At 43.2% G+C, this 288358-nt stretch overlaps 5 protein-coding genes, 1 long non-coding RNA gene and 1 other non-coding gene across 12 annotated transcripts; 3 read left to right on the top strand and 4 right to left on the bottom strand.

Moving 5' to 3' along the window:
* Positions 1–31049: 31049 nt before the first annotated feature.
* Positions 31050–61049, bottom strand: LOC115151489 (kinesin-like protein KIF14). Of its 2 annotated transcripts, XM_029695463.1 has the most exons (30): positions 60878–61049; positions 59485–60573; positions 59001–59255; positions 58762–58846; positions 58505–58603; positions 58290–58342; positions 58164–58194; positions 57957–58064; positions 57695–57811; positions 51011–51129; positions 50393–50565; positions 49635–49782; positions 49452–49515; positions 49114–49298; positions 48808–48910; positions 47744–47901; positions 47394–47541; positions 46562–46853; positions 45349–45442; positions 44780–44915; positions 43405–43511; positions 42573–42676; positions 42187–42417; positions 39829–40016; positions 38963–39115; positions 38707–38748; positions 37431–37553; positions 37125–37199; positions 35657–35798; positions 31050–32098 (listed from the first exon to the last, which is right to left on the bottom strand). In XM_029695463.1, exons 1-30 carry the CDS (start codon positions 60943–60945, stop codon positions 31713–31715), a joined length of 5076 nt encoding a protein of 1691 aa, XP_029551323.1. In that variant the 5' UTR covers positions 60946–61049; the 3' UTR covers positions 31050–31712. The 2 variants fall into 2 exon arrangements, with proteins under 2 accessions (XP_029551323.1, XP_029551324.1); XM_029695464.1 differs by lacking the exon at positions 38707–38748.
* A 64-nt stretch (positions 61050–61113) lies between these two features.
* On the bottom strand, positions 61114–69597 carry LOC115151490 (DEAD (Asp-Glu-Ala-Asp) box polypeptide 59). The gene is made up of 7 exons (XM_029695465.1): positions 68318–69597; positions 65417–65602; positions 64954–65043; positions 64426–64677; positions 62680–62832; positions 61704–61832; positions 61114–61468 (listed from the first exon to the last, which is right to left on the bottom strand). Exons 1-7 carry the CDS (start codon positions 69212–69214, stop codon positions 61202–61204), a joined length of 1974 nt encoding a protein of 657 aa, XP_029551325.1. The 5' UTR covers positions 69215–69597; the 3' UTR covers positions 61114–61201.
* Positions 69598–72574: 2977 nt separating this feature from the next.
* On the top strand, positions 72575–164019 carry LOC115151491 (calmodulin-regulated spectrin-associated protein 2). Of its 3 annotated transcripts, XM_029695469.1 has the most exons (18): positions 72575–72927; positions 82322–82467; positions 82750–82863; positions 112060–112224; positions 121529–121609; positions 134489–134633; positions 135499–135638; positions 143927–144017; positions 144151–144250; positions 149375–149406; positions 149519–149588; positions 149785–151873; positions 154714–154850; positions 155430–155650; positions 156392–156497; positions 158723–158838; positions 159519–159637; positions 159977–164019. In XM_029695469.1, exons 1-18 carry the CDS (start codon positions 72786–72788, stop codon positions 160280–160282), a joined length of 4320 nt encoding a protein of 1439 aa, XP_029551329.1. In that variant the 5' UTR covers positions 72575–72785; the 3' UTR covers positions 160283–164019. The 3 variants fall into 3 exon arrangements, with proteins under 3 accessions (XP_029551329.1, XP_029551327.1, XP_029551328.1); XM_029695467.1 differs by lacking the exons at positions 72575–72927; positions 82322–82467; positions 82750–82863; positions 112060–112224 and adding an exon at positions 157303–157368 and having other exon boundaries at positions 121401–121609; XM_029695468.1 differs by lacking the exons at positions 72575–72927; positions 82322–82467; positions 82750–82863; positions 112060–112224; positions 121529–121609 and adding an exon at positions 157303–157368 and having other exon boundaries at positions 134449–134633.
* Positions 164020–164727: 708 nt separating this feature from the next.
* LOC115151492 (WD repeat-containing protein 47) lies at positions 164728–189436 on the top strand. 3 transcript variants are annotated; one of them, XM_029695470.1, is made up of 16 exons: positions 164728–165078; positions 168764–168930; positions 170826–170909; positions 171232–171316; positions 171760–172068; positions 172585–173030; positions 174756–174855; positions 175983–176155; positions 183550–183780; positions 184020–184098; positions 185405–185562; positions 185914–186083; positions 186390–186560; positions 186739–186870; positions 187265–187483; positions 188330–189436. In XM_029695470.1, exons 2-16 carry the CDS (start codon positions 168773–168775, stop codon positions 188470–188472), a joined length of 2658 nt encoding a protein of 885 aa, XP_029551330.1. In that variant the 5' UTR covers positions 164728–165078; positions 168764–168772; the 3' UTR covers positions 188473–189436. The 3 variants fall into 3 exon arrangements, with proteins under 3 accessions (XP_029551330.1, XP_029551331.1, XP_029551332.1); XM_029695471.1 differs by lacking the exon at positions 164728–165078 and adding an exon at positions 165103–165329; XM_029695472.1 differs by lacking the exons at positions 164728–165078; positions 168764–168930 and adding an exon at positions 170993–171063 and having other exon boundaries at positions 170825–170909.
* On the bottom strand, positions 181540–183559 carry LOC115151494 (uncharacterized). The gene is made up of 2 exons (XR_003867304.1): positions 182133–183559; positions 181540–182041 (listed from the first exon to the last, which is right to left on the bottom strand). It is a non-coding gene; the product is annotated as an uncharacterized LOC115151494 (long non-coding RNA).
* Positions 189437–195189: 5753 nt separating the features above from the next.
* hykk.2 (hydroxylysine kinase, tandem duplicate 2) lies at positions 195190–207348 on the bottom strand. Its single transcript, XM_029695473.1, has 5 exons — positions 207207–207348; positions 205589–205897; positions 199119–199261; positions 197124–197304; positions 195190–196608 (listed from the first exon to the last, which is right to left on the bottom strand). The coding sequence occupies exons 2-5, from the start codon at positions 205890–205892 to the stop codon at positions 196166–196168; spliced, it is 1071 nt and encodes a 356-aa protein (XP_029551333.1). The 5' UTR covers positions 205893–205897; positions 207207–207348; the 3' UTR covers positions 195190–196165.
* Positions 207349–227924: 20576 nt separating this feature from the next.
* Positions 227925–228020, top strand: LOC115152532 (small nucleolar RNA U13). The gene has a single exon (XR_003867532.1). It is a non-coding gene; the product is annotated as a small nucleolar RNA U13 (small nucleolar RNA).
* Positions 228021–288358: the final 60338 nt, after the last annotated feature.

Consider the following 288358-nt stretch of genomic DNA (forward strand, 5'->3'; position numbering starts at 1 on the left):
TACTGTCAAAACATCCACAATCAGTCGCAATACTGTCAAAACATCCACAATCAGTCACAATACTGTCAAAACATCCACAATCAGTCACAATACTACCAAAACATCTACAATCCGTTACAATACTATCAAAACATCCACAATCAGTCACAATACTGTCAAAACATCCACAATCAGTCGCAATACTGTCAAAACATCCACAATCAGTCACAATACTGTCAAAACATCCACAATCAGTCACAATACTATCAAAACATCCCGTCAAGGAAAAAGCTAAAAACATCACAATCAATAAATAGGGAAATATTGCATAACAGATTTATGTGTCTAAAAATGCTGTCCACTTATGACTATGTCTTTGGCACCAGGTAGATTCTCTCTCTTGCTCGCACGCACACTACAAAAAAAAAGCCGTTAAAATGCTCATTGGCTCCTAAAATGCCATTTGAATAGCCAATGAGTATTGAATCAGTATTGATGAATTGATTGGGTGTCATCTTTGACTGAGAAACATTCATGTTATGGTAACGAATAATTCTACTGGTTCTTTCAACGATCATGTTATGGTAAACAATCACAACAAGACTACAGGTATTTTATCTTAATTTGACCAGTTTCTCACTGTTGGAAAACAATCCTGCATCAACGGGAATTATTATGTGGATTATAATTAATGGACATTCTTGTAGGGGTTGATAGATTTTTTGTTAGGGCAAATCAAGTTTGACATTTTTAAATGGAAATGAAACTTTACAAAATTACTAACCCAATTTTTTTTTTGCTTTGGCTGCTGCGCAGAAAATTATCTTCCAAAAAACGAAAATGTGATCAAATTAAGACAGCACAACTGTAAGTCTTCTAACACCTGTCAGAAGTTCTCTACCTTCTATAAGGGTGTCAGGTAGCCTAGCGGTTAAGAGTGTTGGGCCAGTAACCGAAAGGTTAAAAAGTGTAAGTGTCTCTGTATAAAAGCATGTGCTAAATGACTTAAATGTATAAACTCTGTATCCCCCTGACCACACACAGGGTCCAGGGAAGAACGGCTATTCAGAAACCTCATTATAACAGATTATATCACAGTTCTACATATGGTACTACAGCTTATTAACTTAATTAAACATCATTTTGACCAAATAGAAAACTAAATATTTTTCGTCAGAAACAAAAAAAGGCAACAAAAAAATACTAATAATGCTAATAATAAATGAATAATGCTTAGGCACTGAAGTAAATATCTATCATCTTATCAGAAAGGACAGTAGCATCTTTCAACATTATAAACCAATTACACAATTAATCTGATTAAATGACATCTTATCGTTGGATTAGTTTTTCAAAAATATTTATTTTAATTTAATAAAATGATTATTAAACAGTTTCTGAAGAGTTGTTGAATGGATTTGAATTTCTATCCAGCATCCGGCTATTAATTTCAAAGGAAATTAAAATACTATTGTAATCCTCAGCACCTTCTAATCAATGAGATCGACTTGAAAGTTATTGATTTCCTATTTTCCACACTGTAATTGGAAGAACTGGGAGGACTGAAATTACACTGCCCTCTTGTGGTTCAAAACTAGGCCCATTTTAACGGCCTTGTACAGAAATCACCTCCGCTGAACAAAAATAAAACCTTGCACGCCAACAACTCTAAATGCAGCAGCTATTTTCCAATTACACTAATTCTATCACACTTATTTTCAATTAGTAAACTTTTCCAACATCCAAGCCACAGTCACTCCTTAGTTCTCTCTCGCTCTCCCTTCCTCCCCCTCTCTCAACAGTTATTGATAGTTTGAAATTACGGGCTAATAATACGACGGACAATGCATGGCCAGGAGCCCATTATGCCCAGGTAATGGATAGCAGTGAGTTTTTAAATGACATTGCAAAGAGATTGGATGACGGAGGGTCGAGCGATTTATGGGCAAGCGAAACCCCCGCTCCATGCTGTTTATTTCCAGCTTGATAAGAGAACAGATGAGGCATGGTGGTATTTATGGTCCACAAGTTCATAAAGACGGCCGGGAAGGAGTGAAAATCCTCTCATATTCTCTGGATATATGGATATACTTTTTTGTCTGAGTGTATTTTGGTTATTGTACGACTCTCCCACTTTCGATGACATATTTCACTCAAAAATGTTTTTTTTTATCTACAATAATATATACCAAGGATCAATGACATGCTATAGTAAATAAAATGGAACATGTACCTTCAGAAAGTATTCACTCCCCTTGACTTTTTCCACGTTTTCTTGTGTTACAGCCTGAATTTAAAATGGATTAAATTGAGATTTGTTTTGTCGCTGGCCTACATTCAATACCCCATAATGTCAAAGTGGAAATATGTTTTTAGATATTTTAACAAATTAATAAAAAATTCAAAGCCTAAATAAGTTCACGAGTAAAACTTTGCTTAACAAGTCACATAATCAGTTGGATGGACTCACTCTGGGTGCAATAAGTGTTTAACATGATTTTTGAATGACTATCTCATCTCTGTACCCAACACATACAATTATCTGTAAGGTTCCTCAGTCAAACGGTGAATTCAACCATGAAGACCGGGGAGGTTTCCCAATGCCTCTGAAAGAAGGGCAACTATATTAAAAAAAGCTCACATTGAATATCCCTTTGAACATGAAGATATTAATTACACTTTGGATGGTGTATCAATACACCCTGTCACTACAAAGATACAGGTGTCCTTCCTAACTCAGTAGCCGGAGAGGAAAGAAACCGCTCAGGGATTTCACCATGAAGTCACTGGCGACTTTAAAACCAGTTACAGAGTTTAATGGCTGTGTCAGGAGAAAACTGGATGGATCTACAACATTGCAGTTACTCCACAATACTAACCTAATTGACAGAAGGAAGTCTGTACAGAATACAAATATTCCAGAACATGCATCCCGTTTGCAACAAGGCACCGCAAAAAAATATGGTGTTATGTTATGTTATGTTTGGGGCAAATCCAATACAAACATATTACTGAGTAACACTCTCCTTATTTTCAAGCATAGTGATGGCTTCATCATGTTATGGGTATGCTTGTAATCGTGAGGGACTGGGGAGTTTTTCAGGACAAAAAATAAATGGAATGGAGCTAAGCACAGGCAAAACCAAAACCAAGAAGACTGTGAATGTTCGAGTGGCCGAGTTACAGTTTTGTTTTTATTAAATTAAAATTTGTAACCCTTTTTCACCCCAAATTCTTGATATCCAATTGGTAGTTACAGTCTTGTCCCATCACTGCAACTCCCGTATGGACTTGGGAGAGGCGAAGGTCGAGAGCCAAGCGTCCCACGAAACATGAACCTACCAAGCCGCACTGCTTCTTGACACCCTGCTCGCTTAACCCGGAAGCCAGCCGCACCAATGTGTCAGAGGAAACACCGTACAACTGGTGTCCGTGTCAGAATGCTAGCGCCCGGCCCACCACAGGAGTCACTAGAGCGTGATGGGACAAGGACATCACGGCCGGCCAAACCCTCCCCTAACCAAGACGACGCTGGGACAATTGTGCGCCGCCTCATGGATCTTCCAGTAGTGGCCGGCTGTAACACAGACCAGGATCGAACCCGGGTCTGTAGTGATGCCTCAAGCACTGCGATGCAGTGCCTTAAACCGTTGCGCCACTCGGGAGGACCTCCAAGTTACAGTTTTGACTTAAATCTACTTGAAAATCTATGGCAAGACCTGAAAATGGTTGTCTAGATATTATCAACAGCTAATTTGAAGAATTTTTCTGCCTTTCATTTTCAATACATTTTCTAAAATGTCACTTTGTCCTTATGGGATATTGTGTGTAGATGGGTGAGAATTTTTTTTATATTTAATCCATTTTGAATTCTGTCTGTAACAACAAAATATGGCATAAGTCAAGCGGTATGAATACTTTCTGAAGGCACTGTAGATGAAGGGATTCACCAAACAAATCATGTGCTTTTGCAAAATATCAAATGTGTCAAAAGCTGAAATAAGAAGTAAGAAAAAATTGAAATAACTACAACAATATCAATATTTTAGGAAAATACTAGGGGTATAAAACCACACAATGATACACACATATGCCGATGTTTCGCTTTAAAAAGAGAAGAAATTCAGTCTGAACAGTGAAGTATTTGGTGTGGAAGAAACAGGCAGGATTGTGATTGTTTATTTGTTTATTTAGTTGTTTGTTTATCATGGTTGGTTAATGTCTGGGTAAAAAAAAAAGAAAGAACATTGTAAGGACTCAAACAATCTTGTCAACCGCCCAATACTGGGTGGAGATGAAAAACGCTTGTCAACATTATCTGTTTTATTGATTTAACAGTAAAGGCCAGCTTTGCCCACCCCATTGCAAATACAATAGCCACAAATAAAAAAACGATTTCCTTAAAAATGTCCCTTTTTATCACCTGCTGGAATCACTTGAGGATTTGCATGTGTTTCATCATCTTTATGGGAGCACATTACAATTTCATAATGTTCAAGTGGGTTTTTCCTCACCAAGAAATCAATGTCATGTGAGCAAGATAGGAAGATGAATCCCCAGCAGAACTGGAGAGCAGAACTGGAGAGCTATAGGCCTATGGAATGCATCAAGTAGTCACCGATGACACCAAATGTGGGTTACAAACATTAAAGAAACGTTGAAAAAGGCTCCATAGACTGAGCCTTGCTTGCATTAGGAGAGAGAGGGGGAGAGAGAGAGAGAGAGAGAGAGAGAGAGAGAGAGAGAGAGAGAGGGAGGGAGGGAGAGAGAGGAGAGAGAGAGAGAGAGAGAGAGAGAGAGAGAGAGAGAGAGAGAGAGAGAGAGGAGAGAGAGAGAGAGAGAGAGACGAGAGAGAGAAGGGGGCACCACACCGGCCTATCAGCAGAAAAACAGGTGAATCCATTTACATTGAACACACTGAACACAGTGGAAAAGACCGGGCCGAAAATACTCTCTGTACAATTAGAAGATCACAGAAAGCACTCGGGATGTTTCCTCTGTGTTGGGTTTAGCGCTGAGAACCGTCTCTGAGACTCACTGAAATTGTGTTGAGGCGATTTCTATCCCCTCATCATACAAATATGATACTTCCTAAAATACCAAAAACAGGGTGGTAGCAACTCAACCCTAACCTCGTATTCAGGTCTTACACCAACAACTGCTATTCCAGGTGAATACGAAACTTCCCAACAAAAAATACTTTATTTGTATGATGTCTTTTGTTTCACAGGATGTCAACACTCTGAAGGCGTCAAAAGAAACGAAATATCTGGTATGTAGAGATCTATCCAGTAGACTAAATAGTGATATGTTCAGCATAACTACAGTCACAACACTGAATAACACATTTGAAAGACATACTTGAAGAATTACGCCATACTTGAATGATTGTCTAGTTGAAGAGAAATAATGCAAGAAGTGCTTAGTTCTGTATACTGAATAACAGGGCCTATTTAATAATATATATATATAGATATTTTATTTATTTTTACCTTTATTTAACTAGGCAAGTCAGTTAAGAACAAATTCTTATTTACAACGACGGCCTACCCCGGCCAAACCCGGACGACGCTGGGCCAATTGTGAGCCGCTTTATGGGGCTCCCAATCACGGCCGGATGTGATACTAAATAACAGGGCCTATTTAATAAGGGACAATAAGTGATTAAGCCTTGAACCAGGGTGTCTGTAGTGACGCCTCTAGCACTGAGATGCCGTGCCTGAGACCGCTGCACCAGGGTGTCTGTAGTGACGCCTCTAGCACTGAGATGCAGTGCCTGAGACCGCTGCACCAGGGTGTCTGTAGTGACGCCTCTAGCACTGAGATGCAGTGCCTGAGACCGCTGCACCAGGGTGTCTGTAGTGACGCCTCTAGCACTGAGATGCCGTGCCTGAGACCGCTGCACCAGGGTGTCTGTAGTGACGCCTCTAGCACTGAGATGCAGTGCCTGAGACCGCTGCACCAGGGTGTCTGTAGTGACGCCTCTAGCACTGAGATGCAGTGCCTGAGACCGCTGCACCAGGGTGTCTGTAGTGACGCCTCTAGCACTGAGATGCAGTGCCTGAGACCGCTGCACCAGGGTGTCTGTAGTGACGCCTCTAGCACTGAGATGCAGTGCCTGAGACCGCTGCACCAGGGTGTCTGTAGTGACACCTCTAGCACTGAGATGCAGTGCCTGAGACCGCTGCACCAGGGTGTCTGTAGTGACGCCTCTAGCACTGAGATGCAGTGCCTGAGACCGCTGCACCAGGGTGTCTGTAGTGACACCTCTAGCACTGAGATGCAGTGCCTGAGACCGCTGCACCAGGGTGTCTGTAGTGACGCCTCTAGCACTGAGATGCCGTGCCTGAGACCGCTGCACCAGGGTGTCTGTAGTGACGCCTCTAGCACTGAGATGCAGTGCCTGAGACCGCTGCACCAGGGTGTCTGTAGTGACGCCTCTAGCACTGAGATGCAGTGCCTGAGACCGCTGCACCAGGGTGTCTGTAGTGACGCCTCTAGCACTGAGATGCAGTGCCTGAGACCGCTGCACCAGGGTGTCTGTAGTGACGCCTCTAGCACTGAGATGCAGTGCCTGAGACCGCTGCACCAGGGTGTCTGTAGTGACACCTCTAGCACTGAGATGCAGTGCCTGAGACCGCTGCACCAGGGGGTCTGTAGTGACGCATCTAGCACTGAGATGCAGTGCCTGAGACCGCTGCACCAGGGTGTCTGTAGTGACACCTCTAGCACTGAGATGCAGTGCCTGAGACCGCTGCGCGACTCGGGAGCACGAGGGGTACTCACACTGTCACAATTAAAACCATATTAAGAAAAACATTTATCTGTACTTCACTGGTGAATTACAAAATGCTGCAGGTTAGTGTTATTTATGGCCTTATTTAGCCTTGGTATGATAAACACGGGCTGTGGTTTCAGGATGTGATGAATACAGACAGCGATTGTATGGATGATGACTTCCTCAGGAAGCCATGATGACAGCTAACATTTTAAGTATCTAAACCACCAACATGTTATATTTAGTGTTATTACACGGTCAGTTGAAAACTCATCCTGACCAGATAGTTTTTCTTACCAGTAAATGAGCAATACAGCTGTGTTATCCTGGAAATGTCACAAATATGAACATGTAAATATTACAATTAGTCTATTATGAAATCATGTAAATAATGCAATGTTCCATGCTAAGTCAGTATGGAAGCTTGAAAGACTTAAATTCAATTTTAAAGATAAATTTCGTCATTCAGTTCAAATCAAAATCTAATCACATTTTATTTGTCACATGCGCCGAATTTCACTTACAGTGAAATGCTTACTTACAAGCCCTTAACCAACAATGCAGTTTTAAGAAAATACCAACAAAAAAAAGTAAGAGATAAGAAAAACAAATAATTAAAGAGCAGCAGTAAATAACAATAGCGAGGCTATATACAGGAGGTACCGGTACAGAGTCAATGTGGAGGCTATATACAGGAGGTACCGGTACAGAGTCAATGTGGAGGCTATATACAGGAGGTACCGGTACAGAGTCAATGTGGAGGCTATATACAGGAGGTACCGGTACAGAGTCAATGTGGAGGCTATATACAGGAGGTACCGGTACAGAGTCAATGTGGAGGCTATATACAGGAGGTACCGGTACAGAGTCAATGTGGAGGCTATATACAGGAGGTACCGGTACAGAGTCAATGTGGAGGCTATATACAGGAGGTACCGGTACAGAGTCAATGTGGAGGCTATATACAGGAGGTACCGGTACAGAGTCAATGTGGAGGCTATATACAGGAGGTACCGGTACAGAGTCAATGTGGAGGCTATATACAGGAGGTACCGGTACAGAGTCAATGTGGAGGCTATATACAGGAGGTACCGGTACAGAGTCAATGTGGAGGCTGTATACAGGGGGCACCGGTACAGAGTCAATGTGGAGGCTATATACAGGAGGTACCGGTACAGAGTCAATGTGGAGGCTGTATACAGGGGGCACCGGTACAGAGTCAATGTGGAGGCTATATACAGGAGGTACCGGTACAGAGTCAATGTGGAGGCTATATACAGGAGGTACCGGTACAGAGTCAATGTGGAGGCTATATACAGGAGGTACCGGTACAGAGTCAATGTGGAGGCTATATACAGGGGGCACCGGTACAGAGTCAATGTGGAGGCTATATACAGGGGGTATCAGTACAGAGTCAATGTGGAGGCTATATACAGGGGGTACCGGTACAGAGTCAATGTGGAGGCTATATACAGGTGGTACCGGTACAGAGTCAATGTGGAGGCTATATACAGGGGGCACCGGTACAGAGTCAATGTGGAGAATATATACAGGAGGTACCGGTACAGAGTCAATGTGGAGACTATATACAGGAGGTACCGGTACAGAGTCAATGTGGAGGCTATATACAGGAGGTACCGGTACAGAGTCAATGTGGAGGCTATATACAGGAGGTACCGGTACAGAGTCAATGTGGAGGCAATATACAGGAGGTACCGGTACAGAGTCAATGTGGAGGCTGTATACAGGGGGCACCGGTACAGAGTCAATGTGGAGGCTATATACAGGAGGTACCGGTACAGAGTCAATGTGGAGGCTGTATACAGGGGGCACCGGTACAGAGTCAATGTGGAGGCTATATACAGGAGGTACCGGTACAGAGTCAATGTGGAGGCTATATACAGGAGGTACCGGTACAGAGTCAATGTGGAGGCTATATACAGGAGGTACCGGTACAGAGTCAATGTGGAGGCTATATACAGGGGGCACCGGTACAGAGTCAATGTGGAGGCTATATACAGGGGGTATCAGTACAGAGTCAATGTGGAGGCTATATACAGGGGGTACCGGTACAGAGTCAATGTGGAGGCTATATACAGGTGGTACCGGTACAGAGTCAATGTGGAGGCTATATACAGGGGGCACCGGTACAGAGTCAATGTGGAGGCTATATACAGGAGGTACCGGTACAGAGTCAATGTGGAGACTATATACAGGAGGTACCGGTACAGAGTCAATGTGGAGGCTATATACAGGAGGTACCGGTACAGAGTCAATGTGGAGGCTATATACAGGGGTTACTGGTACAGAGTCAATGTGGAGGCTATATACAGGGGGTACCGGTACAGAGTCAATGTGGAGGCTATATACAGGGGGTGCCGGTACAGAGTCAATGTGGAGACTATATACAGGGGGTACCGGTACAGAGTCAATGTGGAGGCTATATACAGGGTGTTACGGTACAGAGTCAATGTGGAGGCTATATACTGGAGGTACCGGTACAGAGTCAATGTGGAGGCTATATACAGGGGGTACCGGTACAGAGTCAATGTGGAGGCTATATACAGGGGGTGCCGGTACAGAGTCAATGTGGAGACTATATACAGGGGGTACCGGTACAGAGTCAATGTGGAGGCTATATACAGGGTGTTACGGTACAGAGTCAATGTGGAGGCTATATACAGGGGGTACCGGTACAGAGTCAATGTGGAGGCTATATACAGGGGGTACCGGTACAGAGTCAATGTGGAGGCTATATACAGGGGGTACCGGTACAGAGTCAATGTGGAGGCTATATACAGGGGGTGCCGGTACAGAGTCAATGTGGAGACTATATACAGGGGGTACCGGGACAGAGTCAATGTGGAGGCTATATACAGGGTGTTACGGTACAGAGTCAACGTGAAGGCTATATACAGGGGGTACCGGTACAGAGTCAATGTGTCAATGTGCGGGGGCACCGGTGTCAAGGTAATTGAGGTAATTATGTACATGCAGGTAGGGTTATTAAAGTGGCTACGCACAGATAATAACAGAGAGTAGCAGCAGCATGGGGGGGGGGGGGGGTGCAAATAGTCTGGGTAGTCATTTGATTAGCTGTTCAGGAGTCTTATGGCTTGGGGGTAGAAGCTGTTTAGAAGCGTCTTGGACCTAGACTTGGCGCTCCGGTACCGCTTGCCGTACAGAGAGAACAGTCTACGACTATGGTGGCTAGAGTCTGACAATTTTTAGGGCCTTCCTCTGACACCGCCTGGTATAGAGGTCCTGGATGGCAGGAAGCTTGACCCCAGTGATGTACTGGGCCGTACTCACTACCCCAGCTGTAAAACCTTTTGAGGATCTGAGGACCCATGCCAAATCTTTTCAGTCTCCTGAGGGGGAATAGGTTTTGTTGTGCCCTCTTCACGACTGTCTTGGTGTGCTTGGACCATGTTAATTTGTTGGTGATGTGGACGCCAAGGAACTTGAAGCTCTCAACCTGCTCCGCTACAGCCCCGTCGATGAGAATGGGGGCGTGCTTGGTCCTCCTTTTCCTGTAGTCCACAATCATCTCCTTAGTCTTGATCACGTTGAGGGAGAGGTTGTTGTCCTGGCACCACAAGGTCAGGTCTCTGACCTCCTCCCTATAGGCTGTCTCATCGTTGTCGGTGATCAGGCCTACCACTGTTGTGTCATCAGCAAACTTAAGGATGGTATTGGAGTTGTGCCTGGCCATGCAGTCATGAGTGAACAGGGAGTACAGGAGGGGACTGAGCCCGCACCCCTGAAGGCCCCCCGTGTTGAGGATCAGCATGACGGATGTGTTGTTACCTACCCTTACCACCTGGGGGTAAGGGTAGTGAAGACACTTGCCAGTTGGTCAGCGCATAATCGGAGTACACGTTCTGGTAATTTGTCTAGCCCAGCGGCCTTGTGAATGTTGACCTGTTTGAAGGTCTTACTCACATTGGCTGCGGAGAGCTTGATCACACAGTCATCTGGAACAGCTGATGCTCTCATGCATGTTTCAGTGTTATTACCTCAAAGCGAGCATAGAAGTTATTTAGCTTGTCTGGTAGGCTCGTGTCACTGGGTAGCTCGCGGCTGTGCTTCCCTCTGTAGTCTGTAATAGTTTGCAAGTCCTGCCACATCCAACGAGCATCGGAGCTGGTGTAGTACAATTCGATCTTAGTCGCGTATTGACGCTTTGCCTTTTTGATGGTTCGTCGGAGGGCATAGTGGGATAGAGTCCCGCTCCTTGAAAGCGGCAGCTCTACCCTTTAGTTCAGTGCGAATGTTGCCTGTAATCCATGGCTTCTGGTTGGGGTATGTACGTACAGCCACTGTGGCGACGACGTCCTCGATGCACTTATTGATAAAGCCAGTGACTAATGTGGTGTACTCCTCAATGCCATCGGAAGAATCCCAGAACATATTCCAGTCTGTGCTAGCAAAACAGTCCTGTAGTTTAGCATTTGCTTCCTCTGGCCACTTTTTTATTGATCTAGTCACTGGTGCTTCCTGCTTTAATTTTTGCTTTTACGCAGGAATCAGGAGGATAGAGTTATTGTCACATTTGCCCATTGGATGGCAAGGGAGAGCTTTGTACACATCTCTGTGTGTGGAGTAAAGGTGGTCTAGAATATTTTGCCCTCTGGTTGCACATTTAACATGCTGATACAAATTTGGTAAAACTGATTTAAGTTTCCCTGCATTAAAGTCACCGGCCACTAGGAGTGCCGCCTCTGGATGAGCGTTTTCCGGTTTGCTTATGGCGGAATACAGCTCATTTAGTGCGGTTTTAGTGCCAACCTCACTCTGTGGTGGAATGTAGACAGCTATGAAAAACAAAGATGAAAAGTTTCTAGGTAGATAGTGTGGTCTACAGCTTATCATGAGATACTGTACCTCAGGCGAGCAAAACCTCGAGACCTCCTTAGATATCGTGAACCAGCTGTTGTTTACATAAATGCATATACCCCTGCCTCGTGTCTTACCAGTTTGCTCTAGTCCAGGGCACTATAGCATATTCAGTTATTTTTTTTATTTCACCTTTATTTAACCAGGTAAGCTAGTTGAGAACAATTTCTCATTTACCACTGCGACCTGGCCAAGATAAAGCAAAGCAGTGTGACAAAAACAACAACACAGAGTTACACATGGAATAAACAAGCGTACAGTCAATAACACAATAGAAAAAAAAGAGAGTCTATATACAGTGTGTGCAAAGGGCATGAGGAGGTAAGACAATAAATAGGCCATAGTAGCGAAGTAATTACAGTTTAGCAGATTAACACTGGAGTGATAGATGAGCAGATGATGATGAGCAGATGATGGTGTGTAAGTAGTGATACTGGTGTGCAAAAGAGCAGAAAAGTAAATAAAAACAATATGGGGATGAGGTAGGAAGATTGGGTGGGCTATTTACAGATGCACTATGTACAGCAGCAGCGATTGGTAAGCTGCTCAGATAGCTGATGTTTGAAGTTAGTGAGGGAAATATAAGTCTCCAGCTTCAGTGATTTTTGCAATTCGTTCCAGTCACTGGCAGCAGACTACTGGAAGGAAAGGCAGCCAAAGGAGGTGTTGGCTTTGTAGATGACATTGCCGAAGTCGAGGATCGGTAGGATAGTCAGTTTTACTAGGGTAAGTTTGGCAGCGTGAGCGAAATAGAAAGCCAATTCTTGATTTGATTTTGGATTGGAGATGTTTGATATGAGTCTGGAATAAGAGTTTACAGTCTAGCCAGACACCTAGGTATTTGTAGTTGTCCACGTATTCTAGGTCAGAACCGTCCAGAGTAGTGATGCTAGGCAGGTGGGCGGGTGCGGGCAGTGAACGGTTGAAAAGCATGCATTTGGTTTTACTAGCGTTTAAGAGCAGTTGGAGGCCACGGAAGGAGTGTTGTATGGCATTGAAACTCATTTGGAGGCTTGTTAGCACAGTGTCCAAAGAAGGGCCAGACGTATACAGAATGGTGTCGTCTGTGTAGAAGTGTATCAGGGAATCACCCGCAGCAAGAGGGACATCGTTGATATATACAGAGAAAATAGTCGGCCTGAGAATTGAAACCTGTGGTACCCCCATAGAGACTGCCAGAGGTTTTTTATTTATTTAATTTTTATTTCACCTTTATTTAACCAGGTAGGCTAGTTGAAAACAAGTTCTCATTTTCAACTGCGACCTGGCCAAGATAAAGCATAGCAATTTGACACATACAACAACACAGGGTTACACATGGAATAAACAAAACATACAGTCAATAATACAGTAGAAAAAAGAAAACAAAAAAAGTCTATATACAGTGACTGCAAATGAGGTAAGATAAGATAAGGTCTGGACAACAGGCCCTCCGATTTGACACACTGAACTCTATCTGAGAAGTAGTTGGTGAACCAGGTGAGGCAGTCATTTGATAAACCAAGACTATTGAGTCTGCCGATAAGAATACGATGATTGACAGAGTCGAAAGCCTTGGCCAGGTCGATGAAGACAGCTGCACAGTACGGTCTTTTATCAATGGCGGTTATGATATCGTTTAGTACCTTGAGCGTGGCTGAGGTGCACCCATGACCAGCTCGGAAACCGGATTACACAGCGGAGAAGGTACGGTGGGATTCGAAATGGTCAGTGATCTGTTTATTAACTTGGCATTCAAAGACTTTAGAATGACAGGGCAGGATGGATATAGGTCTATAACAGTTTGGGTCTAGAGTGTCACCCCCTTTGAAGAGGGGGATGACCGCGGCAGCTTTCCAATCTTTAGGGATCTCAGACGATACGAAAGAGAGGTTGAAAACAGACTGGTAATAGGGGTTGCAACAATGGTGGCGGATAATTTTAGAAAGAGAGGGTCCAGATTGTCTAGCCCAGCTGATTTGTACGGGTCCAGGTTTTGCAGCTCTTTCAGAACATCTGCTATCTGGATTTGGGCGCAAGAGAAGCTGGGGAGGCTCGGGCAAGTAGCTGCGGGGGGTGCGGAGCTGTTGGCCGGAGTTGGCGTAGCCAGGAGGAAAGCATGGCCAGCCATAGAGAAATGCTTATTGATATTTTCGATTATCATGGATTTATCGGTGGTGACCGTGTTACCTAGCCTCAGTGCCTTGGGCTGCTGGGAGGAGGTGCTCTTGTTCTCCATGGACTTTACAGTGTCCCAAAACTTTTTGGAGTTAGAGCTACAGGACGCAAATTTCTGTTTTAAAAAGCTAGCCTTTGCTTTCCTGACTGACTGAGTGTTCCTGACTTCCCTGAACAGTTGCATATCGCGGGGACTATTCGATGCTATTGCAGTCTGCCACAGGATGTTTTTTTGCCGGTCAAGGGCAGTCAGGTCTGGAGTGAACCAAGGGCTATATCTGTTCTTAGTTCTACATTTTTTGAAAGGGGCATGCTTATTTAAGATAGTGAGGAAATTACTTTTAAAGAACGACCAGGCATCCTCGACTGATGTGATGAGGTCAATATCCTTCCAGGATACCCGGGCCAGGTCGATTAGAAAGGCCTGCTCGCAGAAGTGTTTAAGGAAGCGTTTGACAGTGATGAGGGGTGGTCGTTTGACCGCGGACCCATAGCGAATGCAGGCAATGAGGCAGTGATCGCTGGGATCCTGATTGAAAACAGCAGAGGTGTATTTGGAGTGCAAGTTAATATCTATGAGGGTGCCCATGTTCACGGATTTAGGGTTGTACCTGGTGGTTTCCTTAGATTATAGGACTGCTGGGGTGTTAAGCATATCCCAGATTTGGTCACCTAACAGAACGAACTCTGAAGATAGATGGGGGCAATCAATTAACATATGGTGTCCAGGGCACAGCTGGGAGCTGAGGGGGGTCTATAACAGGCGGTAACAGTGAGAGACTTATTTCTGGAGAGATGCATTTTTAAAATTAGAAGCTCGAACTGTTTGGGCATAGACCTGGAAAGTATGACAGAACTTTGCAAGCTATCTCTGCAGTAGATTGCAACTCCTCCCCTTTGGCAGTTCTATCTTCACGGAAAATGTTGTAGTTGGGTATGGAAATCTTCGGATTTTTGGTGGCCTTCCTAAGCCAGGATTCAAACAAGGCAAGGACATCAGTGTTGGCGGAGTGTGCTAAAGCAGTGAGTAAAACAAATTTAGGGAGGAACTTCTGATGTTAACATGCATGAAACCAAGGCTTTTCGATTACAGAAGTCAACAAATGAGAGCGCCTGGGGACACATAGGGCCTGGGTTCGCCTCCACATGACCCGAGGAACAGAGGAGGATGAGGGTACAGCTAAAGGATAGCAAAACTGGTTGTCTATCGCGTTGGGGACAGAGAATAAAAGGAGCAGATTTCTGGGTGTGGTAGAATAGATTCAGGGCATAATGTGCAGACAGGGGAATGGTGGGGTGCGGTGATGATAAGAGAGGTTGCATCTCTGGACACGCTGGTTATACTGGGTGAGGTCACTGCATGTGTGGGAGGTGGGACAAAGGAGGTATCTGAGGCATGTACAGTGGGACTAGGGGCTATGCAGTAAACGAAAACTATGATATCTATCCTAAACAACAGTATACAAGGCATATTGACATTTGAGAGAGACATAAAGCGAGGCATAAAACAATCACAGGTGTTGATTGGGAGACCTAGCTAAGACAACAACGGGTAAGACAACAACAGCTAATCAGCTAAGACAACAACAACAGGTAAAATGGCAATGAATGGGCAGAGAGGGTCGGTTAACTACACACAGGGCCTGAGTTCGGGGCTAGGGCCGACAGATTAACAAAAGTAAACAAAGTAGAGTACTGTGATAAATGAACAGTCCAGCAGGCATCAGCTATGTAGCCAAGTTAGCTCTATAGCATATTCAGTTAGCTCTATTCCAGGGCTCTATAGAATATTCTGATAGCGCTATAGCACAGCTCTATAGCATCTTCAGTTAGCTCTATAGCAGGGCTCTATAGCATCTTCAGTTAGCTCTATAGCACGGATCTATAGCATATTCAGTTAGCTCTATAGCAGGGCTCTACAGCATATTATGTTAGCTCTATAGCAGCGCTCTACAGCATATTATGTTTGCTATATGGCTGGGCTCTGTTACATGGCTCTATTCCAGGGCTCTACAGCATGTTTGTCACGCCCTGACCTGAAGGAGCCGTTTTATGTCTCTATTTAGGTTTGGTCAGGGTGTGATTTGGGTGGGCATTCTATGTCTGTGGTTCTATGTTTGGGATTACTTTGTTTCGGCCGGGTATGGCTCCCAATCAGGAACAGCTGTACATCGTTGTTGCTGATTGGGAGTCATATTTAGGCAGCCTGTTTTTCCTTTGGGTTTTGCGGGTGGATGTTTTCTGTTTAGTATTTTGTGACCTGACAGAACTGTTGGCTGTCGTTCATTTTCTTGAAGTGTTTCTTATTATTAAAACATTAATATGAACACTCACCACGCTGCGCTTTGGTCCCCTTCTCTCTTCAACGACGGCCGTTACAATGTTATGTTAGCTATATTGCAGGGCTCTATTCCAGGGCTCTATAGAATGTAATGTTAGCTATATTGCAGGGCTCTATAGCAAGGCTCTATTCCAGGGCTCTATAGCATATTCAGTTAGCTCTATAGCAGGGCTCTATATCATATTCAGTTAGCCCTATAGCAGGGCTCTATTCCAGGGCTCTACAGCATATTCATTTAGCTCTATTCCAGAGTCCTATAGAGTATTCAGTTAGCTCTATAGCATATTCAGTTAGCTCTATAGCAGGGCTCTATTCCATGGCTCTATAGCATGTAATGTTAGCTATATTGCAGGGCTCTAAAGCAAGGCTCTCTTCCAGGGCTCTATAGCATATTCAGTTAGCTCTATAGCATGTTATGTCAGCTATATTACAGGGCTCTATAGCATATTCAGTTAGCTCTATAGCATGTTATGTTAGCTATATTACAGGGCTCTATTACAGGGTTCTATAGCATGTTATGTTAGCTATATTGCAGGGCTCTATAGCAAGGCTCTATTCCAGGGCTCTATAGCATATTCAGTTAGCTCTATAGCAGGGCTCTATAGCATATTCAGTTAGCCCTATAGCAGGCAGGCCTAGAATTCCCCAGTGGCATCCGCAGCCATGGCCGTCGATGCCCCCTTGTGTTGCCGTAATCACCCCTAAAAAAAATCCATGTCTTGTGGTCAAAGTGGCTGTTGGGCCCTTGGGCTGAATATAATAATCATAATTCTGTTCTTCTGGCTTCCAACGACAGCACTTCTCACTGACATGGCTCTCTAAGATAATGTATATCAATTCTTATTCGCCAACGCCTGTCACGTGATCGGGTCCTTCTCACAGGCACAGCAGCTCTGAAGTAGGCTACACGTGAAAACCAACACATCGGGGATGTAACGACGCGTGTCCTTATCAAATTCCCAGGTGTATATTGAAGATGTTAGAATTACTGTCCATATTTACTTTTCCTCAGCCGACAAGATGAGCAACGAACAGCAAAATCACTAGTCTATGTCAATCTACTATCCCCCATAGTACAATAGTTGACCTATTCTATTGTTCAGCTTGTCCTTCTGTGCGAGAAATAAATATTCCAAATATACTCTGGGACAGTTGTGGGACGTGATAGATCCCAAATGAAAACAACAACTCACTGTACATTAAAAAAAAAAGTTTAAAAGCAATGAGGCTGATGCAACAGAATGTTTAGCTTAAACTGTTGACAAACTATTAGGCTATTTCTTCATATTATACGCACAGCAATGAGCACACGGCAGTACTCTATAAAAGCAAATATTCTAAAATGCAATTAGCGGGAAAACACCATTTGTATGGGTTGTTAATATGGGTTGTTAACAAGACTTGGACAGTGTCTTTGGCTGCTGGACAACGAAAGAATGTTGAGAACATGAGAGAAAAGCTGGTTTCAATGGCATAATGAGGAAGTGTTTATAAAATAATCCCCTTAAAACCTCTACAGGATCGGTGTCCCCACCCGCGGGACGGTTGAGCTAACGTGCGCTAATGTGATTAGCCCCTACGGTCGGAACAGGTAAGACATGTCTCATAAAATGACAAAAAACTTACAACAATTACCGTCTGGACATTACAGGCTGTAGCCAATAGGATAGGACCAACAGTTTAACATGTAGGATGAATATTTATTTATTTCTTAACAGAATAGCTACTGTTTTTCAAGTCAATTTCATTGGCTATTTTGGTAAATGGCCTTAGTTCCCTGGCAGATGACCTTAGATCCCTGGCAGATGACCTTAGTTCCCTGGCAGATGACCTTAGTGGCCTGGCAGATGACCTTACTTCCCTGGCAGATGACCTTAGTTCCCTGGCAGATGACCTTAGTGGCCTGGCAGATGACCTTAGTTCCCTGGCAGATGACCTTAGATCCCTGGCAGATGACCTTAGATCCCTGGCAGATGACCTTAGTGGCCTGGCAGATGACCTTAGTTCCCTGGCAGATAACCTTGGTGCCCTGGCAGATGACCTTGGTGCCCTGGCAGATTGGGAACCTCTTGAAGGCAAATGGCCTTCCCTCTAAAATCAAGAAATTCCAGGCCTGATAGCAAGGCTCTATAGCATATTCAGTTAGCTCTATAGCAGGGCTCTATAGCATATTCAGTTAACTCTATAGCAGGGCTCTATAGCATATTCAGTTAGCTCTATAGCAGGGTTCTAAAGCATATTCAAATTCAAATCAAATCAAATTTATTTATATAGCCCTTCCTACATCAGCTGATATCTCAAAGTGCTGTACAGAAACCCAGCCTAAAACCCCAAACAGCAAGCAATGCAGGTGTAGAAGCACGGTGGCTAGGAAAAACTCCCTAGAAAGGCCAAAACCTAGGAAGAAACCTAGAGAGGAACCAGGCTATGAGGGGTGGCCAGTCCTCTTCTGGCTGTGCCGGGTGGAGATTATAACAGCACATGGCCAAGATGTTCAAATGTTCATAAATGACCAGCATGGTCAAATAATAATAATCATAGTAGTTGTCGAGGGTGCAACAAGTCAGAAACTCAAGAGTAAGTGTCAGTTGGCTTTTTCATAGAGTATTCAGTTAGCTATATTGCAGGGTTCTATAGCATATTCAGTTAGCTCTATAGCAGGGCTCTATAGCATATTCAGTTAGATCTATACCAGGGCTCTGTAGCATGTTATGTTAGCTATATTGCAGGGCTCTATTACAGGGCTCTATTGCAGGGCTTTATAGCAGGGCTCTATTGCAGGGCTCTATTGTAGGGCTCTACTGCAGGGCTTTATAGCAGGGCTCTATTACAGGGCTCTATTGCAGGGCTCTATTGCAGGGCTTTATAGCATATTTGACACTGTAGTCATTTAGCAGACACTCTTATCCAGAGCAACTTACAGGAGCATTTAGGGTTAATTGTCTTGCTCAAGGGCACAGCCACAGATTCTTCACCTAGTCGTCTCGGGGATTCAAACATAGCGACCTTTTGGTTACTGGCCCAACGCCGTTAACCACTAGGCTACCTGCCATATTCAGTTAGCTCTATAGCAGGGCTTACCGGAGAAACTCGGAGGAAGTTGTGTTTCAACTGTACTATGAAAATGACAGCCGTGTACAGTAGCTAACGACTCATTCCCAGCTAATAGCCCTGCTATAGAGCTAACTGACAGTCTGTATGAATTATTGTTGTGACAAAACAATTTATTGATGTGGGAGAAACAGGACTATTCACAGTTAGAGAGAGAGAGAGCTTTCTTAATGATCTGACTAGGGCTAAATCTCTATTGATTTCTTGTTAAATATACGGCTCAATTAAAGAGACCATTGATTAAAGATGACTACAAATTTCCAAGCAGGATGTGAGCAGTGTGATTATTGCACACCAGGGTAGACCTCACACCAGGGTAGACCTCACACCAGGGTAGACCTCACACCAGGGTAGACCTCACACCAGGGTAGACTGCAATCAGAGAATAACTCTTCTCTCTCACAGCCAAGCAAGATAAATTAAGTTACACTGGAATGAATGTTTTCTTGTGAAAACAAATAGTTCTCGAGATGATGCTAATTATGCATTGGAAGTCAAATGTAGGTTAAGTCCTGGGCACAATACCGAGATAAACATAAACAAAATAGCTTATTTCACTGTATAAAAAAATACTGAATCCAATATCAGCCTGTGGTAAATTTGACTGAATACTGCAAATTGTTGACTTAATAATAAAATAAGATAAAATAAAATAAATGTATATTTTTACAACAATTATTTTCACCAACATGTATTTAATGACCGGGGGAAAAAACATGAACACAACTGCCAATCAAAATGCCAGCCTGTAAATTTTGCAGTATCTCATGAAACGATTTTGTACATTTGCACTTTCATTTATAAACACGAGCACCTGTTTAACACAAGCAGAGCGCTACTCATTTCCTGTCAAAGTCAACCTTGTCTCCAAGAAATACAAACTGAAACCTTGAGAGTTTGTTGCTCTCTTTCAGGGTGAGAATAAGAGAATCACAAGAATGTATAATGGAAAAGCTTTCTGATTTAAAAGAAGAAAATGGGATGTTTTTGACGGTATAGTGAGAGAGTCCTTCAAAAAAAATAAAAAAATATCTCCACACAAATATTGATTGCACGTCTTTTTTTCCCTCATTTCATCTGGGAGTTCTAACACAGCACCACGTTATGCTCACAGAAAAACCAGAGGCCGTTCAAAAAACAACGGTCTCAACTTAAACTTGAGTCAGTTCGTCTTCCATTGGTGACTAGTGGTCTTACAATCCCTGTAAATTCTCCAATCAACATCTACAACACAGTTTGTCCCTCTACTGGATAGGCTTCCATTGGAATAGGCCTATAGTGAATAATCACACAGCCCAATACAGCCATTCTTGTATAACACATTGAAAGAGGTGGTGTTCTCAGTGAACGAGTGTGCAGAGAAAGACAGAGGGAGAGGAAGAGAAAGACTAAAATATATAGGAGAAAGAGAGAGAATGATGGTGTGCAAAGAGAGAAAAGAGAGAGAGGGAGAGCGGAGAAGGAGAGAAAAAACAACTGAAAGAGAGAGAATGGAAGAAAGAGAGAAAGGGAGCAGAGAGCGAGAGAAAGACAGCGAGAAGGAAGTCAAGTTTTTTTAGATTAGAGTATGTGGCCAGTACATGCAGTGAGTTGAGGAGGATGAAGACATAGGCCATGCCTAAGGAGAAGGGCACCAGGATGACGCAGAGCCAGTTCAGGCCCAGGATTGGCAGTAGCACCAGCAACGCTTTCACTGCAGTCCTGAGAGAAAGCAAACACAAGCCACTTGACACAAAGTCAAGGACTGGGCACCCTGCTAGGAGACACAATTTCTCCATTACCCACCCAACCCAAGCACTTCACACTGAAACTCCCCGTCCATCACTCCTTAATTCTGTTTAGGATGAAATTAACTTCCAGTTCAGGTGGCCGCTAAACCGCACCAGCTGTGGGGCGGGCAAGGGCTCTAGTTTATTCAGCGGAGGAATGTGTTTTAGTTACCACCCGGGCTGCCATCGGGACGGCTGAAGCTCAACGCCAACATACTCCTCCACAGAGTTCCTACTGTGACCCGTGCAGCTGAGTTGCAGGAATTAACGTTTCTACGTTGAAATGATTTCCCCTGATCGATAGTAAACAACACTTCAGGGAATGGATAATATACTGTATTTACTGTAGGTATCATTCAAACTCATGTCACAAAATCAAAATGGCAACAAGGTGTTAAGTGACAACGACCAGTCTATAAAAATGATGGAAGCAGCCTTGGACAGAGTACAGTCATATATATTATATACGGTGGAAAAAACAACATAGGAAGAAAAAAAAACACACACTATCCACTAAGCCTACATTTTGAAATCTAGAAAATATTCTGTAGAAGGATAGAGAAAATACTGTAACAGAACTGGGCTGCCAATTTCTATTTGATCGGAATGCTCAAATACTTATTTAAAATGCTGTTTTCAAATACCTAGGTTAAAATGCATGGGAGTGTATTTGAGTTTTTCCAAATACTTTCACAACTCTATTTCCAAACGCATAAAAATATTGAACTACTTGTCTTTTCAAATAAAATATATATATATGAATACTTACTTTAAATGTATGTGAAAGTAACTATCTACGTACTGTAATAGCAGTAATAGTAATAGCAGTGAAATGGTGCCCCTGTGTGGTGACTACCTGATCTGCACGTAGGCCAGTTCCACAGGACCGCTGTCCATCATGGGCAGCATTATAGACCTCCTCTTGACTGTGGAGATGGTAATGACCACCACACAGGTCAGAACCATGATGTCTACATGACCAGAGAACACAAATAAACTTTATGTTAGTGCCTGAGAAATGCTATGGGGATGTTGGGGGAATAATATCAGAGAATGGTTGCACGGTACTTTGGGTAATGGTTGAGCAATGGTTTAGTTGAGTGTTCACCATAACGATGAAGATGATGGGACCTGAGAATTCTCAGATGACCCCATTGTGCATGCTGAGCCAACAATGGCCATCAGCAGAATACTTCCCTGAGGCAGAGGCCAGGGTGATGGTGACTATCAGCACTGGCAGGAGGGAGAGAAAGCGAGAGAGATCAGTACTTTATGAGTGTATACATATACAGTAGCAGTCAAAAGTTTGGACATACCTACTCATTCAAGGGTTTTTCTTTATTTTTACTATTTTCTACGTTGTAGAATAATAGTGAAGACATCAAAACTATGAAATAACACATATGGAACCATGTAGTAACCAAAAAAACTGTTAAATCAAAATATATTTTAGATTCTTCAATGTAGCCACCCTTTGCCTTGATGACAGCTATACACACTCTTGGCATTCTCTTAACCAGCTTCAATAGGAATGCTTTTCCAACAGTCTTGAAGGAGTTCCCACAAATGCTGAGTACTTGTTGGCTGCTTTTCCTTCACTCTGCAGTCCAACTCATCCCGAACCATCTCAATTGGGTTGAGGTTGGGTGATTGTGGAGGCCAGGTCATCTGATGCAGCACTCCATCACTATCCTTCTTGGTAAAATAGCCCTTACACAACCTGGAGGTGTATTGGGTCATTGTCCTGTTGAAAAACAAATGACAGTCCCACTAAGAGCAAGCCAGATGGGATGGCGTATCGCTGCAGAATGCTGTGGTATCCATGCTGGTTAAGTGTGCTTTGAATTCTAAATAAATCACAGACAGTGTCACCAGCAAAGCACCCCCATACCATCACACCTCCTCCTCCATGCTTCATGGAGGGAACTACACATGCTGAAATCATTCGTTCACCTACTCTGCGTCTCACAAAGACACGGCAGTTGAAACCAAAAATCTCAAATTTGGACAATTCTGATCAAAGGACAGATTTCCACCGGTCTAATGTTCATTGCTTGTGTTTCTTGGCCCAAGCAAGTCTCTTCTTCTTATTGGTGCCCTTTCGTAGCGGTTTCTTTGCAGAAATTCGACCATGAAGGCCTGATTTATGCAGTCTCCTCTGAACAGTTGACGTTGAGATGTGTCTGTTACTTGAACTTTGTGAAGCATTTATTTGGGCTGCAATTTCTGAGGCTGGTAACTAATTAACTTATACTTTGCAGCAGAGGTAACTCTGGGTCTTCCTTTCCTGGGGAGGTCCTCATGAGAACCAGTTTAATCATAACGCTTGATGGTTTTTGCGACTGTACTTGAAAAAACGTTGAAAGTTCTTGACATTTTCCGTATTGACTGACCTTCATGTCTTAAACTAATGATGGACTGTCGTTTGTCTTTGCTAATTTGAGCTGTTCTTTCCATAATATGGACTTTGTCTTTTACCAAATAGGGCTATCTTCTGTATACCAACCCTACCTTGTCACAACACAATTTATTGGCTCAAACGCATTAAGTAATGAAATTCCACAAATTAACTTTTAACGAGGCACACCCATAAATTGAAATGCATTCCAGGTGACTACTTCATGAAGCTGGTTGAGAGAATGCCAAGAGTGTGCAAAGCTGTCAACAAGACAAAGGGTGACTACTTGGAAGAATCTCAAATATAAAATATGTATATTTGTTTACACTTTTTTTGGTTACTACATGATTCCACATGTGTTATTTCATAGTTTCGATGTCTTCACTATTATTCTAGAACATACAAAATAGTAAAAATATAGACAATCCCTTGAATGAGTAGGTGTGTCCAAACTTTTGACCGGTAGTGTACATCAACTTCTTAGTAAATAAAGAAGCAACTGCTACAATCTGAGCATATTTAAAACCACAAACATTTCTTTTTTTAACCTTTATTTTACCAGGCAAGTCAGTTGAGAACAAATTCTTATTTTCAATGATGGCCTAGGAACAGTGGGTTAACTGCCTTGTTAACATATTTCCTAAATGGGATTTTCTGGTTGTAAACTGGTCATACTGTATAACCAGAATACAACAAACTGGTTACACTGGTTAAAGACGTATTTTCACGACAACATCAAGACGGCATGAAAAATACATATTTTCATTGTTATCTGGTCAGATCACAACCAGTATTTACTTTTACAACCCGTATACACGCTGACCGTGGGATCGTTCCATAAATATAAACATTTAAGAGATAAAGGTGCTCAAAGTTGACTTATTTTTGCATACCCCACCATACCATGAGACATCGATGTTTTCATCACTGAAAAAAGATAGAAGGTTGAGTCTGATATATCATTAGAAAGCTTACAAAAACAGGATTGTCATAATAAAAAATAAAATCATTTTTTAAGCTATAACGTAAATTGTCAAAAAATGCATAAACTCAGATTTTCGTTCATGTTCAGACGTTGTAGTTTAGGCCCTATTCACGAAGTGTTTTTGTTGTGGCTGCCATTGGTTGAGACAAAGCATACATTTAAATATCTGATAAATGTACTAAAATGTGAATAAAGTAGAAATGTAAACTTTCAAATGTACTACAAAGATGGTTGGAGGTCACACGTCAAAGAATGTTGACTTGCATGGGAATATTCATTATTATAAATTAAACTGTCAATCCTCCATAGGAAATAAATCAATCAATCAAATGTATTTATGAAGCCCTTCTTACATCAGCTGATGTCACAAAGTGCTGTACAGAAACCCAGCCTAAAACCCCAAACAGCAAGCAATGCAGATGTAGAAACACAGTGGCTAGGAAAAACTCCATAGAAGGCAGGAACCTAGGAAGAAACCTAGAGAGGAACCAGGCCATGAGGGGTGGCCAGTCCTTTTCAGGCTGTGCCGGGTGGAGATTATAACAGTGGCCAAGATGTTCAAACGTTCATAGATGACCAGCAGGGTAAAATACTAATAATCACAGTGGTTGTAGAGAGTGCAACAGGTCAGTACCTCAAGAGTAAATGGTAGTTGGCTTTTCATAGCCAAGCATTCAGAGGTCGCCAGATATAGCAGACTGACCGTAGCCCCCCGGCACATAGACTAATGCAGCATAGATACTGGAATCTGAGATGGGTGGAGGTTTACACTGGCCCCTTCCGACAACATCTCCTCCACCGCACGACCCCGAGGGGGGCGCAAAACCATACAGGAATATCACGTCAGTGACTCAACCCACTCAAGTGGCGCACCCCTTCTAAGGACAGCATGGAAGAGCACCAGTAAGCCAGTGACTCAGCCCCTGTAATAGGGTTAGAGACAGACAATCCCAGACAAGAGAGGGGAGCCGGCCAGGCAGAGACAGCAAGAGCGGTTCGTCGCTCCAGTGCCTTGCCGTTCACCTTTGCACCCCTGGGCCAGACTACACTCAATCATAGGACCTACTGAAGAGATGAGTCTTCCGTAAACACTTAAAAGGTTGAGATCGAGTCTGCGTCTCTCACATGGGTAGGCAGACCATTCCATAAAAATGGAGCTCTATAGGAGAAAGCCCTGCCTCCAGCTGTTTGCTTAGAAATTCTAGAGACAATAAGGAGACCTGCATCTTATGACCATAGCCTACCTGTACTTACAATTGATTTGTCAGAGGACAAACCATCCACAGAGACAAACTGATATCTTTCCGACAGATAAGATCTAAACCAGGCAAGAACTTGTCCGTGTAGACCAATTAGGGTTTCCAATCTCTCCAAAAGAATGTGGTGATAGATGGGGTCAAAAGCAGCACTAAGGTCTAGGAGCACGAGGACAGATGTAGAGCCTTGGTCTGACGTCATTAAAATGTAATTTACCACCTTCGCGAGTGCAGTCTCAGTGCTATGATGGGGTCTAAAACCAGACTGAATCGTTGCTTGTCTTCAGGAAGGCAGTGAGTTGCTACACAACAGCTTTTCAAAAATGTTTGAGAGGAATGGGAGATTCGATATAGACCGATTCGTTTTTTACATTTTCCAGGTCAAGGTTTGACTTTTTCAAGAGAGGCTTTATTACTGCCACTTTTAGTGAGTTTGGTGCACATCTGGTGTATCGGGAGCCATTTATAATGTTCAACATAGGAGGGCCAAGCACAGGAAGTAGCTCTTTCAGTAGTTTAGTTGGATTAGGGTCCAGTATGCAGCTTCTAGGGTTAGAGGCCATGACAATTTTCTTGAATGCGTCAAGACATACATGGCTATAAAACTTGAGTGTCTCCATTGATCCTAGGTCCTGGAAGTTATGTGCAGACTAAGAACTGAGCTTTGGAGAAGTAAGCAGATTCAAAGAGAAGTCCGTAATTTGCTTTCTAATGATCATGACCTTTTTGTCGAAGAAATTCATGAATTCATCACTGCTCAAGTGAAAGGTTGGAAAAATAGGATGATCAAGCAGCAGTGAGGGCTCTTCGATACTGCACTTTACTGTCTTTCCAAGCTAGGCGGAAGACTTCCAGTTTGGTGGAGCGCCATTTCCGATCAAATGATCTGGAAACTTACTTCAGGGCTCTGGTATTTTCTGTATACCAGGGAGCTAATTTCTTGAGACAAATGTTTTTTGTTTTTAGGGGTGCGACTGCATCTATGGTATTACACAAGGTTAAATTTAGATCCTCAGGTGGTTAACCGATTTTTGTACTCCGACACGCTTGTCCTCCACACACAGACAACAATCACCCTCAAAGCATCGTTACCTATCGCTCCACAAAACTACTTCAAGGTCTCAGAGCGAGTGACGTCACCGATTGAAACGTTATTAGCACGCACTCAGCTAACTAGCTAGCTATTTCACACCGGTTACATCTGGAGGGCATCTAGTAATCTTTGGGTTGTCCGAGAAGTTATAGCATGGCTTTTGATGATCCTTGGCTGGGGTCTGAGCAGATTATTTGCTATGATTGCAAATAAAATATGTTGGTCCAATAGTCAAATCAAATCAAACTTTGTCACATGCGCCGAATACAAGTGTAGACCTTACTGTGAAATTCTTACTCACAAGCCCTTAACCAACAGTGCAGTTCATGAAGAGTTAAGAAAATATTTAGCAAATAGAGTAAAAAATGAAATATATATAAAAACAAAACGAAGCTATATACAGGGGGTGCCGGTACCGAGTCAGTGTGCGGGGGTACAGGTTAGTAATGAGGCTATATACAGGGGGTGCCGGTGCCGAGTCAGTGTGCGGGGGTACAGGTTAGTAATGAGGCTATATACAGGGGGTGCCGGTGCCGAGTCAGTGTGCGGGGGTACAGGTTAGTAATGAGGCTATATACAGGGGGCGCCGGTACCGAGTCAGTGTGCGGGGGTACAGGTTAGTAATGAGGCTATATACAGGGGGCACCGGTGCCGAGTCAGTGTGCGGGGGTACAGGTTAGTAATGAGGCTATATACAGGGGGTACCGGTACCGAGTCAGTGTGCAGGGGTACAGGTTAGTAATGAGGCTATATACAGGGGGTGCCGGTACCGAGTCAGTGTGCGGGGGTACAGGTTAGTAATGAGGCTATATACAGGGGGTACCGGTACCGAGTCAGTGTTCGGGGGTACAGGTTAGTAATGAGGCTATATACAGGGGGTGCCGGTACCGAGTCAGTGTGTGGGGGTACAGGTTAGTAATGAGGCTATATACAGGGGGTAACGGTACCGAGTCAGTGTGTGGGGGTACAGGTTAGTCAAGGTAATTTGTATATGTAGGTAGGGGTGAAGTGACTATGCATAGATAATAAACAGTGAGTAGCAGCAGTGTACAAAACAAATGGAGGGAGGAAGGTCAATGTAAATAGTCTGGTGGCCATTTGATTAATTGTTCAGCAGTCTTATGGCTTGGGGGTAGAAGCTGTTAAGGAGCCTTTTGGTTCTAGACTTGGAGCTCCGGTACCACATGCCGTGCGGTAGCAGAGAAAACAGTCTATTACTTGGGTGACTGGTGTCTCTGACAATTTTATGTGCTTTCCTCTGACACCGCCTGGATGGCAGGAAGCTTGGCCCCAGTGATGTACTGGGACGTATGCACTACCCTTTGTAGTGCCTTACAGTCAGATGTCGAGCAGTTGCCATACCAGGCGGTGATGCAACCACTCAGGATGTTCTCGATGGTGCAGCTGTAGAACCTTTTGAAGATCTGGGGACCCATGCCATATCTTTTCAGTCTCCTGAGGGGGAATAGGTTTTATCGTGCCCTCTTCACAAATGTCTTGGTGTGTTTGGACCATGATAGTTTGTTGGTGATGTGGACACCAAGGAACTTGAAACTCTCGACCCGCTCCACTACAGCCCCGTTGATAATAATGGGGGCCTGTTTGGTCCCCCTTTTCCTGTAGTCCACGATCAGCTTCTTTGTCTTGCTCACATTGAGGGAGAGGTTGTTGTCCTGGCTTCACACTGCCAGTTCTCTGACCACCTCCCGATAGGCTGTCTCATTGTTGTCGGTGATCAGGCCTACAACTGTTGTGTCGTCAGCAAACTTAATGGTGGTGTTGGAGTCGTGTTTGGCCACGCAGTCGTGGGTGAATAGGGAGTACAGGAGGAGACTAAGTACACACCCCTGAGGGGCCCCAGGGTTGAGGATCAGTGCGGCAGAGGTGTTGTTGCCTACCCTTACTACTTGGGGGCGGCCCGTCAGGAAGTCCAGGATCCAGTTGCAGAGGGAGGTGTTTAGTCCCAGGGTCCTTAGCTTAGTGGGCACTATGGTGTTGAACTCTGGGCTGTAGTCAACAGCATTCTCACATAGGTGTTCCTTTTGTCCAGGTGGGAAAGGGCAGTGTGGAATGCGATTGAGATTGTGTTATCTGTAGATCTGCTGGGGCGGTATGCAAATTGGAGTGGGTCTAGGGTCTAGCCTTTCAAAGCACTTCATGGCTACCGACGTGAATGCTACGGGGCGGTAATCATTTAGGCAGGTTACGCTTCCTTGGGCACAGGGACTCTGGTGGTCTGCTTGAAACATGTAGGTATTACAGACTCGATCAGGGAGAGGTTGAAAATGTCTGTGAAGATACTTGCCAGTTGGTCTGCACATGCTTTCGTACATGTCCTGGTAATCAGTCTGGCCCCGCGGCTTTGTGAATGTTGACCTGTTTAAAAGGTCTTGCTCACGTGCATGCTTCAGTGTTGCTTGACTCGAAGCGAGCATAAAAGGCATTTAACTCGTCTGGTAGGCTCACGTCACTGGGCAGCTCGTGTCTGAAGTTCCCTTTGTAGTCCGTAATAGTTTTCGAGCCCTGCCATATCCGACGAGCGTCAGAGCAGGTGTAGTAGGTGCAGGATTATGACGGGACAAACTAGATCCAGGGTATGACTGTGGCAATGAGTAGGTCTGGAGACATGTTGGACAAAACCCAATGGCTCCGAAAGCCTTTTGGAGTGGGTCTGTGGAATTCCCATGTGAATATTGAAGTCACCAAAATGTTGAATATTATCTGCCATGACTACAATGTCCGATAGGAATTCAGGGAACTCGGTGAGGAATGCTGTATAAGGCCCAGTAGGCCTGTAAATAGTAGCTACAAAAAGTGATTGAAAAAGCTGCATAGATTTCGTGACTAGAAGCTCATAGGACGAAAAGTCATTTTCTTTAATGTAAATTGAAATTTGCTGTTGTAAATGTTAGCAACACCTCCACCTTTGCTGGATGCGCAGGGAATATGGTCACTGGTGTAACCAGGAGGAGCCATGTTTCAGTCAGGCCAATCACATCAAGATTATGATCAGTGATTAGTTCATTGACTATGACCGTCTTGGAAGTGAGGGATCTAACATTAAGTAGCCATATTTTGAGTTGTGCGATATCACAATCTCTCTCAATAATGGCATGAATGGAGGTTTCTATTCCAGTGAGATTGCTAAAGCGAACACCGCCATGTTTAGTTTTGCCCAACCTAGAGGGCACAGACCAGTTTTGCCAACTAATTTTCAGGGTAAATTGCTAGAGGCAGGTTGATTTATTTCTAAAAGTTGCTAAATGACGTTGTGATGTCATTGCGTGATAACGTAAAACTGCGTCATTACGTAGAATACACAATAACGTTACTAAAATTGACTGGCCATCTCGGCAACAAATAGGATTTGACATTTGTTCAGGTACAGACTCCCACTCTTTTCTGTACTTCTGGCTGTACAATTTTGATTGAGACTTGTTGATTGATGTTGTAAGTTATGTTCAAGATCAAACATTCGTGACCAACTATATTCATTGGGTGTCACTCACAATGCACTTTTACAGCCAGGCACGTGTGTTGTGACTGAGTGACAGAGAAAATCGTTTTTGTGTCATTTAGAGGGAAAATGCATGCATTTTAGCATTTGAGTCACTTTTCAAATGTTCAAAATACATTTTTAAAAGTAGCTAAATTTGTTGCTAGGTGCTGTTTGACAAAAAAATTGCCAGGGTAGTCTGAAAATTGCTAAATTGGCATCACTGGCACAGACACGGTCTCAATGGTGATAGCGGTGCTGACTACACGGAGTGCGCTAGGAACGTTTTATATCGAATGTCTATAAGGCAATCTAATTAAATATACATTTGAGTTGCAAAGGCACAAGCTACATGTCCAGATATGGAATTCTGAATGAGTAATTTATCTTAAATGTTAAAGTTTCCACCTACCTGAGGTTAAGTAAATGGATGGTGTCCAAAGTTTGTGCGTTTTCTTCAGCCTTCGACGATGATTTAAATATTTATAGATTAGAAAATGTGGCGCAGGAGGACTAAACATAAACAAGTTCATGGCGTTGTTTGTAACCCTGAAACAGTCTTTATTCAATGTACATTTCATAGACTTAAGGGAACCTCTTAAGTGACATGGCATTTATGAAGCGATGCAGAGGGTGGGAGAGAAGAGTAATGTACGGGGCTGTTTCTAGTGCTCGACTGAGAGACAATGATCTTTACTTACTACTGTAGCTATTGCACACATATCCATACATTTTAGGATACTAAAATACGCATTTATGGAGTCCAGAAGAAAAAGATGAACACAAGTAGAGAAATATACATTTATTGCCCTCACTCGTAATGTTACATGATTGTGAGGTATCAAAATCTTTACCAAGAGACAAAAAGTGTCATGAATGAGAAGCCAAAAATGACTTTGTGCAAGGTTTTTAAGTGAATATAGTTGACGCACTGATCGCCTCCCAAGGATAGCTTGACCGTGACACCGCTTTGAGTGAGCTACAGTAAGTTGTGCCTTCACCTACATATGTATTAATGCAACAATATGAAAAACAGACGTTACACATAAAAAGGAACCAAGAATGAGAAGATCTAACCAAACTGGCAAACAAATCCACTGCTGTTAATTTAATTACCATTTACTTTACAATCTAATGAAATATTTAATGGCCAAAATAAAGGATTCAACTGGGAACCTTGGGTTTTAGTGCAATTGGATGGACCGTTGACGTAAACATTCTCACTGTAAGTTCTTTCTATCAATGGCATTGAACCAGTATATTTTATACATTGATTATCTGGGTCATGTTCATTAGGGCACACCGTAGCAAAATGTTTTGCAACAGAAACCAAAAAACAAGTGTTCCTTATTGGACAAGTTCAGATCTCACCACCTCCCCATTTACCAGTTTTTTCAGTAGTTTCATGCCTACAGAAACACGACCCAGATCAGCTCATCGCGCCTGTGCATCAAACCCAACACACGTCATCATCGTTAGACGAAGACACCCCTGAAGACAGAGAATAAACAATCTTAGGGTCTCCTCTGTTCATTCCCATGGCTGAAGCCACCAGGGGTCCCTCCTTAACCAGACTCATTTCTACTAAGCTTTTCTCTGAGCCAAAAGACCCCGTCTTCTCCTCCTCATTGCCCTGGGGGTTGAAGGCGTTACTCAGGGATTGCAGGGCAGCGTGGAGCTCGTCCCGGGCCGCCATGACGGTCTGCACGCAGGGCAGACGGAGGTTGAAGTTGTTGGTAGCCGACCCCGTGGCGCCACTGGGGAGGCTGTTGATGACCTCTTCGATGGTCTTGGACGAGGAGAAGACAGTTTCTTCGCAGGCGTCACTGGTTTTACCTGGGCACGGAAACAACATTCTTAATATAGTAAAACACACACACACACACACACACACACACACACACACACACACAACTTACTGGTCATTTCATCTGTCTGTCTCCTTCCCTTGATGATTACTGGTTGATAAAAATATATATTGCTCAAACCTATCCAGCACATAAGTTGAAGTCACAATGAAATAAATACAAGGAAAATAAGGTATTTAGGTCAGTTACATCTTAGACAATGTCCTTTATGTTTTGAAGGTAATACTGAGGAAACTGTAGCCTTTTTTTCTCCTAGGCCAAACAGAGTACTTGGGAGGGAGAGAGCAGAGTGGAGCTGCCTGATGGTCAGACTGTGTGAGTACCTCGGAGGGCGAGGAAGAGAGCAGAGTGGAGCTGCCTGATGGCCTGACTGGATCAGTACCAGACTATTTGACTGAAGTGAGGAGCAAGTTTCCCCAAAGGCTCACCCGCTCCAATTTCACTCCAGTAGCGCTCACTTCACCAGCTCAGGGCATGCCCGGCCCAGCATGCATCTGTAGACTACTTGTGTACTGCCAACAGCCCCTTGCTTAAGCTACTGTCATGGAGTTCACTAAATATTTTCACAAAGAAACTGATAAAAACACACAGGTGCAAATATCAAGGTGACTTACAAAGATGAGGACCAAGAGGGAGTGCGGTAATGTAGCGTCCACAACTAAAGAATCATTGTGGAATCTGAAGAGACACGTATCCGGAAAGCATGATGGTATACTTACTACGTGCACATGCTAACGGAAAGGAACGAGGTGCGTAGCTAGCTAAGTGTGTCATTGAATAAATACTTTTTCCTTCACAAAAAAATCTGACCTCTTATTATTAAAAAAAAGAAGAAGGTTTAGTTGATTTTCGTTCTATTATCTATATATAATAGGCTAACACTGATTTTGGCCCAATAGGCCTGGCATTTCCCACTTTCAAGGAACTTTCTGTTTTGATTGTTTTTTTTTTGGCAAAATAACCCTAATAAAAAAACATTAGGCCTACCTACAGAAAAATAAGAAGGGTAGAATAGAAGGGTGTTTAGCATCCCGAGTGGCTCTGCAAGCGTAGAGAGGGTATTCTCCGCTGCTGGCCTGCTCTCTAGGCAACATCATACGAGAGCCTGACGCCACAGAATCTGACCAAACTCGCGTTACTAAAAAAAATTGAATAAGGATTTATTTTTTTATAGACTATAATGATTTAATACAAACAAATGTTTAAAATGCTGCCAGCCTAGTTTCCCTGCCAGCTTAGTGTGTTGCGTTCGCAAATGCATTTCTTTGTAGGCTGTAGCCTTGAAATAATAGGCTAATAATATAGCCAAAATAATTCAATTTTTGTTCCTTCTATCTGGCTCCTGACCTATTTAGAGTGTTAAAAGGCTGTTTAATATGACATGTGTCCTATTTACAGTGGTTATATGCTGTTTAATATGACATGTAGTCTATTCAGAGTGTTAAAAGGCTGTTTAATATGACATGTAGCCTATTTACAGTGGTTATATGCTGTTTAATATGACATGTAGTCTATTTAGAGTGTTAAAAGGCTGTTAAATATGACATGTGTCCTATTTACAGTGGTTATATGCTGTTTAATATGACATGTAGTCTATTTACAGCGGTTATATGCTGTTTAATATGACATGTGTCCTATTTACAGTGGTTATATGCTGTTTAATATGACATGTGTCCTATTTACAGTGGTTATATGCTGTTTAATATGACATGTAGTCTATTTACAGTGGTTATATGCTGTTTATTATGACATGTAGTCTATTTACAGTGGTTATATGCGGTTTAATATGACATGTAGTCTATTTACAGTGGTTATATGCTGTTTAATATGACATGTAGCCTATTTAGAGTGTTAAAAGGCTGTTTAATATGACATGTGTCCTATTTAGAGTGTTAAAAGGCTGTTTAATATGACATGTAGCCTATTTAGAGTGTTAAAAGGCTGTTTAATATGACATGTAGCCTATTTAGAGTGTTAAAAGGCTGTTTAATATGACATGTAGCCTATTTAGAGTGTTAAAAGGCTGTTTAATATGACATGTAGCCTATTTAGAGTGTTAAAAGGCTGTTTAATATGACATGTAGCCTATTTAGAGTGTTAAAAGGCTGTTTAATATGACATGTAGCCTATTTAGAGTGTTAAAAGGCTGTTTAATATGACATGTAGCCTATTTAGAGTGTTAAAAGGCTGTTTAATATGACATGTAGTCTATTTAGAGTGTTAAAAGGCTGTTTAATATGACATGTAGCCTATTTAGAGTGTTAAAAGGCTGTTTAATATGACATGTAGCCTATTTAGAGTGTTAAAAGGCTGTTTAATATGACATGTAGCCTATTTAGAGTGTTAAAAGGCTGTTTAATATGACATGTAGCCTATTTATAGTGTTTTAAAGGCTGTTTAATATGACATGTAGTCTATTTATAGTGTTTTAAAGGCTGTTTAATATGACATGTAGCCTATTTACAGTGGTTATATGCTGTTTAATATGACATGTAGTCTATTTAGAGTGTTAAAAGGCTGTTTAATATGACATGTAGCCTATTTACAGTGGTTATATGCTGTTTAATATGACATGTAGTCTATTTAGAGTGTTAAAAGGCTGTTTAATATGACATGTAGTCTATTTAGAGTGTTAAAAGGCTGTTTAATATGACATGTAGTCTATTTAGAGTGTTAAAAGGCTGTTTAATATGACATGTAGCCTATATGAAATAATGTGCGCTTCTTGTTTATTGAAATAATTTTCATTAAACTCCATATGGTTCGGTTTCAACACTTCAAAACCAAATGGTAGGTTCAAGTAGTCACAAAAATAGATGGGTGTTGGTTAAATTGTGATTTTAATGAATGGAGCAAATTTGGAGCGGAAGTTTTTTTTTCTTCCTTTTGAGCGAGGAGCGGTTTGGAAATGACTGGAGTGAGATTTCCAACAGCTCAACTCGGTTCACATACTCTGATCAGTACCAGAGAGAGAGAGCGGAGTGGAGCTGCCTGATCGCCAGACTGTGAGTACCTCGGAGGGCGAGAGAGAGAGCGGAGTGGAGCTGCCCGATGGCCAGACTGTGAGTACCTCGGAGGGCGAGAGAGAGAGCAGAGTGGAGCTGCCCGATGGCCAGACTGGGAGTACCTCGGAGGGCGAGAGAGAGAGCAGAGTGGAGCTGCCCGATGGCCAGACTGCGAGTACCTCGGAGGGCGAGAGAGAGAGCAGAGTGGAGCTGCCCGATGGCCAGACTGCGAGTACCTCGGAGGGCGAGAGAGAGAGCAGAGTGGAGCTGCCCGATGGCCAGACTGCGAGTACCTCGGAGGGCGAGAGAGAGAGCAGAGTGGAGCTGCCCGATGGCCAGACTGCGAGTACCTCGGAGGGCGAGAGAGAGAGCAGAGTGGAGCTGCCCGATGGCCAGACTGTGAGTACCTCGGAGGGCGAGAGAGAGAGCAGAGTGGAGCTGCCCGATGGCCAGACTGCGAGTACCTCGGAGGGCGAGAGAGAGAGCAGAGTGGAGCTGCCTGATGGCCAGACTGTGAGTACCTCGGAGGGCGAGAGAGAGAGCAGAGTGGAGCTGCCTGATGGCCTGGTTGAGCTGGAACAGTTTGGCTGCCGTGTTCTTCACTCTGTGCAGGTGTGACGGATCAAGGTCCTCACCACTCCTCTCCGAGCCTTCATCCCTCTCCTGTACACACACACACACACACACACACACACACACACACACACCACACACACACACACACACACACGCACACGCACGCACACACGCGCACGCACACACGCACGCACACGCGCGCGCGCACACACGCACACGCACACACACACACACCTTACAGTTGATGTTATTGGAAAATGGTGCCTTTCCAAGGGGATACAATATATTGTCCATTTAGGACAAAATTCATTTTATGAAGCCACCATACAATTACACACAAAAAAAAACAACACGCTTTTTATGGCTTTGGGCAGGCTGCCTCAGTCCAAAAGTTATTTTTATAAATTATCGGGATGGAAAAACAAACGACTAAAACCAGATATATTCATGCATGTAGAAAAGATAAATGGACCTATATTTTTTTGAGAACTAACAAATCACCAAATTAAGAGAAAGACAGTCTGGGAGAATTTAAATGGAAAATTCCCAAAACATTGAATTTAGCAGTATTTATTTGTATTATGTTTGAGCAAAATAACAGCATTAGCTGTGGAAAAATGCATGAAACTAGCCTTAAAACTGCAACATTTCTCTCTGCTCCATGAGAAAATGTTGCAGTTTTAAAGCTATAATTTGTAGAATTGCAGGAAATTGGCTTCAAAATGACCAACAGGCCGACCGCGCTCATTGCCACGCTCCACGTCACGTCCCCTGCCACCTAAGACCCTTTTCGATCCAGAGAAACCTTGCACTTTAAACCATTCAATATGGAAAACACTGGAAAAAGATTATAATTAACCCATTTCCTCTGAGAAACCTATTAAAGCCCTTCCTCCATACACTCCAGTGGTGCAGAAACACTTGATTCCAATCAAATATAGTTTCACTGCAATGGTGCAACGACATAAAACATATGACAATTTCAACACTTGTGTCACCGGCATGAAAACAAAAATTAAACCATGGCTCTACCCATCTCTGGAAGAGGCCCACAGAGACTCAACATGCGTCTGGTTTTGTCCGTCCGACCCCTTTTGTTTGACAACAATGGGGGGGGGCATCTAGCCCGGCCGATGAGCAACACTGACAGAGGCGATAGTTTGTGCACAGCAGATAACGGCAAACAAGCACGTTAAAAGGGCTGACGGATGGCGCTTCACTCAACACATCCATTGCCTGAACGACTGGCCCAACGTGAGACCGTAGCGTTAAGGCTGGCTATAGCTTTTTAGTAGAGCGTTCCCTTTACCAGGCTGGCTGTAGGAGGGGCTACTAATCTGAAGCGTTTAAACACGTGTCATGAAAGACTGACAGGGCTGGTTAATAAGTTTGTGATGGTTGCTCAGTGCTCACCGTCATGTGGCAGTGGATATAACTCTGGAGAGCGCAGGACAGGTCGAGCGTCTTCGACTTGAGACTCTGCAAAACCTGTCAGAAACACAGGCCATACGGTATCTTGTTGGAAGACAAATGGTTGATAACAGAGAAAAATAGGTATACTAAAGAAACAATATTGCAATGATATTCCGGATAATCTCCTATGCAAGTCATTATTGCCATTCATGGCTTTAAAACGTTTTTTTTAACATTACATTTCATTGATGATCCCTCTGAAAAGTATATCAAAACAACTCCTATAGATAAATGGTGACTAGGTACCGGAGTCCTGGGGTAGGTCAGCTGAGCATCGCTTAGCATCTCCTTGGAGATCGTCAGGCCCTCCTCCAGGAGAGAGTGCACCCCTTTACAGGTCCCCTCCAACAGAGACAGGACCACAGACCGCTGGGGGGAAAGAGAGGGAGACAACCTTTAACAAGAAGGATCTTGAACAACCGACTAAGCCTAGTGTTCATAGAGTCAGTAGACCTAGTGTTCATAGAGTCAGTAGGCCTAGTGTTCATAGAGTCAGTAGGCCTAGTGTTCATAGAGTCAGTAGGCCTAGTGTTCATAGAGTCAGTAGGCCTAGTGTTCATAGAGTCAGTAGGCCTAGTGTTCATAGAGTCAGTAGGCCTAGTGTTCATAGAGTCAGTAGGCCTAGTGTTCATAGTCAGTAGGCCTACTGACTATCTTGAAAGCTTTTCTGTCCCATTCTAGCCTCTACGAGCAATTTGGAGGGTGGTATCAGCATGAAACCACAACCTTTGACCCTCCACAAACTAATGAGGAAGAGCACCCAGGCATCTATATACAACTACACACTACCCGGACAGTTTATTAGGTACACCCATCTAGTACTTCGGGGCATTCTACAAGGTGTTGGAAATGTTCCACGGGGATATAAGTCCATTCTGACTCGATGGCATCACACAGTTGCTGCAGATTGGACTGCGGTACAGTCATGCTGTGAACAGCCCGTTTCATCTCATCCCAAACATGCTCTATTAGGTAGAGGTCTGGGGACTGACCAGGCCGCGCTCAAGTAAACTGAACTCGCTGTCATGTTCCAGGCGTTTTTCTTCCACTCCTCAATTGTCCAGTGTTGGTGATGGCGTGTCCACTGGACGCCGCTTCTTCTTGTTTTTATCTGATAGGAGTGGAACCCGGTGTGGTCGTCTGCGGCAATAGCCCATCCGTGACGAGGTTCAACCAGGTCCCGAGGTGCCGTTCTGCACACCACTGTTGAACTGCGCCGCCTTTTTGTGGCCCTCCCTCCTCCTAGCTTGCACGATTCTTGCCATTCTTCTTCGACCTCTCATGAACGAGCTGTTTTCCCCCCCACAGGACTGCTGCTGGCTGGATGTTTTTCCACACCATTCTCCCAGGACACTGGGAGCCCAGGAGGGCGTCCGTTTCTGAGATACTGGAACGATGGCGATCATACCACACTCAAAGTCACTTAGGTCACTCGTTTTGCCCATTCTAACGTTTAATAGAACAGTAACTGAATGTCTTGATGCCTGTCTGCCTGCTTTATATAGAAAACCACGTAACTCACCATCTGTTGAACAGATCCTTTTTGGTGAACGGGGTGGTGTACCTAATAATCTGAGATTTACACACATTTTTTTTTTTGGTTATTTCCTGCTATTCCCACCAAAACAGCACAGTCTTCACAGCCAGTATTTTTTCCCCCACCTCATTTTCAATCATTATGAAAGGCAGTATATGGTGTGTGAGTGAGCGCGAGAGAGAGAGGGTGAGCGCGAGAGGGTGAGCGTAAGTGAGAGACCGATGTGGTATCGTAGTGTTACCTTGCCCGTGGCCTCGGCCCACAGCTCGGTCACGTGGAGCTGGGTCCCGGTCAACGCCGCCAGGTGGCTGATGACCTGCAGGGCCGAGTCCAGACACTGACCACTCTTCCCGTGGGCCTCGTTCACCATGGACGAGATCTCAGAGTCACAGCCCTGGGGACCACACGGGAAATGGACATTAAATAAACAATTGGTTAATGAATTAAAACTGTCTTTTTATTTTAATGTATTTTGAGTATTTGTGAATGTGAAGCCATATTATATTGGGGAGAGGGTGGAGAAGGTTAAAAAATATGTTTAGTGCTGGTACTAGATAGGAATTTTGTATATATTTATTTGACTCAAGGTTGAGAATTCCCCTATGCTCGTACATTTCCATACGAGCAGTGAAACAGCTCAAAGCTAAAACCTGTCAATCACAGATGTGAATTTTGATAGAGCCAGTAAGGTGTCAAACTGACTCAACTGGAAAGGATTTGCCTTTTAGTACCTTTGAGTCTTTTCAAATTAACTGAGACAAAATCCGAGATTTTTCTAGAATGTCTTTACTGTAATTCACCATGAAATGATTTGCACTAAACCAGTCAACAATGCATATGTTGTGCTGTACAAAAGGTGCATATGCCTGTTGCTGGTGCATAGCTCCATCCTGTATGTTGCACAGCCACATTCAGCTGCTACTGTACTGAATCATTTCAAGGCTCCGATGGGTGACGGGGTCTTTGTCTACATTTATTCAATTCAAACTTTAGCCAACCTATAGCTATTTATCCAGGATAGTATCACAATCTCTTTTTCAAGAGTACATTGTCAGTAGCTTTACAAAGAATAAAACATGAAAAATATAAAAAAACAAGGATGTTTACCTGGATGAGAAGCTGAAAGTAGCCTCCCATTCTCTTGACTTGGGTCTTGAGCTCCTCTGCGTTAACGTAGAGCGTTGCGGTTCTGGGATCTATACTGGTCACCCACTGCATGGTGATGAACACGGCTCTCTGGATGGCTGAGGTGGCCTTCACCAGCTGACTCTGTGCCTCAGCCTCAAACACAAACACTGGAACAGACAGAATAAATAAAAAATCAGGTTAGCATTTCAAAAGGAGCAGGGAGAAAAAAAACACAAAAAAAACCCACTACCTTCAGAAAGTATTCATACCCCTTGACTTATTCCACATTTTGTTGCGCGACAGCCTAAATTCATTTTAAATAGGTGTTTTTCCCCTCTCACCCATCTACACACAATACCCTATCATGACAACCGGAAAACATGTTCTTAGAAATGTATTGAAAATGAAATACAGTAATCTCATTTACATAAGTATTCACACCCCTTTGCTGTGACACTCCAAATTGAGCTCAGGTGTATCCAATTTCCTTTGATCATTCTTGACATGTCACTACAACTTGGAGTCCACTTGTGGCCAATTAAATTGTTTGGACATGATTTAGAAAGAACCATTTGTCTATATAAGGTCCCACAGTTGACAGTGGATGTCTGAGTAGAAACTGTATCATGAAGTCCAAGGAACTGACCGTAGATCTCAGAGAATTGTGTTGAGGCATATATCTGGGGAAGATTATGAAACAATTTCTAGAATGTTGAAGGTTTCCGAGAGCACAGTGGTCTCCATAATTGGAGAAAAAAAAATTGGAACTACCCAGACTCTGACTAGAGCTGGTCGTCCGACCAAACTAGGCAACAAGGACCTTGGTCAGGGAGGTGACCAAGAACCCAATGACCACTCTGATAGTTCCTTGGCTGAGATGGAATAACCTGCCAGAAGGACAAGTCTCTTCACCAATCTGGACTTTATGGGAGAGTGGCCAGACGAAAGCTCTGTCCAACAATCAAGCTCTGTCAAGTTGATTGTTGATCATTGCTAGACAGACGTTTTCAAGTCTTGCCATACATTTAAGGAGATAAGTCAAAACTGTAACTCGGCCAATCGGGAACACTCCATGTTGTCCTGGTAAGCAACACCAGTGTGTATTTGACCTTGTGTTTTAGGTTATCATCTTGCTGAAAGGTGAATTTGTCCTCTGGGATTTTGCCTGTTCTTAGCTCTATTCAATAAAAAAAATATATAATAATTACATTTAAAAATTAAAAAATTCATCCAGAAAACTCCAGTCCTTAAATCGACGACAAGCATCCCCATAACATGATGCAGCCACCACCATGCTTGACAATATGAAGCGTAGTCAGCTTTGTATTCAGGGCAATAAATGTATTTCTTTGCCACATTTTTTTACAGTATTACTTTAGTTCCTTATTACAAAAAGGATGCATGTTTTGTAATATTTTTATTCTGTACAGGCATCTTTATTTTAACTCTGTCTATTAGGTTAGTATTGTGGAGTAACTACAATGTTGGTCCATCTTCAGTTTTCTCCTATCACAACCGTTAAAAATGCTGTTTTAAAGTCTGCATTGGCCTCATGGTGAAATCCCTGAGCGGTTTCCCTCCTCTCCGGCAACGGAGTTAGGAAGGACGCCTTTATTCTTTATATAGTGACTGGGTGTATTGATAGATCATCCAAAGTGTAATTAATAACTCCACCATGCTCAAACGGATATTCAATGCTTCCCACAGTTGTGTCAAGTTGGCTGGATGTCCTTTTGGTGGGGAACCATTGTTTATAGACACGGGAAACTGCGTGGAAAAACCCAGCAGCATTGAAGTTATTGACTCAAACTGGTGCGCCTGGCACCTACTACCATACCCTGTTCAAAAGGCACTTAGACCTTTCGTCTTGCCCCTTCACCCTCTGAATGGCACAGATACACAATCCATGTCTCAATTTAACCGGTCTCATCCCTTTCATCTACACTGATTGAAGTGGATTTAACAAGTGACATAAAAAAGGGATCATAGCTTTCACCTGGTCAGCTATGTCACTCAGTGTATACTTCCATTCATTTTTTAAAAACCGGTGCCTTCAGACGAGTCTTGTGGGCATCCTAGACCAAAACAACCAACATGTACGTGTTCATTAAAGTCTCACCCTTCCACAGAGTAGTCATATTAGTTTGTAGGCCAAACCGTTTGGACGCTACAGACGTTTCCGTGAGAAGACTGATTTTTGGGATGTGTCAAGGTGTGTCAAACACCGTTGTAGCTCCAACCACCATCCACTGCAGATGTGGTGGATTGAGACACAGCCCATGCACAAAAATGAAATAATGTCGAAGGCCCATTCCTAGTCGTGAAACGGAGACTTACTGTTCTCCTCACTGTCATTGTCCAGGCCGTCATACAGGTCGGAGATGGTCGTCACGGCCGTGTGCACACAGCAGAGGTCAGAGGTCAGCCTGTCTGCCATGCTCTCCTCGTGGCTATGACACTCGCGCAGCTGCCCTACCGTCTGACCAATCAGATCTTTGCAGATCCCCGGCAGGATGGAGTCTGACGAGCTTGGGTGCAGAGAGGGTGGTTTGGCCACACCCAACAGACCTGGAACAAAACAAAACAGACAAGTTAGGTGAAATATAACAGAATCTCCATGTGACTATGAGGAAGTGGTTTCTAACAGCTAACGATATACTGTCCTATATGTGGTAGTCTGGTAAAAAAAAAAGAGACAAAGTCCTTCCCTCAAACACGCTTACCAGAGGACTGTGGCAAGTTGCTATTATGAAGGCTCTGAATAGGGTGCACTCTGATTTCATAGAGACGCCCTGAAATCCTCCTGCTCTTCAACAGGCTTCTGCTCCTATAGGGAACAACAACAAAAAAAAAACACATTACTAATGTGTCTTAGAATGGATCCCAACGGTCTAAACCAGTGTTGTGTGTCATCAACAACAAATTCATGATTGACAGGCACCACGCCACATCTCATTCAACTGTCCTATCTTCTCAGAGCAGAGCATGGAGGAGGAGGACAGACATACAGAGAGAACCACAGAGACAGCTGCAAAGTTTAATTTGGCCTCCTCTCCGTCAGCACCAGGCCCATAAACATGGCCGACAAGGAAAATAAGAATGTAGGGAAAATATTTTACTGAAGGTTTGCGGGCAGCGGAGAGAACATAGGTACGCTGGCTGGCATTTTTTATAGAACTCTAAGAGCTACACGCATTACATTATGAAAACAGAGGGTGGGTGAAGAAATTTGTGAAAAATGTTGAGGTGAAGATATTGACAGATTGAACTTCCAGGGCGTGCCAAGTAGTAAATAAAACGGTGTAAATACCAACACTAGTGCGTTCCACATGTTTGTATGATTTTTCTTGAGGTCACCTCAAAAACAGGGTTTTTCCCCACATTCAATTTCGTTCCGACTTCTGGACACATTTGTGCATGAGCTTGAGGTCAATCGAGGAGGACAGAGACACGGAAAAGAGGAGAGACTAGGTCTGTGTCCCCAAAGTGCACTACTGTTGAGGGTGCCACATGTAGGGAATAGGGTGCCATTTGGGGGAGACACCCGAAATGTACCTTCTGCGTGAAAAGGAGGCGGCGGTTGAGGAGGCAGACATATCTTGCTCCCACTCATCATTGGGGTCGTAAAATACGTCGTCATCTTTAGAGGCGCTGCGGTCCCCCTGGGGAGGGAGAATACATTACAATTAACCCCAGTCATTTATTCAGCTTAATGAGAAATGACAGGAACGGCCCTCTTTCATGCATAAATAAGTGTTTTGTAAATTAGGTGAGCACCGGTAAAATCCACAGAGGCCTGACATACTGTTCTTGCTGCGAGCGTGAGACAGACAGGGCGTGAGACGGACAGGGCGTGAGACGGACAGGGTGTGAGATGGACAGAGCGTGAGAACGCAGTCTAAATCTGATAGCGGTATGTTAACTACCAACTACATTAACCAGCTGTCCAAAAGGCTTCATAAATATATGATTACTGTAACTAAAACAGTATGGGAAAAAAAATCATGATTACTGTAACTAATCTATATAACAACATGATTGAGATAGATGGCATTCACATTCACACACCAAACACAGCTCTTTAAAGTCAGATGGACAACATATGTATTAGCGGTATGACTGTTACGGACCTGGTCGAGTTCCCTCACGGCGGGCCAGGTTGTTACTGACCTGGTCGAGTTCCCTCACAGCGGGCCAGGTTGTTACTGACCTGGTCGAGTTCCCTCACGGCGGGCCAGGTTGTTACTGACCTGGTCGAGTTCCCTCACGGCGGGCCAGGTTGTTACTGACCTGGTCGAGTTCCCTCACAGCGGGCCAGGTTGTTACGGACCTGGTCAAGTTCCCTCACAGCGGGCCAGGTTGTTACGGACCTGGTCGAGTTCCCTCACGGCGGGCCAGGTTGTTACTGACCTGGTCGAGTTCCCTCACAGCGGGCCAGGTTGTTACTGACCTGGTCGAGTTCCCTCACGGCGGGCCAGGTTGTTACTGACCTGGTCGAGTTCCCTCACGGCGGGCCAGGTTGTTACTGACCTGGTCGAGTTCCCTCACAGCGGGCCAGGTTGTTACGGACCTGGTCAAGTTCCCTCACAGCGGGCCAGGTTGTTACGGACCTGGTCGAGTTCCCTCACAGCGGGCCAGGTTGTTACGGACCTGGTCGAGTTCCCTCACGGCGGGCCAGGTTGTTACTGACCTGATCGAGTTCCCTCACGGCGGGCCAGGTTGTTACTGACCTGGTCGAGTTCCCTCACAGCGGGCCAGGTTGTTACGGACCTGGTCGAGTTCCCTCACAGCGGGCCAGGTTGTTACTGACCTGGTCGAGTTCCCTCACAGCGGGCCAGGTTGTTACTGACCTGGTCGAGTTCCCTCACAGCGGGCCAGGTTGTTACGGACCTGGTCGAGTTCCCTCACAGCGGGCCAGGTTGTTACTGACCTGGTCGAGTTCCCTGATGGCAGCCAGGTTGCTCTGGAACTTCTCTAGGCTCCAGAAGGTAGAGATGCCCAGTTTGGTGTTTTTGACCTGGACTTGCAGCTCTCCCTCTCCACACTTCTTCTCAGACCCCTCGTGTCTAAAAACAGAGGGAACCAGGTTAAGCTATAAAGAGGAAGTAAAGCCAAGATAAGGGATAGATATTGCGTGAGAATTTCCTGCTACAGGGAGGGAAAAAAGTATTTGATCCCCTGCTGATTTTGTACGTTTGCCCACTGACAAAGAAATGATCAGTCTATAATTTTAATGGTAGGTTTATTTGAACAGTGAGAGACAGAATAACAACAACAAAAATCCTGAAAAACGCATGTCAAAATTTTTACATTGATTTGCATTTTAATGAGGGAAATAAGTATTTGACCCCTCTGCAAAACATGACTTAGTACTTGGTGACAAAACCCTTGTTGCCAATCACAGCGGTCAGATGTTTCTTGTAGTTGGCCACCAGGTTTGTGTGAAAGAGTATTTCATATCCAACGGGATGTAAAGATGAAGATAACCTTCGCTCATACCTGCTGAAAACTGTATTCTTCTTGAGTTTGTCACTGATCTTGTTGGCCTCCTCGATCATCAGAGACAACTTCATGGCATCCCACCGAGGAGGGACTGAGAAAACAGATAGTTACAGTTCTGGTGACCAAAACCATTGTGTGATGCAATGGAAACACTAAATCACAACACAATGTTACCTCAATGATCTCGTACCCCTGCACATCGACTCGGTACTGGTTCTCCCTGTACATAGCCAAGTTATCTATTATACTGAAGGAAAATATAAAACGCAACATGTAAAGTGTTGGTCCCATGTTTTCATGAGCTGAAATAAAAAGATCCCAGAAAATGTTCCTTACACACAAAAAAGCTTCTCTCAAATTTTGTGCACAAATTATTTTACATCCCTGTTAGTGAGCATTTCTCCTTTGCCAAGGAAATCCATCCACCTAACAGGTGTGGCATATCAAGAAGCTGATTAAACAGCATGATCATTATACAGGTGTACTTTGTGCTGGGGACAATAAAAGGCCACTTTAAAATGTGCAGTTTTGTCACACAACACAATGACACAGATGTCTCAAGTTGAGGGAGTGTGCAATTGGCATGCTGACTGCAGGAATCTCCAGAGCTGTTGCCAGAAAATTGAATGTTCATTTCTCTACCATAAGTCACCTCTCCAACATCGTTTTAGAGAATTTGGCATTGCGTCCTACTGGCCTCACAACTGCAGATGGGCCTGTAAGTAAGCATTTCATTGCTATTCCACACGTTGTTTCCAAATCATTTGAGGTATAAAATGTGATTTGTTAGCTACCACAATAAGTTATGCCTCTCCTATTATTGTAATAACATGTAATCTCTGATTCATACACTTCACACCTGGTTTGTATAATACTTATTTTCCACCATAATTTGCAAATAAATTCATTAAAAATCCTACAATGTGATTTTCTGGATTTTTTTTCTCATTTTGTCTGTCATAGTTGACGTGTACCTATGATGAAAATTACAGGCCTCTCTCATCTTTTTAAGTGGGAGAACTTGCACAATTGGTGGCTGACTAAATACTTTTTTGCCCCACTGTATTCATTAGTGCACGCTGTTGCAACGGAAAATGCTTTGCAACGAAAACTAGTTTCTTATTGGACAAGTTCAGGTAGTCCCTCCTCATTTCAGACCGTTTTCTCATGAATACGACCCAGAAGATGAAAGTCCCTAACAATGGTTTACCGTTTTTTGGAGTCCGGCTTCCTTTCAGCGCCAGTTTCCTCTGCATCTCCTCGAGGTCTTTGCCGATCTTCCTCTTCTCTGCCTCGAGGGCCTCCACCACCTTGGCCTGCCGGACGCCGTGGTCGTCCATGGCCCGCCGTGTGGCCTGGGCTTCCATATGGAGGCGGAGACGTGTCCTGTGCGTGTCCACCTCCTGCTCCAGCTCCACCTTGGCCGACTGCAGCTCCTCCATCTTGGAGGCTACCTGCTGCTGGTCCATCTCCCAATGCCGCTTCCTCTCGCTCTCCTCCTCCTGAGGGACGGAAAGCACCGTTGTCGGTGAGTGAAAGAACTAAATGCAGGGGATGTCACGCCAAAATATTACAACGAATGACTATGCCTGCAAATTGTTAAAGCCAATGACTATGCCTGCAAAATGTTAAAGCCAATGACTATGCCTACAACATTTGTAGCCTAGTTCTGTATGGAATGTCGGTTCATTAAGGGACAGAGGTCAGGTCATTATCTCCATGCATGTCAGAACATTTGGGAGCGACCAAACCATGTGCTGGTGCAATCAACTGAAAAAGTTAGCGGAAAACATTCTAGAACCCTGACAAATGATATACTTTAAATATTTTTACGATGAGTCTGATTTAGCTAGTCGTTATACAATACAGTTAACCCTGACATAACACCATAACACCAAATGACTCCCTTCACAGACAGAGAAGACACTATTGTACAGTAAAAAAAACAAAAACAAGGTCTGATGTGAACATGAAGTCATCGCCCTAGATTTGTCAGTGTTTTCAATTCACACATTATGTCGGTAAAGCCATAGTTGACATACCAGTTCTCTCTCCAGGGCTTTGATCCTGTTCTCATAACGAGCCTTCTGGTCCGACAGCTCCTCCTGGGCCATCTCTTTGGCCACCAGGATACCCTGCATCATCTCCTCTTTGGCCTTCAGACGCGCCTCCTCGATCTCCTCTTCCAGTCTACATGGAAACAAAATGGACGCCTAGATGCATTAACGAGTTTCAGAATGAGTGCCGTTTTTTTTTCTTCCCAGTATCACACATTACTAAAGTGAGCATCCACACATCTTTCCACAGAGTACAAATGGGACTCTCAGTTAAATCACATTGACGTGTGATAGGAATCGTATCAAATCATTTCCGAATCTTGTGATCAACTCACTGTGCTCTTTGAGCGGAGAGCAGCTCGTTTTTGGCAAACTCAAAGTCCTTCTGGCCATCGCCCGCTCCCGTCCAGCACGACACGCGTTTCCCAGACTGCACCTCTGCCGGGTGGTTGAAGCGGAAGTAGTGGTCTCCGCCCAGGATCACCCTGTCGCCCTGGAAACCACCAAGAGAAAGACCCCCAAAACACGATCTCAGTCAGGTTTCTAATACTGTGCGTTTTTATTATTAATTTCATATGTACACAATACGTACAACGACGCGAGGACACAATACGTACACGACACAAGCCAATACGTACACGACACAAGCCAATATGTACACGACACAAGCCAATACGTACACGACACAAGCCAATACGTACACGACACAAGCCAATACGTACACGACACAAGCCAATACGTACACGACACAAGCCAAAAGCCAATACGTACACGACACAAGCCAAAAGCCAATACGTACATGACACAAGCCAAAAGCCAATACGTACACGACACAAGCCAAAAGCCAATACGTACACGACACAAGCCAAAAGCCAATACGTACACGACACAAGCCAATACGTACACGACACAAGCCAATACGTACACGACACAAGCCAATACGTACACGACACAAGCCAATACGTACACGACACAAGCCAATACGTACACGACACAAGCCAAAAGCCAATACGTACACGACACAAGCCAAAACGTACACGACACAAGCCAAAAGCCAATACGTACATGACACAAGCCAAAAGCCAATACGTACATGACACAAGCCAAAAGCCAATACGTACATGACACAAGCCAAAAGCCAATACGTACATGACACAAGCCAAAAGCCAATACGTACATGACACAAGCCAAAAGCCAATACGTACATGACACAAGCCAAAAGCCAATACGTACATGACACAAGCCAATACGTACATGACACAAGCCAATATGTACATGACACAAGCCAATATGTACATGACACAAGCCAATATGTACATGACACAAGCCAATGCGTACATGACACAAGCCAATACGTACATGACAAGCCAATACGTACATGACACAAGCCAATACGTACATGACACAGGACAGTGGTGTCAGAGACCAGGTTCCCGTTGACAAAGGTCTTGGCGTTTTCCATGGGGGTGATGCTGACTTCACCGTTTACGTTGGAAATGACACTGAAAAGGACAATGTTAGTGAATTCATAACAAAACTGAAACATGTAAGAATGACAAAAGAGCACTGGAATGGGGGGAGTTTCCTGTATGAATGTTTTAAAAAAGCAGCAACAAGTGAGACAGCCAGGACTCATTAGAAGGCTAAACGAGGTTATGGTTTTTGCCCACTAAAACCAGAGTGGTGGTGGGTCGGTTCCCCTCACCAGTGGCGGTCGGCGATAAGGGCCCCAGACAGCTGGATGTCGTGGGGGGACTCTGACTTGTGCTGGCCGACCTCGGTCTGTCCCTCCTTAATCATGTATAACAGCATCTCTGACAGCTGTGGGTCCTCGTTCAGGTTCACCAAGTTGGGCAGTCGGTTGTCCACCGCAAACGTGACGCCCGCTTTCTGATGGGGAGAAGAGAGGGAAGCAGATGGAAAAAAGGAGGTGAAATGATTTTCTGAAATGTGCCAAAGGAATGTGGAAGGTAGGTCGATACAGTAGAGTGAAACACTGATTATGAAGATAAAAGGTCACTTGTAGCTAGGTTATAAGCTGACCTGTAATTCTTCGGTTTCCTCACGTTTGTGTTTCTCTGCCTGCTCCAGCTTCTCTCTCCACGCTCTGACAAGAGGAGAAGGAATCAGATTCAAGTTGAACTAAAAACAGTTGTAGTATTTTTTTGCTACATAGCTCACAGAGCCTCTCTGGGACAAGATGTGTGCAGGTTTTATGGTTGTCACCTGTGGGCCTCGGTCATCTCCCTCTCCTGCTGCGTTAGCTGGCTCTTCAGAGCCAAGATCTCCTGCTGGAAGAGGTGCATCTTCTCTGGCTCGATGCCCTGAGAGCTCATCTGAGCCGCCCGTAACTTCTCTACCTCAGCTTTCAGCTCTAGTGACGAAGACCCAAACAAATTACATTGTTAAATTTCTGCTAAAACAAAAAAAGTTAGGTGCCATTTTGTATGAGCTTTTGTTACATCACATGTATGACTGTCAAACAGTAACCTACCTTTTTGATACCAGTGGAGGCTGGTGGGAGGAGCTATAGGAGGACGTGCTCATTGTAATGACTGGAATAAATACAACGGAGTGAAACATGGTTCCCATACGTTTGATACAGTTCCATTTATTCCATTCAAGCAATTACAATAAGCCCGTCCTCCTATACCTCCTCTTTTTAATACAGAAAATATGGTACTAAACCATAAAAAGGTAGATGGTCACAATCTCTGCACCGTTTCCCCTTCCCGTGTAAAATAAAGCCTTTGCAAGAGCTCCCCCTAGCGCCAAAAAACAGGAAATGTGGCGTAGCAATTTCCTTTGAATAATACCTTCATGACAGTTGAGATGGCCCCGGCATGATGTGACAGTGTATGAATATGGCCCGAAGGCAAGGTTAGAGCCGGGACTACTTAATTGAACCTGGTGATGGATGGATGGATGAGAAAAAGAGAGAGAGATTGGTGGCGGCATGGAAGGGCGAGGGATGAGGGGCTGACCTCTGATGAGCTTAGCGTTGGTGTCCTCGTTGACCTTGGCCACGTTGATGATCATGCGGGCCTGCTTGGCATACCGCAGCGTGCTCAGGCTCTCCTCCACGTTGCTGCCCGCCGGACTCAGGGTGGCGATCATGGCTGTCTTGGAGTTTCCGCCCAGGCTCTCCTTCAGCAGCCTGGACAACAAGGCGACAGAAAAGGGTATTCGGACACGGTGGAGATGCAAACGTTATTCTCGCAAAGCTCTCGACAAAATGACTTACTTCACAAACCTCTCTCGCAATGTTATATGAAACCTGGATGAAATGTAGCTTCACAGAGAGTTGCAAGATGATCTGATATTAGGTGCATGTTTAACAAAAACTTTTCCTATATTTTTTATGTGGGGCGGTGCTTTTCCCAGTCACACACCCCCCCCTCCGCATCTATACAACAATGACTATTTGTGGATTCTCAGGTTGACTTTCCCACAGAATCACTCTTTCACAGGCTTGATGATACTGTAGTATGGCAGGGTTGGGGTCCATTCCATTTCAATCCAATCTCTCAACTGACTATATTATAATGGAATGGAGCCCATCCCGTGTCTGTATAAGAGGCATTTATTTATCTTTTACTCACCATGTGAGCACAGCCTCCCTATAGGGGGTAAAGACCTTCCTCCTAGTCTGGGCCTGCTCTGACAGGGCAGAGATCACCTTCCCCAGGCTCAGCAGGGACTTGTTGATGCTAGCACCTTCCTAGGATACAGACAGGGGAATAGGATGCACAACGCATCACCGGGGGGCAAACTACCTGCCCTCCATGACACCTTTCAGCACCCGGTGTCACAGGAAGGCCAAAAAGATCAAAGACAACAACCACCCGAGCCACTGCCTGTTCACACCGCTATCATCCAGAAGGCGAGGTCAGTACAGGTGCATCAAAGCTGAGACCGAGAGACTGAAAAACAGCTTCTATCTCAAGGCCATCAGACTGTTAAACAGCCATCACTAACATAGAGAGGCTGCTGCCTACATGGAGACGTCAATCACTGGCCACTAAACAATGCCACTTTCAATAATGTTTACATATCTTACACTACTCATATCACATGTATATACTGTAATTTTATACCATCTATTGCACCTTGCCTATGCTGCTCGGCCATCGCTCATCCATATACTTACATGTACATATTCTCATTCATCCCTTTTAGGTGTGTATTAGGTAGTTGTTGGGGAATTGTTAGATTACTTGTTAGATATTACTGCATGGTCGGAACTAGAAGCACAAGCATTTCACTACACTCACATTAGCATCTGCTAACCATGTGTATGTGACCAATAAAATTTGATTGTGGATTTTCCCATCTAGTACAACTGGCTGTACACTACTGAGGAAGAGTCTTTTTAGACCCAGGTGTGTGTGAGACAACAGCCCAGGTGTGTGTGAGACAACAGCCCAGGTGTGTGTGAGACAACAGCCCAGGTGTGTGTGAGACAACAGCCCAGGTGTGTGTGAGACAACAGCCCAGGTGTGTGTGTGACAACAGCCCAGGTGTGTGTGTGACAACAGCCCAGGTGTGTGTGTGACAACAGCCCAGGTGTGTGTGTGACAACAGCCCAGGTGTGTGTGTGACAACAGCCCAGGTGTGTGTGTGACAACAGCCCAGGTGTGTGTGTGACAACAGCCCAGGTGTGTGTGTGACAACAGCCCAGGTGTGTGTGTGACAACAGCCCAGGTGTGTGTGTGACAACAGCCCAGGTGTGTGTGTGACAACAGCCCAGGTGTGTGTGTGACAACAGCCCAGGTGTGTGTGTGACAACAGCCCAGGTGTGTGAGAGACAACAGCCCAGGTGTGTGTGTGACAACAGCCCAGGTGTGTGTGTGACAACAGCCCAGGTGTGTGTGTGACAACAGCCCAGGTGTGTGTGTGACAACAGCCCAGGTGTGTGTGTGACAACAGCCCAGGTGTGTGTGTGACAACAGCCCAGGTGTGTGTGTGACAACAGCCCAGGTGTGTGACAACAGTTAATATTCTGTACCAAAATGAACAAATGGCAGGAAACGACGCAATTCCACACAAGCCAACGCTTTCTCATTACGCGCAAACCTAGTATGTTTATCGGTTGCTTTCTGCGGGTAAACCTAGTATGTTTATCGGTTGCTTTCTGCGGGTAAACCTAGTATGTTTATCGGTTGCTTTCTACGGGTAAACCTAGTATGTTTATCGGTTGCTTTCTGCGGGTAAACCTAGTATGCTGATATCGGTTGCTTTCTACAGGTAAACCTAGTATGTTTATCGGTTGCTTTCTGCGGGTAAACCTAGTATGTTTATCGGTTGCTTTCTACAGGTAAACCTAGTATGTTTATCGGTTGCTTTCTGCGGGTAAACCTAGTATGTTTATCGGTTGCTTTCTGCGGGTAAACCTAGTATGTTTATCGGTTGCTTTCTACGGGTAAACCTAGTATGTTTATCGGTTGCTTTCTGCGGGTAAACCTAGTATGCTGATATCGGTTGCTTTCTGCAGGCAAACCTAGTATGTTTATCGGTTGCTTTCTGCGGGTAAACCTAGTATGTTTATCGGTTGCTTTCTACGGGTAAACCTAGTATGTTTATCGGTTGCTTTCTGCGGGTAAACCTAGTATGCTGATATCGGTTGCTTTCTGCAGGCAAACCTAGTATGTTTATCGGTTGCTTTCTGCGGGTAAACCTAGTATGTTTATCGGTTGCTTTCTACGGGTAAACCTAGTATGTTTATCGGTTGCTTTCTGCGGGTAAACCTAGTATGCTGATATCGGTTGCTTTCTGCAGGCAAACCTAGTATGTTTATCGGTTGCTTTCTGCGGGTAAACCTAGTATGTTTATCGGTTGCTTTCTACAGGTAAACCTAGTATGTTTATCGGTTGCTTTCTGCAGGTAAACCTAGTATGTTTATCGGTTGCTTTCTGCGGGTAAACCTAGTATGCTGATATCGGTTGCTTTCTGCAGGTAAACCTAGTATGTTTATCGGTTGCTTTCTGCGGGTAAACCTAGTATGTTTATCGGTTGCTTTCTGCGGGTAAACCTAGTATGTTTATCGGTTGCTTTCTGCGGGTAAACCTAGTATGTTTATCGGTTGCTTTCTGCGGGTAAACCTAGTATGTTTATCGGTTGCTTTCTGCGGGTAAACCTAGTATGTTTATCGGTTGCTTTCTACAGGTAAACCTAGTATGTTTATCGGTTGCTTTCTGCGGGTAAACCTAGTATGTTTATCGGTTGCTTTCTACAGGTTAACCTAGCATGTTTATCGGTTGCTTTCTACGGGTAAACCTAGTATGTTTATCGGTTGCTTCTGCGGGTAAACCTAGTATGTTTATCGGTTGCTTTCTGCAGGTAAACCTAGTATGTTTATCGGTTGTTTCTGCGGGTAAACCTAGTATGTTTATCGGTTGCTTTCTGCAGGTAAACCTAGTATGTTTATCGGTTGCTTTCTACAGGTAAACCTAGTATGTTTATCGGTTGCTTTCTGCGGGTAAACCTAGTATGTTTATCGGTTGCTTTCTGCAGGTAAACCTAGTATGTTTATCGGTTGCTTTCTGCGGGTAAACCTAGTATGTTTATCGGTTGCTTTCTGCGGGTAAACCTAGTATGTTTATCGGTTGCTTTCTGCGGGTAAACCTAGTATGTTTATCGGTTGCTTTCTGCAGGTAAACCTAGTATGTTTATCGGTTGCTTTCTGCAGGTAAACCTAGTATGTTTATCGGTTGCTTTCTGCGGGTAAACCTAGTATGTTTATCGGTTGCTTTCTGCGGGTAAACCTAGTATGTTTATCGGTTGCTTTCTGCGGGTAAACCTAGTATGTTTATCGGTTGCTTTCTGCGGGTAAACCTAGTATGTTTATCGGTTGCTTTCTGCGGGTAAACCTAGTATGTTTATCGGTTGCTTTCTGCGGGTAAACCTAGTATGTTTATCGGTTGCTTTCTACAGGTAAACCTAGTATGTTTATCGGTTGCTTTCTACAGGTTAACCTAGTATGTTTATCGGTTGCTTTCTGCAGGTAAACCTAGTATGTTTATCGGTTGCTTTCTGCGGGTAAACCTAGTATGTTTATCGGTTGCTTTCTACAGGTTAACCTAGTATGTTTATCGGTTGCTTTCTGCGGGTAAACCTAGTATGTTTATCGGTTGCTTTCTACAGGTAAACCTAGTATGTTTATCGGTTGCTTTCTGCGGGTAAACCTAGTATGTTTATCGGTTGCTTTCTGCAGGTTAACCTAGTATGTTTATCGGTTGCTTTCTGCAGGTAAACCTAGTATGTTTATCGGTTGCTTTCTGCGGGTAAACCTAGTATGTTTATCGGTTGCTTTCTGCGGGTAAACCTAGTATGTTTATCGGTTGCTTTCTACGGGTAAACCTAGTATGTTTATCGGTTGCTTTCTGCGGGTAAACCTAGTATGTTTATCGGTTGCTTTCTACGGGTAAACCTAGTATGTTTATCGGTTGCTTTCTGCAGGTAAACCTAGTATGTTTATCGGTTGCTTTCTACAGGTAAACCTAGTATGTTTATCGGTTGCTTTCTGCGGGTAAACCTAGTATGTTTATCGGTTGCTTTCTGCGGGTAAACCTAGTATGTTTATCGGTTGCTTTCTGCAGGTAAACCTAGTATGTTTATCGGTTGCTTTCTGCAGGTAAACCTAGTATGTTTATCGGTTGCTTTCTACGGGTAAACCTAGTACGTTTATCGGTTGCTTTCTGCAGGTAAACCTAGTACGTTTATCGGTTGCTTTCTGCAGGTAAACCTAGTATGTTTATCGGTTGCTTTCTGCGGGTAAACCTAGTATGTTTATCGGTTGCTTTCTACGGGTAAACCTAGTATGTTTATCGGTTGCTTTCTACGGGTAAACCTAGTATGTTTATCGGTTGCTTTCTGCAGGTAAACCTAGTATGTTTATCGGTTGCTTTCTGCAGGTAAACCTAGTATGTTTATCGGTTGCTTTCTACAGGTTAACCTAGTATGTTTATCGGTTGCTTTCTGCGGGTAAACCTAGTATGTTTATCGGTTGCTTTCTACAGGTAAACCTAGTATGTTTATCGGTTGCTTTCTGCGGGTAAACCTAGTATGTTTATCGGTTGCTTTCTGCAGGTAAACCTAGTATGTTTATCGGTTGCTTTCTGCAGGTAAACCTAGTATGTTTATCGGTTGCTTTCTGCAGGTAAACCTAGTATGTTTATCGGTTGCTTTCTGCAGGTAAACCTAGTATGTTTATCGGTTGCTTTCTACAGGTAAACCTAGTATGTTTATCGGTTGCTTTCTGCAGGTAAACCTAGTATGTTTATCGGTTGCTTTCTACGGGTAAACCTAGTATGTTTATCGGTTGCTTTCTGCAGGTAAACCTAGTATGTTTATCGGTTGCTTTCTACAGGTAAACCTAGTATGTTTATCGGTTGCTTTCTGCAGGTAAACCTAGTATGTTTATCGGTTGCTTTCTACAGGTAAACCTAGTATGTTTATCGGTTGCTTTCTACAGGTAAACCTAGTATGTTTATCGGTTGCTTTCTGCAGGTAAACCTAGTATGTTTATCGGTTGCTTTCTGCAGGTAAACCTAGTATGTTTATCGGTTGCTTTCTGCAGGTAAACCTAGTATGTTTATCGGTTGCTTTCTACAGGTAAACCTAGTATGTTTATCGGTTGCTTTCTGCAGGTAAACCTAGTATGTTTATCGGTTGCTTTCTACGGGTAAACCTAGTATGTTTATCGGTTGCTTTCTACGGGTAAACCTAGTATGTTTATCGGTTGCTTTCTACAGGTAAACCTAGTATGTTTATCGGTTGCTTTCTGCAGGTAAACCTAGTATGTTTATCGGTTGCTTTCTACGGGTAAACCTAGTATGTTTATCGGTTGCTTTCTGCGGGTAAACCTAGTATGTTTATCGGTTGCTTTCTGCGGGTAAACCTAGTATGTTTATCGGTTGCTTTCTGCGGGTAAACCTAGTATGTTTATCGGTTGCTTTCTGCAGGTAAACCTAGTATGTTTATCGGTTGCTTTCTACAGGTAAACCTAGTATGTTTATCGGTTGCTTTCTGCGGGTAAACCTAGTATGTTTATCGGTTGCTTTCTGCAGGTAAACCTAGTATGTTTATCGGTTGCTTTCTGCGGGTAAACCTAGTATGTTTATCGGTTGCTTTCTGCGGGTAAACCTAGTATGTTTATCGGTTGCTTTCTGCAGGTAAACCTAGTATGTTTATCGGTTGCTTTCTACGGGTAAACCTAGTATGTTTATCGGTTGCTTTCTGCGGGTAAACCTAGTATGTTTATCGGTTGCTTTCTGCAGGTAAACCTAGTATGTTTATCGGTTGCTTTCGGCGGGTAAACCTAGTATGTTTATCGGTTGCTTTCTGCGGGTAAACCTAGTATGTTTATCGGTTGCTTTCTGCAGGTAAACCTAGTATGTTTATCGGTTGCTTTCTACAGGTAAACCTAGTATGTTTATCGGTTGCTTTCTGCAGGTAAACCTAGTATGTTTATCGGTTGCTTTCTGCGGGTAAACCTAGTATGTTTATCGGTTGCTTTCTGCAGGTAAACCTAGTATGTTTATCGGTTGCTTTCTGCGGGTAAACCTAGTATGTTTATCGGTTGCTTTCTGCGGGTAAACCTAGTATGTTTATCGGTTGCTTTCTGCAGGTAAACCTAGTATGTTTATCGGTTGCTTTCTGCAGGTAAACCTAGTATGTTTATCGGTTGCTTTCTGCGGGTAAACCTAGTATGTTTATCGGTTGCTTTCTACGGGTAAACCTAGTATGTTTATCGGTTGCTTTCTGCGGGTAAACCTAGTATGTTTATCGGTTGCTTTCTGCGGGTAAACCTAGTATGTTTATCGGTTGCTTTCTGCAGGTAAACCTAGTATGTTTATCGGTTGCTTTCTGCGGGTAAACCTAGTATGTTTATCGGTTGCTTTCTGCGGGTAAACCTAGTATGTTTATCGGTTGCTTTCTGCGGGTAAACCTAGTATGTTTATCGGTTGCTTGCTGCGGGTAAACCTAGTATGTTTATCGGTTGCTTTCTGCAGGTAAACCTAGTATGTTTATCGGTTGCTTTCTGCGGGTAAACCTAGTATGCTGATATCGGTTGTTTCTGCGGGTAAACCTAGTATGTTTATCGGTTGCTTTCTGCATACATATTTACTAAACAGTATGTTCTAAATAGTACACAGTAAGATTAGTACACACTATGGTCCATTTCAGTAAGTAGTAGGTAAGGACAGACTTGGGACACGGTGTCTATGACCATTGAAAATGTGGATGAGTAAAAAAAACAAGCAGTGGAAACACAGTGTGCTCACCACGAGGCGGTCACCGCTGGTCTGGGCTGAGGAGCAGCGCTCGCTGCCGGCCAAGTCCACCAGGTTGATCCTACTGGTGATCCTGTGGTCGTGTTCTTCCCCCTCCACAAACTCAGTCTACACACACACACACACACACACACAAATGAAATGTGTGTATTCAAACAGAAACATGCTATATACTCCCTAGAGGTAGATTGTAGAGATGCACTGGACAGTGACGCTAAAACACACACAAAGACAGAGGGCCGGCGAGGTTCACCTTGGTCTGGGTCATAACCAGGGTGAAGACAGAGTGGGATCGGGAGCTCTTGTCGTTCATGCCTGTGGCTGCAGTGGCTCGCTGCTTGTTCCCAAGCTCCAGCCAACCCTGGAAACAGGAAGAGGAAAGAGTGGGAATTCATCACTTTACTAAGTGTTCAAAAAGTGGTAATCAGTGTTCAGAAACCATGTCTGTAAAGCACCTTACCTGGATGTCTTCATAGGAGCTCACCACATTCCTGAAGAAAACATACAGTCACTGAGTGAATCCTTAAGACTAGCAAGCCATCATTACATCTGACAAGACATTCATGGAAACCAAAGGTTTGCTCACGTGGACAGCTCAGCAACATAAGGCCCGTCGACTGGATGTTCCCTCACCCTCAGCTAGAAACACAGAGAGCATTGTCATTACTAAGATCATTTAGTAGAATGGCTTTGAAAATCAGCACAGAACACATTAATTAATAGACCTGTTTAATGAAAATGTCATAGGTTTTGAAAGCCATTGTCCATATGGGGTATATCTAGGCATTTTGTCCTACTCACAGGCAACCTCTTGTGGTTTTGTTCATCCCTGATGACGAGCAAGTCATGGATTTTCTCATTGTACACCTCGAAGTAGCTCATCCCCAGATGACATGTGACCTGTTATACAACAGCCAAGTTGTTGTGAGCGCTTGATTGAGTAAGATTTCTAATGTAGTCATTGCACATGGCAAATAAACTAAAAACAAATGCTTTACATGACAACTGGACAGAATCAACAAAGTGTATATCTTGGTATGAATTTGAAAAATAAACACCTGATTGTCAACTGGAGACAGCCGAGAAAAGAGGTCCTGGCAGAACCTTGGTGTTAGCCCTGCCTCCTCCCCGAAACCCATCATACTGCAGAACGATAGGGCAACAACGTCCAATTTCACACATTTGGATGAAACAGTTTACTTACTAACTTCAAAAGGAGACTCGTGACAACACAAAAATCAGCTAGTGTGTGTGTGTGAAGAGAAAAGAGAGATAGAAAGAACAGAGTGAGACGTACGTGTAGGACTTCCCCGACCCAGTTTGGCCGTAAGCAAACAGGCAGGTGTTGAACCCCTCAAAGGCCCTTTCCAGAAGAGGCTTGGCCAGTTTTTCATACACCGTCTGCTGGCTGGCAAAGCCAGGGTCGCTTTTATCCACGGAGCAGAAGGAGAAGTCATATGTGAAGGCGTGCCTCTGCTTGGTGTCTGGATGTTGAACAACAGTCTCCTGGTTATCCATGAAGATCACCTGTGATGCTTTCTCTGTCTTCTCTCTGAAAGCAAATGTAAGGCAAATATTGGGTCTTTTTTTTTTTTTACATCACTGATTAGGCCTAATGGATAAAGAAGCAAATTAGTATGATGACTCTTGTTGCAGTTAAAGAAGGGGGCCATATGTATGCCAAACTGATGTTTAGTTAGAGCTGGATGAATGCTGAATGAATCCGATTTCAATGAACAACAAATTAAATCAAATAGATATATATAAAAAAAAAAAATTACCTGGTGTTGAATGGCCTCACCCGGACCGCAACTGTCACAGCACTGTTCTCCATCTTCAGGGTATCCGGTTTGGATCGGACCAAAGGCTCGGTGGAGACATAGGATGTTGGTGCAGGAGTAGAGGACCTCGCCACGCTTACATCGCTATGGATTGAGTTCTTTCTCACCTGAGTTGGCGGAAACGTCGAGGCCACGTTCGCTCCTTGACTACTGAGCGGAAACTTCTTGGAACGGTGAGTTGCACCGGGTTTTGCAGCCTCCACGGTCACCTGTGCGTGCTTCTTTAGCCTCTCTAGGCTTGTCGTTTTTACAGCCACCACTTTTTGGCCCTTTTTCCCAGCCAACCTCTCAAAGGCATCCTTCTTTGCCGTGATTTTCTCGAAAGGAGTCTTTCTCGTGGGTGTTGAAAACGTTTTGGTCTGGTCCTCTGGTTTTGTCACGTCTACTTTACCCGGGGTTGCTGGTTGTTTTGGCGCAAATCTAGACGGAAACCTTTCAACTCCTTTAGTTGGGGTGTTTAATAAAAGGTTAACAGCTTCTCTCGATTGACTTTTAGATGAGGTGTCCCTAAGACTAAATGACTGTAATACACCTGCATTTCCTGTCGTTCGGGGGTTTGATTCAGAGAGACCTTTAGACTGATTAGAGTCGGTACCGCTGACCCAGCGTTGTCTAGAGCCCTCTGCTTTGCTCATGTCATTACCTGCGCTTTTGTCAATTGAACCTGTTCTGGTTCTGCGTTGCAACGACAGTGTTTTCTCAGATGCAGGTGTGCTATTCGGAGTCATATCCATAGTGTTTTCACTTCTCGTTTTGTCGCCGTTAGCACCCGTTTTCCTCCTCTGAAGGGCGAGTCGGCCAAGAACCGGAATGTCATTCTTCTGACCTCTGCTTTTTGACAGGCCAGAGATAACACAGGTCGTGTTTAGCTCCTTGGTTTTATCCAATGATCTCGTATCGTCACTTTTTACATTTTCAACGCTGATCTTTGAAGCTTTTCGGGTTTTCGCGTCAGGGTCCCTTGGTGTCAAGACATTATCATAAAAAGCGGTGTGCTTTTTCTTTGGTATCGAGTATAAAGACATGGCACTGTAGAGATTTAAAAATATGGTTTAAAAAAAAAAAACATGTTTAACGTTATCTGTAGAAATAGCTATTAAAATTGCACATCTTCCCTTGCAAAAAGTTAACGTTAGTTTTATTTACAAGTGGATAATTCGGACATTAATGAAACAGGAACTAGCTAGCTCGCCAACTCAACAATGTTTTTGTTTAGTTGGTTGGCGACGTTAGCTTAGCTAACTAAAAAAAACACTTTAAAACTGAGAATAATAATCCGATCAGTTTACTTAATAAAATAGTATAATTTGGACATTGAATATATGCCAGCTACCTACTTACTCCTGAAGACAGGAGATTGAAGTCAATTGTTTGTTGACATCGCTTCTGCGCCGCGGCCATTTCAAACTCCTATCAGCGACTTGCTATTGGCTAGACAGAAATTACGTCACCGTCCACAGCAAAACAATGCAGTGCCTGTGTTTGACAGGTAGATGGCAGTATTTCCACAATGCACAACTATATATATATATTATATAAACACAGTGTCAACTCGAAATTACAACTCAATCAAGTTCATATAAATGTATTCAAATGTTTTACAAATTACCCAGATATACACACAAACACAAAGTAGCATAATAACAAGTGCATCTGTCTATCTCTTTGAGCTCCTGTTGTGTTTCCGGATGATGTCGAGGAGGTTGTTCTTGGTGACCATGATGTCATCCTCCCCCCTTTGCTTGGCTTTCTGTTTGTCCCTCCTCTGCTGCTCATGGAGGTGGGGGGAGTTGAGAAGCTGGGGGGGAAGCTGGGAACCTGTGGGCTTCACTCGGTTCACCACCTCCAGGAACAGACGTTTGTTGTCGTTGTTGACAAACGTGATGGCCGTGCCCCGGTGACCCAGTCTGCCTGCTCTGCCCACCTGAGAGGAAGGAGTGTAAAAGTCACACCGGACAGAAACATTTGCAATGTCACCTGAGTAGCCCCCCCCCCCCCCCCCACACACACACTTACTTTCATCCATTTGTAGATAATACAGAAACATTTGTGCCAGATGCTCCCTCCAAGATGCAAGAAGATATTGTCTCAGACATTGATTTCGTATGACAAAAGCACACCAGATTTATCCCATTGACAACAATAGCAAATTGACCCACCTGATGAACATACTCATCCATGTTGGGTGGCATGTCAAAGTTGACCACCAGTTTGACGTTGACCAGGTCGAGCCCTCTGCCCAGTACGCCAGTGCTGACCACCACTTCAAAGTCCCCTTCAAGCAGACCCTGAGGAGGAGGTACAAAACAGCTTAACGGTATAATAATCTTTATGGAAGAAGTACACTGCCTTTGCCTAGCTTTTCTGTTTGAGCCATAATAGCCAGACCTTAGCACGTATTCATAAAGCATCTCAGAGTAGGAGCACTGACCTAGGATCAGGTCCCCCCCTTATCCATGTAATCCAATTCATTATGATATTTAAAAAGGCTAAACTGATCCTGGTGCTGTGGTAAGCAAACTTTTCAGTCGAGACCACTTTCTGAGTCAAAATGAGATCTACCGCTCAGACATAAACTTATTCAACATTAGCTTATGAAAAACAGTTCTGTAACCATGAGGTTTGTGCAGTAAGCTATAGGCCTAATACAGTATCACTGCATATTGTCTATACTTGAAATGCCCTGCCAATGTTATTCTCAGACCATTTTAAAATTATATAAACAAAAATAAAATTGTAGGTATATGATCACACTGGTAATAAATAATTTGTTGTATAACTTGTGAGGCACAGATGAATGAGCATACATGTAAATCATTTACTTTCTTTATGTTACTGGACTAATGGTGCCTGCCCCTGATTGTCAGTCTCAACGAAGGGAGAGCATCAGTGGGGCCTCCTCTCACCGTCGGATCTAGTGTGTATGGTACAGTATTCAGGGAAACCCTTTGAACAATTCCACTGAATACACCTCGAGGGTACTACGTAAATGACATTTCTTAATGTTTTAAATCTGTAAATGAAAATGAGTGTTTCTCATTGGACAAGTCCTGGCACTCCCTTTCCTTGTTCCAGTCTGTCATGTTCCGTTTGATGCTAATGAATAAAGAGAAACCTGGCTGCCACAGGCCTCACCTTGAGGATGCGGTTGCGATCCCACTGGGTCTTGTCTGAGTGGATGGCCACCGCGTTGAGGCCCATGATCTTCTTTACGGCCTCACACAGTAGGTCCGCACCAAGTTTACAGTCCACAAACACAACCACCGGAGGCTGGTACAGCTTTCCATCCTGGGTGGGCAAAACAAAAGACACAGGTAATGATGATAGATGAAATACATTACATTGAACATCTCATTCCAAATTCATGGGCATTAATATGGAGTTGGTCCCCTCTTTGCTGCTATAACAGCCTCCACTCTTCTGGGAAGGCTTTCCACTAGATGTTGGAACATTGCTGCTGGAGACTTGCTTCCATTCAGCCACAAGAGCATTAGTGAGGTTGGGCACTGATGTTGGGCGATTAGGCCTGGCTGGCAGTCGACGTTCCAATTCATCCCAAAGGTGTTCAATGGTGCTGAGGTCAAGTTCTTCCACACCGATCTCGACAAACCGTTAAATTCTCCGCAACAGCTCTGATGGACATTCCTGCAGTCAGCATGCCAATTGCACGCTCCCTCCAAACTTGAGACATCTGTGGTGCACATTTTAGAGTGGCCTTTTTATTGTCCCCAGCACAAGGTGCACCTGTGTATTGACCATGCTGTTTAATCAGCTTCTTCATATGCCACAGCTGTCAGGTGGATCTTGGCAAAGGAGAAGTAAACAAACAAATTTGTGCACAAAGTTTTAGAGAAGCTTTTTGTACGCAATAAACATTTTCTGGGATCTTTTATTTCAGCTCATATTGGGTTTATATTTTTGTTCAGTATAGAAGAAAACAAGTCTATTTAAATTGTTGGAAAATAGACTGTGGGTTGCAGGTCAAATATAGGAGTACAAGTCAACATCCCCCTGGATGGTAACATTGATCTAAGCAGATCTAATGCCATTTCTCCAACGGGTCTGTGAAAGCACAGCCTCTTCCCGCCCCCTACCTTATATAGATGGCATGAACCGTTGCTCAGTTTCCTGGAGCAAAGCCATGGCTGAGGGCCCACCCATTTCCTCTGGAGGGGGGGGGGGGCAGGGCTGCAGCGACTGCTGTCTTAATATGGTCCACTGGGAGTCTTCAGGAATTCCCACTTTTGACAGAGTTAAAAGAGATTCTCCAGTACTTTCGTATAATTTTTTAGCCAGTAGCACTCAAGCTAAAAGTAGTCGCAGAAAACTGAGTACTACATCACATGCAGATATGTGCACCACGTCATTGCTCTGTCTCACTATGCTGTGTGTGAATCTTGCCTAGCGGTCACTCAAATGCAGAGAGACTGAAGCTCATTGGCTAGAACTCTATTTGCTAGGGGGCTGGCCAACGTGGGGGAAAACGTAAGGTAAACGGTACAGCACAGATTCAAGAAAAACAGTTGCTTTCAAACTAGGGATTACACATTGACACATCCAGCCCAAAGCGGGAGGTTTAAAAAATACATAGTAGTTACCAAAGTTTCGGAGCAGGTCTTTAATAACACTTCTTGCTGAGACCATATGCTTTATGACACTACACAGAAAATGCCAGTAACCTGTAATAAAAATTCCCAAATTAACATTAAAATGTCATTTACACCTGGGTTGTGTTCATGAGGCCACGCTACGGGTAACATTTTCAATTATTTTACAACAGAAAACTCCCTGTTTCAGTCTGTTTTCTTCCGTTTGCTGCCTAATGAACACAACCCAGTACACTGAAGAAAAGCTATTAAAAAAAAATAAAAAATCACCTACATTTAAAATCTCAAAGAGCTTCTTCTTCTTGGAGGGCTCCTCCACCCAGAGCACTATCTGGCGGATGTCGGCGCAGGGCTGGTTCCTGTCCCCGATGGCGATACGTACCGGGTCCTGGGTCAGTCGGGCCGCCAGCTGCTCTGTGCCCTTGGGGATGGTGGCAGATGTTAGCAGGGTCTGGTGCTCCTCCGGGATGTTCTCTAGAACCTTCAGGATCTGCTGTTGAAAGCCCATCTTCAGCATGGTGTCTGCCTGCACTCATAAGAGGACAAATTATTTTTCATTCTGCTGAACAATGTCGAAATAGTATTACTGGTACACGGGATGTGGGTCAATCCCATTTCAATTTAAGTCAATCTACAAAAATGTGGTCTTTTGCCAACTCTGGTACATTTACATCGATGTGAATACTGAAATGTTGATTAATGTGCACAGTCCTTGTCAAACAACAGGGCAGGGGCCTTTTAAATCATTTCAAAATGACTGCACAATATGTTCTTAATTAATGCTATGAGAAGGCATATTTACCTCATCAACCACCACAACCCTCACTCCATCCAGCTGCACTGCCTTCTGTTTCAGGATCTCCAGCAGTCGTCCTGGGGTAGCAATTATTATCTAGAGGGCAATTAAGAGAAAAACAAACAGTTTGGTTAGACAAACTGTATTAATTAAATACATTAACTTAATGTTTCTTATGGCAAGTGGTAACTGTACTTTGCACATAGATAGAATTGAGACAAGCCTATTTGCATCAGTTTTTGAATGACTGTAGTCTTCCTTTCTCATGGCTATCTGCATAGTATAGCCTATCATTTTAAATTGTAGCTAAGCTATAGGAGGGCCTTCATTGCAAGGTTATGGGAATGTAATATTGACATACTGTAGAAAATGTCTGGTAAACATTGACTTAATATTGTCCAGTACACTCTTTGAAACATTAACGTAACAATTGTACAGCATCATGAGAAACGTTGAGGTACCGTTGTACCTTGATGGTGCTCTTGAGGCGATGGAGCTGCGGGGGCAGGGGCATACCTCCCACCAGCAGACCAGTCCTCATGTTAGGTAGGCCCAGCACCAGCTCCTTGGTCTGCCTCTCGATCTGGATGGCCAGCTCCCTGGTGGGGGTCAGGATGAGAGCCGCCGGACCACCGAGACCACCCTCCACTAGCCTCTGATTGGGGAGGAATCAAGACAATATTTATAAACAAAAAATAGCTTTTTGGTCTTAGGGTAACAGAATTCTGGTAACTTCCGCACTTTTTAGGTTTTCATTTCTGGAAACCACCCTAGTGTTAGGCTCCATAAGGGTTAGGCTCTGTAAGGGTAGGGTTAAAGTTTTACAGCAGATTTTTGGGGAGAGAAATTCTGCTACTTCCAGCTTGCTTTGCAGCTAGGCCCAAAAGTGATAATCACACTATCAGGATGCCACAGTCTGCTCCTACCAGACCAATATATAGTCCAATGAATTACATCACGCAAAGCCACGTAAAATGCTTAAAGGTTAAAGGTTAGAACTACTTGTTTTTCCCACATACAGCAGTATAAATTAACTTCATGTTTCTTATGGTAAGTGGTAACTGTACTTTACACAGACTTGAGACAAGCCTATTTGCATCAGTTTTTGAATGGCTGCAGTCTTCCTTTCTCATGGCTATCTGCATAGTATAGCCTATCATTTGAAATTGTAGCTAAGCTATAGAACCTAAAACAGGCTTGTGCATATGAATTACTCATCGCTGTTGCTTCAAGGAGACCCAGTGAGGGACCGGTTCAAAACTGGGTTAACAGCTGTGCTGGATTTTCAAAGTTTAGCCGAGGTACTTTTTGCTGAAAACGATGCCAACAGTGAGGTTGAAATACAGCAAACTGTCTGAAGTATTTGTTATAGAGTCCTTTCTGACAAACCTTGATGTGCCTTTTTTTGGGGGGGGGGGGGGGGGGGGGGGGGGGGGGGGGGGGGGGGGGGGGGGGGGGGGGGGGGGGGGTTTGTTCAACTTTAAAAAGTTCCTCCTTTGTTACTCAATATTGTGAGAAAAATCATTCCAGTATTTTTCACAACCATGAAACCAAAAAGATATCATCAAAGATAAACACTAAGGAGCTTTTCACACTACAACCGAGCCGAGCCTGTACAAAGCTGTACTAGGTACAGTTGAAGTCGGAAGTTTACATACACCTTAGCCAAATACATTTAAACTCAGTTTTACACAATTCCTGACATTATCTCCTAGTAAAAATTCTGTCTTCGGTCAGTTAGGATCACCAATTTATTTTAAGAATGTGAAATGTCAGAATAATAGTAGAAGGATTTATTTCAGCTTTTCCTTCTTTCATCACATTCCCAGTGGGTCAGAAGCTTACATACACTCAATGTGTTTGATAGCATTGCCTTTAAATTGTTTGACTTGGGTCAAACATTTCAGGTAGTTTTCCACAAGCTTCCCACAATAAGTTGGGTGAATTTTGGCCCATTCCTCCTGACAGAGCTGCTGTAACTGAGTCAGGTTTGTAGGCCTCCTTGATCACACACACTTTTTCAGTTCTGCCCACAAATTTATGGGATTGAGGTCAGGGCTTTGATGGCCACTCCAATACCTTGACTTTGTTGTACTTAAGCCATTTTGCCATAGCTTTGGAAGTATGCTTGGGGTCATTGTCCATTTGGAAGACCCATTTGCGACCAAGCTTTAACTTCCTGACTGATGTCTTGAGATGTTGCTTCAATAAATCCACATCATTTTCCTACCTCATGATGCCATCTATTTTGTGAAGTGCACCAGTCCCTCATGCAGCAAAGCACCCCCACAACATGATGCTGCCACCCCCGTGCTTCACGGTTGGGATGGTGTTCTTTGGCTTGCAAGCCTCCCCCTTTTTCCTCCAAACATAACAATGGTCACTATGACCAAACAGTTTTTGTTTCATCAGACCAGAGGACATTTCTCCAAACGTACGATCTTTGTCCCCATGTGCAGTTGCAAACCGTAGTCTGGCTTTTTTATGCTGGTTTTGGAGCAGTGGCTTCTTCCTTGCTGAGCGGCCTTTCAGGTTATGTCGATATAGGACTCGTTTTACTGTGGATATAGATACTTTTGTAAAGGTTTCCTCCAGCATCTTCACAAGGTGCTTTGCTGTTGTTCTGGGATTGATTTGCACTTTTCGCACCAAAGTACGTTCATCTCTAGGAGACAGAACGCGTCTCCTTCCTGAGCGGTATGATGGCTACGTTGTCCCATGGTGTTTATACTTGCGTACTATTGTTTGTACAGATGAACGTGGTATCTTCAGGCTTTTGGAAATTGGTCTCAAGGATGAACCAGACTTGTGGAGGTCTACAATTTCTTTCTAAGGTCTTGGCTGATTTCTTTAGATTTTCCCATGATGTCAAGCAAAGAGGCACTGAGTTTGAAGGTAGGCCTTGAAATACATCCACAGATACACCTCCAATTGATGTCAATTAGCCTAACAGAAGCTTAAAGCCATGACATCATTTTCTGGAATTTTCCAAGCTGTTTAAATGCACAGTCACCTTAGCGTATGTAAACTTCTGACCCACTGGAATTGTGATACAGTGAATTATAAGTGAAATAATCTGTCTGTAAACAATTGTTGGAAAAATGACTTGTGTCATGCACAAAGTAGATGTCCTAACCGACTTGCCAAAACTATAGTTTGTTAACAAGAAATTTGTGGAATGGTTGAAAAACAAGTTAATGACTCCAACCTAAGTGTATGTAAACTTCCCACTTCAACTGTAGCTATGCATCCACCATAGTTGCTGAAAATGTCAATGTGAAAAGAAAACTTTTAGACCCAGCATAGTTCAGTTCAGTGTGATAATACAGTGTAATAATCAAGCCAGCCACAAAACTGTATTTCACTGTACCTTCAAAGCACACACTACCACTGGCAGCAGAAAGGCCACCGTCTTCCCAGAACCTGTGTCAGCACTGGCAATCACATCCCTGCCAGCCAAGCCAACAGGCACCATCTGCATCTGAACAGGGGTGGGCGCCTCATACCCTGCCTTCTTCAGGTTGGCACTAAGAGTCGAGGGAAGGTTACATTGCTCAAACTCTATGATGGGCCTGCCCACCTCACTGCCCTCTGTCACAATGCCCAGCTCCTGCTTTACCCGCTGCACTTGCTCCTCTGTCAACCCAGAGATAAATGCATCTTCCTCGTAGGAATAGTCCTTGTATACATCCTCAACACTATTGCCAGCTCTGTCAACGGCTGGCTGTCCACATTGTGAAGTCCTCTTCTCCCCTGTGTCATCACGGTTAAAGGCATCTTCCCCTGTGCCCATGCCCATTTTAGCCAGGTGACTGGCCTTGCACTCTAGGCTGCACACATCATTGTCAGTGCTGTCGCAGATGTACTCCCCGAAGCGAGCACACATGACGCAGACGGGCTCCCCCGGTTCGGGCCATCTCTGGCTCTTTCTGAAGGATTTTACAGGCTCCTCTTCTTCGCTTTCCTCGGTGCTGGACTCAGACTCTGAGGACTGTTGGTCCTCTGGTGCTCGTACAGGACAACCCTGCTCCAGTGTTGGAAGGTGTGTGTCCTGGTAATCAGGCTTCACCTGTGTCTCAGTGTTCATGTCTGTCTCTACACTCTCATAGGGAGCTGTAGTGGAAGTCTGAAGGCTGGGGTTGGGGGGTTGACCTGTGCCATCATTGCCTTCCTTTTCTCCGTCCTGGCTCACCTTGCACTTCTTCTTAAGCACCTGACTTGTGTTGTCTGTTGGTCTCTTCACTTTCAGTGCTCTTGGCATAAACATGTTTCCAAAGTATTATTCTAAAGCGCATGAATGGGTGTAACAGACGGTTACGAATATAATATTCACGATGTTTAACGTCAATCAAAGACTATCTCAGTGATAATGCCACCTGCACACAGATGAGTGGGCATCAGCTAGCCAACGCTAGTAACTTCAAGCCTAGCCAGCTAGCGATACAAAACAACACCAGGTTTTGGCGCAATTACATTGCGATTTAAAGACCAAATCGACGCAAGTAAACCCACAAAACGAATTATTAATTGCTGGTGAAAAACACAAAGATATCGAACTAAACTGAAGCTAACACCCAAACTGAAGCTAGCTAGCGAGCATAAAGCATCTTATCCAACGTCGACTCACTCAGAAAGTTGACTCATGTTGATGACGTCTTTAGTTTTTTTCTTCTTCTTTGGGTTTTATGGCGAACTACACGCAAAAGGTGTGTTTTCGCCACCAACTGAACGGGGGTGTAAATATTTACTAAAAAAAAAACAAATTCCATATGGGGAAAGGAAAATTTACATTAATCCACGCAAACTACAAAAAAAAATCTGCATATTGGATTAGTATCTTTTCAAAATCTAATGAAATAGTTTTTTTGTTGATCATATTACTCCAGTGCTAGCCTCCCTACACTGGCTTCCTGTTAAGGCAAGGGCTGATTTCAAGGTTTTACTGCTAACCTACAAAGCATTACATGGGCTTGCTCCTACCTATCTTTCCGACTTGCTCCTACCTATCTTTCCTGCCGTACATACCTACAGGTAGGCTACAATCCAAAGGGGGGCGCCAACCCGGACAGGAAGATCACGTCAGTCCCTAGAATTTCTAAGCAATCAGCTCCTATAGAGCTCTATTTTTATGGAATGGTCTGCCTACCCATGTGAGAGATGCAGACTTGGTCTCAACCTTTAAGTCTTTATTGAAGACTCATCTCTTCAGTGGGTCTTATGATTGAGTGTAGTCTAGCCCAGGAGTGTGAAGGTGAACGGAAAGGCACTGGAGCAATGAACCACCCTTGCTGTCTCTGCCTGGCCGGTTCCCCTCTCTCCACTGGGATTCTCTGCCTCTAATCCTATTTTCTTTTTTTTTTACCTTTATTTAACTAGGCAAGTCAGTTAAGAACAAATTCTTATTTTCAATGACGACCTAGGAACAGTGGGTTAACTGCCTTGTTCAGGGGCAGAACGACAGATTTTTACCTTGTCAGCTCAGGGATTCAATCTTGCAACCTTTCAGTTACTAGTCCAACACTCTAACCACTAGGCTAACTACCGCACCTATTACAGGGGCTGAGTCACTGGCTGTCTTTCTTTCTCTCTTTCTCTTCCATGCCGTCCCTGGGATGGGTGAGTGGGTTGAGTCACTGACGTGGTCTTCCAGTCTGGGTTGGCGCCCCCCTTTGTGTTGTGCCGTGGTGGAGGTCTTCGTGGGCTATACTCGGCCTTGTCTCAGGATGGTAAGTTGGTTGAAGATATCCCTCTAGTGGTGTTGGGGCTGTGCTTTGGCAAAGTGGGTGGGGTTATATCCTGCCTGTTTGGCCCTGTCCGGGGGTATTGTTGGACAGGGCCACAGTGTCTCCCGACCCCTCCAGTCTCAGCCTCCAGTATTTATGCTGCAGTAGTTTATGTGTCGGGGGGCTAGGGTCAGTCTGTTGTATCTGGAGTATTTATCCTGTCTTATCCGGTGTCTTGTGTGAATTTAAGTATGCTCGCTCTAATTATTTTTCTTTCTCTCTCTGAGGATATGAGCCCTAGGACCATGCCTCAGGACTACCTGGCTGACTCCTTGCTGTCCCCAGTCCACCTGGCCATGCTGCTGCTCCAGTTTCAACTGTTCTGCCTGCGGCTATGGAACCCTGACCTGTTCACCGGACGTGCTACCTGTCCCAGACCTGCTGTTTTCAACTCTCTAGAGACAGCAGGAGCAGTAGAGATACTCTGAATGATCAGCTATGAAAAGTCAACTGACATTTACTTCTGAGGTGCTGACCTGTTGCACCCTCGACAACCACTGTGATTATTATTATTTAACCCTGCTGGTCATCTATGAACATTTGAACATCTTGGCCATGTTCTGTTATAATCTCCACCCGGCACAGCCAGAAGAGGACTGGCCACCCCTCATAGCCTGGTTCCTCTCTAGGTTTCTTCCTAGGTTCTGGCCTTTATAGGGAGTTTTTCCTAGCCACCGTGCTTCTACACCTGCATTGCTTGCTGTTTGGGGTTTTAGGCTGGGTTTCTGTACAGCACTTTGTGACATCAACTGATGTAAGAAGGGCTATATAAATACATTTGATTGATTTACAAACATGTCAGAAGCAAATTGACATGTTGACATAGCTGTACATCTCACATCGATGTGGTTTCAATGAATAATGTTGAATTCAACTTGCCTAATTGTATCAATGATGATGCATATTAGGACTACAAATCCACATAATAAAGGAATGATGCATTATATATAATGTAAATACTTGCAATTGACAATACAAGGCTTACCCACCACAAATTATTAAGCAAATTCATCAAGGTTGTATCTGAATTTTTGTCCAAACTTAGTTATTGATATATTCTTGTTCTGTTCAATGTTCTCTAACTATATATATGACTCTAAATACCCCCAATTCATGATGTTAAGTTCAAAAGAATACAATATAAAAATAGCTGACACCATTCAAATCAATCAGGGTTTGGAACTTTAAAGCCAATTATCTCAGAATCATCTTTTTGCAGATATAACCTTATAGTCCCAAACTCTCGATAGGCTAATCTATTTCATTGGTTAAAGTTAGAATATTTATCTATCCAGGGATGTATTTTACATATAAACAGACAGAACATGAGCATTTAATCCAAACAAATCAAGCTATGCATGCGATGCGTAGATTTCGTCCAATTTCTAACTGTAGTAAAAGCATGCTGGTCTCTTTTTATGTTGTGCAGAAGTTGCTGGATGGTACGCGCATGCGCAACTCTTTCTTAGCCACAGTGCGGCAGGAGAACCGCAACAAGCGAGGAAAAGCAGAGGGGAACCAACTTGTGTTTGAAAACAAACACTTGAATGGGAATCGGAATGTTTTTTTCTCTCTATCTGAAGAAAATAAGCGTCTTCCTCAATGAGATTCTTCTGAAATAGGTTGACAGCTATTAGGCGAACCTCATTTCAACTGGGGCGTATTCATTACGCCGATTCTGTTACAAAACTTTTCTTAAAAGTAAGCAAACGGAACGAAACTGGGAGGGACCTACCTGAATTTCTCCAATAGAAACTCTGTTTGGACTAATGATTACATCCCAGGTAGCAGCAGAATGGCTGAAAAATACAGGCAGAGTCGCTGATTCCACTATTCATATTGATTTGAAGGAGATAGACAATACCATACCGATGGTTTGCAGTCAACCCTCCATGTCTCCTCCAACGAATTGTACATTTACATAGACAATTGAAGGCTGGCAAATCAAGTAACGTTTGGTGCATTCAATTTCATTGGTGGGATGTCATCGACTTCTATTGCTACATAGTTAGTAATCATTGGGTTTGCCGAAGGCTGTTGACACTTCAGGGTGTTATGATGGGTGAAGTGACGGACGCCAGGGAAATTAAAAATACCTTTATTGTTCCCGCAATAAAGTCTTCTGATCACTATGATTGTTCTCGAGCAAAAATCTGCTGTAGCCTCACGTGGCTGGTGGACAAAGCATTTGGGACAGGTAGGTGGTGTTCTGTTTTTAGAAATTGCATGGTTTCATTTAGTTTGTCAATAATTACATCTATTTGTTTTTCAAACACATTTGTCAGCAATGTGGCTGTTTTCCCCTTTGCAATATTATAGCTCAGCTATACAAATAACCACACACACCACCGTTCAAGCTAACAAGATATGCATTATTGAAGTGCAATTGATGTGTATGTAGTAAAACCACTGTATTTAGATTCCCTGAGAGAAGCATCCATCCAAAACAAACAGGCACCATTCTCAAATAGACCTCTGCTAATTAAGAACCAGAACAGCTGCATGATCAATTCTTATCTAGACATGAGGGTGTGAAGTGAAGAGGTGCCACAGATTGTATCCTGCTTGAGAGCTGTGACTCTTGAGTATGACACCACCCTCGCTGTAATATCAGACCTAGATGGCTGGTGATGCCATCCTACATTCACTATCAAATGGTTATAGTTGTTACCATGGTTATCAGTAAGCCTCTATAGTAAGCCATGTGACTTATTATTATTATTATTATTATTATTATTATTATTATTATTATTATTTCTAACAGTAATGATAATGTTGATACTCGGGTTTACATTGGTGGCTATATCTACAGTAGACCTACTTACAGTATGAGCCTCTAATGTGAGTTTTGTGACTATCACCATAGTAACAAATAGCAGAGTAGTAATAGTTATGTTTGGTTCTTCAACAAAGACCACAGTTGTTTTATGTGGTGGTAATATAAATTCATTTGTATATACATTTTGAATCTGAACACAAACCTTTTGTCAGTTTTTAGGGGAGTGTACAGACCGTGATATATATATATCCATAAGATGTGAATCATCACAATCTAATTGTTTTCCACCTCACCCCATTGCTGTAAACTGCATTGAGTCCCAATGGTCACTGATGAGCAGATTCGAGATCCCCTGACTCATCTGTGAAGCAAGGCCCAGCTCAATGATGTAGAATGGAGCTTGAAGCTGGTCAAGAGGTATTGAGGGTCTGGTTTCCCAGATGCAGGTTGAGAGTAGACCTGGGCTAAAAAGCATGTTCAATCGAGATTCTCCACTGAAAGAGCATTTTAGTCTAGGCTTAATCTGTGCCTGGGAAGCTGGCTCTAGGGGTCTTTTCGATACATTTTAATTACTGCACCTTGAGTTTCATTCCAAGACATGTAGTATTGCTATAAGCCTCATAGTCAAGGGGACAATATGTGACCTTTGAAAGCAGTTCTAACAGCACATGTTCTGGGAGAAACATGTACTTTCTTATTTGATCTGTTTTGATCCTTGGTTTTGGGTTTGGTAATAGCCAGCAGTTTGCCTAAAGGATGATTGTGTTGTATAACCTACTCTGTACTCAAGCCTACTGTTTATTAAAGGCCATAGAGCAGAGGCAGAGATTACTTTACTGAAGGGAACATAGTAGTTGGGGTGGCAGGTAGCCTAGTGGTTAGAGCGTTGGGCCAGTAACCGAAAAGTTGCTGGATCGAATCCCCGAGCTGACAAGATTGTTGTGCCCCTGAGCAAGGCAGTTCCCGGGTGCCAAAGACATGGATGTCGATTTAAGGCAGCCCCCCCCCCCCCCCCCCAGCCCTTCTCTGATTCAGAGAGGTTGGGTTAAATGCGGAAGACACATTTCAGTTGAATGCGTTCAGTTGTACAACTGACTAGGTATTACACCGTCCGCTCACTGATGCAAAATAATTAATTGTCCTCATTGTGCTTTGAAATAGCCAGTCTTATCAAATAAGTACGCTAATATTGTTATTTTGGTTCATTTATTTATGTATGTAGCATTTGCACCAGGTTAGCGTCAAAGCTGAAGGTGCCAAATGTAAGGAGATATATGGGGTCTACATGTCTCCTCAGATACAAAGCAAATGTCTGATATGAGACTTTAATAGTTGGACTAGATATAATAACCAATGTTCACTAACATAACTTTTGATATGTAGTAAGATGTTAGAAGTTCTAAAGATACAGTGCATTTGCAAAGTATTCAGACCCCTTGACTTTTTCCACATTTTGTTACATTTACAGCCTTATTCTAAAATTGATTCAATTATTATTTTTCCTCATCATTCTACACACAATACCCCATAATGACAAAGGGAAAACAGGTTTTTAGAAATGTTTGCAAAACAGAAATACCTTATTTACATAAATATTCAGACCCTTTGCTATGAAACTTGAAATTGAGCTCAGGTGCATCCTGTTTCCAATGATCATCCTTGATATGTTTCTACAACTTGATTGGAGTTCAAATGTGGTAAATTCAATTGATTGGACATGATTTGGAAAGGCACACACCTGTCTATATAAGGTTCCACAGTTGACAGTGCATGTCAGAGCAAAAACAAAGCCATGAGGTCGAAGGAATTGTGTCGAGGTACAGATCTGGGGAAGGGTACCAAAAAATGTCAAAAAACGTCTCGAAGAACACAGTGGCCTCCATCATTCTTTAATGGAAGAAGTTTGGAACCACCAAGACTCTTCCTAGAGCTGGCCGCCCAGCCAAACTGAGCAATCAGGGGAGAATGGCCTTGGTCAGGGAGGTGACCAAGAACATGATGATCACTCTGACAGAGCTCCAGAGTTACTCTGTGGAGATGGGAGAACCAATCAGGCCTTTATGGTAGATTGGCCAGACGGAAGCCGGCACTCAATAAAAGGCACATGACAGCCGATTTTGAGTTTTTCTAAAATACACCTAAAGGACTCTCAGACTATGAGAAACAAGGTTCTCTGGTCTGATGAAACCAAGATTGAACTCTTTGGCCTGAATGCCAAGCTTCATGTCTGAAGGAAACCTTGCACCATCCCTAAGGGAAAGCATGGTGGTGGCAGCATCATGCTGTGGGGATATTTTTCAATGGCAGGGACTGGGTGACTAGTCAGGATCGAAGGAAAGATGAACGGAGCAAAGTAAAAAGAGATCCTTGATGAAACCCTGCTCCAGAGCACTCTGGACCTGAGATTGTTGCGAAGGTTTACAAGCAATACTAACGATTCAGAGAGTAACTGCCTGTAAATCAATCTCATTCAAACTCCAGCTGTTGTCATGAGAAGCTGGGTCCGTATTCAAATAGCATCTCAAAGTAGCCTTGGTGTGCTGATTCAGGATTAGGTCCCCTCTGTCCTTTTATAAGTGTATTCATTATGCTCTAAAAGGAAAAACTGATCCTGTATTAGCACTCCTTCACTTAGACTCTTTGTGAATACGTGCCCTGGTCGTATTTAATTTGCCCTCTGTTGTGCTTGTGTTTTTTAAAGCCCTACGTTGACTATTAGATCGCCAGATGTGTAGTGTAGACTTGCACGTGGCATAAGCACTCCTCAAACAACTGCGCTTTGAATCTAGCACAACCTTGACAAGACATCTGTTTTGTATTCCTTTGACTAACTGAACAGATCATCTTGTCTTAGCTGTTATGAAGACTGACACAGATCTACACACTGTAGCAATAGTAGAACAGTCAAATATATCCTCATACCTGAGGACACTCAGTACAACCTTATTCTGTTTTTGAGTGGAACATCTCATGAATTAATTTCACCAATTTGATTGGGGCTGTATGTATTAAGCTCCTCAGTGAATGAGTAATCAAGTCCCCTTTATCCTTGTTATTTGATTCATTGTGATCTAAAAGTTAACTCTAACCCTGACTCAGCACTCCTACTTTGAGACACTTTATACGATCGGCCCCTTGACCAAGGGTGATGCAGTTGGATTCGGGCTTCGGACGGACAGACAGAATTTTCTACTGCAGTTGCCAGTGAGCCGGTTTTAGGTTTTGTTGCTCTGTAATATTGGAAAATACACTACATGAGCTTCTAACCAGATCCCTCCATGTACTGTATTTTCAATTAGTCTGAATGAAATGGGATGATTCCAAAAATACTGTCTCATGTTCTCAAAGGTAGAGAGGCAGATCTGGTCTTCAGATCCCAGCGTACACTGCTACTGCTCAGAATACTTTCAGGCACATAAGCAATTAAGCAGAGTTTGAGAGCACACACACACACACACACACACACACACACAGAGAGAGAGAGGAGAGAGGAGAGAGAGAGAGAGAGAGAGAGAGAGAGAGAGAGAGGAGAAGAGAGGAAGAGATGAGAGGGAGAGAGAGGGGAGAGAGAGAGAGAGAGAGAGAGAGGGAGAGAGAAGAGAGAGGAGAGGGAGAGAGGAGAGAGAGAGAGAGAGAGAGAGAAAAGAAGAGAGAGAAAAAAATAAGGAGAGAGAAGAGAAGAGAAGGAGAGAGGAGAGAGAGAAGAGAGAGAGAGAGGAGGAAGAGAGAGAGCAACGAGAGAGAGAGAGAGAGAGAGAGAGAGAGAGAGAGAGAGAGAGAGAGAGAGAGAGAGAGAGAGAGAGGAGAGAGAGAGAGAGAGAGAGAGAGAGAGAGAGATATAATGAATCTGGAATTTAGAATACATCAGATTTCGGTATTGTCTGATTGCAATGGTAACCTGTGTGGAACATATAATGCAGTTCTGCTCAGCACTTGAGGTAAGAAAGGTCAGAGACTTGAGGACTTGAATCAGACTTGCCCTGTTAGACTTGAGACTTGAGGACTTGAATCAGACTTGCCCTGTTAGACTTGAGACTTGAGGACTTGAATCAGACTTGCCCTGTTAGACTTGAGACTTGCCTTAGATTTACCTAAAGTGACCTATTGACAAAGTAGAGAGTTCTGTTTTTTTCCCTTTACCCCTTCGTCAATGCTACTATTTATACTGTCTTATCTGGCTCGTCCTATACAGCAGGTCCAGTGAGAGAGGAGTAGGCTATCCCTTGTCAATGTAGATTTATTTGATCAAGGTAGACATTATGGTGTCATTGTCTCAAAGGACTCTAGCCCCAACCCTAACCTTTATTAACTGTCCTCACCTCTGGGAGCCACGTCCACCCCTCCGATTGGTCCTCTACAGTGATGTAAAGTACTTAAGTAAAAATTATTTAAACTACTGCTTAAGTAGTTGTTGGGGGTATCTGTATATTTACTATTTATATTTTTGACTACTTTTACTCCACTACATTCCTAAAGAAAATAATGTACTTTTTACTCCTTACATTTCCCTGACACCCAAAAGTACTCGTTACATGTTCAATGCTTAGAGGGACAGGAAAATGGTCTAATTCATGCACTTATCAAGAGCACATCCCTGGTCATCGCTACTGCCTCTGATCAGGCAGACTCACTAAACACAAATGCTTAATTTGTAAATTATGTCTGACTGTTGAAGTGTGCCCCTGGATATCCGTAAATTAAAAAAGAAAATCGTGCCGTCTAGGTTAATTTAAGGAATTTGAAATGATTTATACATTTACTTTTGATACGTGTATATATTTAAAACCAAATACTTTTAGACTTTTTCTCAAGTAGTATTTTACTGGGTGACTTTTACTTGAGTCATTTTCTTTTAAGGTATCTTTTTACTTTTAATCAAGTATGACAATTGGATACTTTTTTCACCACTGGTTCTCTGTTGGTCAGTTTGCTTCTTCTCAAGGCGTAGGCCAAGGAGTTGCCCCAAATATAACCACTGAGTCATTCCACCTCAAAAAGCACAAGAGGATTTCGACACTCACCATATCAGATTGTTCTGAAATCGTTTCTGAGGTTAGAAACAAGATAAGATTACCATTCTAGAAGCATTATTTTGTTGAAATATAATTTCATCTCTGAGAAATCAAGCTAATGGATTGCACCCAAATTGGACATTTTTTATTTATTTATAGGATTCATATAATCTACCACAAATATAGTACCTAACATTCGATTTGGACCATCAGTTCTTTCTTTGCAACTTTGGTTAGAAAACCAATAGCTTTTGCTCTTGATGAAAATAAATGGTGGGCTCAATTATGTGGTCAAGTCCTTTTTTAAAATAATTGTTATTTAACTAGGCAAGTCAGATAAGAACAAATTCTTATTTACAATGACGGCCTACCCCAGCCAAACCCGGACGACGCTAGGCCAATTGTGTGCCGCCCTAGGGGACTTCCAATCACGGCCGGATGTGATACAGCCTGGATCCAAACCAGGGACTGTAGTGACGCCTCTTGCACTGAGATGCAGTGCCTTAGACCGCTGCGCCACTCAAGTGTCCTCAATGAAAGCAATTCAGTTTGTCCTTCACTTAGTAACCTAGTGCTTCAACTCAACTCCTTGAAGAGTCCAACAAATGGAAGCTGTCTGAGAGTGCTCTCTGCGTAATTCTCATATAAAGACTTTTCCTACAAGCTCAAAACTTTGATGAAGAAATGGGCTAGTGACTAAAATGTTGTGATAATAAATAAATAAATAAATAAATAAATAAATAAATAAATAAAATAATACAATTATAATGCATTGTATGTTTTTCATTAAAATGTTTAGAAAACATCTCTATATGTAGTGGGATTAGTGATATTTACCATTTAACCCAACCCCAATACAAAATAGTAAACAGTGTATGTTTGGGACTTTTACCATTCAAGACTTTAAAAAATATGTTTGACGTGTTCTGTGCCCATATGAATAACCCCTATGATGTAACTGGAATGATGAGATGGATGTTCTTCTATGTTTTAGTTTTATTATTTCACTGCCGTACTGTGTTCCATCTTGTCCAGCCATCTTGTCTCAAGAGGACCACAATGGAAATAAGTCCCAGACTTTATTGTGCGTTATCCTCCATGATTTTATTCATGTGCACGTATGGCTTTTTAAAGTTTTATCTGTGCTTGTTTTTTTTAAATGGTCGAATTAAGGACCGCTTTCTCTGTAAATAGGAGTAACAACATGAATTTGTGCATGACGCACGAATAATGCGGTGCGACTCGAGTTTCGCCATCAGCGGAGGAAAGGGAGAGCGGAGGGATGTTGAGATGCGGACCCTCAGTCTGCTGCTCTCTCTCTCCGCTGAGACTGACCATCGGTTGCAGGCACCATCAGCAAATTATTTTAATGTATGCTCATTCAGCTGTGCTTCACAAGTAATACAGCAACGGATCTATTACCGGTTTGATCATATAGCCTACCTCAAATTTTGAAATATAATTTTTTTTAAATGTCCCGAACAACAATGCATTGGCAGGGCAATTCAAGCAAAGCCAATATGCAGTGATACTGTACTGGGCCTATAGTCTACTGCACAAACCTCATAGCTACAGAACGTTTTTTAATTGGTTAATGTTGCATAGGCTTACGTTTTTTTAAGTCGTTAAAAAAATCTGAGAGGTAGATCTCGGCTTGCATTTTGACTCAAAGTGATCTTGACTCAGAAAAGGTTGATGACCACTGTTATAGAGTTTTCCCTATTAACACTATCAATGTTTCCCTTTTACTGTGGCAATTGTGATCGAATCAACGCAATATTAGCCACTTTCAATGCAACATACCGAAACAAAACAAACTATGCAAGATATTTTGTTGTAGGCAGAACACATCGCAGTATGATTCTATTGCAATGACAAGCACTACTCAGCCTGTTCTCTAAACAGACCGGTGCGCCATAACCAGTCAGACCTATATGTAAATAGACCATTGCCTTATGTGGAACTGTGCCATTCACTTTGAACTGGACTGTGTTTACAGCATGAGCGGTTGTGAGTAGATGTGCTTGTTTTGAGATCAAAGTGAAAGCTGCATGTAGCCACGTGTGCACATTTGTTTATATCCTTTGCTAGTTAGTGAGTTATTTGCCCAGTTATAGATAATTTGTAGTCAGCAATAGGGGAGTGATTGCTTCCTACAAGAGCACAAAACGTGTACATTTCTTGACATTTTTGAAAGCAAGTCATGTAAAGAGCATTTTTTTGTCTTAAAATGGCAATGTTGTACTTTGAGACAGGCTTGAATAAGCTGTGTAACCAATAGGCAGAGGGTAGCATAATTTGTCTGATTCTCTGTAATAATGTTAAGGGAGTAATAATGCATTTTATTTTGTAAAGTGTTTTTTTTGTTGTTGCATCAAACGACACAACATGTTCTGTCACATCCTTGTCTGAATGACAAGTGGATAAGCAGGTTCATGTCAAGATTCTTTTCTCTCCCAAAGTCTCGTTGAACACCACACATTGGCTGCTACTGTAGGCTGAATGATAGAACAGCTATTTCCATGTTAAAATGTTATGGGATGCATTTTCTCCATTGTTTTTGATGGTAGGCCACTCTGGTAGTTCTACATTATGATAAAATAGCCACAGTAGCCTACTTGGCCACAGTTAAAACTGTAACTTAAAGCAGGTAATTCAGTGCTGAATTTTTTTAATATGATGTAATTAATTGAATATGATGTAAATTATGTACATTAAAAGCGCCAATTTGGGTGCAATCAGTTTCTCAGAGGTTTAAATGTCAACAAAATAATGTTTCAGGAATGCTGATCTTCGAACTACAAAAAAAAAAAACGATTTCTGAAAAATCTGGCACTGATACAGGGTCAGATTGATTCTTCATCCCGCTAAAGGTTTAGGTAAGGACTGTTGGTAATCTGATCCTAGATCTGCAATTAACAGCAACTTCTACCTCGAGAACCCTTTGGTGACCTTGTTGTTAATTAGATAGCGTGTCTCTGTTATGAGCTGCTGACTTGGCCTGTCTAACATGATCCCCAGAGTGGTGTGAGGGTGGATGAAGGGTGTGAAGCTGAGAAGTTCTCTCTTACTGTGGCTTCACCGATCATCATGAACACCCATCTGCTTCGTGTGTGTGTGTGTGGGTGGGTGGGTGGGTGCGTGCGGCAGAGTGTGACATCATGTAGGAATCAATCTACTTTCAGTGGTGTGAAAATCAGGTTATTTTATAGCTGTTTGTTTTGTGGATACAGAGTCTCTGGTTTTTATACCATCCCCATTTTCTCAGCACCCTGTGATAGTCTGACAAGGAAGAAATACATTTTTGAACTCCAGGCCAACTGGTATCTATATATATATGTATATATACACACACACACAAATTGATCAGGTTCCTTTCCTACTGTAGTTTCCATGGTAACACACATTGCAGTTCATCCATAGTGTATTTCATAATGGAGATAGCCCCCATGTCTTTGGAAGATGAAACAATGAAATAGACTCAATTACTATCAGTCATGTTGACTTGTTCAATACTAGATTGACACCCTAATCTCGTTTATATCAGGAACAGCAACGCTGTATCAGGTACTATGAGCTGGTTTAGGAGTGGAACGGTTATCTAGTTAACGGTTAACTACGGCGCATGATTCCCTTTTGCATTACAACATTTAGAAAGTTAATTATACATTTTTCCTGGGAGCAAATGGTATATTCACCGATTCACTCTTGACTTAGAAAAATGTAGTAAACTATTCCCATGTGTAATGTGCCAACGCATATTCACTCTTTTGACCTCTCTACCTCTCCCTCCTAAACAGACAGTGTCCCGGCCGACCTGAAGGAGCCCTTCTACACAGACCAGTATGAACAGGAGCATCTGAAGCCTGCAGTAGTCAGCCTACTGCTGTCTGCTGAGCTCTACTGCAGAGCCGGGAGCCTCATCCTGACGAGTGGAGGTCACCATGCTGTCACCCAGCCCCTGGTTGGTCACCATGCTGTCACCCAGCCCCTGGTTGGTCACGATGCTGTCACCCAGCCCCTGGTTGGTCACCATGCTGTCACCCAGCCCCTGGTTGGTCACGATGCTGTCACCCAGCCCCTGGTTGGTCACCATGCTGTCACCCAGCCCCTGGTTGGTCACCATGCTGTCACCCAGCCCCTGGTTGGTCACCATGCTGTCACCCAGCCCCTGGTTGGTCACCATGCTGTCACCCAGGCCCTGGTTGGTCACGATGCTGTCACCCAGGCCCTGGTTGGTCACGATGCTGTCATCCAGGCCCTGGCCCAGAAGGGACTCCACGTCACAGACCAGACGAGGCTGGTTACTGAGAGAGACCTCTGCAAGAGGCCCCTACAGATGGTAAGAGATCGTGGTTGGGGGATAGTGTGTGGCAGGCGGTGGCTGTGGGTCTGGCTATTATGGATCTCTTTCCCTCCATGTTTTTTTGTGATTTCTTTCAGTCTGTTTTAGTGTCTATCTCTCTCTTTGTCTTGCTATCTGCATCTGTCTTTCTCTCTCTCATCTCTGTACTTCTCTATAGCCTAGGTCTTCTCATTGTGACTGTTATTGAAGCAGTCTCCATCTGCAGGATTTGATTGGCAGGGGTTTACCAGAATAACTTGAAACTCCCCTGGGTACTGGGCACCCCAGTACCCACATCGTTTTGAAATCAGCCCACTATTTTTTTTTTGCTCCCAGTCCCCAGTATTGTCTGTATGTACTGCTCCCAGGCCCCAGTACTGTCTCTCTGTTCTGCTCCCAGTCCCCAGTACTGTCTGTCTGTCTTGTTGTTCTGCTCCCAGTCCTCAGTATTGTAGCTGTCTGTCTTGTTGTTCTGCTCCCAGTCCTCAGTATTGTAGCTGTCTGTCTTGTTGTTCTGCTCCCAGTCCTCAGTACTGGAGCTGTCTGTCTTGTTGTTCTGCTCCCAGTCCTCAGTACTGGAGCTGTCTGTCTTGTTGTTCTGCTCCCAGTCCTCAGTATTGTAGCTGTCTGTCTGTTCTGCTCCCAGTCCTCAGTACTGGAGCTGTCTGTTCTGCTCCCAGTCCTCAGTACTGGAGATGTCTGTCTGTATCTCTACTACTCTTTCTCTCTATTCGCCTGTTTTATCTTTCATTATCCTTCTCCCACTTTCTACCTCTCTCCATGAGGCTTTGGTCAAACGGGGTATGCATACAGGGAACGGGGTATGCATACAGGGAACGGGGTATGCATACAGGGAACGGGGTAGGTCTACAGGGAACGGGGTAGGCCTACAGGGAACGGGGTAGGCCTACAGGGAACGGGGTAGGCCTACAGGGAACGGGGTAGGCCTACAGGGAACGGGGTAGGCATACAGGGAACGGGGTAGGCATACAGGGAACGGGGTATATTAGGAACTTGAAGCTTTTCACCTTCTCCACTGCGGCCCCGTCGATGTGGATGGGGGCGTGCTCCCTCTGCTGTTTCCTGAAGTCCACTATCAGCTCCTTCATTTTGTTGCTGTTGAGGGAGAGATTATTTTCCTGGCACCACTCTGCCAGGGCCCTCACCTCCTCCCTGTAGGCTGTCTTGTCATTGCTGGTAATCAGGCCTACTACTGTTGTGTCGTCTGCAAACTTGATGATTGAGTTGGAGGCGTGCATGGCCATGCAGTCATGGGTGAACAGGGAGTACAGGAGTGGGCTCAGCAAGCACCCTTGTGGGGCCCCTGTGTTGAGGATCAGCGAAGTGGAGGTGTTGTTTTCCTACCTTTACCACCTGGGGGCGGCCTGTCAGCAACTCCAGGACCCAGTTGCACTCCAGGACCCAGTAAGCCCCGAGCTTAATGATGAGCTTGGAGGGTACTATGGTGTTGAATGCTGAGCTGTAGTCAACGAACAGCATTCTTACATAGGTATTCCTCTTGTCCAGATGGGATAGGGCAGTGTGATGGCGATTGCATCGTCTGTGGATCTATTGGGGCGATAAGCAAATTGAAGTGTGTCTAGGGTGTCCGGTAAGGTGGAGGTGATAACTAGCCTCTCAAAGCACTTCATGATGACAGGAGTGAGTGCTACGGGGTGATAGTCATTTAGTTCAGTTATCTTTGCTTTCTTGGGTACAGGAACAATGGTGGACATCTTGAAGCAAGTGGAGAAAACAGACTGGGACAGGGAGAGATTGAATATGTCCGTAAACACTCCAGCCTGCTGGTCTGCACATGCGCTGAGGACGCGGCTAGGGATGTCATCCATAACTGTAAAGGACAGTTATGGATGAAGACTGTCATGTCAGTACAATAACCGTTCTAATCAAAAAATATATACTGTGTGTATATATATATATATATATATATAGTACCAGTCAAAAATTTTAGAACACCTACTCATTCAACAGTTTTTCTTTATTTTTACTATTTTCTACATTGTAGAATAATAGTGAATACATCAAACCTATGAAATAACACATATAGTAACCAAAAAAGGATTATGTAGTAACCAAAAAAGTGTGAAACAAATATGTGACCCGATTCAGGAAACTAGGCAAATGTCGCAAGTCACAACTTCACAGGAGAGCTGTTCAAACATAAAAAACATTTTTTTTTAATCAAAATGATTACCAACACACACTGAAGAGCTCAAATAGACAGAAGCCTTGTATGGCGGACCAATCCGAACTAATCTCTCGGCAATTTTGACAGAAAGTGGCTTCATTTCAAGCTAAAGTGTACTGCTAGCTAGCTAGCTAACATTAGCTGGCTGCCTCCCTATGTGACGTTATTATTCATTTCCCAGAGCTGTGTGCTGTTTTAGTTAGAGCCTAATGTTAGCTAGCTAACATTGAACATGGTTGGTTAGCTCCCAGCGCTGTGGTATTGTTGGCACTGTTAATTGTTGTTTAACTAGCTAACATTAGCTGGCTGGCTCGTTAGCTAACGTTACGTGACGTGTGTACAACACCCGTTGAATATGGCCGTGTCAGTAAACGTCTGCAAAAAAAGCGTAATTAAATTGTTGCCAGCAGAGCTGGTTAGGCTGTTTTCATGTTATCTAGAGGTAAACAAATCATCGGCCAGAGCATCAAGTGTGCGCTCCGAGAGCGAAACGAGATGGGTGGGGCTAAAGCTTAATTAAGAGAGTGTGAACAATGCTGAATGGGTGTAGACAAGAAGATCTCTTCACTAGATAGCAAAACATTCAAAGGTGATTTTCTCAAAAGTGAGTTTACAAGTTCATCAACTTCCAAAGCAGAATTACTTTCCCATTGTTCCTCAAATGCAGTGTATGATATACCATTTTGTAGCTCTGAGTCTCTACTTTTATCTAATGTAAAAAAAAATATGTATAATTTTGCTACATAAGACCTGTTCCAGGTGGTGAGTCACATATTTTAGATTCTTCAAAGTAGCCACCCTTTGCCTTGATGACAGCTTTGTACACTCTTGGCATTCTCTTAACCAGCTTCAATAGGAATGCTTTTCCAACAGTCTTGAAGGAGATGCCACATATGCTGAGCACTTGTTGGCTGCTTTTTTTTCACTCTGCGGTCCTACTCATCCCAAACCATCTCAATTGGGTTGAGGTCAGGTGATTGTGTAGGCCAGGTCATCTGATGCAGCACTCCATCACTCTCCTTGGTCAAATAGCCCTTACACAGCCTGGAGGTGTGTTGGGTCATTGTCTTGTTGAATAACAAACGATAATCCACCTAAGCGCAAACCAGATGGGACGGCATATCGCTGCAGAATGCTGAGGTATCCATGCTGGTTAAGTGTGCCTTTAATTCTAAATAAATCACTGACAGTGTCACCAGCGAAGCACCATCACACCACCTCCTCCATGCTTCACGGTGGGTACCACACATGCAGAGATCATACGTTCACCAACTCTGCGTCTCACAAAGGCACGGCAGTTAGAACCAAAAATCTCAAATTGGACTCATCAGACCAAAGCACAGATTTCCACCTGTCTAATGTCCATTGCTTGGGTTTCTTGGCCCAAGCAAGTCTCTTCTTATTGGTGTCCTTTAGTAGTGGTTTCTTTGCAGCAATTCGACCATGAAGGCCTGATTCACACAGTCTCCTCACAACAGTTGATGTTGAGATGTGTCTGTTACTTGAACTCTGTAGAATTTATTTGAGCTGCAATTTCTGAGGCTGGTAACTCTAATGATCTTATCCTCTGCAGCCAAGGTAACTCCGGGTCTTCCTTTCCTGTGGCGGTCCTCATGAGAGACAGTTTCATCATAGCGCTTGATGTTTTTGCGACTACACTGGAAGAATCTTTTAAAAGTTCTTGACATTTTCTGGATTGAGCTACATTCATGTCTTTAAGTAATGATGGACTGCCGTTTCTCTGTGTGTATTTGAGCTGTTCTTGCCATAATATGGACTTGGTCTTTTACCAAATAGGGCTATATTCTGTATACCAACCCTACCTTGTCACAACACAACTGATTGTCTCAAACGCATTAAGAAGGAAAGAAATTCCACAAATTCGCTTTTAACAAGGCACACCTGTTAATTGGAATGCATTCCAGGTGACTACCTAATGAAGCTGGTTGTGAGAATGCCAAATGTGCAAAGCTGTCATCAAGGCAAAGGGTGGCTACTTTGAAAAATGTCAAATATAAAATATATTTTTGATTTGTTTAACACATTTCTTTGGTTACTACATGATTCCATATGTGTTATTTCATAGTTTTGATGTCTTCACTATTATTCTACAATGTAGAAAATATTAAAATAAAGAAAATCCCTTGAATGAGTAGGTGTGTCAAAACTTTTGACTGGTATTGTAGATACAGTGCCTTCAGAAAGTATTCACACCCATTAACTTTTTCAAAATTGTGTTGTGTTACAGCCTGAATTAAAAATGGATCCAATTTATATTTTGTGTCACTGGCCTACACACAATACCCCATAATGTTACATTGGAATTATGCTTCAAATATGTTTTTTACAAATTCATTCAAGGTGAAATGTTTTAGTTACGGTTTTGACTTAAATCCATTTGAAAATCTATGGCCAGACTTGAAAATGGCTATTTTAAAAGTCACCATTGGCCTCGTGGGGAAATCCCTGAGCAGATTCCTTCTTCTCCGCCAACTGAGTTAGGATGGACGCCTGTATCTTTGTAGTGACTGGGTGTATTGATACACCATACAAAGTGTAATTAATAACTTCACCATGTTCAAAGGGATATTCAATATCTGCTTCTTCTTTTTTTTACCCTTCTACCAATAGGTGCCCTTCTTTGTGAGGCATTGGAAAACCTCCCTAGTCTTTGTGGTTGAGTCTGTGTTTTGAAATTCACTGCTTGACCGAGGGACCTGCACGGTGGTGTTGCACGGGATTTAGAAAGTATTCAAACCCCCTTTTCCCACATTTTTTTACATTACAGCCTTATTCTAAAATTGATTAAATTGTTTTTTTCCCATCATCAATCTACACACAATATCCCATGACAAAGCAAAAACACTGTTTTACAATTGTTTGCAAATGTATTAAACATTTTAAACTGAAATATTACATTTACATAAGTATTCAGACCCTTTACTCAGTACTTTGTTGAAGCACCTTTAGCAGTGATTAAAGCCTCAAGTCTTTTGGGGTATGACACTAAAAGCTTGGCACACCTGTATTTGGGGAGTTTCTCCCATTCTTCTCCACAGATCCCCTCAAGCTCGGACAGGTTGGATGGGGAGCATCGCTGCACAGCTATTTTCAGGTCTCTCCAGAGATGTTCGATCGGGTTCAAGTCCGGTCTCTGGCTGGGCCACTCAAGGACATTGAGAGACTTGTCCCGAAGCCACTCCTGCGCTGTCTTGGCTGTGTACTTAGGTTTGTTGTCCGGTTGGAAGGTGAACCTTCGCCCCAGTCTGAGGCCCTGAGCGCCCTGGAGCAGGTTTTCATCAAGCGTCTCTCTGTACATTGCTACGTTTTTCTTTCCCTCGTTCCTGACTAGTCTCCGTGTCCCAGCCACTGAAAAACATCCCCACAGCATGATGCTGCCACCCCCATGCTTCACAATAGGGATGGTGCCAGGTTTCTTCCCAACGTGATGCTTGGCATTCAGGCCAAAGAATTCAATCTTGGTTTCATCAGACCAGAGAATCTTGTTTCTCCTGGTCTGAGAGTCCTTTAGGTGCCTTTTAGCAAACTCCAAGCGGGCTGTCATGTGGCTTTTACTGAGGTCTGGCACTCTACCATAAAGGCCTGATTGGTGGAGTGCTGCAGATATGGCTGTCCTTTTGGAATATTCTCCCATCTCCACAGGGGAACTCTAGAGCTATGTCAGAGAGACCATTGGGTTCTTGGTCACCTCTCTGACCAAGGTCCTCTACCCCGATTGCTCAGTTTGGCCGGGCGGCCAGCTTTAGGAAGAGTCTTGGTGGTTCAAAACTTCTTCCATTTAAGATTGATGGTGGCCACTGTGTTCTTGGGGACCTTCAATGCTGTAAACATTTTTTGGTACCCTTCGTCAGATCTGTGCCTCGACACAATCCTGTCTCGGAACTCTACGGTCAATTCCTTCAACCTCATGGCTTGGTCTTTGCTCAGACATGCACTGTCAACTGTGGGACCTTTATATAGACAGGTGTGTGCCTTTCCAAATCATGTCCAATCAATTGAATTTACCACATTTGGACTCCAATCAAGTTGTGGAAACATCTCAAGGATGATCAATGGAAACAGGATGCACCTGAACTCAATTTCGAGTCTCATAGCAAAGGGTCTGAATACTTATGTAAATAAGGTATTTCTGTTTTTAATTTTTTATAAATATGCGAACAGTTCTAAAAACCTGTTTTTCACTTTGTCATTATAGGGTATGGTGTGTAGATTGATGAGTAAAAGAATAAAGCTTTAATGTAACAAAATGTGGAAAAAGTCAAGGGGTCTGAATACTTTCCGAATGCACTGTATAGTGATAAGGATACTCGTGCTTTTTACAGTGTGTAAAGGATTTCCAATGGTTTAGTACAGTACATTTGACAACTGAGTGGAAACACCGTAAAACCAGATTATCTCTGGTATTTGTCACAACGTGTTCTGTGTCCTCATTACACAACAGTTTCCGTGTTCCGCAGTAGAATCAAATTAAAAAGGAAAATGATATTGCAGCGTTCCCCAAGAAGCATTTCTACACTGAAACAGAATGATTTAAATGAATCCGCCCACTGGCTCCTATACTGTATGCAGTTCCATCTAAATATTTCCATTTCTCTTCCGTGATATAATCTTCCATACTGTGTAATTGTCCCGATCCTGCTTTATGTCATGCTCACCATCTCTTCTATGGCATAATCTTTGACATATTCTTCTTTGGTTCATGCTCACCATCTCTTCTACGGCATAATCTTTGACATATTCTTCTTTGGTTCATGCTCACCATCTCTTCTATGGCATAATCTTTGACATATTCTTCTTTGGTTCATGCTCCCTTTTGGTCCAGTTGGCCATGGAGTGATATTGTACAAGTCAGTGAGCAGGTCCTCCCAAATGTGATTAAAGAGAACTATGAAAGGATTGTGAAGTTCCTCCATCCCTTCTGTTCTCTTATCTTCTGTTCTGTTCTCTCCTCCCTCCTCCTCTCATCCCTTGAGTAGGTCTCTGCTCCTCTCATCCTTCTCTGCTTGATTAGCTGCTGTGGTTGTCACAATCAGAGGCCACATGTCAGTGCTACAGACATTTCATGGATTCAGTGCCCAGGATTGAGTCATCATCCTCCACTGTGTAATCAGTGGGCTCTCTGAACTAGTGCACCTTTTAAGGAACCATTTATAAATGAGTGAAAATGGCAGTGACAATACCGGTCAAAAGTTTTAGAACACCTACTCATTCAAGGGTTTTTCTTAATTTTTTACTATTTTCTACATTGTAGAATAACAGTGAAGACATCAAAACTATGAAATAACACATATGGAATCATGTAGTAACCAAAAAAATGTTAAACAAATCAAAATATATTTGAGATTCTTCAAATAGCCACCCTTTGCGTTGATGGCAGCTTTGCACACTCTTGGCATTCTCTCAACCAGCTTCATTAGGTAGTCACCTGGAATGCATTTTAATTAACAGGTGTGCCTTGTTAAATTAATTTGTGTAATTTCTTTCCTTCTTAATGCATTTCAGCCAATCAGTTGTGTTATGACAAGGTATTGGGGGGGAATAGAGAACATAGCCCTATTTGGTAAAAGACTAAGACCATATGTCAAGAACAGCTCAAACAAGCAAAGAGAAATGACAGTCCAGCGTTACTTTAAGACATGAAGGTCAGTCAATACGTAATATTTCAAGAACTTTGAAAATGTTTCTTTTAGTGCAGTTGCAAAAACCATCAAGCCCTATGATGAAACTGGCTCTCATGGGGACCGCCATAGTTGTGATGTCTTCACTATTATTCTACACTGTAGAAAATAGTAAAAATAAAGAAAAACCCTTTTTATTTCACCTTTTATTTAACCAGGTAAGCTAGTTGAGAACAAGTTCTCATTTGCAACTGGGACCTGGCCAAGATAAAGCATAGCAATTCGATATATACAACAACACAGAGTTACACATGGAATAAACAAAACATACAGTCAATAATACAGTAGAACAAAAGAAAACAAAAAGTAGGTGTTCTAACATTTTTGACCGGTAATGTATGTGTTATTTAAGCACTGTAGATCAGGGGCATGCTGATCTATAAATCAAGTGACAACTCCCTCCACATTGGACATGTTGGTTAGAACAAAATAAGCACTTTTGAAAGGGTATTACAGCAGAAATCCCCTATCTGTATTGATTGAATAGTTGCGGCAAATCAATGCCGTCTTAAAGACTGACCTGTGTTGTTGTCTATCAATGTCTACTGTGGGACATTGGCTTTGTTTGCACAAGCAGCCCAATTCTGATCTTTTTTTCCCACTAATTTGTATTTTTACCAATCAGATCAGCTTTGAAAAATATCTGATGTGAAAAGATCTGAAGTGATTGGTCAAAAGACCAAGTAGTGGAAAAGAAGTATCAGAATTGCCTGTCTAACCGCAGCCCAAGGGATGTTTCATTGTGATGTGTAAGGATTTTAAAGGTGTGTGTGTGTGTGTGTGTGTGTGTGTGTGTGTGTGTGTGTGTGTGTGTGCAGCATTTAAATAATAACTCAGGAGATTTGGCAGTGAGAGTATGTTTGAAGATCTGGCTTTGTGGAGAGCTGATATGAAAGACGGGTTTTCGCTCTCCAGTATCTCTTTCACACACAGACCGAAATCCCACTAATTTAACATGCCTGATTCTTTTTGCCTGCTTTTTTGAATATCTGAAAAGAGTAGGTGGTTAAAAAAAACACAAGTGGGTATAAGTGTGAAGATGTGCCAAACTTGAAGAAGACAATTGCTCCCCATTCATCTGCACTGAATGGAAGACTTGACAAAAGTTGACCGGTGAAAAACAATATGGTGAAAGCTCATCATTAACCTAATTTCCCTGGTCAGTTCTTTCAGATCAGTGCAATGAAGAAGAGGAGGTGAGTATTTTTTTATGAGAGTCAGACATTTTTATTTATTTTTTATTTCACCTTTATTTAACCAGGTAGGCTAATTGAGAACAAGTTGTCATTTACAAGATTAAGCAAAGCAGTGCGACACAAACAACAACACAGAGTTACACATGGAATAAACAAACATACAGTCAATAATACAATAAAGAAAAGGTCTATATATAGTGTATGCAAATGAGGTAGGATAAGGGAGGTAAGGCAATAAATAGGCCATAGTGGCGAAATAATTACAGTATAGCAATTAAACACGGGAGTGATAGATGTGCAGAAGATGAATGTGCAAGTAGAGATACTGGGGTGCAAAGGAGCAAGATAAATAAATAACAGTATGGGGATGAGGTAGTTGGATGGGCTATTTACAGATGGGCTATGTACAGGTGCAGTGATCTGTGAGCTGCTCTGACAGCTGGTGCTTGAAGTTAGTGAGGGAGATATGAGTCTCCAGCTTCAGTGATTTTTGCAGTTCGTTCCAGTCATTGGCAGCAGAGAACTGGAAGGAAAGGCGGCCAAAGGAGGAATTGGCTATGGGGATGACCTGTGAAATATACCTGCTGGAGCGCGTGCTATGGGTGGGTGCTGCTATGGTGACCAGTGAGCTGAGATAAGGCAGGGTTTTAGCTAGCAAAGAATTATAGATGACCTGGAGCCAGTGGGTTTGGTGATGAATATGAAGTGAGGGCCAGCCAACGAGAGCATACAGGTCGCAGTGGTGGGTAGTGTATGGGGCTTTGGTGACAACAGATGGCACTGTGATAGACTGCGTTCAATTTGCTGAGTAGAGTGTTGGAGGCTATTTTGTAAATTACATCGCCGAAGTCAAGACTCGGTAGGATAGTCAGTTTTACGAGGGTATGTTTGGCAGCATGAGTGAAGGATGCTTTTGCGAAATAGGAAGCCGATTCTAGATTTAATTTTGGATTCGAGATGCTTAATGTGAGTCTGGAAGGAGAGTTTACAGTCTAAACAGACACCCAGGTATTTGTAGTTGTCCACATATTCTAAGTCAGAACCGTCCAGAGTAGTGATGCTGGATGGGCGGGCAGGTGCAGGCAGCGATCGGTTGAAGAGCATGCATTTAGTTTTACTTGTATTTAAGAGCAGTTGGAGGCCACGAAAGGAGAGTTGTATGGCATTGAAGCTCGTCTGGAGGTTAGTTAACACAGTGTCCAAAGAAGGGCCAGAAGTATACATAATGGTGTCGTCTGCGTAGAGGTGGATCAGAGAATCACCAGCAGCAAGAGCGACATCATTGATGTATACAGAGAAGAGAGTTGGCCCGAGAATTGAACCCTGTGGCACCCCCATAGAGACTGCCAGAGGTGCGGACAACAGGCCCTCCGATTTGACACACCCGCATTGGAAATCCAGCCTACCTGGTCACCTGTGGTCATTCATTGCGTCACAAAATAATGTCAAGTAGGTCTTTTCTATAAGACGTACATTTACAGTATTTAGTGACATTGTGTTGATTTTGAGATGGCGGAGTTCTGTTGTCCTTGTCTGCTGTGCGATGCTGTGACCTCTCATGTTAGGGAGAATGTTGTGTTCAAAACAGATTTGACTCCATTTTCTGCTGGTCTGCCAAACAGAAGCTCTCGGCAATGCAGCTCTCTCTCGCTCTTTTTCTTTTAATTTATTTGATTCTGTGATGGACTCACGCATCTGAAGACAAAGCGCTCCGGATTGCAGCTGCCGCCCGCCCACACACACCCACGGACATGTTGCATTACTCACTATGGTATAGACAAATCAACTCTGCTGCTCACACACAATTATGGTCAAACAACACACACAACCATACAGTTTGTGGCATGCCTGTAGAAACAGACCCGTGTGTAGAGCAGTTTGTGGCATGCCTTCAGAAACAGACCCGTATGTAGAGCAGTTTGTGGCATGCCTGTAGAGACAGACCCGTGTGTAGAGCAGTTTGTGGCATGCCTGTAGAAACAGACCCGTGTGTAGAGCAGTTTGTGGCATGCCTTCAGAAACAGACCCGTGTGTAGAGCAGTTTGTGGCATGCCTTCAGAAACAGACCCGTGTGTAGAGCAGTTTGTGGCATGCCTTCAGAAACAGACCCGTGTGTAGAGCAGTTTGTGGCATGCCTGTAGAGACAGACCCGTGTGTAGAGCAGTTTGTGGCATGCCTTCAGAAACAGACCCGTGTGTAGAGCAGTTTGTGGCATGCCTTCAGAAACAGACCCGTGTGTAGAGCAGTTTGTGGCATGCCTTCAGAAACAGACCCGTGTGTAGAGCAGTTTGTGGCATGCCTGTAGAAACCGTAACATTCCGTTTTATCTAACCATGACTATTCACACTCACACCCTCTCTCACACTCTCTCTCGCACACTCTCTCTCGCACACTCTCTCTCACACTCTCTCTCTCTCTCTCACACACTCTCTCTCTCTCACACACTCTCTCTCTCTCACACACTCTCTCTCTCTCACACACTCTCTCTCTCACACACTCTCTCTCTCTCTCACACACTCTCTCTCTCTCACACACTCTCTCTCTCTCTCACTCTCTCTCACACACTCTCTCTCTCTCTCTCACACTCTCTCTCTCTCTTACACACTCTCTCTCTCTCTTACACACTCTCACTCTCTCTCTCACTCACTCACTCACACACACACACACACACACTCACACAGCCTAAATGTCCAGTCTGAATCTAGCTTGTCACTCTTATGAGGTGTATTATAGCCTACAAGTCATATTGAATTGATGATCAAATTCATTGCTCAATTTGAGCAACACGCTCTGCTCTTCGCCACAATTATTTTTGTCTATTTCTTCTTGTAACGATATCTCGTTGAATGCTTTAAACTCATCAACGGAAAACCATTGCACTTTCCCAAAGGGTTTTTTACTAGGCGTATAAAACTAGTTGTACGTTGTAAGAATATTTAGATGATAAATACACAACGCACAGGACGAGAAGTCAATAGAGTACTAACGATCAATGGAAATAGTTTTTTTTTTCTGTAATAGGGGATTAATGAGCAATGGGTCAGAGACATGGGAGGAATTTGTCTATACATTGAGCCTGAAATAGGATACTTTGTATTTGGCCATTGGCCCAGGTTTTATTGCAAGGAATTCGAATTGGTCAACCACAGGCTAGGGCTTGGTTATGAAACTACATCCTGTCCCTTTGTTCTGTGGAGAGAACCACAGGAGAGAATCACTGAGGACGGGGGAGAATGAACATCTATCATCTACCTCTCCGCATGATTCATTCTCTTTGAATAAGAATAAACCTATTTTCCTTCCCCTTGATTTGCTTTGGGGTTTGTGTTATTGAAGAGTAACATCAACTGTTAACAACAGTGTCTATATTAGGACAGTCTCAATCCTAATATGGACACTGCACACTTAGATACACAAAAGATACAGTAGGTCTACTCAAGAAGTAGTTGAAAGAGTTTACGTCATTTGAATTGTAACTCAGCAATCCTGTGTCATGTTTAAGGAGGATTAACATTCGGGAAGATAATGGTGCAGAGCTAGACAATTCTGCCCAGGGGTGAAAGGATGGATGCTTAGCTCTACTGACGTGAGAGGTTGCTGAGCTCGGTCCAGAAGTTTTCTGCTCTCTTGTCAGGCCTTTTTGGTTTGTGTCCAGAAATATAGAATCTCTACTACAACAATTCCTAATAGTTTTGCACGCAGGTAACTAGCTAACTAGCTTACACAGCTAACTAGCTAACTGACTTACACACCTAACAACACTTACATAGCTAACTAGCCCACACAGCTAACTAGCTTACACAGTTAACTAGCTAGAGATTCCACATTGCTACAGTAAACTTTAGTCAGCCAACCCAGGCCCTGTAACCTCCAGTATAACTGTATTTACAGTCAGGCCCTGTAACTTCCAGTATAGCTGTATTTACAGTCAGGCCCTGTAACCTCCAGTATAGCTAATATTTACAGTCAGGCCCTGTAACCTCCAGTATAGCTGTGTTTACAGTCAGGCCCTGTAACCTCCAGTATAGCTGTATTTACAGTCAGGCCCTGTAACCTCCAGTATAGCTGTATTTACAGTCAGGCCCTGTAACCTCCAGTATAGCTGTATTTACAGTCAGGCCCTGTAACCTCCAGTATAGCTGTATTTACAGCATGAAGAACCCCCCGGTATCACTAGGGTCCTCTCTGTGGCTGTGAAGTCATTCTGTATAGCTTATGAATAATACATGCAGACTGTTTGTGTGTTTTCGAATCTGTGAATTATATGGACGTCTGCAAGTAATAGCATTGTGTAATCGACCGATCTGGTAATTTAGCTGTGTTTGGCATGGAGTTCTTGGTTTTCTCTGGGGTATTAGGCTTGGGTCTTGCTCTTGTGTGTGTGTGGATGTATTGTATTCTACAGTATATGACTGTAATTGCCTGCAGTTAAGGGGGTTTGAAGTGGTCCCTGTAGCAGAATGTGTGGTATATCTAGACCAAGTGGTTGGCACATGGACAGTGCTCTGCGTTTGGGAGCCATCATTAGCAGTACTGTGTGTGTGTCTTTGTGTGTTACTGTGTTAAGCCTCTCCTCAGCCTAGCACCAGATTTATCCTCCCCATCAATAAAAACATAATTTTCTGTTCATCGTGAAGATCAATGTAATGATGTTAAACCGTTCACAGTCAGTGTATATATAATATAATCTTGGATATGTTTCATATTTCATGAGGGAGGCATAAAAAGGTCATTATTCCACTTTAGCTTCGATACATGGATCCTTGTCACCTCTATTGCCATGGATACCGCTCTGACTACTGTGAGCATGCAGTATGTAGCCATACAGTCGCTAGTAAAAGTTAACACACCCCTTGCACAGTCTTCACATTTTGCTGCCTTAAAATTTAAATTAAAAGGATTAGATTGGATTTTTTTTTTATCCTATCGATCTACACAATTATAGAACCGTTTCCAAATGACTAAGAATACAAAATAAGGTTGCACTAATTGTGAATGTCCTCACACCCCAGTGTTAATACTTGTTGGAAGCGCCTTTTGGCAGCCATTTTTGCTGGGAATCATGTTGAATAAGATTTTACCAACTTACACAACTCTTAGGACAACATAATGAGTAGTGGACATTTAACATTAGAAACACCTGCTCTTTCCGTGACATAGACTGTCCAGGTGAAAGCTATGATCCCTTATTGATGTCACTTGTTAAATCCACTTCAAATCAGTGTAGATGACGGGGCGGAGATAGGTTAAAGAAGGATTTTTAAGCCTCGAGACAAATGAGACATTGATTGTGTATGTGTGCCTTTTCAGAGTGGGTGAATGGGCAAGCGGCAGGGTAGCCTAGTGGTTGGAGCATTGGGCAAGTAACCGAAAGGTTGCAAGTTCAAATCCCCGAGCTGACAAGGAACAAATCTGTCGTTCTGCCCCTGAACCACTTAGCTGTGTTTGAGAGAGAAGAGAGAGAAGAGAGAGAAGAGAGAGAAGAGAGAGAAGAGAGAGAGAGAGAGAGAGAGAGAGAGAGAGAGAGAGAGAGAGAGAGAGAGAGAGAGAGAGAGAGAGAGAGAGAGAGAGAGAGAGAGAGAGAGAGAGAGAGAGAGAGAGAGAGAGAGAGAGAGAGAGAGAGAGAGAGAGAGAGAGAGAGAGAGAGAGAGAGAGAGAGAGAGGAGAGAGAGAGAGAGAGAGAGAGAGAGAGGAGAGAGAGAGAGAGAGAGAGAGAGAGAGAGAGAGAGAGAGAGAGAGAGAGAGAGAGAGAGAGAGAGAGAGATGTTCAGTGGCTCTTTATAATCTTTTCTATGGGAAGTGCTTTACCACCTGTAAGATTCTAGATTCTCGCAGTTAATATTGACTTTCTCTATCTTGTTATTTTAGTTTTGTATTCAGCAGTTAAAACCTCTTCAACTCTCAAACTAGCAGTTTCAAGCCTTCCAATAGCACAGATTTCCTACCGTACTGACAACCTTCAGTCGTGCAGCGTAGAGTGCTTTTGTGTGTCGTGTCCAGACGGCGTGAAGCTATCGCCACGGTTACCTGGAGTAGGACGGATTACATTTTTAGAAAGCTGTTGAGCAGAGAGAGAGAGACTTTGGACATGGACAAGTCACTTTTAGACAGATCTTTACCCAGGAAGAGCTTTAGTCCTAAAACAAGTCCAGAGTTATATGTTATATCACTTTATGTTGCTAATATTGAATACCTATAACTTTCTATCGAAGAAGCATGGAGCTACACTGCATTATCTATATGTTTTAGTGTGTGCCAATTCCCATGCCAAATTCCTACACGCACAGAATAGGGAATAGAGTAGATAGAATAAAACTTCATTGTCCCATCCAGGATGGACATTTTTCTTTGGCCTCACCATCCATCAAAAGAATCACATACACATACATTCTCACATCATCCACATTTAAACCAGTCAGTCCATCATGTTACATACACTTAAAGGACATTAATACATTCACTCACAACACAGAACATTAATACATTCACTAACAACGATCGCTGTCCCAACTGGACTAGATAGATAAGTACATATACTTATACAATTTACTTTGCATTTACTTTGCACAAGGAACTAATGCATGCTCTTGGCCATGGGTGTTCTAAAGCGCCGGCCAGAGGGAAGCCTCTCCAACTGAGGGTGTAGAGGGTGGGAGGGGTTGCCAATGACAGCCAGTGCCTTCTTTTTGGTTGCCTTGTGGAACGGAATGCTCAAATGTGCCTCTGGTCGACCAATTACTTTGCTGGCTGTGTTTTACTATTCTGGTCATTTTGCTTTTGCTCCTCATGCTCAGATTACCAGACTGTCATATTGAACGTGAGGATCCTCTCCACCAGCTCAGATTACCAGACCAGACTGTCATATTCAACGTGAGGATCCTCTCCACCAGCTCAGATTACCAGACTGTCATATTGAACGTGAGGGTCCTCTCCACCAGCTCAGATTACCAGACTGTCATATTCAACGTGAGGATCCTCTCCACCAGCCCAGATTACCAGACTGTCATATTGAACGTGAGGATGCTTTCCACCAGCTCAGATTACCAGACCAGACTGTCATATTGAACGTGAGGATCCTCTCCACCAGCTCAGATTACCAGACTGTCATATTGAACGTGAGGATGCTCTCCACCAGCTCAGATTATCAAATTGTCATATTGAACGTGAGGATGCTTTCCACCAAGCTGCTGAACACCCTCCAGAACATCCTGGCTGACCCCAAACCCCTTTAGATTTTTAATTTAGGTACAGACTTTGGCTTGCTTAAAAAAAAAAGAAAAAAAAAAAGCATTCTCTGTCAAACTCAGCTTGTTATCAATTTGTGTCCCTAGGTATCTAAAACACTCAACCACCTCCACTGGTTGGTCGTTCAGAGACAATGGTTGGGACATTGGTAAGTTGTTGCCATTGATGATCAGCTATTTTGTCTTTTCCACATTGATATGGAGGGCACTTGACTGGCACCATTCTTCAAGGTTACTAGTCTGTTTAAAACAGCTGTCCAAATCTGACGTAGCATGTTTAATAAAGAATCCTACCAGAGCCATGTCATCCAAGTATTTAAAAAGGCTCACATTGTTTCCTCGGATTTTCATCTCGTCAGTGTAGATAGAGAACAACAACGGTGAAAGGACACACCCCTGGGGAGCCCCTGTGTTCAGCGTCATTTCATCCGAGAGGGCCCCATTCATGAGGACCTTCTGTGGGCGGTCAATTAAAAAGTCCTTGATCCAACCTGTGAGGCCTCCGTTGACATTCAGGTCCAGTAGTCGTTTCAGCAGTGTGTGTATTTACATTGTTTTGAAAGCTGAACTAAAATCAACAAATAAAATGTTGAAGGTGACTAGCCACCATGTTCACCAAGGTCAGGATAGCATCCTCAGTCCCCCACTGTGATGATATAATTTAGCATGTTGGAGGTGACTAGCCACCATGTTCACCAAGGTCAGGGTAGAATCCTCAGTCCACCTCTGTGATGATATGATTTAGCATGTTGGAGGTGACTAGCCACCATGTTCACCAAGGTAGCATCCTCAGTCCCTCTCTGTGATGATATGATTTAGCATGTTGAAGGTGACTAGCCACCATGTTCACCAAGGTAGCATCCTCAGTCCCTCTCTGTGATGATATGATTTAGCATGTTGGAGGTGACTAGCCACCATGTTCACCATGGTCAGGGTAGCATCTTCAGTCCCCCTTTGTGCCTTATAGGCAAACTGTAACAGGTCCAGTTGATCTGCTATGGACAGGGTAAGGTGCTTACTGACAATCCTTTCCATGCATTAGGCCAAAAGGGGCGTGAGGGCCACAGGTCAAAAGTCATTTGGTGATTTGGCCCCTGACTTCTTAGGCACCGGTACAATGGTCGACACCTTCCAGGCTTTTGGCACTGTACAGGTGCTCAGCATGAGTTGAAACAGTTGTGTGAGAACTCCCTTGAGCTTGTCGGCGCAGACCTTCAGTACTTTGCCCCGTAGTCCGTCTGGGCCCGGTGCTTTGTGTGGCTTAATATTTGACAAACATGAGGCCACCTCGTTCTCTGTTCTCTGTTATCTGGACAAGAGGATTTGGGGATACTCTCACGTATTTGTTTACATTCATCTTTAAAATCAATGGTGTCAAATCTTCCATAAAAACAGTATAGGTGGTTTACAAAGGATGAACAGTCTGCCATATTATTGTTCTCTCCTTTCTCTTCATCATTGCATTAAGCTCTTCCCATGCTTGTCTTGGATTGCCTGTACAGAACCTCTGCTCCACTTTATCCTTGAAGTCCTTTATTGCTTTCCATATTTTTGACCTGAATTCATTTTCTTTCTCCTTTTACAGCATCAGTATCTCCTTTCATGAATGCAAACTTCCTTTCATTGAGGCACATTTTCAAGTCTTTAGACACCCAGGGCTTGTTGTTGGGAAATACTCTTGACAGTTTCTCTTGACAGAAACTCGTGGAGATCCCTGCACGAGTCAAAGAACATCTCCCAGTGTGACATCAAAGCAATACTTGAGCTCCTCCCTACTCTCCTCTGTCCAAACTTGAATGGATTTCTCTACAGGTTTTTCGCGTTTCACTTGCTGACTGTATCTCGGTAGGAGATGAATAACGTTATGGTCTGATTTCCCAGTGGGTGCTCTGCACACTGCCTTGTATGCGTCCTCTACGTTGCCATAACACTGATCCAGGATGCGAGTTGAGCGTGTTGGACAGGTGACGTACTGTTGCAGAGCGGGGAGGTGCGCGAATAGGGTGCCTAAACTTTTATTTTTTTTGCTTTTTGGATCAACTAACCTTTTAGAATTTCCTAGTGTTTGGAAAGCAATGGCTCAATTGGTTAAAGTGAAAGCCACATTGTTGGAGCATGGTGCTTGCAACACCATCAGAGTTGTGGGCATGTTTCCTGCCTTATACTGGATGACTTCACTGCAAGTGGCTTTAGATAAAGCGTCTGCTAAATGACCATATTATATACACTACACACTGGGATACTGGTTCCTCCCCCTGGCACAGTATGCTTTAAGAGCAAGCCAGTCCTTAGGGCCCTAGCTCAGTCTCCCACAAGCAGGTTACAGCTCTCCCAGTAAGGCTGTATCACATCTGGCCGTGATTGGGAGTCCAATAGGGTGGTGCACAATTGGCCCAGCGCTGTCCGGGTTTGGCCGGGGTAGGCCGTCATTGTAAATAAGAATTTGTTCTTAACTGACTTGCCAATTAAATAAAGGTTAAATAAATAAAATTAAAATAAAGAGGTTACAGCTCTCCCAGGAGAGGTTACTAGCAGGTTACAGCTCTCCCAGGAGAGATTACTAGCAGGTTACAGCTCTCCCAGGAGAGGTTACTAGCAGGTTACAGCTCTCCCAGGCGAGGTTACTAGCAGGTTACAGCTCTCCCAGGCGAGGTTACTAGCAGGTTACAGCTCTCCCAGGAGAGGTTACTAGCAGGTTACAGCTCTCCCAGGAGAGGTTACTAGCAGGTTACAGCTCTTACACAAACGTTTGATCAACCACTTAAACATTGTCATGTATCACCCAGATCACATGGCAGACTGAGACTGTACACATTTGCCTCTCATTTGTACTCAGTTTAAGCTGGTTTCAATGGACGGTTGTCTGCTATGCTTTGTATACCTTCTCATAGAGCCATTGGGAAGACAAACAGCTCTGCAGCAAAATACACATATGGGTCATGTTCATTAGGCAAACAGAATAAACTGGGATGCACTCTACTACCTGGACTTGAACTAATGCATGTTTCTTATTTGACATTTGTTGCGGACCTTAATGAACACATCCCAGCAGTGATTTAGCTGGCAATAAAATATGGATATTGGCAACGGAGGAGCATCTCTTACCACAGAGGAAATATAGATGTAATCAGTTTAAAGGATAAAGCAAAATGCACCTCTGTGCTGCAGTGGCTAGCTAATACTAGTGCTAATGTCAAAAGGGATATTGTCAATAATCCTCATCTTAGCTCACGTCTGACTTAGCCTGAGATGAGCGTACAAGAATGTCCCAGTGCATTTAGGAGGAAAAAGCATCTCATTTTAGGAGGAAAAAGGCATCTTGTTTTAGGAGGAAAAAGGCATCTCGTTTTAGGAGGAGGCGGCGGCGGCAAGGCATCTCGTTTTAGGAGGAGGAGGCGGCAAGGCATCTCGTTTTAGGAGGCGGCGGCAAGGCATCTCGTTTTAGGAGGCGGCGGCAAGGCATCTCGTTTTAGGAGGCGGCGGCAAGGCATCTCGTTTTAGGAGGCGGCGGCAAGGCATCTCGTTTTAGGAGGCGGCGGCAAGGCATCTCGTTTTAGGAGGCGGAGGCAAGGCATCTCGTTTTAGGAGGCGGAGGCAAGGCATCTCGTTTTAGGAGGCGGAGGCAAGGCATCTCGTTTTAGGAGGCGGAGGCAAGGCATCTCGTTTTAGGAGGCGGAGGCAAGGCATCTCGTTTTAGGAGGCGGAGGCAAGGCATCTCGTTTTAGGAGGCGGAGGCAAGGCATCTCGTTTTAGGAGGCGGAGGCAAGGCATCTCGTTTTAGGAGGCGGAGGCAAGGCATCTCGTTTTAGGCAACAGTTTCGCCTACTCGAGTGAAAGAGGCTAACCGATTCTGAAGTCAAACTGGAATCTACATCCCTCTCTCCTTTCCCTCCCTTCCTCCCTCCTCCATCTTTCCTCGGTCCAGCTGCTGTAGCTCCATTGCAATGGGGGTTATACAGTAGGGCTTGGACTTAAAGTGTGCTAAAGGGCTCAATCATAGAATTGTTCTAGTATAAACCTGGGCCTAGATATTATCTAGGATCCGGATATGATTTCTACTCTAGTTAGAATACCTCATGATAATCTTCAGACTTTACTATTTACAGAGAGTTTTCATCAATATTTTTCATAGCGGTCTATTTATCATGAATGCTGGCACTAAGACTGCACTCAAGCGAGCTGTATATGGCCACAAGCCAACATTCAGAGGGTGTTTCTCATGGCCAGTGTATTTAAAAAAAAAAAAAAAAAAAAAAAAAATTGGATTTTTTTTATTTGTTTTTATTTAAACTTACACAGACAACAAACAGACAGACCCATACAAACATCAACGACATCACACCTGTCCTGACCCACATGTTCCCACCGCATCCATCTCCAACGCCTGCAAGAATATGCCACATGGCCACATAATAATGCATTTGATTCTTCTATCATCCCAACAATGGAGGATCACTTGATTTCCAGTTAAGTAAGAAAAATAAAATTGATTAATGAGAAAAGTATGGTCCAATCCATTTGGGTATCTCACCGCACCTTCATATGCCATGTATTGAAATATGCAGATAGACGGATTAAAAGTAAATTTTACGTCGTAAAAGTTTTGACAGCCAACTTTCTAACTCCGCCCATAACTTTTGGACTTTATACCACTCCCAGAAGGCATGAATTAGTGAGTCATTGTTAATTGTATACTTAAGACATGGCTCTGCCATTATGCTGTAGAATGTATTAATTTTGATTCTTGTATAATAAATTCTATTCATTAGTTTATACCGGATTAAGCGTACATTTTTGTTAACTGTAATTGTGTTATGTTCCAACACTCCCTCCATCTTGTGCCAATATCAGTTTTTAAGTCTTGGTTCCAATAGTTAATTTTTTTTGTATAGGCTCAGTTGGATAGTTAATATTTTTTGTATAGGCTCAGTTGGATATATTTTTAGTGAGTTGGACAGGCTCTCTGCAAAGTTTTGTATATTTTACCTATCATATGAACATCCTCTTCTTTTTCTGGCTCAAATAGGATTCTCTCAACATTGCTTAAAAGATTTCAGATCGACATTTCGTGATATAAAACTTTAAAATTGCGTGTATTTGAAAACGTCTACATTGGTAAGTCCAAATTGGCGTTGCCAGTGATTTTAATGGAAAAAGGTAAACTCATTTTAACCAGCATGTCATCTGTGCAACTAAAGGCGACAAAACTCTAGAACACCTTTATTCCACACACAGAAACGCATGCAAGGCCCTCCCTCGCCCTCCCTTTGGCAAATCCGTCCATAACTCTATCCTCCTGCTTCCTGCTCACAAGCAAAAACTCAAACAGGAAGTCCCAGTGAAGCGGATGGTAAGCTACAGGACTGTTTCGCTGGCCCAGACTGGAGTATGTTCCGAGATTCATCCGATCCTTTTTCAACCTATCCCTGTCCCGGTCTGTAATACCAACTTGTTTCAAGCAGACCACCATAGTCCGGGTGCCCAAGAACGCCAAGGTAACCTACCTAAATGACTACCAGCTATAGCCATGAAATGCTTTGAAAGGCTGGTCATGGCTCACATCAACACCATCATCCCATACACCCTGGACCCACTCCAATTTGCATACCGCCCCAAAAGATCCACAGATGATGCGATCTCTATTGCACTCCACACTGCCCTCACCCACCTGGACAAATCAAATCACACAAGGAATACCTATGTACCTATGCTGTTCATTGACTACAGCTCAGCATTTAACACCATAGTCCCCTCCAAGCTTATCATCAAGTTCAGGACCCTGGAACAGAACACCTACCTGTGCAACTGGATCCTGGACGACCACCCCCAGGCGCTGAAGGTAGGCAAAACCCCATTCGCCACACTGACCATCAACACAGAGGCCCATCTGGGGTGTGTTCTTAGTCCTCTCCTGTACTCCTTGTACGAAAGGCTGTGAAGAAATAGTAGTTATCATAGTAGAATAAGATAAAGTTCATAATATCAGCGCTGTTACTCCGACGACCTGTGAAGTGGAGCAGAGCATGCTGGGCGATTTCCTGCTCAGTGATGGTTAGCTCAAAGAGACAATTCCAGCTCCTGTGTTTTCCCACTAGTTAGCTCTCGTTGTGTTAACCAAGGCCAGTGTGTGTCCTTGCTGAAATGTAAGTACATATTTTAATATCTTTCACATGTTTATTTACATTTTTACATTTTAGTCATTTAGCAGACACTCTCATCCAGAGCGACTTACATGAGCAATTAGGGTTAAGTGACTTGCTCATCGACAGAATTTTAACCTAGTTAGCTTGGGGATTCGAACCATCAACCTTTCGCTTACTGGCCCAATGCTCTTGTCCCCTGTTATTTTGTTTATATGCCCTGTAATTCTATAGATGTTATATTGTTTATGTGGGTATTGCATTGTATTTCAGTGTTTAGAGGTATTGAGTTCGTTATGCAGTTGTAGCCCTCTGCTGAAGATGGCGGTGCTATGCTTTGTTGAATCCGTGGCATTATACCACCTTGACCATAGTCCTCTGTGTTGTAATCGGTGGCCTTATCACGGGAGACAACACCAAGTAAAACACAGCCTAAAGAATATACAGTCCACCAAGTCCTCAGTTACGTTCCCTGTTCGAAAGTGTGTGTGTGGGTGTTAGGGTGTAAGTATGTGTGACTGTGTAGGAGTCCAGTGTGCAAGAGAGTTAGTGCAAAAAAGGGTGAATGCAGGTAGTCCGTGTAGCTATTGGATTAGCTATTTACAGTGGTTCTTCCTTTAGAAGTTTTGAGCTTATGCCCGTTAGTGGTAGATGGTGTCATTCTGTCATTGCACCACACTATCACAAGGGGGAGTTATAACGCTGATCTATCAGTAGTCTAAACTATGGCACAAATTGACTATCTTTTCATAAATGAATGGAGGTGTTTTCAGTCTGAGAGTCTCTTCTCTGGCACGAGAGTCCTGCATCAGGCAACAACAACAACCACTGTTGGTGGTCCTGGAGTTCAGAGAGAACTTGGGTAAATACTATGGGGGAATTACACTTGACATTTTTGAAAAATAGGCACGGTGGGCTTTTTGTTTCTCTCCCTCTTAAAACTGAAATAAATCATTCTAAATAACAACCTGGCTTTATTTACAAATTAGTAAGAATGTCTCACCCCATGTACAAGAATGGCCTTTTTTCCCTTTATTCAGATTACAACCACTCACTTTGTTATTTAAAAACAAAATCATCTCCAGAATATATATATATTTTTAAACAAACCATGGAAAGTTGGTTGCAATTTCAGTTTAATCCACCAGAAAAGACAGAACAAATAATACAACATATTGTAGTTAAACTCAAATATACTAATTGATAAAAAAAAAAACATTATCAATTAGAACCTTTTATCTAGTGGAAGGGGGGAAAAATAAGGAACTGTCGGCACTGCATTAAAGAACAAAATTGGTTAAAGAAAATTGTGATAAATACAAATATACCAGTTTCATTTAAGGACCAAAACATTGACAGCTGTGCCATATAGATTTTTTTATTTAACCTTTATTTAACTAGGAAAGTCGGTTAAGAAGACATTCTTATTTACAATGACCCAGGCCAACTCGGGAGCAGCAATCCTGTTGCTTCCAGACTTGGGTGGATGGAGTCTGACATTGTTTAGGGCCTTTTTCTGACGTTGCCTGTTATAGAGGTCCTGCATGTCAGGGAGCCTGGCTCCAGTGATGTACTAGGCCGTACTGACTATCCTCATGGCTCACATCAACACCATTATACCAGAAACCCTAGACCCACTTCAATTTGCATACCGCCCCAACAGATCCACAGATGATGCAAATTTCTATTGCACTCCACACTGCCTTTCCCACCTGGACAAAAGGAACACCTATGTGAGAATGCTTTTCATTGACTACAGCTCAGTGTTCAACACCATAGTGCCCTCAAAGCTCATCACAAAGCTAAGGACCCTGGGACTAAACACTTCCCTCTGCAACTGGATCTTGGACTTCCTGATAGGCCTCCCCAGGTGGTAAGGGTAGGTAACAACACATCCTCCACGCTTATCATCAACTCGGGGGGCCCCTCAGGGTTGTGTGCTCAATCCCCTCCTGTACTCCCAGTTCACTCATGACTGCATGGCCAAGCATGACTCCAACACCGTCATCAAGTTTGCAGATGACACAACAGTGGTGGGCCTGATCACCAACAACGATGAGACAGCCTATAGGGAGGAGGTCAGAGACCTGGTCGTGAGGTACCAGGACAACAACCTCTCCCTCAACGTGATCAAGACAAAGGAGATGATTGTGGACTACAGGAAAAAGAGCAACGAGCACGTCCCTATTCTCATCGACGGGGCTGCAGTAGAGCAGGTTGAGGACTTCAAGTTCCTTGGTGTCCACATCACCAACAAACTATCCTGGTCCAATCACACGAAGACCGTCGTGAAGATGGCACGACAAAGCCTATTCCCCCTCAAGAGACTGAAAAGATTTGTCATGGGTTCTCAGATCCTCAAAAGGTTCTACAGCTCCACCATCGAGAGCATCCTGACTGGTTGCATCACTGCCTGGTATGGCAACTGCTCAGACTCTGACCGCAAGGCACTACAGAGGGTAATGCGTACAGCCCAGTACATCACTGGGGCCAAGCTTCCCGCCATCCAGGACCTCTATACCAGGCGGTGTCAGAGGAAGGCCCTAAAAATTGTCAGACTCCAGCCAGCCTAGTCATAGACTGTTCTTTCTGCTACCGCACGGCAATTGGTACCGGAGCGCCAAGTCTAGGTCCAATAGGCTTGTCAAAGACAAGTACAGTGGAGCCATTCATTGTAAGGTTAAGTGTGATGAATTGAGTTAGCGCATGGAAAAGTGCAAAGCGTGTGCACATAATTATGTGCTGTAAATATTTGGAAGTAGGACTCCTCTTATAAACATTGAGGACATACTGGCTCCTGGTCTGTTAGTGGAGGACATACTGGCTCCTGGTCTGTTAGTGGAGGACATACTGGCTCCTGGTCTGTTGGTGGAGGACATACTGGCTCCTGGTCTGTTAGTGGAGGACATACTGGCTCCTGGTCTGTTAGTGGAGGACATACTGGCTCCTGGTCTGTTAGTGGAGGACATACTGGCTCCTGGTCTGTTAGTGGAGGACATACTGGCTCCTGGTCTGTTAGTGGAGGACATACTGGCTCCTGGTCTGTTAGTGGAGGACATACTGGCTCCTGGTCTGTTAGTGGAGGACATACTGGCTCCTGGTCTGTTAGTGGAGGACATACTGGCTCCTGGTCTGTTAGTGGAGGACATACTGGTTCCTGGTCTGTTAGTGGAGGACATACTGGCTCCTGGTCTGTTAGTGGATGACATACTGGTTCCTGGTCTGTTGGTGCTGTACGGCCTGGTTCCTGGTCTGTTGGTGCTGTACGGCCTGGTTCCTGGTCTGTTGGTGCTGTACGGCCTGGTTCCTGGTCTGTTGGTGCTGTACGGCCTGGTTCCTGGTCTGGTGGTGCTGTACGGCCTGGTTCCTGGTCTGGTGGTGCTGTACGGCCTGGTTCCTGGTCTGGTGGTGCTGTACGGCCTGGTTCCTGGTCTGGTGGTGCTGTACGGCCTGGTTCCTGGTCTGGTGGTGCTGTACGGCCTGGTTCCTGGTCTGGTGGTGCTCTACGGCCTGGTTCCTGGTCTGGTGGTGCTGTACGGCCTGGTTCCTGGTCTGTTGGTGCTGTACGGCCTGGTTCCTGGTCTGTTGGTGCTGTACGGCCTGGTTCCTGGTCTGGTGGTGCTGTACGGCCTGGTTCCTGGTCTGGTGGTGCTCTACGGCCTGGTTCCTGGTCTCAGCCGTGTGTCAGCGGCGTCTCAGCCGTGTTTTGGATTTCATGTAATGTACATATACAAAATAGTCCAAATTGGTGAAGTGAAATGAAAAAAATAACTTGTTTCAAAAGATTATTTAAAAAAATAATAAAAAACGGAAAAGTTGTGCGTGCAAATGTATTCACCCCCTTTGCTATGAAGTCCCTAAATAAGATCTGGTGCAACCAATTATCTTCAGAAGTCCAATAATTAGTTAAATAAAGTCCACCTGTGTGCAATCTAAGTGTCACGTGATCTGTCACATGATCTCAGTATATGTACACTTGTTCTGAAAGGCGCCAGAGTCTGCAACACCACTAGCAATGGGCACCACCAAGCAAGCAGCACAATGAAAATGTCTAAAACACTTATCTCCTTCACTAGCTTTAAGCACCTGCTGTCAGAGCAGCTCACAGATTACTGCACCTGTATATAGCCCAAACAACTACCTCTTCCCCTACTGTATTTATTTATTTATTTTGCTTCTTTGCACCCCATTATTTCTATTTCTACTTTGCACTTTCTTCCACTGCAAATCTACCATTCCAGTGTTTTACTTGCTATATTGTATTTACTTCGCCACCATGGCCTTTTTTGCCTTTACCTCCCTTATCTCACCTCATTTGCTCACTTTGTATATAGACTTATTTTTCTACTATATTATTGACTGTATGTTTGTTTTACTCCATGTGTAACTCTGTGTTGTTGTATGTGTCGAACTGCTTGCTTTATCTTGGCCAGGTCGCAATTGTAAATGAGAACTTGTTCTCAACTTGCCTACCTGGTTAAATAAAGGTGAAATAAATAAATAAAAATGAAGACCAAGGATCTCTCCAAACAGGTCAGGGACAAAGTTGTGGAGAAGTACAGATCAGGGTTGGGTTATAAGAAACTATCTGAAACTTTGAACATCCCACGGAGCACCATTAAATCCATTATCAAAAAATGGAAAGAATATGGCACCACAACAAACCTGCCAAGAGAGGGCCGCCCACCAAAAACTCACGGACCAGGCAAGGAGGGAATTAATCAGAGAGGCAACAAAGAGACCAAAGATAACCCTGAAGGAGCTGCAAAGCTCCACAGCGGATATTGGAGTATCTGTCCATAGGACCACTTTAAGCCGTAAACTCCACAGAACTGGGCTTTAGGGAAGAGTGGCCAGAAAAATTAAGCAAACATGTTTGGTGTTCGCCAAAAGGCATGTAGGAGACTTCCCAAACATATGGAAGAAGGTACTCTGTTCAGATGAGACTAAACTGAGCTTTTTGACCATCAAGGAAAACGCTATGTCTGGCGCAAATCCAACACCTCTCATCACTCTGAGAACACCATCCCTACAGTGAAGCATGGTGGTGGCAGCATCATGCTGTGGGGATGTTTTTCATCGGCAGGGACTGGGAAACTGGTCAGAATTGAAGGAATAATGGATGGCGCTGAATACAGGGAAATTCTTGAGGGAAACCTGTTTCAATCTTCCAGAAATTTGAGACTGGGATGGAGGTTCACCTTCAATCAGGACAATGACCCTAAGCATACTGCTAAAGCAACACTCGAGTGGTTTAAGAGGAAACATTTAAATGTCTTGGAATGGCCTAGTCAAAGCCCAGACCTCAATCCAATTGAGAAGCTGTGGAATGACTTAAAGATTGCTGTACACCAGTGGAACCCATCCAACTTGAAGGAGCTGGAGCAGTTTTGCTTTGAAGAATGGGCAAAAATCCCAGTGGTTAGATGTGCCAAGCTTATAGAGACATATCCCATGAGACTTGCAGCTGTAATGGCTTCAAAAGATGGCTCTACAAAGTATTGACTTTGGGGGGGTGAATAGTTATGCACGCTCAAGTTTTCATTTTTTTTTGTCTAACTTTTCTTGTTTGTTTCACAATAAAAAATATTTTATCTTCAAAGTGGTAGGCATGTTGTGTAAATCAAATGATACAAACCCCCCCCCCCCCCAAAATCAATTTTAATTCCAGGTTGTAAGGCAACAAAATAGGAAAAATGCCAAGGGGGGTGAATATTTTCACAAGCCACTGTACATGATATTACTGTACTAGAGATACATTATATTACTGTACTACTGTGGTTGACACAGAGAGACTCAAATCCTGACTCAGGCTGCAGGCTTGGTGTAGGCCTCTCTCTCTCTCGCGCACGCTCTCTCTCTCTCGCACTCTCTCTCTCTCTCTCTCTCTCTCGCGCACGGGGTAGCTAGGACTCCACGGTTCAATTCCATTCTCAGAACTTGCTCCCTTACCTCGTTTTGCAGATTGGATAGATCTTGATGGGTCTAATAAAGGTTGCAATAGCTCCACCCACCCTTCTGATAGGCCAGGTTTAGCTTCCACCATATTCCATACTTTTCTAGGGCTTTTCCAATATAGTGTTTCACATGGGTGCTTGGGGTTTATTTACACGGGTGCTTGGGGTTTATTTACACGGGTGCTTAGGGTTTATTTACACGGGTGCTTGGCGTTTATTTACACGGGTGCTTGGGGTTTATTTACACGGGTGCTTGGCGTTTATTTACACCGGTGCTTGGGGTTTACACTGGTGATTTTGTGCCTGGCCCAAAAAACGTATAGGGCCGTGGTACCAGTTAACCAAGTTAACAAGTGTATAGGGAGTAAGGCAGCTACCAGAGTAACCTGATTGGAACATATTCCCTACTAAGGAGGCTACTGGAGTAACCTGGCTGGAACGTGTCCCCATGAATTCCCTACTAAGGAGGCTACCAGAGTAACCTGATTAGAACGTGTCCCCATGATGAATTCCCTACTAAGGAGGCTACTGGAGTAACCTGATTAGAACGTGTCCCCATGATGAATTCCCTACTAAGGAGGCTACTGGAGTAACCTGATTAGAACGTGTCCCCATGATGAATTCCCTACTAAGGAGGCTACCAGAGTAACCTGATTAGAACGTGTCCCCATTATGAATTCCCCACAAACATCACTGACTAAAGCCTTTTCAGATCCACAATTACCTCATTTCCTGTTTCCCCTTTCAGAGTGCCCACCTGGCGATGATGGACACGCTGATGATGGCGTACACGGTGGAGACGGTGAGCGTGGGGAAGGTGGTGGCGTGCGTCCTCCAGTACTCCTCCCACCACGATGAAGATGCAGACACACCGTACAACACCGAGGACGCCATGACCAGCTGGATCAACAAGGTACCTGCACGGCATTCTAACACACACACAGACCCACACACATGAATAGGACCACCTAAAGTCTAGACCAGCTGGGCATCATACATTTGTTCCCTTTTCACACTACTGAGCTGAGCTGTACTGCACCGCCTCTTACTACTTTGCTTCTGTCTGCTTCTTTCCCCTTTTGGAGGACAAGCAACCCTCTCTGTCCCCCTCTGCAGGACAAGCAACCCTCTCTGTCCCCCTCTGCAGGACAAGCAACCCTCTCTGTCCCCCTCTGCAGGACAAGCAACCCTCTCTTTTCCCCTCTGCAGGACAAGCAACCCTCTCTGTCCCCCTCTGCAGGACAAGCAACCCTCTCTGTCCCCCTCTGCAGGACAAGCAACCCTCTCTGTCCCCCTCTTCAGGACAAGCAACCCTCTCTGTCCCCCTCTGCAGGACAAGCAACCCTCTCTGTCCCCCTCTGCAGGACAAGCAACCCTCTCTTTTCCCCTCTGCAGGACAATCAAACCTCTCTGTCCCTCTCTGCAGGACAAGCAACCCTCTCTTTTCCCCTCTGCAGGACAATCAAACCTCTCTTTCCCCCTCTGCAGGACAAGCAACCCTCTCTGTCCCCCTCTGCAGGACAAGCAACCCTCTCTGTCCCCCTCTGCAGGACAATCAAACCTCTCTTTTCCCCTCTGCAGGACAAGCAACCCTCTCTTTCCCCCTCTGAAGGACAAGACACCCTCTCTGTCCCCCTCTGCAGGACAAGACACCCTCTCTGTCCCCCTCTGCAGGACAAGCAACCCTCTCTTTTCCCCTCTGCAGGACAATCAAACCTCTCTTTTCCCCTCTGCAGGACAAGCAACCCTCTCTTTCCCCCTCTGCAGGACAAGCAACCCTCTCTGTCCCCCTCTGCAGGACAAGACACCCTCTCTGTCCCCCTCTGCAGGACAAGCAACCCTCTCTGTCCCCCTCTGCAGGACAAGCAACCCTCTCTGTCCCCCTCTGCAGGACAAGCAACCCTCTCTTTCCCCTCTGCAGGACAAGCAACCCTCTCTGTCCCCCTCTGCAGGACAAGCAACCCTCTCTGTCCCCCTCTGCAGGACAAGCAACCCTCTCTGTCCCCCTCTGCAGGACAAGCAACCCTCTTTCCCCCTCTGCAGGACAAGCAACCCTCTCTTTCCCCTCTGCAGGACAAGCAACCCTCTTTCCCCTCTGCAGGACAAGCAACCCTCTTTTCCCCTCTGCAGGACAAGCAACCCTCTCTTTTCCCCTCTGCAGGACAAGCAACCCTCTCTTTTCCCCTCTGCAGGACAAGCGACCCTTTCTTCCCCCCCGCCCTTCAGGACAAGCAACCCTCTCTGTCCCCCTCTGCAGGACAAGCGACCCTCTCTTCCCCCCCGCCCTTCAGGACAAGCAACCCTCTCTTTTCCCCTCTGCAGGACAAGCAACCCTCTCTTTTCCCCTCTGCAGGACAAGCAACCCTCTTTCCCCCTCTGCAGGACAAGCAACCCTCTCTGTCCCCCTCTGCAGGACAAGACACCCTCTCTGTCCCCCTCTGCAGGACAAGCAACCCTCTCTGTCCCCCTCTGCAGGACAAGCAACCCTCTCTGTCCCCCTCTGCAGGACAAGCAACCCTCTCTTTCCCCTCTGCAGGACAAGCAACCCTCTCTGTCCCCCTCTGCAGGACAAGCAACCCTCTCTGTCCCCCTCTGCAGGACAAGCAACCCTCTCTGTCCCCCTCTGCAGGACAAGCAACCCTCTTTCCCCCTCTGCAGGACAAGCAACCCTCTCTTTCCCCTCTGCAGGACAAGCAACCCTCTTTCCCCTCTGCAGGACAAGCAACCCTCTTTTCCCCTCTGCAGGACAAGCAACCCTCTCTTTTCCCCTCTGCAGGACAAGCAACCCTCTCTTTTCCCCTCTGCAGGACAAGCGACCCTTTCTTCCCCCCCGCCCTTCAGGACAAGCAACCCTCTCTGTCCCCCTCTGCAGGACAAGCGACCCTCTCTTCCCCCCCGCCCTTCAGGACAAGCAACCCTCTCTTTTCCCCTCTGCAGGACAAGCAACCCTCTCTTTTCCCCTCTGCAGGACAAGCAACCCTCTTTCCCCCTCTGCAGGACAAGCAACACTCTCTTTTCCCCTCTGCAGGACAAGACACCCTCTGAAAATCTACAATGTCTACTGAGAAGGGCTAAATTTTTTTGTATTGTATTTTCACAATTTATGCTTGGCATTTTAAAAGATTTTTCCCCCCCACCCTGTATGAATAAATGACATGAATCAAAGGGATGGGGCCAAGGGAAAAGGCTAGGGGGTGAATTGGGACCGACTGTGCATGTTGTTCTGTGTGGGGGCGGTCTTGCCCTGGGCCTGTCTCTGTGACAGTGGAGGGGGGAGTGTTAGGGTGCTTACCACAGGGCCCTGGTCAAATATAGTGCTCTATATAGGGGACACGGAGATGCTGCCTTAGTGTTAGTGAGATGCTGCCTTAGTGTTAGGGAGATGCTGCCTTAGTGTTAGGGAGATGCTGCCTTAGTGTTAGTGAGATGCTGCCTTAGTGTTAGTGAGATGCTGCCTTAGTGTTAGTGAGGTGCTGCCTTAGTGTTAGTGAGGTGCTGCCTTAGTGAGGTGCTGCCTTAGTGTTAGTGAGGTGCTGCCTTAGTGTTAGTGAGATGCTGCCTTAGTGAGATGCTGCCTTAGTGTTAGTGAGATGCTGCCTTAGTGTTAGTGAGATGCTGCCTTAGTGTTAGCTGAGATGCTGCCTTATTGTTAGCTGAGATGCTGCCTTATTGTTAGCTGAGATGCTGCCTTAGTGAGATGCTGCCTTAGTGTTAGTGAGATGCTGCCTTAGTGTTAGTGAGGTGCTGCCTTAGTGAGGTGCTGCCTTAATGTTAGTGAGGTGCTGCCTTAGTGTTAGTGAGATGCTGCCTTAGTGTTAGCTGAGATGCTGCCTTATTGTTAGCTGAGATGCTGCCTTAGTGTTAGTTGAGATGCTGCCTTAGTGTTAGTGAGATGCTGCCTTAGTGTTAGTGAGATGCTGCCTTAGTGTTAGTGAGATGCTGCCTTAGTGTTAGTGAGATGCTGCCTTAGTGTTAGTGAGATGCTGCCTTAGTGTTAGTGAGATGCTGCCTTGGTGTTAGTGAGATGCTGCCTTATTGTTAGCTGAGATGCTGCCTTATTGTTAGCTGAGATGCTGCCTTAGTGTTAGTGAGATGCTGCCTTAGTGTTAGTGAGATGCTGCCTTAGTGTTAGTGAGATGCTGCCTTAGTGTTAGTGAGATACTGCCTTAGTGTTAGTGAGATGCTGCCTTAGTGTTAGTGAGGTGCTGCCTTAGTGTTAGTGAGGTGCTGCCTTAGTGTTAGTGAGGTGCTGCCTTAGTGTTAGTGAGGTGCTGCCTTAGTGTTAGTGAGGTGCTGCCTTAGTGTTAGTGAGGTGCTGCCTTAGTGTTAGTGAGATGCTGCCTTATTGTTAGCTGAGATGCTGCCTTAGTGAGATGCTGCCTTAGTGAGATGCTGCCTTAGTGTTAGTGAGATGCTGCCTTAGTGTTAGTGAGATGCTGCCTTAGTGTTAGTGAGATGCTGCCTTAGTGTTAGGGAGATGCTGCCTTAGTGTTAGTGAGGTGCTGCCTTAGTGTTAGTGAGGTGCTGCCTTAGTGTTAGTGAGATGCTGCCTTAGTGTTAGTGAGATGCTGCCTTATTGTTAGTGAGATGCTGCCTTAGTGTTAGTGAGATGCTGCCTTAGTGTTAGTGAGATGCTGCCTTAGTGTTAGTGAGATGCTGCCTTAGTGTTAGTGAGATGCTGCCTTAGTGTTAGTGAGATGCTGCCTTAGTGTTAGTGAGATGCTGCCTTAGTGTTAGTGAGGTGCTGCCTTAGTGTTAGTGAGGTGCTGCCTTAGTGTTAGTGAGGTGCTGCCTTAGTGAGGTGCTGCCTTAGTGTTAGTGAGATGCTGCCTTAGTGTTAGTGAGATGCTGCCTTATTGTTAGCTGAGATGCTGCCTTATTGTTAGCTGAGATGCTGCCTTAGTGTTAGTGAGATGCTGCCTTAGTGTTAGTGAGATGCTGCCTTAGTGTTAGTGAGATGCTGCCTTAGTGTTAGTGAGGTGCTGCCTTAGTGTTAGTGAGATGCTGCCTTAGTGTTAGTGAGATGCTGCCTTAGTGTTAGTGAGGTGCTGCCTTAGTGTTAGTGAGGTGCTGCCTTAGTGTTAGTGAGGTGCTGCCTTAGTGTTAGTGAGATGCTGCCTTAGTGTTAGTGAGGTGCTGCCTTAGTGTTAGTGAGGTGCTGCCTTAGTGAGGTGCTGCCTTAGTGTTAGTGAGATGCTGCCTTAGTGTTAGTGAGGTGCTGCCTTAGTGAGGTGCTGCCTTAGTGAGATGCTGCCTTAGTGTTAGTGAGATGCTGCCTTAGTGTTAGTGAGATGCTGCCTTAGTGTTAGTGAGATGCTGCCTTAGTGTTAGTGAGGGCTGACCAAATGTTTTGGTTCTAGCAGCCGTGTTTAGCACTAACTGAAGTTTATTTAGTGCTTTATCCGGGTAGCCTGCAAGTAGAGCATTGCAGTTGTGTAACCTAGAAGTGACAAAAGCATGAATACATTTTTCTGCATCATTGTTTAGACAGAAAGTTTCTGATTTTTGCAATGTTACGTAGATGGAAAAAAGCTGTCCTTGAAACAGTCTTGATATGTTTGTCAAAAGAGAGATCAGGGTCCTGAGTAATGCCAAGGCCTTAAACAGTTTTATTTGAGATGACTGTACAACCATCAAGATTAATTGTCAAATTCAACAGAAGATCTCTTTGTTTCTTGGGACCTAGAACTAGCATCTCTGTTTTGTCTGAGTTTGAAAGTAGAACATTTGCCGCCATCCACTTCCTTATGTCTGAAACAAAGGCTTCCAGGGAGGGCAATTTTGGGGCTTCACCATGTTTCATCGAAATGTACAGCTGTGTGTTGTCGCATAGCAGTGAAAGTTAACATTATGTTTCCGAATGACATCACCAAGAGGTAAAATATATAGTGAAAACAAAAGTGGTCCTAAAACGGAGCCTTGAGGAACACCGAAATTTACAGTTGATTTGTCAGAGGACCAACCATCCACAGAGACAAACTGATATCTTTCTGACAGATAAGATCTAAACGAGGCCAGAACTTGTCCGTGTAGACCAATTTGGGTTTCCAATCTCTCCAAAAGAATGTGGTGATCGAGGGTACTGGGATGTACTGGGCCTTACATTCCTCTGTACTGGGCCTTACAATCCTCTGTACTGGGTTGTACTGGGCCTTACAATCCTCTGTACTGGGTTGTACTGGGCCTTACATTCCTCTGTACTGGGTTGTACTGGGCCTTACATTCCTCTGTACTGGGTTGTACTGGGCCTTACATTCCTCTGTACTGGGTTGTACTGGGCCTTACATTCCTCTGTACTGGGTTGTACTGGGCCTTACATTCCTCTGCACTGGGCTGTACTGGGCCTTACATTCCTCTGTACTGGGCCTTACAATCCTCTGTACTGGGCCTTACAATCCTCTGTACTGGGCCTTACAATCCTCTGTACTGGGCCTTACAATCCTCTGTACTGGGCCTTACAATCCTCCTTACATTTCTCTGTACTGGGCCTTACATTTCTCTGTACTGGACTGTACTGGGCCTTACATTCCTCTGTACTGGGCTGTACTGGGCCTTACATTCCTCTGTACTGGGCCTTACATTCCTCTGTGCTGGGCCTTACAGTGAGGGGAAAAAAGTATTTGATCCCCTGCTGATTTTGTACGTTTGCCCACTGACAAAGAAATGATCAGTCTACAATTTTAATTGTAGGTTTATTTGAACAGTGAGAGACAGAATAACAACAAAAAAATCCAGAAAAACCCATGACAAAAATGTTAGAAAATGATTTGCATTTTAATGAGGGAAATAAGTATTTTACCCCTCTGCAAAACATGACTTAGTACATGGTGGCAAAACCCTTGTTGGCAATCACAGAGGTCAAATGTTTCTTGTAGTTGGCCACCAGGTTTGCACACATCTCAGGAGGGATTTTGTCCCATTCCTCTTTGCAGATCTTCTCCAAGTCATTAAGTTTTCGAGGCTGACGTTTGGCAACTCGAACCTTCAGCTCCCTCCACAGATGTTCTATGGGATTAAGGTCTGGAGACTGGCTAGGCCACTCCAGGACCTTAATGTGCTTCTTCTTGAGCCACTCCTTTGTTGCCTTGGCCGTGTGTTGTGGGTCATTGTCATGCTGGAATACCCATCCATGACCCATTTTCAATGCCCTGGCTGAGGGAAGGAGGTTCTCACCCAAGATTTGACGGTACATGGCCCCGTCCATCGTCCCTTTGATGCATTTACATTTACATTTACGTCATTTAGCAGACGCTCTTATCCAGAGCGACTTAGAAATTGGTGCATTCACCTTATGATATCCAGTGGAACAACCACTTTACAATAGTACATCTATATCTTTTTTTTGGGGGGGGGGGGTGGGGGGGAGGTTAGAAGGATTACTATATCCTATCCCAGGTATTCCTTAAAGAGGTGGGGTTTCAGGTGTCTACGGAAGGTGGTGATTGACTCCGCTGTCCTGGCATCGTGAGGGAGCTTGTTCCACCATTGGGGTGCCAGAGCAGCGAACAGTTTTGACTGGGCTGAGTGGGAACTGTGCTTCCGCAGAGGTAGGGGGGCCAGCAGGCCAGAGGTTGATGAACGCAGTGCCCTTGTTTGGGTGTAGGGCCTGATCAGAGCCTGAAGGTACGGAGGTGCCGTTCCTCTCACAGCTCCGTAGGCAAGCACCATGGTCTTGTAGCAGATGCGAGCTTCAACTGGATGCCAGTGGAGTGTGTGGAGGAGCGGGGTGACATGAGAGAACTTGGGAAGGTTGAACACCAGACGGGCTGCGGCGTTCTGGATGAGTTGTAGGGGTTTAATGGCACAGGCAGGGAGCCCCGCCAACAGGGAGTTGCAGTAATCCAGACGGGAGATGACAAGTGCCTGGATTAGGACCTGCGCCGCTTCCTGTGTAAGGCAGGGTTGTACTCTGCGAATGTTGTATAGCATGAACCTACAGGATCGGGTCACCGCCTTGATGTTAGCGGAGAACGACAGGGTGTTGTCCAGGGTCACGCCGAGGCTCTTAGCACTCTGGGAGGAGGACACAATGGAGTTGTCCACCGTGATGGCGAGATCATGGAAAGGGCAGTCCTTCCCCGGGAGGAAGAGCAGCTCCGTCTTGCCGAGGTTCAGCTTGAGGTGGTGATCCGTCATCCATATTGATATGTCTGCCAGACATGCAGAGATGCGATTCGCCACCTGTCCTGATGCGGTGAAGTTGTCCTGTCCCCTTAGCAGAAAAACACCCCCAAAGCATAATGTTTCCACCTCCATGTTTGACGGTGGAGATGGTGTTCTTGGGGTCATAGGCAGCATTCCTCCTCCTCCAAACACGGCGAGTTGAGTTGATGCCAAAGAGCTCCATTCCTTTGTACTGGGCTGTACTGGGCCTTACAATCCTCTGTACTGGGCCATACAATCCTCTGTACTGGGCCTTATATTCCTCTGTACTGGGCCTTGCATTCCTCTGTACTGGGCCTTGCATTCCTCTGTACTGGGCCTTGCATTCCTCTGTACTGGGCCTTGCATTCCTCTGTACTGGGCCTTGCATTCCTCTGTACTGGGCCTTGCATTCCTCTGTACTGGGCCTTGCATTCCTCTGTACTGGGCCTTACATTCCTCTGTACAGGGCTGTACTGGGTCTTACATTCCTCTGCTGGGAACACTGGGTGGCTTCTAGCTCTGGCCTGCTGGAGACCCATACACTAAAACACACGCAGTCTTAGATACTGTACTATCTTACCTATTTACACACACACCGCTCCACACCTGTATACACACACCGCTCCACACCTGTATACACACACCGCTCCACACCTGTATACACACACCGCTCCACACCTGTACACACACACCGCTCCACACCTGTACACACACACCGCTCCACACCTGTACACACACACCGCTCCACACCTGTACACACACACCGCTCCACACCTGTACACACACACCGCTCCACACCTGTACACACACACCGCTCCACACCTGTACACACACACCGCCCCACACCTGTACACACACACTGCTCCACACCTGTACACACACACCGCTCCACACCTGTACACAGACATTTTTTATTTTTTATTTCACCTTTATTTAAATAGGCCATACTGGCGAAATAATTACAATTTAGCAATTAAACACTGGAGTGATAGATGTGCAGAAGATGAATGTGCAAGTAGAGATACTGGGGTGCAAAGGAGCAAAATAAATAAATAACAGTATGGGGATGAGGTAGTTGGATGGGCTATTTATAGATGGGCTATGTACAGGTGCAGTGATCTGTGAGCTGCTCTGACAGCTGGTGCTTGAAGTTAGTGAGGGAGATATGAGTCTCCAGCTTCAGTCATTTTTGCAATTCGTTCCCGTCATTGGCAGCAGAGAACTGGAAGGAAAGGCGGCCAAAGGAGGAATTGGCTTTGGGGGTGACCATTGAAATATACCTGCTGGAGCATGTGCTACAGGTGGGTCCTGCTATGGTGACCAGTGAGCTGAGATAAGGCAGAGCTTTACCTAGCAAAGACTTATAGATGACCTGGAGCCAGTGGGTTTGGTGACGAATATGAAGCAAAGGCCAGCCAACGAGAGCATACAGGTCGCAGTGGTGGGTAGTATATGGGGCTTTGGTGATAAAACGGATGGCACTGTGATAGAGTGCATCCAATTTGCTGAGTAGAGTGTTAGAGGCTATTTTGTTAATGAAGTCGAGGATCGGTAGGATGGTCAGTTTTATGAGGGTATGTGTGGCAGCATGAGTGAAGGATGCTTTGTTGTGAAATTGGATGCCGATTCTAGATTTAATTTTGGATAATCATATAGACACATGACACAACACACACAATAACTGGTGTTGTCATGGAATCTTTCGGGGGAAGCATGTGACACACTGCAGACGTTGATAACCGTTGATAACCTTTGAACTCCAATAATGTATCTTTCAACTACAGGGACATGATTATTTTATTTTATTTCACCTTTATTTAACTGGGCAAGTCAAATTGCTGGAAGGTTTGTAAGCTTTTGAAGGGACTTTTGTAAACCTTTCTTAAATCATAGTTGTGACATTCTTACATGACAGTAAGAAAATAGGGGTTTAAGACCGTAATAGCAGAACTAAGAGGAACATATTTCGGTTGGCAATGGATTGTGGTAAAACAAGATTCTGTAGAGTCAAAGGTTATGGAAGCCCTCCAACTAACAAGATAATTAACTTTCTCTCTCCGTCTTTTAATCAGGTAAATGAGTATTTGAAGGATATCATTGGTCAGGAGCGGAGGAGAGAAAGGCAGAGTGCTGAGCCTGTTGGCAGGCCAGGGGTGAGTGTCGTCTCTTCTCTTCTCAGGCCTTCTTTCCTACCCACTACACTTCATCTTTTTATTCTGGTTTTAGGAACATCTTCTACATTTGAATGACCAGGTCTTACAGTTAGATATGCACTCGTTTCAAATTCAATGTATGCATTTAATCATTGATTTTGTGCAATACACATTAAAAACTGTTGAATTTGAATTCAATTTTGGAATACAAATGGAAAAGTATTGAATTCAAATTCAATCTCTGCTGTCACTAATATCATTCCATATTTAAGCCTCAATGTTTATATTTTATGTTTTAGCAGCACCAGGCAAGCTCATTGTCAACATGAACAGCATGATATTTCTGTGCAATGCCCTTGCTCAGCTTGGTCCCAGATCTGTTTGTGGTGTCCTGCCAACTCCTCTGTTTATTGTCATGCCCCATTGGCACAAACTGATCTGGGACCAGGCTACTTTCTCTCCTGTACTTTCTTCACACCCCACACAGTGAAAAATGTTACGTCAAGTCCTTTCAATGCTACTTATAAGACAAGTCATTTAGTCTGGGGACACACAGGTCAAATATGAAGCAGACTACCTATCTATGAGTTGTTGCGTCTAGCTAGCGTGTTTTATAAAATATGCTACGTGAGGCTTCTCTAATGCCCTATGACAGGTTGATGTGCCAGCTGAATCATGCTCTTTGGCTCTGAACAATCATGTCATCAGGCAGGCTGGTTCAGTTTTATGGTTGGCTGAGCAGAAGGGTTGACATGGTAACATGGCCTCTGACACAGCACAACTGGCAAGTGAGGGAGAGAGAGATGATGTCATCTTCTTTCCCTCCTCTTCCCTCATCTCCTCCCCTTCTTTCCCTCATCTCCTCCCCTTCTTTCCCTCATCTCCTCCCCTTCTTTCCCTCATCTCCTCTCCTTCTTTCCCTTATCTCCTCCCCTTCTTTCCCTTATCTCCTCCCCTTCTTTCCCTCATCTCCTCCCCTTCTTTCCCTCATCTCCTCTCCTTCTTTCCCTCATCTCCTCTCCTTCTTTCCCTCATCTCCTCTCCTTCTTTCCCTCATCTCCTCTCCTTCTTTCCCTCATCTCCTCTCCTCCTCTTCCTTCATCTCCTCCCCTTCCTCCTTCCTCTCCTTTCGCCCCCATCCCATCCAACATCTCTCCTCTCTTCTTTGCGTGACCATCTAGACATGTTTTATCAGCCTGTCCTGGTCGTAACCCATGTCATGTCAGCTTGTCCTGGTCTTAACCCTGCCATGTTAGTGTGGCTGGGCCTGCCAGAACATCCAGAGGAGGGAACAGTCTGCGTCACAACCCCTTTAGTGAACCTGTTCTATGGAGAGAGAGAGAGATTACATCTCTAAAGGAGTATTGAGAAAAATCTTGGATATAGTTCTCTGGAGGCAATGTCACTGATGTCCCACCAGAATGTGCCTGCAGAGACCTGGCATGAAGTGGCTGGCTGGCTGGCTGGCTGGCTGGCTGGCTGGCTGGCTGGCTGGCTGGCTGGCTGGCTGGCTGGCTGGCTGGCTGGCTGGCTGGCTGGCTGGCTGGCTGGCTGGCTGGCTGGCTGGCTGGCTGGCTGGCTGGCTGTGTGTGTGTGTGTGTGTGTGTGTGTGTGTGTGTGTGTGTGTGTGTGTGTGTGTGTGTGTGTGTGTGTGTGTGTGTGTGTGTGTGTGTGTGTGTGTGTGTGTGTGTGTGTGTGTGTGTGTGTGTGTGTGTGTGTTCCCCACTCCACCCTGTCTAGAGGCGAAGATAGCTGCTGTTTGATGCTGATGTGAGCTGTCAGTGTACAGAGGCAGTCTCCTGCTCCCCAGCATGCCTGAACTGAACACAACTGTCCCAGAGCTGTCCCTGGGCTGGAAACCCATTGGTCCCAGAACAGAGCTGTCCCTTGGCTGAACACCCATTGGGGACAGACAGGACAACACTAACGGCAGGGATAGGGAGAAGGAGAAACAACAAGAACATCATCAACAACTTCAACAGTAGCAGCCCTAACCCAGGGCCACTCACAGACTGTGATGATCTGATAGAACTCAGCTCTTCATTTGCTAGCCACTGCTAGGCTCCAGCCACTGCTAGGCTCCTGCCACTGCTAGGCTCCAGCCACTGCTAGGCTCCTGCCACTGCTAGGCTCCTGCCACTGCTAGGCTCCTGCCACTGCTAGGCTCCTGCCACTGCTAGGCTCCTGCCACTGCTAGGCTCCAGCCACTGCTAGGCTCCTGCTACTTCTAGAATGCTACTGCTAGGCTTCAGCCACTCTCAGCTGCCCACTGCATTGAGACTAGGAAACACTGTCACCACTGATAAATCCACGATAATCGAGAAATTCAATAAGCATTTCTCTACGGCTGGCCATGCTTTCCTCCTGGCTACCCAAACCCCGGCCAACAGCTCCGCACCCCCCGCAGCTACTTGCCCAAGCCTCCCCAGGTTCTCCTTCACCCAAATCCAGATAGCAGATGTTCTGAAAGAGCTGCAAAACCTGGACCCGTACAAATCAGTTGGGTTAGACAATCTGGACCCTCTCTTTCCAAAACTATCTGCCGCCATTGTGGCAACCCCTATTACCAGTCTGTTCAACCTCTTTCATATCGTCCGAGATCCCTAAAGATTGGAAAGCTGCCGCGGTCATCCCCCTCTTCAAAGGGGGTGACACGCTAGACCCAAACTGTTACAGACCTATATCCATCCTGCTCTGCCTTTCTAAAGTCTTCGAAAGCCAAGTTAACAAACAGATCACTGACCATTTCGAATCCCACCGTAATCCCATCCCACTCCGCTGTACAATCCGGTTTCCAAGTTGGTCACGGGTGCACCTCAGCCACGCTAAAGGTACTAAACGATATCATAACCACCATCGATAAAAGACAGTACTGTGCAGCCGTCTTCATCGACTTGGCCAAGGCTTTCGACTGTCAATCACCGTATTCTTATCAGCAGACTCAACAGCCTTGGTTTCTCAAATGACTGCCTCGCCTGGTTCCCCAAATACTTCTCAGAGTTCAGTGTGTCAAATCGGAGGGCTAGTTGTCCGGACCTCTGGCAGTCTCTATGGGGGTACCACAGGGTTCAATTCTCGGACCGACTCTTTTCTCTGTATATTTCAACAATGTCACTCTTGCTACGGGTGATTCCCTGATCCACCTCTATGCAGACAACACCATTCTGTATACATCTGGCCCTTCTTTGGACACTGTGCTAACAAACCTCCAAAACGAGCTTCAATGCCATACAACACTCATTCCGTGGCCTCCAACTGCTCTTAAACGCTAGTAAAACTAAATGCATGCTTTTCAACCGATTTGTTGCCTGCACCCACCCGCCCGACTAGCATAACTACTCTGGACGGTCCTGACTTAGAATATATGGACAACTACAAATACCTAGGTGCCTGGCTAGGCTGTAAATTCTCCTTCCTGACTCATATTAAACATCTCCAATCCAAAGCTAAATCTAGAATCGGCATCCTATTTCGCAACAAAGCCTCCTTCACTCACGCTGCCAAACAGTAAAACTGACCATCTTACCGATCCTCGACTTCGGCGATGTCATTTACAAAATAGCCTCCAACACTCTGCTCAGCAAACTGGATGCAGTCTATCACAGTGCCATCCGTATTGTCACCAAAGCCCCATATACCACCACTGCGACCTGTATGTTCTCGTCGGCTGGCCCTCTACATATTCGTCGCCAGACCCACTGGCTCCAGGTCATCTATAAGTCTTTTTTAGGTAAAGCTCCGCCTTATCTCAGCTCACTGGTCACCATAACAACACCCAACCATAGTACACGCTCCAGCAGGTATATCTTACTGGTCATCCCCAAAGCCAACACTTCCTTTGGCCGTCTTTCCTTCCAGTTCTCTGCTGCCAATGACTGGAACGAATTGCAAAAATTGCTGAAGTTGGAGACCTATATCTCCCTCACTAACTTTAAGCATCAGCTATCTGAGCAACTTACTGATCGCTGCAGCTGTACACAGCCAATCTGTAAATAGCCCATCCAATCTACCTACCTCATCCTCATATTGATTTTATGAACTTTTTTCCTCTCTTGCACACCAGTATTTCTACTTGCACATCATCATCTGCACATTTATCACTCCAGTGTTAATTTGCAAAATTGTAATAACTTCGCTGCTATGGCCTATTTATTGCCTTACCACCTCACGTCGTTTGCACACACTGTACATAGACTGTTTCTATTGGGTTATTGACTGTACATTTGTTTATCCCATGTGTAACTCTGTGTTGTTGTTTTTGTCGCACTGCTTTGCTTTATCTTGCCCAGGTCGCAGTTGTAAATGAGAACTTGTTCTCAACTGGCCTACCTGGTTAAATAAAGGTGAAATATATTTGTTTTTAAACTGCTAGGCTCCTGCTACGCTCCAGCCACTGTTAGGCTCCAGCCACTGTTAGGCTCCTGCTAGGCTCCAGCCACTGTTAGGCTCCTGCTAGGCTCCAGCCACTGTTAGGCTCCTGCTAGGCTCCAGCCACTGCTAGGCTCCAGCCACTGCTAGGCTCCAGCCACTGCTAGGCTCCAGCCACTGCTAGGCTCCAGCCACTGCTAGGCTCCAGCCACTGCTAGGCTCCTGTCACTGCTAGGCTCCTGTCACTGCTAGGCTCCTGTCACTGCTAGGCTCCTGTCACTGCTAGGCTCCTGCCACTGCTAGGCTCCTGCCACTGCTAGGCTCCATCCACTGCTAGGCTCCTGTCACTGCTAGGCTCCTGTCACTGCTAGGCTCCTGTCACTGCTAGGCTCCTGTCACTGCTAGGCTCCAGCCACTGCTAGGCTCCTGCCACTGCTAGGCTCCTGCCACTGCTAGGCTCCTGCCACTGCTAGGCTCCTGCCACTGCTAGGCTCCTGTCACTGCTAGGCTCCTGTCACTGCTAGGCTCCTGTCACTGCTAGGCTCCTGTCACTGCTAGGCTCCTGTCACTGCTAGGCTCCTGCTACTGCTAGGCTCCAGCCACTGCTAGGCTCCAGCCAGGATGCTCTGCTAGGCTCCTGCCATTGCTCAAATAAAATCAACGTTTATTTGTCACGTGCGCCGAATACAACAGGTGTAGACCTTACAGTGAAATGCTTACTTACAGGCTCTAACCAATAGTGCAAAAAAGGTATTAAGTGAACAATAGGTAAGTAAAGAAATAAAAACAACAGTAAAAAGACAGTGGAAAAACAGTAGCAAGGCTATAAAAGTAGCGAGGCTACATACAGACACCAGTTAGTCAGGGTGATTGAGGTAGTATGTACATGTAGATATGGTTAAAGTGACTATGCATATATAATGAACGGAGAGTAGCAGTAGCTTAAAGAGGGGTTGGCAGGACACAATGCAGATAGCCCGGTTAGCCAATGTGCGGGAGCACTGGTTGGTCGGGCTAATTGAGGTAATATGTACATATGTACATGAATGTATAATTAAAGTGACTGTGCATATATGATAAACAGAGAGTAGCAGCAGCGTAAAAGAGGGGTTGGGGGCACACAATGCAAATAGTCTGGGTAGCCATTTGATTACCTGTTCAGGAGTCTTATGGCTTGGGGGTAAAAATTGTTGAAGCCTTTTTGTCCTAGACTTGGCACTCCGGTACCGCTTGCCGTGCGGTAGTAGAGAGAACAGTCTATGACTGGGGTGGCTGGGGTCTTTGACAATTTTTAGGGGCTTCCTCTGACACCGCCTGGTGTAGAGGTCCTGGATGGCAGGCAGCTTAGCCCCAGTGATGTACTGGGCCGTATGCACTACCCTCTGTAGTGCCTTGCGGTCAGAGGCCGAGCAATTGCCGAACCAGGCAGTGATGCAACCAGTCAGGATGTTCTTGATGTTGCAGCTGTAGAACCTTTTGAGGATCTCAGGACCCATGCCAAAGCTTTTTCGTTTCCTGACGGGGAATAGGCTTTGTTGTGCCCTCTTCACGACTGTCTTGCTGTGTTTGGACCATTCTAGTTTGTTGGTGATGTGGACACCAAGGAACTTGAAGCTCTCAACCTGCTCCACTACAGCCCCGACGATGAGAATGGGGGCGTACTCGGTCCTCCTTTTCCTGTAGTCCACAATCATCTCCTTAGTCTTGGTTACGTTGAGGGATAGGTTGTTATTCTGGCACCACCCGGCCAGGTCTCTGACCTACCTATAGGCTGTCTTGTCATTGTCGGTGATCAGGCTAACCACTGTTGTGTCGTCTGCAAACTTAATGATGGTGTTGGAGTCGTGCCTGGCCATGCAGTTGTGGGTGAACAGGGAGTACAGGAGGGGACTGAGCACACACCCCTGGGGGGCTCCAGTGTTGAGGATCAGCATGGCAGATGTGTTGCTACCTACCCTTACCACCTGGGGGTGGCCTGTCAGGAAGTCTAGGATCCAGTTGCAGGGGAGGTGTTTAGTCCCAGGATCCTTAGCTTAGTGATGAGCTTTGAGGGCACTATGGTGTTGAACACTGAGCTGTAGTCAATGAATAGCATTCTCACATAAGTGTTGCTTTTGTCCAGGTGGGAAAGGGCAGTGTGGAGTGCAATAGAGATTGCGTCATCTGTGGATCTGTTTGGGCGGTATGCAAATTGGAGTGGGTCTAGGGTTTCTGGGATAATGGTGTTGATGTGTGCCATTACCAGCCTTTCAAAGCACTTCATGGCTATGGACGTGAGTGCTACGGGTCTGTAGTCATTTAGGCCGGTTGCCTTTGTGTTCTTGGGCACAGGGACTATGGTGGTCTGCTTGAAACATGTTGGTATTACAGACTCAATCAGGGACATGTTGAAAATGTCAGTGAAGACACTTGCCAGTTGGTCAGCACATGCCCGGAGCACACGTCCTGGTAATCCGTCTGGCAACGCAGCCTTGTGTAAATTGACCTGTTTAAAGGTCTTACTCACGTCGGCTACGGAGAGCATGATCACACAGTCGTCCAGAACAGCTGATACTCTCATGCATGCCTCAGTGTTGCTTGCCTCGAAGCGAGCATAGAAGTGATTTAGCTCGTCTGGTAGGCTCATGTCACTGGGCAGCTCGCGGCTGTGCTTCCCTTTGTAGTCTGTAATAGTTTGCGAGCCCTGCCACATAAGACGAGCGTTGGAGCCGGTGTAGTATGATTCAATTTTATCCCTGTATTGACGCTTTGCCTGTTTGATGGTTCTTCGCAGAGCATAGCAGGATTTCTTGTAAGCTTCCTGGTTAGTCCTTCACCTTGAAAGTGGCAGCTCTGCCCTTTAGCTCAGTGTGAATGTTGCCTGTAATCCATGGCTTCTGGTTGGGGTATGTACGTACAGTCAGTGTGGGGCTCCTGCTAGGCTCCCGCCACTGCTAGGCTCCCGCCACTGCTAGGCTCCCGCTACTGCCACTTCCCAATACAGTACAATGTTCACCAGACATATGTGCTTGTTGTTGAATGCACTCTGTTCCTGTAACAATGTTACTGGCACATTCTGTATGTGTGTTTTAGCCTAGATGACACACAGATTAAGTAAGGGTTATTAACCCCCCCCCCCCCCCCACCACCCCCATCAACACAGAACGCACACACATATATGCACGTTCATACACGCACACCCTCTCTCTCTTCTATCTCCTCTCTCCTCCTCTCCTCTCTCGCTCTCCCCTCTCTGTCTCTCTCTTTCTCTCGCTCTCTCTCCCTCCCTCCCCCGGGACTGTGACCTAGATACTAGCTCCAGTCGCTCCCAAAATCTGTCCCGCTCTTTGAGTTGCCGGTTTCGTTCAGGGCCGTGTACCCTCCACGGACAGATGTGCTGCAGTCATCGGGACAAAGAAAAGCTGACTAGGGTGACCCAGGTTTTATTTTAAGCTGCAGCACAGTATGCTGCGAAACCAAACAGACACTGATGGTCATTGTGAAGGCAATGGCAGGGCAGAGTAAAACACATAAGTAATCCTTTTAAGTTGCAAATCTGTGCAGGATAAATTGAACATGTCTTTTTGGACAGGAAGTGACAGAGAGCGAGAACAGGACAGCAAGTTGATTGATGTGGTGGATGGTTGGGATTAGGACCAAGCCTAAGGGCTCTGGGGTTTTAGTGGTAGTCTTGGCTAGCTCTATCTTTGCTGTGTGTTATCCCCAATTTAGCCCTCCCCTATAGCCCTCCCCCATTGCCCTCCCCCAGAGCCTTCCATACCCCTACCCTATAGCCTTCCATAGCCCTGCCCTATAGCCCTGCCCTATAGCCCTGCCCTATAGCCCTGCCCTATAGCCCTGCCCTATAGCCTTCCATAGCCCTCCCCTATAGCCTTCCATAGCCCTCCCGTATAGCCCTGCCCTATAGCCTTCCATAGCCCTGCCCTATAGCCCTCCCCTATAGCCCTCCCCTATAGCCCTCCCCTATAGCCCTCCCCTATAGCCCTCCCCTATAGCCCTGGCCTATAGCCTTCCCTAGCCCTGCCCCATAGCCCTGCCCTAATAGCCTTCCATAGCCCTGCTCTATAGCCCTGCCCTATATCCTTCCATAGCTCTGCCCTATAGTCTTTCATAGACCTCCCCTATAGCCTTCCATAGCCCTGCCCTATAGCCCTGCCCCATAGCCCTGCCCTGTAGCCTTCCATAGACCTGCCCTATAGCCATCCATAGCCCTGTCCTATAGCCTTCTCGGACATTGTTGGGACAGGCCAACCATAACAACCCCCCTCCCCCACACACACACAGGTCCTGGATGGCAGGAAGCTTGGCCCCAGTGATGCACTTGGCTGTTCGCACTACCCTCTGTAGTGCCTTGCGGTCGGAGGCCGAGCAGTTGCCATACCAGGCAGGGATGCAACCAGTCAGGATGCTCTCGATGGTGCAGCTGTAGAACCTTTTGAGGATCTGAGGACCCATGCCAAGTCTCCTGTGGGGGAATAGGCTTTGTCATGCCCTCTTCACGACTGTCTTGGTGTGCTTGGACCATGTTAGTTTGTTGGTGATGTGGACACCAAGGAAATTGAAGCTCTCAACCTGCTCCACTGCAGCCCCCTCGATGAGAATGGGGGCGTGCTCGGTCCTCTTTTTCCAATCATCTCCTTTGTCTTGATCACGTTGAGGGAGAGATTGTTATCCTAGCACCAAACGGTCAGGTCTCTGAACTCCTCCCTATAGGCTGTCTCATCGTTGTCGGTGATCAGGCCTACCACTGTTGTGTCCTCGGCAAACTTGATGATGGTGTTGGAGTCGTGCCTGGCCGTGCAGTTATGAGTGAACAGGGACTACAGGAGGGGACTGAGCACGCACCCTTGAGGGGCCCCCGTGTTGAGGATCAGCGTGGCGGATGTGTTGTTACCTACCTTTACCACCTGGGGGCGGCCCGTCAGGAAGTCCAGGATCCAGTTGCAGAGGGAGGTGTTTAGTCCCAGGGTCCTTAGCTTAGTGATGAGCTTCGTGGGCACTATGGTGGTGAACGCTGAGCTGTAATCAATTAATAGCATTCTCACATAGGTGTTCCTTTTGTCCAGGTGGGAAAGGGCAGTGTGGAGTGCAATAGAGATTGCGTCATCTGTGGATCTGTTCGGGTGGGATGCAAATTGAAGTGGGTCTAGGGTTTCTGGTATAATGGTGCTGATGTGAGCTATGACCAGTCTTTCAAAGCACTTCATGGCTACAGACATGAGTGCTATGAGTCAGTAGTCATTTAGGCAAGTTACCTTAGTCCCTGTGCCCAAGAACGCTATGGTGGTCTGCTTGAAACATGTTGGTATTACAGACTCGGACAGGGAGAGTTTGAAAATGTCAGTGAAGACACTTACCAGTTGGTCTGCGCATGTTCGCAGTACACACCCTGGTAATCTGTCTTGCCCTGCAGCCTTGTGAATGTTGACCTGTTTAAAGGTCTTGCTTACATCGGCTGCGGAGAGCGTGATCGCACAGTCTTCCGGAACAGCTGGTGCTCTCATGCATGTTTCAGTGTTATTTGCCTCGAAGTGAGCATAGAAGTAGTTTATCTCGTCTGGTAGGCTTGTGTCACTGGGCAGTTCTTGGCTGTGCTTCCTTTTGTAGTCCAATGGTTTTCAAGCCCTGCCACATCCGACGAGCATAAGAGCCGGTGTAGTACAATTCAATCTTAGTCCTGTATTGACGCTTTGCCTGTTTGATGGTTTGTTGGTGGGCATAGCGGAATTTCTTATAAGCCTCCGGGTTAGAGTCCTGCTTCTTGAAAACGGCAGCTCTAGCCTTAAGCTCAGTGCAGATGTTGCCTGTAATCCATGGCTTCTGGTTTGGGTATGTACGTACGGTGGGGACGACGTCATCGATGAAGCCAATGACTGTGGTGTACTTCTCAATGCCATCGGAGGAATCCCGGAACATATTCCAGTCTGTGCTAGCAGAACAGTCCTGTAGCTTAGCATCTGTTTCATCTGACCACTTTTTTATTGATCTAGTCACTGGTGCTTCCTGCTTGAATTTTTGCTTGTAAGCAGGAATCGGGGATAGAATTATGGTCAGATTTGCCAAATGGAGGGCGAGGGAGAGCTTTGTATGCGTCTCTGTGTGTGGAGTAAAGGTGGTCCAGAGTGTTTTTTTCCCTCTGTTTGTACATTTAACATGCTGATAGAAATTTGGTAAAACAGATTTAAGTTTCCCTGCGTTAAAAAGTCTCCGGCTGCTAGGAGCGCCACCTCTCGGTGAGCGTATTCTTGTTTGCTTATGGCGGAATACAGCTCATTCGTCGGGGAGGCAGGTAGCCTAGTGGTTGTAGTGTTGGGCCAGTCACAGAAAGGTTGCTAGATCGAATCCCTGAGCTGACAAGGTAAATATCTGTCATTCTGCCCCTGAACAAGGCAGTTAACCCACTGTTCCTAGGCTGTCATTGTAAATAAGAATGTGTTCTTAACTGACTTGCCTAGTTAAATAAACGTTAAATAAATTATTTTTTGTTTAATTCAATGCTGTGGTGTTATGTAAACAGCTACGAAAAATACAGATGAAAACTCTCTAGGTAGATAGTGTGGTCTACAGCTTTTCATTAGATACTCTACCTCAGGCGAGCAATAGTTTGAGACTTCCTTAGATATTGTGCACCAGCTGTTATTTACAAAAATGCATTGTCCGCCGCCCCTTGTCTTACCAGACACCGCTGTTCTATCCTGCCGATACAGCGTATGTTGATAGTGTTGTCGCTCAGCCACGACTCCGTGAAACATAAGATATTACAGTTTTGAATGTCCCATTGGTAGTTTAATCTTCCGCGTAGGTCACCTATTTTATTCTCCAAAGATTGCACGTTTGCTAGCAGAATGGAAGGAAGTGGGGGTTTATTCAATCGCCTAGAAATTCTCAGAAGGCAGCCCGCCCTCCGGCCCCTTTTGCTCCACCTCCTCTTCACACAAATCACGGGGATCTGGGCCTGTTCCTGAGAAAGCAGTATATCGTTCGCGTCGGGCTTGTCGGACTCGTTAAAGGAAAAAAAGGATTCTGCCGGTCCGTGGTGAGTAATCACAGTTCTGATGTCCAGAAGTTATTTTCGGTCATAAGAGACGGTAGCGACAACATTATGTACAAAATAAGTAAAAAAAAAATAATTAAAAGTTACAAACAACGGAAATAAACAAACAAAAAAAAACAATCGGTTGAGGGCAGGTAAAACATCTGCCTTCATCTCCGGCGCCATTTTACTATAGAAATGCATTGTCGGATCTAGGAACATAAGCATTTCGCTACACTCTCAATAACATCTGCTAACGATGTGTATGTGACTAATACAATTTGATTTGATGTACACATAAAAGTGACCATCCCACTAAAGAGACTAAGCAAAATGTCCACAGTAATACAGGAACAAAAACCACATCTATTTACATGGCTTCTTCAACTGGGACAACAGTCACAATTTAGGCTTGACATCAAATCCTCCTGGTTTCTGCTGTGGTTGTGTCCTGTACTAGTTAGCTGTCTCAAGGAAAGATGTCTGTTTTGACATGAGAGGATCCTCTGTTTGACATCTTAGGCAGCAAAACAGACCCAAAGTCTAATGCTGACTGGATTATACCTCTCTTCTTGTCTGTCTGTTTCTTTCTCTCATCTATTTTTCTCTGTCTCTCTCATCTGTCTCTCTCTTTCTTTCTCTCTAGGTCTCTCTCTCTCTTATCAGTGTCTCTCTCTTATCTCTCTCCCTCTTTCTCTCCTCTCTCTCTCTTTTTCTCTCATCTCTCTCTTTCTCTCTCTTATCTCTCTCTCTCGGTTCCTGAAGTCTCCAAATAAATGGTACATGAAACTGGTACCTGTAAGTCAGCTGACCAGCGCTGGTCTTACCCCCCCCCTCCATCTGTCCGTTTCCATAGTGACTCTCTCACCGCCATCTCCATAGTAAATGTCATCATTCCACACATGAACGTCAACATGTAATTGCAGTTATTGGTGACGCTTTATTTTGCAGTTAACTCAGTTTCCATCCAGTTTCCCTGAATTAGATTAGGAGGTTACTGAACATGTGATTGAAGCATGGTGATTTTGTCTATTATATTGTTCGATATGATTACATTAAGTCATGTTTTGATGGCATTTTTTTGCCTTTACCTCCCTTATCTCACATCATTTGCTCACATTGTATATAGTCTTATTTTTTTCTACTGTATTATTGACTGTATGTTGTTTACTCCATGTGTAACTCTGTGTTGTTGTATGTTGTCGAACTGCTTTGCTTTATCTTGGCCAGGTCGCAATTGTAAATGAGAACTTGTTCTCAACTTGCCTACCTGGTTAAAGAAAGGTGAAATAAAATAAATAAAAATAAAATGTCAGATGTAGTATTCTCATGGTCAGAATAATGTCAAACCTACATTGAGAGATACACTCCATTTTATATGGTGATGTGCATTCCTACATGTCTGTCTGTGTATTTCTTTGTCTTTCCGTGTGTGTGTGTGTGTGTGTGTGTGTGTGTGTTGTCCCATGGCGCTCCAGACTCGCTACAGGAAGGAGCAGCAGACTGTGGCCCAGCAGGTGCCCTGGATCCCCCCTGTCGATAACCTGCTGAAGGACACCGCTGACGGCTGCGCCCTGGCCGCTCTGCTGCACTTCTACTGCCCACAGCTAGTCAGACTGCAAGGTACACCTCTACACAGTACCGTGGGGAAGGGGATATGTGTGTGTGTGTGTGTGTGTGTGTGTGTGTGTGTGTGTGTGTGTGTGTGTGTTAGAGAGGGGAGAGTGTGTGTGTGTGTGTGTGTGTGTGTGTTAGAGAGGGGAGAGTGTGTGTGTGTGTGTGTGTGTTAGAGAGGGAAGAGTGTGTGTGTGTGTGTTAGAGAGGGGAGAGTGTGTGTGTGTGTGTGTGTTAGAGAGGGGAGAGTGTGTGCATTTGGTTCTTGATTGATATTGTTATTTTTCTGCATTGTTGAGAAGAGTTGACAAGCCAGCGATTCACTGTGACCAATAGACATTCATTTGATTTGATCAACACATGACCCTCTCCAGGTGCCTCACTGAGTCTGAAGGTGTTAATGGCTCTCCTCTGGCTAGCCTTTCATGTCCCAGGAGGACTGAGTGAGCCGTCAGCCATTAGTGATGAAAATCAAACCTCATAATCAACTCATCCTTAATCTCATTAACCTATTGATGAAGTGGATGGGACACACGCGCACACACACACACACACACACACACACACACACACACACACACACACACACACACACACACACACACACACACACACACACACAGAGAGAGCTCAGTACTGAACCCCACCAACTCAGAGTGATGATTGATTTAAAGATTCTGTTTACACTACGAAATGGCATGAGTACCTTGTGCACAACATCCAGTATCCTGATCCCTGATTGGTAAATCCCAGACAAGGAAGGGACAAATCCATCTGCGTTACTGCCTTAATCATCACAGACATTCACTTCCTGATTCACTTCCAAGTTGATTGGTGTAGCGCTCGTCTCTCAGACCCCCTTTGTCCTTGTCAGATATCTGTCTGAAGGAGCGTATGTCGCTGGCGGACAGCCTGTACAACCTGCAGCTGGTGCAGGACTTCTGTCAGGAGCATCTGAACCGCTGCTGCCACTTCAGCCTGGAGGACATGGTGCACGCCTCCTCGTCCCTCAAAGTAAGTCCACATGGCTTTTAAATGATTCACTCTAGTACACCTGAAGCATGAATACCCTGTTCTCACTACCGTACTGTGCTGGCTCTGATATGAATACCCTGTTCTCACTACCGTACTGTGCTGGCTCTGATATGAATACCCTGTTCTCACTACCGTACTGTGCTGGCTCTGATATGAATACCCTGTTCTCACTACCGTACTGTGCTGGCTCTGATATGAATACCCTGTTCTCACTACCGTACTGTGCTGGCTCTGATATGAATACCCTGTTCTCACTACCGTACTGTGCTGGCTCTGATATGAATACCCTGTTCTCACTACCGTACTGTGCTGGCTCTGATATGAATACCCTGTTCTCACTACCGTACTGTGCTGGCTCTGATATGAATACCCTGTTCTCACTACCGTACTGTGCTGGCTCTGATATGAATACCCTGTTCTCACTACCGTACTGTGCTGGCTCTGATATGAATACCCTGTTCTCACTACCGTACTGTGCTGGCTCTGATATGAATACCCTGTTCTCACTACCGTACTGTGCTGGCTCTGATATGAATACCCTGTTCTCACTACCGTACTGTGCTGGCTCTGATATGAATACCCTGTTCTCACTACCATCCTGTGCTGGCTCTGATATGAATACCCTGTTCTCACTACCGTACTGTGCTGGCTCTGATATGAATACCCTGTTCTCACTACCGTACTGTGCTGGCTCTGATATGAATACCCTGTTCTCACTACCGTACTGTGCTGGCTCTGATATGAATACCCTGTTCTCACTACCGTACTGTGCTGGCTCTGATATGAATACCCTGTTCTCACTACCGTACTGTGCTGGCTCTGATATGAATACCCTGTTCTCACTACCGTACTGTGCTGGCTCTGATATGAATACCCTGTTCTCACTACCGTACTGTGCTGGCTCTGATATGAATACCCTGTTCTCACTACCGTACTGTGCTGGCTCTGATATGAATACCCTGTTCTCACTACCATCCTGTCCTGGCTCTGATATGAATACCCTGTTCTCACTACCGTACTGTGCTGGCTCTGATATGAATACCCCGTTCTCACTACCGTACTGTGCTGGCTCTGATATGAATACCCTGTTCTCACTACCGTACTGTGCTGGCTCTGATATGAATACCCTGTTCTCACTACCGTACCGTACTGTGCTGGCTCTGATATGAATACCCTGTTCTCACTACCGTACTGTGCTGGCTCTGATATGAATACCCTGTTCTCACTACTGTGCTGGCTCTGATATGAATACCCTGTTCTCAACTAGGCTGCATGCTTCACCACGCCAGCATAGTACAGCTCCTCGTGGCCTGGCTCATGTCAGTAGTGTGAAAAGGGTATTACTGTACACAGAGTTAGGTCAACTTCATGTTTAAAGGGTGCCATGTTGTCACCAAAAGTTCCAAGAGACTTTGCAAATAAAATGATCATTATGGAACGAAGACAGTCCAAAGAGCTAAGGACACTGGGTAAACTAGGAAAACGGACAGGCAGCTAGTGTGTGCAGTGTGTACATTTGTATTGTGTAATACAAAGCATGGTGGACAATGGGGATCTGTCTGATATGGATCTTGTCAACTCTGTCCTCACAAACCACAGCTCTGGTTTGTTGGAGTTAGATGTCTCTATTTTCTCTTCTGTTTATAGCCTCTCTCTCTCTCACTCTCATTCTCACTGGAAGCTATTATATGGGATTGTATTCCTGAGCAGAATGGATGGACACATGGTGTTGTTGTCTCCTACGCTGAGCAGAATGGATGGACACATGGTGTTGTTGTCTCCTAGGCTGAGCAGAATGGATGGACACGTGCTGTGTGGCGTTGTTGTTGTCTCCTAGGCTGAGCAGAATGGATGGACACATGCTGTGTGGCGTTGTTGTTGTCTCCTAGGCTGAGCAGAATGGATGGACACGTGGTGTGTGTTGTTGTTGTCTCCTAGGCTGAGCAGAATGGATGGACACATGCTGTGTGGCGTTGTTGTTGTCTCCTAGGCTGAGCAGAATGGATGGACACGTGGTGTGTGTTGTTGTTGTCTCCTAGGCTGAGCAGAATGGATGGACACATGCTGTGTGGCGTTGTTGTTGTCTCCTAGGCTGAGCAGAATGGATGGACACATGGTGTGTGTTGTTGTTGTCTCCTAGGCTGAGCAGAATGGATGGACACATGGTGTTGTTGTCTCCTAGGCTGAGCAGAATGGATGGACACATGGTGTGTGGTGTCGTTGTCTCCTAGGCTGAGCAGAATGGATGGACACATGGTGTGTGTGGTGTCGTTGTCTCCTAGGCTGAGCAGAATGGATGGACACATGCTGTGTGGTGGTGTTGTCTCCTAGGCTGTGAATAGAGAGGGTGTTGATCACGTGTGTTGTTGCCAATGTATTGAGAAACTGGCGGGAAACAAACAGCTCATTCACTCACTATAGCCCAGTTTTCTGTATCCTTGTAGAGGATGGCCTCAGAAGTACTGTCCTGAAAACGGACTGTTTAAGCATGGGTTGTAGTAGAGCAGTACCCGTGTCCATAGGGGAGGAAAGGTGAGTTTGGGGTTGAGTTCATTAGGGCTGGCACGGTAGTTGTGTAACCAACGATTAAATGGATAATGACCCGGGAATAAAAACAAAATCACCGTCATAACCGTTCTATTATTGGTCATGTACACATATTTTCGGAGATGTTATTACGGGTGTAGTGAAATGCTTGCGTTTCTGGCTTTATTTTAACGTAAATACTGTAAACAATTGTTTGTCTACCGGGTCATTCCACCCACGGCCGCAGGAAGTAGAGGGTGCTGAGTGTGCTGCAGCAACCCTTGAAAAATAGGAATAATAAAAAATATTTTATTTATTATTTTATTATTATTATTATTATTGTTTTGCAAAAAAACAGACACTGCTGGTGGATCTTGAATCAGATCCTGAATAATTCACTTTGGAGGGAATTTGATTCAGGGCTGCGGGCAAAACAGAACTTAGACTGAGTAGGCAGGTTCTACTGTATCTATCATTGTACTTGGATTGGGTTTATGCTAACCACAATACAATTTGATTTACAAGAACTACATTCCCATTCAAGTCAATGTTCTATGTTGGGTGGCCCAGCGGCCAAATTCCAAACCTATTCTCAGCTCTGTACTGCAGGTATCCGTGAGGACGGTAGAATCGGTAGAATCTGGTTATATGATGACCCAGTTTTCTGTGGGCTCATCACACCGTAGCCGCCAGTACAGTGCAGTTCCCATAATGCTGAGAGGGAGATATTCAGCATGCTGCATTGCAGTATGATGATGTAATGATCCCATTCGCTGTGGCCATGATTCACTTTTTTATTTTAAATGTAACCTTTATTTAACTAGGCAGGTCAGTTAAGAACAAATTCTTATTTACAATGACGGCCTACCGGGGAACAGTGGGTTAACTGCCTTGTTCAGGGGCAGAATGACAGATTTTTACCTTGTCAGCTCGGGGATTCGATCTTACAACCTTTTGGTTACTGGCCCAATGCTCTAACCACTGGGCTACCTGCCGCCCCATGGAGTCATTTGAGAGGTTGAAAGGACATACAAAGCGTGTGTGTGTGTGTGTCAGCATGTGTAAACGGCATGCAATACTGTAGGCTGTTTTGTGTTTATCCACTCAACCCCCCAATTAACATACACTAACATATCTCTGGATACACAGAGACATGAGTCTTTTTTTGTTTTTCAATTAGAATCCTTGGTACTAAATCATGTCAACCTCCTCACTTTGAGTCATACATTATATTTCATGAATTCACTGCTGATCAAAATTGCCATCTGCAGACTGAAAATGAAAAGGAGTAAGACATTTTGCTTCTTCTAATGTTAACAAGCTTAATCACAATTGGGTGGCTGTGCTGCTATCTATTGAGGGTACATAATGACTTTGCTCTGTGGAAGTCAGTTGCAGTTTCACAGTTTTTACAAGCTACAGTCTTGCTTTTAACCTATTGGTTTATAAGAGGGCTGTGTTTCTCGGTCTTCCTATCAGTCGTACAGGTCTGTAGTCTAATCCCCCTCTTTGGCTACAGTAAGTGATTTAATGGCATCACAGCTCTTGGTATCCTGTGTGTGGGCGCCCACTGAGGGGGCGGGTTTACCAGTGTGGTCCCTGCTAAACAGATTATCCCTCCATTTTTAGCGTCAACTTTGTTTGCATTCAGTAACCAATGAGCTCTCTTCATAGACATGGACTGACACGCTGAAATCTGCACATCTGGCAACCCGCCACTGAACAGTGAGTGACAGGGAAATCTGGCAACGGGGTCGAGGTATTGTCAGGTGACAGGGTTGTGGTGTTGTGAGTAGGAGATCAGTAGGAAACCGGGGGCCAGAACAGACTGGCTGTTTGACTGGAGAGTGTGTTAGGAGAGATATCACTTCACAATCTAATGGGAGGGCCCCCGCAACAGACCTGGAGGAGGTAGGCTGGTTACTGCAGCTGGACAGACCTGGAGGAGGTAGGCTGGTTACTGTAGCTGGACAGACCTGGAGGAGGTAGGCTGGTTACTGTAGCTGGACAGACCTGGAGGAGGTAGGCTGGTTACTGTAGCTGGACAGACCTGGAGGAGGTAGGCTGGTTACTGTAGCTGGACAGACCTGGAGGAGGTAGGCTGGTTACTGCAGCTGGACAGACCTGGAGGAGGTAGGCTGGTTACTGCAGCTGGACAGACCTGGAGGAGGTAGGCTGGTTACTGTAGCTGGACAGACCTGGAGGAGGTGGACTGGTTACTGTAGCTGGACAGACCTGGAGGAGGTAGGCTGGTTACTGCAGCTGGACAGACCTGGAGGAGGTAGGCTGGTTACTGTAGCTGGACAGACCTGGAGGAGGTAGGCTGGTTACTGTAGCTGGACAGACCTGGAGGAGGTGGACTGGTTACTGTAGCTGGACAGACCTGGAGGAGGTGGACTGGTTACTGTAGCTGGACAGACCTGGAGGAGGTAGGCTGGTTACTGTAGCTGGACAGACCTGGAGGAGGTAGGCTGGTTACTGCAGCTAATTGCAATATAAATTATAGCCTGGTCCCAGATCAGTTTGCATTGTCTTGCAAACTGGTGTGACAATGACCATAGGAATTGGCAAGACAGCACAAACAGATCTGCGACCAGGCTATACAAATAGTGTAGCAGGCCAGAAGAAACTACATGCAGCTGAGAAATGTTTGATATTGTTTCTTATACTGTATGTTATAGGATTAGAGATTGCTATGGTGGGGGGGGTCTGTTCAGAAGTAGCAATGTACTTTGAATTATTGAACTTGGTTGGCAATATATTAATCATATTCATTGTGATCATTTTTACTGTAGTTCAGTTGGTACCGTATACAGAGTTTTCCATTAGATAATTGTGTTTGTCGGTGTTCTGGCCGAATGGTTGTTTGTCAATGCTTTGGCTACTGTATAATCTCTCATGATTCATTAGAGATTAAAATATTAAAACGTTACGTGTGTTATGAGGCTATCATCACCTTGTAATATGAGCTAAGTGATTCTGATGCGCTGGTTTTGCATCACTGGTTATTTGGGTTGAAGAGATTATTGGCTAATGTAAAAACAGGATGTGCTATGCTCTTAGAATTAATTTATGGATAAATGTTATGCTCTGTATGACCAAAACCTGCTCACGGGTTGTATTTATTATGCCTAACCTTAACCTAATTCTCCTAACCTACAACGTTAATTTTCCTAACCTGCTACGAAAACGTCGTAGCTGTATTGAAGTGGCGTGTTTTTAGGGAATCTCCTCTAACCCTGGCAATTTGACTGGTAAACTCATGGCTACACTCGCAATGGCTGCCTGGTATTGTGATGCAATAATTTCCATTGTAATGTAGAATGTTCATTCAAATGATGCTAACTGGTGTGTTTCATGTAATGAAATGTATTGTTTTGTAATGTCAGGTGAGTTGAATCAACAAATCACAGTACATATTTTAGCACATATTTTACTTCCTGCTTTGCGCCTGTGGGTAAACTCGCAATGGCCGCCAGTCCACCCATAATGCCATCATTGGGGACGCCTATTCTATTAATTCAATTTCAATTCCAGAACATGCAGTCAGGAGTGGAGGAGAGGAGAAAATGTAGGTAATTGAAGAAAAAAAAGGGTTTTACGGTGACCGCTGTCATTTGGCTAGCCAATTACCATCATCCAAAATTCCATGACGTCACAGCCCGAGATATGTGGTTATTTATCTACCGTAGTTGAATGCACCGACTGTAAGTCGCTCTGGATAAGTCTGCTAAATGACCAAAATGTAAATGTTTTATGTAAAAAAAAAAGAAAATTGCAAAGCACACTGGGTATTGTTATTGTCCTTATTTCAGGGGTGGAGCTCATTAGAATAATACCCAGCATGCTTTGCAAGAGTTCATTTTTACATTTAAATAATTTACCAGATACTTATCACACTATAGTGCCATCAGCCTTCTGATACCAAGGCAGGGTGAAAGGGGGCCAAAAAATTGTGAACCGCTTTAAAAAAAAATGGTATAGAAAAGTATTTGGTATTTTACACACACAAAAAATATATATATTACAGGTCTATCTATATACATTGGATTGTAGTTTAGGCCAGTGAAATGCAAACAACAAAATACTAAAAAGTCATTGAAATATGAATTTCAAATACATGTAACAGAAATGCCTGTCTCTGCTCATCTCTGGATACACCCACATATACACACTCTCTCACTCTCACTCTCACTCTCACACACACACACACACACACACACACACACACACACACACACACACACATACATACATACATACATACATACATACATACATACATACATACATACATACATACATACATACATACATACATACATACATACATACTCACACACAATCCTTTTGTGCTGATTGAGGGAATGTTCCCATTGTCTGAGCCATGTTGCTGAGCTGATGAACACCGCAGATACTCAAGGTCATATCTGAACAGTCAACACATTCTTGTGCCAGCCTCCTTGGGAAACCCTGGGTCATGTTCATTGGGGCACAATGTAGCAAAATGTTTTGCAATGGAAACTGGAAATTAGCATTTCTTATTGGACAAGTGCAGGTAGTCAGTCCCTCCCTGTTGCAGTGCGTTTTCTTCCATTTGGTGGTTAATGAACATGACTGGGCTATGTGTCGCTGGACGAGGATGGTAACAAAGGAATTGTAATAATAACACACCATGATTGGTCATCTAGCTCTCTGTGTACCAGGCCTATATTCAATTTTTAGGATTGGTTGATTTTCCCATCTCTGTGTACCAGGCCTATATTCCATTTCTAGGATTGGTTGATTTTCCTATCTCTGTGTACCAGGCCTATATTCAATTCCTAGGATTGGTTGATTTTCCCATCTCTGTGTACCAGGCCTATATTCAATTTTTAGGATTAGTTGATTTTCCTATCCTCTGTAACAGGCCTATATTTGATTTCTAGGATTGGTTGATTTTCCCATCTCTGTGTACCAGGCCTATATTCCATTTCTAGGATTGGTTGATTTTCCCATCTCTGTGTACCAGGCCTATATTCCATTTCTAGGATTGGTTGATTTTCCCATCTCTGTGTACTAGGGGAAAGGAAACAATGTCTTTCCCGTCTGTGTACAGGTGATCTGGTCATACACATCCCCAGATGGTCCTATTCATTTGGTTCTGTGCCCATCGGGAGAATAACAGAAACTAGGCTAGTCCATTTTATTTATTTTTTTTCACTCAGAGGCACATTTGAGTACCATTGGTACTGCATGCCATTATCTAAATGATAGATTAAGTTAACACGATCACTCTTGTACAGTAAAGAAAAATAACGTGACCCTTGGGGATATATGAAGAAAATAAAAAACACCTCTGTTGTTTTCAGTGTGATTGATTTAGGGGGAAATATTGTATAAATGAGATGAGAGAAGTAACTGAGGGAGCTCACATTCTTACCCTTAACAGATTGGTGGATTGACTTGGGTCTAGAATAAAGTTTTTTTTGGTTAAGAGAATTTGTACTAACTAACCATACTTCATTAAGTATTTATGATGTACACTGACATATGATAAAAAAAATGGAAGTTAACAGAGACATCTTGTGGAAGCACAGGTATACTACATTTGACAGTTGTGAACTGTCATGCTTTTCTCAGAGTTCATGTTGCAGGATTATTTTGCCAGGTGTTGTGCACTGTTAATGTTTGCAGACAGTCCGCTTTCTATTTACTACTGCCTTAACCCCATATCCTGTCTGTGTTTTGGTCTTTTCCAGAATAACTACCTTGTGTTCCTGGCCGAGCTGTTCTGTTGGTTTGAAGAGGTGAAGCCCTCCTTTGTACAACCAAGAGTTTTGGATACTGAAGGTAAGACAGGGTAAATCGTGTTTCGTACTTGAAAACTGTTTTTGTTTTTTTGGCAAACCTTCAGACATCCCAGTGAAACCATTCCTGCTCTATGGATTTGTTTTAATGAGAGTTATGGTGTTTGTGTTTTCAGAGCCAGCCCTCACATCGTTGAGGAATATTTCCTCTGTTCCCATCTCCAATGTCACTAAGAAGAGCTTCATGGAGAGACCGCCCAGCCCAGAACCACCCAGGTACTATTTCTTATTCATTAATGGTCCAGTGTGGCTCAGTTGGTACAGCATGTTTCATTCCCACTGGGGGAACCCATAAGAAAATGTATGCACGCACTGCACTCTTTCCATAGGATAGCCATTTGAATAACCCTTTTTGGTTCCAGGTAGAACTGTTTTTGGTTCCAGGTAGAACCCTATTGGTTCCAGGTAGAACCCTTTTGAGTTCCACATCACTAAGGGACCTATCATGGTCCAAACACACCAAGACAGTTGTTAAGAGGGCGACAACACCTATTCAAATAAAATAAAATGTTACTGGTCGCATACACATATTTAGCAGATGTTATTGCAGATGTAGCTCCAACAGTGCAGTAACCCTCAGGAGGCTGAAGATATTTTGACCTCAGATCCTCAAAAGGTTCTACAGCTGCACCAGCCCTTGGTATGGCAACTGCTCAACATCCGACCGCAAGGCGCTACAGAGGGTAGTGCGCAGGGTCAGTACATCACTGGGGCCGAGCTCCCTGCTATCCAGGACCTCTATACCAGGCGGTGTCAGAGGAATGCCCTAAAAATTGTCAAAGACTCCAGCCACCCAAGTCATAGACTGTTCTCTCTGCTACCGCACGGCAAGCGGTACCGGAGCGCCAAGTCTGGGACCAAAAGGCTCCTGATCCGCTTCTACCGCCAAGCCGTAAGACTGCTGAACAGTTAATTAAATGGCTACCCAGACTATTTGCACTGACTCTCTTGCACAGGCTCGATGTACACTCACTAGACTCTAACCACACACCCACACATACTACACTGACACTCCAACACACACACACACGCGCGCACGCATATTGACGCCACACGTACATTCACATTCCTTCAAACTCTTCACATACGCTGCTGATACTCTCTGTTAATTATCTATGAATAGTCACTTTACCCCTACCTACATGTACATATGACCTCGACTAACTCATACCCCTGCACATTGACCCAGTTCCGGTGCTCCTTGTATATAGCCTCGTTATTGTTATTTTATTGTTTTACTTTTTTTCCTTTAGTTTAGCAAATGTTTCTTACTTTTTAAAATGTTGCATTGTTGGTTAACCTGCTGTATTCGGCGCATTTGAGGAATACAACTTTATTTGATGTAGAACACATTCCACAGAGGGTTCTACATGGAACCCAAAATAGTTCTACATGGAACCAAAAAGGGTTCTCCTATGGGGACAGCTGAAGAGCCCTTTTGGAACCCTTTTTTCCAAGAGTGTACTGTAAGTCCCTTTGGATAAAAGTGTCTGCTAAATGACAAATACAGTGTATATATAGTTCCTTCAGAAAGTAATCAGACCCCTTGACTTTTCCCACATTTTGTTACGTTACAGCCTTATTCTAAATTGGGTTAAAAAAATAAATCCTTAGCAATCTACAGACAATAATGACAAAGCAAAAACAGGTTTTTAGATTTTTTGCAAATGTTTTAAATATAAAAAAACAGACACCTTATTTATGTAAGTATTCAGACCCTTTGCTATGAGACTCGAAATTGAGCTCAGGTGCATCCTGTTTCCACTGATCATCCTTGAGATGTTTCTACAACTTGATTGGAGTCCAATTGTGGTAAATTCAATTGATTGGACATGATTTGGAAAGGCACACACCTGTCTATATAAGGTCCCACAGTTGACAGTGCATGTCAGAGTAAAAACCAAGCCATGAGGTCGAAGGAATTGTCCGTAGAGCTCCGAGACAGGATAGTGTCGAGGCACAGATCTGGGGAAGGGTACCAAAATATTTCTGCAGCTTTGAAGGTCCCCAAGAACATAGTGGCCTCCATCATTCTTAAATGGAAGAAGTTTGGAACCACCAAGACTCTTCCTAGAGCTGGCCACCCGGCCAAACTGAGCAGTCGATGATGTATGGCCTTGGTCAGGGAGGTGACCAAGAAAACGATTGTCTCTCTGACAGAGCTCCAGAGTTCCTCTGTGGAGATGGAAGAACCTTCCAGAAGGACAACCATCTCTGCAGCACTCCACCAATCAGGCATTTATGGTAGAGTGGCCAGACGGAAGCCACTCCTCAGTAAAAGGCACATGACAGCCCGCTTGTAGTTTGCCAAAAGGCACCTAAAGGACTCCCAGACCATGAGAAACCAATATTGAACTCTTTGGCCTGAATGCCAAGCGTCACGTCTGGAGGAAACCGGGCACCATCCCTACGGTGAAGCATTGTGGTGGCATCATCATGCTGTGGGGATGTTTTTCAGCAGCAGGGACTGGGAGACTAGTCAGGATCGAGGCAAAGATTAATGGAGCAAAGTACAGAGATATCCTTGATGAAAACCTGCTCCAGAGCACTCAGGACCTCAGACTGGGGCAAATGTTCACCTTCCAACAGGACAAAAACACAGCCAAGACAACACAGGAGTGGCTTCGGGACAAGTCTCTGAATGTCCTTGAGTGGCCCAGCCAGAGCCGGGATTTGAACCGGATCGAACATCTTTGGAGAGACCTGAAAATAGCTGTGCAGTAAAACTCCCCATCCAACTCTTTGCACTTAATGGGACTATCATTTCTTTTTTTAAAAAACAGGACAATGACCCAAAACACACCTCCAGGCTGTGTAAGGGCTATTTGACCAAGAAGGAGAGTGATGGAGTGTTGCATCAGATGACCTGGCCTCAACAATCACCTGACCTCAACCCAATTGAGATGGCTTGGGATGAGTTGGACCGCAGAGTTAAGGAAAAGCAGCCAACAAGTGCTCAGCATATGTGGGAACTCCTTCAAGACTGTTGGAAAAGCATTCCTCATGAAGCTGGTTGAGAGAATGCCAAGAGTGTCCAAAGCTGTCATCAAGGCAAAGGGTGGCTATTTTGAAGAATCTCAAATATAAAATATATTTTGATTAACACTTTTTTGGTTACTACATGATTCCATATGTGTAATTTTGATCGTTTTGATGTCTTCACTAGTATTCTACAATGTAGAAAATGTTTAAAAAAATGAAAGAGTAGGTGTCCAATCTTTTGACTGGTACTGTATGTAAACGCAACATGCAGGAATTTCAACAATTTCACTGAGTTACAGTTCACATAAGGAATCAGTCAATTTAAATAAATTAGGCCCTAATCTATGGGCAGGGCCGCAGCCATGGGTGGGCCTTAGAGAGCATAGGCCCACCCACTTGGGAGCCAGGCCCACCCACTGGGGAGCCAGACCCAGCCAATCAGAATGAGTTTTCCCCCACAAAAAGGTAAAGACAGAAAAACTCCTCAGTTTCATCAGCAGTCCAGGTGGCTGGTCTCAGATGATCCCGGAGGTGAATAACACGGATGTGGAGGTCCTGGGGTGAGATTGTGAAGCTGGTTGGACTTACTGCCAAATTCTCTAAAACGACATTGGAGTCCGGCTTATGGTAGAGAAATGAACATTCAATTCTCTGGCAACAGCTTTGGTGGACATTCCTGCAGTCAGCATGCCAATTGCACACTCCCTCAAAACTTGAAGCATCTGTGGCATTGTGTTGTGTGACAAAACTGCACATTTTAGTGGCCTTTTACTGTCCCCAGCACAAAGTGGACCTGTGTAATGATCATGCTGTTTAATTGGCTTTTTGATATGCCACACCTGTCAGGTGGATGGATTATTTTGGCAAAGGAGAAATGCTCACTAACAGGGATGTAAAGAAATTTATGCACAACATTTGAGAGAAATAAGCTTTTTGTACGTATGGAACATTTCTGGGATCTTTTATTTCACCTCATGAAACATGGGGCCAGTACTTTACATGTTGTGTTTGATAATTGAGAAGTCTGGTCTCTCTCGCCAGACCCAAGGTGCCCTGCATGCTCCACTGTGAGAAGAGACTAGTCATTATGAAGAAACATTCTTTTACAATAATGACCTAATGACTACAATAGAACAGCAGTAGCACACATTCTATTACTTAGGTGAGGTCAGTTCAATTCAGCTCAGTTCAGTTCAATACAGCTCAGTTCAATTCAGCTCAGTTCAATTCAGCTCAGTTCAATACAGTTTAGTTCAACAAAGTTTAGCTCAGTTCAATACAGCTCAGCTCAGTTCAATACAGTTCAGCTCAGTTCAATACAGTTCAGTTCAGTACAATTCAGTTCAGTTCAATTCAGCTCAGTTCAATTCAGCTCAGTTCAATTCAGCTCAGTTCAATTCAGCTCAGTTCAATTCAGCTCAGTTCAATTCAGCTCAGTTCAATTCAGCTCAGTTCAACACAGTTTAGCTCAGTTCAGTACAGTTTAGTTCAGCTCAGTACAGTACAGTTTAGTTCAACACAGTTTAGCTCAGTTCAGTACAGTTTAGTTCAGCTCAGTACAGTACAGTTTAGTTCAACACAGTTTAGCTCAGTTCAGTACAGTTTAGTTCAGCTCAGTACAATACAGTTTAGTTCAACACAGTTTAGCTCAGTTCAGTTCAATTCAGCTCAGTTCAATACAGCTCAGTTCAGTACAGTTTAGTTCAACACAGTTTAGCTCAGTTCAGCTCAGTTCAATACAGCTCAGTTCAGTACAGTTTAGTTCAATACAGCTCAGTTCAGTACAGTTTAGTTCAACACAGTTTAGCTCAGTTCAGTTTAGCTCAGTTCAGTACAGTTTAGTTCGACACAGTTTAGTTCAGTTCAGTACAGTTTAGTTCGACACAGTTTAGCTCAGTTTAGTTCAGTACAGTTTAGCTCAGTTCAATTCAATACAGCTCAGTTCAGTACAGTTTAGCTCAGTTCAGCTCAGTTCAATACAGCTCAGTTCAGTTCAGTACAGTTTAGTTCAACACAGTTTAGCTCAGTTCGGTACAGTTTAGTTCGACACAGTTTAGTTCCGTTCAGTACAGTTTAGCTCAGTTTAGTTCAGCTCAGTACAGTTCAGTACAATATAGTACGCCCTAGCTCTTCTGACCTGGATTATTTTGATGTGGTTATCTGTTAAAAGCTACAGCAACTACAGGGGATATTGGATAGAGGTTATGCAAACTTATCTGGAATGGTATTCTGTGTTGGACATGCATGATACATTGCTCAAGCTATGGGGCCAAAGCTTTAAAAAAAAAAACCTTTAATTTAAGTTTTCATCATTGTCAATCTAATTTTCTAAATGTGTCTCTCTCTCTCTCTCTCTAGTCTGCCTCTCCGGCCTCAACCTAGGAACTCAGGTAACAAGATCACTTCAAACTTTTGTCTTTCAACATTAATAAACATTTGAATTTGAATGGAGTCCCTTATATCTGATATGAGATGTTTATTTTGTTCATTCTCATCATCCAGGTGAAATGAAGAGATCCACCTCAATGTCCTTTGTGGATGGCTGCGTAGGAACCTGGCCCAAGGAGAAAAGGTGAGTGTCATGGACTATGTGAATAAATTGACATTATTGTTTGGTATATGAGTAGGATGTTTTCTGATGTGAAATCGTACCCCTGTTATACTTAAATTACACTGGTTAGTTGTGTCTTAGTTTTTGGGCTGTAGGATTATTAAAAGCACTACACACACAACAATGGATGGATGGATGGACTGTTTGTTTTTACCAGGTCCGGTCCTTACGGGGTATCCTTTGACATTCCCTTCGACAAAGAGGACACACAGACGTCTACTCCCCCCGGCCATGGCATGACTCGCTCTACCAGCACAGAGGGCTTCAAGGTCCACCAAATGCCCCGGGGCATGAAGAGGAACCTGTCCTTCCAGCCCATCAATGGGCAGGGCATGGGCATTGAGGAGGAGGGCTGCCCAGACAGCCTAGCAGGCCCCGATCTGCCAAGACAGCCTGGCAGACCTCAACCCAATGGCTCATCAGCCCTGGATGGGCATGGAAAAGGTGCAGCCATCCCCAGCATGGAGGAGGCCCTCCAGATCATCCACAACACCGGGAGGAAGCCCCCACAATGCCCCCTGACGGAGGGTATCAACCATGGCTTTTTCCTGCACAGTCAAAACCGGGGCAGAGGTGTAGTCGGCCTGGACCCCACGGCCCAACAGGAGAACATGGACCTGGACTCACTGAACACCACAGAGGTGGACACACACATCCACTTGAGGACGGAGGACATCGCCGAGATGCTGGATGAGGACTCTTCGCTGGGGGAAGCTACGAGCATGGAGCTGGACATGGACACACTCAGTCCCTGCCCCAGCAGCTCAAGCTATGGCAAATCTCCCTCCACTAGCTCCGGCATCAAGATGACCAGCTTCGCAGAGCAGAAGTTCCGGAAGCTCAGCAACCACGAATCAGGGAGAAGAAGAAGCAGCAGCAGTGGGGGCGGCAGCTCCCTCAAGACCACCCCCGAGGGCTCGGAACTGGGCCTCCCCCTGTCCGTCTCCTGGGCACCCACCCCAGAGCACAGCCCCGTCCATCAACAGAGCATGCCCCTTACCCAAGCCCCTCCCACTGGGCCAGCCCAGGCCCCTCCGCCTAGTGACCCGGCTCAGGCCATGGCAACGGAGATGGTTCAGCTGCGCATGCGCCTGGAGGAGAAGCGAAAAGCCATCGAGACGCAGAAGAAGAAGGTGGAGGCAGCGTTTACGCTTCACCGCCAGAGGATGGACCACTCCGCTTTCCTGGACGTGGTCAAGAGGAAGGCCGACGGTGCCTCAGTAGGTGGAGGAGAGGAGGAAAGGGGGAAGATGACGGCAGAGAAGGAGAGGAAAACTGGGAGGAGCAAAGCGGACACGCCTGACGGGGTCGAGCAGGGGCAGGCGCCCTTCGGGGTCTGCTGGCTGAAATCCCCAGGAAGAAGCACGGGAGAAGAGGGAGGTCAAAGTCCCAGCGAGGTGGATCTAGCGAACTACACACGCTCCATGGAGAAGCTCAACCACTCACTGAGCTTCCTGCAGATGGAGATGCAGCGCCTGGCCCAGCAGCAGGAAGTCATCATGGCCATGAGGGAACAACGGCAACAACAGGCCTGGGTCATTCCCCCTCCCGAGACCCAGCCCTCACCCCAGAAATATGCTCGCGCCTCTGTCCGCTCCTCCGACTCGCCCTCCCCGGCAGACTCGCCCCGCTCCGCCCACCGCTCGCCCACCAGCATCAAGAGGAAGTCGGCCTCCTTCCACTCACGGAACCCCCGCACGCCGCGCCCCAGTGAGCTTAAGCTGGCCCCCTATAACCGCTGCCTGACGGCGCCTCAGTCCGTGGACAGCCTCCCCCGCCTGCGCCGTTTCTCCCCATGTCAGGCCATGGCCTTCACCTACATGGGGGACAAACCCACCGGTGAAACCCCTGCGACCGGAGACAGGGACACTGAGCATATGCTATCCCCAGAGAGAGAGGCTGTTAGTGCATCGTCACCCTCCTCCCCAGCCAAAAACAACCAGAGAACACAACAAGGGACGCTAGAGATTTCCAAGAAGGATGATGAGAAGGAAATGGAGGAGATCAAACCCATAATAGTGTCGACTGTATCTGAAGTGCTGGCCCAGCCAGTGAAAGAGTCCTTTACCGTCACCCCCACAGAGACCCCCCTTATCTCAGACATGTTTGGCCAGGCCAGAAGCAACCTGATTGAGGTGCCTCTGTACGTGCTCAATCCCCTGGAGGGAGAGGGGATGGAGGAGAGTGAAGACATGCAGGGGACCTATGGCGATGACGAGAAAATGTCCTGTGGCTTTTTCTTTAAGGTAGGAAGTTATAAGATACACTATGGAAGTTTAGTTGCTAATAGTTGTGAGACACAGGAGGTTGGTGGCACCTTTACTTGGGGAGGATGGGCTTGTGGTAATGGCTGGAGCGGAATAAGTGGAATGGTATGAAATACATCAAACACATGGTTTCCATGTGTGCTCTTTTCCACCCATTATTATGAGCCTTCCTCCCCTCAGCAGTCTCCACTGGTCCTTTCAATATTTATGTCCATTTAGAGAACCCCTTTTGGCTCAAGAGTGTCCCCAGAGGCAAATGTTCTGTATAGCCTTTTTAATAAGGTTGCTATTTCAACTGTATTCACTCACTGTACAGTTGGAATGGCTTTAATGTTGGGGAATATTTTCCATCTGAATAATCTCCAAAACATCAGTGTGTAAATGACAGATTCTGGACATTTGGCTGCCAAAAATGACTATTTTCCTAAGTAATTGAAAAAAAAACCTGTGCCCCAGTTCTATGACAAAGCAATTTGCTTTGGTTCTGTTGGCAGCCATCTTTGTTTTTTTGGAAAGGAAACACTCTGTTTTTAATATGAGATGAGGAATGGCTCTTTTAAATAGGTCGGGCTGAGGACAACATGGTTCTTCCTACTGTGAGGACGGTAACTAGCCAGTCGTCTGTGCCTTCATCTAGGTCACGAAACTGGAGCTTGTGAATTATTAAAATGCAGCTGCTGAGAAGTGGGTTGGCAGAGATGTTGAGCTAGTTGTAGGATAGTTGTGATGAGGTCACATTGAAGTCAAATTATCCGTGTGGCACAGTTGGTAGAGCATGGTGTTTGCAACGCCAGGGTTGTGGGTTCGATTCCCACGGGGGACCAGTATGGAGAAAAAATGTATGAAATGTATGCATTCACTACTGTATAAGAGCGTCTGCTAAATTACGTAAATGTAAAATGTTTTTGCACTTGGTATTGGATCTTGAGGGTGCTGTAGTAAGAAATATTGGTCAGTACAGGGATGCTATTAGAGAAAGCACCGTTCACAGTTTAGTTGTAAAATTGCTTTAATACACTCAACAAGGGGCCATTTCTCAGACTCTTAGACTAAAAACCGTGCTCAATCAAATCAAATTGTATTTGTCACATGCGCCAAATACAACAGGTTACCTTACAGTGAAATGCTTACTTACAAGCCCTTAACCAACAATACAAGAAAATACCCCCCCCCAAAAAAGTAAGAGATTAGAATAACAAATAATTAAAGAGCAGCAGATCAATTAAAAGTGTCCATTGACAGTGCTAGCATGTTCAGGGGAGTCTCCACTTAAAGGGATTTTTAGTCCAGAGGAATAGGTACAGTACTGTATAATCTTGGTCTGTGAAACTGCTCCTTTAAATGTACCAGGAAAAAAAAAAAAACAACAGCTCACATTAGCCAGGGAATTCCTGGACCACGTTCAGTAGCCAAACTGTGTCCTACCTAGCAGATACAGTGAAGGGAAAAAAGTATTTGATCCCCTGCTGATTTTGTACGTTTGCTCACTGACAAAGAAATGATCAGTCTATAATTTTAATGGTAGGTTTATTTGAACAGTGAGACACAGAATAACAACAAAAAAATCCAGAAAACCGCATGTCAAAAATTTTATAAATTGATTTGGATTTTAATGAGGGAAATAAGTATTTGACCCCCTCTCAATCAGAAAGATTTCTGCCTCCCAGGTGTCTTTTATACAGGTAACGAGCTGAGATTAGGAGCACACTCGTAAAGGGAGTGCTCCTAATCTCAGTTTGTTACCTGTATAAAAGACACCTGTCCACAGAAGCAATCAATCAATCAGATTCCAAACTCTCCACCATGGCCAAGACCAAAGAGCTCTCCAAGGATGTCAGGGACAAGATTGTAGACCTACACAAGGCTGGAATGGGCTACAAGACCATTGCCAAGCAGCTTGGTGAGAAGGTGACAACAGTTGGTGTGATTATTCGCAAATGGAAGAAACACAAAAGAACTGTCAATCTCCCTCGGCCTGGGGCTCCATGCAAGATCTCACCTCGTGGAGTTGCAATGATTATGAGAACGGCGAGGAATCAGCCCAGAACTACACAGGAGGATCTTGTCAATGATCTTAAGGCAGCTGGGACCATAGTCACCAAGAAAACAATTGGTAACACACTATGCCGTGAAGGACTGAAATCCTGCAGCGCCCACAAGGTCCCCCTGCTCAAGAAAGCACATATACATGCCCGTCTGAAGTTTGCCATTGAACATCTGAATGATTCAGAGGACAACTGGGTGAAAGTGTTGTGGTCAGATGAGACCAAAATGGAGCTCTTTGGCATCAACTCAACTCGCCGTGTTTGGAGGAGAAGGAATGCTGCCTATGACCCGAAGAACACCATCCCCACCGTCAAACATGGAGGTGGAAACATTATGCTTTGGGGGTGTTTTTCTGCTAAGGGGACAGGACAACTTCAACGCATCAAAGGGACGATGGACGGGGCCATGTACCGTCAAATCTTGGGTGAGAACCTCCTTCCCTGGTGGCCAACTACAAGAAACGTCTGACCTCTGTGATTGCCAACAAGGGTTTTGCCACCAAGTACTAAGTCATGTTTTGCAGAGGGGTCAAATACTTATACCCCTCATTAAAATGCAAATCAATTTATAACATTTTTGACATGCGTTTTTCGTACAAAATCAGCAGGGGATCAAATACTTTTTTCCCTCACTGTAGAAATGCAATGAATAGAGCCAATGTGATTCCTTATTCTACACGTCAGAGTTACATGTTTGTTCTACATACAAGTTTTCTGAATGCGACCCTTGTAGTGGGTTCCTGGCTGTAACTGATTGTGTGTCTCTGTCCCCAGGGTGAGGGGAACAGGGAAGACAACATGGCTCAGAAGAGGGCTGCTCTCCTGGAGAAGAGGCTGAAGAGGGACAAGGAAACGCAGCAGAAGAAGCTGCAGCAGGAGGCGGAGCAAGAGCGGAAGAAGGAGGAGTCACGGTACATACTATGTGTTCCCTTCCACCGTACGCATGCTTTCATACACATATGCAAACCCACATCCAGACACTCCCACTTGATTGTAGAGTAAACTTTAAAAAAAAACGTTGTTTTTAAAACCCTGTCACACATTGTATCATGTCTTTTTAAATGTTAATTAATCAAACTGTATTTGTCAAAGTACATCAAATGGTGATGTAATGGATTGAAGTACATTTACTACTGATTGTTTGGTCACATACTATGAACAATTACATCCCATAGTTTATGTATGATTATGTCCCGGATATAGTTTTAGCTGTTCTTCATCTAGTATGGTCTTCCCTGTGGCTCAGTTGGTAGAGCATGGTGTTTGCAACGCCAGCATGGTGTTTGCAACGCCAGGGTTGTGGGTTTGATTCCCACAGGGGGCCAGTACAAAAAAAATTGTAAAAAAGAAAATGCATGAAATGTATGCATTCACTACTGTAAGTCGCTCTGGATAAGAGCGTCTGCTAAATTACTAAAATGTAAATGTAGTATAATCTACTGTCTTCTATTGACACTATGCTCATAAATTACCATTCTTCTTCCTCTCAGAGTGAAAGCGGAGGAAGAGCACGTGAGGAAGGAAGATGAGAGAACTCGCCGGGAGTTAATCAAGCAGGAGTACCTGAGGAGGAAGCAGCTCAAGCTCATGGAGGACATGGACACGGTGATGAAGCAGCAGCGGCCGTCCGGCGCCAAGCATAGGAGAGCCCGGCCCAAGTCCATCCACCGGGACAGTATGGACTCCTCCAGAACCCCGGCCAGGGCAGCAGGTAACTGTGGAGACGACCTCTCTCAAGAGTCAGGAGTCAATGGTGGTGTTGTGTTGGTGTGGTGATCGTGCCTGAGCATGCCACCACAGCTAGCTTTGTGCCTCCTGTGATAAAACACTGTTTCTCTGCAGCTCAGTACCTCCTGTGATAAAACACTGTTTGTCTGCAACCCAGTGCCTCCTGTGATAAAACACTGTTTCTCTGCAGCTCAGTGCCTCCTGTGATAAAACACTGTTTCTCTGCATGGCTTCTTATGGCAGACTAGAGACTGTTCTAGTTGTAGTATGCCAACTACTAGCACTACTAACCTTTTGCATTGCTTCCTTGTGAAAGCATCTGATTTTAAATGCAGTAGTTAACCCTGCCGGATTTCTTCCCTGCTTTGCCAAACCAATTTGACTCATTTGATCTTGTAATGTGTTGCATGAATCTATCTCTGGTAATCTGGCATCTTTGACTTCGTTATGCTATGTGGGACTCTGGGGATGGGTTCCTAGGCAACTAATGTCTGTTTTTGACTATGAAAGTGAACTCAAAATCAAATTCTTGTCAAATTGAATGAGTCATACTGGAGGTGTGTTTGTGTTTGCGCATATCAAATGTGTGCTGCAGATAATCGTGACAAGGTGGGCACAAAGTGTGACGGATGACATCGTGTTGTGATCGTGGTGTAACTGTGTGGTCCAGTCTTGTGCCAAACTTGTGTTTCACATCTAGGTTCACAACCTCATGTTTTTTCAGTGCCCAGCTTGTCTCTGGCCTCTCTCAACCTGGGAGACAGCTCGTCTCTGGCCTCTTTCAACCTGGGGGACAGCGACACTGTGCAATCTGAGAAGAGAACACCAAGGTAAGACTCCTTACTGTTTACAGTATAGAAAAATTATGCATATGTAGGCCTACTTGAATTTCATTTTAACATTTCTTCTACTCTAAGTGGTGAATCCTAACTTTGAATTTGAATTTTCACATAGCCATGCATTTGATGTCAATGGGAGACTAAGTGCAAATTTGATTTAGGTGGAAATTAGGATTCATCCTAAAATTACACTATTGACACTGTTTCATTGAACTTGAGTATCACTTCTGACCTGCTTTGTTAACCCCTTTCTCCAGCCAACAGCTTTTAACCTAGCTAACACGTTCTATATTCTCTGCACTCTTCTTTTCCCACCTACCCTCTCTTTTTACCTACCCTCTCTTTTTACCTACCCTCTCTTTCTTACCTACCCTCTCTTTCTTAACTATCCTCTTTCCTACCTACCCTCTCTATTTTACCTACCCTCTCTTTTCACCTACCCTCTCTTTTTTCACCTACCCTCTCTTTTTTTACCTACCCTCTCTTTCTTACCTACCCTCTCTTTCTTACCTACCTTCTCTTTCTTACCTACCCTCTCTTTCATACCTACCTTCTCTTTCTTACCTACCTTCTCTTTCATACCTACCCTCTCTTTCTTACCTACCCTCTCTTTCTTACCTACCCTCTCTTTCTTACCTACCCTCTTTCTAACATACCCTCTCTTTTCTACCTACCCTCTCTTTCTTACCTACCCTCTTTCTAACATACCCCCTCTTTCTTACCTACCCTCTTTCTAACATACCCTCTCTTTTCTACCTACCCTCTCTCTGACCTCCTAATGTTCTGGAACTGTCAGAAGTGCCAGCTTACACTCTAGCAGTCTGTGCTTCTTACTGAGCTCTCCTAAACTGAGAAGGAGAAGGTTAGTGCCTTTGTAGTAGTTTAACCCTGAAGCCACCTCACTCTCACAGCTTCTGTACATGTGTAGCTCAGTTGGTAGAGCATGGCGCTTGCAATGCCAGGGTTGTGGGTTCGATTCCCACGGGGGACCAGTATGACTCAAGTCGCTCTGGATAAGAGTGTCTGCTAAATGACTCACTACTGTAGTGACTCTGGATAAGAGAGTCTGCTAAATGATTCATTACTGTAGTGGCTCTGGATCAGAGACTCTGCTAAATGACTCACTACTGTAATGGCTCTGGATAAGAGAGTCTGCTAAATGACTCACTACTGTAGTGGCTCTGGATAAGAGAGTCTGCTAAATGACTCACTACTGTAGTGGCTCTGGATAAGAGAGTCTGCTAAATGACTCACTACTGTAGTGGCTCTGGATCAGAGACTCTGCTAAATGACTCACTACTGTAGTGGCTCTGGATAAGAGAGTCTGCTAAATGACTCACTACTGTAGTGGCTCTGGATCGGAGACTCTGCTAAATGACTCACTACTGTAGTGGCTCTGGATAAGAGAGTCTGCTAAATGACTCACTACTGTAGTGGCTCTGGATAAGAGAGTCTGCTAAATGACTAAAATGTAAATGTAAGAACGAGAGTTCTTATGGGAAGTCTTAAGACACTGTTCCAATACCAAGTCCAGGGTTATGTTCATTAGGGCACGCAAAGGAACACGTCAGCAACGTTTTCATCCGTTTGGTGCCTAATGAACATGAACCATGCGATACCTCATGGTCCCACCAAAACCCTTCACTGTGACCTTGTCAGATCTCATCATCAACCCCTGCTTTAATGCTTTTTGCCCTCTACACAAAACAAGAAATATTCCTGCCTATATTCCACTTGCTGCGTTCACTAACAGACTGTCACCTCTGTCACCTCTTGCTAAGTCTGTCTCAATAAGATGCACTGGTTGAGATGTAGGTGTTTGTAGTAACTATCCCCATAGAGGACTTGATTTCATCACATTGCTTCACAGTTGTTTGACGTGTAAGGAAACGGAGCCGACGTACATTTTTGTGCGGCTGAATTTTTGTAACGCGACTCAAACGGACCTCCAACGGCTCCGTTTGCGTCGACTGTGTAGAGCTCTTTAGAAAGCTTGTACTTGATATACAAAGAACAGTACTGGCCAAAGCCCATCCCTGCCAGTGATTATTACATTTTTAGGGTACTGTTTGTACTTTGCACACAATAGCCTGTACTGAAGTCCTTGAAGAGGCTATACTCTACATATGAGGTAACAGCGCTTTACCCGTGGAGAGAGGTGACCTAAGTGTGTGTGTGTGTGTGTGTGTGTGTGTGTGTGTGTGTGTGTGTGCCAGGCCTGATTCTGCAGATGGTTTTCTGTCCCCTTGTCGATCTGGGAGCCGGAATGGGGAGGACGATTGGGAGAATGGCTCCACTGCCTCGTCTGTGAAATCAAACGCCGAGTACAGCGGTGGGTGGTCACCTCATCACCACTAAGACACATTTATTAGCTGTATTATAATTGATCTTGATTTAGCTTTGTGAAGTTCTGAACACAGCGAGACACTTCATGCTGTTTAGACATCTGATTTTGTGTCCGATTCATCATTCCAAATTTCTATCATATTTAAAATTGGAATACCACTAACAGCTTGAGTTATGTTTTTGTCACTCTGCACTAGGGTAGCAACATTCTGGTAAACACCCTGGTTTTACAGAAATCCAGGTTGGAGGATTCCCAGATTTTCTGCTTATTCTCTCCCGATTCCAGGAATCTTCCAACAGGAATTTCTGCGAAAACAGGGCATTTTGGGAAAGTTACTGGAATTTTGCAACCCTACTCTGCACATTTGGTTGAGTAACATGTTGAATCCCATGTGCATATATGCCATGATTGTTTTGCATTAATGTTTGTTTTTGACTTGAGACAAGCAAAACAGAGTGAAATGAACTCAGCAAAATTTCAGTCTGAAATGATCAGATGAGGATGATGATAGCATAGAAGGCCCTTGGGTCTTGAGATTCCATGATGAGGGATGTTAAGATGACGCCTATAAATTATTTACTGACAAACTGCTGGCACAACCTCCGAGGCCCTTGGTAGAGTGGTTTCTATGACGATTGATCATCTTTTCCCCTTGGTGTGCACAGGGCCCAAACTGTACAAGGAGCCGAGTGTCAAATCGAACAAGCATATAATCCAGAACGCGCTAGCCTACTGCTGCCTGGCGGGCAAGGTCAACGAAGGTCAGAAGAACAAGATTGTGGAGGTAATCTGGTCATTCTATTTCGACAATGTTAGGCATCTTAATGTACAGCTAGCTCATCAATACAATAAAGTCACTTCTCAGATGAATGATTTTTATTTGATCACGGCGATATTTACATGACTTTAAGTTGCATTGGATAAAAGTCTGCTAAATGGCAAATTATAATAGATTATTTACTAAGAATATGCAGATTAGTGTTCATATTTTTGACAACTGACATTTTTACCTCAGAAGCCACTGCATTTTTTAAAAGCAGCAAGAGCTGGTCACAATGAAAATCATCATGACACGTCTGTTGTCTTGTATGATGATGATCATTTATTTGCTTCACTTTTGCAGGAAATGGAGAAATCAGAAGCAAACAACTTCCTGGTGTTGTTCAGGGACGGGGGTTGCCAGTTCCGCTCCCTGTACGTATACAGCCCCGAAACGGACGAGGCCACCAAGTTGATCGGCATCGGGCCCAAGAGTATTATGAGCAAGATGATCGAGGGCCTCTACAAATACAACTCAGACAGGAAGCAGTTCAGCCAGATTCCCGCCAAGACCATGTCGGCGAGTGTGGATGCCATCACGATCCACGGCCACCTATGGCAAACCAGGAAACCAGCCACCCCCAAGAAAGTGTTACCTGCCAAGTCCTAATGGAACTTACCGTACACTCCCAGCCACCCCTGCCATTTCCCTTCAAATGGAACAGTCCACATTCAATTTGCACTTCACTGTACATATCCATGAGGATTCAGCACCTGCAATGTCAGTTAGATGAACACATACTTCTTGTATTATTATTTTCTCTCTCTCTCTCTCTCTCTCTCTCTCTCTCTCTCTCTCTCTCTCTCTCTCTCTCTCTCTCTCTCTTCATTCCTGTCCGTTTTCCTTTTGAAATTCCAAACTGGACACAGGGACTCAGTTAAAGATATGCACAACTGGAATGTAAAACACTATTTAATATGTGTAAATGAATGTCACTGATCTGTTTAGTGCAAGAGATTGTCTGATTTCGAGTAATTTTATTACAGCACACGTGTGTATGTGGGGGTTTTTTTTGCCCAAAGAGACACAAAAAGGAGAAGGTATGAATACCATACAATGTTTTATTTGGGACACTGAAGCACTGAATGTTACTCATCTGTTCAAATGTGTGGCCTTACGCTTGTTTTTTTATGTCAGTGCAATATGCTGATAGTAAAACTATACCTTAGAGAGACTTTTCTATGCTAAGGTGAGAATGCTTTTTTCCCCCATGTTTTCGGGTTCAAATGCAACACGTCTGCATAAGCTATACACAAGATTGAGGGCCAATAAAAGAAAAGTAAAATACCTTGCAGCAAGCATACAGCTAGTGTTATCCACACAATACAGCTATCAGTCCGATATAGTATTCCACAACTACGACAAGTATATTTATATACCTTTTTGTTTAGCTTATTCCTCATAAAGTGTTAAACCAGACTGAACTTCCTTGATGCTGTGGGTTCAGAGCAGGTTTGTGAACCAAACATAGATTTGAGTTTATTTTATCTCCTTTCAATTGTCACAAAATGGACCAGATTTGGTGAAATATCAGATACGTCTGTCTGTAATGATTTGGACCATTTGAAAACGCTAATACGTTTTAGATTTAGTATTACAATTGTGACCATAAATCCATTATATAGAACATTGTTTTAAAGGATTGCGATTTAGATTTTGTACTTTGAAAATGGAATGGCTGATAAACAGTAGTTATTGTTAATTCTGTTTCAGTTGATTAGTAGACCTTAAACGTTTTCAGAATCCTTTCCTTTTATAAATTCTCAATGTCAAATGACTTATCGCACCAGGCTTTCGATGACATTAGGACACTGCTTGACACCAGGCTACGGTGACATTAGGACACTGCTTGACACCAGGCTTTCGATGACATTAGGACACTGCTTGACACCAGGCTACGGTGACATTAGGATACTGCTTGACACCAGGCTACGGTGACATTAGGATACTGCTTGACACCAGGCTACGGTGACATTAGGATACTGCTTGACACCAGGCTACGGTGACATTAGGACACTGCTTGACACCAGGCTACGGTGACATTAGGATACTGCTTGACACCAGGCTACGGTGACATTAGGACACTGCTTGACACCAGGCTACGGTGACATTAGGACACTGCTTGACACCAGGCTACGGTGACATTAGGACACTGCTTGACACCAGGCTACGGTGACATTAGGACACTGCTTGACACCAGGCTACGGTGACATTAGGATACTGCTTGACACCAGGCTACGGTGACATTAGGACACTGCTTGACACCAGGCTACGGTGACATTAGGATACTGCTTGACACCAGGCTACGGTGACATTAGGACACTGCTTGACACCAGGCTACGGTGACATTAGGACACTGCTTGACACCAGGCTACGGTGACATTAGGACACTGCTTGACACCAGGCTACGGTGACATTAGGACACTGCTTGACACCAGGCTACGGTGACATTAGGACACTGCTTGACACCAGGCTACGGTGACATTAGGATACTGCTTGACACCAGGCTACGGTGACATTAGGACACTGCTTGACACCAGGCTACGGTGACATTAGGATACTGCTTGACACCAGGCTACGGTGACATTAGGACACTGCTTGACACCAGGCTACGGTGACATTAGGACACTGCTTGACACCAGGCTACGGTGACATTAGGACACTGCTTGACACCAGGCTACGGTGACATTAGGATACTGCTTGACACCAGGCTACGGTGACATTAGGACACTGCTTGACACCAGGCTACGGTGACATTAGGATATGGATTGACACCAGGCTACGGTGACATTAGGATACTGCTTGACACCAGGCTACGGTGACATTAGGACACTGCTTGACACCAGGCTACGGTGAAATTAGGATATGGATTGACACCAGGCTACGGTGACATTAGGACACTCCTTGACAACAGGCTACGGTGACATTAGGACACTGCTTGACAACAGGCTACGGTGACATTAGGATACTGCTTGACACCAGGCTACGGTGACATTAGGACACTGCTTGACACCAGGCTACGGTGACATTAGGACACTGCTTGACACCAGGCTACGGTGACATTAGGATACTGCTTGACACCAGGCTACGGTGACATTAGGACACTGCTTGACACCAGGCTACGGTGATATTAGGATATGGATTGACACCAGGCTACGGTGACATTAGGATACTGCTTGACACCAGGCTACAGTGATATTAGGATATGGATTGACACCAGGCTACGGTGACATTAGGACACTGCTTGACACCAGGCTACGGTGATATTAGGATATGGATTGACACCAGGCTACGGTGACATTAGGACACTGCTTGACACCAGGCTACGGTGAAATTAGGATATGGATTGACACCAGGCTACGGTGACATTAGGACACTCCTTGACAACAGGCTACGGTGACATTAGGACACTGCTTGACAACAGGCTACGGTGACATTAGGATACTGCTTGACACCAGGCTACGGTGACATTAGGACACTGCTTGACACCAGGCTACGGTGACATTAGGACACTGCTTGACACCAGGCTACGGTGACATTAGGACACTGCTTGACACCAGGCTACGGTGACATTAGGATACTGATTGACACCAGGCTACGGTGACATTAGGATATGGCTTGATAGTGAGAAAGACACCACTTATGTATTATTTTGCACATTCATCATGAGTAGAAAAATCCAAATATGTCCTTTTCATTTTAAATCAATTATGTATCACATTTTGTGGTAGATGCCACACTTCTTCTCTACAATAAACATACTCTGGTAAGATAAAGTACTTTTGATAAAGTACTTTTTTAGAGACCCGTGAAGGCAGAATGTGACAGACTTTGTTAGTACATGTGGGTAGAGTCTTCAACACTTTCCTTTTGTCTTAAAATTACTCGAAAGGAGCCTCCTCGGGCAAAAACTTATGAAGGTTGGGGATGAAGATATCTGACGGCAAATACTATACCCACACACACCCACACATTGGTGTTTGGTTTTCACAGGGATATATTTAAGGAATTACCAAAAGACAAGTTGTATATGTCTCTGGAAATGTAAAGATTATTATAATGTTATTATGAAGTTCCAGGAATTTTGTAGAAAGGGATATTACAGTGGGACCACTGTCACAGTTGTTGTATTTGGCTGTTTAAGGTCAAGATGAATGGCTATTTAATTGTTTAGATGGGTATAAGTGGACATTGTACAGGGCTGCCGTAAGTTCATCTGTCCTTACTGACAAAGAACTGCTTCCATTTTGTTTATCAGATGCTGTGCTGTCATTCAACCTACTGCTGAACATTGTAGGTTGGGTTTGTTTCTCTTTTGCATTGAATAAAATGAAGCATGTCCTCAAGTGTTCGTTCCTCAATTGTCATGTAAATAGTCTCCCTGAATAAGCAGGAGTGAACATTTCCCAGGTTTTCTGGAAATCCCTTTTGGAAGATTCCAGAGTTTTTAGAATGGAATATGCAGGAAATCCAGTATCCTCCAACCTGGGTTTCTAGAGAACCTAGGAATTTGGGGAAAGTTACCATGATTTTGCAACCCTAATAACCAGTCATAAGAAACTAAGGTCACTGATTGTCTCCTGCCTTGCTGCCTCAGTATTGTTCAAGGAAATTGCAGATTGAGGATTGCTTTAATTATTATAATGCTTTGTGTAATGGAAATAGTGTCAGGAACAATTATATTTTGCTTTCTAGGTGATATCCCCCAAAGCATACTGCAACTCCAAAATCAGCCCTTATTTTACCCAATGGGATGGATATATATATATATAAATATATATGCAATGGCTTTAGGTTATAAATGTATTATCAGAAAATCCGATATTTTTCAGATTGAGGCTTTATGATTATGTCTTAGTATAGAAGGCAGGGTATACGTTCTTTCTTAAGCAATTGTGCATTTTGTCAATCTCAAGAAATATTCGTTCTACAGACGGCACACCTTCCAATTGCCAAGGGATGTTATGCCCTTCCCTGCCATTGTCTTCCTCTACTCCACTGCATCTAATTGCTGGAACATGCTATATATAATGTCTGGGAAAGCAATTGCCAGGGATGTAAACAGTTGCAATGCCGTTATTAAGGGACTAAGTGACAATATATATGAATTAAGTGAGCTGCCTGGGTTCGAGCTGAAAGTTGTTGAGCGGACCGCGGGATCCGGGATGCGCCGTCGTAGGTGTGAACCGGCAGCACATCTTCCGTTTGATTGGTGGCTTTCTGCGGTGCACTTGGCAACCGGAGGTTGTGTATAGGCTACTAGAAATACGGTGGGAAAGCGAGAAAAAAAAACTAAGATTTGTATAAAATATCCTTGCTAAAATACATTGTAAACGTTTTCATCTGCTGGCGAAGCTGCGGATTACATTCGCAATTTATGTGACGTTATTTGTAGAGATAAACAGGTGAGAAGGTTAAATTTGTTTTTGGGGTGGCGGCTGTTGGTTGATAGTGTGTTTTTATTCCTGCAGCTCAGTCAATGCATGCTTTGCTAGCCGGATCTATAAACGCGGTACACTCGGTTATCTAGCAAGGTTATTTAGTGGGCTCTCTGCCACTGCGTTGTTCCTGGTGCTAGCCTACTCGGATATAATAATCATTGTACGTGCGCAGTGCTAATGTCTATGCCAGCGAAAAGTCAGGTAGCTCAAATAAGGTAAGCTTATTTAGCTTCTCAACCAGCCGTCATGTGTAGCCTGCAGTAGATGTTTGCAATGCAAAATGAATCTACAGACCGCTTGAATTTTGGCCGGTGACACTGATTTCAGATAGTATAGTGTAAACATGGGAGGTAGAGAGAGAGAGGATGTACCCGTGTTTACAACTTGTACTCCGATGGCAGGCCTTAACTAGGTGTTGCAGAATGTAGTCCTCCTTACCACAGCACTGAATGTAGACCTGGTACCAGGCCGTCTTCATGTCTTTTACAGTTTTTGGTCCATCATTTTGCTTGCTCTTGACAACATCTTAATCTTTCTCCCTGACAATCCTCTGAGTTTATTGACACACACACATCTATGCATGTTTTTCATCAATCACATTTGTATTGGTAATACTAGCACCACTTTTCCCAAAGTGCAATTTAGAACACATCACAAAGGAAAATACTGATTTGCCGACAGCCGTGGTATATCAGACCGTATACCACGGGTATGACAACATTTATTTTTACTGCTTTAATTACGTTGGTAACCAGCTTATAATAGCAATAAGGCACCTTAGGGGCTTGTGGTATATAACCAATATACCACAGCTAAGGGCTGTATCCAGGCACTCCGCGTTGCGTCGTGCTATAAGAACAGCCCTTAGCCGTGGTATATTGGTTATATACCACACCCCCTTGTGCCTTATTGCTTAAATAAATCCAGTTTGCGCATGTGCATAACTACAGATAAATCCGACAGCAGAGTTTGAGTGATAAAAGTTGGAAAGAGGATCTCGAAATCTCAGTGCAAGAAACACTTGCCATAATAATGGCAATTGTGCCATTATTAAGGCCCAGATGTTAAGACTCCAACCAGTTATAAATGGATTATTTGCGAGATTGACTTGTTATTTAAATACGCATAGACCACTGACTAAAATCTGGGTTTGTAATTGCAATTCAATTTTGCCATTGTTTGCTGAGCTAGATGCAGGTAGCCTATAGTCCCTGATGTGACATCTAATTTCAGGGAAAAGTCCACAATGAAACTAACATTTAAATATGGAGAATGATACATTTGCGATAGAGCTGTGACCATGATCATAATTGATATGGTCCCCTGTGGCTCAGTTGGTAGAGCATGGTGTTTGCAACGCCAGGGTTGTAGGTTTGAATCCCACGGGGGACCAGTACGGAGAAGAAAAAAAAATGTATTAAATGTATGTATTCACTACTGTAAGTCGCTCTGGATAAGAGCGTCTGCTAAATGACTAAAATGTAAATGATAACTTCCAATGTAATTAATTAAACATGGCCATGCATAATAACGCAAGGCTACAAACTCAAACTGAGTTACAGGCTATTTATTAAATCCGTTTGCCAGCTCCAGGTAGGATACACGTGTGGCATAAATTGATTTGCAACGACTCCAGTAATATCGTAATTTCAATAAATATTTATTGTATCAAATGGTAGGCTACAGTAACTTACAATGGCATATAAATGAATAGCCTACTTGATGGCCAATAGATGCAAATGTAGCTTGTCTTTCGCCACATTTAATGTCATTTTCATTGTGGACTTTCCCCCCATAATACAAGAACGCGAGGGAGTTCCGTAACTTCCATTTTTTTTTAATTTTCCACTGGTGCAGTGCTCCAGACCCGAGAACTGAGCAAGAGTCAAACCCTTCGCTTGATACTGTTATCCGTTAGGAAAGTCGACATTAGAATGCAGTTTACTTTAAACCACCTTTTTTGAGCTAATTTATCTAAAGAGCTCTAGTGCGCCTAAAGTCGTTTTCCAATGCTCTGTCGCCGTTAAATCAGCTCTATTGCCTTACTATGTTTTATGGAAAAATGTTGTCGCCATAATGACCAATCTATACTGAACAAAAATATAAGCGCAACAATTTCAAAATGGGCCTCACAATGGGACTCAGGATCTCGTCACGGTATCTCTGTGCATTCAAATTGGCATCAATAAAATGCAATTGTGTTCGTTGTCCGTGGCTTATGCCTGCCCCATACCATAACCCCATGGTTGTGAGGCCGGTTGGACATACTGCCAAATTCTTTAAAACTACGTTGGAGGCGGCTTATGGTAGAGAAATTAACATTCAATTCTCTGGTAACAGCTCTTGTCCCTGCAGTCAGCATGCCAATTTCACGCTCCTTCAAAACTTGAGACATCTGTGGCATTATGTGTGTGACAAAATTGCACATTTTAGACTGGCCTTTTATTGTCCCCAGTACAAGGTGCACCTGTGTAATGATCATGCTGTTTAATCAGCTTCTTGATATGCCACACCTCTCAGGTGAATGGATTATCTTGGCAATGCAAAGGAGAAATGCTCACTAACTGTGATGTAAACAAATTTGTGGCCAAAATTTGAGAGAAATAAGCTTTTTGTGCATATGGAACATTTCTGGTATCTTTTATTTCACCTCATGAAACATTGGACCAACACTTTACATGGTGGGTTTTATATTTTTGTTCATTGTAAATAGCCTACCTACAACTGATAAAAATGTGTCACGATATGCGCGGGTCCTGCTCTGTCTCCCTGACTCAGCGGCCTCTGCTGCAGCGCTCTCTCAACCAGTGTTCTCAACTCACACACACACACTCCCCTCCTCCTCTCCACCATTCACGCACTCACTCAGTAACACTAGTGGTTCTGGGGGGTGGGGTGGGGGGGGGGGGGGGTGGCAGTGTGACAACAATTTTGGAACCCCTAAATGTGGAGTATGAAATAATTTTTACATAACACATTTTTGCTATCGTTCTTTTTTATCATCCGTTATTAGACAGTGGCAACGCGGAACATGGTCTTTTGCCTGCAATGCAGTGAAGAAAACGATATGATAACAATAACGTCTAATGTAACTGGCCCCTCTAACAGTACAACTGGCCCCAGCTTGGCCCCCCCAGTTGAAATGGTCCAGAACCGCCACTGCTCAGTAACAGCCTGCTCACTGCCTGATAGTCAGCAGCAGCAGGTCACAGTTAAATATATACATTTTTAAGAGAAATGTCATGGTGGCCGCGGTGCAGTTTAGAAGTAGCCCAAAAACCCAACACCCGCGACTAATACATTTTCACCTGCGACATTGTTTTCAAGGTATCCCTTGGCAACACTGGCAGGCAGAATAATTTTTGTCGGAGCAGATGGTATGAGGGAGGGGGCAGGTACAGCATTAGAATCATTTGTACACTGTAAATTAACTGTAAATTGACCTTAACTAAGCCTGAAAAATGAATTGTATTTAAATAAAAAGGATTTAATACATTGAGACACGATCACGTGTATTTTTTTTTTATTCGTGGGAATACATTGGAACAGCTGCCCTAAATTAAACATTTTTTTTCCCCCTGACAGGTAGATAGTCTCTCTCATTACCCGTCCTGACAGACTGTCTCTCTCTCTCTATCTGTCCTGACAGACTGTCGCCATGACAGCGGAGGAGACCATTAACATCAAAGAGGTGGAGGTGATCAAGCTGATGCTGGACTTCCTCAACTCCAGGAAGCTTCACATCAGCATGCTGGCTCTGGAGAAGGAGAGCGGCGTCATCAACGGCCTTTACTCTGACGACATGCTCTTCCTTAGGTACTAGCATGGCTTTTAGTCTGCTACAAACACAGTGTCATTCTAAAGTCTGTATGGGAATAACCCCAGCTAGGCATGCCACCATTGGGAGGAAGAATCTTCAGAAAGATCACCCCATTAGGACTCTTTTTAAAGCAGCGCTCTTCAATCCCTGTGTGCGGTTTTTCCCTCCAGCCCAGTTCTAATACACAGTGGTCTAAGGCACTGCATCTCAGTGCTAGAGGCGTCACTACAAACCCTGGTTTGATCCCGGGCTGTATCAGAACCGGCCGTGATCGGGAGTCGCATAGGGTGGCACACAATTGGCTCAGCGTTGTCCGGGTTAGGGGAGGGTCTGGCCGGGGTCGGCCGTCATTGTAAATAATAATTTTTTCTTAACTGAAACTGCCTAGTTTAAGGTTAAATAAAATAATAATCACTCTCCACGACTCTGTAAACAAGTCCATGTCCCACACCATCTATTTTCTAGATCCAGCTATCCAAAATGAATGGAAAAGTTAAGCACCATATTATCTTCAAATTTGCAGTGCTTATCTTTTCTATAAATTTGAGGTTGAGGCATAGAGCTGGATCTACACCAACTGATGGGATGTGGACTCATCTTGATATGAGACAACATTTTAAATACTGAAAACATAATTTTTGGAGTGAAATGTCCCTTTAAGTACACCGAAAGTGTTGGCATATGTGAGGTCCTGAGTTCCATTCCCGTTTTTACATGATTCTTATTTCATGATGCACTGCACCTTGTACAGTACTCAGTGACCTTCACCAGAGAGACTCAATCTAAAGATCCCCTCGGGACATTATTCAATTTAGCGTTGGTAAGTGGCTGATTACATAAACGTTTCACTATAATATGATTTTCAAAGTCGTTGTTATTACCCCTCTTTGTTTTCCGTCAGGCTTATCCAATTAGGATGCTCTGTTGCAGTGCTACACACAAATACTAACAATTTAGGATGCTCTGTTGCAGTACTACACACAAATACTAACAATTTAGGATGCTCTGTTGCATTACTACACACAAATACTAATAATTTAGGATGCTCTGTTGCAGTACTACACACAAATACTAATAATTTAGGATGCTCTGTTGCAGTACTACACACAAATACTAATAATTTAGGATGCTCTGTTGCAGTACTACACACAAATACTAATAATTTAGGATGCTCTGTTGCAGTACTACACACAAATACTAACAATTTAGGATGCTCTGTTGCAGTACTACACACAAATACTAACAATTTAGGATGCTCTGTTGCAGTACTACACACAAATACTAACAATTTAGGATGCTCTGTTGCAGTACTACACACAAATACTAACAATTTAGGATGCTCTGTTGCAGTACTACACACAAATACTAACAATTTAGGATGCTCTGTTGCAGTACTACACACAAATACTAATAATTTAGGATGCTCTGTTGCAGTACTACACACAAATACTAATAATTTAGGATGCTCTGTTGCAGTACTACACACAAATACTAATAATTTAGGATGCTCTGTTGCAGTACTACACAAACATACTAACAGCATTCAAGGGGAACTGTACAGTTTTTCATAAAACCTCTGTAACTAACATCTAGCTTATTACTAATCACCACACTGCTACCATAAGGTACAAGCATGGTGAATGGATAAAGGTAAAACAGAATTTCAGAACAACAGGGTCTTGTTCACTACACGGAAGAAAACGACCCGAAACGGAGTGAAATGATCTGGAACTAAACAAAAAAAAATACTGCTTGTTTTAGTTTAATGTTGCAAAGCAGTGTGACCTAATGGACACGACCCAGGTTAACTATATGCCCTGATAGTTATTCCCATGTTGTGCCACTGTTGAGAAGGAGAAGATTAACTCTCCTACTCTGTTCTTCTCCACAGGCAGCTGATTCTAGATGGCCAATGGGAAGAGGTCCTACAATTCATTCAGCCTTTAGAAGGCATGGACAAGTTTGACAAAAAGAGGTGAGAGAACCTTTTTATTTTTTTTTGGAATGCTTATTTGACCCAATGTCTTCCACACAAATGTGAATCTTAACTCTTGCCAGACACACAGGTCAAAGGTTAACTCTTCAGAGATTTGATTAGCCAGTCAAGAGTGAGATGTCAAGACCGAGAGGTGAAATTAGATGTTATCTTTGTACAGTCAACCCATTTTGTTCAATTACATATGAAGAAATACAAAATGTTCCATTTTCAATTTTGGCACATTTTTTTTTTTTTTTTTTTTTTTTTTTTTTTACTGAATGTTATAAATGTGTCTTGTGATCTTGCCTGGCTTGTCCAGGTTCCGCTATATCGTCCTGAAGCAGAAGTTTCTGGAGGCCCTGTGTGTAAATAACGCCATGTCAGCTGCTGACGACCCTCAGAATGTGAGTGGGACAGCCAGTCTATACCGCAAGCTTTGCTTGTACTACTGTATTCAAATAGACATGCTGAGATACTGGCAGCAAAAGCCAACCATCAGTTGAGCAAGATCCATTTCAAGTGTTTCTAGTCTTAGTCTTTGAAGCGATCAACTGATAAAATGGCATATGATTTCTGCCTCTGTTTATATGCTTCAGGTGTAGCAAGCTAAAAACATCACTACGGAAGGAAAACGTGACGCTTCCAGTGTAGTTTCGGAGTAATTTGGAAGTGAATTTCATGTTCAAGGAAAAAAATAAATAATAGGCACTTCCTAATTCATGAATTACATTTCAATGATCTTAAATTGGCGTAGTATTAGTGGGTTATACTATATCTATTTAGTGTGACTTTACTCAGTAAATGCCATTGAATTAATCTCGTCCCCCTTTCCTTATGCTGCCGACAGCTGGAGCTGTCCATGCAGGAAGCGGTCAGGTGTCTCCACAGCCTGGAGGTGTTCTGTCCCTCTAAAGAGGACTACAGTAAACTCTGCCTGCTTCTCACGCTGCCCTGCCTCACCCAACACGCTGAGTTCAAGGATTGGAACCCCAGCACGGCCCGGGTGCACTGCTTCGAGGAGGCCTGCGCCATGGTGGCTGAGTTCATCCCTGCCGACAGGAAACTGAGCGAGGCCGGGTTCAGGGCCAGCGGCAACCGCCTCTTCCAGCTGCTCATCAAAGGAGTTCTGTACGAGTGCTGTGTGGAGTTCTGTCAGGTCGGTGTGGGTCAATCAAATGTATTTATAAAGCCCTTTTTACATCAGCAGTTGTCACAAAGTGCTTTACGTTAACCAGGGCCCCAAAGACCTAAGGAGAAGCAGAGTGGCCAGTTAAAAGTCCCTAGAAGGTAGTAACCTAGAGAGGAATCCAGGCTCAGTAAATATGGCCGATGTGTTGGCTGGAGGTGAATGAGGCCAGTTCTCTAACCTTGTTTCAGAATGGCAAGTGCTTTGAGAAAGGTTGAAAATGTCCCTTTGAAACACCATTGTTCTCCATTTCCGAAACTCTGCAGATGTCCCAAGGATGAGGTACTCCACCACGTACATAATGATAGGGGAGCTTCACAGTAGATCAGTCTACATTATCTTTGCTGATCTGAAAACACAGGATAGGTGAAATTAATATAGAAATATGACTAGCAGGAGTTTTGCTTAGGTAATACCAGTTCAGATGGAGGGAAAGGAGACAAAAAGAGAGCCATTATTAAACGTATCTATACTATTCTCTTCCAGAGCAAAGCCACGGGGGAGGAGATCACGGAGGACGAGGTGCTCTTGGGCGTGGACATGCTGTGTGGCAATGGCTGCGACGAACTCGACCTCTCCCTGCTCTCGTGGCTCCAGAACCTCTCGCCAGGTGCCTTCTCCTGCGCTTTTCAGCAGAAGACCCTGGCCATCCACGTGGATCGTCTGGTCAAGCCAACCAAGGCCGGCCACGCCGACCTGCTCACCCCCCTCATCAGCCGGCTTTCCCCCTGTCCCTCCTCGCCCTTGCAGAGGCCCCAGTCAGCAGACACCTACATGTCTCGGTCCCTGAACCCGGTGCTGGACGGGCTGTCTCATGGCCTGGCGGCCCAGGCCCAGACCAAGAGGGGCACGGAGGGCAGCGTGAGACCGGCGCTCAGCCAAAGCATGGTGGAGAATAACGTGCACCAGCTGGACGACGACTCGCCAGAGAGGTACAGCACTAGGCCCTTCAGGGTTAATTAAGATGTATTTAAATGGGTAGGCACGGCATGACAATACGCTTACTGTAAACAAGCTTCAGGGTTAATTAAGATGTATTTAAATGGGTAGGCACGGCATGACAATACGCTTACTGTAAACAAGCTTCAGGGTTAATTAAGATGTATTTAAATGGGTAGGCACGGCATGACAATACGCTTACTGTAAACAAGCTTCAGGGTTAATTAAGATGTATTTAAATGGGTAGGCACGGCATGACAATACGCTTACTGTAAACAAGCTTCAGGGTTAATTAAGATGTATTTAAATGGGTAGGCACGGCATGACAATACGCTTACTGTAAACAAGCTTCAGGGTTAATTAAGATGTATTTAAATGGGTAGGCACGGCATGACAATACGCTTACTGTAAACACGATACACGCCTTATCAGGATTCACAATGAACCCCAATTCCATTCAGGTCCAAACAAACCCCTTTCCTTGCGCCTGAACCTTTCCTCACCCCTGAACACGTGGAACACATGTTTATACCCTTCTAGATCGACGTGGAGACAAAGCATTGCTGTGTGTGTGTGTGTGTGCTGTTGAATCTTTTTTACCTTCATTTAACTAGGCAGGTCAGTTAAGAACCAAAATGTTATTTACAGTGACGGCCTACCCCGGCCAAACCCTCCCCTAACCCGGACGACGTTGGCCCAATTGTGCGCCGCCCTACGGGACTCCCGATCACGGCCCGATTGTGATACAGACCTGGATCGAACCAGGGTCTGTAGTGACACTTCTAGCACTGTGATGCAGTGCCTTAGACCCCTGAGCAGGTGGTGATTAACCGCCCATAGACCTATACCCTTGGCCATTAATCCAAATAGTGGATCTCTGCATATGGCACTATATTATATTTAGCCTTAATAGTAGTATTAGTAATCGTGTTAACAATGCTTAAACATACATTATAGCTTTGCTGCACTGTCTGAGAGGTCCACCACTCTGCTCTTACAAAGAGCCCGCTGGGGCTGCTGGGTATAAAGATCGAAAGATACTAGTGGCCACATTCAGTATCCTGACACCTATAGGAAAATGTGACTGTCTGTTTGTCTTTTATACCTGTTAAGATAGCTAGTGTTTAAATATAGATTCCATTATGATTCCATTTGATTTAAGACTGACCACATAGTAGTGAATTCTTTTGCAGTTCAGGTATTAAGAGGCTGTAGCAGCATTAAAGTCATTCTATATTGTTGTGATGTAAGCTGAGCCAGGCATTACAAGCTTGATCAGTCCTCTAGGGAGTCCGTTTGGCATCGTGTCATGCACTGGTTCACTGACGAGCTGACTGTGGTCTCTAAGGGCCACTGTGAAATGAAGTACGAAAACATTAGTCGAAAGAAAATTGGATGCGCAAATCGACCATTAGGTCCTACCTACACTTGTGTAGATCTGAAAGGAATGAATAGATGGGTATTTTCCTATACGCCCTGTTGTATTTCGGTCTGTACCGGTCGACTGTTCAGTAGCCAAACGATGATGATGATGATGGTGAGGGTCTATACGCAATATGCTACTAGACCTGCCACCACCTCCCTAGGGTGTAGGGGCCGGTTTGGGATTGGTTGGAAGTGTGCTTGTTTTGCAGTTTATGCCATTTTTGGAGAGGACACTGTAAATCTGTTCCTGCCAAGCCTATAGTCATGTGGATATTTTGTCCCTGTGTCAACAGGATCGTCCCACCGGTTCTGGTTCTGGCCTCCAGTGGACCAAATGTCATGCGCACCCCTCTGGCCCCCGGGACAGACGGTGGGCCGCCAAACGAGAAAGAGGTAATTTCACCCCCTTGTATTACGCAAGGCATTTCCTGTGATGATAAGTGTTAGCGAGACCAGCGCATATAACTATAAATGCCCACCACTAACATTTCTGTAATTTCCTGCAAACCTTTGTGAAAGATTGCGCCCCCATCTGGCCATTCAGAAAAAAACATTAGGACATACATTTATAAAAGGGAATACATATTGTGATCTGTGTCTCTCCCTGTCTGTCCCTCTCCCTGTGTCTCTGTCCCTCTCTCTGTTTCTCTCTCTCTGTTTCTCTGTCTGTCTTTGTCCCTCTCTCTCTGTTTCTCTGTCTGTCTTTGTCCCTCTCTCTCTGTTTCTCTGTCTGTCCCTCTCCCTGTTTCTCTGTCTCTCTCTGTCCCTCTCTCTGTTTCTCTGTCTGTCTGTCTGTCTGTCTGTCTGTCTGTCTGTCTGTCTGTCTGTCTGTCTGTCTGTCTGTCTGTCTGTCTGTCTGTCTGTGTCCCTCTGTCTCTGTTTCTCTGTCTGTCTCTGTCTGTCTCTGTCTCTCTCTGTTTCTCTGTTTCTCTGTCTCTCTCTCTGTTTCTCTGTCTCTCTCTCTGTGTTTCTCTGTCTGTCTCTCTCATATGGTCTCTCTCTCATGGTATCCCCCACACCCCCATCTCCTCATCCACTGACTTTAGTTACCCTTAAATCCACCTCAACGACCTCGTCCACAGAGACCCTGTCACCTGACGGGGGAGTCTATGAGCAACTGCCAACCGCGGCCGCCTCATCTGCTGTGGGGGCCATAATTGAATGACACAGGTCACGGACAGCGGTGAACAATCTGCTTTGATGGCTGGTCCTGACACACTCATTGCTCATTTTAATATATCGCTAAAGCCCAGCAGCTTTAGATTGGATTTTTAGGTGCATGCATAGAGTCACGTTAGAGAGATGAAGCGTTGGCCCATTGTGTGTTTGACGGGGATCCTTGGTAACTATTTTTTTTAATGTGGATTAGCTTTGAGGCCTTGAAATTGTAGAGTTGGCTGTACAGTAGTTTGCCGTGTGTTTTGGAAGTAACCTGTCATGACCTGACATAATGGTGTGTTTCGGTCTTTGTGTACTATATCCGTCTATCTTTCTAAATGCGTGTGTGTCTTCCTCAACAGCATGACAGTGAGCAGGTCCAGGAGTACTACAGGCAGAGGAAGCGTGTTCAGCAGCACTTGGAGCAGAAGCAGCAGCAGAGACAGCTGTACCAGCAGATGCTGCTGGAGGGAGGGGTTCACACACAGGAGGGGCCAGATGCCCAGCACAACCTCACTGAGAAGTTCCTCAACAGGTTAGACCACACACACACACACACACACACACACACACACACACACACACACACACACACCTGGAGGGAGCATAACCTCACTGAGAAGTTCCTCAACAGGTTAGAGACAACACACACACACACACCTGGAGGGAGCATAACCTCACTGAGAAGTTCCTCAACAGGTTAGACCACACACACACACACACACACACACACACACACACACACACACACACACACACACACACACACACACCTGGAGGGAGCATAACCTCACTGAGAAGTTCCTCAACTGGTTAGACAACACACACACCTGGAGGGAGCATAATCTCACTGAGAAGTTCCTCAACAAGTTAGAGACAACACACACACACACACCTGGAGGGAGCATAACCTCACAGAAGTTCCTACATCTTATTAGACTGTCGTTCATTTTTGTATTCCAGAAAAGTTGTCTGACAGTGTTTAAATTTATTCAAATCTAATTGTATTCGTCGCGTACAAAGATTTGCTGATGTTTAATCCCAGTCTCTACAGGAGGCCTTTTACCTCTTGGTAGGCCATCATTGTAAATAAGAATTTGTTCTTAATTGACTTGCCTAGTTAAATAAAATAAATCGCAGGTGCAGCGAAATGCTTATGTTTCTAGCTCCAACAGTGCAATAATACTAGTCATGGCTCATCCTATATAACTACTGCTGTACACACCTTTTCTATTCATATACTGTCCATATTGTCTATACACACTATTTATATATACTATGAGCAACTGCCAACCGCGGCCGCCTCATCTGCTGTGGGGGCCATAATTGAATGACACAGGTCACGGACAGCGGTGTACAATCTGCTTTGATGGCTGGTCTTGACACAGCCAGCCTGCTAGCACACTCATTGCTCATTTTAATATATCGCTAAAGCGACACTTATGAAATGCTTGTAATTATACTTCAGTATTCCATAGTAACATCTGACAAAAATATCTAAAGACACTGAAGCAGCAAACTTTGTGGAAATTAAGATTTGTGTCATTCTCAAAACATTTGGCCACGACTGTACAGTACCAGTCAAAAGTTTCGACACACCTACTCATTCAAGGGTTTTTCTTTATTTGGACTATTTTCTACATTGTAGAATAATAGTGAAGACATCAAAACTATGAAGTAACACATATGGAATCATGTAGTAACCAAAAATGGTTTTCTAATGATCAATTAGCCTTTTGAAATGATAAACTTGGATTAGCTAACACAATGTGCCATTGAAACACAGGAGTGATGGTTGCTGATAATGGGCCTCTGTACACCTATGTAGATATTCCATTAAAAATCAGCCCTTTCCAGCTACAATAGTCATTTACAACATTAACAATGTCTACACTGTATTTCTGATCATTTTGATGTTATTTTAATGGACAAAAAAAAGGTGCTTTTATTTCTTTCTAAATCAAGGACACTTCTAAGTGACCACAAACTTTTGAATGGTAGTGTAAATTTCTAAAAACCTGTTTTTGCTTTGTCATTACGGGGTATTGTGATGTCATTATGGGGTATTGTGATGTCATAATGGGGAATTGATGAGGGGGGAGGGGCAATTTAATACATTTTAGAATAAGGCGTAACAAACGTAACAAAATGTGGAAAAAGTCAAGGGGTTTGAATACTTTCGGAATGCACTAATAGTTTGACAAACGTTTACATGCTTTGCAAGAAGAACGATTTTGTGATATCAATTAAACAATGTTAGCATGAACACAATTGCGTAGTTACCACACTGCTTAGTAGCTATTAAGTAGTAGATTCCCAAACAGCCAACAGTAGTACAATAGTCATTAAGCTGTAATTGTGTAGTAATCCGAATAAGAAATGTTTGTTAACCAGTAGGCATGTCCCAAAACTCTGCTCATCTCTACTCAAATTACAACATCATCACTACTAAATGACCACTCATGTAGTAAATAAGACAAAACATGTATTATTGAGTAAACATGAGGTCATGATGAATAGTAACATAAAAAAATCATGAGCTTGTGGCTATATACTGCCATCTGGTGGTGACTAGAAACAATTGCATAATAGGAACTATTACAAACCTGACAGACCTTAAGAGGATCTGCAGAGGACAATGGAAGAAACTACCAAAATACAGGTGACAAGCTTGTAGCGTCATACCCAAGAAGACTCGAGGCTGTAATCGCTGCCAAAGGGCTTCAACAAAGTACTGAGTAAAAGGTCTGAATACTTTTGTCAATATGATATTTCATTAATTTTTTTGTTGTTGCAAAAATGACAACCTGTTTTTGCTTTGTCATTATGGGGTATTGTGTTATAGATGAGGGAAAAAATACAAATGAATCCAGTTTAGAATAAGGCTGTAACATAACAAAATGTATATATACTGCTCAAAAAAATAAAGGGAACACTTAAACAACACATCCTAGATCTGAATGAAAGAAATAATCTTATTAAATATTTTTTTCTTTACATAGTTGAATGTAATGACAACAAAATCACACAAAAATAATCAATGGAAATCCAATTTATCAACCCATGGAGGTCTGGATTTGGAGTCACACTCAAAATTAAAGTGGAAAACCACACTACAGGCTGATCCAACTTTGCTGTAATGTCCTTAAAACAAGTCAAAATGAGGCTCAGTAGTGTGTGTGGACTCCACGTGCCTGTATGACCTCCCTACAACGCCTGGGCATGCTCCTGATGAGGTGGCAGATGGTCTCCTGAGGGATCTCCTCCCAGACCTGGACTAAAGCATCCGCCAACTCCTGGACAGTCTGTGGTGCAACGTGGCGTTGGTGGATGGAGCGAGACATGTCCCAGATGTGCTCAATTGGATTCAGGTCTGGGGAACGGGCGGGCCAGTCCATAGCATCAATGCCTTCCTCTTGCAGGAACTGCTGACACACTCCAGCCACATGAGGTCTAGCATTGTCTTGCATTAGGAGGAACCCAGGGCCAACCGCACCAGCATATGGTCTCACAAGGGGTCTGAGGATCTCATCTCGGTACCTAATGGCAGTCAGGCTACCTCTGGCGAGCACATGGAGGGCTGTGCGGCCCCCCAAAGAAATGTCACCCCACACCATGACTGACCCACCGCCAAACCGGTCATGCTGGAGGATGTTGCAGGCAGCAGAACGTTCTCCACGGCGTCTCCAGACTCTGTCACGTCTGTCACGTGCTCAGTGTGAACTTGCTTTCATCTGTGAAGAGCACAGGGCGCCAGTGGCGAATTTGCCAATCTTGGTGTTCTCTGGCAAATGCCAAACGTCCTGCACGGTGTTGGGCTGTAAGCACAACCCCCACCTGTGGACGTCGGGCCCTCATACCACCCTCATGGAGTCTGTTTCTGACCGTTTGAGCAGACACATGCACATTTGTGGCCTGCTGGAGGTCATTTTGCAGGGCTCTGGCAGTGCTTCTCCTGCTCCTCCTTGCACAAAGGCGGAGGTAGCGGTCCTGCTGCTGGGTTGTTGCCCTCCTATGGCCTCCTCCATGTCTCCTGATGTACTGGTCTGTCTCCTGGTAGCGCCTCCATGCTCTGGACACTACGCTGACAGACACAGCAAACCTTCTTGCTACAGCTCGCATTGATGTGTCATCCTGGATGAGCTGCACTACCTGAGCCACTTGTGTGGGTTGTAGACTCCGTCTCATGCTACCACTAGAGTGAAAGCACCGCCAGCATTCAAAGTGACCAAAACATCAGCCAGGAAGCATAGGAACTGAGAAGTGGCCTGTGGTCCCCACCTGCAGAACCACTCCTTTATTGGGGGTGTCTTGCTAATTGCCTATAATTTCCACCTGTTGTCTATTCCATTTGCACAACAGCATGTGAAATGTATTGTCAATCAGTGTTGCTTCTTAAGTGGACAGTTTGATTTCACAGAAGTGTGATTGACTTGGAGTTACATTGTGTTGTTTAAGTGTTCCCTTTATTTTTTTGAGCAGTGTATGTGTATATATATATATATATATATCACACACACACACACACACACACACACACACACACACACACACACACACACACACACACACAGTGCATTCTGAAAGTATTTCTAAACTTGATAATTGAGTTGGAGACGTGCGTAGCCAAGCAGTCATGGGTGAACAGAGAGTACAGGAGGGGGCTGAGCACGCACCCCTGTGTGGCCTGTGTTGAGGATCAGTGTGGCAGAGGTGTTGTTGCCTACCTTAACCACCTGGAGTTGGCCTGTCAGGAAGTCTAGGACTCAGTTGCACAGGGAGGAGTTCAGACCTATGGCTCTGAGCTTAGTGATGAGCTTGGAGGGCACTATGGTGTTGAAGACTGAGCTATAGTCGATGAACAGCATTCTCACTCTGTCCAGGTAGGATAGGGCAGTGTGCAGTGCAATGGCGACAGTTTCAAACGAGAGTTTGTATTAGACAAATTCAGGTATGTTTATCCCCGTTTTTGTTCCGTTTGCTTCCGTGTAAGAAATGCTTTTCAACAGAATCGGCGGAATGAATACACCCCTGATCACACGCAAACACAGTTCACTTTCATAGCAGCCACATACGAACAGCATGATCATTTTGCTCATTGTACAATTCCTTCTCGCATCTACACACTCTCCTCCTCTCACCTTGCTTGTGGACTTTTGTGCACAATACATCAGCTGCCTGTGACCAGGTGAAAAAAAACCTTTCCAAGCTAAACCTTCATAACATAACCGCTACACACAGCCTACATCGTTTTCACCATATTAGATAACATCATATAGTCAACATAGCTACTAGATCTAACGCGTTAGTAAACCCGCTACAATCATGCAGTACAATCAGTAAGCAGTTACACTGGAGGGTTTGCCCCGGTGGCAATAAATTAATAAAACCAAAAGCTTACATTGACTTGGAAGAGTTCCGGTGTTGGGTAGCCATAGCCAGCTAGCGAAAATAGCATCCCTCTGTTTGAGTAGGAAAAACTAGCTAGCTGCATTTGCTAGCTAAGTGAAAGGGGAAAATTATATAAAATATAGCTTGCTCTCTCTCGCATCTCCTTTATTTTTTAAGAAATGTATTTGTTCAAAACTATTGTCTTTCTCTTTGAATCAACTACTCACCACACTTTATGCACTGTAGTGCTAGCTCACTGTAGCTTATCCTTTCAGTACTAGATTAATTCTCTGATCCTTTGATTGGGTAGACATGTCAGTTCATGCTGCAAGAGCACTAATAGGTTGGAGGACGTCCTCCGGAAGTTGTCATAATTACTGTGTAAGTCTATGGAAGGTGGTGAGAACCATGAGCCTCCTAGGTTTTGTATTGAAGTCAATGTACCAAGAGGAGGACAGAAGCTAGCTGTCCTCCGGCTACACCATGGTGCTACCCTACAGAGTGATGTTGAGGCTACTGTAGACCTTCATTGCAAAACAGTGTGTTTTAATCAATTATGTAATGTCCAAAAGTTATTTTTGGCTGTAGGAAATAATACATTATTTGCTCAGAACGTTTCTAGTAAGAAATAACACAAAAAAAGCTAAAATGCTGCACAGTAGGCTAGGAGTTGAAAACAGGGCGACTGTGTCTGTCAGCGCCATCTTGCTTTATATCCAGTGATCCTAGATGTTATACCTGGCTAGCTTAACCTTATCTAGACCAGATGGTGAATCATGCAATATTTTTTTTTTAAAGAAATACTTTAGTGCTTTTGGAGTTTCATATTTTTCAATATTCAATTTTTGCTCCGGTCAGACAAGTGTCAAGCTGAGACACTTTAGCTTCCACATAAAAAGAGGGCCTGGGAGGCAACAAGCCACTGCCTCATCCATCTTTCATCACAGGGACTCAGAGTTGTCTTTCTCCATGCCTGTATTCCTCCCAGACAGACTGGGATGCTTGTTGTGAACGCAGAGGTAGACCTCACCTGGAGGGAGACACAAACCATCTGTAAGGACCCAGGATTACAATTTCCTGAATGATGTGAAGTAAATTGAACAGAGGGATGTCAGACTCACCCAACATCTCCTCCTGTTCCTACTTCTCAAACTTGTCTCAGCCCTGCCTGGCGCTTTCCTTTCTTCTGGGCATGGCCCAGATAGATCCGCCTCCCGTTGAACTCCTTCCCGTACATTTCTTCCATTGCCTGAGGAGGTCAGATATAGTGCATTGAGACACTGGACAGACACTGAGCTCTATTCCACATCTAGATGGTGATTTATAATGTATGGCATCACTCATCCTCTGGGCATCCTTAAAGGGTCTGATAAACATTTTTCTCTCATTGAGCATCATGCTGTTGTGAAGTGCACAAAACCATAACCCTTTGAAGAGCCATTGTCATCACAAATCACCTTGCAGAAGCTGATGTCTCCGAAGATGGAGAAGGTGTCGTACAGGGCTATGCTGCAAAACTGACTTATCAAGATTGTTCAGATAGATGTTACCAACGGCACTCCTCCTCATGGTAGGGTCTTGATGATACCAAATGATGCGCATAGGTTTTCCTTTGTCCACTTAAATATCTTGCACACAAGCCCAAGAAATGTTAGGGTATATGGGGAAACAATTCTGATAAGAAAAATAACTAATATTCAACATTCCCGGGAACCAGAGAATCACTTTAATGTTTTTTTCTACAACATTCTAAAGCTCCCATTGTTAAATCAGCGACGACAACACACATTCTAGCCTCTAAGCATTTCAATCATATCAACTGCATAATATCTATTATTATCTACCACTTCAACCTCTGTTTATCCAGCCATTAACCCCTCTAACCTAAATTAGTCCTTCCTTCCATTACAGATACATTCATTCATCCTCTGTCCATCAAACCAATCAATCACCCCAACATTCTTTCACCTGTCATCGTGTCACCTCTTCCCTCTGCTCCAGCTATGTGGCTCCCATCTTGAATGTCGCTCCATCTGTCGGAGGCTTGAAAGACTAAACGTTCAACTCTGGCTGAAGATCGTAGTCCAGTCCTACTCTATTATATACCTGTATTATTTGATTCTTGTTTGTTTTGATTTTTCATGCGCTTTGGGTTTTCTTTTTGTAGTGAAAAGATCTTAAAAAATACCTTGTTTCAGCCCTCCACCTCTTCATCTATTAGGTATTTTATCCCTCCTTTAGTTTTCTATCTATCCATTATTTCTTTATCCCTCCAAGCATACATTCTGTCTTTAATCCTCCATACATCCATTATTCTTCTCATTTTATTCGTAGATTAGTTTTTGACACGCTCAAAAATACATTTGCTCAATTACCATTTGTTTAAAAAAAATACGAATTGTTGTTTTGGTTAGTGATCTAAATAGTCATTTATTTGTGTCACAGTAGTTCAATGAGCTTGTGTTTCAGTTGGTGTGGAATAATGTATATTCTCTCAGCTGCTTCATTGACTCCAATCGATGATGTGTGTGTGTGTAGGTCCATCCAGAAGCTGGAGGAAATGAACGTGGGAATGGACAATGTGGGAGAGGGGGGGGTCCAGTCTGTGAGCCAGCAGTGTAACAGGACCCCTGGACCCAACTCTAGTACCCAGACCCAAGAGACAGGCCCTCTCAGGGACAAGCCGGGGGGGGTCAGCAGCACCCCTCTCATGGCAGAGTCTCAGGGCATGCCCTCCTTCGACGAGTCCCCGGTCCAGAACACTCAGAGGTGAGAGGTCACGAAGAGGGCCAGACTAGAATCTGTGTTTTCCTAAAATGCTTCCTGTGGTTAAGGAATACTAGGATCCACCGGGACCCTCAAGGTTTTCCTTGTGGTCACTAGGGGTGGAAAGTTTGGGAACCACTGTTCTAAACAATATACAGACACTATTGTCCCCTTGTTTGGGAGGATTTGAAGTAAGTCCACTGATACACAATAACAAACTCTTTATGTTTTGATTCCCTCAGTGATCAAAGAAACAGGGCCACTCTGCCTACGCTTCAGGATGATTCGGGAGGCTCCCCGATGCGCAACAATTCTCAGAAGGTAGGCTTCCAGTGGACTGAGAGCCTAACCCTGAGTGGACCTCCCCTCTGAACCTGGTTCCTCTCTAGGTATCTTCATCGTAGGGAGTTCTTTTTCACTCACTCCTACTGCCTGCTCTTTGGAGTATAGTCCAGGTTACTGAAAATAACTTTGTGACAATTACTTAGAAAGTGCCTTCAGGAAGTATTCACACCCCTTGACCTTTTTCTACATTTTGTGTTACAGCAGTGAATTTCAAAGACACATTCAACCACAAATACCAGGGAGGTTTTCCAATGCCTTGCTAAGAAGGGCAGCTATTGGTAGATCGTTTTTTACCAAACATTGAATATCCCTTTGAGCACGGTGAAGTTATTAATTACACTTTGGATGGAGAGGAAGAAAAAACACTCAAGAATTTCACTATGAGGCCAATGGTGACTTTAAAACAGTTTGATGGCTGTGATAGGAGAAAACTGAGGAAGTCTGTACAGAATACAATATCCCAAAACACGCATCCTGTTTGCAACCAGGCACTACAGTAATACTGTAAAAAATGTGGCAAAGCGATTTTAACTTTTTTTTGTGTTTGTTTGAGGCAAATCCAAAACAACACATTACTGAGTACCACTCTCCATATTTTCAAGCATAGTGGTGGCTGCATCATGTTATATGGATGCTTGTAATCGTTAAGAACTGGGGAGTTTTTCAGGATAAAAAAATTAACTGAATGGTGTTAAATACAGGCAAATTCCTAAAGGAAAACCTGGTTCAGTCTGCTTTCCACCAGACACTGGGAGATGAATTCACCTTTCATCAGGACAATAACCTAAAACACAAGGCCAAATCTACACTGAAGTTGTTTACCAAGAAGACAGTGAATGTTCCTGAGTGGCCGAGTTACAGTTTTGACATAAATCTGCTTGAAAATCTATGGCAAGACCTGAAAATGGTTGTCTAGCAATGATCAACAACCAGTTTGACAGAGGTTGAAGAATTTTTTTAAATAATAATGGGCAAATGCAGGTGTGGAAAGCTCTTAGAGATTTACACTGAAAGACTCACTCTGTGAACGTTGCTCCTACAGAGTATTGATTCAGGTGTGTGAATACTTATGTAAATTAGATATTTCTGTATGTTCAATAAATTTGCTAAAATTCCTAAAAACATGGGGTATTGTTTTTAGATGGGTGAGAGAAAAGAAATGTAATCCATTTTGAATTCAGGCTGTAACACAACAAAATGTGGTATGAATACTTTCTGAAGGCACTGTATAAAAAGGCTTTAAAAAATAAATTTGATTCATAATGGATTGATGTGTGTTCAGATGGAGAAGTCCAAGGCCCAGTTTGTGGCAGTGAACAGTCTGGAGGACACGCAGGCGTTGCGCGCTGTGGCCTTCCACCCCACGGGGGCGCTGTATGCCGTGGGCTCCAACTCCAAAACCCTGCGCGTCTGTGCTTACCCAGACACCCTCAACACAAGGTAACGAACTACCTGTACTCAGACCGATCCCAAAACTAACAAAGTTCTTACCCCAAGTGTGTGACCACAGACCCCTGGTCCTGGAGAACTACAGGGTGTGGATACAAATCCCTGGTCCTGGAGAACTACAGGGTGTGCAGGTTTTTGGTCCAGCCCAGTGTTGACATGCCTGATTCACAGATTAGGTGTATTAGTGCTGGGCTGGAACAAATGCCTGCTACTTACTGATGCTCTCAAAGACCAACGGTGTTTGGAAAGAACCAGGTTTTAAGCAATACAGATGAAGCTTCCTGAAGCCCATTGGCTGTTTTAATTGTTGTATGGTTTCTCCGTTGATTTGTCTCCCTCTAGTGGGTCAGGTCCAGTCAAGCAGCCGGTGGTGCGCTTCAGAAGGAACAAGCACCACAAGGGTTCCATCTACTGTGTGGCCTGGAGTCACTGTGGACAACTGCTGGCCACAGGCTCCAATGATAAATATGTCAAAGTGTTGCCCTTCAACGCAGAAACCTGCAATGCCACAGGTATGTGTGTGTGTGTGTGTGTGTGTGTGTGTGTGTGTGTGTGTGTATTTTTCATGTCTGCATTTGTCATCCGTTTTATTTTTTTAATTTTACCTTTATTTAACTAGGCAAGTCAGTTAAGAACAAATTCTTATTTTCAATGACGGCTTAGGAACAGTGGGTTAACTGCCTTGTTCAGGGCCAGATCAACCTTGTCAGATCTTGCAACCTTTCGATTACAAGTCCAACGCTCGAACCACTAGACTACCTGCCTGCCGTTTTGATTGAGGTGTGTGTGTGTGTGTGTGTGTGTGCGTGTGCGCGTAGGGCCAGACCTGGAGTTCAGTATGCATGACGGCACCATCAGAGACCTGGCGTTCATGGAGGGTCCTGAGAGTGGAGGATCCATCCTGATTAGCGCCGGAGCCGGAGACTGTAACATCTACACCACTGACTGCCAGAGAGGACAGGGGCTGCACGCTCTCAGTGGGCATACAGGTGTGTGTGTGTGTGTGTGTGTGTGTGTGTACAAACACACACAGTCCACTTGAACAAGCACTTAACCAGAGAGATTATAATGTAGTAATAATATCGGACTCCTGATCAAATTCCAAATGCTTCATTTAGACAGTATCCAATATGACGTTTATACTGTATCCATGTGTCCTTCTCCCAGGTCACATCCTGTCTCTGTACACGTGGGGTGGCTGGATGATCGCCACGGGCTCCCAGGATAAGACTGTCCGCTTCTGGGACCTGAGAGTCCCCAGCTGTGTGAGGGTGGTGGGGACAGCCCTGCATGGCTCTGGTAGGTATTCTGCTAGTCCCTGTCAATATGACTGGCACACCAGGCGACTGGATAAGAGTTGGCGATGACATGGTGATACGCATCTGTTTAAAAACTCTGTTTCTGCCTTTCTGTCTTCTTTATCTACCTGGGCAAGACTGAGCCGAAGGCTGGAAAATATGTCTGTGTAAGATACAGTTTACCCACAAGGGGGCACTGATAGTATTGTCAGTGGACTTACATTCACCATAGCCTTAGGTGTAACAAATGACAACCAATGGGTTGAGTTCAATAGGGTGAAGGTGTTGAGCTTATAACGGAACTTGTCCAATAAGAACATCAATTTGTGTTTCCTGTTGCAAAGCGTTTTGCTACGTCGTGCCCTACTGAACAGACCCTTGTTGTTTATTCTCAGGCAGTGCAGTGGCCTCGGTAGCTGTTGACCCCAGCGCTCGTCTCTTGGCAACGGGACAAGAGGACTGCAGCTGCATGCTCTATGACATCAGAGGAGGCCGGATGGTGCAGACGTACCGCCCACACACCAGCGACGTGCGCTCCGTCCGTTTCTCTCCCGGGGCACACTATCTGCTCACGGGTTCCTACGACAACAAAGTCATCATCACTGACCTGCAAGGTACCGCCTGGTCCGCACACGCACAAACCCAACAAGGTACCGCCTGGTCTGCGCGCACACACAAACCCAACAAGGTACCGCCTGGTCTGCGCGCACACACAAACCCAACAAAGTACCGCCTGCTCCGCTCACGCACACACAAACCCAACAAGGTACCGCCTAGTCCGCGTGCACACACACACACACAAACCCAACAAGGTACCACCTAGTCCGCGCGCACACACACAAACCCAACACGGTACCGCCTGGTCCGCGCGCACACACAAACCCAACAAGGTACCGCCTAGTCCGCGCGCACACACACAAACCCAACACGGTACCGCCTGGTCTGCGCGCACACACAAACCCAACAAGGTACCGCCTGGTCCACGCATACACACAAACCCAACAAGGTACCGCCTGGTCCGCGTATACACACGGCAGCTTTCAAAGTGCTTCGTATACTGTGTAACACAAAAGCTTTCTCTATTGTGAAGACCTGTTTGGTTTACTTGTAGTTTTTTTTTTGTCTCGACTGCTTTGCTCATGTAGTCAGACGTTGACATCATCATCCTGACTTGCCCCCGTCCCCGATCTCTTCAGGGCTCTGTCCCAATTCTCTATTCTCCTGAAGTGTGCACTTTCCCACTCACTCTCGTGGATTTGACAAGGGTGCAAACTCCCTCTAGTCAATGCTAACACCAGGTGAATGCTTTCAAATAGATGACGGAGCATGTGTTAGTGCACACTTCAGGAGATTAGTGAAGAATCTTGATTTACATTACAGTTAGTGTGGAGTCCACGTGCCTCATGGTTTGTTTGTGTGTGTGTGTGTGTGTGTGTGTGTGTGTGTTAATGAATCACCAGGTGACCTGACGAAGCAGCTTCCTCTGACGGTGGCGGCGGAGCACGGGGACAAGGTCATCCAGTGTAGGTGGCACACGCACGACCTCTCCTTCCTGTCCTCCTCCGCAGACAGGACAGTCAAACTCTGGGCCCAGTGTCCATGACACTGCTGGCTGGCACTGGGAACACTGGAAACCACTGTAGCAACTATAGCTCTTAAATCTGGTGTTACTGGGAACACTGGCCACCACAACGAGCACAACACACAGTCCACATCCTAGGACATACCTGCCCCTGTACCCCTCCGCAAGGCTCTTAGAGGTGTGTGTTACATGTATGTAATGCTGTGTGTTTACACTGGATATCACTGCTGTGTCATTTATGGCAATGCTTTTAGCCTTTCTTTAGCATCTGTGCCTCTTGCTAACAGTCGAGCTATACAAAACCACCTTCATTTGACTGTAACGATACGGCGACACCACCTCTATAGTCCTGTTGAAAATAATATACTCATCAAATGCATGTTAGCATCATAGTCTACACTCGCTTAAAGCACACCACAGTCCCTCCTGTTGTTTTCATATAGTCCAGTTTTTAGTTAGCTGTTCTGACGGATGCAGAATGCCTTATTTAGTCCATTCAAACCACATTATGTGAATCATATGGTGCCTTGGGTAACAGTTTTGAATTTTGAATGTGCGGTGTACATTTTCAGCTTCAAGATGGATGCAAGAAAGGAGGCCTTCATATCTAAAGCTTTATCTTGACATGTTCTTATTAACAGCTTGTAAATGTTTTAGGATTAAAATAATCTTGACATAAATTGTTGTTGGTAGTACTATGCCACTTATCAAAGATCTCAAAGTTGGGAATACATGGCGTTCTTGAAGTATAAGATAATTATATCACATGTTGTTGGAGGATTGTGTTTGGGATTTCATCTGCGTGTGGATTTTTGTAAATGAATTGTATAAATATGTAATGGGGATTTTCTGTAATATTGTAACAATTGTTAATTACATTTTAATGAACAGTATTTCAGTTGGGCTGAAGCGGGGGGGGTCAGGGTAGCCTAGTGGTTACAGAGTTGGACTAGTAACCAAAAGGTTGCAAGTTCGAATCCCCGAGCTGACAAGGTACAAATCTGTCGTTCTGCCCCTGAACAAGGCAGTTAACCCATTGTAGGCCGTCATTGAAAATAAGAATTTGTTCTTAACTGACTTGCCTAGTTAACTAAAGGTAAAATAAAAAGCTTGCTTGGATGGTAAATGATAGACTGAGTTTTTATGGTTGTTTTTGGACCGCAATTATGACTGATGAAAAAGCACTTGCCCATCTGTGGAGCGATGTTAGAGCTATCGGAAATTAAATCCCGATACATTTTTGGTGGCACTAATTTCACTCCATGGGAATACCTGTCAGCAGAGGATAGGTTTTAACAGCACTGTAATGTACTTTGTAAAATGTGAAGCCTTTGCCTAGGCTAAAAGGTTTTTATACACATGCATAGAAATACAAATTAGTGGAAATGAACTTTGTCACGTACCGTATTAGAGTATCAACACTGCACATTGGAGCACTTAGCTGTGTCAAAGTAGGACTATATGTCAGTTTCCCTGCACAAGTAGTTCAAGGGTATAATAGTTAGTGATTTTTGGTGTACTTAAAAGATACATTAAATGCAACTACGACATCAAATTCTCTCTCTTGCATTGATTGCAGTTCAGTTAGTCACGTGACATATACAGTGCCTTCAGAAAGTATTCACACCCCTTGATTTGTTTACAATTAAATTTTTTTGTTACAGCCTGAATTTTAAATGGATTACATGTAGTTTTTTTTTCACTGGCCTACACAGAATACCCCCATAATGGCAAAGTGAAATTAATTTACAAATGAATTAAAAGTTGACATTTCTTGAGTCAAGTATTCAACCCCCTTTTGTTACGGCAAGCCTACATAAGTTCAGGAGTAAACATGTGCTTAACAGGTTGCATAGGTTGCATGGACTCACTCTGTGTGCAGTAAGTGTTTAGCGTGATTTTGAAACGACTACCTCATCTCTGTACCCCACAAATATAATTACCTGTAAGGTCCCTCAGTCGAGCAGTGAATTTCAACCACAAAGACCAGGGAGGTTTTCCAATGCCTTGCAAAGGACACCTATGGGTAGATGGGGAAATATAAAAAAAAAACACATTGAATATCCCTTTGAGCATGGTGAAGTTATTCATTACATTTTGGATAGTGTATCAATATACCCAGTCACTACCAAGATGCAGGCGTCCTTCCTAACTCAGTTGCCGGAGAGGAAGGAAAACGCTCAAGAATTTCACCATGAGGCCAATAGTGACTTTAAAAGTTACTGAGTTTAATGGCTGTGAAAGGAGAAAACTGACTATGGATCAACATTGTAGTTACTCCACAATACTAACCTAATTGACAGAGTGAAAAGAAGGAAGTCTGTACAGAATAAAAACAATTATATATTTTTGCAATAAGGCACTAAAGTAAAATTGCCAAAAAATTGGCAAAGAACAGAATTGTTTCAAACCTTGATTAGGCTACATTGGGATATGATATGGTTCTTTATTTAGGCGTGGGAATATGGCTGTAATCACTGCCAAAGGTGATTCTAAAATGTATTGAATCAGGGGGTTGAATACTTATCTAATCAATATATATTAGTGTTCATTTTTTACAAACGTTAGAATTTTTATTACACTTTGACAGAGTTTTGTGTAGGGCATTGACAAAAAATGACAAATTCATATTAATCTCATTTTGAAAAAGTCAAGGGTTGTGAATACTTTCTGAATTCAGTATGCAACGACTATAGTTTTGTTTTTTTATTGATCTTTAAAAATATATATTTTTTTCTTCCCCTTTAATATTTCATAGTATTTTGTGTAGATTGAAAGAAAAAAAAGAAGACAAATCAATTTTAATCCCACTTTGTATGTAACACAATAAAATGTGAAGAACTCCAAGGGGTCTGAATATTTTGCAAAGCACTGTATTTGTTAAAACAGCTTTCCATACCCCTCAACAATAGAGCTGTTAACCAAGCAAGAGACAATTACGAACACCATTTTGTGATTACACACAATCTTGCTTGTGTTCGTGGCTCACTGGATTGCCAAATCTAGACCATCTCAGGGGCAGTTGCCACAGTCTGTCAAAGTTCTGTATAAAATACCACCCCAAAATGTGGATCGATGGCTTGACGCCGGGTAAAAATGTGGATCGATGGCTTGACACCGGGTAAAAATGTGCATGGAGGGAGTTGGTCCCTAAATTCCTCAATGGAAGTAACGTTTCAACCATCAGGATGAGTTTATTAATCTCCCATGTCAGAATTCAAAAGCAGCCGTCAGTAGTATCAATCGGGATTGAATGGGAGTGGTTTACTAGTCCATACTGCACATTCCCAGAATCATATTGTGGTGGGCACAATCCTATATTCAAGATTAGTATAATGGTGACATGTAAAGTATGATCGATTCAATTCAATACCCCAATTCATTTACTTCTAACCTCTTTATCTATACGTGTTGTTCATTGATTGAAGGCTATTTGAGAAGGAACACAGGAATAACGATAGATACACCGTTTAGAAATAATAGAACGCTTGATCGATAGCGTGACCATGAAAGACAAAATGGTTCTTAGATGTGATTTGCCCAAGAGATGGTACATCACACTTCATCGTAGGCTACTGTTACTCCAGGAAAAGCATGTTGAGTCTGTCAGTAGTGTGTTGAATAGTATAGATTGATAAAAAGTCATGTAATACAGCAAATGGGCTATTCCTACAGGTATCAACACATATCAACTGTCATGTTCACTGATTGTTGCAAAAATATTATACCTTGTGGCTGAATCTGTGTTTGAAATTCACTGCTCGACTGAGGGACCTTACAGATAATTGTATTTGTTGGGTCAGAGATGAGGTAGTCATTCAAAAATCATGTTAAACACTATTATTGCACCCAGAGTGAGTCCATGCAACTTGTGACTTAAGCACATGTTTGCTCCTGAACTTATTTAGGCTTGCCATAACAAAGGGATTGAATACTTGACTCAAGGAAATAAAAAATAAAAACATAATTCCACTTTGACATTATGGGGTATTGCGTGTTGGCCAGTGACAAGAAAAATCAAAAATGTTATCCGTTTTAAATGATGTCTTTAACACAACAACATTTGAAAGAAGTCAAGAGGTGTGAATACTTTCTGAAGGTACTAAGTGTTCAGCCCCTGTCTTTAGACAAGCCCAAATTAGTTCAGGAGTTTAAAAAAAAAGTTGAGTATTGAGTATTCAATGTAAATAATAGGCGATTGATGTTTGAATAACCTCTCCTCTGTCCCCCATAAATACAACATCTTTAAGGTCCCTCAGTCAAGTATTGAATTTTAACCACAGATTCAACTACAAAGACCAGGGAGCTTTTCAAAAGCCTCATAAAGAAGGGCAGTGATTGGTAGATGGATAACAATAACAAATCAGACATTGAATAAGCATGGTCTCTTTAAGCATGGTCAAGTCAATAATTATGCTGTGGATTATGTATTAAACCACCCAGACACACAGACACATGAAAGATAGTCATCCTGAACTGAGCTGCAGGACAGGAATGAAACTGCTTAGGGATGTAACCATGGTGATTTAAAAAAAACAGCTATAGAGTTCAATGGCTGTCAGAGATAACTGAGGATGGATCCACAACATTGTAGTGACTTCACAATAATGACCTAAATGACAGAGTGAGAAGAACACAAATATCCAGAATTAAAAAAAAATCCAAAAACATGCATCTTATCTTGTATGCGACAAGTGCAGCGGATGTTTTAAATGACCAATAATGAGGACAGAATCATTCACCAATCAGGATATTAACTTTATTAAAAATGTGTTATTGATAAAGCCATCAGTCACTGGCTTTATCAATAAGTGCATCGAGGACATCGTCCCCACAGTGACTGTACGTACATACACCAACCAGAAGCCATGGATTACGGGCAACATCCGCACTGAGCTAAAAGGGTAGAGCTGCCACTTTCAAGGAGCAGGACTCTGAGCCGGAAGCTTATAAGAAATCCCGCTATGCCCTCCGACGAGCCATCAAACAGGCAAAGCGTCAATACAGGACTAAGATCGAATCGTACTACACCGGCTCCGACTCACATCGGATGTTGCAGGGCTTGCAAACTATTACAGACTACAAAGGGAAACACAGCTGAGAGCTGACCAGTGACACGAGCCTAGCAGACGAGCTAAACTACTTCTATGCTCGCTTCGAGGCAAACGGCACTGAAACATGCATGAGAGCATCAGCTGTTCCGGATGACTGTGTGATCACGCACTCAACAGTCAATGTGAGTAAGACCTTTAAAACGTTCAACATCCACAAGGCCGCAGGGCCAGACGGATTGCCAGGACGTGTACTCTGAGCATGTGCTGACCAACTGGCAAGTGTCTTCACTGACATTTTCAACCTCTCTCTGTCTGTAATACCAACATGTTGCACCATAGTCCCTGTGCCCAAGAACAAGAAGGTAACCTGCCTAAATGACTACCGACCCGTAGCACTCACGTCTGTAGCCATGAAATGCTTTGAAAGGCTGGCCATGGCTCACAACACCATTATCCCAGAAACCCTAGGCCCACTACAATTTGCATACCGCATCAACAGATCCACAGACGATGCAATCTCTACTGCACTCCACACTGCCCTTTCACACCTGGACAAAAGGAACACCTATGTGAGAATGCTATTCATTGACTACAGCTCAACACCATAGTGCCCTCAAAGCTCATCACTAAGCTAAGGACCCTGGGACTAAACACCTCCCTCTGCAACTGGATCCTGGACTTCCTGATGGGCCGCCCCCAGGTGGTAAGGGTAGGTAACAACACATCCGCAACGCTGATCCTCAACATGGGGGCCCCTCAGTGGTGTGTGCTCAGTCCCCTCCTGTACTCCCTGTTCACTCATGACTGCACGGCCAGGCACGAATCCCAACACCACCAATAAGTTTGCTGATGACAACAGTGGAAGGCCTGATCACTGACAATGATGAGACAGCCTATAGGGAGGAGGTCAGAGACCTGACCGTGTGATGCAAGGAAAACAACCTCTCCCTCAACGTGATCAGCCACGCTAGTCAGACTGTTCTCTCTGCTACCGCACGGCAAGCGGTACCGGAGCGCCAAGTCGAGGTCCAAAAGGCTTCTTAACAGCTTCTACCCCCAGGCCATAAGACACCTGAACAGCTAATCAAATGGCTACCCAGACTATTTGCATTGCTACCCAGACCATTTGCATTGTCCCCCCCCACTTTTACACTGCTGCTATTCTCTGTTTATTATCTATGCAGTCACTTTCTCTACCTACGTGTACATATTACCTCAATTACCGACTAACCAGATTGACTCTGTACCGGTACCCCCAGTATATTGCCTCACTATTGTTATTTTACTGCTGTTCTGTAATTATTTGTTACTTTTATTTACATATTTATTTACTTATTTTTTACATATTTTTCTTAACTGCATTGTTGGTTAAGGGCTTGTCAGTAAGCATTTCATGGTAAGGTCTACACCTGTTGTATTTGGCACATGTGACAATTAAAATTTGATTTATTGAAAAAGTATTGAAAACAAGGGTGCCAAACATTTTTACCCCTATCTTTTTGAGATTTTGTTTTAACTAATTCTGTTTCTCTGAGCAATTGTATTTGTAGAAAATATGAAGAGTACAATTTTTTTGGCATGTAATATTTGTATGTTTTTGCTCACTTTATCAAGGGTGCCAATAATTTCAGACATGCCTATATATCCCCATAGTATTTCATAAAATAAATACTTTGAAAGTTTCTCTCATTTCACAGATTTTTAGGTTTATTATGCAATGAATTTGATTAATTTCTTACAAAATAGGATTTTAACAAAACGATCATGGTACATCAATTACTTCTTACACAGGCACTTCAGTTAAATGTAGGTCATAGCTGCTGAATCGCTTATTTTGTAAATGAGCTACACTTTAATTGAAGTGAGCCCTAAAAATGGAATGATGAAATTGACACAGGACATGGTGTGGATTGTGGACACTGCAACAGCTGATTCAGAGTAACTTGTTGCTATGCATAAGCACCTCAAATCATCGGAATAATCATATGGCCTTCAACCCGACAGACATTATCCACAGTATGACAGAATGTCAACATACCGTTTTGAAAAAGAGCACAAATCACCAATAAAAAGCTTACAGTGGTCATGGTTCCATGCGTTTTTTTTTCCTTTTAACTCGTAAATCAAAGCTTTGGGAGTGTTGAGATGACTTACTGTATGTAAAACTGAGTTACCACAGACCATCAGAGAAAATGTAGACTTCTCTCAACTGGATGGGTTTAGACAAATCTGAGACTGACCAAGATTCAAAACAGTTTTAGAACAGGATTTGCGTCAAATTTTCTCAGTAATCACACTGCCAGACTGATAGAATCCAGTTAATATGTTTAAATGAGTTTACATTTTATCAGATGGTCTGTCTGCTAAAAGGTAGACTCAGCAATATGACATCATCATGCAGAACAGGATGACAACCAACTATTAGCGTGAGGCACGCCACACTTTTTTTGGATGATGTCATATTAGGCATATGTACTTTTTAATACTTTAAAAAAAGGTGCACTTGCAGACTCCACATGGATTCAAAAATCATTGGATTGGTGAAAGCATTGGCTGAAGGGAAAAGAATCGGGACACAGCCTATGAAAAGAAAGAGCTCCCAGTAATATATTCAAGAGAGACTGCTTCCCTTTAACCTCTTGGGCTTGAGGACCATTGGGTCACTCGTTGCCAGGATAATGGGCGGCATTCTGAAACCACCTCCTCTCCACCACCTCCTTGCCCAGTTCCCATAGTCGGCAAAGATGGCGGGTGCCCATCTTGGTGGTGATCGTGACGTAATCTTTGTTCTCTGGATACTGCACCACAGTGTGGCGAGCCACAACCAGGGACTGGCAGAAGCGACAGAGCACCAGCAGGTAGAGGGCGTCCCTCTCGGCCTCGTTGAGGCGAATAACACTCTCCCAGCCAGCTAGCACGTCTCTTCCCACATCCAGAGGTGTGGGGTTCTCAATCATCATGTACATGATGGTGATGGCCAGCTCGAACACGTAGTAGCCGCTGCTCATGTCCCCAAAGTCCAGGATGCCAGAGATTTTGTAGGTGGCTGAATCGTCTGGTTGCACCAAGATGTTGTGGTCATTGAAGTCCCCGTGGTTGATGCCTACATAGAGACAAATGCACGTTTACTTGACATATCAAATATGCACGCGCAATAGTACCAGACGTTTGCTCAAATAGTAATTAAAATCGTTCAAATGTTTTGAGCGTTTGCTTGAGTCTACCTAGAGTACCAAACTGGCGTGGTTTGCACTTTGGTGGCCTATTCCATTGGTTCCATCGCACTGAGTAAACTCAATAATGCCCAGTGAAAGTCTTTGAAAGAAAACCAATACTATTTGACCCCAGGTCTGATTTCACCGCTCAGTTATAAACCATTACATTCTCCACCTGTATCAGTACCTGACCTGTCAATCATTACAACAGACTAGTTACATTGTTAAAATGAAGGTCATATTCATTGTGGCATGCAATGGAAAAAAAAAAAAAAATGTGCCTCTCTTGATGAACTAGCCCACGCTATAGTCCTTCCCTGTTCCAGTCCGTTTCCTTCCATTTGAACCAGGTCTATCAAAAGAGAGAGCTCTGACAGAACAGCTGGTGAAGGGAGAGACTCACACTTGCGGAAGGAGCTGAGTTTGGGCTGTATACAAGTCTTGTATTGTTGGATGACTGACTTGACCACCTGCTGTACAGGATCCCCATCCATTAGATGGAGGTATGGCTCCAGAAGAGGGATGTTGGACAGACTCCAGATGAACTTCTCCCTCTGTAGTACATGGAGTTGAGGATGTTCCATCTACGGAAACAGACTCATCAACCAGGAACTGAGTTAACTACTCGTGATCAGATTATTTTCAGAAAAAAAATAAAAATACAAAACATGCCGTCGTACAGCTATGAGCAATTACGTATTATGTTTTTTTACCACTGAAATATTTGTTTGCCAATCAATCGTTATATAAATCAAAAGTCCTTGAAATCATCTGATCACGCATAGCAGTGGGTCATAGAGCATGCAAGGAAATGTGGGTAAAAATCATGACAGTATTTTGTTAGGTCCACATTTAGAGGTACGCTCAAAGCTCACATACATTCAAAGACTGAAACAATCCAGCATATAAAAAAAATAAAACTGTCTTCAGTGTTACTCTTCTATGTCCAATGCATATCTCAATCCACTGTGACTATTTCAAATTTACAGAACCCATTTTCTTGCTCTCAATATACAAGAAATGTATTCACTAACACAGAATAAGCATCAGCCTCCTAGAATAATATCTATTGTGATGGTTTTTCAACAGCTTTCAAAAACGCTGCTAATTTTGTTTGCCCTGAGCCAAACCTAACACTACCTTTTTAAAAAAAATGTAACACTTTACTGGCTTCATTCTTTACCTGAAATGGGAATATGATGCTGAATGAATGATACTGCGACACTCATAAAAGGTGTTATGAAATGGTTTCATATGAATTCCTTCCGCAAACCCCATTCAAGTAGTTCTGTCATGAAAAAGTGTATTTTATTTCCTCATGAATGATACTGAATAAATGTGTTATAAAAGTTTTTTTTTTTTTTTGAATGATACTACAATACTCGTAAAGGGGGTCATGCAGTGCTCCATTGGTAAATCGGGAGGTGGGAGCAAAAAGTGACCTGGTGGCCTCTGAGGTACCGGAATGCATGAAAAAGAAAATTACTTTTATAATAATGAATATCTTTGCATTCGCGTCGTCGCGTTTACAGAAGTTGCACGGGGAATAATTTTAGTAGCCTAGGGTCTGAAAAACATGTGGCCTTATATAAAAACATTTCATGCATCATTTTACATGAGTGGAGACTAGCAGAATCTTTTTTTAAACACTGCACAAATGATCGAAATGACAGGCTACTGACAAACAGATCAATAAAAACAACCTTGTCTTGAATCCATCAATAACCTAGGCCTAGGTCTGTGGAGAGACATATTGTACAGTACGCAGAGACAATTATAGTCCCCAAAAAAGCTTTCCAGTTTCACTGACTCACCCATTTATGCACAGCTCACTCACCAGCGATGGCCTCTCTCTCGTACCAAAAGCCTCTCTCTTGTTTTACTTTGTAAAACAATACTGTTCGCGCTATAGGCCTATTTGGAAGTTGATACAATATATGTCGTATCCTACAGCTGGCAGATTAGTGTCTTCTCTTTTCAGCAGAAGCCATTTGCTTTCCAACCTGTGTTTGCCCACGATTGTATTTGAAATACTTCGAAAGGCTTGTTTTGTCTGCATGCTGTTCACTGACAGATTGGCCGCACGTTCTCGACCGTAGGATATGAATTGTTTGGGCTAAACACTGGCCTACAGGTGCACTTTTCTCTCTCACCACAGCAACAGCCACACAGTAGGTCTATATAGGCTACAATGTTGCACAAACCATAAGGCCAGACATTGCAAACAGTGAAAATATTTTGATGTCACGGGACATCATTTAATGAAGGTGTTATGAATGTCTTACCCCCTTCAAGTTAAAATGTTGCCAACCGAACTGTATGCACTTTAAATAGAAACATTTGCAAACATTAGCCTACTTGAATGCACCTCAGGCAGACTAATTTAAGATAATCATACTTCCTGCAGGACTGTGTCCATCTTGGCGGCCATTTTGCCAGCTTCATACAGGATCTGTGGAGAGCAGGGCACTTTGGCGATGGGGGTCCCCGGTAAATAGGTCAGCAGTCTCACCAGGTACTTCTGCCTGCCAAAGCCACAGTCTACCAGGAAAAAGAAAAAAGTAATTGGAAGAGATCTGCAGGCCTCTGGGGGAAATTGGAATATAAGCTCATCCTGTTTCACCACCTCCTTGTCAACAAAGATCAAATTAACTCTGCCAAGCATCTAGAGGCAATGTAGATACAAATCAGCTCCGACTCTGTTACCTAACATTAACCTAGCTAGAGGTACTAATACTCAGACTCAACATTAAAATGCAGTGCAACTGGTATGATTTCAGTTTGATCTCTTATTGCAGGTTCCCCCAGGTCTGACCCTCTAGTGCCGCAGTATTGAAGGTTTCCCCAGGCCTGACCCTCTAGTGCTGCAGTATTGAAGGTTCCCCCAGGTCTGACCCTCTAGTGCTGCAGTATTGAAGGTTCCCCCAGGTCTGACCCTCTAGTGCTGCAGTATTGAAGGTTCCCCCAGGTCTGACCCTCTAGTGCTGCAGTATTGAAGGTTCCCCCAGGTCTGACCCTCTAGTGCTGCAGTATTGAAGGTTCCCCCAGGTCTGACCCTCTAGTGCTGCAGTATTGTTATTCATATTTCCAGAAACTGAATGGAACTTTTACACCAGGCGAAACAAACTCAATTGCTGGACGGCCAAGTGTCTGTATGCAAGTTTTCACTCCTCCCTTATACTTGAAAGATCTATTAAGGTTACTGATTAGTTATGAACTGCCCCAACCTGGTTGTCTGGGTCTTAAATTGGACAAATTGACAGGATATAAAGCAGACACGATTACAAGCATCCCCATAACATGATGCAGCCACCACTATGCTTGAAAGTATGGAGTGGTACTCAGTAATGTGTTGTATTGGATTTGCCCCAAACATAACACTTTGAATTTAGGACAAAAAGTGAATTGTTTTGCCACATTTCTTGCAGTATTACTTTAGTGCCTTGTTGCAAACAGGATGCATGTTTTGAAAAAAAATGGTATTCTCTACAGGCTTGCTTCTTGCCCCCATGTCATTTAGGTTAGTATTGTGGAGTAACTACAATGTTGTTGATCCATCCTCAGTTTTCGATCACAGCCATTAAACTCAGTAACTGTTTTAAAATCGGCATTGGCCTCATGGTGAAATCCCTGAGCGGTTTCCTTCCTCTCCAGCAACTGAGTTAGAAAGGACACGTGTATCTTTGTAGTGACTGGGTGTATTGATACACCCTGCAAAGTGTAATTAATAATTTCACCATGCTCAAAGGGATGTGTAATGTCTGCTTTAAAAAAATAAAAATAAATAGGTGCCCTTCTTTGCGAGGCATTGAAAAACCTCCCTGGTCTTTGTGTTTGAAATTCACTGCTCGACTATGGGACTTTAAAGATCATTTTATGTGTGGGGTACAGAGACGAGGTAGTCATTTAAAAATCATGTTAAAAAATAGTATTGCACCCAGAGTGAGTCCATGCAAACTACGTGACTTCTTAAGCATTTTTACTCCTCAACTTATTTTGCTTGCCATAACAAACGTGTTGAATATTTAAAATTACTCAAGAGATTTCAGCTTTTCATTAATTAGTAAACGTTTCGAAAAACATTATTCCACTTTGATGGGGTATTGTGTGTAGGCTAGTGACAAAAAATATCAATGTAAATCCATTTTAAATTCAGGCTGTAAAAACAAATTGTGGAAAAAGTCAAGGGGTGTGAATACATTTACAAAGCAATATATACAGTACCAGTCAAAAGTTTGGACACACCTACTCATTCCAGGGTTTTTCTTTATTTTTACTATTTTCGACATTGTAAAATAATAGAAGACATCAAAACTATTGTTGGAATCGGATAAACTTTGAACATTGAGATATTAAATAAATGACAGGAAAGAAGCATAGAATCAAAGGAGTAAAAGAGACAGGGTTTTATGTCAGAAGCTAAGGGTTCTCTGAAGAAAGACAGAAGGCTTTGGAATGTGTTGGGTGGACGAGAGGAGAGCAACGTGTTGATATAGGGAAGACAGATGCACATCTGTGGATTAGGTGAAGGAGGGGTTGAGGTCAGGAGGTGAGGACAGATTCCCTTAAGGGAGCAATAAGGGTTTGGTATCCCGTTACCCTTTACTGTTGAACCATACGACGCAAGGATTGGAGAGAAGGAGGAGTGTCTTAAGTGGGATGTATATAACTGTGATGGTGAGTAATGTTTTGCTGTCTGAATTACAGCTGTACAGAACCTTAGGGAAGAATTAAACTTGGTTAAAGCTTATCTAGTGTCCGTGAGTTATTTACTCTGAAATATAAAGAACCTAACACTATGGAGTGACACATATGGAATCATGTAGAAACCAAACAATTGTGCAACAAATCGAAATACATTTTATATTTGAGATTCTTCTAAGTAGCCACCCTTTGCCTTGATGACAGCGTCGCACACTCTTGGCATTCTCTCAACCAGCTTCATGAGGTAGTCACCTGGAATGCATTTTAATTAACAGGTGTGCCTTGTTAAAAGTTAATTTGTGGAATTTATTTCCTTCTTAGTGCATTTGAGCCAATCAGTTGTGTTGTGGCAAGGTAGGGGTGGTATACAGAAAATAGCCATATTTGGTAAAAGACCAAGACCAAATTATGGCAAGAACAGCTCAAATAAGCAAAGAGAAATGACAGTCAATCATTACTTTAACACATGAAGGTCAGTCAATCAGGAAAAGTTCAAGAACTTTGAAGGTTTCTTCAAGTGCAGTCGCAAAAACCATCAAGCGCTATGATGAAACTGGCTCTCATGAGGACTGCCACAGGAAAGGAAGACCCAGAGTTACCTCTGCTGCAGAGGATGAGTTCATTAGAGTTAACTGCACCTCAGATTGCAGCCCAAATAAATGCTTCACAGTTCAAGTAACAGACACATCTCAACATCAACTGTTCAGAGGATACTGCGTGAATCAAGCCTTCATGGTCAAATTGCTGCAAAGAAACCACTACTAAAGGACACCAATAAGAAGAAGAGAATTCCTTGGGCCAAGAAACACGAGCAATGGACATTAGATCGGTGGAACTCTGTCCTTTGGTCTGATGAGTCCAAATTTGCGATTTTTGGTTCCAACTGCCGAGTCTTTGTGAGACGCAGAGTAGGTGAACGGATGATCTCCACATGTGTGGTTCCCACCGTGAAGCATGGAGGAGGTGGTGTGATGGTGCTTTGCTGGTGACACTGTCAGTGGTTTATGTAATTCAAGGCACACTTAACCAGCATGACTACCACAGCATTCTGCAGCGATACACCATCCCATCTGGTTTGCACTTAGTGGGACCATCACTTGTTTTTCAACAGGACAATGACCCAACACACCTCCAGGCTGTGTAAGGGCTATTTGACCAAGGAGTGTGATGGAGTGCTGCATCAAATGACCTGGCCTCCACAATCACCTGACCTCAACCCAATTGAGATGGTTTGGGATGAGTTGGACTGCGGAGTGAAGGAAAAGCAGCCAACAAGTGCTCAGCATACGTGGGAACTCCGAGTCTGTAGGAAAAGAATTCCAGGTGAAGCTGGTTGAGAGAATGCCAAGAGTGTGCAAAGCTGTCAAGGCAAAGGGTGGCTACTTTGAAGAATCTAAAATGTATATTGATTTGTTTAACACTTTTTTGGTTACTACATGATTCCATGTGTAATTTCATAGTTTTGATGTCTTCACTTTTATTCTACACTGTAGAAAATAGTAAAAAATTAAGAAAAACCCTTGAATGAGTAGGTGTCCAAACCTTTGCTGAGTTCACATTTTACCAGTCAAAAAAAGAAACGTCCCTTTTTCAGGACCCTGTCTTTCAAAGATAATTCATAAAAATCCAAATAACTTCACAGATCTTCATTGTAAAGGGTTTAAACACTGTTTCCCATGCTTGTTCAATGAACCATAAACAATTAATGAACATGCACCTGTGGAACGGTCGTTAAGACACTAACACCTTACAGACGGTAGGCAATTAAGGTCACAGTTATGAAAACCTAGGACACTAAAGAGGCCTTTCTACTGACTCTGAAAAACACCAAAAGAAAGACGCCCAGGGTCCCTGCTAATCTGCGTGAACGTGCCTTAGGCATGCTGCAAGGAGGCATGAGAACTGCAGATGTGGCCAGGGCAATAAATTGCAATGTCCGTACTGTGAGACGCCTAAGACAGCGCTACAGGGAGACAGGACGGGCAGCTGATTGTCCTCGCAGTGGCAGACCACGTGTAACAACACCTGCACAGGATCGGTACATCCGAACATCACACCTGCGGGACAGGTACAGGATGGCAACAACAACTGCCCGAGTTACACCAGGAACGCACAATCCCTCCATCAGTGCTCAGATTGTCCGCAATAGGCTGAGAGAGGCTGGACTGAGGGCTTGTAGGCCTGAGGGCTTGTAGGCCTGAGGGCTTGTAGGCCTGTTGTAAGGCAGGTCCTCACCAGACATCACCGGCAACAACGTCGCCTACGGGCACAAACCAACCGTCGCTGGACCAGACAGGACTGGCAAAAAGTGCTCTTCACTGACGAGTCGCGGTTTTGTCTCACCAGGGGTGATGGTCGGATTTGCGTTTATCGTCGAAGGAATGAGCATTACACCGATTTGGAGGTGGAGGGTCCGTCATGGTCTGGGGCAGTGTGTCACAGCATCATCGGACTGAGCTTGTTGTCATTGCAGGCAATCTCAACGATGTGTGTTACAGGGAAGACATCCTCCTCCCTCATCCTGACATGACCCTTCAGCATGACAATGCCACCAGCCATACTGCTCGTTTTGTGCGTGATTTCCTGCAAGACAGGAATGTCAGTGTTCTGCCATGGCCAGCGACGAGCCCGGATCTCAATCCGATTGAGCACGTCTAGAACCTGTTGGATTGGAGGGTGAGGGCCATTCCCCCCCAGAAATGTCCGGGAACTTGCAGGTGCCTTGGTGGAAGAGTGGGGTAACATCTCAGAGCAAGAACTGGCAAATCTGGTGCAGTCCATGAGGAGATACCCTGCAGTACTTAACGCAGCTGGTGGCCACACCAGATACTGACTGTTACTTTTGATTTTGGACCCCCCCTTTGTTCAGGGACACATTACTCAATTTCTGTTAGTCACATGTCTGTGGAACTTGTTCAGTTTATGTCTCAGTTGTTGAATCTTGTTATGTTCATATAAATATTTACACATGTTAAGTTTGCTGAAAATAAACGCAGGACGTTTCTTTTTTTGCGTTTATATATCAGTCCCTCCTGGATTTCGCTTATTTTTTTTGTGATTTCTGCGGCCAAAGATGCTTGATTTTGCGGCAGCTTTTCTAAAATTCTGTGCTACATTTTTTTCCCATGTTCAAATCATATAAAGCAATATGTGCTCAGTTTTAGGACGATTTTAAGCAGAATACAGAATTCCTCTGTCCAGTATGTGTTCTTTTGACCATCTTAATCTTTTCATTGGCCAGTCTGAGATATGGCTTTTTCTTTGCAACTCTGCCTAGAAGGCCAACATCCCGGAGTCGCCTCCTCACTGTTGACGTTGAGACTGGTGTTTTGCAGGTACTATTTAATGAAGCTGCCAGTTGAGGACTTGTGAGGCATCTGTTTCTCAAACTAGACACTGTAATGTACTTGTCCTCTTGCTCAGTTGTGCACCGGGGCCTCCCACTCCTCTTTCTATTCTGGTTAGAGACAGTTTGTGATGTTCTGTGAAGGGAGTAGTACACAGCGTTGTACAAGATCTTCAGTTTCTTGGCAATTTCTCACATGGAATAGCCTTAATTTCTCAGAACAAGAATAGACTGAGGAGTTTCAGAAGAAAGTACTTTGTTTCTGGCCATTTTGAGCCTGCAATCGAACCCACAAATGCTGATGCTCCAGATACTTAACTAGTCGAAAGGCCAGTTTTATTGCTTCTTTAAATCAGGACAACAGTTTTCAGCTGTGCTAACAAAATTGCAATTGGGTTTTCTAATGATCAGTTAGCCTTTTAAAATGATAAACTTGGATTAGCGAACACAACATACCATTGGAACACAGGAATGATATTCTATTCAAAATCAGCCGTTTCCAGCAACAATAGTCATTTACAACATTAACAATGTCTACACTGTATTTCTGATCAATTTGATGTCATTTGAATGGGACAAAAAAATCTTTCAAAAACAAGGACATTTCTAAGTGACCCCAAGGTTTTGAATGGTAGTATCAAAACAATTCTACATTTCTACTAAATAGATTGACTAAGTACCAGGGAGAATAGAAAATCAGCAGACACTGATTTTTGTTAATAGGTCTTACATGCAATTAAACCATGATCATACAGTAACATCTGGTGATTCCCAGAGCATATCCCATGGCTCGGTCTTGTGTGGGGCTCCATACATACCGATGTCCTCCAGGCTCATGACTTGTCCTGAGGTTGCGGGGAGGACGGTCTGGGCAGGAAGCCCCCTCTCGTGCAGGAAGGTCATGGCGTGAGTCTGCAGCTCCAGCAGAGTGGGGTTCTGACTGTCCTCAGTGTTCATTACCTTCAGGACGTACTCGTCGTCCTCACTGACCACCAAGTGAAAGTTCTGGTCATCGTAGCTGGGCAGCGGGTGAATCTGGGACGGCGTCAAACCGAAGAGCCTCTTCACTAGCTCAGACACCTGTAGATGGCTGAGGTTTGGTTTAGAATCTGCTAATGCCATTAATGCTACAGAGAAGGAATGCAAAGAAAAAAGGTCACGACGGGGGTGTAATCATTAGTCCAAATTAGTTTAAAACGAGAGTTTCTATTGGACCAATTCAGGTAGGTCCCTCCCCGTTTCGTTCCATTTAATTCAGTTTAAGAAACGTTTTGGAACAGAATTGACGTAATGAATATGCCCAAGAAAAAGCTTAGACTGAAAAATATATACACATTAATATACAACATATAAAGCATCTCGAATGCAATTGGTATTGAAATAATCAATGTTGTTTACAAGTCACAAAGTACTTTCTAATCTAAAACAACTAGCTAACTGTTTTGTAATTGTCTGGTCACACAAGCATTGTTAAATGTAAAGGACAATCCTAGCTATCAAGATAGTTGACATGCCAAGGCACATTTGAGATATAAGTTCAAGTGCAGCCACATTAGCTTCGCTGCAACCTGAATCTAGAAACCTTGGACATTGCTATCAGAATAGGAAAATCGCATTGAAAAATACGGGTCTAGACGCGCATAACTCGCTTTGTTGTATGATTGTGTTCAGATCTGGCAGGGCTGCATTGTGTGCAGATTTCTCATCGGTCTGGACGCAAATCAGCCTACAGAAAACGCATAAAGTAGGGGATGTCATCAGCACTCCTCCAGCAAGTGGAACAAACTTGGGTTTTGGGACCGAGGCACCTTTTCATTACAACTTTGGGTGAAATACGTTCCTAGCCTTCTAGCGAATATTAAATTGGTCTAGATTTATGCTAACCCGTTTGCAATCCCTTTAGCGTTGCTTGCTAGCCACATAGGCCAGCTGGCTACTTAACTACAGCCATCAGTAGTTGTTGTGTTATCATATTTAGCCTATTCCACCGTTTGTAAAATGCACACTGGCACTTGAATAGAGGATCCGGACACATTTAAAATGTAGATGCATGACTCGTTCGTAATTCCATGATCAGAACTACGATCAGAATAAATAAAAGCTACATGAACTGTCAAGTCTACACATGGCCAAGGTTGCATCGAAGCTAGGCAACCTACTGTAGGCTTCCATACAACTGCTGATGTGTGGCCATAAAAAAAAGGAAATTACGAAAACTTAAACGTAGCTATAATGTAAAGGGTTGTGGAACAATTAGTAGGCATAGCTAACTTTACTGTCTGCTAATAGTAATAATAATTAGTTAGCTAAACACTGGCGATAAAAGTTAGGGTCGCCTCTGGCAAAAATATATTGACATGGCCGCACACAGGACAGCTTTACTTTTACTTTCACACAACGCATTTGTCTTCACATTGCCAACGTTAAATCACTCACCTGCGAGCGCTGCAAATGTAGTTACAAATAATTAGAGCAGTAGCATGTAATTGTATACTATTCACAAAGATTTGTACGGATTTGATTAATAACGCACTTTGTACATCCGTGACAGAACTATGAGAATGACGTGGTGAGGTCACTTCAGACGCAAAAGTTATGACCCACGTTATTTTGCTATGTTTTTTTTTTAAGGACACATTATTAACTAGTCAGTCAAGTTAGTAAACAAATCAGAATATAAGACCATTTGAAATGATTTAGAAGAGATAAATTATTTTGAGAAATGTTTAATTCAAGTGCTTTGAACGCTGATTGGCTGATGACCAGCAAGCTGCTTCAACCATAAACGAAAAGTACAGCTATCATGCTTGTAAACAAATTATAGTGTTCAAAAACCATATTAAAACAAAGGTAGGGGAGTGGATCAGAAAACCAGTCCGTATCTGGTGTGACCACCATTCATGCAACGCTACACATCTCCTTCACAACGTTGTCCCACTCCTCTACAATGGCTGTGCAAAGTGGCTGGATTTGGGCGGGAACTAGAACACACTGTCATACACTTTGATCCAAACGGCAAGTCAGTTAAAAAACAAATTCCTATCTACAGTGGCCAAAGCCAGATGACGCTGAGCCAATTGTGCTCCACCCTGTGGGACTCCCAATCACGGCCGGTTGTGATACAGCCTGAATGGGAGACATGTTTTCAGCTTCCATGAATTGTGTACAGCTCCTTGCAACATAGGGCCATGCCTTTTCATGCTGAAACATGAAGTGATGGCGTTGGATGAATGGCTCTACAATGGGCCTCAGGATCAATGTCTCTGTGCATTCAAATTGCCATCAATAGAATGCAATTGTGTTCGTTGTCCGTAGCTTATGCCTGCCCATACCATAACCCCACCGCCACCATGAGGGTGTTGACATCAGCAAACTGCTCGCCAGGTACAGTTGAAACCGGGATTCATCAATGAAGAGCACACTTCTCCAGCATGCCAGTTGCCATCAAAGGTGAGCCATTTGCCCACTGAAGTGTAGTGCGGTCAAGACCCTGGTGAGGATGACGAGCACGCAGATGAGCTTCACTGAGACGGTTTCTGACAGTTTCTGCAGAAATTCTTTGGTTGTGCAAACCCACACTTTCATCAGCTGTCTGGGTGCCTGGTCTCAGGTGATCCTGCAGGTGAAGAAGCCTGATGTGGAGGTCCTGGGGGGGCTACACGTGGTCTGCACTTATGAGGCTGGTTAGACATACTGACTAATACTCTAAAACGATATTGGAGTTGGCTTATGGTAGAGAAATTAACATTTAATTATCTGGCAACAGCTCTGGTAGACATTCCTGCAGTCAGCATGCAAATTGCACTCTCAATTTTTGAGACATCTGTGGCATTGTGTTGTGTGACAAAACTGCACATTTTATAGTGGCCTTTTATTGTCCCCAGCACAAGGTGCACCTGTGTAATGATCATGCTGTTTAATCAGCTTCTTGATATGCCACACCTGTCAGGTGGGTGGATTAACTTGGTGTAACAGTGTAGGTTTCGTCTCTCTTCGCGCCAACCTGGGCTCGAACCAGGGACCCTTGCACACATCAACAACTGACACCCCACGAAGCATCGTTACCCATCGCGCCACAAGAGCCACGGCCCTTGCAACGCAAGGTGAAACCCTACTTCAAGTCTCAGAGCGAGTGACGTCACTGATTGAAACGCTATTAGCGCGCACCACCGCTAACTAACTAGCCATTTCACATCGGTTACATTGGCAAAGGAGAAATTCTCACTAACAGGGATGTAAACAAATTTGAGAGAAATAAGCTTTTTGTGCATATGAAACATTTCTGTGATCTTTTATTTTAGCTCATAAAACATGGGACCAACAGTTTGCATGTTGCGTTTATATTTCTGTTAGGCATACTTTGTAAAATGAATGGATTCACATACAAGCCATAGAGCTTAAGTTTCAATGCAATACTGACATTAACAAAGCCTTATTCTAAGCATGATCAGAGAGAGAAACAAAGAAACCATGGCTTGAGCCATGGCCCATAGCTCATAGGGAAGGGAGAGAGAAATAAAGTGTGTGTATCTGCGTTGTTTGGATTCAAAATCTGAGTTGTTGACCAATAGCATTACTCTAAAGTTAACCTCCAATCAGATATCAGACCTACATGATGTAATCACAACAGAACCTCTGCTTCTCAGAGCTGTGACAGAATGGAGGTTGGAGAGATAATACAGAGAAGGCTGAATTCCTGAGAATAAAACCTTTTGCACAGAGTGTTGGTAAGAAGAGTCACTTCAAGGGCTGCCCTACAAATATAATTAAATGATTACACTATTCATCTACGGCAAAGATACTTATATGTTTCCCCTTTCATCTGTGTCTGGTATTTGTTACTGGCCAGCTAGGTCTTCAGCCAGCATGAACAAAAAAAAGGAGGGGAAGGTCGTTCAAAACTCTGACGCGTTTGTCATGTTAACACATCCGTTACTGCTGTTGTGAACTGTATCACAAGAGACATGGCAAACAGAAGATGTACAAAAAATGTTTACACCATTGATGGAATTTCAATGTTGTTTGAGTTGCTTTGTGTATCATCAAATTTGCTTGAGATGATTTTACTGCTCACTGCATCCAAGTTTCTTGACATAGGGTGTTTCTAAGAGCTGTCAATGAAGGAAAGCTCATAAATAAGCTCACCGCCCACTCAGCCTGTCTTTTCAAACTTCCTGGTACAGTGCTTTCAGAAAGTATTCAGACCCCTTGTGACTTTTTCCACGTTTTGTTGTGTTACAGCCTGAATTTAAAATGGATTAAATTGAGATTTTGTGTCACTAGCCTACATTCAAAACCTCATAATGTTAAAGTGGAATTATGTTCTTCAGAAATTCATTCAAAATGAAAGCTGAAATGTCTTAAGTCAATAAGTATTCAACCCCGTTGTTATGGCAAGCCTTAATAAGTTCAGGGGCAAAATTTCACATAATAAGTTGCATGGACTATGTGTGCAATAGTGTTTATCATGATTTTTGAATGAATACCTAATCTCTGTACCCCACACATACATTTATCTTTGAGCATGGTAAAGTTATTAATTACAATTTGGATGGTGTATCAATACACCCAGTCGCTACAAAGGTACAGGCATCATTCCTAACTCAATTGCCAAAAAGGAAGGAAACCGCTCAGGGATTTCACCATGACGCAAATGGTGACATTTAAAACAGTTACAGAGTTTAATGGCTGTGTCAGGAGAAAACTGAGGATGGATCAACAACATTGTAGTTACTCCACAATGCTAACCTAATTGACAGAGGGAAAAGACAGAAGCCTGTACAGAATAAAAAATATTCCAAAACATTTATCATGTTTGCAACCAGGCACTAAAGTAATACTGGGAGAATAAAAATTGGCAAAGCAATTTACTTTTTGTCCAGAATTCAAAGTGTTACGTTTGTTGCAAATCCAATACAACACATTACTGAGTACCACTCTCCATAATTTCAAGCATAGTGGTGGCTGTATCATGTTATGGGTATGTGTCACTGACGTGTGTGTAGGTGGCAAGGAAGTCAGGCGCAGGAGAAACCAACTTGGTAAAACTGGAGTTGTTTAATAAATAATAAACAAACATGAACTCCAAAACCAACATACATGAAAATAACATGGGTAAAAATACCCGTAGCACGCCAATACAAAAATACACAAAATCAATAACAAACAAAACAATCTCAGACAAGGACATGAGGGAAAACAGAGGGTTAAATACACAACATGTAATGACTGGGATTGGAAACAGGTGTGTAGGAAAACAAGACAAAACCAATGGAAAATGAAAAATGGATCAGTGATGGCTAGAAGACCGGTGACGTCGATCGCCGAGCACCACCCGAACAAGGAGGGGCATCGACTTCGGCAAAGTGTTACGTTTGTTGCAAATCCAATACAACACATTACTGAGTACCACTCTCCATAATTTCAAGCATAGTGGTGGCTGCATCATGTTATGGGTATGCTTGTAATCATTAAGGACTGGGTAGTTTTCCTGGATGAAAAAATAAATGGAATGGAGCTAAGCACAGGCAAAAGCCTAGAGGAAAACCTGGTTTAGTCTGCTTTCCATCAGACTCAGATGAATTCACCTTTCAGCCAGACAATAACTTAAAACCAAGAAGACAGTGAATGTCCCTGAGTGGCTGAATTACAGTTTGGACTTAAATCTACTTGAAAATCTATGGCAACACCTGAAATGGTTGCCTAGCAATGATCAACAACCAATTTGACAAAGCTTGAATAATTTTGAGAAAAAAAAACTATGGGAAAATGTTATACAATTCACGTGTGGAAAGCTCTTAGGTGCTTCTACAAAGTATTGACTCAGGGGTATTTCTGTAATTCATTTTCAATAAATTTGCTAAAATGTCTAACATGTCTTCACTTATTGTATGTAGATGTGTGAGAAATAATAATAATATATTTAAGCCATTTTGAATTCAGGCTGGAACAACAAAATATGGAAGAAGTCATGGGGTATGAATACTTTCTGAAGACACTGAAGTTAGCCATGAGAGAAAAAGTACTTTTTCAAAGAATATTTATATTTCCCCAAAAGTTTATGGGTGATATTTTAGTCACTATAAAAGCTATTTTACATGGGAATCAGAATGACTGTTTGGGAACTTGAAAATGGGTGGGGGAATCATTTATTTTTAGGCCTACCTGAGATTACATTTTTCAGAATAGTATTTTTAAAGAAGAGAAACTGCTTATTTTAGGGTTCTTCAGCAATTTCAACATCATCCTAAAAGACTTATGCAGTTGTGTTGTTTGGTCAGGTAAATTGTCAGTTTGACACGGACTCATTCAAAGCAGTGAGAACGCTACACAAACACCTTTGAGAGGGAATTCCTATAAATTAATTGTCGACCTGCCAATTCCGTACAGGAAAGACAGGATGTGGAATGTTTCTCCTATGTGTGCAGTCTCACACAAAGGCTGCAGTGTGATTTATGTATTTCAACCACACAATACTGTATATTTCCTCATCCCTTTTCACCCTTTTATAGGGGCATCAGAATAAATTTCACCTGGAGACAAAATCCATTAAAAAAAAGCACCACCGCAGGACTCCTTGGCTAAGGAATATTTACTTTTGTGACTACAGTAGGTTTCCCAATTTGGAAAAGTTATTGCAACTTTTTGAAATGCTGACACAATAAGTCAACAACTGTCCATCTTCCTTTCACTGTGCAAAACAATGCTATCGCTGAAACCCAAATCATTTCAATGACTCTAAACATGAAGGCCAGCATTGTGGAAATATTGTAAAATTACAACTTCACAGCAAATTCTCCTGTGTTAAATCAACACTGACACTATTCCATTTAACACTGAGCGAGTGTCTATACGGGTGTCCACATTTTTTTATTGTTAAATTAACACTTTGCTTAGTGCTGACGCTGTTACACTTTGTCAGTGTTAGGGAATTAATACTTTTAGTATTAGGCAATAACATCTCAAAGATATTTTAATACTACCAAGTGTATATAGTTTACACCAATGGTGTTATGCTGGGCTAGCCTGTGTTGGCCTGATGTGGGATTGCTGTGGGCTAGCCTGCACCCACCCACCTGTTCCACCGAATACCCACATGGGGAAATTGGGGCAATGTTTGCTGGATCCCTGTATATTTTTGTTTATTGATCAGGTTGAGACTGCTGGCTTAGTTAGAGGACTTCAATGTTACTTGACAGTTGTCATGACAGCATGTTGTATAACCGAGTCAAACAAGGTGTGCCTGGTATCCTTTTGACCCTAATTTAACTCACCACAGGCGTACGTGTGTGAGTGATGTGTGTATTTATTTTGGTTGGGGGCCCCCTAGTGTTCCCGAGGCCCTAAGCGGTCGCTTAATTTTCTTAGGGGCTAGGGCCGGCCCTGATCCTGGTGCTTATCTCAGGTTCCACATGGAGCTGTCTGTGTAGCCTGAGCCCGAGGAGTCATGGCTGGGCGTTGATCCAGGCCAATCCTAGCTGCCTGTCACAAGCCATTCCCCCTGACTGACAGAGGCAAAGTGAAAATGTCAACTGGTCAACCACCTTTGGAGTCGCTACACTACCCTCTCTGTCCTTCCCATAGCCGTCAGACAAAGGTTGGCTGTACTAAATCCATCTCATATATATATATATATATATATATATATATATATATATATATATATATATATATATATATATATATATATATATATATATATAAAAGGTTGCTGGATCAAGTCCCAGAGCTGACAAGGTAAAAATATGTAATTCTGCCCCTGAACAAGGCAGTTAACCCACAGTTCCCAGGGTGTCAATTAAGGCAGCCCTCCGCACCTCTCTGATTCAGAGGAGTTGGGTTAAATGTGGAAGACACATTTCAGTTGAATGCATTCAGTTGTACAACTGACCATTTCTCTCTACCTCTCCAAACTAGGAAAGGAGACTGTGTGAGATTGGAGTTATGACAGCCTCTGCTTTTAGGGGTCTCCCCTTATTACAAATCAAATAGAATTTTATTTGTGACATGCATCGAATACCGTGAAATGCTTATTTACAACCAACAATGCAGTTGAAGAAATAGAGTTAAGAAAATATTTACTAATAAACTAAAACTAAAGCTGCTAAGGAGCCTTTTGGTCCTAGACTTGGCGCTCCGGTACAGCTATGACTTGAGTGTCTGGAGTCTTTGACAATTGTTAGGGCCTTCCACTGACACTTCCTAGTATATAGGTCCAGGATGTCAGGAAGCTTGGCCCCAGTGATGTACTGGTCCGTACGCACTACCCTCTGTAGCTCCTTACGGTCGGATGCCAGGCAGTTGCTATACCAGGCGGTGATGCAACCGGTCAGGATGCGCTCGAAGGTGCAGCTGTAGAACTTTTCAAGATCTGGGGACCAATGGCAATTATTTTTTTGTCTCCTAAGGGGGAAAAGGTGTTGTCGTGTCCTCTTCACAACTGTCTTGGTGTGTTTGGACCATGATAGTTCGTTGGTGACGTGGACACCAAGGAATTTGAAACTCTCGACCCACTCCACTTCAGCCCCGTCAATGTTAAATGGGGCCTGTTCGGCCCTTCTTTTCCTACGATCATCTCCTTTGTCTAGCTTACATTGAGGGAGAGGTTGCCATACGATGTCATCAACAAGCTCAATGAGAAAATCTGGGTAATGGAAATGAATGTAGAACAGCTTATCAGACTACATTCTTTCTCTGCATGGTCCAATACTGTACTTAGTCAAGTTTTCAAATCTACATATCTTCCGTCAGATGGCGTCATTCTTGCAGTTGACAGGAGCCATCAGTGCAGACGGCTGTCGCTCTGACACGAGACTGTAAATACTGTAATATACAATCACAGGTCTTCAAACAGAGAAGTAATGGCCTCATCATTTTAATGGGACTAGGGATAACCGAACAAACATTTCACATTCAGCATCATTTGGCTTATTAAAAAACAAAGATCTCGAGATGTACCAGAGCTGTGAATTGCCTTCTTGATTGGGAATGCGATTTCTATATGATTAGGTAGTTAAATCATATGGTAATGGGATTATTTGTTGCTGTTTAAATCAAACCCTTCAGAATTTTTTTGGGGTGAGGACACTGTTCAGGCTTCACACTTCAGACAGATTCTAACTCTGAGTTTGGTTGGAGATAACAGCTCCGATGGAACAGAGGGGTTGGGTTAAATGCGGAAGACACATTTCAGTTGAACATACATTCAGTTGGACAACTGACTAGATTTCCCCCTTTCCCTGTTGAGCATTTGAAACATTGAACTCATTTGTAGAAGGAACAAAGAAAAGTGGTGATATATACTGCTCAAAAAAATAAAGGGAACACTTAAACAACAAAATGTAACTCCAAGTCAATCACACTTCTGTGAAATCAAACTGTCCACTTAGGAAGCAACACTGATTGACAATACATTTCACATGCTGTTGTGCAAATGGAATAGAGAACAGGTGTAAATTATAGGCAATTAGCAAGACACCCCCAATAAAGGAGTGGTTCAGCAGGTGGTAACCACAGACCACTTCTCAGTTCCTATGCTTCCTGGCTGATGTTTTGGTCACTTTTGAATGCTGGCGGTGCTTTCACTCTAGTGGTAGCATGAGACGGAGTCTACAACCCACACAAGTGGCTCAGGTAGTGCAGCTCATCCAGGATGGCACATCAATGCGAGCTGTGGCAAGAAGGTTTGCTGTGTCTGTCAGCGTAGTGTCCAGAGCATGGAGGCGCTACCAGGAGACAGGCCAGTACATCAGGAGACGTGGAGGAGGCCGTAGGAGGGCAACAACCCAGCAGCAGGACCGCTACCTCCGCCTTTGTGCAAGGAGGAGCAGGAGAAGCACTGCCAGAGCCCTGCAAAATGACCTCCAGCAGGCCACAAATGTGCATGTGTCTGCTCAAACGGTCAGAAACAGACTCCATGAGGGTGGTATGAGGGCCCGACGTCCACAGGTGGGGGTTGTGCTTACAGCCCAACACCGTGCAGGACATTTGGCATTTGCCAGAGAACACCAAGATTGGCAAATTCGCCACTGGCGCCTTGTGCTCTTCACAGATGAAAGCAGGTTCACACGTGACAGATGTGACAGAGTCTGGAGACGCCGTGGAGAACGTTCTGCTGCCTGCAACATCCTCCAGCATGACCGGTTTGGCGGTGGGTCAGTCATGGTGTGGGGTGGCATTTCTTTGGGGGGCCGCACAGCCCTCCATGTGCTCACCAGAGGTAGCCTGACTGCCATTAGGTACCGAGATGAGATCCTCAGACCCCTTGTGAGACCATATGCTGGTGCGGTTGGCCCTGGGTTCCTCCTAATGCAAGACAATGCTAGACCTCATGTGGCTGGAGTGTGTCAGCAGTTCCTGCAAGAGGAAGGCATTGATGCTATGGACTGGCCCGCCCGGTCCCCCAGGCCTGAATCCAATTGAGCACATCTGGGACATCATGTCTCGCTCCATCCACCAACGCCACGTTGCACCACAGACTGTCCAGGAGTTTGTGGATGCTTTAGTCCAGGTCTGGGAGGAGATCCCTTAGGAGACCATCCGCCACCTCATCAGGAGCATGCCCAGGCGTTGTAGGGGGGTCATACAGGCACGTGGAGGCCACACACACTACTGAGCCTCATTTTGACTTGTTTTAAGGACATTACATCAAAGTTGGATCAGCCTGTAGTGTGGTTTTCCACTTTGATTTTGAGTGTGACTCCAAATCCAGACCTCCATGGGTTGATAAATTGGATTTCCATTGATTATTTTTGTGTGATTTTGTTGTCATCACATTCAACTATGTAAAGAAAAAAGTATTTATTAAGATTATTTCTTTCATTCAGATCTAGGATGTGTTGTTTAAGTGTTCCCTTTATTTTTTTGAGCAGTGTATATTGTCGTAGTCTGAACACACACTGAGGAGGTTGCACAATGTATCTAGACATTAATGACAAAAGACTATAGCTCAGAAAGATTCATATCAGACTCGGAGATGACAAATATTCTTCGGCAGTCATTACCTCATTCTCTTAGATTTAGAATGAAATAGTCCTCACCTGGCAATCATTACCTCACTATCTTAGGTTTACAGTGAAATAGTCCTCACCTGGCAATCATTACCTCACTATCTTAGGTTTAGAATGAAATAGTCCTCAGTCATTACCTCATTCTCTTAGGTTTAGAATGAAATAGTCCTCACCTGGCAATCATTACCTCACTATCTTAGGTTTACAGTGAAATAGTCCTCACCTGGCAATCATTACCTCACTATCTTAGGTTTACAGTGAAATAGTCCCCACCTGGCAATCATTACCTCACTATCTTAGGTTTAGAATGAAATAGTCCTCAGTCATTACCTCATTCTCTTAGGTTTAGAATGAAATAGTCCTCACCTGGCAATCATTACCTCACTATCTTAGGTTTACAGTGAAATAGTCCTCAGTCATTACCTCATTCTCTTAGGTTTACAGTGAAATAGTCCTCACCTGGCAATCATTACCTCATTCTCTTAGGTTTAGAATAAAATAGTCCTCAGTCATTACCTCATTCTCTTGGGTTTACAATGAAACAGTCCTCACCCGGCAATCATTACCTCATTCTCTTAGGTTTAGAATGAAATAGTCCTCAATCATTACCTAATTCTCTTAGGTTTAGAATGAAATAGTCCTCAATGATTACCTAATTCTCTTAGGTTTACAATGAAATAGTCCTCATCCGGCAGTCATTACCTCATTCTCTTTACAATGAAATTACAAATGAGTTGAAATAATGGAAATGTCACATTGAATTATTCTGTGTCAAATTCCTTCCATGAATGAACTTTAGTTTCCCATCCAGACTCTGTATGCAGTACTAATTTCTGCTTCCTAATTGGTGCAGGGCTCTGCCCCAGATGACTTACAGTGGAGAACAGGTTCAGAATATGGGGTTTATGATGCAGGTGTATAGTCCTTATTAGCCCCAAGGCCTACGACAGCCTGATACTCACATAATATAATGTTACCTCTCGTTATATCAGACTTCTAAACACCACCCAAAGTCTAGTATATGCCAATAAGTCAGGTTTTTAATGCTCTTGCAAGATTCACTCAGTGTGGTCATTAGCGAGGGGTTTCAGCAAATTAAAGCATATAAAAACGGATCTGCATCAGATTAATTTATTGCTGTCTGTACACTCAATACCCAATACCCAAACCCAAGCACCCAATACCCAAACCCAAGCACCCAATACCCAGACCCAAGCACCCAATACCCTAACCCAAGCACCCAATACCCAAACCCAAGCTCCCAATACCCAGACCCAAGCTCCCAATACACAGACCCAAGCACCCAATACCCAAACCCAAGCACCCAGACCTAAGCACCCAATACCCTGACGCAAGCACCCAGACCCAGACCCAAGCACCCAATACCCAGACCCAAGCACCCAATACCCAAACCCAAGCACCCAATACCCAGACCCAAGCACCCAATACCCAAACCCAAGCACCCAATACCCAAACCCAAGCTCCCAATACCCAGACCCAAGCACCCAATACCCAGACCCAAGCACCCAATACCCTGACCCAAGCACCCAATACCCAAACCCAAGCTCCCAATACCCAAACCCAAGCACCCAATACCCAAACCCAAGCACCCAATACCCAGACCCAAGCACCCAATACCCAAACCCAAGCACCCAGACCCAAGCACCCAATACCCTGACCCAAGCACCCAGACCCAAGCACCCAATACTCAATACCCAGACCCAAGCACCCGATACAGACCACTGAGCTATTTCTGTTCTACCTGGTAATGAATTGCCCCCACCTGGTCTAAGCCAGTCCCTGATTAGAGGGGAACAATGAAAAAATGCAGTGGCACTGGCTTCGAGGTCCAGAGTTGAGTTGGAGGGGCCTAGTGTCTGATGTTTTTTTGGATTTTCATTTCAATTAAGACCTAGACAACCAGGTGAGAGGAGTCAGTGACCTAATTAGTGACCTTAATACATCAATCTAGTACAAGGGAGGAGCAAAAATCCGCAGACCCTCAGCCCTCCGTGAAATGAGTTTAACACGTGTTTCAGATCAAGCCCAAGTATCTCTAGCTGGCAATTTATCAGATTGCGTCAGTGCTGAATATTCAAAAGAGCAAAATGTATGAAGTTAATTTAATACGTTCATACATTTCTCACAATATTTCCAAAGTTAATAGCAAGTTTTATTTTATTTTTTCTTACAAAACAATACATTCTAGTTCTAGTTGCATTAAAGTATAGAATAATATTGAATATTCTAAGCAAATCATGAATAAAGGACACTGCAGGTTGTTACCTCAAATGTATAGACTAATCCTAACCTGGAGAGGACCCTTTAGGCTAATCCTAACCTGGAGAGAACCCTTTAGGCTAATCCAAACCTGGTGAGGACCCTTTAGGCTAGCCCTAACTTGGAGAGGCCCCTTTAGGCTAATCCAAACCTGGTGAGGACCCTTTAGGCTAATCCTAACCTGGTGAGGACCCTTTAGGCTAATCCTAACCTGGAGAGAACCCTTTAGGCTAATCCAAACCTGGAGAGAACCCTTTAGGCTAATCCTAACCTGGTGAAGCCCCTTTAGGCTAATCCTAACCTGGTGAGGCCCCTTTAGGCTAATCCTAACCTGGTGAGGCCCCTTTAGGCTAATCCTAACCTGGAGAGAACCCTTTAGGCTAATCCTAACCTGGAGAGAACCCTTTAGGCTAATCCTAACCTGGAGAGAACCCTTTAGGCTAATCCTAACCTGGAGAGAACCCTTTAGGCTAATCCTAACCTGGAGAGAACCCTTTAGGCTAATCCTAACCTGGAGAGAACCCTTTAGGCTAATCCAAACCTGGTGAGGACCCTTTAGGCTAATCCTAACCTGGAGAGAACCCTTTAGGCTAATCCTAACCTGGAGAGAACCCTTTAGGCTAATCCAAACCTGGTGAGAACCCTTTAGGCTAATCCTAACCTGGAGAAAACCCTTCAGCTATCTCTGATCGCTCGGTTCATGAATATGATGAACGGGAGGAACACAGTACATCATCTGTGACATGTACAACCTCAATGTTACGCAATGTACATCCCCCTTCTGACCCTCCACTTCAGCCCTGCTCGGTCAATACATTTTACCGGAATTAAAATGACAGATTGCACTTTTAATGAACTCGTTAACAAAAAAGTGTCACATCACACTGCCTGCTGTTGGAGTGTAGAAATTGGACGAGAATGAAACTCACCCATTGTGCACACTCTTTTCATCTAATTCTGAATTCCAAATCAATCCCTATAGCCCTTACACCCTATAGGCACCTCCTTAAGATCTGATTGGCTGGGAGGATATGTTGCCATGTTGCTTTTATCTTTCCAATGATCTAATATCTAGTTTGACCTTTTCTATCCTCTCAGATCTAGTTCACCTTTCCACAATCCTCTCAGATCTAGTCTACATGAGTTGCTAGGAAGTAGGTACGGGTTAAATTGTAAATTCAGATCACATCCATGACATGATGTGACTTAAAGGGGTCTTCAGGGCAAGAGTGGTTCTGTATTTTCTTAACCTCCTGTAGGTTACAGATGAGAGTTGCTGTTTCAGTCATATCCTTTACTCAACGTTAAAGTAATTCAAGCTTGTATTGAATTTGTACACTGCGATTACATTTTAAATAAGTGCATATTTGGTTCAGCTGTACTTTAACAGCTGTTTATTTGACCCCAGAATTCTTAGTAATCCCATTCTGATGATTTCCCCAACTGTAAATAGTCAAACTATGTAATTTCAGTTGACTCACAAAAATAGCAATGAAGCTTTTCCCACAATGCATTGGTGATGACTATATTTCCATGAAATATGTTCAAGGACTTGAAAGGGGGATACCTAGTCAGTTGTACAACTGAATGCCTTCAAATGAAATGCGTCTTCCACATTTAACCCAACCCCTCTGAATCAGAGAGGTACGGAGGGATGCCTTAATCGACATCCACAGGGCCTGGGGAAAAGTAGGTTAGCTGCCTGGCTCAGGGGAAGATTGACAGATTTTTACCTTTTCAGCTCAGGGGTTTGATCCAGCAACCTTTCAGTTACTGGCCCAACGCTCTAACCACTAGGTTACCTGCCACTCTGGAACGCTCAGAAGCTTTCATTAAAATTATACATGCTGTTTTATAATGTGACTTCAGGAAGTCTCCAGGGCAGGATACCAACTTCCTGTAGGTAACAATGTTACAGTTAAAAGTAGATGCTCCCCTTGTTCCATTTACTCAATATAAAAACATGACAATGTTTCATGCATACAAGTTAAATATAATAATTAACTTTTAACAGATGACTTGCAGTAGCAAGAGGTGAATTTTGACATATTTGAGTAAAGTGCATTTGGCTCAGCAGTGGCAGTAAATTAACATATGTTTATAGTCAAGTTGTTGACTCAGAGGACCTCAGCCAAGGTAGTAATTTCCTCTGAAAAAAAAAAGTTATTATATTCTATTAGCTCTCTCCCATAGATTAAAAAACAATGGACTAGTTTAAGTAGTATGGAGCAAATTCCCTCCAACCAATGGTTTTGTTGATGTTTTTTAAATGCATGAGAGGTGAACGGGTGCACATTTCTGGGTGAAGGGTACGCAACATAACACAACCTGGGGAGCGTTCAGCAGGACACAATGTTTTGGAACATTTAGATAAAAATATATGAAATGTAGAACATGTAGAGTCAGGAATCACGTCAGCTCTATTCATGACATTTCTATCTAAAACACTTGACAACGTTCAAACGTGGCCCTGTTTGAAAAATACCCATGAAGCATTTACGTTTTCCCACAATGCATTGATGTTGAATGTATTACCATGCAATGCATTCAATGTTGAAATGGAACTCTAATGACATCCATGAAATATCTGATCTTTTGGTTCATAAAAATCATTAATAAGCTAATCACAGATGTTATATGTACAGCCTTCCTGTTACTCAATGTACAGCACCTTTCTGATTCATGATTCCAACACTTATTTGTTAATCATGAGAAACATATTTCCATTAGAAGTTTTCCGCAACTGATCTCATCAAAGGCTTTTTAGGAAACCATGTGTAATACAAAATCTCGTCACAGGCCTTCACAGGATAATGGAAGACTTAAGAATTATGAACTTGACAGGAAAAACTCATATGAAAAGGAATCCCTTTCAGAGTATAATTTAGAATCAGGGGACTATTTCTCAATAATGTGTTTTGGTTTCACACGTGTCATATCCTCCTGATCTCTTTTTGCCTCCTTTTAAAAACGTTAGTGTTTCATCTCCTCGAAACCTAGACGCCATTGCCTTGCTAGTGAGTCAGCACCATGTGCCCTGGCGCTGTTTGTCCGTCCACTTTCTTTCTAACAGTGTCTTCTGATCCCTCCTGTCTCAGCCTCCAGTATTTATGCTGCAGTAGTTTATGTGTCGGGGGGCTAGGGTCAGTCTGTTACATCTGGAGTATTTCTCTTGTCTTATCCGGTGTCCTGTGTGAATTTATATATGCTCTCTCTAATTCTCTCTTTCTTTCTTTCTCTCGGAGGACCTGAGCCCTAGGACCATGCCTCAGGACTACCTGGCATGATGACTCCTTGCTGTCCCCAGTCCACCTGGCCATGCTGCTGCTCCAGTTTTAACTGTTCTGCCTGCGGCTATGGAACCCTGACCTGTTCACCAGACGTGCTTGTTGCACCCTCGACAACTACTATGATTATTATTATTTGACCATGCTGGTCATTTATGAACATTTTAACATCTTGACCATGTTCTGTTATAATATCCACCCGGCACAGCCAGAAGAGGACTGGCCACCCCTCATAGCCTGGTTCCTCTCTAGGTTTCTTCCTAGGTTTTTTGCCTTTCTAGGGAGTTTTTCCTAGGGAGTTTTTCCTAGCCACCGTGCTTCTTTCACATGCATTGCTTGCTGTTTGGGGTTTTAGGCTGGGTTTCTGTACAGCACTTTGAGATTTCAGCTGATGTACGAAGGGCTATATAAATAAATTTGATTTGATTTGATTTCTGTCTGTCCACCTCCTTCCATCCACTTCCTGTCCTATGGTCTATTGACTTTCTGGACTGTTTAGACTATTTGTTATGGACTATTTGCTCCTCAATTTCTGTCCAGTGTTGTTTTATATATTTTTTTACGTTGTTCCCCTTTATCCACACCCCGTCATCTTCCTTTGTTTTGTTCCTCTGTTTGTAAAAGTGTGACTCCAGTTTAAATATTCTCTAACATGACTAGACTCTTGGAGGCACCCTGGATTTTTCTCAATAGTCTCTTTGCTTCCTTGTCTTCTTTGTTCCTGTACTCCCCTCGCCTTCTCAAAACATCAGTGAGAAGTGAGGAGAGAACAGAAGGAAAAGAACATGTGGAAGCAAGGACAAGCTATTGAAATAAAGCGAGGGTGCCTCCAAAGTGTCATCAGCTAGCCAATGTTATCTAACCAGAATGCATCACTTACATTTCTGAAGTTAAATTAGAAACACTTGTTTTTCCCACCTCATTACCCCCAATTAAATTGCAGGGTTTGTTGTGTTCGTTTGAAAAGCAATTTAAATTCTAGGTGCTCAAAGATCTCACGCGTTTTCAAGCGTACAGTACTATTAACAAAGGACACTGTGAGCAATTAAAGGGATTGAGGCAATACCATCTGCTTTGTGATTCTTCGGTTCGTGAATATGATGACAGGGAAAACACAGTCTAGCTGTGACGTGTACACCCTTGTTACGCAATGTACATCACCCTTCTGATTCAAAACTCTCCATATTTGTAAAAAAAAACTATAAATGTGGCTGTTAAGAACTGTTTCCATCACGATATTCAGAAATGATCTTTTTATTTTTTGAATCACCAGGGGAGTTTGACTTGAAAGCTCTATCTCTGACATCCTCTGCATCATTATCTCATGGTCGGCGGCGTACCACTCCTTCAGATCAACGAACAACGCGGCACAACGCTGTTTGAAATCAACAGCATCAATTCTGTTATTTGTATCATTCATGGTAGGTGTGGTAGTGCTGATGTCCTGTTTAATAAATACATTGATTTATTCTCCCTTAAGAGCTGTCGTATCACCTTCTCTTAGAAATCACACTATCTCCATAGGTTCCATGGTGTGAATTGAGGCGGTTTCCATATAGAGCAAGTGGTGAGATGTTGTAAGTAGTGAGGTGTCGCATCCCTTCTACAGGGAACCAAGGTTACTATATAAAGTAGGTCTTCCCCCTTATTCAAGTCACACAATATTAAATGCATGGATATGTGTCACACGTACAGGATATATTTTGTACATGTTTTATTAACCTTTATTTAACCAGGGGAACCCATTGAGACCACAGTCTCATTTCCAATGGTGCCCTGAAAACAACAGTTCAAGCAATGTGAGCAACACATTTAAGCATGATCAGTACAAAATTACAGTTACAACATTTCAAATAAATGACATTCCATTCAAAATGGCATTAGAAACTAATATATACAATCAATCAAAACAAGTGCAGTTTTTCCATTGGTCACATTTTTTATCAGAGCACTAAATTAATCTTTTGGGACCAAATAATCAAGTTTTAGAGTGACCTGTAGGTAATTCCAGGACTGAGGGGCATAGTAACTGAAAGCAGTCGTCCCAAACTCAGAGGAGACCCGTGGAACCTCTAGTACCAACCAGTCTTATCTCAGAGGAGACCCATGGAACTTCTAGAACCAACCAGTCTTATCTCAGAGGAGACCCATGGAACTTCTAGAACCAACCAGTCTTAACTCAGAGGAGACCTGTGGAACTTCTAGAACCATCTAGTCTTGAGAGAGAGTCTTATAGTTACTAGATTTCTAATTTAGAAGTGAGGTGATGAGAGTTTCTGGAGGAGAACTTTATATACGAATAATAGCCAATGTTGGGTCCTTCTGGTAGTCAGACTCCCAGCCAACAGAACTATATAAGAGACAATGATGCGTACGAAAATGATCCCCAGTGATAAAACACAAGGCTGATTTATAGACTGAATCTAGAGGTTTTAACACAGAGGCTGCTGTGTACATGTTGATTGAGTCTCCAGAATCAATTACTGGGAGGAGTGTTGCTTGAACAATCTTCCTCCTATTTTCAAAAGTGAGACAGGATTTATTTCTATACAGGAAACCAATCTTTACTCACAACTTTTAGTCAGCTTATCAATGTGTGTTTTAAAGGACAGTTTATCGTCAATCTAAATACCTACATATTTATAACGGTGGCCTGGCTCAATTTGGCCTCCTCTCAAGGTACAGATACAATATGTAGTTTATTAGGATCAAGTTTATGAGACCTGGAGAAAAACATACATTTGATTTTATCAACATCTAGCACTAATTTCAGATCGGTGTGTGTGTGATTCTTGAATTGAACCAAAGCCAAGCTGAAGGTCATGAATTTCCTGTTGCATTGAAGGGGCACGGGAATACATAACTGTGTCATCCACATAGAGATGTAAGCCCCATTTATTATTATTCAGGGACAGACCAACATTATTCATGTAAATAGTGAACAGTATTGGACCTAGCATCGGGCCTTGTGGGACTCCTTTGGTTATGTTAAGAAAATTAGACTGAACTCCATCACCAGATAAACATTGACTTCTGTCGTGCAGGCCATTTTTTTAAGCAGCCGCAGTCCGCCTGATCTAAAAACAATATGTAAAATTAAAAAAAACTCTGTAGCAGGAGTTCATGATCAATTGTATCGAATATAAAAGGCAGCGCAGTGCTGTTTCCTGTCTAGTGTGTTAACTATGTCATTATGACTAGAGAAGCAACCGAGATGATTGTCACGGCTGTCAAAAGGAGAGGACCAAGGTGCAGCGTGTGTGTAGTTCCACTGTCACGCCCTGACCTACTCTACCATAGAAAATAACAGCTTACCATGGTCAGGACGTGGCAATGATGCTGTGTCCTGTCTAGTGTGTTAACTATGTCATTATGACTAGAGAAGCAACCGAGATAATGCTGTGTCCTGTCCTAAAGTCTGACTGCTAAGCATTCAGAATACAATTTCTATCTAAAAAAGACTGCAGCTGAGAATTTACCAAGAGTTCTAATATTTCCACTAGACATTAAAGTTTTGAAATTGAGATTGCCTTGAGCAGCATTTTAATTAGCAACAGGGAATTTCTGCTCTGCATTTTGATTAGACATCTAGACAGTGCAGAGTAGATGTTTGACTGAGCGTTTGCGATCCGTTTCGGCCTGTTTATTTTACTCCGAAGTCAATGGTCTTGTTTTGGGGTGAGTTTCCCAATATCAGCGGATTTGTAGAATCACCAACTTCCTGTAGGTAGCAATGTTACAGTTAAAAGTAGATTTTATTTTATTTTATTTCACCTTTATTCAACCAGGTAGGCTAGTTGAGAACAAGTTCTCATTTACAACTGCAACCTGGCCAAGTTAAAGCAAAGCAGTGCGACAGAAACAACACAGAGTTACACATGGAATAAACAAGCGTACAGTCAATAACACAATAGAAAATATTTCATGCATTCACATACATATATATATATATATAAAGTCTATATACAGTGTGTGCAAATGGCGTGAGGAGGTATGACAATAAATAGGCTATAGTAGCAAAGTAATTACAATTTAGCAAAATAACACTGGAGTGATAGATGAGCAGATTATGATGAGCAGATGATGGTGTGTAAGTAGTGATACTGGTGTGCAAAAGAGCAGCAAAGTAAATAAAAACAATATGGGGATGAGGTAGGAAGATTGGGTGGGCTATTTACAGATGGACTATGTACAGCTGCAGTGATCAGTTAGCTGCTCAGATAGCTGATGTTTAAAGTTAGTGAGGGAAATGTAAGTCTCCAGCTTCAGCGATTTTTGCGATTCGTTCCAATCACTGGCAGCAGAGAACTGGAAGGAAAGGCGGCCAAAGAGGTGTTGGCTTTGTGGATGACCAGTGAGATATACCTGCTGGAGCGCGTGCTACAGGTGGGTGTTGTTATCGTGACCAGTGAGCTGAGATAAGGCGGGGCTTTACCTAGCATAGACTTATAGATGACCTGGAGCCAGTGGGTCTGGCAACAAATATGTAGCGAGGGCCAGTCGACTAGAGCATACAGGTCGCAGTGGTGGGTGGTATAAGGCGCTTTGGTAACAAAACGGATGGCACTGTGATAGACTACATCCAATTAGCTGAGTAGAGTATTGGAAGCTATTTTGTAGATGACATCGCTGAAGTCGAGGATTAGTAGGATAGTCAGTTTTACGAGGGTAAGTTTAGCAGCATGAGTGAAGGAGGCTTTGTTGCGGAATAGAAAGCCGATTCTAGATTTGATTTTGGATTGGAGATGTTTGATATGAGTCTGGAAGGAGAGTTTACAGTCTAACCAGACACCTAGGTATTTGTAGATGCTCCCCTTGTTCCATTTACTCAATATAGAAACATGAAAATGTTTCATGCATACAAGTTAAATATTATAATACATTTTTAACAGATGACTTGGAATTGAAAGAGGTGAATTTTGACATTATATTTGAGTAGAGTGCATTTGGCTCAACAGTGGCTCTAAATTAACATATGTTCATAGTCAAGTTGTTTACTCAGACGACCTCAGCCAAGGTAGTGAAATTATTCTATTTTATAAACTTTCTCTCGTGGACTCAAAAACAATGAACTGGTGTGAGGAAATGGAGCAAACTCCCTCCAGTCATTCTTTTGTTGATGCTTTTAAACGCATGAGGGGTAAACGGGTGCAAACGTCTGGGTGAAGGCTACGCAACAGAACACAACCTGGGGCACGTTAAGCAGGACACAATTTTTTTGGAACATTCAGGTAGAAATATGCAATGTAGAACATGTGGAGTAAGGAATCACGTCAGCTCTATTCATGACATTTCTATCTAAAACACTTGACAACATTGAAACGTGGCCTTGTTTGAAAAATACCCATGAAGTGTTTAACCTTTCCCACAATGCATTGGTGCTGAATGTTCTACCATACAAAACATTCAATGTTGAAATGGAAATCTGAAATTCTACAGTACCTCAGTGTTTATTATTTGATGTAGATTTTTTTCACATTACAATACATTCAAAGGTTTTTGACACACACCATTTGCTGAAGACCTATGGTCATAACTAATGAATGAATGAATGAATGACATTACACATAACTTTCCTGATCCTTTGGTTCATAGAAATGATGAATGGGTTAATCACAGACATTGTGTGACATGTACAGCCTTATTGTTATGCAATGTACATCAGCCTTCTGATTATGATACCAGAATCATGACTTGTTAAACATGATGTTTATAATGTAAAAAAAAATACACTTTTCATTTGTCTTTCACCGGGAAAGTCCTTTGAGGCAAAGTGTTTTACAGTGGAGACCTGGCTAAGAAAACAGCAGCAGTTAGTTCAACATGTAAAACCTATAGCAAAATCAGCACAATATGTCATCATGAGCCCATCCAGCCTACAGGAAACATTTACACTCCTCCTGAACAGAGTAAAAGTAATAATATATACTTTCATGTGATCAATGAAAGAATGTTAATTTCAAGTAGTAATGCTTTTCAAACTCCAACGCTCTTAGGCTGCGTTTACAAAGGCATACCAATTCCGATCTTTATTTCACTAATTGGCTTTTTGACCAATCAGATCAGCTCTGAAAAAGAGCTGATGTGAAAAGATCTGATTTGTCAAAAGGCATATTATTGCAGGGATGTTTTTAGTTTTTCCTTTCAATTAAGACCCAGACAACCAGGTGAGGGGAGATTTTTACTAATTAATGACCTTAATTCGTCAATCATGTACAAGAGAGGAGCGAAAACCCACAGACACTCGACCCTCTGTGGAATGAGTTTGAAACATGAATTAGTGGAAAAAATATCAGAATCGGGCTGCCTGTGTAAGACCAGTGGTTTTATGGTCTTCTGTACTACAGGACCTGTACTCACAAAGTATCTCAGAGTAGGAGTGCTAATCTAGAATCAGTTTTGCCTTGATTGTAATGAATAGACAGGGAGAACCTGATCCTAGACCAGCACTCCTACTCTGATACGCTTTATGAATACAGAATGCATGTTTCACAATTGCCTTTGGATGCACTTCAAGTCTGAAATGTTCACCTCTGACATCTATCTACTGTCCCTTGCTAGCTGAGCTTATCTGCTGCCAAAGGGGACATACTATTTATCATTGAGGGATAAAGCTTGCGTTTGTCAATTAGAGGTGATCCCTGGGGTTTAATTTGACTGGCCTCCTTTCATCAGACTATCAATTATATGTAAACCATATTTTAACTCCAAAGGAGGCCAATATAATATGAACACTAATGCCTCTATTGTGGAGAGGAGCACAAAGGAGGCAGACACAAAGTGCCTCTGAGTGGGAGAGTGAACAGATAAGGAAACTAATACGTTGGCTTTGGCACTCCAGTATTACTGAAATTAATACATCTGCTTAGCAGTTTGAAGCGGGTTTCGTCCTGGAACTGTTTGTTATTGTTCTTTGATTTCTAACCTACCTCATTTCCTGAAAAGTTTACTTTCATGGGCTTTATGCACATCAGCTTGTGAAAAAAAATTGGATTCTCATAATTGCATATTAGTTTGTGACCAAAGAGGTTTCATTTATTTTTTGCGGACATGAAACCTTTTAGTTATTTATGTAAATGACAGTGAGATGGGCATATAGGGAGGCAGTAATTTGTTCATAAATGTATTTTCATTATGTACAGGTAATTTGTTTTCAAGTAAACTGAGCTGAAGATGAAGCTGGAAAAGTTTTTTAAAATTAGCATGGTCTGCTGGCTGAAATGCCTGTCTCTGTAAGATGTGTGGTGCACTGTACATTATTAATGGATTGTTTTGTAGTTTAGGGCAGTCAATGAGGGTGGCATTTTTTGAGTCAGGCAATATAGTGTATTTGTTGTTTGTGAAAAGCACTTACTCACCCTTTCTGGTAAATGTACAACATGCAATCAAAGCGATTACCTGTCAATTTAATAACATATTCCTCAGCTGTGATACTATCATAGTCAAAAAGTATGTTATACACTAGAGCCGTGGTCACCAACCGATCACGATCTGCAAGTCATTCCTAGGTCGATCACCAAACATTTCTGTAAAAAACCCAACGCTAAACCCCTGGGTTCCTGTTTTTGTTCTTCGTTTTGCGCTGTTGGCAGTAGGTGCACTTGATTCAGCAGTTCCCATTTTTAACCATTTCATGTGCCTTAAGGTAGAACAAAGCCTACCCGGCAGGTCCAGAGAGCAAATCAAGTGCACCTATAGGTCTACCGCTGGCCAATCAGATAGCTCAGATCACTGTATCTTGTAACGGCTGTCGTGAGAGAGAGTAGACCAAGGTGCAGCGGAGTTAGTGTTCATCATTGAATATTTAATAACGAAAGAACACTATACAAACAAAACAAGAAAACCGACAGCCAAACAGTCCTGTCAGGTGCAAAACACTAACAGAAACAATTACCCACAAACCCCAAAGGGGAAACCTGCTCCTTATGTGTGACTCCCAATCAGCAACAACGACCTTCAGCTGTGCCTGATTGGGAGCCACACACGGCCCAAAACAAAGAAATACAAAAACATAGAAAAAGGAACATAGAACGCCCACCCAATGTAACACCCTGGCCTAACCAAAATAAAGAACAAAAACCCCTCTCTATGGCCAGGGCGTTATATATCTGTACAGTTTCCTCGAGCCATAGACTATAAAAAGAAGCCTCGAACACACAGCAAAGTTGATACTGTGACATTTCAAAACTTAGAAAACCATGACTAGAGAGAGACTCATAATACAACAAAGAGCTGCTGTTTTTATGAGTAACTTCATGTTTAAGTTGTTATTCAGCACTGTCAACACTTTGTTCAATACTTTCATAAGCCATAAAATGTACTTTCTCCCTACTTCCACTCACTCTACAACCAGCACTGCCGCTGTAATGAACGAGTATAGCAAAGTGTTTCCATAAGCTTGTGTTGTTATTTTTTTGCGGCTTGTGTCTTATTTGAATATCGAGAAATATTTCACTTTCTCTGGTCAGGCATAACAACATGAATTGGTGCATGAGGCAGAAATAATTCAATGCAATTTAAGTTTCGCCATCAACTGGAAGACTGTGTCCACTTTTCTCAGCTGAGGGAGGGAGAGAGGAGGGACGCCGCGCCCTCCCCTCAGACTGACCATCAGAAGCAGGTAATTAGTCCATTAGAAAAAAGCAAATTATTATGCTCACTAAACTGTGCCTCACAAGTAATACAACAAATGATCTATTAACAGTGAGATCGTATACTTCAAGTTTTTAAATATACTTTTAAAATGGTCTAAGAAGAACAAACATTAGCAGGGCAATTCAAGCGTAGTCAATATGCAGTGATAATGTAATGGGCCTATATCCTACTGCACAAATATAATTGCTAGAAAACTGTTTATAATTGGTTTATGTTGAATAGGCTTACGTCTGAGCGGTAGATCTCGGCCTGCATTTTGACTCAGAAAAAGATTGGTGACCACTGTGCTAGAAGGATATTTCTCTCTTCAGGTATAATGTGACACAAAAAAAAAATACAAAGTTGAAAGCTGAATGAGGAGCGACCTCTACAGTTCATAATCATATACTGTGAACCACAGGAGATCCCAAGGGAATGAAAATAAAACACCTGTGCAAAAATGGTTCAAATGCAATGTATACTACAAGGCACACAAGGTTAAAAATACCCTTTGACTAAGACCTCCAAATGAACAGCTGTGTTTATTTCTGAATACTGATCCCACTGGTGCAGTCGGTCGTGTGGACAGTGGTTTAGGTTATTGGCTGCGGTGAAGATAACGGCCCTGCTACTGTAACACTATAGCCATCAGGGCGTCCAGCGTTGCTGTCAGACATCACCCGTTGAGGGAATGATTCCTTTGAAATCAATGAAAGCTTCCAGCCAGAAGAGGACTGGCCACCCCTCATAGCCGGATTCCTCTCTAGGTTTCTTCCTAGGTTTTGGCCTTTCTAGGGAGTTTTTCCTAGCCACCGTGTTTCTACATCTGCATTGCTTGCTGTTTGGGGTTTTAGGCTGGGTTTCTGTACAGCACTTTGTGATATCAGCTGATGTAAGAAGGGCTATATAAATACATTTCATTTGATTTGATTCTATAGATGGGTTAGCTGACAACGTCACTAAAACGATACACAAGCTTCAACGGGGCAGAAGTCTGTGTGTGTTGCTATGGTTCTGGTTGGCCAGATAGCTAGCAACAATGACAAGAAGCTGCCATGATTCTGGATGGCCAGATAGCTAGCAACAATGACAAGAAACTGCCCTGATTCTGGATGGCCAGATAGCTAGCAACAATGACAAGAAACTGCCATGATTCTGGATGGCCAGATAGCTAGCAACAATGACAAGAAGCTGCCATGATTCTGGATGGCCAGATAGCTAGCAACAATGACAAGAAGCTGCCATGATTCTGGATGGCCAGATAGCTAGCAACAATGACAAGAAGCTGCCATGATTCTGGATGGCCAGATAGCTAGCAACAATGACAAGAAACTGCCATGATTCTGGATGGCCAGATAGCTAGCAACAATGACAATAAACTGCCATGATTCTGGATGGCCAGATAGCTAGCAACAATGACAATAAACTGCCATGATTCTGGATGGCCAGATAGCTAGCAACAATGACAAGAAACTGCCATGATTCTGGATGGACAGATAGCTAGCAACAATGACAAGAAGCTGCCATGATTCTGGATGGCCAGATAGCTAGCAACAATGACAAGAAGCTGCCCTGATTCTGGATGGCCAGATAGCTAGCAACAATGACAAGAAACTGCCCTATGGGGAATATTAGGTGGCTGGATTCAGCTCGTTTCATCTTGTTCTTGATAGCATGTCTTGCTTTGAGGTGTTTTAACTGATTTCATGTAAATGATAATATGGCTAAAATTCGCTAGCTAGCTAACCAACAAATGTAACGATGCATTTAAGAGACAACAAGTGCTCATAGTACAAATGTATTTATGCTTTCAATAAACATTAGAGACAAAATATAGTTTACCTGTTGTCAAATATCTAAGCCAACCCTGTCTGTTTTGCCCCATAGTTGAGCACCCATCAGTTTTGTTGCCAAACAACCAACCTGTCTATACTGCCAGTGTTGCGCTCGCATTGCGTCACATCCAATGGCATCATCCAATTTTTGACGGCTGACGCGCGCTGAATTGAAATAATGAGAAATAACGTTGATTTCGGTTGCAAATGGCCTCCACTAGACACCACTGGATGTTTTACTAGGATTTATGGAAACGATAGCTCGCTAGCTACATTTACTACATTTATTTATGTTCAAAATGCTAACAAAAGCAATGTGTAATTAGAAGATAATTTAGTACAACCACTAGTAACAATTTAAGAGTACTTGCAAAAAAACAACCAAAGATATTGTATTTACGCATTATTGATAAATATGATACAGTACAATCGGGGAAAATAGAATAAAGAGGGTCTTCCCCCGCTGCTCCTCTCCGCGCTCTGTGTAGCAGGTAGAACGTCACATTGACACGACGCTGATGGCAAAACCAACGCTTATAGTCGAGCTAAAGTGTAACGCTGAGAAGGATGTTCACCTAAGCCGGTTGTTCCACGAAATGAGTCCCATTAGGGTAGTGTAACTTAGTAAAAAAAGTACATTTTATTTCACTTAATTTTAACATTCTGTCACGAAAAGCATATTTTCAATTTAATAATTAACTTTTTTTTCCATCAGAAGAGGTTAAATAAAAAATGTCTGCACATCAAATGCTCCAGTGTGAAATCGACACTGAGAGTGTTAAATTTAACACTGTTCCAGTGTCTATACGAGTCCACACTTTTCAGTGTTAAGCCTTTTTTTGCATATTTCCCAGAGTACCTTTCAATAAATTATAGAGTTACCACCCATGACTCTATTTGCTAGTGACAGAAACATGGTTGTTGCATTCATTCATTTTCAGCTGTATGGCCTTTACCAAGTGAGATCCTAACTGACTATGTTATTGTCAATATGTATTTAATGCGATATGTTTTTCATAAGGTCTTATTTTGACTGCCTTGTTATACCCTAAAACAGCATCTCATGGTTTGTAGACCACATCAGGCTTGCAGGTCACAGTATGCTATCTTGCAAAGTGATAAATAATTCCTATTGGAATCCAGCCAGAGCAGGGATATCAAACATTTATAATTTTTATTCACCTGCAACCTGCATTCAGAATGACTGCCAGGGTTGGGAAGACCAAAGAAATGAGACGCCTTAAAAAATCTAAACATGAACAACCATTTTAGTAACGGGTGCAATAAATCCAAGTAACAAGATTGGATTAGTTTAGGAAAATGTATGTTATTTATATTTAAATAGCATAATATTAATCAGTCTTTTTGCATGCAAAAACATATATATTGAAACAAAGAAACGTTGGCGAGTTTGGGGCGCCGTGAGAGTTATTTAAGATACTTTTCAAAGTAGGGTTTCAGACATTTTTGAAAGATGGGCTGGGATTCCGTTGTCCTGGCTTTAGTAGGAAGCTTGTTCCACCATTGGGGTGACAAGACAGAGAAGAGCTTTGACTGAGCTGAGCGGAAAGCTGCCTTTCCAGTCGGGGTTGGTAGACCAAGAGACCAGAGGTGGCGGAACTGAGTGCTTGGGTTGGGATGTAGGGTTTGAGTACTGATAAGATGGCGCCGAAGAGGTTGGCTGACGTTTCACATGCTCCTAACCAACTGTGCTATTTTGTTCGTTTTTTTGCTTTGTTTGTAATCTATTTTTTAACTTACATTGTACATAATGTTGCTGCTACCGTCACTTATGACCGAAAATAACATCAGAACAGCGATTACTCACCACGAACTGGAAGAAGCTTTTTCCTTTAACGAGTCCGACGAGAAGGATATACTGCTTTCCCGGGAACAAGGCCAAATCCCCGTCATTTGCGATAAGAAAAGACGGAGGAAAAGAGGGCGCAGATCGGGCTGCCTTTTGAGAATCCGTAGGTGAGCGAGTAAACTCCAACTGCCATCCATTCTACTTGCTAACGTACAATCATTGGAAAATAAAATTGATGACCTACGATTACAATTATCCTACCAATGGGACATTGAAAACTAATTTATTTTGTTTCTGGCTGAACGACGACACGGATATTATAGAGCTGGCGGGATTTAATGAACCGGCAGAACAGAGAAAAAGATACGTCTGGTCAGACGAGGGGTGGAGGTGTGTGTCTTTTTGTCAATAACAGCTTGTGCACAATGTCTAATACTAAAGAAGTCTCGAGGTTTTGCTCGCCTGAGTTAGAGTACCTTATGATAAGCTGTAGACCGCACTATCTACCAAGAGAGTTCTCATCTATATTATTAGTAGCTGTCTATTTACCACCACAGACCGATGCTGGCACTAAGACCGCACACAACCAACTCTATAAGGCCATAAGCAAACAATAAAATGCTCATCCAGAAGTGGCCTTCCTAGTGGCCGGGGACTTTAATGCAGGCAAACTTAAATCAGTTTTACCAAATTTTTACCAGCTTGTCACATGTGCAACCAGAGGAAAATAAACTCTACATCACCTTTACTCCACACACAGAGACGCATAGAAATCTCTCCCTCGCCCTCCATTCTGGCAAATCTGACCATAATTCTATCCTCCTGATTCCTGCTTACAAGCAAAAACTAAAGCAGGAAATACAAATGACTTAATCAGTATGGACGTGGTCAGATGCCCTCGGATGAACCATCAAACAGTCAAAGCATCAATACAGGACTAAGATTGAATTCTACTATACTGGCTCTGACGCTTGTCAAATGTGGCAGGGCTTGCAACTATTACGGACTACAAAGGGAAACCCAGCTGCAAGCTGCCCAGTGACGCAAGTTTACCAGACGAGCTAAATGCCTTCTATGCTCGCTTCAAGGCAAGCAACACTGTAAGCCTGTATGAGAGCACCAGCTGTTTCGGGCGACTGTGGGATCACGCTCTTCGTAGCTGATATGAGCAAGACCGTTAAAGGTCGACATTCACGAGGCTGCGGGGCCAGAGGGATTAACAGGACATGTACTCCGAGCATGCGCGGACCAACTGGTAAGTGTCTTCACTGACATTTTCAACCCCTCCCGGAACGAGTCTGTAATACCAACATGTTTCAAGCAGACCATCATAGTCCCTGTGATCAAGAAAGCAAAGGTAACATGCCGAAATGACTACTGCTCCATAGCATTCATGTCAGTAGCCATGAAATGCTTTCAAATGCTGGTCATGCCTCACATCAACCCCATCATCCCGGAAACCCTAGACCCACTCCAATTTGCATACCGCCCCAACAGATCCACAGATGACGCAATCTCAATCGCACCCCACACTGCCCTTTCCCACCTGGACAAAAGGAACACCTATGTGAGAATGCTGTTCATCGACTACAGCTCAGCATTCATCAAAGCGCATCACTAAGCTAAGGACCCTGTGACTAAACACCTCCCTCTGCAAGAGGAGACTGAAAAGATTGGGCATGTGTCCCCAGGTCATCAAAAAGTTATACAGCTGCACTATCGAGAGCATCATGACGCGTTTTATCTCCGCCTGGTATGGCAACTGCTCGGCATCTGACGGAAAGGCACTACAGAGGGTAGTGCGTATGGCCCAGTACATCAATGGGGCCAAGATTCCTGCCATCCAGGACCTATATACTTGGCTGTGTCAGAGGAAGGCCCAAAAAATTGTCAAAGCCTCCAGTCACCCAAGTCATAGAGTGTTCTCTCTGCTACACGTCAAGTGGTACCGGAGCTCCAAGTCTAGGTCCAAAAGGCTCATTAACAGCTTCTACTTCCAAGCCATAAGACTACTGAACAATTAATCAAATGGCCACCCGGGCTATTTACATTTACCCCCCCCCCCCCCCACACACACACACACACACAATATTGGTGGACATTTTCTGCTTAAAATATCAAAGGGATTTAGAATGACCTAAGCCTCAGCACCCCCTGTATTTCCCTTTCAATGGATAATGTTGTTTTTCCTAATGCTACTGCATAGCATTGTCTGTTTGTCCTGTTCGGCTGGATACAAACCTCACATTTTCTGCAAGTAGGAAGACATTTAACTGAAAGTGTATTCGGAAAGTATTCAGACCCCCACATTTGATTACATTACTGCCTTATTCTAAAATGGATTAAATAGTTTTTTCCCCTCATCAATCTACCCACACTATCCCATAATGACAAAGCAACCCCCCCCCAAAGAAAACTGAAATATTAAGTATTCAGACCCTTTACTCAGTAGTTTGTTGAAGCACCTTTGGCAGCGATTACAGACTCGAGTCTTCTCGGGTATGATGCTACAAGCTTGGCACACCTGTACTTGGGGAATTTCTCCCATTCTTCTCTGCAGATCCTATGCACAGCTATTTTCAGGTCTCTTCAAAGGATGTTAGATCCGGTTCAAGTCCGAGCTCTGGCTTGGTCACTGAAGGACATATAGAGACTTGTCCCGAAGCCACTCCTGTGTTGTCTTGGCTGTGTGCTTAGCGTCGTTGTCCTGTTGGAAGGTGAACCTTTGCCCCAGTCTGAGGTCCTGAGCGCTCTGGAGCAGGTTTTCATCAAGGATCTCTCTGTCCTTTGCTCCGTTCATCATGTGCATTTTACTGAGGAGTAGCTTCCGTCTGGCAACTCTACCATAAACGATTGATTGGTGAAGTGCTGCAGAGATGGTTGTCCTTCTGGAAGGTTCTCCCATCACCAAAGAGGAATTCTGGAGCTCTGTCAGAGTGACCATCCGGTTCTTGGTCACCTCCCTGACCCAGGCCCTTCTCCCCCGATTGCTCAGTTTGGCCTGGTGGCCATCTCTAGGAAGAGTCCTGGTGGTTCCAAACTTCTTCCATTTAAGAATGATGGAGACCACTGTGTTCTTGGGGACCTTCAATGCTGCAGACATTTGTTGGTACCCTTCCCCAGATCTGTGCCTTGACACAATCCTGTCTCGGAGCTCTACGGACAATTCCTTTGACCTCATGGCTTGGTTTTTGCTCTGACATGCACTGTCAACTGTGGGACCTTATAAAGACTGGTGTGTGCCTTTCCAAATCATGTTCAATCAGTTGAATTTACCACAGATGGACTCCAATCAAGTCGTAGAAACCTCTCAAGGATGATTAATGGAAACAGGATGCACCTGAGCTCAATTTCGAGTCTCATAGCAAAGAGTCTGAATACTTATGTAAATAAGGTTTTTCAGTTTTTTTATTTGATAAATTTGCACAAATTTCTTCTTTTTTTCACTTTGTCACTATGGGGTATTGTGTGTAGATTGCTGAGGATTTTTTTTATTTAATCCATTTTAGAATAAGGCTGTGTGGTAAAAGGCAAGGGGTCTGAATACTTTCTGAAGGCACTGAGTAATATATATATATATATATATATATGTGTGTGTGTAAAAATATACATAAATATATTTACATTTTTCTTTTTTAGGCCCCTGAGCCCTGAATTACATGAATTTTGTAAATAACAGCAAATACACACATCAATATAAATACAAAGTGCAAGCAAAGAGAAACACATGGTCATTAAAAACAAACACATTCATCAGTAATAAGGTCCTCAATCAGTATAAAGGAGGAAATATTGTTTACCTGTTGAGCAAAATCAAAGATGAAATGCATCCTGATGTCTTTGCTTGCTGTTTCAGTGTTTTTAAGCCGTCAGTCTGAGACCAGGGGTACTAGAGATAACTAACCCTAAACACGTTGAGGCTTTGTCGTTGATATTCTGTAATTTCACCATCGCGTGTGTCATTTTCTGTGTGTTGTAGATCCCGGGAGGAATGGTGGCCACAAAGGTGACGACGCCAAATGAGGATCATGAGAGAATAGATTACCTTTAAAATAATAAAAGTTGAATGAAACACATTGTAATGTATTGTAATGACACTGGATCAAATGGTTGTGATGTATAGAGAGCATCTAGTCTGGTGCATCATTTCATAAACTGCTTCAATTAGCCCCACTCAAAAATTTGGCCCCAGTCATAAATTAGCCCCACTCAAAAATTAGCCCCACTCACAAATTAGCCACACTCACAAATTAGCCCCACTCACAAATTACCCCCACTCACAAATTAACCCCACTCATAATTTAGCCCCAATCACAAATTAGCCCCACTCACAAATTAGCCCCACTTACAAATTAGCCCCCTCATAAATTAGCCCCACTGACAAATTAGCCCCACTCATAATTTAGCCCCAATCACAAATTAGCCCCACTCACAAATTAGCCCCACTCACAAATTAGCCCCACTCACAAATTATCCCCACTCCCAAATTAGCCACACTCACAAATTACCCCCACTCATAAATTAGCCCCACTCACAAATTAGCCACATTCACAAATTAGCCCCACTTACAAATTAGCCCCACTCATAAATTAGCCCCACTCACAAGTTAGCCACATTCACAAATTAGCCCCACTTACAAATTAGCCCCACTCATAAATTAGCCCCACTCACAAGTTAGCCCCACTCATAAGTTAGCCCCACTCGCAAATTAGCTCCACTCACAAATTAACCCCACTCATAAATTAGCCCCACTCATAATTTAGCCCCAATCACAAATTAGCCCCACTCACAAATTAGCCCCACTCACAAATTAGCCCCACTCATAAATTACCCCCACTCACAATTTAGCCACATTCACAAATTAGCCCCAATCATAAATTAGCTCCACTCACAAATTAGCCCCACTCATAAATTAGCTCCACTCACAAATTAGCCCCACTCATAAATTAGCCCCACTCGTAAATTAGCCTCACTCACAAATTAGCCCCATTCATAAATTATCCCCACTCACAAATTGGCGCTACTCGTAAATTAGCACATCAATAATGAGTTTAGAATCATATAAAGGGCACATCCCAAATTGACAGAGTGCTATCAGTGAAATCTGTTATTCAAATGAGCCTGCTCTTGTTATTAGAGTTTTATGATAGTGTAATTCATTAAAGCCTCTCATAAACAAAGTAATAATTGTCTGTCTTTTCTCTTATCCCCCGCTCTTCCCTACTCTGGGACCACTGCTAGGTGCCGGTTCACAGAAATACATTCTGTCTGGGAGTTCATTCTATAAAATAATTCCACAGGGCATGTTCTGTTGAATTGGTCTGGCATTTGAGAGTGGCGAAAAGAGAAGGCTAACTTGTTGGGGAGGACGGTCTTTAAAGTATGTCCTTAAGCTGATGCAATTATCTGAACCATTGAATCCTTTAATGACTGCTGCCTGGTACAACTAGCCAGAGCTGGGATGGTTAGCCTACTCCAATAATATTGTGTCATCTTATTGTATATATAGGAGTTGGCTAACCATCCGAGCTCTGGCTAGTTGTACCAGGCAGCAGTCATTAAAGGATTCAATGGTTCAGATAATTGCATCAGCTCAATGACAATGATAATGATTGTGCAACTCAACCTCCAAAAGAAATATGTTCAAAATACATATCTTTTGAAAACAGACAAAAAAAAGTAATTTTTTTTTTCTCTAAACGTTCAATAGTATGACTGACGACCATTCTTCCGTCACATTGAATCTTTGATACCCATTTTATTTTTGAAAAAAATCCAAGGAAACCTGTTTGATTGAGGTGTGCGTTCTGCCGTCAGGGTGTAGTCATATTCATTAGCATGACTAAAACCCCGCAATGAGATCGCTAAAGATGATCATATTTTCCAGCATGCTCTTTTACAGATACATTTTTACTACGTTTTTGCATGTACATAGATTGATTCATTCATCTTCTGCTACTCAAATATAAACAACATACATTTGTCTAAACTAATCCACATCTGTTTATTACACTCGTTACTTAAATGGTCGTTCCAGTTTACATGCTTTAGGTAGTCTCATATCTTAGTCTTCCCAACCCTTGTAGTCATTCTGCGGGTGAATAACAATTCCAAAAGCAAGGTTGCGGGTGAAGAAAAATTCCAAATGTTGGATATCCCAACTCTGGTTGGATTCCAATAGGCATCAAACATCACTTTGCATGCCAGCATAATGTGACATGCAGACCTGATGTGGCCTGGAAACCATAAGATTCAGGCCACTGTAAATAAAGCTTTATGACATATGTACAGTATCGTCTTGAAGAATAAAAGGTGAATGGTAACATATTCTGTTCTCACTTGATGAATGTAACAACTGTGGCTCTGTCACTAGCAAATACAGTTATCGGTGGTAACTCTACAATTCATTGAAAGGCAAGGCACTCTGAGAAATATGCAAATAAGGCTTTACACTAAGCAGTGTGTTAAATGTAACACTGAAAAGTGTGAACCCGTATAGACACTAGAACAGTGTTAAATGTAACCCTTTCAGTGTTGATTTAACACTGGAGCATTTGCTGTGCATGAAACGTCTGTTTGCTCATCATGAACGCAATGTACAGTACTGTAAATCAGCTGTAATCATTGGACAACGAACACAATTGCATTTTATTGATGGAAATTTGAATGCACAAAGATATCGTGATGAGATCCTGAAGCCCTTTATCGTGTAATTCATCCGCCGCCATCACCTCATGTTTCAGCATGATAATGCATGGCCATGCATTATCATGCTGTTGCCAGGGGCGAAAATCTGATATCAACTTTGGAGGGGACAATTACATGAAATTTTCTCAAGAGCAATTCCTGAGGGGGACACCAAAAGTAGTGCTGTAACACATAGCCTACATTGTAATATGGTAAATGTATATTGAGGAACCAAAGAAATAAGGTGTTTGCCGTACTCCTAACTACCGGTACCCAAAACTACACAACTAATCACAACAGCAATACCATTGCCTTTAAAAAATCTTAGTTCAGTCACCAGTTTAAGTTGAGAGTGGGGGTATCCATGGCATTTTCCAATTATGTTCCTATTTTACAAGTAAAAATAATTGAGAACCTTTCATAATGTTGCTAAACAAAGACTCAACAAACTTACCTGAGACTCCCTGTCTCTGCCAGTCTGTCCCTGCATATCTGTCCCCAACTCTGCTGCCTGTGTGCCATCTGTTGCATGCTCTGCCTAATGACATCATTGTGAAACATTTCCATTAGAATTTCATTTCTTTCTTATGAACATTTTATCAACTAGTCTTTGAGATATTAGGCTACTAGGGTTCTTACTTTGCATTTTGGTGTACTGAAAAATACTCTGATGTCCGTCTTTTATTTTTCTGCCATTTTTCTACCTGGCTGGCTGGCTACACACACACACAGTGTGTAGGTTATTTACAGTAGGAGATGGGCTTCTATCATCTTATATTTTATCATTCTATTTGGGCTTCGATCTAAAAGGTAGCTAGCAAATGTGAAACGGATTAAAATGACAAGAGTTGACAGCTGTATGAGTTCACCATTTACACAACATATGCTGCAACCTTTTGTAATTTTAATAGTTTGTTTCATATTGGCTGGCTTCCAACAATAGCTGAATTTGCAAAGCTAGCGAGCACCAATTCCGTTTCAGTGGTGTTTGCTATAATCTTTGCTACCCGGGTTAAATAAAGGTGAAATAAAATAAATAAATAAAAGTTCCCTTGCGACAATTTAGCTTTTGCAACGAGACCATTAAATATATTTAAGACAATGGTAGAAGAGAGTGTAGTTCTGTTCAGTTTGGACTCCAGTTTATCGCTAATCTTATCACAGGGACTTTGAAGCACTAACTTACATCATCTGCATGCTGATCTTGGATGAAATTGACGATAGCAAAGATTCCATCTTTGACGAGGCCACATAAATGGAATAGGTACTAGCTAGCTTAATAGTTAATATTTGCGTGCTAGCTCTGCATATTCAGCTAGTGTGTGTGCGCGATTGCCTGGATTAACCTCACGTCAGTTACGTTCATTGAGTGCCTTTCAGACAGTGGATACGACCCCTCTGTTACCTTGCCAACTAAGGAACTGGCAGTGGATCAAACCATTGTGAGGCAAAGGGTGGGGGGGTCGCAATCTTTTGAAACTTAAAAACGTGCTATTAAGTGTCTATAATCAGCACAATTGCTTTCATTGCGTATTATTAATATTATTTAAATTACATAGTTATGTTTCAGTGATATATTGGGGGGACAAATCATATTTTTCCCAGGATGGGGGGGTCGTGTCCCCCCCGTCCCCCCCGGGATTTCCGCCCCTGGCTGTTGCAAGGACCTGTACACAATTGGATGAAACCAGGCACCGCTCATAACCTGGCCAATACCATCCCTACAGTGAAGCATGGTGGTGGTAGCATCATGCTGTGGGGATGTTTGTCAGTGGCAGTGACTGGGAGACTAGTCAGGATCGTGGGAAAGATTAACTGAGCAAAGGACAGAGAGATCCTTAATGAAAACCTGCTTCAGAGCTCTCAGGAGCGAGTGTATTTCATAAGGCTTTCTTTTGATGGCCTAGTTTACGCGGTCAATCCAGAGCATTCCAAACATGCTCAATGGGAGACATGTCTGGTGAGTATGCAGTTCTGAAACTTGTAGTTCACAGGCCACATCACATTTTGCTGGCTTGCAAAGTGTAATTCCTATTGGAATCCAGCCAGAGTGGGGATATCCAACATTTGGAATGGTTTAGAAAAATGTATGTTCTTATTTGAGTAGCATAAGATAAATCAAGCAATGTACTGTACATGCAAAAACAAAGATATATTTAAAAAAAATTAAATCAACCCGCAATAGAGCATGCTGGGAAATATGATAATAATGGGAGTAACAATAACACCAGGTTCTTTTACACCCCTGAGTGTTAAATTAACTCTTTACAGTCTTTAATTTAACTCTTGAATCAAGACCAGAAATGTTACACTGAAAACACTGGCACAATTTGCTGTGTGCTTCGAAAGGGCCACATCTGCAGGCATACATTTCAAGAACATTGTAGAATTCTGAAGAACCCTAGATGCCATGCCAAGAACCCCACCCTTAACTCAAAAGTTATTTCTCAGGCAAGAGTTTTCCAAGGAACCTTAAGAGCCGAGGATGAACAATTTAAGAACCTTTATTTTTTTCAGTGTACAAGGAAATGGAAGGGAGAAGCCATAACCCATTATCTCCTCCAGCGATAGAGGTATACAGTTGAAGTCGGAAGTTTACATACACCTTAGCCAAATACATTTAATCTCAGTTTTTCACAATTCCTGACATTTAATCCTAGTAACAATTCCCTGTCTTAGGTCAGTTAGGATCACCACCTTATTTTAAGAATGTGAAATGTCAGAATAATAGTAGAGAGAATGATTTATTTCAGCTTTTATTTATTTCATCACATTCCTAGTGGGTCAGAAGTTTACATAGACTCAATTAGTATTTGGTAGCACTGCCTTTAAATTGTTTAACTTGGGTCAAACGTTTCAGGTAGCCTTCCACAAGCTTCCCACAATAAGTTGGGTGAATTTTGGCCCATTCCTCCTGACAGAGCTGGTGTAACTGAGTCAGGTTTGTAAGCCTCCTTGCTCGCACATGCTTTTTCAATTCTGCCCACACATTTTCTATAGGGTTGAGGTCAGGGCTTTGTGATGGCCACTCCAATACCTTGACTTTGTTGTCCTTAAGCCATTTTGCCACAACTTTGGAAGTATGCTTGGGGTCATTGGGGTCATTTTCCATTTGGAAGACACATTTGCGACCAAGCTTTAACTTCCTGACGGATGTCTTGAGATGTTGCTTCAATATATCCACTTAATTTTCCTCCCTCATGATGCCATCTATTTTGTGAAGTGCACCAGTCCCTCCGGCAGCAAAGCACCCCCACAACATGATGCTGCCACCCCCGTGCTTCACGGTTGGGATGGTGTTCTTTGGCTTGCAAGCCTCCCCCTTATCCTCCAAACATAACGATGGTCATTATGGCCAAACAGTTCTATTTTTGTTTCATCAGACCAGAGGACATTTCTCCAAAAAGTACGATCTTTGTCCCCATGTGCAGTTGCAAACCGTAGTCTGGCTTTTTTATGTAGGTTTTGGAGCAGTGGCTTCTTCCTTGCTGAGCGGCCTTTCAGGTTATGTCGATATAGGACTCGTTTTACTGTGGCTATAGATAATTTTGTACCCGTTTCCTCCAGCATCTTCACAAGGTCCTTTGATGTTGTTCTGGGATTGATTTGCACTTTTCGCACCAAAGTACGTTCATCTCCAGGAGACAGAACGAGTCTCCTTCCTGAGCGGTATGATGGCTGCGTGGTCCCATGGTGTTTATACTTGCGTGCTATTGTTTGTACAGATGAACGTGGTACCTTAAGGCATTTGGAAATTGCTCCCAAGGATGAACCAGACTTGCGGAGGTCAACATTTTTTTTCTGAGGTCTTGGCTGATTTCTTTTGATTTTCCCATGATGTCAAGCAAAGAGGCACTGAGTTTGAAGGTAGGCCTTGAAATACATCCACAGGTACAGCTCCAGTTGACTCAAATGATGTCAATTAGCCTATCAGAAGCTGCTAAAGCCATGACATAATTTTCTGGAATTTTCCAAGCTGTTTAAAGGCACAGTCAACTTAGTGTAAGTAAACTTCTGACCCACTGGAATTGAGACACAGTGAATTATAAGTGAAATAATCTGTCTGTAAACAATTATTGGAAAAATTCCTTGTGTCATGCACGAAGTAGATGTCCTAATTGACTTGCCAAACTATAGTTTGTTAACAAGAAATTTGTGGAGTGGTTGAAAAACTAGTTTTAATGACTCCAACATAAGTGTACGTAAACTTCCGACTTCAACTGTAGCTAAGTGAGGCGGTCCTGAAAGGTCACTGGGCTTTTTTGAGAGATAAAAGAAAAATGTAAAAAAATAAATTTGTCACATAAGTGAAATACAACAGGTGTAAATCTTAGTGAAATATTTACTTACAAGACCTTAACCAACAATGCAGTTTTATGAAAAATAAGTGTTAAGGAAGTATTTACTAAAATAAACTAAAGTAAAAAAATAAATACATCAAAAGTAAAAATAAAATAACAGTAATGAGGTTATATACAGGAGGTATGTGGTGGCTATATACAGGGTGTTACGGTACAGAGTCAATGTGGAGGCTATATACAGGGTGTTACGGTACAGAGTCAATGTGGAGGCTATATACAGGGTGTTACGGTACAGAGTCAATGTGGAGGCTATATACAGGGTGTTACTGTACAGAGTCAATGTGGAGGTTATATACCGGGTGTTACGGTACAGAGTCAATGTGGAGGTTATATACAGGGGTTCCAGTACAGAGTCAATGTGCGGGGGCACAGGTTAGTCGAGGTAATTGGGGTAATATGTACATGTAGGTACACGTAAAGTGACTATGTATAGATACTAAACAGAGTGTAGCAGCAGTGTAAAAATGGGGGTGGGGGGACAATGCAAATAGTCTGGGTAGCCATTTGATTAGCTGTTCATTAGTCTTATGGCTTGGGGGTAGAAGCAGTTAACAAGTCTTTTGGACCTAGACTTGGCGCTCCGGTACCACTTGCCGTGCGGTAGCAGAGAGAACAGTCTACGACTAGGGTGGCTGGAGTCTTTGACAATTTTATGGGCTTTCCTCTGACACCGCCTGGTATAGAGGTCCTGGATGGCAGGAAGCTTGGCCCCAGTGATGTACTGGGCCATATGCACTACCCTCTGTAGTGCCTTGGTGTCAGAGGATGAGCAGTTGCCATACCAGGCGGTGATGCAACCAGTCAGGATGCTTTCGACGGTGCAGGTGTATAACATTTTGAGGATCTGAGGACTCATGCCAAATCTTTTCAGTCTCCTGAGGGGGAATAGGTGTTGTCATTCCCTCTTCACGACTGTCTTGGTGTGTTTGGACCACGATAGTTTGTTGGTGGTGTGGACCCCACGGAACTTGAAGCTCTCAACCTGTTCCACTACAGCCCCTTCAATGAGAATGGGGGCGTGCTCGGTCCTCCTTTTCCTGTAGTCCACAAACCATCTTGTTTGTCTTGATCACATTGAGGGAGAGGTTGTTTTCCCTCCACCACACTGCCCGGTCTCTGACATCCTCCCTATAGGCTGTCTCGTTGTTGTTGGTAATCAGGCCTTCCACTGTTGTGTCGTCGGCAAACTTAATGATGGTGTTGGAGTCGTGCCTGGACATGTAGTCATGGGTGAACAGGGAGTACACACCCCTGGTTGTTTTATTTTAATTAACCAGCTGCTTCTTTCATCTCTCTGCTACAGATGTATTTTCCGGAGCCGTATGATGGGAGAAGAGAATAAAAAAAAAACCGAATGAAGATGGTGTTAACGCCAGGAGGTCACAGTGCGATCCAGACCTCTTTCCTCCCTTCTGATGTCCCTTCTGATTCATTATTTCATTTTCCTTGTTTTGTCCTTGTTACACCTCTACATTTAAAATGTATTAATTATTTTGACAGGTGGATAATTGTCTTGTCAAAACTGATTCACAACTGACCCCGGTTCTGTTGGGCACTGTTGTTAGCCCATATTTCTTCAGTAAAGGGAATGGTACATTCACTTAAGTGAGGACTTGTTTGTTAATCATTCTCTTTAATCATAGGCACTCAGCACTTTATGGAGGATAATAATATCAGCCATATTTTAGAGTGCTACTGGGCTGCCTTACAGCCCCAGATGATTATGAGAAGAAACTCACATTAAAGACCGTCGGCTCAGGCCCTGTTCGCCTCAGCAGCGTTGTTATTGTTTTTTTATTTAATTTTTGATGAAACGGAGGAGAGGAGCGTCCGGCAGCATGGTACATTATTTTCAGTTTCTTGCTGTTGTTGTTCTATTGCACATACAATGATGTGTCAGTTTCACCATGTATGTATTCTCGTTTTTACGTTGAACATTCATTGGATGGACTACGGTAGACTTTAAAGTGTGGTTTTATACTGTATGTCCAATTTCAAACACTACATAAGTGACTGAAACAGAATGTAATTAATTCAGACCTCATAAAGGGAATATACAGTATTCTGCCAAATCTTAGACCATATAAAAATGTATCTAACTGTTTTTGAAGGTTTAATTAATGTTAAATGTATAATTAACTGCCGTATAAAAATAAAAACTGGGCAATATAGCTATCAACATTCAATGGTTTGTATGACTTGTGAAATGCTGGTGGAACACAATTGCCTGAGTATTGGAAATACAATCACTTGTGGCTGACAGATAATGGACCGATTCATTGTATACTGGACAAAATAATCTGCTATACGAGCTTTGCGAGTTTAGTAGTGAACTAACAGGTTACATATTCAGTAGACCCCAGTTGCTGTTTACATTGATTTGGCTGCCTCTCAAATCACACATTGTCCAAAGCCATCATAAACACAAACAGTCGACAGACAAATCTGAGAGGAGAGAGAGAGATTCACCGGAACAGATTAAAATGTGTCTGGAAAGAGAGATTAGAAACTGGAATCCCTATAAAAAATAATACTGAGGGGAGGCCGCAAGAAAAAAAATCCCTTTCAACCACATCAGTGTTTGATTTTCTCTGCCACAAACTAAAAAGCACAGCAGCAAGAGCTATACAGCCCTCGCTAGCCACTCGATGCTAGCCGTCACAAACAGATATGTCATGCTCCTGTGGCGCTAGCTAACCCAAAGAAAAAAACAGAGACTCTCTCCCTAAAAAATGCTAATTTCTTCAGTCACACTGAACAACACCAGTCTGTCTGTATAATATGCAATTATTGACTGCCAGTCAATGTCAGTATGATGGGAGAAGTATTTTTTAATCTATCACAGTTAACAAAACTAATTTCAGAAAAGGATTTTAATTAAATAATTTACACACCAATGCACAATGTTCACTGTTAGAATGCTTTAAACGTAATGCCCAAATCATCTAAAGTAACTTCAAAACAAGTCATTGAGCTACACACTATCCCTTTCATGATTTAGGCATGGTCATTCATGAATAATTATGGCATGCTAACTTGGGGACATTGACTTACATTGACTTTTTGTTCGAAAATACTAAAATAAGCAGTTGACTAGAACGCCTCTCTGAGTTCAGACAGTGTCATAGATTAATTTACACATCACCAGAACCATCTGTCATTCTGTCCATATTCAGAGTGGCCAGAGTTCGGTTCGCCATAAACCCGATGGCTACTCTCTTTGGCTCATCTCCTATGCTAATGTCTCATGAGAAACACCGGTCTCAGCTATGAGTCAGATGCCTTAGCGAACAGACCTGGTTTCAAATACTATTTGACACCTTTGAGCGTTTGCTTTAGTCTACCTGGAGAGTGCCAGATAGGCAGAGTTTGCAGTTTTGGATTTATTCAACATGTCCATTAAGCCAGGTAAGCTCATTTGTGCACCAATTAAGCATTTGAAAATATTTCAAATGGTATACGAACCCAGGGCTGACGATGAAGCATGCTTGGGGCTCTGACATGTTCATGAATGAGTTCCAGGTATCAATGTAGGATTAGATGTATGTCCATATAGCTATGAATGTTTTCTTGAATATTACATGACATTGAGAGCAGGTATGCTCTCACATTTGGGAACTACTGACAGGGCCAGAATGTCATGTTGGTTGTATTTGTAACACATACAGCAATGGAACAACTTGTTTAAATCACATGCTATCCATTGTCCTATTGAACAGCTACAACTTTAGTTCAAATTCTCTCGTGGCAGGATAGCATTTATCCTAGGAGATGTTCTGTAATGGTTGTATTTGATCAACTCTTTGTCTTCCTGCCTTGAGATTTATTTAATTCTGCACTCTGCAGTTATTTATCCTTGGCATTATCGTTTAAAATAGGACATGTCTATGTTGAAAAGACATCTTTGTCTGACGTTGAAGTCACATTCATTTTCAATTCTAAGTGAAAGCTTAATATAATAATTTTTTACGGACTTTGAAAATATGTATTTATACGGATGTTGAAAAAAACTACTCTGCCAGACATTGACAATGTTTTTGAATGAAGTTGAAATCACATTCATTTTCAGGTCTAAGTGAAAGTTGAAAATACTATTTTACGAACTTGAAAATATGTATTTCTTGGGGTTCAACTGTACATAATTTTACTTACATCTATCTGTCAATGAAAAAAGCATGATGTCATGTCGATTTTTTTTTCTAGACGTTATGATATTGTGGATCACCTTTCCCTCGACTACAGCGTCATTGTTGATGTGTCAGTGACAATGTGTACTGATGAATCCATTTCAACAAATTGATTGTTTATTTTATTAAATCCCCCTTCAGCCTGTGATAATGTGTTGTTTGTGGCCTTCGAAATTCCATTTTGTAGCCACCCAGTCGACCCCGGGGTCGTGTGGCAGAAAGGATTTGGTTAGACACAGGATTATTTTTTATACCGTGTTTGTTTACATGTACTTTGTTAACAAACATTGGTGTAGAACGAGCTTATATTTTGGATTCTGATGGGGTACGACAGCTGAACTAAGCTTGGGAGAATTTCTTAGTTATATTCTTCAAGAATCAAATCGGTACATATAATTAATTTACAAATACAAAAACAGAACTAAGCTCGGTAGAATTTATAAGTTATATTCTTAAAGTATACATATAATTAATTTACAAATACAAAAATGGATGTAGCAACTGCAGAATAGTGGAATGATAGTGTTTCACAGTATTACTTACCCGGCAGTGTTGTGATTGGCTGTGATATTCACCTATTGATTTCTCCTGCAGGAGCAGAATCTGTTGTCAAAATGAGAAACTGTTCTGACTTTGTGGCTGTTATCTAATGGATATCTCCTGCAAGTGCGGAATCTGTTGTCAAAATGAGAAAGCTATTCTGACTTTGACTGTGTTATCTATTGGAAATCTGTAACGCAGGTCGTATAAAGGGGACCAAGGCACAGCGTGTAGAGTGCTCATAATTACTTTAATGATGACACTTAAACAGAAAACAACAAAACAACAAAACGACAGCCAACAGTTCCATCAGGTACTACTTACAAAACGGAAAACAACTACCCACACAAACCAAGGGAAAAAGGCTGCCTAAGTATGGCTTCCAATCAGAGACAACGATAGACAGCTGCCTCTGATTGGAAACCATACCTGGCCAAAACATAGAAAACAAAAACATAGAATGCCCACCCATCTATCACACCCTAACCTAACTAAACAGAAAAACACAGCTCTCCTAGGTCAGAGCATGACAACATTGCTCTGGCTGCTAAAATTGTACACTGTTCCCTCAATTTGAGTTTATGTGAGAAAACAAGCATCATCTAAAACGCTGTGAAATATCTTTTCAATAACAAACATTGGAGTAAAACAAACATCATATTTTGGGTTATGATGAGGTACGACAGTTAAAATAAGCTCATGCAGCATTTATAAGTCATATTCTTAAAAAATGTAAACTCAGCAAAAAAAGAAACGTCCTCACTGTCAACTGCATTTATTTTCATCAAACTTAACATGTGTAAATATGTATGAACATAACAAGATTCAACAACTGAGACATAAACTGAACAAGTTCCACAGACATGTGACTAACAGAAATGGAATAATGTGTCCCTGAACAAAGGGAAGGGTGGGTCAAAATCAAAAGTAACAGTCAGTATCTGCTGTGGCCACCAGCTGCATTAAGTACTGCAGTGCATCTCCTCCTCATGGACTAAACTAGATTTGCCTGTTCTTGCTGTGAGATGTTACCCCACTCTTCCACCAAGGCACCTGCAAGTTCCCGGACAATTCTGGGGGGAATGGCCCAAGCCCACACCCTCCAATCCACAAGGTCCTGGACGTGCTCAATGGGATTGAGATCCGGGCTCTTCTCTGGCCATGGCAGAACACTGACATTCCTGTCTTGCAGGAAATTACACACAGAACGGGCAGTATGGCTCGTGGCATTGTCATGCTGGAGGGTCATGTCAGGATGAGCCTGCAGGAAGGGTACCACATGAGGGAGGAGGATGTCTTCCCTGTAACGCACAGTGTTGAGATTGCCTGCAATGACAACAAGCTCAGTCCGATGATGCTGTGACACACCGCCCCAAACCATGACGGACCCTCCGCCTCACCGTTCTCATGATCATTGCAACTCCACAAGGTGAGATCTTGCATGGAGCCCCAGGCCGAGGGAGATTAACAGTTATTTTGTGTTTCTTCCATTTGCGAATAATCGCACCAACTGTTGTCACCTTCACACCAAGCTGCTTGGCGATGGTCTTGTAGCCCATTCCAGCCTTGTGTGGGTCTACAATCTTGTCCCTGACATCCTTGGAGAGCTCTTTGGTCTTGGCCATGGTGGAGAGTTTGGAATCTGATTGATTGATTGCTTCTGTGGACAGGTGTCTTTTATACAGGTAACAAACTGAGATTAGGAGCACTCCCTTTAAGAGTGTGCTCCTAATCTCAGCTCGTTACCTGTATAAAAGACACCTGGAGCCAGAAATCTTTCTGATTGAGAGGGGGTCAAATACTTAATACCCCCGTTAAAATGCAAATCAATTTATAACATTTTTGACATGCGTTTTTGAGATTTTTTTGTTGTTATTCTGTCTCTCACTGTTCAAATAAACCTACCATTAAATTTATAGACTGATAATTTCTTTGTCAGTTGCAAACGTACAAAATCAGCAGGGGATAAAATACTTTTTTCCCTCACTGTACACGTGGTCTGCACTGCGAGGACGATCAGCATTCCGTCCTGTCTCCCTGTAGTGCTGTCTTAGGCGTCTCACAGTACGGACATTGCAATTTATTGCCCTGGCCACATCTGCAATCCTCATGCCTCCTTGCAGCATGCCTAAGGCACGTTTACTCAGATGAGCAGGGACCCTGGGCGTCTTTCTTTTGGTGTTTTTCAGAGTCAGTAGAAAGGCCTCTTTAGTGTCCTAGGTTTTCATAACTGTGACCTTAATTGCCTACTGTCTGTAAGCTGTTAGTGTCTTGATAGGCCTCCCTCTAGCAGGACACCTGTCGGCAAAATCCGGTAAAATTGGAGGGCGCGCAATTCAAATAAATAATCGTAATATTTAACATTCATGAACATACAAGTATCTTATTTCATTTAAAAGCTTAAATTCCTGTTAATTTAACTGTGTTGTCCGATTTACAATAGGCTTTACAACGAAAGCATACCATGCGATTGTCTGAGGACGGTGCCCCACATCTACATATTTTTCAACCAGCACACAAAATCACAAATAGCGATGAAATAAATCACTTAATTTTTAAAATCTTCCTCTGTTTGCAATCCCAAGGGTCCCAGCTACAACATGAATGGTTGTTTTGTTAGATAAAATACTTCTTTATATCCCAAAAAGTCTGTTTAGTTGGCGCCATCTATTTCAGTAATCCACTCGTTCAACATGCAGACAAAGGAATCCAAAAAGCTACCGCTAAACTTCGTCCAAGCAAGTCAAACGACATTTCTATTTAATTCTCAGGTACCCTGAAATGTAAATAAACTATAATATTTTATATGGAAAGTAGTATGTTCAACAGGAAAGTAGAATTAGAATGCGCACGCCTTCTTCCTCGCGCGCCAAAAGACTGATATTGTTCCGGTGGTCTCTTCACAAAAACTCAAAATTCTTGCTCGTTTTTGAAGAAACAAGCCTGACACCTTGAATAAAGACTTGACATATAGTGGAAGCCATAGGAATTGCAATCTGGGAGCCAGAATTACATAAGAGACTTGGACCAAAAAAAAAAACTAATGTCCGGTTGGTTTTTCTTTGGATTTTCACCTGCCATATAAATTCTGTTATAGTCTCAGATATTCTTTTTACATTTTTAGAAACGTCAACGTGTTTTCTATCCAATGCTACTATTATATGCATATCCTGGCTTCTGTGCCTGAGTAACAGGCAGTTTACTTTTGTCACGTCCTGACCAGCAGAGGGGGTAGTTGGGTCAGGACGTGGCAGAAGAGAGAGTGTGTGTTTTGATTGTTTCGTTGATTTTGGCCGTGTGACTTCCAATCAGGCACAGCTGTAGAGGGTTGTGGCTGATTGGGAGTCACACATAAGTTGCCTACGTTTCCTTTGTGTTTCGTGGGTAATTGTTCTTGTCATTGTGGTTGCACCTGACAGGACTGTGTTGGCTGTCAGTTTTTCCTTGTTTTGTGTAGTTGTAAAGTGTTCGTTTGATTAAAATATGACGAACCCTAACTCCGCCGCATTTTGGTCCATTCCTGACGACAGACCTTACAACTTTGAGCACGTCAGACAGGTGGAAATTCAGGGAAATAGACCCTAGCTCTAAGAAGTTTTAACAACCGTTCCACAGGTGCATGTTCATTAATTGTTTATGGTTCATTGAACAAGCATGGGAAACTGTGTTTAAACCCTTTACAATGAAGATCTGTGAAGTTATTTGGATATTTACGAATGATCTTTGAAAGACAGGGTACTGAAAAAGGTCCGTTTCTTTTTTTGTTGAATTTATTTATGAGAGGAGACATGGGGAACATCGTAAAATTGGCTTACTTTGGGAGCATCCCGCATTGAAAAATACTACAGTTTACTGTAGGATACTATAGTACTTACTATACAATTATGTAGTAAACTGTAAAATACTTTAGAATTATCCACACTGTAGTATCCCTTGATAATGTGTAGTACTTACTATAGAATTTTGTAGAATAATGTGGAATACTATACTCCACACTGTAGTATTCCTCGATCATGTGTAATACTACTATAGAATTTTGTAGTATTCTGTAGAATACTATACTACACACTTTAGTATCCCTTGATCATGTAGCGCTTAATTAATATAGAATTTGTAGTATACTGTAGAACATAATACTACACATTATAAACTGGGTGGTTAAAGCCCTGAATGCTGATTGGCTGACAGCCGTGGTATATCAGACCGTATACCACGGGTATGATAAAACGTTTATTTTTACTGCTCTAATTACATTGGTAACCAGATTCTAATAGCAATAAGGCACCTCGGGGATTTGTGATATATGGCCAATATAACATGTCTAAGGGCTGTATCCAGGCACTCCGCGTTGCGTTGTACATAAGAATAGCCCTTAGCCGTGGCATATTGGCCATAGACCACACCCCCTCTGGCCTTATTGCTTAATTATACTATCCCTTGATCATGTGTATGACTTATTAACATTGTCACGATACTAGAATTTGGACTTTGAAACCATTACCAAGTTTAGTATCCCAATACTCGATACGTCCTGATACTCAATACTAAAACAATACTAAGGTAAAAAAGAAGGCATATTAGCCAAAGTCACAGAATGGCACTTGATCCTGACAGAGTTTTGTGAGGGAAATGTTATGTTTATGTATCAAATCAATTCTACAAAGTATTGAATCAATGATACTTTCTAATAACTAATTGGAAAGGTTCATGCAGATGACTGACTGATCGTGTATGGGGGAATCCTCACTATCACTATTCCTCAACTTGGCAATATGCCCAGAATATTGCTATGGGAACAACCGAGGTATCTCAGTTTCAAGGTCTCAACTTGGAGAGAGAGAAAGCCTTGTGAGGTACTGGTCAGTCACATGTGCAAGCCACAGGTAGTGATGAATTAATTATGCTAAATCATGCAAATATATCTTGCCTGTGCATAGCCGTATATAAGATAACTGCTGGGACTGCCGCAACAGAGCTTCTGATAGACCTGTACAGTGTGCAGTTTGTTATAACCTCTCCAGCTTGCTGATAATAAAGAGTGATTCATTTTAAGATTGACTACAGGTGTCCCTGGAGTTGAATTTCCACCATAATCTGGCTTCACGAAAAGTATCTGTGGACCTGTGGAGCATCCAAGCGAAGGTCTGCGAGGGAGACACCGGTGCCGACAGTCCCTAGTGGGAAAGCATAAGGGAAATTCCCGTCTGACCAAAGATGACATGGACCCGCCCAGACCAGACTTTTACTGAGAGCTACCCGGGGGAAGATACATGATCCGCGAACATCTGAGGGACACGTCTACTGAATTTCAGTAAGTCAATTTAAATGAATCAGTATAAAAATTATAAAACTGAACATAAAAATGTAGAAGAAGGATACCACTAGTCTTAGAAGGCTAGAACTAGTCTCAGGAGAAGGCTAGAGTGTGGGCAGGAGACGCCCCACTGACAATTCTTTGTAGGCATTTATATGAGAAGTGTCTACGTGGTCTGAGAACCACTGGTAATAGCACAAGGTGTTATTTTAGGTATTTATGAGAAGTGTCTATAGTGGAACCTCAGATGATATATATGTATACATAGGAGGTAATGACAGATGATATGGGAGATTACTGAGTGTGTGACAGTGGATAAGAGTATTGTGTGCTTGACCAATTAATTAAACAGGGGTTAGCCCCGGTGTGAAAGTTGTGTGGGATGATGTATTAAGCTGGAAGTTCTTTTTCTAAAGAGTTCAACAAAGGGTTTGAGTAATAGTAAGAGTAGGATGGAGGATCCGTGCTGGGAACCAAAAGGGTTGTGTAGTCTAATGGCACAAACATTTGGTAGTGGGGTACTGAACAAAACAGAGGAATGGACAAAATGGACCGATGGACATTTCCCCATTGATGGGACACTGAGCACAGAAAGACTGGATTCTGTGAGAGGCCAACTTGAAAGTAAAGAAAGAAAACACAAGAAGGTTAAAGTGAAGTGGGACAATTTCAGAAAGTGGGAGAGAGAAGCAGAAAATGCAAAGGATAAAGCTGCAAGAGGACTGATGGTAAAGCAAGTGGAACCGGAGAGGAACGAGGAAGATGGGGAAAAAAATAAAAAGAAGCCTGGCTGGTCTTTCTCTGAGGGGAACCCTTTCATGGAGCCCCCCCCCCCATTGTATCCGCCACTGCCAAATCACCCACCAGCACATCGAGATGGTGGCCTCCCACCCCCTCCTAACCCAGTTGGGGTTAGGCCTGTGCCAGGTAGAGGAGCCGTGGGATTAGGAGCTGTTGGAAGGGCTGCAGGTGCTGAAGACAGGAAACTAATAGCAAAAACAAGGACCAAAGCGAACTAGCAGAGAGGAACAGAGGAGAGGGAGAGTGAAGAAGAGGAGCTCGAAGAGCTCAGGAAAGAACTGGAGAAACGTAAGAGAAAAGTGGAAAGTAGAGAAACAAGAAGCAAGTTAAGAAGTGCAAGCAGGCAGAATGAAGAAGAAAATAGCCAAGATGAAGATAAAAGGAGCAGCGGCGAGGACAGCAATGAAGGACAAGGCAGAAAAGACCAGAAGAAGGATAGAAAGAAAAGCTCCTAAAAGAAGCTTGAGGGAATGTTTCCAATAATACGCTACCCTAACCCCAATGGAGGTGGGATGCTGGAAATGGAGAAACTGTGGGATGTTGACGAAATATAAACAAAAGGGGACGATGTCATTGACCCAGCAAAGGATGCTGTGAGGTTTGAGGAGGAGGTAAAAGCAATCATCTCCATGTACAACCCCATCACCAGAGAAATTGAAGAAATACTACGCCGCTGCTTGAAATTTAAATGGAAGGACTACAAACACATGTGGGACCGCGATGTACCAATTGATGATCGTGGTGACCAGCTGGGTGCAGTCTTTACCTCTATAAAGGCTGCTTTCCCCAAATGCACCGACTTGCAGATAATCCATTCCACCAAACAGGGAACTGATGAGAAATTGAGTGACTACATGGAAAGAATGGAGACAGTCTTGTCGTGTCTTTGGGGTACCATTAAACTGAAGACATGTTTATCAATTAACTCCCTGTAATTATTATCACGCGATCAAACTGATTCATCGTTTAATTGTAATTAACTAGGAGATCGGGGCACCAAGGAAAATATTCAGATTACAAAGTTATAATTTTCCTAATATAACTTTCCTATATTATAACATTACATATTATATTCTATTATAGTATAGGCCGATTATCTTCTGGTTTAAATGGTGTATTTTACCTCGCGTCCAGTCTCATTCCAAACGTCGTAAATTGTTGTATCTGCACGAACCCAGTCTTTACTAAGAGTCATCCATACATCAATTGTCTTAAAATCATTTATTTACTAAACTAAGTAATTCACAGAAAGTATACAAACAGTAATTATCGTCACAAAGAATTGGTAGAGTAATGTGCCCTAGTGGGCGAAACAGGCATGGCTGGTGTCTTGTTAAACAATGGGTCATAAAATGTTCAACTGAGGAGGCACACAGAGTTCATTAATATTAACAATTGACATGCTAATCCTTTGCACCTGAACGCTCACTCATTTGGGAACAATTGCAATCAATATTTTTTTACGCTCAGTGTGTCATCGGGATCCTTGTTGGAGCGTCGTTCTGTTGGAGAGTTTTGTCCGCGTTCTCTCTCTCTCTCGGTTAGAATGGATCTTTCAAAGCGACATTCATTAATGTCGTCATAGAATGGATGTTTCGTCGGTCTTCGCGTTCAATGATATTAATTAATAGTCTGCAGCTAGAAATTATATCAAAGACTTGTTCTTATTCTGTCGGTATCAATAGTCTAAAAGTTAACCACGTGGTATAGTTCACTTTCAGTATAGGAATTGGATGGTAAAACCTATTGGCCAACTCGCAATGGAGTGGAGGCCTGGTCTAAAGACAAGTAAATCAGGGTGGGTTTTATAGTGAACATGTCACATGACGCCTGGTCCTGTCTGTGTCCCTGGGGGCGTGCCGATGACTGAGTTAGAATTGTATTTCTGTACCAAGCTTATCACATTAACATCAGTACATAGCATCTCAATGTATTACAAATAGCTTTATCCTTATTAATACATTCTATACAACCATTTGGATGCAAGTCCCATCGCTGAGGCTATTATATAAACAGTTTTATGGTAATATATCAATATTGTGTCTTCTGAGTATCACAAAATTGTACCAAGCGGACCAGTTTGTAGCTGGATTCTTCACCAATCTTCCATACCTTCTCCAGAACACAAATGTCACTTGGTTCCCCAATTCTGTGAGTTGGAAGAATTTCCTGTGTCTCTCTATGGGCCATGTGGCCAGAGATTCTTCTCTTAGAGTTTTTACAACCCCTTCACACAGGGCCTGGGTGGGGGGAGGTAGGTTGGGGGATGGTGCAAGGGGGAGGGGGTCAACTGTCCTCCCTGTACTCAAAGAGGCCAACGTCATAACAGTCTTCATCCAACACTCAGGCCTGACACCTGATCAAGACTCATACAGTAGCCTATTGTGCCATGCTGTGGTGATAGGCCTGAGACAAGATCTGAAGACAGCTGTAACTACAACTTGTATAGCATGGGAAACGAAACCACTGTCTGACTTAAACCCATGCGGAACGACAGTTGAAGGAAAATGAAACGAAGGACAGAAAGACACTGAAAAAGGCACAGCTGATGTACTACTCTGGAGGAGGAAGAGGACATTGGGAAAATGGTGGCAACCGAGGAAACCAAGGAGGTAGAGGGAGAGGTAGAGGTAGAGAGGCCCCTGGTGGAGCTGACAGAGGGTGAGACTGGAGGTGCTACAACTATGGGAAGGTAGGGCATCTTTCAACACACTGCCCAGTAGGAGAAGGCCAAGGAGAGTGGCCGGCCCCACCTGCAGGTGAACAACCCATTCGGAAGAGGAGGTGGACAAGGGGGCTACCAACCATAGGATGAGGTGGAAAAAGAAACGAATGAAGATGAAGAACCAGAAGAAACCTGTCAAATGCTAAAATTGACCACCTTGTCAACCCAAACCCCCCTTATCGATATCTTAGTTAATAAATATACAATTCCATTCTTGGTGGACACTGGGCCTGTGGTCTCAGTGTTGAAAATGTCTGCCCTGTCTGTCTCCCCCTCAAAGAAAACAATGCACACAGTGGGAGTGTCTGGAATTCCCTCTGAATAATGTTTGACTTTTCCCCCCCGATGTGGAGTGAGGAAAGGGCAAATGTAAACACCAATTCCTGTACTCCTCTGCCTGCCCAGTAAATTTATTAGGAAGAGATTTGATGTGTAAATGAACTTATCTGTTGCCTGTACTGAAGAAAGATTATCATTGGGATTGAGAGAAAATGGAATCTTCCCATGCCTGATGAACTGTTACTATGCATGGCACCTGAATGATCAACATGTTGAGGGTCAGCTGAGAGAGCAATTGCTCTCTTTCCCGTTGCATGGTAACTGGGAAGTGTCTGAATACCTTCATTGTACTGCTGCTGTTCCCTCATGTGAAGAGGAGCCTGAATATCAACAGAGATGGGCAAAACAAAAAGAGAAAGTCGAGATAACCATGAATGGGATATACAGAGGAGAAGACTTCATAGCAGCTGGAGTGTTGTTGACAGATACTCAGATGAGTTTGTATGAAGTCCCTGACTCTGTTCCCCATTGTAGCTTATCAAAAGCTCCAGGTAAACAATGGAAAGAGTTGGATGAAGAAAGTGATAGAAGCAACTGATTGGGTGGCCTAGGAAGGGGAAGGACAGTGGTCAGCTTCTACAGCAACTTTATATTCCCCATTCTGGGCTATTGCAATGACAACACCAAGAAAATAACAAATTCCCATTGAAACCATGCTTGTGGTTTTACAAGATAATTCACACATTGATTGGCTAAAAGATCTCCCTGAAGAACTGTGGGCTAAATCAAAGACCGACATTGGACGCATGAAAGGAGCGGCACCTGTTGTGGTCATTCCAAAAAGCACCCACAGACCTTACAAAGCACAGTACCCTCTTAGCAAGGAAGCCGAAAAGGGTATCATTCCCATTCATAGTGCATTAGTTGAAAGAGACGCTCTGGTTCCTTCCCCGAATTCACCCTGTAAATTTGATGATTATCGTTTTGTGCAAGACCTTAATCCAACCACGTTGTCCGATTTCAAAAAGGCTTTACAGCGAAAGCAAAACATTAGATTGTCAGGAGAGTACCCAGCCAAAAATAATCACACAGCCATTTTCAAAGCAAGCATATATGTCACAAAAACCCAAACCACAGCTAAATGCAGCGCTAACCTTTGATGATCTTCATCAGATGACACTCCTAGGACATTATGTTATACAATACATGCATGTTTTGTTCAATCAAGTTCATATTTATATCAAAAAACAGCTTTTTACATTAGCATGTGATGTTCAGAACTAGCATACCCACCGTAAACTTCCGGTGAATTTACTAAATTACTCATGATAAACGTTGACAAAATACATAACAATTATTTGAAGAATTATAGATACAGAACTCCTTTATGCAAACGCTAAGTCAGATTTTAAAATATATTTTTCGGCGAAAGCACATTTTGCAATATTCTGAGTACATAGCTCAGACATCACAGGCTAGCTATTCAGACACCCGCCAATGTCGGGGCAACCTAAACTCAGAATTACTATTAGAAAAATTGGATTACCTTTGCTGTTCTTCATCAGAATGCACTCCCGGGATTTCTACTTTAACAACAAATGTTGTTTTGGTTCCAAATAATCCATAGTTATATCCAAATACCTCCATTTTGTTTGTGCGTTCAGGTCACTATGCGAAGGGTAACGCGCGAGCTCATTTCGTGACAAAAAAATTCCAAATATTCCATTACCATACTTAGAAGCATGTCAAACGCTGTTTAAAATCAATTTTTATGCTATTTTTCCTCGTACAATAGGGATAATATTCCAACCGGACAACGTTGTATTCATTAAAAGAGTAAAAGAAGAAAATGGCGAGGTCTCGTGAACGCGCATGTCCAGTCTCACTGTCCCCAGGCAGACCACTGACAAACTCTGCTGCTGTACTTTGCCCAGAGACAGGAGATGCATCATTCTGCTTTCTGAAGGCTTTAGAGAGCCAATGGAAGCCTTAGAAAGTGTCACGTAACAGCACAGATGCTGTAATTTCGATAGAGATGCAACAGAAGGACTACAAATTGTCAGACAGGCCACTTCCTGCATCGAATCTTCTCAGGTTTTTGCCTGCCATATGAGTTCTGTTATACTCACAGACACCATTCAAACAGTTTTAGAAACTTTAGAGTGTTTTCTATCCAAATCTACTAATTATATGCATATTCCAGTTTCTGGGCAAGAGTAGTAACCAGATTAAATCGGGTACGTTTTTTATCCGGCCGTGAAAATACTGCCCCCTATCCACAACAGGTTTTAAACTAGTAAACAATGCTGTATGTGCTAGAGTACCGCTGGTGCCTAACACTTAACATTTTATCCCAGGTGCATCCAGGTAGTTTTTCAGTAGTTGATTTGGCTAATGTTTTCTTTAGCATCCCTGTGGCTGAGGAGTCACAGGACTGGTTCTCGTTTACGTTTCTTGGGGCCAAATGGAAATGGACGGTGATGCCTCAAGGCTACATGGAATCACCGGCGATCTTTGCCCAAGAAATGTCTCGATACCTGGAGGGTTTTTTTGCTCTGGGAGGAAGTACTTTGGTTCATTATGTTGATGATTTGTTTGTTTGCTCAAAATCAGAGCAGATATGTCACGAGGACACAAGGGCATTGTTGATTTTTGGGGCAGAAAATGGTCATAAAGTTTCCCAGAGTAAAGCTCCGTTAAATATTTGGGTCACGATATTACTTCTGAGTGTCGCGACCTCTCCAAAGATAGATTAGGTGGCAATTAAAGTTTTGCCTAAACTTGTTACCAAGCAGCACATGATGTCTTTGTTGGGTGTGACTGGTTACTGTCGACCATGGTTGAAAGAATATGCAGAGAGTTCAACCGCTGCAGGATTGTATTTATGGGAGAAAGATGGATGCAAATTAAGTTGTGGTCTGGATGGAGATGGCATTGGTAAAATTGAAACAAACATTAATGTCTATCCCTTGCTTGGGTTTGCCAGACCATAATAAACCCTTCCATCCCTTTGTTTCGGAGACGAGTGGGTGTATGGCAGCAGTTTTAACACTGTATCATGGTGTAGGATATAGACGTGTTGGATATTATTCTAAACAATTAGATAGTGTGACCAGGGGAATGGTTTCCTGTTTGAGATCGGTAGCGGCTGCTACTGAGGTTGTTTTGGCATGTTCAGATATTGTGGCTCTGTCTCTCATAACCGTCCATGTGCCCCATGCTGTGCACACAATTATTACATAGGCAAGAACAGCTCATTTGACGCCTGTCAGTAGATTGTCGACTTGATTGATGATGATGACTGCTAGCTAAGATTTTGAAAGTCCAATCATAGCTACTGTAGATATAATGTGATATGACATTTTATCTGTGGCCAATTACCTTGAGCCTTCTTGGATGGGCACTTTTAATGTAACTCTATGGCAGCACCCAAGGGACTTGAATTTTCTAGCTCTACCCTTAGACTTGGCGGTGACGTAATTTCCCCATGAGTGACAGAACACTGAGCCAATCATGGCGCAACGCTCTGTATTTTCTGCTGGCTTGCCCCACCCCCACAGAAAGCACTGAGCTAGGCTGAAACACCTGCATTTTGGAGCTGGCTTACTCAAGAAAACAAAAAAGAAACATCAAGATTATGTCAATTACATATATATTTTTTTTTTTACATTGTTTGCAAACTGATATATAACATGTATTAATGCCAAAATAACATGCAAAACAGAAAAGCCCCCCCCCCCAAAAAAAAGAATTTAAAAAATGTGGTGCTCAGTAACAGCAGCGTATGTGATGAGTCAAAAGAGGTTAGTGCAAAAAGGGTCAATGCAGATATTCCAGGTAGCTATTGGTTAACTATTTAACTATTTAGCAGTCTTATAGCTTCGGGGTAGAAGTTGTTCAGGGTCCAGTTGGCTCCAGACTTGGTGCATCGGTACCGCATGCCATGCTGTCGGGCAGAGAGAACAGTCTAGGATTTGGGTGGCTGGAGTCTTTGACACTTTTTAGGGCCTTCTTCTGACACTGCCTGGTATAGAGATTCTGGATGGCAGGGAGCTCTGCCTCAGTGATGTACTGGGCCGTACGCACTACTCTCTGTAGCTAACGATCAGATGCCTAACAGTTGCCATACGAAGAGTTGATGCGGCCAGTGAAGATACTCTAAATAGTGTAGCTGTTGTGCCCTCTTCAAGACTGTGTGTGGATCATGATAGTTCCTTAGTGACAACAAGGAACTTGAAGCTCTCGACCTGTTCCACAACAGCACCATTGACATGGATGGGGTGTGCTCAATCCTCAATTTCCTGTAGTCCACAATCAGCTCCTTTGCCTTGCTGACATTGAGGGAGAAGAAGTTGTCCTGGCACTGTCTCCGATTGAGTAGCTGATTGTGGACTACAGGAAATGGAGGGTTGAGCACACCCCAGGTCCTTGTAAGCTGTCTCATTGTCGTCTGTAAATCAGGCCTACCACTATTGTGTAGTCTGCAAACTTATTGATGGTGTTGGAGTCGTGCGTGGCCCCGCAGTCAGGGGTGAACAGGGAGTAAAGGAGGGTACTAAGCACGCACCCCTGAGGGACCCCCGTGTTGAAGGGTCAGTGTGGCGATCTGTTGTTGGCTACCCTCACCACCTGGGGGTGGCCCATCAGGAAGTCCAAGATACAGTTGCAGAAGGAGGTGTTTAATCCCAGGGTTCTTAGCTTAGTGATGAGCTTGGATGGCACAATGGTGTTGAAAGCTAAGCTGTAGTCAATGAACAGCATGCTCACGTATGTGTTCCTTTTGTCCAGGTGGGAAAGGGCAGTGTGGAGTGCAATAATGATAGTATGGTCTACAGATTATCATGAGGTATTCTAACTCAGGCGTGCAGAACCTCTAGACTTCCTTAATATTAGAGATCGTGCGCCAGCTGTAAATGACAAAGAGACACTCACGCCCTCCTCTAAGCTTCCCCGACACAGCCATTCTTTACTGCCGATGTATAGAAAACCAGCTACTGTAGATTTGTATTTACTATGTCCTTGTTCAGCCACGACTCTGAGAAGCATAGGATATTACAATTCTTCAGATCACGTTGATAAGATAGTCTCGAACGGAGCTCATCCAGTTTATTCTCCAGTTCGCCAATAGAACGGAAGCTCGAGATGACTCATCCATTCTCCGATGTAGTTTCGTCAGGTATCCCGCACGACGGCCTCTATAGTGGTGTCTCCTTCTTTGAGTTTCGGGGATCTTGGCCTGGTGCGCCATAATCAACATGTCTTTCGCCTCTGACTCATTTAAGTATTAGTCCTCGTCGAAATGGAGGTTAGTGATAGCTGTTCTGATGTCCAGTAGCTATGTTCAGTCATATCAAATACTGGCAGAAACATTATGTAAACAAAATAGAACAATTGGTCAGGAGCCCTTACGCCAATACCACCCACACCATTCTCTCCTGCGCCCTTCCCTCTGGTGCCATTCCCTCCCGCACCATTCTCTCCGGCGCCGTTCTCCAGCACCATGCCCTGCAGCACCCTCTCTCCAACACCAATTCCTTCCAGCACCATTTCCCTCCAGCGCCCGTTCCAATACTAGGGAGGGAGCAGCAGAAAAGTCCATTATTAAGCTACTTTATTAAGCGGAGCTGATAAAGCAAGAGGGATAGGAGGTAGAGAGAGGTGACGTTCTAGCAGGGGGCCGTGCTGTGTGTGTAGGCTACTGTGAGAGGAGGTAGAGAGAGGGGACTCTCTAGCAGGGGCAGTGCTGTGTGTGTAGGCTACTGTGAGAGGAGGTAGAGAGAGGGGACTCTCTAGTAGGGGCCGTGCTGTGTGTGTAGGCTACTGTGAGAGGAGGTAGAGAGAGGGGACTCTCTAGCAGGGGCAGTGCTGTGTGTGTAGGCTACTGTGAGAGGAGGTAGAGAGAGGGGACTCTAGCAGGGGCTGTGCTGTGTGTGTAGGCTACTGTGAGAGGAGGTAGAGAGCGTTAACCCTCTAGCAGGGTCCGTGCTGTGTGTGTGTAGGCTACTCTGAGTGTGAGCGAGTGACACAGGAACATGGAGGACAGAGGGAGAGACGAGAGACCGCAACCAACCAAGCAGACTCTTGCTGTAATACACTAATAGCTGCCATAGCTAGGTTATTTATCACCTTACATGGTTGCATAGTACCTGTCTTGACTGCATGAAACAGGGAGAAGCTAGTTAAATTAGCTAGCTAGGCTAATTGAGGCAGCATGCATTTTCTCTTTCCTACAGTTACACACAACAACAACTCCATTCAGAATATAAAGTAGCAGACTACCTGTTGGCTCTTGGTCATTGTAGCCTATCCTTCTTCTTTAACTTTTAGTTCCATCATTTTAATTCCATCTTCCATTGATTAGATATCTCCTAACTTTTGCCCCACATGGAGGCTCTATGATTGTAGCCTAGTGCCACTTTGATGATTAATGATTGGCCAACAATAACAACAAGCTGCATGTGTCACTCTCGTGAAAAGCAAAATAAAAGTATGGGATTATAATGACAGTGAGTTTGTATTTGACATTTTGTGGTCGCACACTGAGATTTGGGGTTGCAAATACAATTCACAAATGTGTAATTGAATTTTGCAAGCTTGCATCATGATGTGTAAAAGACTTAACAACAATCGCAAACGTGTAACTATACATTTGAATAAATTCAATAAGATTTGCAAGTATAATTAATTTTCGGAATTATTACAAGTCCATTTATGAGTATGAATATTTTGCCATGAATCAAAAATACACGTGCTCTGAGTTCTGTCCCAGTTTTCACGTTACCAAAAGTTTCGTAAGCTTGCGAAACATTTAAGTTAGTAGAAAGAGATTTGCGCTCTGGGATCAGGACCTTTTACTCCTGAACAATCAGTCTCTGCCAAAACCACAACCGTCTAACCATTGGCTGGATTGTTCCATCGATCAAATCTCAGGAAGTAGCTTTCCAGGATGAGGTAAATGAAACAAAAACAATCTACTTGAAAGTAATCGTTTCTTTTATCTGTGTTCATAATTTTTTGGGGGGTGAAAATCCATGACAGTAGTTTGCTTATCATATGAAATGTAATGGTACAATTCAGACTAACTCCAGACTAACCATTGCATTGACAGCCGTTATTGCGTTAGCTAGCTGCCCTCTGACATTCATCCTAGCTTTGCTATCAACTGCCTAGCTTTATCAGACAGTTTTAGATGCGAGGGTAAAATGTATATATTTGTTGATTATTAATGCCATTAGCTATTCGTTCCACATTCTATGAGTTTATAATATAAACTCTAATGTGAAATCATGTCAGCACGATCAGCACGATCAGTTTACAGCATTTTTTAATGTTTTTTCCCCTCTACCTCAGTCCACTCAAACTGTTCTTCTTTATTTCCCATGGACTTTATCATAGTGCCCCCTACTGGCTGGAATACAACTGTATTAAGCCCCTTACAACACCCCCCTGCAGCAAAAACTAAAAAAATCACTGGCCTCAGAACAAACAAAGCTGCTGGTCATGAGAACACCTGATAAAACTGGACTAACAGCTATACAACTAGATAGCATGCCCAGTCTATCTACAGTACATTGGCAAAGATGCAACCCCCACTAAACATTATCACACTATAATTAGTATCCTGATAAGAGCTTGGCAGCCCTGAAATGTTATAGGTTAGAATGTCTCTTGGCCTTCTCTGCCGGGCTGAACAGCGGGGGCAAGGTCATGGGTGACCCCAATGAATCAGCGTCCACTTCATCATGGGATGATTGAGTCTCTGACCCCTCAGCTGTTTCCATATTTACCCCTGTCCTCTCCGGCATCTCCCTCGAGGACAGGCTGACACCTGTGCTACCTGTTTCTCACTATCTGGTACTAGCTGTGCGCTACTCTGTCTGTTCTCTTCATCCTTACATGGCCTGTTGATGAATACTGGATAAGAATCCTCAGAGCTCTGACACAGCTTTCTCAGCATTTTGCTGCTTGGCTGGGGTGGTTCCCTTTTCCGCAGTGGTACAATAATATGCATGAATGACCTTGTTTAGCTAATCACCCCAGTTGAATGACCTTGTTTAGATAACCCTGTTGGCCTTTTTCTCTTCATCTAGTGTGCGCAACATTGACAATAGTGTACAGTTAAATCTCTCCCCCAGATTCCCCTGTGGATGTTATGGAGAGATTCTGGAATTGGCTATTCCTGTACAGTTCTGTAAGTCTCTGTAACTGATTTTCAAACTCTCATCCATGGTCGTGATGGATTTTTTTTTTAGGAAAAGTCCTCAAAAGCTTTGTGCTACAGTTTTCCCTGACTTGTTTCTGGTGGGGTAGGCTTGTGCAAATGTTGTAAAGTTATCTAAAAGAACTCAAATGTACTATCAGCCCCCTCTGCTTTTCTCCTAATGCACATCACCAATTTAAATCTGTAGCCCGTACATGTTGCATTGGGGCCCTCGTTATTAGACTGGGTTTCTCTTGTTTGATACACTTACACACTTTAGTGATAAAGTGTTTGTCATGTTGCATGCATGTCATGTTGCATTCACTCTTTATGTTTCTAAATGGGCCATTTCAGTGTGTAAGTACTTGGAAAACAGTCCTGTACTGACTTGTTACCACAACTTGTTCTTTTTGCTGTTTTCCTTTGTAATAATATCTCTGGTGAGACATGGAGTCTGTTTCACTCTTGCAGTAACTGTTTGACTTGGCATGACTCTTGATAACATTCTGTTGGCTCAGTCCTTCACCTTTTCAGTTCCAAGATTCTCCATACGGCTGCATCCTTTAACTGAGCCTGCATGAGTGCCAAAACTTTCCATACAGCTCAGAGTGTGCAGCTGAACACTATACTGGAAACACTCGGTTATTTTAACCAAAATTTAACCAATCTTTGTTTAACTTCTTTGGGGTAGAGGGCAGTATTTTCACATCTGGATGAAAAGTCCTGTGTAGCTCAGTTGGTAGAGCATGGTGTTTGCAATGCCAGGGTTGTGAGTTCGATTCCCACGGGGGAACAGTATGGGGAAAAAAATGTATGAAATGTATGCATTCACTAACTTAAGTTGCTCTGGATAAGAGCATCTGCTAAAATGAAAAAAAAAGCATGCCCAGAGTAAACTGCCTGCTACTCAGGCCCAAAAGCTAGAATATGCATATAATTAGATTTGGATAGAAAACACTCTGAAGTTTCTAAAACTGTTTGAATGATGTCTGAGTATAACAGAACTCATATGGCAGGCAGAAAGCTGAGAAAAATCCAACCAGGAAGTGTGGAAATCTGAGGTTTGTAGTGTTTCAATTGATTGCCTATCCAATATACAGTGTAAATGGGGTCATATTACACTTCCTAAGGCTTCCACTAGATGTCAATAGTCTTTAGAACGTTGTTTCAGGCATCTACTGTGAATGGGGAGAGATTAAGAGCTGATTGAATCAGGTGTCTGCCAGTCGGCCATTATTTTAGTTAGGCATGTGGCCATGAGCATGAGCTCAGTTCTCTTTCCTTTATGAAGACAAAGGAATTGTCCGGTTGGAATATTTATGATAAAAACATGCTAAAGATTGCTTCTACACATTGTTTGACATGTTTCTACAAACTAATAACTGACTTTGTCTGGACTTTAGTGCGCGCGCCTTCTGCATTTGGAATAGTGAACCTAACGCGCAAACAAAATGGAGGTATTTGGACATTAAGATGAACTTTATCGAACAAAACAAACTATTGTGGAACTGGGATCCCTGGGAGTGCATTCCAATGAAGATCAAAGGTAAGTGAATATTAATGCTATTTCTGACTTGTGTTGACTCCACAATATGGCAGGTATCTGTATGGCTTGTTTTGGTTTCTGAGCGCTGTACTCAGATTATTGCAAAGTGTGCTTTTGCCGTAAAGCGTCGGCTATTTCACTGGCTGTTGGCAAGTGGGACGCTACCGTCCCACATACCCCAGAGAGGTTTTAACATACTTGCCTAACTTGTTTTTGCATGGATTGCGCAATGCGTTTAGCATTTAACAGCGAGGACCGCTATATCTTGTCCCGGAATCCTTCTTAACCTCTCTAGGGCAGGTGGCACCAAATCGTCCCACCTACGTAACAGCCAGTTGAATCCTGTGGCGCGATATTCAAATACCTTAGAAATGCTATTACTTCAATTTCTCAAACATATGACTATTTTACAGCATTTTAAAGACAAGACTCTCGTTAATCTTACCACACTGTCCGATTTCATAAAGGCTTTACAACGAAAGCAAAACATTAGATTATGTCAGCAGAGTACCCAGCCAGAAATAATCACACACCCATTTTTCAAGCTAGCATATAATTTCACAAAAACCCAGAAGACAGCTAAATGCAGCACTAACCTTTGATGATCATCAGATGACACACCTAGGACATTATGTTATACAATACATGCATGTTTTGTTCAATCAAGTTCATATTTATATCAAAAACCAGCTTTTTACATTAGCATGTGACGTTCAGAACTAGCATACCCCCCGCAAACTTCCGGCGAATTTACTAACAATTTACTAAATTACTCACGATAAACGTTCACAAAAAGCATAACAATTATTTTAAGAATTATAGATACAGAACTCCTCTATGCACTCGATATGTCCGATTTTAAAATAGTTTTTTGGTGAAAGCACATTTTGCAATATTCTAAGTAGATAGCCCGGCATCACAGGGCTAGCTATTTAGACACCCAGCAAGTTTAGCCTTCACCAAACTCCGATTTACTATTAGAAAAGTTTGATTACCTTTCCTGTTCTTCGTCAGAATGCACTCCCAGGACTTCTACTTCAATAACAAATGTTGGTTTGGTCCCAAATAATCCATAGTTATGTTCCAACAGCGGCGTTTTGTTCGTGTGTTCAAGACACTATCCGAATGGTAAATAAGGGTCACGCGCACGGCGCATTTCGTGACAAAAGATTTCAAAATATTTCATTACCGTACTTCGAAGTATGTCAACCGCTGTTTAAAATCAATTTTTATGCCATTTTTCTCGTAAAAAAGCGATAATATTCAGACCGGGAATCTGCAATTAGGTAAACAGACGAAAGAAAATACAGCATGGGGTCGACTCGGGCACGCGCCTAAGCCCTTTGTCCTCTGATCGGCCACTTGGCAAAGGCGATAATGTGTTTCAGCCTGGGGCTGCCTCGATATCGTTCAGCTTTTTCCCGGGCTCTGAGAGCCTATGGGAGCCGTAGGAAGTGTCACGTTACAGCTAAGATCCTGAGTCTTCAATAAACAGAGGCAAGAACAACACCTTGTCAGACAGGCCACTTCCTGCATGAAATCTTCTCAGGTTTTTGCCTGCCATACGAGTTCTGTTATACTCACAGACACCATTCAAACCGTTTTAGAAACTTTGGAGTGTTTTCTATCCAAAGACAATAATTATATGCATATTCTAGTTACTGGGCAGGAGTAGTAACCAGATTAAATCGGGTACGTTTTTTATCCGGCCGTGTAAATACTGCCCCCTAGCCCTCACAGGTTAATAACCTCTTACATCTAGACGTTCCGCTAGCGGAACACCTGCTCCAATATCCAATGATGGGCGTGGCGCGAAATACAAACTCCTAAAATCCGAAAACAATATGACTATTTTACACCATTTTAAAGACAAGACTCTCCTTTATCTAACCACACACACTGTCCGATTTCAAAAAGGCTTTACAGCGAAAGCAAAACATTAGATTGTCAGCAGAGTACCCAGCCAGAAATAATCAGACACCCATTTTTCAAGCTAGCATATAATGTCACAAAAAACAAAACCACAGCTAAATGCAACACTAACCTTTGATGATCTTCATCAGATGACAACCCTAGGACATTATTTTATACAATGCATGCATGTTTTGTTTAATCAAGTTCATATTTATATCAAAAACCAGCTTTTTTACATTAGCATGTGACGTTCAGAACTAGCATACCCCCCGCAAACTTCCGGTGAGTTTACTAAATTACTCACGATAAACGTTCACAAAAAACATAACAATTATTTTAAGAATTATAGATACAGAACTCCTCTATGCACTCGATATGTCCGATTTTAAAATAGCTTTTCGGTGAAAGCACATTTTGCAATATTCTCAGTAGATAGCCCAGCCATCACGGCTAGCTATTTAGACACCCAGCAAGTTTAGCCTTCACCAAACTCCGATTTACTATTAGAAAAGTTTGATTACCTTTGGTGTTCTTCGTCAGAATGCACTCCCAGGACTTCTACTTCAATAACAAATGTTGGTTTGGTCCCAAATAATCCATTGTTATATCCAAACAGCGGCTTTTTGTTCGTGTGTTCAAGACACTATCCGAATGGTAAAGAAGGGTTACGAGCACAACGCATTTCGTGACAAAAAAATTGTAACTATTCCATTACCGTACTTCGAAGCATGTCAACAGCTGTTTAAAATAATAATAATAATTTTCTCGCAAAAAAGCGATAATATTCCAACCGGGAGTCATTGTATCCGTTCAAAGACGATAGAATAAAAACATGGGGTCGTCTCGTGCACGAGCATGAGTCCCATTGTCCGCTGATAGACAACTTAGCAAATGCGCTAAAGCTTTTCAGCCAGGGCTTGGAAATACGTCATTCAGCTTTTTGCCGCCTTCTGAGAGCCCATGGGAGCCGTAGGAAGTGTCACGTAACAGCAGAGATCCCCTGTATTGGATAGAGATGATCAAGGAGGGCAAAAAAATGGTCAGAGAGGGCGCTTCCTGTTTGGAATCTTCTCAGGTTTTGGCCTGCCAAATGAGTTCTGTTATACTCAGACACCATTCAAACAGTTTTAGAAACTTGAGTGTTTTCTAACCAAAGCTAATAATTATATGCATATTCTAGTTTCTGGGCAGGAGTAATAATCAGATTAAATCGGGTACGTTTTTTATCCGGCCGTGAAAATACTGCCCCCTATCCATAACAAGTTAAAGAAGCTCTCTCTCTGAGCAACAAACTAACACAGAACGTAACAATTAGTTCTCTCAGCAACAACTAACATAGTACCAAATTTCTTTCTGAGAAACAACCAACATATGATATGACCATCAGCCTCCTCTCTCAGCAATCATCTGGTCTCCTTCTGAGCAACAGAACACTGGCTTATATTGCTTCAGAAGGAGTCTGTAATTGAAGACAGCTGCGTCCTGACGAGGGGGCGGGGTCAGCTCTCCAATCATCAATGGGGGCCAACCAATCAGCTGCTTGGGGAGAATTTCAGGAAGCCATTTCCTGAAACACACACTCACAAATACACAAACTACAACACAGAAACTGGTGAACGTAACAGCTGCTAACGTTAGCCATCAAGCTAACGGAGTTAGTCCCAGATAATTTTTCCAATGGAGCTATCTTTGTCTGTAAAAGTAAATGAATAGTTCCAGCACTGAAGTAGCTGTATCTACTATGCTTTGTTTTGGGACAAATCAAATCAAAGTTTGTTTGTCACGTGTGCCGAATACAACAGGTGTAGACTTTACAGTGAAATGCTTACTTACAAGCTCTAACCAATAGTGCAAAAAAGGTATTAGGTGAACAATAGGTAAGTAAAGAAATAAAACAACAGTAAAAAGACAGGCTATATACAGTAGCGAGGCTATAAAAGTAGCGAGGCTACATACAGACACCGGTTAGTCAGGCTGATTGAGGTAGTATGTACATGTAGATATGGTTAAAGTGACTATGCATATATGATGAACAGAGAGTAGCAGTAGCGTAAAAGAGGAGTTGTAGGGTGGTGGGTGGCGGGACACAAAGCAGATAGCCTGGCTAGCCAATGTGCGGGAGCACTGGTTGGTCGGCCCAATTGAGGTAGTATGTACATGAATGTATAGTTAAAGTGACTATGCATATATGATAAACAGAGAGTAGCAGCAGCTTAAAAAATAGGGGTTGGGGGGGCATACAATGTAAATAGTCCGGGTAGCCATTTGATTACCTGTTCGGGAGTCTTATGGCTTGGGGGTAAAAACTGTTGAGAAGCCTTTTTGTTCTAGAATTGGCACTCCGGTACAGCTTGCCATGCGGTAGTAGAGAGAACAGTCTATGACTGGGGTGGCTGGGGTCTTTGACGATTTTTAGGGCCTTCCTCTGACACCGCCTGGTGTAGAGGTCCTGAATGGCAGGCAGCTTAGCCCCAGTGATGTACTGGGCCGTACACATTACCATCTGTAGTGCCTTGCGGTCAGAGGCCGAGCAATTGCCGTACCAGGCAGTGATGCAACCAGTCAGGATGCTCTCGATGTTGCAGCTGTAGAACCTTTTGAGGATCTCAGGAACCCTGCCAAATCTTTTCAGTTTCCTGAGGGGAAACTGGATCACTTAGAGTTCCAATGCGACAATTGTTTACTTGCCGAGGATTATTGGCTTGAGGTGGCTTCCTTGATCACGCAGGTAGCCAGCCTACGTAAGAAACTGGGGAAAACGAACAGTGGAATGTTTACCTTTTCTACGCCGGTGGCTGGATGGCGTTCACGCATGTTGGCTGCATCTCCGTTTTGTCGTTTGTCATTATCCGACTGGCAGGTGTTGCCCAGAGTTTGTGATTTCAAAGTCAACGTCGGCAACCTTTGTCCCTGCTCTGGATTGAGTGAGGCTTCTCCATCTGTCGGAGGCCTGCACCATCCTGTGAAGCGTGGGAGTGGCTGGATTTCCTCATACTTCTAGCCAGCCGTGATTTTGGGCAGCTCCATGGTAACAAATGTGACTGTTCCGGAGCTCAAGTAAATGACATTACTAAGCTGCTCCTGAATGTACTACGCCAGGACATGGACATTGATTATATCGTAGTCCATGTGGGTTTAATGACATTATGAAGGGCAGCTCTGAACAGTTGAAACTGGATTTCAAAGAGCTAATTGACTCTCTGCTAGATACTAATGAAAGACCCATCATATCTGGACCTGTGCCCTCTCTGAAGCATGGCATTTAACGCTTTAGCAGGATTCTTTCTCTTCACAACTGGCTATGTGATTATTGCAGTTCAATGGTTGTAACTTTTGTTGACAATTTCGATACCTTTTGGAAACTAAACACGTTTTATAAAACGTATGTGTTATGGCTTTACACCCCCTGCTATATTATGGAGAGTTACCTGTCTAACAGAACACAGAGGGTGTTCTTTAATGGAAGCCTCTCCAACATAATCCAGGTAATCATGAATTCCCCAGGGCAGCTGTCTAGGCCCCTTACTTTTTTCAATCTTTACTAATGACATGCCACTGGCTTGTGACAATGTCACATCTGCCTGCTCTAAGCAAGCATTCCTCTGTGTACTCTGAGTGCTGAAGCAGAATGAGTAGTCTCTGCCTTGCCCTGTCCTAGCTTAAGTGCATTTCTTAGCACATTTACTGTATACATCAGCTCTGAGGGCTCATTGTTACTCTTTGTTTTTACCATTTCTTCAATTACATTTAAACCCAATGACCTGTTTCTCTCGTCTTTCATTTGTGACTAATATAGGAACCCTCAACTATGTTTCTGCAATGACATCAGCTTTGGGATCAAGCAAACTAAAACAAATGTCCATCCAACCTAAATAGGGAATTTCAGTGCCATTGACTGCCCTCAGATCAGGTTGATCTGTATGTGGCAAATGCCATCTTTCTCCATTCCTCACTTATGATGGATACTTGCGCCCCTTTGTCCCATCGTGCTTGTCTTCTCCATTCATCAGTTATGATGGATACCTGAGACCCTGTGTCCCATAGTGCTTGTCTTCTCCATTCATCAGTTATGATGGATACCTGAGACCCTGTGTCCCATAGTGCTTGTCTTCTCCATTCATCAGTTATGATGGATACTTGAGACCCTGTATCCCATAGTGCTTGTCTTCTCCATTCATCAGTTATGATGGATACCTGAGACCCTGTATCCCATAGTGCTTGTCTTCTCCATTCATCAGTTATGATGGATACCTGAGAACCTGTATCCCATAGTGCTTGTCTTCTCCATTCATCAGTTATGATGGATACCTGAGAACCTGTATCCCATAGTGCCTGGCTCCCCAGTGAGTGGGCCAATCATTCTGATTTGCTGAGCCTGGCTCCCCAGTGAGTGGGCCTTGTTGCCAAGTGGGTGGGCCTATGCCCTCCAAGGCTGACCCATGGCTGCACCCCTGCCCAGTCATGTGAAATCCATAGATTAGGGCCTAATTTATTTATTTCAATTGACTGGTTTTCTTATAGGAACTATAATTCAGTAGGTGGCAGGTAGCCTAGTGGTTAAGCGCATTGGACCAGTAACTGAAAGGTTGCTGGTTGGAATCCCTGAGCCGGCTAGGTGAATAATATGTTGATGTGCACTTGAGCAAGGCACTTAACCCTAATTGCTCTAGATAAGAGCGTCTGCATTTAAACAAAATATTATATTATATTTTTGTTCAATATAGCTATCTAGCTAGCTAATGGCATGTATAATCACCTTCATCAATCAGATGGTTAACTAACCAGCAAATATATTTCTTTTCCCATTGCATCTAAATCTGTCTGATAAAGCTAGGCAGTTGATAGCAAAGCTAGGATGAATGCCAGAGGCCAGCTAGCTAACACTATAGTGGCTGTCAATGCAGTTAATCTGAAATGTAGCATTATATTCCACATGATAAGCAAACTACTCACGAAAGAAATAGATGAACACAGATAAGGGCGATTACTTTCAAGTAGATCATATCTGTTTCATTTACCTCATCCTCTCTTGCTCATGTTGGGAGCTACTTTCTGAGATTTGATTGATGGAACAATCCAGCCAATGGTTAGGGTTTGTGGTTTTGGCAGATGAAACTGATTGGTCATGAGTAAAAAGTCCTGCCCCCAGAGCGCAAATCACACTTTCTCTTGCAAATCTCTTTGGTAAGGTGACAACAGTGACAGAACTCAGAGCGCACGCAAATTCAAAATCTGCAAGTGTATTTTTGTTTCACAGCAGAATATTCATACTCATAAATGGACTTGTAATAATTCTGAAAATAAATTATACATGCAAATCTTATTGAATGTATTCAAATGTCAAGTTACAAGTTTGAAACCGCTGTTAAATCTTTCACACATCATGATACAAGCTTGCAAAATTAAATTACACATTTGCGAATCATACTTGAAACCCCGAATCTCAATGTGCGACCACGACATTTTAAAATACAAACTCACGTAGTTCTATCGTCATTATAATCCCATAAATCAGCAGCATGAATAATAGAAACGAGGCTATTTACAGGGGATACCGGTACCAAGTCAATGTGCTGAATAGTCACTTTTTTTCTCATTTGCCAAAACTCAACAGCGTATGTCACTATGCAGGATATATGTTTTGATTGGAACAAAATACAAGGAAGGCTAATAGTTTGTTAACCCCATCTGCTCCAATTCACCCACGAAACAGTAACTCAATAAGATCCAGTGTTCTGTTATAGACCACCTAAGGCGAGACCAATTCAGGGAAAATAGAGCCACTCTATAAGTTATTACTAACCCAAACACAGTGGGGAACAATGGGCCTTATACGCCTTCAGAGAAGGGCTAAGAATTTATAAAATAATTATAACAATATTATTATAATTATGATTATTATTTCAATGATGTTCTGATTTAATCTCTTCAGTTTTTGTTGGAAAGGAAAGGGTTAACGCTGAAGAGAAACAAATATCCAATTAGGATTTTTCTTTGCTGGTCTCTGGGGAGATCAATATAGCTAGCTAAATCAGCCATAGGCTAGTCCATCAGAAGCTAGATAAAGGCTGCCATTCAACTGCATTAGGGAAACATTTTGGAGTGACAGTGGAACCAACCAATCACTTTTTGACTTAATGGGTGGGACCGTTTTTACCAAAACTTATGGAAACTTCTGCCTTCTTGAAGGTCAACAGGTCACTGCACAATAGCGAGCAGTAGTTTTCCCACGGTCTAGCTAGCTAGCTTTTGTTTTCGGCTAGTTTGCAGCGGCTGCAGCAGGTGTTGTCAAATAGGATGTTTTTGCTCATTTGTTAGCTTCTCCCTTTTCAAGAATAACTTTCAACAAGAAGTTAAGATTCAAATGATCATCATCTGGTGAGTGGAACTGTGATTTTATTGCAGCTCGCTTGCTGTTGTTAGCCATCTCTTTGAAAATAACTTGTGTGTAAAACATTGTTGTATTTAACGTGGAACTGACAGCATTTGAGCAACATTAAATCTCATTCAAATCTGTTCATTTACACCCCCAGGAACAATATGACACTTTTTTTTTAAAATTCTGACAAGCGAGCACTTTGATATGGTCATTTTCACGTTTTCATAAATTTATAAACTTTACAGTCCTATTGATCAAACAACCATGAAAGGTAGGCTCTCTCTCCCTCAGATGCCTATCCACATCACAACAACAAGATCAACAACGAATGCTAGCCAGAGAAAGATGAGCTAAAATCTTACGAAGGACCATTAGATAAACCCTCTCAAATGTTTTCAGCTCGTTGGCCGTCAAAATTGCACTGATCAACGATGGAGAATTGTAGCCTCCTCATCTTTCTGCAGCTTGCCTGCCAATGCATGCTTGTCCCAACCAAGCACCCAAGATAACTGGCTAAAGTTAGCTAGCTTACTAGCTAGCTACTTCCAGACACAAATAAGAGAACACCTCACTCTAACCATTTTACTCGCCGTAACAGAGATGGTTAGGCTGGTTACATGTTATCTAGAGTAACTATTACTTTATGTTTACTGACACCGGTCATACTCAGCGGGTGTTGTGCTTTGGTAAATTCCTCAGTTGTTCTGCTCTCTGGCACACTCAAACGAGATGGTTGTGTTTTTGTATTCTTCTGACTGGGACCTACTGGCTTGTTATGTCTGAGTTTATAGACTGCTTATCCTTTAACATCATGCTGTGTGTGACTGCTGTCTTTCCATTGGCCCTATGTAGTGGTGTAGTGGTGCCTGGATAAGTGGGTATACTCTTTTTTGCCAAAAAGTTCCCAAACAGCTCACCCAGAGAAGGAAAGATAGTGTGTAAAAAATCCTATGCCTTCCAATGGTTTTTTATTAGTTTCCCTATAGATTTTTCAAATGTTCACTCTCAAAATTACACTTTTTTTAATAGAAAAAATATAAAAATTTGATGGTCTAAATCCACAAAATTGCTTAAACCACTTAAACCACATGTGATTGGGTGGGCCTGTCAGGGACTGGCTCCACATTGGGTGGGCCTGTCAGGGACTGGCATCCAATTGGGTTGGCCTGTCAGGGACTGGCTCCCCACTGGGTGGGTCTGTGTCCACCCAGGCCCATCCATGTCTACGCCCCTGAAGCAAACAGGACATGATGACAATCATACATCACAAATAACCTACTAACCAACACTTTGGAGTAAACTTTTTTCAATACCCGGTTTGCATACCCATTGTTGCCTTAGTTAGCATTTACTGGTAGATCTCATCAGTTGAAACGTCTTTCCTACCTTCCCGGCTACCGATGTCCTTCTTCTGTGAGCTGCTCCATGCCAAAACCAGTTGAGAGCTGAACACTCTTGCTGCCTGCAGATGACATTCTGTTGAAACTAGGCTGTGTGTGCAGCGCGAATGTGAACATATTTCAAGTGCGGTTGCGATTGTATAGGCTACTTTGTGCATGATTTCTCTATTGTACTACATAATTGATAAGTCGTATGCCTCCACAACATTACCTTGATACGCATCAGTAGGGATTAAGAAGTGAGTATACACAATGCCCACAGAAAAAAAGTGGGTATACGGTTGATGTCTGCGTATACCATCCACTACACCACTGGCCCTTTGTGTTTTACAAAAAGTGCACTCTCCTACAAGAGTCCTTTCAGAATCACGAACCTGTCACACACTGAAAGCCTATAGGTTCGCCACTGTGCAAACATGTCTATAATAGATAAGGCTGTTAAGATATTAATGTATCAAGAAAGGAGTGTATATATTTGGCCTGGCGAAGCGGTTTTATGCGCTGACTGAATGGAAGCTGATAATTATGAGTTTTTTGCTCCTCTGGTCTCGGCTGGTCTCGGGAATAAATTATGAGTCCTCACTGTCCAAGACCAAGTAAAAACTGAGTACAAATGTATCCGACACCCAGATAAGACCGAGACACTCAATATGTGATCTCGAGACTGGACTCTACATCACTGATAAAATCTAAATGCATATGAGATCAGTCAAATTATTGGCATAGCAGCATGGTCTCATAGACTAGACGTAACATAGTAAATGTAAATCCAGTATAACGTGAACGTCTTGCAACCCAAAGGTTACGAGTTCAAATCTCATCACGGACAATTTTAGCTAATTGGCAACTTTTCAACTACAACTACTTAGCATGTTAGCTAACCCTTCCTCTGTCCCTAACCTTAACCTTAACTTTAACCTTAACTCTTTAGCTAAATCCTAACCTTAACCCTAGCCCCTAGCCTAGCTACCTAACATTAGCATATTGTATATTTTGCAAATTCTTAACATATCATACAAAATGGGTGATGGACATCCACAAATGAATACATACCATACGAAACATAACATATATCATACTAAATGGAATGTTTCAGATTACCGTACAGAATAATACAAAATGTTCTGAGACCAGCATAGGCATGGGTATGCAGTTCAAAAGTTTCACTGATAAAATGTGAATAATTATCATTCAGAATTGATAGTGATGATGACCTATTTTGAAATGAGGTAGCCTATGGCTAACTTGGTGTTTGAACGTATTAACAATAGAACATTTTCTTGAGATAATATGTGTGGGCCGAGGCAGAGGTGGCAATTGGAGGATGGATTTGATGCAAATTCTATAATGATGCAAATTCTGTTCAACTGGCTACATCTGTCGGTACAAACTTTGATTGAAGAAATTCTGACATCATTTAAATAATAATAATAATAATAATAATTTCCCCCCTCAACTAAAACAATAGTACCACTACACCACTGGATGTTGCCCAGACTCCCAGTGAGTGCAGTGGTTCCTCAGGAAAGGCTAGAGCCAGGAATGACTAAGTGGAGCAGGCACGGAGCAAGCACGTTGCTCTCGAGCTATAAGGGGACATCGGCTGTGCTGATAAACAGACTTGATCCTTTCTCAATCAGTAGATGACGTGAGACATAGTTGTCAGAAGGAACCGAAAGTAACAAAAATTCTAGCACCAAACAGTTTTTCATCTTCTAAAAAGGTGAATGTGGAATAAGTAGGACACTTTTAGCATTTATGTCTTCAGACATCTATCCAATGTATTATCCCAACATGTGATACATTTCTTGAAATCCCCAAATGTTTTTATATATATTATATTCACAGTAGGCATTTACATTTTAGTCATTTAGCAGACGCTCTTATCCAGAGCGACTTACATTTCATACCATACATTTTTTTTTTTCGTACTGGCCCCCCGTGGGAATCGAACCCACAACCCTGGCGTTGCAAACACCATGCGTTGCAAACACCATGCGTTGCAAACACCATGCGTTGCAAACACCATGCGTTGCAAACACCATGCGTTGCAAACACCATGCGTTGCAAACACCATGCGTTGCAAACACCATGCGTTGCAAACACCATGCTCTACCAACTGAGCTACAGGGAAGGCATGACACACCCATTTGTGTACACTGATCATTGATCAGGACTGACAAACACAATTGTAATTCTACCTTTTTTAACCGTTTTCCCCAAACAACTAGCCTGGTGTCACAGTGTAATGTCATTGCATTACTTTCCCATCTAGCTATTTCACATTAGGTTAATACCCCAACCCTTTAGAGGTCAACACAAATGACCTATTGGTGACACATACGGCAATGTAAATACCACATGTCATACAGCAACTATCATGGGAATGAGCATGTCCTAACAGATCAGAAAATTTGCTACCCACATTTTTACCATTCAACATCAGTTATCTTTCAACCCCTGTTGATTGATGCCTTGATATACTGCTGCACACTGCTGTACAATGTAGGAGGAACATCAGCATACAGTTCACTGTTACATAACAGTACACTGTGAAAAAAAATCCAATTTAACTAATGGCTTAATCAGCTTAATTTTGTGATTTTAAGTTGATTCAACTTAAAACTGATTTCTAGTTTTCTCAACACTAGATTCTAGCTTTTGTACTGTATGTAAGTTGCACTTTTGAAAAAGCTTTTTGAAAAACATCTACAAATAATCAATTCAATTGAGCCCAAAAACCTATTGAACAGTGAGTCATCGCTTTTCTTTTGTTTCGATGATATACACTGAGTGTACAAAACATTACATAGGCAGACTGACCAGGTGAATCCAGGTGAAAGCTATGATTCCTTATTGATGTCACTTGTTAAATCCATTGAGTCAGTATCGATGAAGGGGAGGAGACCGGTTATAGAATGATTTTTAAGCCTTGAAACAATTTCTAAGCCATGTGTATGTGTTCCATTCAGAGGGTGAATGGGCAAGACAAAAGATTTAAGTGGCTTTGATCGGGGTATGGTTGTATGTGCCAGGCGCACCAGTTTGAGTGTGTTAAGAACTGAAATGCTGCCAACTTGACACAACTGTTGGGAGCATTGGAGTCCATGCCCCAATGAATTGAGGCTGTTCTGAGGGAAAAAGTGGGTGCAACTCAATATTAGGAAGGTGTTCCTAATGTTTTGTACACTCAGTATGCAATGTATTGTCATAAAGAGACACATTTTAAAGATAACATATTCACTTAGAAACTCACTTGGTGAAGGCAACAGGACTGAAAACCATTGAATACAACAATAATGTCTCTGTCGCTAATGAATACATTCATAAGGAGGTAACTACAATTCACTTGAAAGGCACACTGGGAAAAATGCATATATGGTAGAATACATTCGCATGTTGAATAACATCTCCACTCATCCTAAAATTCAAAGTTGAGTAAACATAAAATTCAACTTGAGAATGTATGTTGGTTCAGCTAAAATGCCAAATGTTGAGCAAACTAGAAATTGTATTGCAGCTGGTTTCCTGAACATTGTGATAATGATAATGTGAAGATTTTCGTAGTTGACCAACAAGTTATGATCTCACTATGACAAACAGCCTATGTAGGTGTCAATGGTGTGATTTCAACATGTTCAATACTAATCATTTTGTAAATACATGATTCACCACCAACAACACCAACTGGTGTTTTGTGGAGGAAAACAGAGCGGGTCGAGCATAGCGTAAACTCTGTTATCGCCATAAATAGACAGCCTATAAATGTTTTAATTACCATCGGGTTTGTGAAAGTGTAATCTTTCCATAGAGTGGTCATGTTAGTTAGCCCAAACCATTCATATGCTACAGACGTTCTTCGTGAGAAGGCCAATTTCTTTGGTTTGACAAACACCGCTTTTGCTCTGCCACCTTCCACATCAGATGAGGAAGACGTGGATGTAGTGGATTGAGACGCAGCCCATGTAAAAAAAAAACAGATCTCTAGCTTTAGACAGATTTTGATAGGGATTTTTATTGATGATAATTTGTTTGACACACAAGTGCCAAGGAGAGAGGTATCAGGTCACATTTCTGCAGTTTTTGATATGACTCAACTGGGGATTGAACACCCAACATCCAATCTCACAGCGGACACTCTAACAAGGCCACTGAGTTGATTTGTAATACTGCTTTCACGTAGGATTCATGGCATGTTGCATGTAAAAACAATTGAGAGAATTTTATTTCAAACAGTTGGCTATATAAAAGGCAAATGCTGACAAGAAAGAGGTAAAAATAGGACATTGCTTTTGCTGGGAAGAAGCAAGAGACATTTAAACTTTGACCCTGTTGTTGAGACTGTTGTCATGGTAACCTGACAGCTGCGTGTTCGTAAATCCTCAATTTAAATTCAGACCTTCCACTGCTTTAATTTCTTCACATTCACAACAGTAAGTTACCAGCTTGCCATAGCCTACTTGTAAATAATTTCCTCAAAAACGTTGTCAGATATGTTCTGGTAATTATGAGGTGTCTAGACAAAGACAATTCATTTCTTTATGCAGGTCCTAAGAAACACATGAATAACATGTATTTTCTAAAGAATAGAATAACATATTTTGAATGTTACTGGTCTGTGCAGCCAATTGGCTGCAACATGCAAATTAAATCAATAGTTGTTATTTTGTTCATTAAACAGACAAGACACAATTAGCCTATATTTTATAGTAAGAATTAATATAATAGAACATAACAGAATAAAATACAAATAATATTTTTTCACCTACAAGTTGAACCGCTGTCAAATAACCAAAAAGTGGTATTTTGAAAAAGAGCCCATGTCCTCATTTATTTTGCCATTGAAGCATTATAAATATCTATTTATGATCATGTAGAAACATAACAAATCTGACTTGGATTAACATCTGTAGGATTTCAGAAAGTTGCTTTTTTTAAATCCACCTTCTCTTCTTGAATACAGATAAACTACAAATCGATAGTAGGTTAAGTTATAAACATATGCATATGAACTCATCATTTATTAGCTAAATATAAGAGCCTATAAATATTTACCTGTCAAAGTCAAGAAAAAAAATGAAATGGCAGTGTGCATTCTCCCAGGCTAAATTTGACAATATTGTGAGAATAGAGAATAGAATAGAACAGCTCAAGGACAGAACTACATACATTTAAATAGAGAGAATTAATGCATAAAAAGCTTTTCTGTGAAGCCTTGTGACTGACAAGTATGGACAACAATAGAATGTTCATGATTTATTGCGAAGACAGTAAGATGAAAGGCGACATTTATACTGAGGGGGTGGCAGAACTTTTGAATACATTACCGCAATCATGACTAGGGTCGGTTGGCGGGACTTTTAAATACATTACCACAATCATGACTAGGGTCGGTTGGCGGGACTTTTAAATACATTACCACAATCATGACTAGGGTCAGTTGGCGGGACTTTTAAATACATTACCACAAATCATGACTAGGGTCAGTTGGCGGGACTTGTAAATACATTAACGCAAATCATGACTAGGGTTGGTTGGCTGAAATGAAAGAAGTCCTACAGGTTTGGTTGCCGGCGATACCTTTCCAAGGCAGCAAAAAGTTTGGCAGCATGGTAAAGTTGGTGGGAAAACGTCTTTGTATGAAAGGTATATAACATCCAAAATCATTATGCAAACGAATGACTTGTTTTTTTCTCCTAACGATAGAGTTATGATCCAGTTCCTCTGAAATTATTCCGGGGGTGTTCAGGAAATTACCCTGATGATTTACGCACAGTTTAGAGCCCAACATATGGTGAGTCAAACTGAACAGAACTTAAGAGCGGGCTGGTGCGGTTGAGAGCTTTGTATTTCTATTTATGCCAAGGCATGACTAGGGTCGGTTGGCGGGACTTTTAAATACATTACCGCCATCATGGCTAGGGTCAGTTGGCGGGACTTTTAAATACATTACCGCAATCATGACTAGGGTCGGTTGGCGGGACTTTTAAATACATTACCGCAATCATGACTAGGGTTGGTTGGCGGGACTTTTAAATACATTACCGCAAATCATGACTAGGGTCGGTTGGCGGGTCTTTTAAATACATTACCGCAATCATGACTAGGGTTGGTTGGCGGGACTTTTAAATACATTACCGCCATCATGACTAGGGTCGGTTGGTGGGACTTTTAAATACATTACCTGACTAGGGTTGGTTGGCGGGACTTTTAAATACATTACCGCAAATCATGACTAGGGTTGGTTGGCGGGACTTTTAAATACATTACCGAAATCATGACTAGGGTTGGTTGGCGGGACTTTTAAATACATTACCGCAAATCATGACTAGGGTCAGTTGGCGGGACTTTTAAATACATTACCACAAATCATGACTAGGGTCGGTTGGCGGGACTTTTAAATACATTACCGCAATCATGACTAGGGTTGGTTGGCGGGACTTTTAAATACATTACCGCAAATCATGACTAGGGTCGGTTGGCGGGTCTTTTAAATACATTACCGCAATCATGACTAGGGTTGGTTGGCGGGACTTTTAAATACATTACCGCCATCATGACTAGGGTCGGTTGGCGGGACTTTTAAATACATTACCTGACTAGGGTTGGTTGGCGGGACTTTTAAATACATTACCGCAAATCATGACTAGGGTTGGTTGGCGGGACTTTTAAATACATTACCGAAATCATGACTAGGGTTGGTTGGCGGGACTTTTAAATACATTACCGCAAATCATGACTAGGGTCGGTTGGCGGGACTTTTAAATACATTACCACAAATCATGACTAGGGTCGGTTGGCGGGACTTTTAAATACATTACCGCAAATCATGACTAGGGTCGGTTGGCTGACGATCTACGTGTGGATGAAACATGCAATCTCTTCATAAGGGCCAGCAAAATCAAGGCAGTTATACAATTTTTAAAACATGACAATACATTCACAACAGATTTCACAACACATTAAGTGTGTGCCCTCAGGCTTTGCTTGACATACTGATAGGTTTTTCATACAACGACTTTCAAGCACTGCAGCAGACTTCCTTGTTGATTTTGGATCGAGTTCAGGCATAACAGTGACCTCTCACAGAAGTCCTCCACCGGCAAATATGAGAATCTCCTCGCGTCCTCTCTCCTCGCCTCTTCTTCAAAACCCATTGGAGGAGAAGGTTAGTGGCGCGGGACCTCTGGCTTTCTCATCCAATGGGTTTTGAGAAGGAGGCGAGGAGAGCGGACGCGAAGACTAGGCAATTGAGATTCTCCTCATGACTGTGCTTCTGCTGTGAGTGGGGTAGTGAAACAACCTTTATTTGTTTGTAATTAACATATATTAATATGCATTACCATTTCCCCTCCACAGTGGAAGAACTGTTCTGGCACTACTTGAAATAATGGTGTGCTTCATCACTATCATCAAAGTCCGCCGAGGCGCACTTAATGGTTTCAGACGGCACTATATCCTCTCTCTTCGGTATTTTTTGTTCGGTGCGGCGATAGAGCAGTGTTTGAACTAGGGCTTACTTCCATATGATACAGGCTGAACATATGATCTAAAGATGCTCAAACCATCAACTATGCAACAACCTTCCAGGGTTATTTAACTTCAGGTTAGATCTACGTGTGGATGAAACATGCAGTCATCAACATTTTACTTTGAACCTCCTGCCATTTTAGATTTACATTTGAAGGTGGAAACGTTGGGGAAAACGTCAACTCAGGAGGGTGTAGCCTGCGGAAGGGGTAGTATCCTGTCAGAAACGATGGATTTCATGTCATCACCACCACAGCAGGGTGACAGAAGTCACCATCCTGTCATGTCCATGGTGAGGCCAGAGCAGAGACAAGGACACGAGGAAGGACAATTTCACCGGCCCCACGGCCTTTACCAAAATGAAACCAAAACGTTCAGTTTTAGAATACTTCAGAATAAAGATATTAGACTTTTCCTTATGTATTTGAAATATACCTCAAATACATTGTTTTTGGGGTATACATTTCCCACTTCTTTGTACTATTTGATACATAAGTACATTTAGCATTTTTGTTCACATTTATTCACATAACTAGTTTAATTGTGTCCTTACGTTACATTATTTTAATAATTAAATTCCCTCACTTACCTTGTGTAACTGGCAGTATAAAGATATAACAGCAGCATACTTTTAAAAAAAGTACCAGGTGCCTCATTTATCAATTGTGCGTAAATGTTTTACTAAATTCTGGCATACATGGATTTTCAAGGATTTGCATGCGCCACAAATCATTAGGATTTATCAAACTGTAGCACTCAACAAATACGCATGTTTTTATTGATAAATCAGAAAACAAACGCTACAACCAGAGATAGGCAAAAATGACAAAATACCATGACGATCAGTGTATCAAAATAAACTACAAATACTTTTATTTTGTAATGTATTTAATTTAAAAAAACATGTATTTTTTATTTTAAAATACATTTGCAAGTAGCCGACCAAACAGCAACAACATTCTCAGGAACAGTTTACATAAACGTTTTACTTGCTATGACTGTGATATGTTGGATATGTTGTTGTTTATCTATCTCAAATCAAATTTTATTGGTCACATACACATGATTAGCAGATGTTATTGCGAGTGTAGCGAAATGCTTATCTTAGTTGAATGCACTGACTGTAAGTCACTCTGGATAAGAGTGTCTGCTAAATGACCAGAATGTACAGTGCATTAGGAAAGTATTCAGATCCCTTGATTTTTCCCACATTTTGTTACGTTACAGCCTTGTTCTAAAATTGATTTAATCGTTTTTTTCCCCTCATCAATCTACACACAATACCCCATTATGACAAAGCAAAAACAGGTTATTAGACATTTTCGCTATCACATTTACGTAAGTATTCAGACCTTCTACTCAGGACTTTTTTGAAGTACCTTTGGTAGCAATTTTAACCTCGAGTGTTCTTGGGTAGGACGCTACAAGATTAGCACACCTGTATTTGGGGAGTTTCTTCAATTCTTCTCTGCAGATCTGCACAGCTATTTTCAGGTCTCTCCAGAGATGTTCGTTCGGGTTCAAGTCTGGGCTCTGGCATTGCCACTCAAGGACATTCAGAGACTTGTCCAGAAGCCACTCCTGCGTTGTCTTGGCTGTGTGCTTTGGGTCGTTGTCCTGTTGGAAGGTGAACCTTTGCCCCAGTCTGAGGTCCTGAGCGCTCTGGAGAAGGTTTCATCAAGGATCTGTCTGTACTTTGCTCTGTTCATCTTTGCCTCGATCCTGACTAGTCTCCCAGTCCCTGCCGCTGAAAAACATCCCCACAGCATGATGCTGTCACCACCATGCCATCGGGATGATGCCAGGTTTCCTCCAGACGTGAAACTTGGCATTCAGGCCAAAGAGTTCAATCTTGGTTTCATCAGACGAGA

This window comes from Salmo trutta, chromosome 17 (assembly GCF_901001165.1).
Source record: "Salmo trutta chromosome 17, fSalTru1.1, whole genome shotgun sequence".
In the NCBI taxonomy this organism is placed as follows: domain Eukaryota; kingdom Metazoa; phylum Chordata; class Actinopteri; order Salmoniformes; family Salmonidae; genus Salmo; species Salmo trutta.

What these genes read in the sequence shown, in the direction of transcription:
- LOC115151489 (XM_029695463.1), bottom strand. Translation starts at nt 60,945, where the DNA reads ATGGCCGCGGCGCAGAAGCGATGTCAACAAACAATTGACTTCAATCTC. An exon ending in AAGCCGGACTCCAAAAAACG is followed by an intron (nt 45,443 to 46,561) that starts GTAAACCATTGT and finishes CTGTTTTCTCAG; the next exon opens with TCCCTCCTCGGTGGGATGCC. An exon ending in CAATGACAGTGAGGAGAACA is followed by an intron (nt 40,017 to 42,186) that starts GTAAGTCTCCGT and finishes TGTCTGTTCCAG; the next exon opens with TGTTTGTGTTTGAGGCTGAG.
- LOC115151490 (XM_029695465.1), bottom strand. Translation starts at nt 69,214, where the DNA reads ATGTTTATGCCAAGAGCACTGAAAGTGAAGAGACCAACAGACAACACA. An exon ending in TGGTAGTGTGTGCTTTGAAG is followed by an intron (nt 65,603 to 68,317) that starts GTACAGTGAAAT and finishes CTCCCCAATCAG; the next exon opens with AGGCTAGTGGAGGGTGGTCT. An exon ending in AGCTCTTTGAGATTTTAAAT is followed by an intron (nt 62,833 to 64,425) that starts GTAGGTGATTTT and finishes TTGCCCACCCAG; the next exon opens with GATGGAAAGCTGTACCAGCC.
- LOC115151491 (XM_029695469.1), top strand. Translation starts at nt 72,786, where the DNA reads ATGATGGGTGAAGTGACGGACGCCAGGGAAATTAAAAATACCTTTATT. An exon ending in TGACCAGCTGGATCAACAAG is followed by an intron (nt 112,225 to 121,528) that starts GTACCTGCACGG and finishes TCTTTTAATCAG; the next exon opens with GTAAATGAGTATTTGAAGGA. An exon ending in AACCCCGGCCAGGGCAGCAG is followed by an intron (nt 155,651 to 156,391) that starts GTAACTGTGGAG and finishes ATGTTTTTTCAG; the next exon opens with TGCCCAGCTTGTCTCTGGCC.
- LOC115151492 (XM_029695470.1), top strand. Translation starts at nt 168,773, where the DNA reads ATGACAGCGGAGGAGACCATTAACATCAAAGAGGTGGAGGTGATCAAG. An exon ending in GGCCGCCAAACGAGAAAGAG is followed by an intron (nt 174,856 to 175,982) that starts GTAATTTCACCC and finishes CTTCCTCAACAG; the next exon opens with CATGACAGTGAGCAGGTCCA. An exon ending in AGAAACCTGCAATGCCACAG is followed by an intron (nt 186,084 to 186,389) that starts GTATGTGTGTGT and finishes GTGTGCGCGTAG; the next exon opens with GGCCAGACCTGGAGTTCAGT.
- hykk.2 (XM_029695473.1), bottom strand. Translation starts at nt 205,892, where the DNA reads ATGGCATTAGCAGATTCTAAACCAAACCTCAGCCATCTACAGGTGTCT. An exon ending in CATGAGCCTGGAGGACATCG is followed by an intron (nt 199,262 to 205,588) that starts GTATGTATGGAG and finishes TTTTCCTGGTAG; the next exon opens with ACTGTGGCTTTGGCAGGCAG. An exon ending in ACTCAGCTCCTTCCGCAAGT is followed by an intron (nt 196,609 to 197,123) that starts GTGAGTCTCTCC and finishes GTCTCTATGTAG; the next exon opens with GCATCAACCACGGGGACTTC.